Here is a 288,358-nt window from a genome sequence, read left to right as displayed (position 1 = left end):
AGACAGTAAATATTTTAGGCTTTGAGGGCAATACAATCCCTGTCCTAAGTACTCAACTCTGCCATTGAAGTGTGAAAACAGTCATAAACAGTATGTAAACAAGCAGATGTGGCTGCATTCCAAATAAAACTTTATTTACAGAAAGAGGGAGCAGGCCAGATGTGGCTTATGGGTCACAGTTTATCAGCCGCTGGTGTAAGAGAATGTGGGGAGAACTGGCAATAAGAAAACCTTTGGATGACTAATTTTTAGGCATTCTTTACTTCTTAACTAGGGAATGAATGCATGAAGGGGACTATTTACTCAAATGAGGATGGTGATTCTGCCTCAGCGTTGTGGCCCTATCAAGAACACACTCCAGTGCATGTTGTTAGAGGAGGAATACCTTTTCCCACTCCTATTTTCTACAGTGAAAAATTTCCCCATAATACGAGGGAGGTGGAACCATTAATTTGATTGATAAATTTAAGAAGATAACTGAGCATGCTCAACTCAACTCTGCTCTACTTCGTCTTGGGAGGAAGTTGCTTGTAGAACCAAACATTCTCTGCTGTGCCCTCATGCCTACACAGTACTCTGGTATAAGGAGACTTGATCCCATCCAGCATTATCTGGTTCTAGGTAAGAAAGTTTGCCTAATTTGAGATTTAATACAGACAAGCTAACTTGTTCAGCAAGCTTAAAGCCTTGTTCTCCAGCAGGGCTTCTATCACTAATAAGTATAATATTTTGGCCTCCATAATTTCTCTTCAAACTATATAATTTGGTATGGAGGAAAGGACATTCACTGAGTGCCAACTCCAAGTCCCCAACACACAAAACAAAAATTTAATTTAATGCTTTCATTTGAGAGAGACCAATGAAATCCTATAAGTCAGGCTGAAGATTACCCGAGATACAGAGATGAATCAGAGGTGAATTGAATCTTCTTAAAACTGCAGCCTAGGGCCAGCCGTGGTGGCTCACGCCTGCAATCCCAGCACTTTGGGAGGCCGAGGCTCTACTAAAAATACAAAAAATTAGCCGGGCGTGGTGGCAGGCACCTGTAGTCCCAGCTACTCAGGAGGCTTAGGCAGGTGAATGGCATGAACCTGGGAGGTGGAGCTTGCAGTGAGTCAAGACTGTGCCACTGCACTCCAGCCTGGGCAACAGAGTGAGATTCTGTCTCAAAAAACACAAACAAACAAACAAACAAACCAAAACTGCAGCCTAGCCCTGATCCACTTTAATTTCTAACTAGATTGAAGTGATTAGTGCTTCACCCTATGTACTTCGCATAGGAGAAAATGAAGCCCTCTCTGTTGGAAAATAATATCATCTGAAGGCTCTACACTTCTTTTATGTACAATGCCTAATATATAATTAAAAAACAACTTTTCAATGAGACAAGACCATATAGCCAATAATAAATAAAAATATAAACAGACAATAGAAGCAGACCAACAGACAATCCAGATATTGAAATAAGCAGACTAAGACTTTAAAATAACTAAATACTATGTAAAAGTAAGTGGAGGAAAAGGTGGACAAAATGGATGAAAAAATGGAGAATTTAAATAAAAACTTCAACTTATAGATCTAAATCTATAAAAGAAACATAGACTGAAAAATACAATGATGAAAATTAGGAATTTATGGGAAGAATTTAACAGAAGACTAGACATAGCTAAAGACAGAAATGGCAAATGTGAGGAAAGGTCAATAGAAAATTATTCAAACTGACACTCAGAAAAAAGTAAGAAAACTTGCTATAAGAGACTTATGAGTCATAGCAAAAGGTCTCGCAAATGTAAAATTGGAGTCCTGTATGGAAAGGAGAAAGAAAATGGGGCAGAAGCAATGTTTGAAGAGATGATGTCTGAGAAGGAAGGATGTTAAACTACAGATTCAAGAGGCTTTGCAAAATCTAGGCAAAATAAAAAAAAAAAATCACCAATGTTATATCCAGACTACTGAAAACTGAAGACAAACAGAAAATCTGAAAAGCTGTTAGAGTAAAAAAACACATCTGTAAGAAGCTACAATTAGACTGACACCTGATTTTTCAACAAAACTATGGAAGCCATACAATCATGGAAGAGCATCTTTAGAGTGCTAAAAGAAAACGAAACTGACAACGTAGAATTCCATACCTAGTGAAAATATCCTTCAAAAATGAAGTCAAAATTAAATCATTTTCAGACAAACAAAAACTTGGAGAATTTGTTGCCATCCGACGTGTACTCAGTGAAACACCATAGGAACTTCTGGAAATCGAAGTAAAATGATCACTGAAAGAAGTATGTCACTAAAAGAAGCACCAGACAGCACCAAAAAGAGTAATGTGGGAAAATACAAAGGACTATTTCCATATAAATTAGCAATAATAACACTGTCCTATGTGTGCTATAACACATGCAGGAGTATAATACGTGATAACAGTATCACAAAGCTAAGGAAGGAGTGAAAGAGTTAAGCCGTTGTTAGGTTCTTGCATTGTTTGTAAGTGGTAAAAGGACCAATTCAAAGTAGACTGTGTAAGTTATTAGTTGACACTGTGATCTCTCTTACTGAAAAAATATGTAAGTATATCTAATATAAAAGCTAATAGGAAAAATTGAATAATACAATAGAAGTGGCAATGGTGGTTATTTTGTGAAGGGAATTGATCAGGAAGGCAGCACAAGGCAGTCTAATGATATGCTGGAAACGTTTTCTATTTTGATCTGACTGGTGGTTCTGCAGGTGTATTTAAATTATGTATGTTATATCGTAAATACATATAACTCATAAATAATATAAACATAAATCATACATAAGAATATAAATCATATATACAAATATGTCACATCATATATGATTTCGTTTCTTATAATATATAACTTATTATATACAATAAAATAATGTTTAGTGATATAAAATTTAAAATTCCTTACAAATATGTAAACTATATAAATATATGATATACAATAATATTTAACAAATATATATAAATATAATAATATGTAATAGATCTAATATATGTTTATATATAAATTCATTATGTTTTACCCCTAAAGTTTGTGTATTTTATTATATAGAGATTAAACTTCAATAAAAAACAAAAAAATGAGAAAAACCAGAGAAATATTATATTCATAAAATGAAAATAGAATGCTTAAAATGGAATGGATTAGAAAAAAAGAAGGAACTCTTGAAAACTGAAAATATGGTGACTATAAATACAAATAAATACACATGATAGCAGAAATTTAAAAATAGTAAAAGGACTGAGAGATTACGTTTAATATATCTATCTGAATGTAGAGCAAAAGGAAGATGATCATATTGAGAAAAAAAGTAACACACTCAGAAGTTCAATATAGAAACTCAATATCTGGCTGACAAGAGTCCCGGAAAGATAGACCAGAGAAGATGGAAAGAAGAAAATTATTGAATAATTTCATAAATTTTTCCAGAGTTGAAGAACATGTCCCTCTAAATGAAAAATTCCAAGCAACATCCAGCTCACTGAATGGAAAAGACCAACATCAAAGAACATTATGGTATAATTTCAGGACATCAGATAGAAGAAAATATCCCAAGAATTTTTAGAGAGAAAAAGTAGGTGACATGCAAAGAGTCAGGAATTGAAATGGAATTCAACTTCTCAACTCAACGCTGATAACCATAAGATAGGGAAACAAGGAAGCATGGAACCCAAGAGCCAGAGGGGATCCAACATAGGAGCAATGCAATGGGAATTCCCAGGGCAGGGGTGGAGGAAAGTCCCAGTTAGGAATTATGGAGCAAACCTGGTGAGCATGCACTCCAGACCACAGCAGGTGGTTAGAGAGCGCCACACCAGATGTTCTCAGGGAAAAAAAAAAGGAACTAGAAGAGATTTTAGGGGAAAAAATGGCCTTGGGTGAAGTTTAACCAAGCTGTTTTCTTCAGGTGAGGAAATACTTAACAATGGATTATAAAAGCAAAGCAACTGAAGAAACAAAGCAATGATTAAATTCAGTAAAAAAAAAAAAAGCAGGTGTCACAATAAAGGAACTATGATCATTATATGCTTTTTTGTTAATCAGTATATGTTCCTGTATCATTTAGTAATAATAATGAAAATATTGAATATGGATCTCAACACAAAATTTGATAGAATAATTTGGGAACCATGTGGTGAAAAGACATGGGGTGTAAAAAGAGCTAAAAACATCACCTACTATCAGAGAAAATTATTAGAACTATCTAAAGTTATAGACTCAAGAAATAGCAGTATCTGTATTTATTTTTTAATTTGGAGTTAAATACTAGAACAAGCAACTAGATACATTAAAAGTAGGCGAGGCACAGTGGCTCATACCTGTAATCCCAGCACTTTGGGAGGCGAGGCAGGCGGATCACCTGAGGTCAGGAGTTCAAGACCAGCCTGGCCAACATGGAGAAACCCCATCTCTGTTAAAAAATACAAAAATTAGCCAAGCGTGGTGGTGTGTGCTTGTAATCCCAGTTACTGAGGAGGCTGAGACAGAAGAATTATGTGAACCCGGGAGGCAGAGATTGCAGTGAGCTGAGATTGCACCACTGCACTCCAGCCTGGGCAAAAGAATGAGACTCTGTCTCAAAAATAAAATAAAAATAAAATATAAAAGCAGATATCCCAGGGAACAGAAAAGGATAGGGTGGAGACCATATTTTTTGTAAAGAGTCTTTTTGCATTAGACTTTTTTTTCCTATTAGCTTGAAAATTTTCACATCTATGTAACAGTTAAATAGTACAAGAAATACCAATATACCTTTAACCTGGATTCCACATAAGCTTTATCTCTCCTCCTTTTTTTCTGGACCATTTGAAGTGAGTTGAAAAACATCACAACGCTTCATTCGGAAATATTCCAGATGCTGTCTCTTGAGAACAAGGACATTTTCCTCCATGCCCAGAATATCATCTTCACATCTAAGGAAATTCACAATAATCTCCCATGATCATTTGATGTCCAATCCACAACTGAATTTCCTCAATAGTCCCCAAAATATCTTTTATATGTCTTTTTTCATCCAGGATCTAATTAAGTTTCACACTTTGCATTTTGTTGTTTTGTCTTTTTGGACTTTTAAAATATAGAATAGTCCCTGTCCCATCAGGTCTTTTTGCTTCTCATGACACTGACTTTTTTGAGGACAGCAGTCTAGTTGTCTCAGAATGGCTCACATGCTAAGATGTTTCTTAATGATTAGATTCTGGTTCCTATTGGAACTGTTCCTATGTCCATATGTTACTTTCTTTTTGTTTTGTTTTGTTTTGTTTTGTTTTTTTGAGGTCTCACTCTGTCACCCAGACTAGAGTGCAGTGGCGCAATCTCTACTCACTGCGTTCTCTGCCTTCTGGGCTCAAGCAATCCTCCTGCCTCAGCCTCCCAAGTAGCTGGGACCACAGGTGCATGTCACCATACTTGGCCAATTTTTTAATTTTTATTTTTTATGGAGATGGGTTATCGCTATGTTGCCAGGACTGAGCTTGAGCTCCTGGGCTCAAGCGATCCTCCTGTCTTGGCTTCCCAAAGTGTGGGGATTATAGACATGAGCCACTACACCCAGCCATATATTACTTTAATAAATAAAATTAGGCCAGGTGTGATGGCTCCTGCCTGTTATCTGGCACTTTGGGAGGCCAAGGTGAGCAGATTGCTGGAGCCCAGGAGTTCAAGACCAACTTGGGCAATATAGTGAGACTCTGTCTCTACAAAACAATACAAAAATTAGCTGGGCATGGTGTTGTGCACCTTTAGTCTCAGCTACTCAAAAGCTGAGGTGAGAGGACTGCTTGAGCCCAACAGGTCGAGGCTGCAGTGAGCCACAATCGTGCTACTGCACTCCAGCCTGGGCAAGAGAGCGAGACCCTGTCTCAAAAAAAAAATTAAATGGAAAAATGAAGATAGCATTTGTTTACATTTATTAAAAAGAGGACTCCTTCTCTCTCAGGTCACTTGTGCCTGGAGTTTGATACTTCCTACATTAACTGGGTCACCACGCACTTACAAACTCATTCTCTAACCCAAGTCACTCCAGGAAGCAACTTAAACACCTTTTCTCAGACAGGCATACATTTTCACAGCTTTTCATTTTAAATTTGTTCCCAGTGGGGATTTTTTCCCACTTCTACCCAAGAAATCCTGTTACTGAAAATTCTCGCATCAGTTATCTCAACCACAAATGGAAGTTGTTTCTGCACAAATCCCTAGGCAGCTGAGTAGATTTGATTCTCTTGTGTATAAGATCCAACGATAGAGCACTGCAGAGACCTGGGCTCTGTGCCTGGATCTACCACTGATACCTCGAGTTACCTTGAGCAAGCCCTTCGCCTTTCTGGGTTCCCACAGTCTTTCCTGTGAAAAGAGGCAGCTAGAGCTAGCTGCTAATGAAAGCGACCTTTCAAACTATAATTTTGAAGCAAGCAGAAACAAAAGTTTAAGTTTAAAGGCAGACGGCCACATGCACCACTGGTGGACGTCCCTCTTGACCTTCCTACCAGCAGGCACGGCCACCTTCTGTACAAAACAAGTCAATCCTTGGCTGTGAATGGGAGACGAAGAGATGGGTTGGAGGATGGCGAGGAGAAAAGCAAATAATGGACAATAAATGGTGCCAACATGAGTGGTAAGTTTGATGAAAGGAATCTCTACCTCCTATAGCAATATATGTGACAGTAAACTGTGTGGCATTAAAATAACCTGAGTGGCCAGGCACGGTGGGTCACGCCAGCACTTTGGGAGGCCGAGGCAGGTGGATCACTTGAGGTCAGGAATTCAAGACAAGCTTGGCCAACACAGTGAAACCCCGTGTCTACTAAAAATACAAAAATTAGCTGGGTGTGGTGGTGGGCGCCTGTAATCCCAGTTACTCGGGAGGCTGAGGCAGGAGAATCACTTGAATCTGGGAGGCAGAGGTTGCAATGAGCGGAGATCGCATCACTGCACTCCAGCCTGGGCGACAGAGCGAGACTCCGTCTCAAATAAACAAACAAATAAAAAACCTGAGAAAAAGTGTAATGTTAAAAGCAAAAGAAACTTCAAAGTATTCTTATAACCTGGTGGTAGGTACCCAACATGTTTAATAAATTTAATTGAAACTCCAGATTCAAGACTATTGCTGATAGCAAGTTACCTTTATTGCTAGCATTATTTCCATAAAATTATGGCCAACACTTTGTAAATTCTCTCAAAGCCTGATAGAAAAAAAGAGGGAAGAGAGAGAAAGAGCTTTGGATTCGGTATCAGGAGACCTATGGCTTACAACCCACAACACAGTTAAAAGGCTCTTCAACTTTGGGCATACCTCATAGCCCCTCTAGGTCTCCATTTTCTCATCTGTGAAAAAGATGAGGAGGCTGGGCACAGTGGCCCACGCCTGTAATCCCAGCACTTTGGGAGGCTGAGGAGAGTGGATCACCTGAGGCCAGGAGTTCGAGACCAGCCCAGCCATAATGGGGAAACCCTGTCTCTACTAAAAATACAAAAATTAGCTGGGTGTGGTGGTGTGCGCCTGTAATCCTAGCTACTCTGGAGGCTGCAGCAGAAGAATCACTTGAACCTGGGAGGCGGAGGTTGCAGTGAGCTGAGATTGTGCCACTGTACTCTAGCCTAGGCAACAGAGACAATGTCTCAAAAAAAAAAAGAAAAGAAAAAGAAATAAAGAAATAAAGAAAAAGATGGGGATGCGGGAATGGTAGATTGAGTTGTCTCTAAAATTCTTTTTTTTAATTTTTTTTTTTTTTTTTTTAGAAGGAGTCTCGCACTGTTGCCCAGGCTGGAGGGCAGTGGCACGATCTCAGCTCACTGCAAGCTCCGCCTCCTGGGTTGCTTCCGGAGTAGCTAAGACTACAGGCACCCGCCACCACACCTGGCTAATTATTTTGTATTTTGAGTAGAGACGGGGTTTCACTGTGTTAGCCAGGATGGTCTCGATCTCCTGACCTCATGATCCGCCCGCCTCGGCCTCCCAAAGTGCTGGGATTACAGGAGTGAGCCACCGTGCCTGGCCTGAATTTTTTATTTTATTTATTTATTTATTTATTTATTTGAGACAGGGTCTCACTCTGATGCCTAGGCTGGAGTATGGTGGTGCGATCATGACCCAACACAACCTTGACCTCCCCAGCTGAAATGGATCCCCCCACCTCAGCCTCCCGAGTAGCTGGGTGATATGGTTTGGCTGTGTCCCCACCTACATCTTATCTTGAGTTGTAGTTCCCATAATCTCCACATGTCACAGGAGGGACCTGGTGAGAGGTAATTGAATCATGGGGGCGGTTATCCCCATGCTGCAGTTCTCATGGTAGTGAGTGAGTTCTCGCCAGATCTGATGGTTTCATAAGGGGCTTTTCCCCCTTTTGCTCTGCACTTCTCCTTCCTGTCATCATGTGGAGAAGCACATGTTTGCTTCCCCTTCCACCATGATTGTAAGTTTCCTGAGGTCTCCCCAGCCATATGGAACCATAAGTCAATTAAACCTCTTTCCTTTATACATTACCCAGTCTTGGACAGCCCTTTATAGCAGTGTGAGAACAGACTAATACACTAGGACTACAGGCATGCACCACCACGCCCAGCTAATTTCAAAATGTTTGGCAGAGATGGGGTCTCACTATGTTGCCTAGGCTGATCTCCTGGGCTCAAGTGATCCTCCCATCTCAGCCTCCCTACGTGTTGGGATTACAAGCGTGAGCCACTGCGCCCGGCCCTAAAATTCTTTACTGCTCAAAAAACTGTGAGCCAGTTTCTGTAACTTTGAGGGAAGAAAGAGAATATTTTTGCATCATTTGTACCACTGTCATATCAAATAACTTGTTGGATACCTACTTAATGCTATTTCCCCGTCTTCCTTTACTTACAGGATCTGCTCCCTAATTGCTTTTCCTCTTTTAAATGGGTATTTTTAAAAATACGGCTTTTTTTTTCTTGGCTTACAGCCACGGCTTCTTGTCCCATAGTGTTCAGAGCCCGGGAACAATTATCTGGCTTAATTTATGGTTGCCCTGAAGGTAATAACATAAATTGCTCATGATTCAGTTTTACTTGTACTTCTGCTTGCTAAGATCTCCCCCTGTAAAACATTCTTGAATGATAACATAACCATCAGCAGTCCTTTACATTTACATGACATTTTCCACTAGAGTATCTTTCGCATCTATTATATCAGTGATCGATACAGGTTTTAGTAAAGAGTAAGAAAAAGTAAATGACCTCAGTAGTGTGGAGGGGCTCTTTAAAACAGTTTTCTCATTCATTCCTAGATTCTAAAACCTTTGCCAAATCCTCAGAGCCATTACAGCTTGGGGAGAACAGAAACGGAAGGAACTCAATGAAGTACAGCATCTTTTCAGGCAGAGAGTGCAATGCGCGTCAATCAGATGATCACTGCTGCCTGGTCAGACCTGCTGGGTTTGAGGGTGGAGGGGGTGGGAGAGAAAGAGTGGGAGGAGGAGGGAGAGAGAGAGAAGGAGATTGTGCCAGTACCTCCAGGCTTGAAAAATCTTAAGAGACACCTCAATCAATCACAATGAATGGGAACTTTTTTGGATCCTGATTCAAACAACTTGTTTAAAAAATTATAGGACAATCAGAGCACTGACTGGATTTTGGTGATATTCAAGAATTATTGTTATAGTAAGTTCCTTTCTTTCTTTTTTTTTTTTGACAGAGTCTTCCTTTGTCACTCAGGCTGGAGAGCAGTGTTGCAATTATGGCTCACTGCAGCCTCAATCTCCTGGGCTCAAGCCATCCTCCAGCCTCAGTCTCTCCAGTAGCTGGGACTACAGGCGCAGCCACAACGCCAGGCTAATTTTTGTATTTTTTGTAGAGACTGGGTCTCTCTGTGTTGTCCAGGCTGGTCTCAAACTCCTGGGCTCAGACGATCCTTCCTCCAGGGCCTCCCAAAGGGCTGAGATTATGGATGTGAGCCACCACGTCCAGCCTGTGTTCTTTTTTTTTTTTTTTTTTTGAGACCGAGTTTCGCTCTTGTTGCCCAGGCTGGAGTACAATGGGGCAATCTCGGCTCACTGCAACCTCCACCTCCCAGGTTCAAGCGATTCTCCTGCCTCAGCCTCCCCAGTAGCTGGGATTATAGGTGCCTACCACCACACCCAGCTAATTTTTGTATTTTTACTAGAGACGAGGTTTCACCATGTTGGACCAGACTGGTCTCCAACTCCTGTCCTCAGGTGATCCGCCTGCCTCTGTCCCGTGTTCTTTTTTGAATAGTTTTTATCTTTTAGGAATTCTAACAGAAATGACAGGATGTCTGGCATTTACTTCAAAATAATCTGAGTTGGAAAGTAGGTGGGATTATAGATGGAATAAGACTGGCCAAAAAGCTAATAACACATGTAGACTCTGAGGGATGAGGACATGAAGTTCATGATCAAATTCTCTCTAACTTGATGTCTGTTTGAAATTTTCCATAACAATTTTTAAACAACAACCAGGAAAAACAAATATTGTGACAAACAAACAATAAGACAGGAAGAAAAAGCCAGATTTTGTGTGTGTTCCATTTCCTGCTAGGCAATTCCTCAGGTATATTGAGCAGAAATAAACTTGTATTTTAAGGTAAATAAAAGGAATGGGAAACAGGAAAAGGGAGAAGCCCAGTGCTTTTATTTTCCCAAATAACGCTAATATTACTGCACATTTGCATAACGTTTTATGGTTTCAAAGTACTTTTATCTCATTTGCTCTTGGAAGAAGCCTGGTAAGCATATTTGCTGTCATGTATGACATGTGATAATATGTCTTGATTATGTTGTTTTTGCATTAAAAAAACTATTTGCTTTAAACCCCTGAAAATATTATTTCCTTATTAGTCTCTTAGTTTATGCTTAAGTATTTATTTCCTGTCCTAGCTTTTGGATGGAAAACTCAGCCTGAATGTCTATTTACAATATTAGAATGCTTAAATGTTCCCCTCTCATGGTTTGGTGCAATTTTATTTTCCTTTTTAGCTCCTATTTGAGGGAATGTACAGGGGTGGGGGAAACCCCTTTTTTATTTCCTTTGAGTCTACCCAGCTGTTTTATTTTGCGTTTGCTTATTCCCCATCCTTCCAGAGTGTGAAGCCGTCAGAAGTGTTCTGTTCTTTTTAATACTTTATCAGCATGTCATTTATTAGCCACATTATTCTTCATCTCTTTCCTGTGAAAGCTTTTAAAGTAGAAATTGATGAAGCCATGTCTTTTGTTACTTACATATTATGCCATCAACATTTACAAGTACATTATAAGATTTAAACATAATATCTTAACTTAATGATCCAATTTTTCTTTTCCTTTTTTTCTTTTCTTTTCTTTTTTTTTTTTTTTTTGGCGACTCAGGTTCCAGGATTCTGCCCTGAGCACAGGAAACAACTAGAGTCCATCCCCCACCGCGCCTCCGCACTACTCCCTGGGTATTAAAAATTCTGAGCCAGTCACAGACCTTTAACAAGGTCAAGAGCACTAAATGCCTTATCTTTATGAGGGCAACACACTCCTAAATTGACATGAAAGACCTGGCTGTGTCTGGCCGGCACTGGTGTTTATGGAGACACGACTGCAATTCAAGCGTGGGAGGAATGATACGTCATACCAAGACCGTCCTACAAGGGTCCCTAAGCAGTGCATGGATGGTGGAGAAGGGAGTTGCCCCAGGGTGAAGGCTTCCCTGGGCTCTGACAGGGGTTACTGGATGACTCTGCAAATATTAAATATAGCTGCATGAATCACACTACAAAATTCCAGGCCTGAAATCTGGTGTCAGGCATAACAATTTGTTCTCTCTCCCTTGCTCATGAATAACAAAGAATCAATTGAAGAAATTTTGGTCTGTTTAGAGAGCACTTGTGTTTTGTTCCTCCCTCTGGAACACACGTTCTGCATTTGACATGACATATGCTTCTCAAGTGTTATTTTGTGTTTATTAATCTTTGAACTGAATTGCCAGTCCTTGCAACCAGAAAGACATTTTTCCAGAACCCTCCTGACTCATGCTAAGGGTACACAACAGCTGATAAACTCCAGTGACCTCAGAGGAGACAGATGGGCCATGTGGCTTCTAACACCCACGTAGCTTTCTGGACCACGGATGACAGCATAGCCCAGGTTAAGCTGGTTGGCAAAAATGCTCAGGACTTTTCCACATTTACCAAGCTGAAAATAGTGGTTATGTCACCTGCTCTTCCATTCTGTCAGATCACTTTCCGTTTTATCACCTTCTTTACCACTATCCCTCCTTCCTTGCGTGCGTCTGTGCATAGTTTTCTTTATAATTACAAAATAATATGTGCTCACTGTAATAGTAACAAAAGCTAACATTTATTGATTGCTTATATAGTGAACTCTGCTAAAAGCTTAAAAGTATGAACTCGTTAATCTTCAACAATTCTGTGGGATGGGTATTTTGATCTCCATGTTGCAGATAAGAAAAGTGTGACCATGAAGGGCTCAGAAAGTTTATCACCCATCCATCCTTTCTGAAAATATTTTCTTCAGGGGGGGAAGAAAGTAATTCAAGAAAGATAATTAAATTCAAAACTTGAAAAAGTGGTAAGAAATATAAATAAACTGATAAAATTTATACTGAGATCTTAAGATTAAGACATTTAAGAAACTATTTTAAAGAGAAAGGGAAATGCAGAAAGAATTTGATTGCTCAATTGGAACTGAAATTTTAGATTATTCCTACAAAGCATGAGATGTTTAAGATCTTATCTTATTCCAGAGGGAAAAATTATGGATACCAATTCATTCTAAATGCTTATGGAGAAAGATGTTTAAAAGTTCTTATTAAATTAAAGGCCATCTCCTCTAAACTGCCAAGGTCATCAAAACAAAGAAACTGTCATAGCCAACAAGAACCTAAGGAGACAGGAGGCTGATGTCATGTGGTATGTTGATACAGATTGTAAAATTTTGACAAAAACCTGGCAAATGTGCATAAACTACAGATTTTAGCTAATAAAATGTGTCATTATTGGTTCATTAATTTTGGCAAATGTACCATATCCATGGAAGCTATGGAAGGAAACTATCCAAGGAACTGGGTGTACTGGGTGTAGAGTAAACACCCAGTAGAGTAAACTAGAGTAAACAGGTGTAGAGTAAACTGGGTGTACTGGGTGTAGAGTAAATGTACCATATCCTTGGAAGCTATGGAAGGAAACTATCCAAAGAAACTGGGTGTACTGGGTGTAGAGTAAACAGAAACTCTCTGTACTGCCTACAGCACTTTCCTTTTTCTTTTTAGAATCTAAGTCCTAAAAACATTACTCTAAAGTAAAAATATTTATTCTAAATAATTCTAAGTTAATTCTAATTTAAAATTAATTTATTCTAAAATATAAAGTTTATTTTTAAAAATAGGAGCAACCTCATAGGGTTGTTGTAAGGATTAAATGAGATCATCAATATAAAAAGATCTGCGTAGGGGCTGGAACATAGCAGGTGTTCAAGGAACATGAGCCTTTACCTGACAATAGACAAATAGGAAGAAAGTCCAGCTCTGTGGTGTGCACCTGTACTCTCAGCTACTCTGGAGGCTGACGGAGTAGGATCCCTTGAGGCCAGGAGTTCAAAGGCCAACCTGGGCAACATAGCAAGATCCCATCTCTAAAAAAAAAAAAAAAGAAAAAAAAAGAAATAGTATGTATCACTTTTCAAACAACCAGAAGAGAGTTTTAAAAAAAGAAAATTCAGTCTATCAAAAAAAAAAAAACTAGGAAATAAGAAAGTAAAAGAAATAATAAAGAGAACAGTGTAATACAAAACATAAAATATCAGAAATCAGTAACTATATTAAATGTGAATGGGTTCAACTCACTATTTATTTATTTATTTATGACAGGGTCTCACTCTGTCACCCAGACTGTAGTGCAGAGGCACAATCATGGCTCACTGCAGCCTCAACCTCCCAAGCTCAGGTGACCCTCCCGCCTGTCACCTGAGTAGCTGGGACTACAGGCATGTGCCACCACACCCGGTTAATCTTTGTATTTTTGGTAGAGACGGGGTTTCGCCATGTTGTCCAGTCTGCTCTCAAACACCTGGGCTTAAGCCATCCACACACCTCAGCCTCCCAAAGTGCTGGGGTTACAGGTGTGAGCCACCACACTCAGCCTCAACTCTGTTAAAGGGAAAAATTTCACACCCCTTAAGACGTCTACTATAAAAAATAAAAATAAAACCAAAAACTCCACAAAAATAACAAATGTTGGCAGAATGTGAAGTAATTAGAACGCTTGTGCACAGTTGATGGGAAAGTAAAATGGTGAAGCCACTATTGAAAACGGTATGGCAGTCCCTGGAAAAATTAAACAGAATTACTATGAGATCCAGTAACTCAACTTCTGGGTATATACCCCAAAGATTTGCAAGCAAGGTCTTGAAGGGATATTTACATATCTATGTTCATTGTAGCATTGTTCACAAGAGCCAAAAGGTAGAAGCAAATAAATGGATAAACAAAATATAAGGCAGGTGAGTTGACTCATGCCTGTAATCTCAGCACTTTGGGAGGCCGAGGTGGGAGGATCACTTGAGCCCAGACATTGGAGACTAGCCTGGGCAACATAGCAAGACCTGGAATTTACAAAAATATTTAAAAATTAGCCAGGCCTGATGGTGCACCTCTGTAGTCCTCGGGAGACTGAGGTGAGAGGATCACTTAAGCTGGGAGATCAAGGCTGCAATGAGCTGAGATAGTGCCACTGTACTCCAGCCTGAGCGACAGAGTAAGACCCTGTCTCAAAAAAAAAAAAAAAAAAAAAAAAATGGCTGGGAGCAGTGGCAGCTCCACTCCTGTAATCCCAGCACTTTGGGAGACTGAGGCAGGTGGATAACTTGAGGTCAGGAGTTCAAGACCAGCCTGGCCAACATGGTGAAACCTTTCTCTACTTAAAAATCCAAAAAATTAGTGATGGGCGCCTGTAATCCCAGCTACTCGGGAGGCTGAGGCAGGAGAATCACTTGAACCCGGGAGGCGGAGCTTGCAGTGAGCCAAGATTGAGCCACTGCACTCCAGCCTTGGCAACAGAGCAAGACTCTGTCTCAAAAGAAAAAAAAAATGTAGTTTACACAAGCAATGGAGTATTATTCAAACTTAAAAAGAAAGGAAATTCTGACAAATGGTATGGCATGGATGAACATTGAGGACATTATCCTAAGTGAAATAAACCAGTCACAAAAAGACAGATCATACTGTATGATTATACGTACATGCGATGTCTAGAATAGGCAATATCATAGAAACAGAAAGTAGAATGGTGGCTCTCAGCAGCTAAGGGTAGGGGGCAATGGGGAGTTGTTTAATGGGTACAGAGTTTCAGTTTTGCAGAATGAAAAACTTCTAAAGATGGATTGCAACAGTTGCACAACAATGTGAGTGTAGTTAATGCTACTAAACAGTATGTTTAAACATGATAAAGATGGTAAATTTCATGTCATTTACCATAGTTAAAAAAACTTTTAAATACTCTTAGGCTGAATAAAAACATAAACATCCAGCAATAACATAATTGTCATAAGGGAAATGCAAATTAAAACAACAATGAGATACCACTACATACCTATCAGAATATCAGACACTGAAAACACTGATATGGTTTGGACTTGTGTCCCCACCCAAATCGCATGTCGAATTGTGATCCTCAGTGTTGGAGGAGGGACCTGGTGGAAGGTGATTGGATCATGACCCCCTCACTGTTCTCGTGACAATGAGTTCATTCTCATGAAATCTGGGGGAGGTTTTTGTGTGTTTTTGTTTTGTTTTGTTTTGTTTCTGAGATGGAGTCTCGCTCTGTCGCCAAGGCTGGAGTGCAGTGGCACAATCTCAGCTCACTGCAACCTCCACCTCCCAGGTTCAAGCGATTCTCCTGCTTCAGCCTCCCAAGTAGCTGAAATTACAGGTGCCCGATACCACCCCAGCTAATTTTTCTGTATTTTTAGTAGAGACGGGGTTTCACCATATTGGCCAGGCTGATCTAGAACTCCTGACCTCAAGTGGTCTGCCTGCCTCGGCCTCCCAAAGTGCTGGGATTACAGGTGTGAGCAACCACGCTGGCCAAAATTTGGTTGTTTAAAAGTGTGTGGCACCTCCCGCTTTGCTCTCTTCCTCCTGCTCCAGCCATGTAGGACGTGCCTGCTTCCTCTTTGCCTTCTGCCATCATTGAAAGTTTCCTGAGGCCTCCCCAGCCATGCTTTCTGTATAGCCTAAGGAACTGTGACCCCATTAAACCCCTTTTCTTTATAAATTACTCAGTTTTGGAAAGTTATTTAGAACAGTATGAGAACAGACTAATACACACCAACAGTAAATGCTGGCAAGGACATGGAGCAACAGGGACTCTCATTCATTGCTGGTAGGAAAGCAGAATCAAGAGCCCCTTTGGAAGGCATTTTGACAGTTCCTTTTTTTTAAATACCTGCAAATTTTAATATCAAGGCAACTTCTTAAAATGCTATTCTTCTTTAAGTAGAAGAATTTCAGTTTCTCTTCTCAAATATTTTATTTTTTTTTTATTTCCATAGGTTATTGGGGAACAGGTGGTATTGGGTTACACAAGTAAGTTCTTTAGTGGTGATTTGTGAGATCTGGGTGCACCCACCATGCGAGCAGTATACACTGCACCATATTTGTAGTCTTTTATCTCTGATCCTCTTCGCACCCTTTCCACCCTGAGTCCCCAAAGTCCATTGTGTCATTCTTATGCCTTTGCATCCTCATAGCTTAACTCTCACTTATGAGTGAGAATATACAATGTTTGGTTTTCCATTCCTGAGTTACCTCACTTGAATAATAGTTTCCAGTCTCATCCAGGTTGCTGCGAATGCTATTAATTCATTCCTTTTTATGGCTGAGTAGTATTCTGTTTTATATATATATATATCTCAATTACAGTTTCTTTATCCACTCATTGATTGATGAGCATGTGGGTTGGTTCCACATTTTTTGCCATTTTGAATTGTGCTGCTATAAACATGCGTGGGCAAGTATCTTTTTCATATAATGACTTCTTTTCCTCTGGGTAAACATCCAGTAGTGGGATTGCTGGATTGAATGGTAGTTCCACTTTTAGTTCTTTAAGGAATCTCCACACTGTTTTCCATAGCAGTTGTACCACTTTACATTCCCACCAGCAGTGTAGAACATTTTGACAGTTTCTTACAAAACTAAACATGCTCTTACCAAATGACCCAGCAATCACACTCCTTGATTTTTCCCAAATTAGCTGAAAACTCATGTCTACATAAAAACCTGTACATGGATGTCTATAGTAACTTTATTCATAATTGCCAAAACTTGGAAGCAAACAAACTGTCTTTGGGTAAGTAAATGAATAAATACACTATGGTACATCCAGGCAAAGGAATATTATTCAAAGCTAAAAAGAAACGAATTATCAAGGTATGAGAAGACATGGAGGGTGGGGAGGTGGGCAAGTTTAATGGGTACAAAAGAATAGAAAGAATGAATGTGATCTACTATTCGATAGCACAATATGGTGACTATAGTCAATAATAACTTAATTGTACATTTGAAAATAGAGTGTAATTGGATCGTTTGTAACTCACTCAAAGGATAAATGTTGGAGGGGATGGATACCCCATTCCCTGTGATGTGCTTATTTCACATTGCATGCCTGTATCAAAATGTTTCGTGTATCCCATAAATATATACACCTACTATGTACCCACAAACATTAATTAAATTAAAAATAAAAATAAATAAGGCATGGAAGAAACATAAAGGCAAGTTACTAAGTGAAAGAAGCCAATCTGGAAACGCCGTATACTCTGTGATTCCAACTCTATTACATTCTGGAAAAGGCAAAATTATGGAGACGGTAAAAAGATTAGGGGTTGTCAGGCACTTGGGGAGAGAGAGGAATAAATAGATGAACACGGGGGATTTTTAGGGCCGTGAAACTCTCCTGTTCAATACTGTAATGATGGTGCATTTCATTCGACATTTGCCCATGGAATGTACAACGCCAAGAGGAAGCCTTAATGTAAACTGTGAACTTGGGGTGATATTCATGCGTCAGTGTTAGTTCATCGATTGTAACAGCTATACCACGATTGTACGGAATGCTGAGAGTGGAGAGCCTATGCATGTGGGGGTGAGGAGTGTGTATGGGAACTCTCTGTACTTTCCATTAAACTTTGCTGTGAACCTAAAACTGCTCTTAAAAATAGTCTATTAAAATTATTTTTAAAGCCAACAATATGATGTTCATCAGATACATAGTAACCAAAACAGTTTTTGAAAATAAGAAATAGCTAGGGGCAGGCCAGGCGCAGTGGCTCTCGCCTGTAATCCCAGCGCTTTGGGAGGCCAAGGCGGGCAGATCACCTGAGGTCAGGAGTTTGAAACCAGCCTTGACCAACGTGGTGAAACACCATCTCTACTACAAATACAAAAATTAGCTGGGCATTGTGGCATCCGCCTGTAATCCCAGCTACTAGGGAGACTGAGGCAGGAGAATTGCTTGAACCCGGGAGGCAGAGGTTGTAGTGAGCTGAGATCTCGCCATTGCACTCCAGCCTGGGCAACAACAGGGAAACTCCGTCTTGAAAAAAAAAAAAGAAGAAGAAGAATAAATAGCTGGGGGCAGTGGCTCACACCTATAACCCCACCACTTTGGGAAGCTCAGACGGGTAGATGGCTTGAGTCCAGGAGCTGGAGACCAGCCTGGCCAAAATGTTGAAACCCTGTCTCTACAAAAAAATGCAAAAAAAAAAAAAAAAAAAAAAAATTAGCCAGGTATGGTGGCACGTGCCTGTAGTACCAGCTACTTGAGGGGCTGAGATAGGAAGATCACTGGAGCCGAGGGGTTGAGGCTGCAGTGAGCCATGATCACGCCACTGCACTCCAGCTTGGGCAACAGAGTAAGACTGTCTCAATTTAAACAAAGAAAAGAAAGAAAGAAAATAAGAAAATAATGGATGAACAAAAGCAAATGCAAACTAAAAGAAATATAGGTGGCAATATGAATATCAGACAAAATATAATTTTATGATAAAGCACATTAAGAGAGAGAGCTAAAGAGAATATATACATTGATAAAAGATTCAATGCACCAAAAAGATGATAGCTCTGAATCTTTATAAAACAATATATTATCGAAATACAAAATTTAAAAATTCTTCTGAGATAAAGTAAGAGAGAGAGCTTTTTCTTTTTAACCTCTGTATCAGTATTGGATCCATATTTTATGGTCAATCTACCACTCTAAATGAGCACTCATTTGTCAAAAAGGATCTAGTCTTAACGTTTGATAGATATGTTAATTTGTCCTCCAAAAATGCTGTATCAGTTAATATTTCCACCAATGATAAGGATTTTTCTCCAAGTCTTCACTGACACTAGATAGTGTCCCTTTTTTTTTTTCTTGAGACAGGGTCTCACTTTGCCACCCATGCTGGGGTACAATGGTGTAATCACGTCTCACTGCAGCCTCAACCTCCTGGGCTCCCGTGATCCTCCTGCCTCAACCTCTCAAGTAGCTGGGACCCCAAGTGTAAGCCAGTACACTGGCTAATTTTTGTATTTTTTGTAGAGACTGAGTCTCGCTGTGTTGCCCAGGCTGGTCTTGAACTCCTGGGCTCCAGAGATCTGCCTACCTAGGCTTCCCAAAGTGCAGGGACTATAAACGTAAGCCAACCCACCTAGCTTGGATAGTATTATTTTTAAAAAAGCAATTGTTAAATTGGTAGGAGGAAAATGGTTTCTTGATTTTCTTTGCATTTTCCTGTTCACCAGTGATGTTAAGCTTTTTCTGCTAATCACATTTGCCAGAAATGTTAATATTTTGTGTCTGTATTGTTATTGAGTTTAGTGTGTTACTTAGACTATCCCTGGGCACAGTCTCTTTGATTTTCTCTTGGTGCTCTTGTTGTTTTGTTTAGAACTATAATTCATCTTACTTTTATTTTTTGTTTGAAGTGGCTATCTATTCCGCAGTTTACAACTGAATAGCCATTTATCTCCAAACCATTTACTGAATTTACTTTACCCCAAAGTTGAAATACCCATACCACCATAACTCTTCCTTTTCTTTTCGTTTCTTTTCTTTCTTTTTTTTTTTTCAGCAGGGTCTTGCTCTATTGCCCAGGCTAGAGTACAGTGGCATAATCATAGCTCACTGCAATCTCTGCCTCCCAGGCTCAGGCGAACCTCCCACCTCAGACTCCCGAGTAGCTGGGACTACAGGCCCATGCCACCATGCCCTGCTAATTTTTTTCTATTAACACTTTTAATTCCATTACTTTGATAGTCTATTTTTATACCTAATAGGGCAATTTCCACCTTGTCGTTCTTTTCAAAAACATCTTGGCAATATTTAGTATTTACTCTCCCAGATGGACTTTTAAGTTAAAAAAATTCCTGTTAAGGTTTTGATAGGAATTGCATTGAATCTGTAACTTTTGTTTTGTTTTGTCTTGTTTTTGAGACGGAGGCTTGCTCTGTCTCCCAGGCTGGAGGGAAATGGTGCAATCTTGGCTCCTACTGCAACCTCCACCTCCCATCTTCAAGCGATTCTCCCTCCTCAGCCTCCCAAGTAGCTGGGATTACAGGCACCTGCCACCGCGCCCAGCTAATTTTTGTATTTTTTAGTAGAGATGGGGTTTCACCGTGTTGGTTAGGCTAGTCTCAAACTCCTGACCTCAGGTGATCCACCTGCCTTGGCCTCCCAAAGTGCTGGGATTACAGGCATCAGCCACCGCGGTTGGCCAAATCTGTAACCGTTTAGGGAGAAATGATGCAGTATGATGCAGCCATGGTTAAAAAGACAGGAGACAGGCACCAGAAACTCAGTCTTTCTGCTCTGACAAGTTAGCTCAACTCAGGAATCTTCAATTTACTTATCTCTAAAGTAGAAGTAATAACAATACTCATGTCATGGGGTTATGATGAGAATTCAGTGGAATAATGCATTTAAAATGCCTGCCACATAATAATGCACATTAATGTAACCCTCCTATCCAAGAACAGACAGCCCTTGGCCATATGTTCAGAATGTCTTTCAATAATGTCAGCAGTTTTCTTCACATAGGTCTCAAACATTTATTACACTTGTACTATTTTTTAGCTTTTGGTTGCTATTGGGAATGGAATTTTTTCCTTTTAGGAACTATTTTCTGATTAGTTTCTGCTCGTATATAGAAATATTATTTTTAATAAAATTGAAATTTTTTTCCTGTTAGTTGGTATGGGGATGTGTTTATCTGGTAGCTGGTTACCTTAATGACCTTTACTGCTGGTTCCAATAGGTTTTCAGTTTATTCTTTTAGATTTTCTGGGTAGACAACACTGTCATGCACAAATAATTTATTTCACATATATATGTGAAATATATATAATAAATATTTATATATAATAGATATTAATATACAATATATATTAATCAATCCATGCTATATATGTTATATAGCATTGATTGATTAATATATTATTAATTATATATTATATATTATATTTATATATAATATAAAACATATATTAATAATTAATATATAAATATAATATATAATATATATTATTATTATATCTAATTATATATAATTAATATATATAGCATTGATTGGAACCTCCAAAATAATTTCAAATAATCCCAGTAGTAGGGAACATGCATATCTTCTCATAACATTTTTGGGAAACTTTTACATAAACTTAAAAAAAAACACATTGTATGTTTAGAAAAAGGCAAGTGGGAAAGTAATAAACATTATAAAGGGTTTGATTCCAAAAAACTCTGAATAGATTAGAATAGTTTCAGTCCAATCACATATCTATGTATTTATTGTGCAAATAGTGAAACCCTGAAGAGCAGATGATGGCAATGCATCAAATAAAGATTAATTTATACAGGTTGAGCCTTCATTATCTGAAAAATCCAAAATCCCAAATGCTCTAAAATCCAGAACTCTTTGAGCCACTGACATGACACCACAAGTGGGAAATTCCACACCTCACCATCCTGATGAGTTACAGTCACAACACAGTCAGAAGTTTGTTTCAGGCCAGGCGCGGTGGCCCACGCCTGTAATCCCAGCACTTTGGGGGGCCCAGGCGGGTGGATCACCTGAGGCCAGGAGTTTGAGACCAGCCTGACCAACATGGTGAAACCTTGTCTCTACTAAAAACACAAAAATTAACCAGGCATGGTGGCATGTGCCTGTAATTTCAGCTACTCAGGAAGCTGAGGCAGGAGAATCGCTTGAATCTAGGAGGTGGAGGCTGCAGTAATCCGAGATGACAGAGCAAGACCCCGTCTCTAAAAAAAAAAAAAAAATTTGTTTCATACGCATCATTATTTAAAATATTGTATAAAATTACTTTCAGGCTGTGTGGAGAAGGTGTATATGAAACATAAATGAATTCTTTTTTGTTTAGACTTGGGTCTCATTCCTAAGATATCTCATTGTGTGTATGCAAACGTTCTAAAATCTGAAGAAATTCCCAAATCTGAAACACTTGCTGGTCTCAAGCATTTTGGATTAGGGATACTCAATCTATACTTAGTAGATTCAGCTGAGGCAAGAATATATGACCACACATGTTCATGAAAGATTTTAAAATAACTTTTACAAAAATTATTGCATATTCATTGAAAAAATATCACGTACAAAAATATATAAAGAAAAGCTTTCCCTTTCTGTGTTCTCCATTCCACTTCCCTGAGGTTGAAGGTATCAAGCTGATAACTTCAAGTAAATTAACTGCCTAATGAAACAGTCTTTAAAAGATGACAACTCGACCAGGCGTGGTGGCCCACACCTGTAATCTCAGCACTTTGGGAGGCCAAGGTAGGACGATCACTTGAGCCCAGGCACTTGAGACCAGCCTGGGCAACATAGTGAGACCTCATTTCTACAAAAAATTTTAAAAATTAGCCAGATTTGGTGGTGTGTGCCTGTGATCCCAGCTACTTGGGAGGTTGAGACAGGAGGATCACTTGAGCCTGGGAGATTGAGGCTGCAGTGAGCTGTGATCACACCATTGCACTCCACCTTGTCTCAAAAAAAAAAAAGATGAGAACTCAATCCAGACACCTGTATTGTAACACACACAATGTCCACCACTCAACTGCAAATTCTAGATATAGAAAAAATCAGAAATATGCAGGAATATGTGACCTATACCCAGGAGAAAATTGGTCAATGGAAAGAGACCCTGGAATGACAGCTATGAAGAAATTAGTAGACAAAGACCTTAAAACAGATAATACAACTATGTTTAGAAAAGTTAGTGAAAACATGTACATAATGAAGTGGGCAATTTTACAAAGTAAAAAAAGAACCAAATGAAACTTCTAGAGATGAAAATACAATATACGAAATAAAAATTTTACTGGCTAGAACTAAACAAAATTAGACCTTGCAGAATAAAATATCAGGCAGCTCAAAGACATAGACATAGAATTCACCCCATAAATACGTACGATTATTATGTATCAATGTAAAATTAAGAAATAAATTTCCCATCAGAAAAAAACGAGATACATCTACAATAAAACATATAGAGAAAAAAACTGGAAAAAAAAACGAACAGATTTTGTGACTTTTAGAAAGTATAAGCTAGTTTAACGGACATTTAATTGGAGACTTAAAAAGAGAGGAAGGAGTGAAGAATAGAAAATGCATTTGAAAAAATAATGGCTAAAATTTTTTTCTAAATTTGAAAACAATAAATACATAGCCCAACACCCAACATACACACAACATCCCCCAATCTAAATGCATTATAATCCAGTTACTGAAAACTAATATTAGAAGAAAGATTTTAAATGCAGCTCTAGGGGAAAAAAGACACGTTATATACAAAGCACAAAAAATATTACAGTAAACTTTTTTCTTTTTTCTTTTTCTTTTTTTTTTTTTTTGGAAATGGGGTCTCGCTCTGTTACCCAGGATGAAATTCAGTGGCACAATCACAGCTCACTGTAGCCTCGACCTCCCAGGTTCAGGCGGCCCTCCCACCTCAGCCTCCCGAGTAGCTGGGACTACAGGCATGCAGCACGGCGCCCAGCTAATTTTTTAAATTATCTGTAGAGGCAGTTCTCACTATATTGCCCAGGCTGGTATTTAACTCAGGGGCTCAAGCCATCCTCCCGCTTTGGCCACCCAACATGCTGGGGTTACATGTATGAGCCACTATGCCAACCCCTTTTTTTCCTTTTCCAACTTTTATTTTAGAATCAGGGACACATGTGCATGTTTGTTATGAAGGTATATTGCCTGATGCTGAAGTTCGGGGTATGACTAAACCTATCACCTGGTAGTGAGCACCCAATAGGTAGCTCTTCAGCCCTTGCCCCCCTCCTTCTCTCCCTTATCTAGTAGCCTCCATTGTCTATTTTTGTCATCTTTATGTCCATGTGTACTCAAATTTAGCTCCCACTTGTAAGTGAAAACATGCAGTATTTGGTTTTCTGTTTCTGTGTGAGTTTTTTTTAGGATAATGGCCTCCAGCTGCAAACACATTGCTGCAAAGGACATGATTTCCTTCTTTTTAATGGCTACATAGTATTCCACGGTGTATTTGTACCGTGTTTTCTTTATCCAATGCACTATTTTTTTTTTCTTCAAGACAGAGTTTCGCTGTTTTGCCCAAGCTGGAGTAAAGTGGCGCAATCTCGGCTCACTGCAACCTCCGCCTCCTGGGTTCAAGTGATTCTTCTGCCTCAGTTTCCCCAGTAGCTGGGAATACAGACACGCACCACCAAGCCCAGCTAATTTTTGTGTTTTTAGTAGAGACGGAGTTTCACCATATTGGCCAGGTTGGTCGCAAACTCCTGACCTCGTGATCCGCCCGCCTCAGCCTCCCAAAGTGCTGGGATTACAGGCGTGAGCCACCGCACCTGGCCTACCATTTTTGCTTGTTATTCCTTTGGCTTATGTATTTCTTTTAGATTCTCCTTAATATTGATAATAAAATTTCTCAGCTTTTATTTGAAAATTATTTGAAGTCCGAAATTATTTATTTTGCCCTCAATATAGAAAGATAAATTTTCTTGGTGTAGAATTACTGGTTAGCAGTTATTTTTTAAATTTTTCAGCACAATGTAGTTTTCAAGCCACTCTCTTCTAGTTACCGTTATTGCTGTTAAAAAGTTAGCTGTTGGCCAGGCGTGATGTCTCACGCCTGTGATCCCGGTACTTTGGGAGGCCGAGGCAGGCAGATCACGAGGTCAGGAGATCGAGACCATCCTGGCTTAACACGGTGAAACCCCGTCTCTACTAAAAATACAAAAAAATTAGCGGGGCATGGTGGCACACACCTATGGTCCCAGCTACTAGGGAGGCTGAAGCAGGGGAATAGCTTGAACTCAGGAGGCAGAGCTTGCAGTGAGCCGAGATTGCGCCACTGCACTCCAGTCTGGGCGACAGAGCGTGACTCTGTCTCAAAAAAAAAAAGTCAGTTACAACAAGGATGCCCATTTTCACCACTTTTATACAACACAGTACTGGAAGTCATAGCTAGAGCAATCAGACAAGGAAAGAAATGAAGGGCATCCAAAATGGATAGGAAGAAGTCAAATTATCCTTGTTTACTGATGATTCGATCTTATATTTGGAAAAACCTAAAGACTCCACCAAAAAACTATTAGAACTGATAAACAAGTTCAGTAAAGTTGCAGGATTCAAAATCAACATACAAAAAATATGCTAACAGTGAACAATCTGAAAAAAAATCAAGAAAGTAATTATGTTTACAATAGCTATGAATAAAATAAAACACCTGGGAATTAATTAAAGAAGTAAAAGATCTCTACAATGAAAACTATAAAACATTGATGTAAGAAATTGAAGAGGATACACATACCAAAAGGAAAGATATTCCATGTTCATTGATTGGAAGAATCAATATTGTTTAAGATGTTCATCTACCCAAAGCAATCTACAGATTCAATGCAATCTCTATCAAAATACCAATGACATTCTTCACAGAAATAGAAAAAAACAATCCTATAATTTATATGGGATCACAAAACACCCAGAAAAGCCAAAACTATCTTAACCAAAAAGAACAAAACTGGAGGAATGACATTACCTGACTTCAAATTATACTGCAGAGCTATAGAAACCAGAAAGGCATGGTACTGGTATAAAAACAGACACACAGACCAGTGGAACAGAATAGATAACCCAGAAATAAATCCATACATATACAGCAAATTCATTTTTGACAAAAGTGCCAAGGACCTACACCAGGGAAAGAACAGTCTCTTCAATAAATGGTGCTGGGAAAACTGGACATCCATATGCAGAAGAATGAAACTATATCCCTATCTCTTGCCATATACAAAAATCAAATCAAAATGAATTAAAGACTTAAACCTAAGACTTCAAACTATGACACTACCAAAAGAAAACATTGGAGAAACTTTTCAGGACATTGAACTGGGCAAAGATTTCCCGAGTAATACCTTACAAGCACAGGCAACCTAGGCAAAAATTGACAAATGGGATGACATTAAGTTAAAAAGCTTCAGCAAAACAAAGGAAACAATCAACAAAGTGAACAGACAACCCACAGAATGGGAGAAAATATTTGCAAACTACCCATCTGACAAGGGATTAATAACCAGAATATATAAGGAGCTCAAACACCTCTATGGGAAAAAAATCTAATCTGATTAAAAGGTGGGCAAAGATCTAAATAGACGTTTCTCAAAAGAAGACATACAAATGGCAAACAAGTATAGAAAAGGTGCTCAACATCGTTAATCATCAGATAAATGCAAATCAAAACTACAGTAAGATATCATCTTTTTTTTTTTTTTTGAGGCGAAGTCTCGCTCTGTCACCCAGGCTGGAGTGCAATGGTGTGATCTCGGCTCACTGCAACCTCTGCCTCCCAGGTTCAAGTGATTCTCCTGCCACAGCCTCCCGAGTAACTGGGACTACAGGCACGCGCCACCATGCCTGGCTAATCTTTTTGTATTTTTAGTAGAGACGAGGTTTCACCGTGTTAGCCAGGATGGTCTCGATCTCCTGACCTCGTGATCCGCCCGCCTTGGCCTCCCAAAGTGCTGGGATTACAGGCTGAGCCACCGCGCCTGGCCTGATATCATCTTACTCCAGCTAAAATGGCTTGTATGCAAAAGACAGGCAGTAACAAACCCTGGTGAGAATGTGGAGAAAAGGGAACTCTTGTATACTATTGGTGCGAATGTAACTTAGTACAACCACTATGGAGAACAGTTTGGAGGCTCCTCAAAAAACTAAAAATAGATCTACCATATGATCTAGCAACCCCACTGCTGGGTATACACCCAAAAGAAAGGAAATCTGTATATCAAAGAGGTATCTACACTCCCGCATTTATTGCAGCACTATTCACAATAATCTAGATTTGGAAGCCACCTAAGTGTCTACCAACAGCTGAATGGATAAAGAAAATGTGGTATATAATAGACACATGGAGTGCTATTCAGCCACAAAAAAGAATGAGATCTCATCATTTGCAACAATGCGGATAGAACTGGAGATCATTATGTTAAGTGAAATAAGCCAGGCACAGAAAGACATATATGGCATGTTCTCACTTATTTGTGGGAGCTAAAAATTAAAACAATTGAACTCATGGAAATTGAGGTAAAAAGATGGTTACCAGAGGCTAGGAAGTGTAATGGAAGGCAGGGGAAGTGGGGATGGTTAATGGGTACCAAAAATATTAAAAAGAATGAGTGAGACCTAGTATTTCTTAGCACGACAGGGTGAGTATAGTAAAAAATAATTTAATTGTCTTTTTTTTTTTAGACGGAGTTTCACTCTTGTTGCCCAGGCTGAAGTGCAATGGCACAATCTGAGCTCACCGCAACCTCTGCCTCCTGGGTTCAAGCAATTCTCCTGCCTCAGCCTCCCGAGTAGCTGGGATTACAGGCATGCGCCACCACGCCCAGCTAATTTTTGTATTTTTAGTAGAGACAGAGTCTCGCCATGTTGGCCAGGCTGGTCTTGAACTCCTGACCTCAGGTGATCCACCTGCCTCGGCCTCCCAAAGTGCTGGGATTACAGGCATGAGTCACCATGCTCAGCCATTTAATTGTCATTTTTAAATGACTGAAAGTTGAAAATAACTAAAAGAGTATAATTGGATTGTTTGTAATACAAAGGAAAAATGCTTGGCCGGGTGCGGTAGCTCATGCCTGTAATCCCAGCACTTTGGGAGGCTGAGGCGGGCGGATCACCTGAGGTCAGGAGTTTGAGACCAGCCTGATCAACATGGTGAAACCTTGTCTCTACTAAAAATACAAAAAATTAGCCAGACGTAGTGGCGCACAACTGTAGTCCCAGCTACTCAGGAGGCCGAGGCAAGAGAATCGCTTGAACCAGGGAGGCAGAGATTGCAGTGAGCCAAGATCACACCATTGCACTCCAGCCTGGGTGACAGGACGAGACTCCCTCTCAAAAAAACAAAAACAAAAAGCAAAGGATAAATACTTGAGGCGATGGATATCCCACTTACCCTGATGTGATTATTACATATTGCATGCCTTTATCAAAATAGCTCATGTAACCCATAAATATAGACATCTACTATGTACCCACAAAAATTAAAAAGTCAGCTGTTAATCTAAATACTTTTATTTTTAAAAAGGCTCCCTCTTATCCCCCTTGGCTTTTAAGATTTTATTTACCAAAGTATTCTGAAGTTTCATTAGGATATATCCAGATGTGGATCTCCTTTTATTTATTCTACCTGGAAACTGTTGGTTATTTTGAATTAATGGATTGGTGTCTTTCATCTTATCAGAAAATCTTATTCTATTCCTTTAAATATTAATTATTCCCCAGTCTCTCATTTTTTTGTTATGTAATTTCCATCTAACATGTGTTAGATTTATGACATTATCCTACGTATATGTCCCAACCTCTCTTCTTTATTTTTCATTTTTTAAAAAAGTCTGCCAGGCATGGTGGCTCATGCCTGTAATCCCAGCATTTTGGGAGGCCGAGGCGGGTGGATCTCCTGAAGTCAGGAGTTTGAGACCAGCCCGGCCAACATAGTGAAACCTTGTCTCTACTAAAAATACAAAAAATTAGTTGGGCATGGTGGCAGGTGCCTGTAATCCCAGCTACTTGGGAGGCTGAGGCAGGAGAATCACTTGAACCCAGGAGGTGGAGATTGCAGTGAGCTGAGATCACACCACTGCACTCCAGCCTGGGCAACAAGAGTGAAACTCCATCTCAAAAAAATAATAAATAAATAAATAAATAAATAAATAAAAATTTAAAAAGTCTGTATTACACATTGCAAATTTCTTTTCATCTAGCTTTCAATTAATCAATTCTTACTTCCCTCACTGTCCAATACTTTGCCAAGCACCTCTTTTTAATTTTAATTGTATTTATATTATTTTTAGTTTAGATGTTGTAATTAGTTTTACTGTGTTGTTTTTAATAGGTTCTATTCTCTGAACATTTGTTTAGGTTTATCCTTTATTTCTTTCAACATGGTAATCATGGTTGAATAATCTGTTGGATAATTCCAATATTTGCAGGTTTTTTAGATCTGTTTTTACTGTCTTTTTTTCTGTTATATTTAGCTAATGTTTTCTTGTATTCCTGCTTGTTGATTATTGCTGTTCAAAAATCACTTGAGCAGTTTCTATAATACCTAGCATGAGAATGCTTTCACTTAGAGAAGATTTGAGCTTGCTTCTTCTAAAATTCATGTAATATCTCACATGCTTTGCCAGGGGAAGTGGTGATGGTATTGTGCTCTAATGTTGAAAGTGGAGTACTTCGGGGTTTCAGCCAAATGTGGGTATTCTAGGGAGTCCTGATCCTTGACTTCTGTCTCCCACTTGAAGCCAGAGAATCAAAACTTAAATTTGTAGCATCATAAATATCCAGAGTTAAAAAATATCTTAGGTGTACTAATATTCCTCTTACCTCTCTGGTTCAAGTTTTTCTCAGGAATTTGGCCAGAAAATTCCCCACTAACTTTTTAGTTCTTCAGCGATTTTCTTATGAAATGATTTATTTTATAAATATATATATATATATATTTTTTTTTTTAGAGATACGATCTCACTATGTTGCCTAGGCTGGTCTTGAACTCCTAGGCTCAAGTGATCCTCCAGCCTTGGCCTCCAAAAATGTTGGGATTGTAGGTATGAGCCACCACATGTAGCCTCCTTTATAAATGTTAATATGAAAATCTTCAGAAACAATACTAAAAAACCAAATCTACCAATGTACAAAAAGATTACAGAGCATTACCAAGTGAGATTCATCCCAGGAATGCAAGGTTAAATTAATACTTGAAAACTAATTAATGTAATATGCCATATTAATGTAAAAAGAGGAAAAAACACAAGATTATCTCAATGATGCAGAAAAAGCATTTGACAAAATCCAACACACTTTGATGATAAAAAAAAAAATCAGCAAACTAAGAATAGCGGGGAAATTCCTCAACCTGACAAGGGTATCAATGAAAAACTCACAGCCAATGTCATACCTAACAGTGAAAAATGGAATACTTTCCCCCTAGATAAGGAACAACACAAGAATCGTTCCTCTTGCCATTCTATTCAACATTGTATTGGAGGTTGTAGTCAGACCAACTAGGCAACAAACAGAAATAAAAGGCATCAGAAAGGAAGAAGTATAAATATTTTTATTTGCAAAAAATCAAATATTTCTTATATATCAAAAATTCCAAGAAATTCACCAAAACTAATAAATGAATTCAGCAAAATTACGGGATAGAAGATCAATATACAAAAAAGCAATTGAGTTTCTATATACTAGTAAAGAACAATCTAAATTAAAAATTAAATTTCTGAATTAAAATTAAGAAAAAAATTTATTTACCATAGCATCAAAAGAAATAAAACACTAGAAAAAAAATTTAACCAAAGAAGGATTATACTTGTACACTGAAAACTAGAAAAATATCATTGGAAGAAATTAGAGAAGTCATCTACAAATGGAAATATTTCCCAGTTTCATTGATCGGGAGATTTAATATTATTAAGATAGCAATACTTCCCAAGCTGATATAAGATTGAATGTGACCTCTATCTAAATCCTAGCTTCCTCTCTCTTTTTTGTTGAAATTGATCAGCTGATCCTAAAATGCATATGGAAATGCAAGAGACTCAGAATGACTAAAAAAATCTCACAAAAGAACAAAGAATAGTCTTTTCAACAAACAGTGCTGGGACTGTGGATATCCATATGCAGAAGAATGAAGTTATAGTCCTACCTCACACTATATATAAAAATTAACTAAAAATGATTGAAAAACTAAATTTAAGAGCTAAATTATAAAACTTTTAGAAAAAATATAGAAGTAAAACTTTATGACTTTGGATTTGGTAATGATTATCAGATATGCTACCAAAAGCAAAAGCAACAAAAGAAAAAATAGAAATAAATTGAACTTCATCAAAATTAAGATCTTTTGTGCTTCCAAACACATTGTCAAGAAAGTCAAAAGATAATACACAGAATGAGGGGAAAACATGCATATTACATATCTCATAGAAGGGCTGTATATACAATGTGTAAATAACTCTTACAACTCAATAATAAAAGATAAATAACCCAATTTTTAATGGGCAAAGGACTTTGATGAACATTTCTCCAAAGAAAATACACAAAAGGTCAGAGAGCATATGAAAACATATACAACATCATTAGTTATTAGGGAAATGCAAATTAGAACACAATTAGATACCACTTGACATCATTGGATAGTCATCATTAAAAAGTAAGGTAATTACAAAACAGTTGGCTGGCATGGCAGTGTGTGCCTATAGTCCCAGCTACTTGGGAGGCTGAGAGGGGAAGATCGCTTGAACCCGGGAGGTGAAGGTTGCAGTGAGCCAAGATGGCACCACTGCACTCCAGCCTGGGAAATAGAGTGAGACCCTGTCCTTCTGCCCCACCACCAAAAAAAAAAAAAAAGGTAATAAATGTTGGCTAGGACATGGAGAAATTGGAACATGGGAATATAAAGTAGTGTAGCTGCTTTGAAAAACAGTCTGAGTCTGACAGTTCCTCTAAAAGTTAAACATATATTTTACGAAATGAGTTAGTAATTCTACTCCTAGGTTGATATCCAAGAGAGTGGAAAACATGTCCATACAAAAACTTGTATACAAATGTTTATAGCAGTATTACTTATCACAGCCAAAAGATAGAAACCACTCAAATGTCCATCAACCGATAAGTGGATAAACAAAATATGGCTATATCCACGCAATGGAATATTGTTTGTCCACAAAAAGGAATGAAGTACTGATACATGCCACAACATGGGTGAAACTTGAAAACATTATGCTAAGTGAAAGAAGCCTGTCAGTCAAAAAGGCCACATATGTATGATTCCATTTATATAAAATGCTCAGAACTGGCAAATCCAAGCAGACAGAAAGCTGCTCTGTGGTTGCCAGAAGCTGGGGAGAAAAGGGATTGGGGACTGACTGCTAAGGAATACAAAGTTTCTCTCTGGGGATGATAAAAAGGTTCTGGAATTAAATAGCAGCAAGACTTGCATAACTTTGTGACTATACACTGAATTTATGCTTTAAACGGGTAAATTTTATGGTATATGAGTTATAATGCAAACACAACTTTTTTTCTTTGAAACAGGCTGGAATGCAGTGGTGCTGTCATGGCTCACTGCAGCCTCAACCTCCCAGGCTCAAGCGATCCTCCGGCCTGAGCCTCCTGAGTAGCTGGGACTATAGGTGAGTGCCATCACACTCGGATTATTTTTAAATTATTTTGTAGAGACGGGGTCTTACTGTGTTGCCCAGGCTGGTCTCAAACGCCTGGACTCAAGTGATCCTCCTGTCTCAGCCTCCCAAAGTGCTGGGATTACAGGCATGAACCACCGACCCTGGCCCCAACAAAAATTTTTTTAAAGAAAAATATACCTTCTGGTAATTCTGTGTTCTTATGTTGATCCTTATTTATAGAAGTCAGGGGTATGGAGAAGCAGGTGGTTTCTCTGAACTATTTACCTAAGTCAGTTTCCACTGAGATAAGCACATTCCAAGTGTCCCTTAAAAAGTTTTTGGGGGGGGAGGGATTACAAAAGGACAAAGGGACATTTTTAGGAGTGATGGATATGTTCATTGTCTTGATTGTGTTATCTTCAACTCATTTTGTAAACGTTAAGTATTTGCAGCTTATTGTATATCAATTATGTCTCAATAAAGCTATGGGGGGCTGGGTCGGTGGGGGAGAAGGAGAAAGTATCCCCTATAGAAGGGACACTCAACAGCCAAGTTCACATGAGCTAGCCTTTCTCACTGGCTGCTAGAGAACTGGCATGACAGGTGTCTTACAGTTCAGCTGCAACAAATTCATATGGACTGGGTGGCTTAAACAACAGTAATTTACTTCTCACAGTTATGGAAGCTGGGAAGGCCAAGGTCAAGGTGTTGGCCAATTTGCTTCTCTTCCTGGTTTACAGAATGCAGTTGTTTTATTGTTTCCTCGCATGGTGAAGAGAGAGAGAGAATGGAAGCTCTCTCCTGTCTCTTACAAAGGCACCAATCACATTCATGAGGGCTCCCCCACCATGAGCCAATCACTGGCTCCTAATACCATCACATTGGAGATTAGGCTTTCACACATGAATCTAAGGACACAAGCTTCAGTCCATAGCAAGGAGAACTGAATAGGATTGCCCCTTGGCATATATGGAGGCTACAGGAGGAGCAACAGCATGGACTCCCACTTACCAAGGCCAGTCTAGCTACTGCCACTTCTAAATGTCCAACTGCCAGCAACAGAGACCAATGTCGAGCTCCGGATAAGACAGTGTTCCTCAACGAGACCAACCAATCCCTTGGTAGCACCTGTCTACACTGAGCCCCTTCCATGCCAAATGATCCTTCCACACACGCACCAAGTCTAGTCTGGATTTATCTTTCCTGCACACACCACTCTCTGGGGGTTCACAGAATGCCTAATCCACAGACAAGGAATCCTATATGACATAGAAGTGACCAGGTACCTATTTCAGAGCCGAGAAGGTACAGAGTGGGCCTGTGACCCTGGGGTCCAATGATAGAACCACATACCACCCCATGTAGATGCAGTCGGCTTGACAGAAAAATCGAAGACACGGCTGATACAATGACTGGAAGGACAGCCTCTGTGTCACTGTTCAAGGTGTAGACAAGCAGCAAATTTCATACACGGTCAGTAGGAGCAGAAGTCCTTTTACAGAACAGTTTGTGTCAATAGGTGGTAAAGCTCATAATCTAGCCCTCTCAGCTCCTGTACATATTCTACAGAAATGTTAGCTTAAGTACAGAATGAGAGGTGCCCAAGAATGTTTTTGCAACATTGTTGGCAATAATAGAATATGATAAACAACTTAAAGACCCCTTTAACAGGAGAACGGATCATAAGAGCACAGAACATTTATACAGTGGAATACCCTGCAGTTGCCTGTAATCCCAGCACTTTGGGAGGCCGAGGCGGGTGAATTACCTGAGGTCAGGAGTTCAAGACCAGCCTGGCCAACATGGTGGAACTCCATCTCTACTAAAAATACAAAAAGTAGTCAGGTGTGGTGGCACACACCTGTAGTCCCAGCTACTCGGGTGGCTGAGGGAGGAGAATTGCTTGAACCTGGGAAGCAGAGGTTGCAGTGAGCTGAGTTTGTGCCACTGCACTCCAGCTTGGGCAACAGAGTGAGACTCTGTCTCAAAAAAAAAAAAAAAAAAAAAGCATGAATGAGAACAATACATCAGCCGGATGTGGTGGCTCGCACCTGTAATTCCAGCACTTTGTGAAGCCAAGGCAGGAGGACTGCTTGTGCCCAGGAGGTTAAGAACAGCCTGGGCAACATAGTGAGACTCTGTCCCTACCAAAAAAAAAAAAAAAAAAAGGAAAAGAAAAAAGAAAAAATTAGCCAGACATAGTGGTTCATGCCTATAGTCCCAGCTATTCAGGAGGCCAAGGTGGGAGGACGGATTGAGCCCAGGAGTTCGAGGCTGCAGTGAGCTATAATTGCACCACTTCATTACAGCATAAGCTACAGAGCAAGATCCCGTCTCAAAAAAAAAAAAAAAAAAAAAAAAAAGTGTCAATATGGATATATCTTCTTTTTTTGAAATGGAGCCTCAATCTGTCGCCAGGTTGAAGTGCAGTGGCATGATCTTGGCTCACTGCAACCTCCGCCTCCCGGGTTCAAGTGATTCTCCTGCCTCAGCCTCCCAAGTAGCTGGGACTACAAGTGCACACCACCATGCCCAGCTAATCTTTTTTGTACTTTTAGTAGAGACAGGGTTTCACCATGTTGGCCAGGATGGTCTTGATCTCTTGACCTCGTGATCCACTCGCCTCCCAAAGCGCTGGGATTACAGGCGTGAGCCACCATGCCCAGCCCGATATGAATATATCTTAAAAACATCATAATACACAGAAAAAAAATAAGCTTCAGAGTAATATAGCATTTGTTTTAAATTTGTGAACGTTAAAACCAATGTTATATATCCCCTATGGGTTCATACACTTAGAGCAATTATATAAAAACACACATGGGGAGTGTAATCATCAAATTCAGAATAGTTCTTGCCTCTGGGAGATAGAAAGATGCATTTGACGTGAGAGGGGTACACAGGTGCCTTCCACTATGATCTCGAAAAAATGATCTAAAGCAAGTATGGACTGGGCATGGTGGCTCCTGTAATCCCAGCACTCTGGGAGGACAAGGCGGATGGATCACTTGAGGCCAGGAGTTTGAGACCAGCCTGGCCAACATGGTAAAACCCTGTCTCTACTAAAAATGAAAAAAATTAGCTGGGCGTGGTGGCGTGCACCTGCAATCCCAGCTACTTGGAAGGCTGAGGCATGAGAATCGCTTGAGCCCGGGAGGCGGAGGTTGCACTGAGCTAAGATCACGCCACTGCACTCCAGCCTGGGCAACAGAACGAGACTCTGTCTCAAAAAAAAAAAAAAAATAGTGTTTCGATTACAGGCGTGAGCCACAGTACCTGGCCTAACAGTTGATATTATAGTAGTTTGTTTCATAGTCAGGCACATCTACAGAGATATAATCCACAGAAGAAATTGTGGTTTGAAAGGCCTTTGCATTTTTCTTTAAAATATTTTAAATGATGCATTATTTCAAAATCTGAAATGTGCAATTTAACTAAAATTTAGCTTGGGTTTGGAATGTAGCGATGAGAGGCCTGCTCTAGGTTTTACTTCTTGTTAATATTATTCTCTCGGAAAAAATAATGTCAACTATTAATTGGTCCATGACTTAGCTATAATATTCTTTGCTTTATTTTTTGTTTAGTGTAAATATTTTATTTTAACAAAAACTTGTTTTCTTGAGGCAGGATCTTACTCTATCACTCAGGCTGGAATGCAGTGGCACCACAATGGCTCACTGCAGCCTCCATCTCCCCAGCTCAAGGGATCCTCCCACATCAGCCTCCCAGGTACCTGAGTGCCACCACACCCAGCTACTTTTTTGTATTTTTTGTAGAGACAGGGTTTCACCATATTGCCCAGGCTGGTCTTGAACTCTTGAGGTCAAGCAATCCTCCTACCTCAGCCTCCCAAAGTGTTGGGATTACAGGCATGAGCCACTGTACCTGGCCAACAGAAACATTTTAAAAGACCACCCTTGTAATTTTAAACCTTTAGTCTCATTCAGCTCATGAATACGTGGAGATGTGATGACGAGGGGCACCTGGCTCCTGAGTGGAGAAATACGGTTTTATTTTTGGTCTCAATGTGTCTTGATGAAAAGTGTTCTTACAATGAACTCTTGTTTCCATGAAGTAGAGAGTGAGTCTTTTATTGTTGGACCCAAAGGGCCCATAACTTAGAGAGTAGGATGCGTTGCTCTGAATACACATATATTATAAAAGCAGAAGGCTACAGTAGAAAGATCAGTTAAAAGATGACCAGGCAAGGTGGCTCATGCCTGTAATCCCAGCTCTTTGGGAGACCAAGGCAAGTGGATCATTTGAAGTCAGGAGTTCGAGACCAACATGACCAACATGGTGAAACCCCGTCTCTATACTAAAATACAAAAATTAGCCACATGCGGTGATGGGTGCCTGTAATCTCAGCTACTCAGGAGGCTGAGGCAGGAGAATCGCTTAAACCCAGGAGGAGAAGGTTGCAGTGAGCCAAGATGGCGCCACTGCACTCCAGCCTGTGCAACAGAGCGAAGATTGCCTCTCAAAAAATACAATGACAATAAAAAAGAAAGAGAAGTATTGCAAAGTACGAGTGAAGTATGCAAGCACCTCCACTGCAGACATTATGGAGTAAATGGAAAGAAGGGGGAAATGAAAAGGGACAGACATTGAGATATGAACAGAGTGGTCGGGGACTCCTGGTCTCAGAGCTGGGTCCCCAAGTGTGTCCACACTATGAGATTAACCACAGAATTCGATAGCGATGGGGCATTCGAGTAGCAGTGGCTCCCTTGGGTCCTCATACAGAAAACAGAACTTGGCCCCCTTGAAAACGGGGCGAGTGTAAGGGTACAATGGACAATCACAACTTTAAAGGAAAACTTGTATTATGAATTATTTCTTCCGAAATCCAAACCCCTACAAAAGACCACTCTTAACCATAATGAATTCATAAAAAAGTGAATACAGATGCTCTTGAATATCCAACAAGCATCGGCCACCTCCTACCTCCCACTCGCTCCTCTAAATTAGAAGGTATGCATAGATACATTGAGTTTTTTATAGCTGCTGGAGAACTCCCAAAATGCTTTACTTTCGACACATATGCTTTCAACCTATTAGGAAAATGTTCTAGTTGGAGGCAATGCTTTTTACCCTTAAATCTACCAAATAACTTTTAATACAATCTACAAAGTATATAGTTAAATGTGCCTTTTATTAATTTAAAAGAAAGCCATAGAGCTTAGCATATTTCTTTTTGGATTGCATCATTAGAGATGTATTGAACATGAAGCCCAAGTTGCTATTTTCATCCAAGGGAAAGAGGGACATTTCCCCATATGTTTTTGTTCACACACCAGTACATACAGTACCACACCCAGTCCCATTAGGGGTAGCTGCCTTTGGAGCCACACTTAGATCTCCCATTTAAAAAGCTTCTTCTCACTTTGGAAGGCTGGTGGTTTTGTGATATTTCATAGGTATACCCCTAAATCAGCATTTTTTAAAACTTCTCGCTATGGGCAATTTGAAACATACACAGAAGAAGACAGACTTGTACAATGAACCCTCGTCACCCAGATTCAATAATTATCAGCTCAAGGTCGACCTTGTTTCATTTACATCCTCACCCACTTCCTGTCCTCTGGCATTGTTTTTTTGTTTGTTAGTTTGTTTTTGTTTGTTTTTGAGATGGAGTCTCGCTGTGTTGCTCAGGCTGGAGTACAATGGCGCGATCTCAGCTCACTGCAAACTCCACCTCCCGGGTTCAAACAATTCTGCTGCCTCAGCCTCCCAAGTAGCTGGGATTACAGGCATGCACCACCACACATGGCTAATTTTCTCTTTTTAGTAGAGACAGGGTTTCACCATGTTGGTCAGGCTGGTCTTGAATTCCTGAAGTCAAGTGATCTGCCCACCTTGGCCTCCCAAAGTGCTGGGATTACAGACGTGAGCCATCACGCCCGGCCTCTCTGGCATTGTTTTTGTTTTTGTTTTTGTTTTTGTTTCTGTTTTTTGAGATGGAGTCTTGCTCTGTCGCTAGGCTGGAGTACAGTGGCGCAATCTTGGCTCACTGCAACCTCCACCTCCTGGGTTCAAGCGATTCTCCTGCCTCAGCCTCCCGAGTAGCTGGGACTACAGGTGAGCACCACCATGCCCAGCTAATTTTTGTATTTTTAGTAGAGATGGGGTTTCACCATGTTGGCCAGGATAGTCTTGAACTCCTGACTTCGTGATCTGCCCGCCTCAGCCTCCCAAAGTGCTGGGATTACAGGTGTGAGCCACCACGCCTGGCCCTGGCATTGTTTTGAAGCTATTCGTGACATCATTTCAGGTGTAAATATTTCAAAGTTACTCTAATAGACAAGAACTCTTTTTAAGATAAAACATGTTCACAGTTTTATTTTTGCACCTGTAAGTAATAATTTCATACTATCGCCAAAGACAGTTCATTCAAACCAAATCAGTTTTTTGGGAAAATTCTCGTTTTGCACTATAAGGAGGACAACGTGGTTTGTCATCCTGTCTACGGAAAGAGAGTACGGGTTAAAACAAGGACAGAGACGGCAAGGGAAATATGACCCTTCCTGCGTTAGGGAGGCGCTGCCACAGTAAAGCCTCTTTATTCCAATAACACTGGGGTGTCTCACAGAACTGAGCTCAGGACCTCAGCTGGGCCTCGGGAGGGGACTGACTCCCGAGGGGTGCTGAATGCAGTCACCCAGGATGCCCTTTCCATCTCACGACCTGCTTCCCTTTCATCTAAGCTTTCTATGCCACTCGCTCAGCAAAGCTCCAGCCCCAGCATTTTGCCTACTCTGTATGAGAAACCAGCACACACCAAGATGGGAATATCTTAGAAGTGTAGGTTTCCAGGAAAAGGGGCTCTGATTGGCCAGTTTTGATTAAGTCTACTCCTGGTCCCAGCATTAGGGGTTGGGGTCACGTGTTATGGATCTGGCTGCCTAAGGCTTCCCCTAAGGGTCTGGGTGGGCGGGGAGAATCTTGCAGAGAAAGCCAAGGGTCACCACTCAAAGGCTGGGCTGCTGCAGAAGAGGGTGGGAAGTCGAGGCCTCCCTGAAGCCCAGGAATCAAAAGCATAGTGGACCACCATGTGCAGGTGCTCTCATGCAGGGGCCATCCCTCCCTTCCCATGGGACGGCAGAACAGGTGGCCTCACTAGGGCTCTGTCCTGGGCTGGGTTGTCCAATTCAACCAAGTCTATGCTTCCCTCCCCCTCAACACGGTTTGATTGATGGATTGATTTTAGAGACAGGGTCTCACTCTATTGCCCAGGCTGAAGTGCTGTGGTGGGATCACGGCTCACTGCAGCCTCTAACTCCTGGGCTCGGCCTCCCACCTCAGCCTCCTGAGTAGCTGGGACTACAGGCATGTGCCACCACTTCTGGCTAATTTTTTTTTTAAGTTTTTTGTAGAGACATTATCTCCAATTCCTGGACTCAAGCCATCCTCCCACCTCGGCCTCCCAAAGCTTCAGGATTATAGGCATGAGCCACCAATCTAAAACCCCAGGAGGGTGTTAGAACCAAGAATCTGCTGCAGCTTCCTCTCCAGTGATTAAGTGAGAACCAGTGTAGAAGCCAATGGGCACAGGCTTAATTAGCCTCTGGTTATAGTCTTGTCTCATGGAGGGGAAGGGGAGCAGGCAAGAGAAAACCTTTTAACAATTATTTGTCTCCAGTTCACCATGGGTGAGACTTCTGTCCCTGAGAGCAAGGCTATGGGGCAGGTAAGGACCAAGGCACAACGTGAGATGTGCAGATGAGACAGAGAGGTGTGGAAAGAAGCAGAACTAAAATCAGCGGAGGTGCCCAAACAGCACAGACTGACTGAATGTCTTCACCTTCTTCATTGCTGGAGGCCAGTGTTCCTTACACCGTGTTTTGAGGACCCTCATCACTTCGAGGGCTAGTTAAAGATTCAGACTCCGGCACTTGGTCCCAGGCATTCAATTCTACAGCCTTGAGGCCCTGCCTGAGAATCTGCCTTCTCAACAGGTCAGGAGATTTTGACGCACACGCAAGTTTGAAAACCCCTCGCTGTGGATAGAAACACTGGTGAGGTGGACTACAGAATGTTCGATTTATTCTTTTGCCTCTGAGCAAGATGGATTTTCCTAAAATAATTTCCCCACATTTCTGCAGCGATGGTGATGTGTATAGCCAGCATTCCACAGTTGTTAGTGAACGCATTTCAGTCTATACCCAAAATACCTTTCCTCGTTCCAGGAGCTGCCCCAAACAGCTGCGTAGTTCAGCAAAAGCCCACAAAGCTCTCTTTGGCTCCCAGTCATACCACCATCCCCCGAAATTAGGGAAATGCTGTTTGTTTTGCTCGATTCCATGTATTCATGTTCTTGGACTCAGCATTGGTACTATGAGTTGACTAATGTCATAATCATTATGTTTAGAAATTGTAAATTCTGGAGTTTGAAACATCACCAAGCCGGGTTTGGTGTGACAGTATCTGGATGTGCACCTCAGAGAACCCCTGCTCAAGACAAAGTGTCCCACACTTGGGAAGTGTGATGGCTACAATGAATATTACAAGGGAGGTCACCTGTTTCTGCAAAGCAGTTTTGCACTGGCCTTGAAAGAATCCTTTCTTTTAATTGCCTTTTGGTTTTTTGTTTGTTTTATTTTTTGAGATGGAGTTTCGCTCTTGTCACCCAGGCTGGAGTGCAATGGCGCGATCTCCGCTCACTGCAACCTCCGCCTCCTGGGTTCAAGCGATTCTCCAGCCTCAGCCTCCTGAGCAGTTGGGATTACAGGTGCCTGCCACCATGCCTGGCTAATTTTTGTATTTTTCGTACAGACGGGATTTCACCATGTTGGCCAGGCTGGTCTTGAACTCCTGACCTCAGGTGATCTGCCTGCCTTGGCCTCCCAAAGTGCTGGGATTACAGGCACGAGCCACTGCGCCTGGCCTCTTTTAATTGCTTTTTTTAAAAAACAGCTTTATTGGCTGGGCGCAGTGGCTCACACCTGTAATCCCAGCATTTTGGGAGGCCAAGGTGGGCAGATCACCTGAGGTCAGGAGTTCGAGACCAGCCTGACCAACATGGTAAAACCCCGTCTCTACGAAAAATACAAAAAAATTAGCTGAGTGTGGTGGCACACGCCTGTAATCTCAGCTACTCGGGAGGCTGAGGCATGAGAATCGCTTGAACCTTGGAGGCGGAGGTTACAGTGAGCCGAGATCACACCATTGCACTCCAGCCTGGGTGATGGAGTGAGACTTTGTCTCAAAAAAAGAAAAAAAAGAATAAATGAAATGATTACAAACAGCTTTATTGAGGTCTAACTTACATACGATAAACATGACTCATTGTGAGGGTACAGTGTGATAGGTTTTCATGAACTGATGCACTTAGGAACCATCACAGTCCAGTTTCCCAATATTCCCATCCACCCCTAAAAGTTCCCCTTGCTCCTTTGAGGTCACTCTTGTTCCCACCCGCAGCTCCAGGCAACCATTGATCATTGTGTGCCTCGATTTGATCAGCCACAACATTGATCAACCATTCTGTCTCTATAGTTTTGCCTTTTCTAGAAATTTCATACACATGGAATCATTGACTATGTCTTCTGTGTCTGACTTCTCTCAGTTAACAAAATGTCTCTGAGATTCATCCATGCTGTTGCGTAGATCAGTAGTTTATTCTCTCAATAGCAGGGGCATATTCCACGGGGGGATCATTTTCACGTCTTGATTTGCTCTCTTAACTCTCTGAAATGAAACAAAATGTTTTTACATTGGCATCGCTGGAAGTTTCCTATGACTAGAAATTCTAACCTTAGACAATTTCTTGCTGTTTCAGTGTTACGAGCTGAGGGGAAAACTGCACAGCATCTCAATTGTGTAGGCTGCTGGCAAAGAGGAGAGGACAGTTTTCTTACTGTGGCTGGTTTGTATTCTTAGATTTTAATGAATAATACCTATTTTTCAGTGAAAAATTATTGACTATCATTTTTAAAAGATATAGTTTTTTCTGTTTTTTGTTTTGTTGGGGTTTTTTTTGTTTGTTTGCTTGTTTGTTTTTGAGATGGAGTTTTTCTCTTGTTGCCCAGCCTGGAGTGCAATGGCATGATCTTGGCTCACTACAACCTCTGCCTCCTGGGTTCAAGCGATTCTCCTGCCTCAGCCTCCCGAGTAGCTGAGATTACAGGCATGTGCCACCACACCCAGCTAATTTTTCTATTTTTAGTTGAGACGAGATTTCACCACATTGGCCAGGCTGGTCTCGAACTCCTGATGTCAGGTGATCCACCAGCCTTGGCCTCCCAAAGTGCTGGGATTACAGGTATGAGCCACCACGCCCAGCCTAAAAGATATAGTTGTTTATGCAACATGCTAGTGTCATTTACCAGGGAACCATTACAATATGCCTATGAGCTTCACCACAACTTTATATGTATTTTACCATGAGATTGATGTAAAACCAAGTGACCTGTTGCAAACATAACAACTATCTGAGGCACTCACTTTTTACAGTTACCTTAACTCTTGGGTTCAGAGTACTGGGCTGTAGCTTTTAAACCTGAGAAAAACGTGATATTCTGTGAATGCACTCCATGCATCTATTTCAGAGTGGACATTCTCTGGTTCAAATATCTTCGTGCGCATGCTGCTTTGGAAACACTTTCTCAGCTTCCGAGGCATTCTCCAAACACTTCCTGACATAGCCAAGATTCCAGGATATTTGCAGAAGAGTGGCAGCTCCTCTCCCCACGATCCATTTCCAGCCGCACAGCTGAGAGGCCCAAAGTGGAAAGAGCAGCTAATGGCCTGGAGAATGTAGTTCATGGGCCCTGGAGTTCTTTATTTTTAACAGTGTGATTAAATAATATTTGTGACAGCACAGGAAATTAGACACATGTCTATTAAGTGCTTCTTTTCAAAAGGGCACAATTCCAGGGTTTAAAGCAATGATTTGTGTGTTTCATTCATTAAAAAGAAATTCCAGCATCAACTGTGTGCTGGGTGTCATAGGAGATGGGAAGTTGAGCAGTTCTCATTTTCAAGGAATTTACAACCTATAAAAGAAGATATGCCTCTGGTATTATTCCTTAGGTGACTTTTGTATTGCCGATGGACTCTGGAAATCTAAATGTTCTTTCACTGGTTTGTTGTGGCTTGGTAGGTAAAAATGCTTTCCACATTATTCTGGAGACAGAAATCTTTTGCTTCACCAGAATATGTTTCTTTCCAATCACAAAAGAGTGAGTTAGCTGGATCTGGTGGTTTTCTGTGGGTGCATCTAAGCACTTCTGCAGCTTCTGAGATCTTTCATCTTAACCTTGATGATATGAAACATCTGTAACCATCATAAAGAGGACATGGGATGTTCACAAATAACCCTGATCCAGGAGTGAGAACAACCTGGGTGCTGAGTCTGGCTTTGCTGCTAATTAGTGGGGACCTTCTGTATACTTTGACTTCCCTAAGCCTTGACTGTTTCATCTGGAAAAGGAGGACATGTGTGTCAATAAGTCTCAGGTTCCTTTTAGCAAGAAAATTCCATGAGGCCTTTTTCACTGAGGACACAAATCTCTGGCAAGAATCCCTTGCTTCATAATGACGGTTAGGTGACCCTGTTGAGGATTGATGATGTTTCTATTCTTCAGGCATTGTACATCTTTTCTTTCCTTGTGTTTGTAATGGAACAAAGTAAGAAACAAGTCATTGATATTTATTAAAGTTTTAAACATTGTTTTTGACTGTGCAGTTATGAGAAAATTAATGTTCATATTTCTTCAACATACATATTCCTATTTACTATGAAAATAAGAAAATCAAGTCATTAAGGTAGGCAAATTAGAAATGGAACTTTTGGGCCGGGCGCGGTGGCTCACGTGTGTAATCCCAGCACTTTGGGAGGCCGAGGCAGGTGGATCACGAGGTCAGGAGATCAAGACTATCCTGGCTAACACGGTGAAACCCCTTCTCTACTAAAATACAAAAAATTAGCTGGGCGTAGTGGCGGGTGCCTGTAGTCCCAGCTACTCAGGAGGCTGAGGCAGGAGAATGGCGTGAACCCGGGAGGCGGAGGTTGCAGTGAGCCTAGATCGCACCACTGCACTCCAGCCTGGGTGACAGAGCAAGATTCTGTCTCAAAAAAAAAATAAAAAAGAAAGAAATGGAACTTTTGGGTTCTAGTGCCATTTCTTCCATCCTCTTTCAACCTCCAACCCCAAGAGTACAAGCAGGAAAGGTGATGACAGAGGTTGCACCATATCCATGTCCCAATATCTTGCTGCTCTTCAATGAACGAAGGATAAAATCCCTGTCTTCACAATGTGCAACGGGTTTTTTGTCCACCTTTTATATTTTAAAGATTAATTTCTTAGAGATATTTGTAAAAGCTACCACAAGGTCTTTATGAAGAACAAAGGATGGCAAGACACCAAAAACAAAAAATAAAAGGCAGAGATTCAGTGTTTATCCTGCTTTCTCTAGGCAGGATGCCAAGCCATTGCACATAGGAAACTCTGGCCCACTTTGATAAAATGTGAACAAAGTTCAAATATCAGGTCTTGGAAAGATCTGTAAATGTTCGTTTTGATTTAAAAAGTATCTTTTAGTCAGTTTTTTAAAGGTGTAGCAAAAATTCACTCGAAAGTTTAGATATAACATTAGTAAAGTTTAGGTGTTCCGTCAAATCTCCAACTGGTTAGCCACAGAAAGTGTGATGATTATTTACTTAGAAAAGGTAGACTGTGAGTTTCTTAAGAAAAGGACAAAGAAAATAGTCCCTTCTGAATGTGATGAAGGCCTGGGAATAAAGGCCAGTGTTCCAGAGAAGCAACTGTCCAGTACCCTGTCTCGTGTTCCAGTGACAGGCTACAATTTGGCAGCATGAGTGTGAGCTGGATTAAAGATGAGATCGTCAATTTGATGAGCAGAGTTTTGCAAATCTGGATGTAACCAATATAAATGTAAGTTTCAAGCAAGGTGTTGAGACTATATCTGGCTGCAAATGGCAGAAAATCCGAAATGACAGCAGCTTAAACATGATAGAAGTGGTTTCTCCAAGCAGCCTGGTGCAGGTATAAAGGGTGCCTCAATCAACAGGAACCCAGGCTCTTTCCACCTTGCTGCATCCCTAAGCATTACCTATGGCCCAAGATGGCTCCTCAAGTCCCGCATAGGAAGCAAAAAGATAGAAGGCAGAGGAAAACAAGGCCCCTCTATTTAAGGACACGTCCCAGAAGTGGCGAATACAACCCCCACTTACATCCCATTGACTAGAATTTAGTCACATGGTCACAATGGGATGTAAGTAGACGCACAAAAGGCTGGAATTCTGGCAGAGGTTGGGATTCTTGATTCTGGCTGCTTTGTGCTCAGTTAGAAATGGAGGTTCCATTACTGTAGAACAGTGCGTCTGTGTAATAAAGAATTTGACCTTGCCCAAGAAGAGGTCCATCCTTTGCCTTCAGCTTCTGGTAGGTAATCTCTCAGCCCCTGGAAAATCATGCTCGATAGGAGTATCTTTGTTTAGATTGGGTGCTGGCCACACCAGGAAGTCTAACAGTGTGATTTAGGGAGGGGGTTGGGGTCACGTCGTATTAGCTCAACATCCAGAGGGGCTGGAGGCTGCGATCAACCACATGGGAAATCAATCATTACTACACAATGGAACCCCAATAAAAACTCTAAGCTTGGGTGGGCTTCCCTGGTGGGCAAACTCCATGTGTGTTGTCCACGTTAATGCCAGGAAAGTGGCACTATCCATGGCTTCCCAGGGAGAAAACAATGGAAGCTCTGTGGTGGGTTCTTTCCTGGACTCTGCCCTGTATTCTTCTTCTCTCTCTTTTTTTTTTTTTTTTGAGATGGAGTCTCGCTCTGTCACCCAGGCTGAAATGCAGTGGCGCGATCTTGGCTCACTGCAACCTCCGCCTCCTGGGTTCAAGCGATTCTGTTGCCTCAGACACCTCAGTAGCTGGGATTACAGGTGCGCAACACCATGCCTGACTAATTTTTGTATTTTTAGTAGAGACGGGGTTTCACCATGTTGGTCAGGCTGGTCTCGAACTCCTGACCTCGTGATCCACCAGCCTCGGCCTCCCAAAGTGCTGGGATTACAGGCGTGAGCCACCGCGCCCGGCCCCCTCGGCTGATTTTAATCTGTATCCTTTTGCTGTAATAAACTGTAACCATGAGTAATAAACTGTAACCATGAGTACACCAGCTTTCAGAGAGTTCGGAGTTCGGTGAGTCTTTCTAGTGAATTATCAAAACTGAGAGTGGTTTTGGTAATCCCCCATACTTTTTTATTTTTGAGACAGTCTCGCTGCGTCGCCCAGGCTGGAGTGCAGTGGTGTGGATTTTGGCTCACTGCAAGCTCCACCTCTCAGGTTCACGCCATTCTCCTGCCTCATCCTCCCGAGTAGCTGGGACTACAGACGCCTGCTACCATACCTGGCTAATTTTTTTGTATTTTTAGTAGAGATGGGGTTTCACCGTGTTAGCCAGGGTGGTCTCGATCTCCTGACCTCGTGATCCACCCGCCTCGGCCTCCCAAAGTGCTGGGATTACAGGCGTGAGCCACCACGCCCGGCCGGAATCCCCCATACTTTTAATTGTTCTCAGGAGTGAGGGTGATCGTGTGTAGACTATGCTCACCTTAACTTCATAATGCCCCAACCATTTTCTTATAACAGTACACTGGGGCGAAAGGACAAAGCTGATTGTGGCCAGAGGTTTGACACTGTTCCAGGGCTTACTTGTCTGCCCTGGAAATTGAGGACCCCAGTATCTGAATACACACGTAACTCATTCATGACATGCCAGGATTCTGCTATAGAAGAGAAGGAGAAAAGCAAACTGCCACAGCTTGCCCTCTTAGCCGCCTGATATCCATACACATCTCTCCTCCCACACATGGTACATATTCATACCCTTACCCAGGGCAACAACTTCAGAGTCCCACCAATGCACTTCCTCCAGCTCGAAGTCCTGCACCCTGGAGTGTGTTCAGAGCTCTCCATAAGTCTAGAAGGGCTCTTTCTAGGCTGGAAACCCACGAACTGAAAGAAAAGTTACCTTCCCTAACATGTTTGCCTCTGGACTGGCTCTCAATGTCCAGCAGAGAAGTGGACATGTAAAGCCCTTTGTAAAACATTGAGACCTCAGTAAAACCTTTACTTGGGATACAGAAGCCATTGGGTTTTTCAGTCCAGCAAAGCCCAAAATTACCAGCTTATCACTCAAATCTGCTTGCAAGTGGCAGGCAGAGAGGGCTCCTTGGCCAAAATGATATTTTTCATTCGGTTGACAGATTGGCTGGCTTTACCCAAGCTCACCTTTCTTTTAGATTTTGCAGGAAGTGGCAGGAAGAAGCTGACTGTGCCCAAAATTCTGATCTTCCAACCATTTCCTCCTGACTCTCAGCCTTGGTCAGCATGTAGTATGCCTTCTAAAGTAACCCTGGAAACATGCCACCAAATGTCCCATTGCCATGTCCTAATGATCATCATTTATCCTACCTGCAATATATGAGTCCCAGCCATGTCATTGCTAAGTCAGTGCCACAACCTAGGTTCTGTAACATACATTTTCCCACTTCCGGATACCAGATTTTGTCCTGGTTAGGACTGGAGGTAGCTGCAAGTGTCTGAAATTACAAAATAACAGTCGCTCAAACAAGATGAAGTATATAAGTTGCCAATTGCTGCTGTAGCCAATGACCACAAACCTAGTAGCTTAAAACAACACACATGTATTATCTTTCAGCTCTAGAGGTCGGAATTCTAAAATGAGAGTTGAGGAGCTAAAATCAAGGTGTGGGCCAAGCTGAGTTCTTTCTGGAGGCTACAGGGGAGGGGGTGTTTCCTTGCCTTTTCCAGGGGGTCGCAGCGCCTGCATTCTTTCTTGACCTCTGGGCCTTCCTCCATATTCAAGGTGCCTCACTTCAACCTTGCCACTCCTGTCATCACAGGTTGTTTTTCTGTCTCTGATCTTCCTGCTTATCTCATATAAGGACGCTTATGACGACTTTGAGCCTACCCAGAATAACTAGGATCATCCAGGCTAACCCCCACCCCCCATCTCAAGGTCCTCAAGCACATCTGCAAAGTCCCTTTCCCCAGGTCAAGCAATATATTCAACTATTTCTAGGGGCAAGGAGGTGGGCATCCTTTTCGGGGAAGGAGGGAAGTATTATTCTGTCTACCCCAGCAAGATAGCTATTTGTTTCTCTCTTAAATAAATATAGGCAGCCGGGGCCAGGACGGAGGGTACCTGGAAGGGCTTGGCCTCCTTCTGCCTTGTCCCTCATCCCTCTACAATCCTAGTAAGTAGCTTCTGCCTCAAGGCCCCAGAAGACTACGCAGACTCAGGCCAGTGCACCCAAATACTAACCAGCAAGTGGGAAGAATGGGAGGAAAGAAGGACTTGCACACCCTCTTTTTTTTTTTTTTTTTTGAGATGGAGTCTAGCTCTGTCACCCAGGCTGGAGTGCAGCGGCGAAATCTCAGCTCATGTAACCTCCGCCTCCCAGATTCAAGAGATTCTCCTGTCTTAGCCTCCCAAGTAACTGGGATTACAGGTGCCCACCACCACGCCCAGCTAATTTTTGTATTTTTAGTAGAGACGGGGTTTCACCATGTTGGTCAGGCTGGTCTCGAACTCCTGACCTCAGGTGATCCGCCTGCTTCGGCCTCTCAAAGTGCTGGGATTGCAAGTGTGAGCCATTGCCCGGCTTGCACCCTCTCTTGAAGGGCACCTCCCAAGAGTTGCACACTAGGTTTCCATTAACAGCCCACATGGCCACCTCTAGCTGCACAGGTGGTGAAGAAATGCAAGGTTTCTTCACGACAGTCATGTGTCCGTCCAGCTAAAAAGTTGAGGTTTAGGTTGGGAGTGGTGGCTCACGCATGTAATCCCAGCACTTTGGGAGGCTAAGGTGGATGGATCACCTGAGGTCAGGAGTTCGAAGCCAGCCTGGCCAACATGGTAAAACCCCGTCTCTACTAAAAGTATTAGAAATACAAAAATTAGCCGGGCGTAGTGGCAGGCACCTGTAACCCAGCTGCTTGGGAGGCTGAGACAGGAGAATTGCTTGAACCCGGGAGGCGGAGGTTGCAGTGAGCCAAGATGGCGCCACTGCACTCCAGCCTGGGCAACAAAAAACAAAACTCTGTCTCAAAAAGAAAGTTGAGGTTTCTGCTATCACAGAGGAAGGGGAGGACATATAGGGGGAGACATCTAACAGAATGTCTAGAGTCCCTGACCTGATCTCTAAAATTATATGTACATTTTCAGGTGGGGATTCAATGCAAACATGTGAAATTCCAGAAAGCAGACAGGTCTACCTAACTGTTACTCATCTTGTGCAGATCTTTGACATAATTCAACAAGCATCCTTTGTGTAGCACCCAGACTAATGCTGTTCCCTTAAAAAATTAGGGTGAGAGAGAAAAATGACCTCACATTAAACACCCTTCAGGGAAAACATGAAATGGAAGTTTACTAATTCCAAAAGTAAATAGAGGGGTTTTTCCTCCTGAAGCTCAGAATATACTAAATTATCCACTGCCGATCAGCGAATGGATAATTTGGGTATGATGGCTGGGGTGTATCCCGGAGTGGAGTGAGGCTCCAGGGCGCGGGGAACCAGGAAGCGGGGACTCTTTCCTACACTGACCATTAAGTTTCATGAAGGCCCTGTGAGTGTATCTGACGGGAATGGGGATTTGGGTGGGACATGGAACCCTGACCCCTCATCTACAGGTGGAGCCTCTCTCACTGTCCCAGCACAGGTCCATTCGGTGACTGAGTCACACTGGGGCTAGCTGCTACGTTGTTTTCTATTGTCCCACTTCTTTTTATCCTACTTTGCCATCATGGGCATTGCCCACTCAGCATGGTCTGTTGTTGAGATTACTACAAACATTTGCCAACTGGAATGTGTGGTGAGGTGCTACCCTCTAACACACGCTGCACACCTGCAGGCAATGTGCAGGGTCTGTCTAAATGCAAAGGTGATCATTTAATGTTATGGGTTGCATTGTGTTTTGTGTTCCCTTAAAAAACACATGTTGGGGCCAGGCATGGTGGCTCGTGCCTGTAATCCTAGCACTTTGGGAGGCCATGGCAGAAGGATCGATTAAGCTCAGGAATTTGAGACCAGCCCGGGCAACACGGCAAAAGCCCACCTACAAAAATACAAAAATTAGCTGGGCGTGGTGGCTCATGCCTGTGGTCGCAGCTTTTTGGGAGGCTGAGGCAGGAGGATTGCTTGAGCCCAGGAGTCTGAGGCTGCAGTGAGCTGTGATCGTGCCGCTGCACTCCAGCCTAGGTGACAGAGTGAGACTCTGTCTCAAAAATAAATAAATAAATAAATAATAGAAATTAATTTCTCACAGTTTTAGAGGCTGGGAAGTCCCAGATCCTGGCACTGGCATATTGGGGCCTGGTCTCTGTGCTTCTGAGATGGTCTCGAATGCTGCACCCTCTGGAGTGGAGAAGCATCATGTCCTCACAAGGCAGAAGAGCAGAGGCAAGCAGACCCATGCCCCAAAGCCCTTGTTATAGCAGCATCGGGCCCATCAAGCCCCACCTCCCAACACTGTTGCACTGGGGATTAAGTTTCCAACATTCGAATGTTGGAGAGGCCACATTCAAACCATAGCACCCTCCACGTACCTCCATAGCTCTCTGTATGTAGAGGAATGAACTGCTATCAAGAGGAGAAATCTGGGCATAGGAGGAAAACTTTGGAGAATGGCAATAACCCACTCAGAATTCATTCACCATGGTTCAGACAGAGAGAAATTTTTTAAATAATGAGTGAAGAAATCAGACCCAAGGCAGAGGAAAATATCCTATGACAAAATAAGCCCACAACATGTTAAAAAGAGGAGAGAGACCATGTGTGCTATGAGTCTCTTAGTTATGAGATATGTGTACTCATAGCGGGCTGAGTGTTGGCCTCCCCAAAAGATACATCCTCTTAGAACCTGTGCATGTGACCTCATTTGAAAAAAGTTCTCTGCAGGTGTAATTAAGGATTTTGAGATGAGATCATCCTCGATTATCTGGGTGGATCCAAAATCCAATGGCAAGGGTTCTCATAAGAGGAAAAAAAGGAGCCAGGCACAGTGGCTCACGCTTGTAAACCCAGCACTTTGGGAGGCCGAGGCGGGCAGATCATGAGGTCAGGAGTTTGAGACCAGCCTGGCCAACACAGTGAAACTCTGTCTCTACCAAAAATACAAAAAATTATCCAGGCGTGTTGGTGGGCGCCTGTAATCCCAGCTACTCGGGAGGCTGAGGCAGGAGAATCACTTGAACCCAGGAGGCAGAGGTTGCAGTGAGCCGAGATGGTGCCATTGTACTCCAGCTTGGGTGACAGTGCGAGACTCCGTCTCAAAAAAAAAAAAGAAAAGGAGGAAAAGGGAGAAGGACACACAGAGGAGAAGCAGATGTAAAAACCGAAGTGGAGATTGTAGTGATGTGTCAACGAGCTAAAGGACCCCAAGGGCTGCCGGCAGCCAGCAGCAGCCGGCGCAGGCATGGGACGGATTCTCCTGCAGACACTCCAGGGGGAAGCAGCCCTGCCAACACCTTAAAATTGGACTCTTCTGGTTCCCAGGATTGTAACAGTGTACATTTCTATTACTGTAAGCCACCAATTTTGTGATAATCTGTTACAGCAGTTCTAGGAAGCTAGTACAGCACCCTAAAGTAACTAAGGAGAAAACTAGACTTGGCCATTGTTGGAATGAAAGTATCTCCACAATCACCCACCCCTGCCGCCAGCGAAGGCCTGGCTGGTGGGGGGTGTCCTGCAAGCAGCAGTGATGTCAACACCCGAGGAAGGCCAGGGCTGGGACTCTGTGCACAAGTAGGAGGGGTGCAGGGTCTTGGGAGGGGCTAGTAAGAGACTAACTCCCCCCAACACTTTGATGCTTAGAGTAACTCTTCACACTCTACTGGAATTACATGTTCAGTCATCTCTCTTCCCTTCTGGGCTGTAAACTACATGAGGAGAAGATTGTGCCTGTTTTGTTCCCTGGTGAGTCTTCAGGATTCAGTACCATATATAATTGACACCCAGCAAATAGATGTGCAACAACTGACCAAAGAAATGTATCATATCTTTTGTTGTTGTTGTTAGACCAAGTCTTGCTCTGCTGACCAGGCTGGAGTGCAGTGGCATGGTCTCGGCTCACTGCAACCTCCGCCTCCCGGGTTCAAGCAATTTTCCTGCCTCAGCCTCCCAAGCAGCTGGAACTACAGGTATGTGCCACCACGTCCGGCTAATTTATTGTATTTTTAGTAGAGAAAGGGTTTCACCATGTTGGCCAGGCTGGTCTCAAACTCCTGACCTCAAATGATCCACCCCCCTCAGCCTTTCTAAGTGCTAAGATTATAGGCGTGAGCCACCATGCCCGGCTTGAAAAATACCTTTTTTAAATCCCTGTAAATTGTATAATAAGCATCTCTATCACAATTTCCAGCCCCAACTTTTATTTTAAGTTTCAAACGTAGATAGGAGCTAGAAAAAATGTACAATGAACAGGCACCACCCAGATTCTAGAATAAATGTTTTGCTATGTTTGCTGTATCACATATCTACGTATCCACCAATCTATCTAATAAAACATTTTGCCCTCAGGGTTAATATCGAAATACCTCAGGTAAACCAAGAAGAGCTCCATGATAATGTAGAAAATAAACCAATGGGGCCGGGCGTGGTGGCTCACGCCTGTAATCCCAACAGTTTGGGAGGCAGAGGAGGGCAGATCATCTGAGGTCAGGAGTTCGAGACTAGCCTGGCCAAGAAACTCCGTCTCTACTAAAAATACAAAAATTAGCCAGGCATGGTGGCGTGCGCCTGTAATCCCAGCCACTTGGGAGGCTGAGGCGGGTGGCGGAGGGGTGTCGCTTGGACCCAGGAGGCGGAGGTTTTGGTGAGCCGAGATTGCGCCACTACACTCCAGCCTGGGTGACAAAGTGAGACTCCATCTCAAAAAAAAAAAGAAAAAAGAAAGAAAATAAATCAATGGGACCATAACTGACATGAACTAAGGATACCTCACCTGGAGGACCCGTCCCTAGGGCCCACGCCTTGGCCCACTCAGTCAGGATCAGGGAGTAAGCCTGGCTGGATCTGGAGCCAAGATGAGGACCTTCCCTAAGGGCCTGTGGCATCACTTGACATCTTCTTGCCACATGGGACTCCTGGAATTCCAGTAAATCCCAATAAACAGAAGCCCAGGATAACAGGCAGTTGGGAGTGGTGGAAGAAAGAGATTTGGTGCAGCCACAACTGATGAATCCCCGGCAGCCACCAAGAGCTGGTTGCTGAGGAGTCCATCATGCTCCAGCATGGTGTCTGCTGCCTGAATGGGCCTGCCTCTTCTTCCTGCAGGGCCAGCGCACACGCTATGCACTGCAGCTCCTGCAGCTGATACGGGAGCCAGAGTGGGGACCTGGCCACTGTCATGGTTCAACCACGGTTAGCTCCACTCCCTGAAACGATCTTAGGTGTTCCTGCAGTGGCAGGAAATCAAGTGAATGTTGATGTATTTTACAAAGGCTTGCCCTATTCTTTGCAGACTTATTAGCTTTACCCCATTACAGTGGTCCCCAACCTTTTTGGCACGAGGGACTGGTTTCATGGAAGACATTTTTTTCCATGGACAGGGCACGGGAATGGGTTTGGAATGATTCAAGTGCATTACATTTATTGGGCACTTTACTTCTATTATTATTACATTGTAATAATATATAATGAAATAATTATACAACTCACTATAATGTAGAATCAGTGGGAACCCTGAGCTTGTTTTCCTGAAACTAGATGGTCCCATTGAGAGGTGACAGCGTGCTGGAAGTCCGCACCGCTCTCGCTCGCTCTGGGCGCCTCCTCTGCCTGGGCTCCCACTTTGGCAGCACTTGAGGAGCCCTTCAGCCCACTGCTGGACTGTGGGAGCCCCTTTCTGGGCTGGCCAAGGCCAGAGCCCACTCCCTCAGCTTGCAGGAAGGTGTGGAAGGAGAGGCGCGAGCGGGAACCGGGGCTGCCTGCGGCGCTTGAGGGCCAGCCGGAGTTCCGGGTGGGCGTGGGCTTGGCGGCCCCGCACTCGGAAGCAGCTGGCCGGCCCTGCTGGCCCCGGGTAATGAGGGACTTAGCACCCGGGCCAGCGGCTGCGGAGGGTGTACGGGTCCCCCAGCAGTGCCAGCCCACCGGCGCTGCGCTCGATTTCTCACCGGGCCTTAGCTGCCTTCCCGCGGGGCAGACCTCGGGACTGCAGCCCGCCAAGCCTGAGCCTTCCCCCGCCTCCGTGGGTTCCTGTGCAGCCCGAGCCTCCCCGACGAGCGCCGCCCCCTGCTCCACGGTGGCCAGTCCCATTGACCACCCAAGGCCCGAGGAGTGCGAGCGCATGGCGCGGGACTGGCAGGCAGCTCCACCTGCAGCCCCGGTGCGGGATCCACTGGGTGAAGCTAGCTGGGCTCCTGAGTCTGGTGGGGACGTGGAGAATCTTTATGTCTAGCTCAGGGATTGTAAATACACCAATCGGCACCCTGTGTCTAGCTCAGGGTTTGTGAGGGCACCAATCGACACTCTGTATCTAGCTGCTCTGGTGGGGCCTTGAAGAACCTTTGTGTCCATACTCTGTATCTGACTAATCTAACGGGGAGGTGGAGAACCTTTGTATCTAGCTCAGGGATTGTAAACGCACCAATCAGCGCCCTGTCAAAACAGGCCACTCGGTTCTACCAATCAGCAGGATGTGGGTGGGGCCAGATAAAACTAAAACCAGGCTGCCCGAGCCAGCAGTGGCAACCCGCTGGGGTCCCTTTCCACACTGTGGAAGCTTTGTTTTTTCGCTCTTTGCAATAAATCTTGCTACTGCTCACTTTTTGGGTCCACACTGCTTTTATAAGCTGTAACACTCAGCACGACGATCTACAGTTTCACTCCTAAAGCCAGCGAGACCACGAGCCCACCAGGAGGAAAGAACAACTCCAGACACGCTGCCTTAAGAGCTGTAACACTCACCGTGAAGGTCTGCAGCTTCACTCCTGAGCCAGCGAGACCACAAACCCACCAGAAGGAAGAAACTCCGAACACATCCGAACATCAGAAGGAACAAACTCCAGACGCGCCACCTTAAAAGCTGTAACACTCACCGCGAGGGTCCGCGGCTTCATTCTTGAAGTCAGTGAGACCAAGAACCCACCAATTCCGGACACAACATCTGGGAGTGACAGAGACAGATCATCAGGCATTAGATTCTTATAAGGAGCGTGCATCCTAGATCCCTCACACGTGCAGTTCACAATAGGGTTCATGCTCCTATGAGACTCTACAGCCGGCCGCCGCTGATCTGACAGGAGGCAGAGCTCAGGCGGTAACGCCAGCGATGGGGAGTGGCTGTAAGTATAGATGAAGCTTTGCTGGCCCACCTGCTGCTCAGCTGCTCACCTCCTGCTGTGCCGCCGGTTCCTAACCAGTCGGTGTCTGTAGGGGGGATGAAAGGGGGGCGGGAGGGGTGGGGGACCCCTGCCATTACACACATTTGGGGGACTTGTTTTTGGCAAGTTCAGGCTACAGTTCTTATACTTTCTTTTAGTGGATTTATATTTTAGAATTTGGAATAACTTCAGTCCACAAACTCTCAGGACGTGCTGGCGCATTGTTGATGTGCTCCAAGAGGTTTACAGTCAGCACAGGGCAGGACCCTCATCGCAAACGACGCCCCGCACTGGGACAGGCAAGGAGGAAGCAAACGCACAAACCAGAAAAGTGGACATGTGTTGCCACACTTTAGCTTTGAATTATTGCTAGGCTGTGAGAATGAAATGAAGGTAATAAATAAAATGTGTGGTTTCCACAAGCTTTCCTTCTCTTATTGCCTCTTAAATATTGAAACTGTTTGTGATGTAGTATTCATTGATTTGCCTATTGACATAACTTAGATGTCTCCCCTATAAATGGTAAGAAGACTATTCAGAAACTGGTAAATTGACCTTGTATATGTAACTCAACTGAAAACAACTCCATCCTGGGTTGAGTTAGGAAAGCCAATTCATCTGTGTTTGGTTTAAGGTTATTTACTTTGGTTTCTGGGCTGGGCATGGTGGCTCATGCTTGTAATCCCAGCACTTTGGGAGGCTAAGGTGGGAAAATTGTTGAGCCCAGAAGTTAAAGACTAGCCTGGGCAGGCTGGGCGCTGTGGCTCACGCCGGTAATCCCAGCACTTTGGGAGGCTGAGGCAGGCGGATCATGAGGTCAGGAGATCAACACCATCCTGGCTAACACGGTGAAACCCCATCTCTACTAAAAATACAAAAAATCAGCCGGGCGTGGTAGCAGGCGCCTGTAGTCCCAGCTACTCGGGAGGCTGAGGCAGGAGAATGGCGTGAACCCGGGAGGTGGAGCGTGCAGTGAGCCGAGATCGTGCCACTGCACTACAGCCTGGGCGACACAGCAAGACTCCGTCTCAGAAAAAAAAAAAAAAAGACTAGCCTAGTTTAATAGGAAATATTTTTAACTTGAATAGTAAATACTTTCATTTACTGGCAAATATTTTTGAAATAATGCATATCTGTGAGAAGAGCAAAAACCGAACAAAAGGGCCAGGCGTGGTGGCTCATGCCTGTAATCCCAGCACTTTGGGAGTTCAAAGCCAGCCTGGCCAAGATGGTGAAATCCCATCTCTACTAAAAATACAAAAATTAGCTGGGTGTGGTGGCAGGCACCTGTAGTTCCAGCTACTTGGGAGGCTGAGGCAGGAGAATTGCTTGAACCTGGGAGGCGGAGGTTGCAGTGAGCTGAGATGGCTCCACTGCACTCCAGCATGGATGACAGAGTGAGACTTCATCTCAAAAAAAAAAAAAAAAAGAAAAGAAAAAGAAAAAAAGAAACTTTATAGTATTAGCTTTTAGGTCTATGATCCATTTCAAGTTAATGTTTGTATATGTTGTCAAGTAACAGGCAAGGTTCATTTTTTCCCGTATGGATATCCAGTTGTTCCAGCACCAGTTGTTGAAAAGGCTTTCCTGTCCCTGTGGAACTGCCTTGGCACCTTTGTTGAAAGTCATATATGATTTTTGTTGACCATATGTGTAAGGTTTTATTTCTGGACTCCCTAATCTGTTCCATTGATCTGCTTATCTGTCTTTAAGCATTGATCCTTGTTGTTTTATGCTAGGTCTTAAAGTCAGGCAGTGTAAATCCTCCCACTGTGCTCTACTTTTTCAAAATGTGTTGGCTGTTATAGGATCTTTGCATTATCATACAAGTGTTTAAATTTTTAAACCAAAAACTGGGATTATAGAATGCAATTGCATTGAGGGAGAGATGGCATCTTGAGTCTTGTACTCCATAAACATGGAATGTTTCTCCATTTATCAGACCTTCTTGTATTTTCTTTCAGCATAATCATGTTTTCAGTGACTGCCTAATATCTCTTTGATTTGAAGGTGTAATGTATCCGACCATGTCCATTTTGCCAATTAGATTGTTTCCACTTTTTCATTATTAATAATTTGCCGTGAATACCATGGTGTTTTTATTAGTCTGTCCTCATGCTGATAATAAAGACATACCTGAGACTGGGTAATTTATAAAGGAAAGAGGTTTAGTGGACTCCTGGTTCCACATGGCTTGGGAGGCCTCACAATCATGGCAGAAGACAAATGAAGAACAAAGTCATGTCTTACATGGCGGCAGGCAAGAGATCTTGTGTAGAGGAACTCCCCTTTATAAAGCCATCAGATCTTGTGAGACTTATTCACTATCATGAGAACAGCATGGGAAAAACCTGCCCTCATGATTCAGTTACCTCCCACTGGGTCCCTCCCATGACACGTGGGGATTATTACAAGTCAAGGTGAGATTTGGGTGGGGACACAGAGCCAAACCATATCAGTATTTAAAAAATGTTTTTTTCTCATATTTAGGATTACTTGATTGCTGGGAGATTTTTTTTCCAAATTTAGGATTAATCTTTACATAGATTCCCAGCAGTCAAATTACTGGGCCAAAGAATATAAACATTTTAAAGGCGTTGGTATATATTTCCAAATTTATTTCTACATGTGTTGTACCATTCACATTGCTATCATCAATGAATGAAATGCCTGTTTCACCACATAGCTGCCAATATTTAGTATTTTTTGCTAATTTAATCTGTGAAGTAGAAGATTTCTACTAGAATTTCTTTTATTTCAATTGAAGTGAAACATTTTCCCATATGTCTGCTAACTACTTGATTTCCTCTTTTGCAAACTGTTATTCATGTCCTGTGTCTTAAAGTTCTTATTATAGATGTGAATGTTATCCTCTCTGGTAGTCAAAATTCTAAGAATGACCCCCAATGACCTTCTTCTTTCTATAATCCCCTCCCTTTGAGTGAGGGTGGAAGCTGTGGATATGATGAAATATCAGTCCCAAGATTATGTTACCTGGCATGGTTAATCTTAAAATAGGGAGATTTTCTAGGTGGGCCTAACTAATATCATTAGCCTTTTAAAAGCAGAAAATGTTCTCTGTCTGGCAGCAGAAAGGCAGGCAGAAAGGGAAGTCAAAGAGATTCAAAGCTCAAGAAGGATTTGACACACCATGGCTGGCTTTGATGATGGAGGGGCTCTGCCCACTGATCAGAGAGAGGTCTTTAAAAGCTGAGAGTGGTCCCTGCTGACAGTCAGTGAGGGCACGTGACTGGAGTCCTACAACCACAAGGAACTGAATTCTGCCAGTCACCTCAATGAGCTTTCAAGTAGGTGCTTCCCAGAGCCTCCAGGTAATAGCCCAGCCTGGCAGACACCTTGATTTCAACCCTGTTTGACCCTAAGCAGAGAATCCAGTTGAACCCACAGAGGTGTGAGCTAATCAGTGGGTGTTGTTTCACTTCTCTACATTTATAGTTATTTATTACACGGCTATAGAAAACTAACACGTCCTCTATGGTCAAAATGTGAACTTTTCTTGTCATATTTGTTGTATATATTTCCCAAAATGTTCTTTCCTTTTTTTGGGGAGGGGTGGGGGAAGTGGGACAGCGTTTCGCTCTTGTTGCCCAGGCTGGAATGCAATGGCATGATCTCGACTCACCGCAACCTCCACCTCCTGGGTTCAAGTGATTCTCCCCTCTCAGCCTCCCGAGTAGCTGGGATTACAGGCATGTGCCACCATACCTGGTTAATTTTGTATTTTTAGTTGAGACAGGGTTTCTCTATGTTGGTCAGGCTGGTCTCAAACTCCCAACCTCAGGTGATCCACCTGCCTTGGCCTCCCAAAGTGCTGGGATTATAGGCGTGAGCCACCATGCCCAGCAGTTCTTTCCTTCTTATTATGGGTTTCCCCACTGATGTATAGGAACATTTTGCATATAATAAATTGACTTTTTTTCTTTTCTTTTCCTTTTTTTTTAGACATGATCTTGCTTTGTGGCCCAGGCTGGAATGCAGTGATGCGATCACGACTTACTGCAACCTCAACCTCCCTGAGCTCAAGTGATCCTCTGGCCTCAGCCTTCCGCATAACTGGGACTACAGGCACACACCACCATGCCTGGCTAATTTTTGTATTTTTTACATAGGGGTCTCATTATGTTGCCCAACTCCTGGGCTCAAGGGATCCTCCCACCTCAGCATCCCAAAGTGCTGGGATTACAGGCATGAGCCACTCTATCCAGCTGTGGCTATGTTTTTCCTTTGTGATGTTTCTTTTTTGTTTGTTTTGTTTGTTTTTTGTTTTTGTTTTTGTTTTGAGACGGAGTCTCGCACTGTCACCCGGGGTGGAGTTCACTGGTGCGATCTCGGCTCACTGCAACCTCTGCCTCCCGGGTTCAAGCAATTCTCCTGCCTCAGCCTCCCAAGTAGCTGGGATTACAGGCACGTGCCACCGCACCCAGCTAATTTTTGTATTTTCAGTAGAGATGGGGTTTCACCACCTTGGCCAGGCTGGTCTCAAACTCCTGACCTTGTGATCCGCCCGCCTCAGCCTCCCAAAGTGCTGGAATTACAGGCGTGAGCCACTGCACCTGGCCTCCTTTGTAATGTTTCTATCAGTCATGCAGAAAGTCTACCTACCTCTACCCCACTGAAGTTTTAACAATTCCATTGTTTTTCTCTTTTCTGTGTGGTTTAATTTTTAAAATTAAAATTTTTTAAAATTAGCTAAAACATTTACATGGATACAGAGTCAAAATTCTATGACATAACATGCAGAGATGTCTTGCTTCTCTTGGTGTCTCCCTGCCCTATTCTGGCTTTTCTCCTTTGGTAATCATTTGATCTGGCCACCTACTGCCGCATCACAAACCACCTCAAAACTCAGTGGCTTACAACAATGGCCACTGGATTATTTTTCACAATTGTACTGGTGGACTGTGGCTCAGCTGAGTGGTCCTTTTGCCGGTCTCACTTTGTGTTGTTCACGTGACTGCAGTTTTATGGCAGTGGAGTGGAAATCCCGAGATGGCTTCATGTGTATGTTGGGTCCTTGTGGACGTGGCAGGAGGGCCATTCTTGGTGGCTACGCTGGGGGAGCTGGGGTTTTCTCTCTCTCTCTCCCACCCCTTCTTTCTCCATATTGTTCAGGGCCTCTCTTCTTTGTGGTCCTTCAACAGTCTCCCCATCAGGGGCACTGGGCTCCTTACATCATACTCAGCCCTCTCAGCATGTAAAAGCAGAAGTTGCCAGGCCAGGCCTTTTTTTTTTTCCGAAATAGGGTCTTGCTCTGTCATCCAGGCTGGAATGTAGTGGTGTAATCATAGGTCACTGCAGCCTCAAACTCCTGGGCTCAAGCAATCCTCCCACCTCAGCCTCCTGAGTAGTTGGGACTACAGGCACATGCCACTGTGACCAGCTAATTAAATAAATTTTTTTTTTTGTAGCGATAGGTCTCACTGGGTTGCCCATGCTGGTCTCAAAATCCTGACCTCAAGCAATCCTCCTATCTTAGCTCATAGTTTTGGGACTACAGGCACGAGCCACTGTGCCAGGCCTGTTGCCAGGCCTTTTTAAGATTTAGGTGCAGAGGCTGGGCGCGGTGGCTCATGCCTGTAATCCCAGAACTTTGGGAGGCTGAGGCAGGGGGATAACCTGAGGTTGGGAGTTCGAGACCAGCCCGACCAACATGGAGAAACCCCATCTCTACTAAAAATACAAACTTAGCAGAGCATGATGGCGCATGCCTGTAATCCTAGCCACTCGGGAGGCTGAGGCAGGAGAATCGCTTGAACCCAGGAGGTGGAGGTTGCGGTGAGCTGAGATCACGCCATTGCACTCCAGCCTGGGCGACAAGATCAAAACTCTGTTTAAAAAAAAAAGATTTAGGTGCAGAACTCTCACTGCCTTCCACTGGCTAAAATGAATCCCAGGTGCCGCTCTCTGTATGACATGTCCTAGGCTCCTCCTCCTCCCCATGCACCCCACCTGTTCATCTCTTTTGAGATTTGTTCTGGCTATTCTTCCTTATTTATTATTCCAAACAAATTTTATAATCAATCTGCCTGGCTCCATAAATAAATTAATATTTTTGTTAGTGTTAATTTAAATATATAAATTAAGCAGAAGAGACTTAACATTTTTATGATGTTACACTCTCCTATCCAAAAGTATGCTATGTTTGCCTTCTGTTCAAATCTACTGTGATGTCTCATGCAAGACTTTAGTGGTTTTTCTTATATAAGTTTTCCACACTTTTCATTAAGTCTGTGCCTTAACTTGTTTTATTATTTCCTGAACTCTTTAATCCAACTAGGTCTTTTCTTCTCTCTCTTCCTTTTTTTTTTTTTTTTTTTTTTGGCTATATGCTGTTATGGTAAAATCTAAATGAATTTTTCTTCTAAATAGCATTTAGTGTAATATCATTTACTGAGTAATCCCCTGTTCTTTATAGATTTGCAATGCCTCTTTTATCATATATTGAAATTTCATATACAACTTGAATATATACAATAAAAAATAAATAGGCCGGGCGTGGTGGCTCACGCCTGTAATCCCAGCTACTCGGGAGGCTGAGGCAGGAGAATCCCTTGAACCCGGGAGGCCGAGGTTGCAGTGAGCCGAGATCATGCACTGCACTCCAGCCTGGGCGACAGAGTGAGACTCCGTCTCAAAAATAAATAAATAAATAATCCTATACATAATATGTTGGGATCTGTTCTGAATGATCTGTCCTATCCAATTGCTCTTATGTCAGGATGATGCTCTTTTAATTCTTACAGTTATATTTTATGCCTGGTAAAAACCTTTCTCCTACAATTAGCTCTTTAAAGAGATGTCATTTCAAAATACTTCTTTATTTTTTCAGAAGAATTTTAACAGATTTCATTAAATTTCCTCATGAAAAATTTTATTAGGATATTGAGAGTAATTAGATCTAAAAATTAATTGTATACAACTGGACATTTTAAAATAGATTTTCTATTCAGAAATACTGTAAATCTCTATTTTGCCATATTTCACATTTCTTAATTCAGCCTTATAGCTTTTCTCATGTAACTAAAACATAGACCACATTCAAATTACTCCAAATATTTTATATTTTGATTGCTATTGAGAATACAGTCTGTACCTTCATTTTATTTTCTAACTGGTTGTTGCTGTTTAATCGTAATGCCTATTGATTTTTGTATACGTAGCTGCTTCAAAATTTACAGGCATACGTATAGATGACCAAAAAAGTACCAGTCTTCATTTCTCTATAAATTAACCCAGTTTAGCTCCCCAGTAACCATTTCTGCTGAGGACAGGGGAGAAGAAAATCAGTCTCATTATTCAGTTGGAACCCAGCTGATAGCCAGTGTTTTAGAATTCTCTTTTCGCATTCTCAGTCTCCTTCTTATGTTTCCCCAAAAGCATTCTACTTGGGATGGAGAGAGGCATATGGTTCAAAAATGCCGTGTCCCTTGCGTATCTGCCAATGTCCCAGCTGGAGTGTCTTGAAATCCCATCTCTGCACAGGCAATAGCACACTAGAGGGACCGCTAGAAAGAGCCGGGACTCCCCCCTGGCTGACTCAGCCCATACCTCTAACTTTTGGGTTATTTTAATCATTTGATTTTTCTCTCTCTTGAGCTCCGAGTTTCCTATCATGTTTTCTATTGCCCTGTGCATTTCTAACCCCAACTGGGACGTTGACTCCAAGTATGAAATATAGCTGGATCCCACCCCAGGAGCTACTTCTGCTCTTCTCATTCTATTCCCCTTCCTCTAGACCAAATCATGTTTCAGATCTTTGGCAAAGTGCTCTTCAACACACATTTTTTGCTTCAGGGTATAAACTTGATGGAGAGAGGGTTGAGGGGCACCTGCTGGGAATGACAAGGAATTTTAAAAATACTTCAGCTTAATATTTCAAAACTATTATCCTACTGTGTAAATTTATCTTCTCTTCTTTTGTTATGGAACTCAAGTGTATACAAAGGCAGAGTGAATGAGTGAATAAAACCTTTCCTCCTCCTCCCGTACCCCTTCCCTCTTCCTCCATTTCCTCCCCTCCTTCTCCGCCCCTCCCCATCCTACTTTCTCCCCTCCCCGCCTCCTCCTCCACCCCTCCTCATCGTCCTCTTTCTCCCCTCCCCCTCCTCCTCCTCCTCCCTCTTCCTCCTCCTAGAGTTATTTAGAAGCAAATTCCAGATAGCATATCATTTCACTCTGGCCAAATTTCCAAACTTTTTCCAATAATTTTTCAGAGGATTCTTTTTTTACCTGTATCCCATAGGTTTTGGTGTGAAGCATTCATACTTTGTTATTTTTAGTCTGGTATCATATTTTTATTTGTTTCTTGACAAATAAGAAACAAATATTGTATTTTAATCATATTTTAATAAAAAATTTATATAAAATATAAAATTTACATATAAATTTTATTTTTATAAAACAAAATTCATTAAAAATTTTTATGTAAATTTTAATGTATGTTTATATTTTAAAATTCTATTTTATTTTATAATTTTATTTATTTTATTTTATTTTAATTAATTAATATTTTTTGAGATGGAATCTCAGTCTGTCACCCAGGCTGGAGTGCAGTGACGTGATCTCAGCTCACTACAATCTCTGTCTCCCAGGGACCTGGGATTACAGGCCTGCGTCACCACGCCTGGCTAATTTTTGTATTTTTAGTAGCAATGAGGTTTCACCATTTTGGCTAGGCTAATGTTAAACTTCTGACCTCAGATGATCCACACTCCTTGGCCTCCCAAAGTGCTAGGATTACAGGTGTGAGCCACCACACCTGGCTAATTTATCTTTAATTTAAATTTTTATTTTAAAATTTTATTTTTATGTTTATTTATATATAAATTTCATATATATTGTTTATAAAAAACAAATATTGTATTTTTATTTGTTTGTTTACAAAGAATGCTTCACATTTTGTTATTTGAGAAAGTGTGTCTTAACTGCCAAGTGGTGTAAGTTGTGGTAGTTAAGGTATCCAGGACATCCTTAATCAAACTTGTACATAATCAACATTGAGATGTTCTTAGTGGCCATACATGCAATTGTCTCAGTCCATTCATGCTGTTATAACAAAATACCACAGAGTGGGTAATTTCTAAACAATAGAAGTTCATTTTTCATAGTTCCGAAGGCTGGGAAGTTTAAGAACAAGGTACCAGCATGTTCTGTGTCTGGTTCCACTCTGCTTCCATGATGGCGCCTTGAATGCTGAGTCCTCCAGAAGGGACAAATGCCATGTCCTCTCCTGGCAGAAGGGACAGAAGGGCGAAAGGACTAGCTAGCTCCCTTCCATTCCTTTTATAGGGCACTAATCCCACCTAGGAGGATGGGGTATAATTTATAAACGATAGTGCTTACAAATACACCACAAGCACTTGAAACGTGAATTCTGCATGATTCTGTCTTACTTAAAAATTGTACTACTTATTTTGTTAAAAATCCTTGTCCTAGGTCAAGAATTCAAGACCAGCCTGGCCAATATGGTGAAACCCGGTCTCTGCTAAAAATACAAAAATTAGCCTGGTGTGGTGGCGCGCGCCTGTAGTCTCAGCTACTTGGTAGGCTGAGGCTGGAGAATCACTTGAACCTGGGAGGCGGAGGTTAAAGTGAGCCAAGATTGCGCTGCTGCACTCCAGCCTGGGTGACAGAGCAAGACTCTGTCTCAAAAAAAAAAAAAAAAAAAAAAAATCTCGTCCTTATCTTGTCTCCATTCAGTCTCTGATAGACCATGTTGTGTTCAAATCTCCTACTCGCTGTCTCTGTCCATTTATCACTGTATGTCTCATGTTTTTGTTGTACACATTTTGTTGTGATGTGTTCTGGGTTGAATTGTTTCCCTGCCAAATTAAGGTCCTAGCCCTTGGTACTTCAGAATGTGACGGTATTTGGAAGTAGGGTCTTTACAGAGGTAATCAAGTTAAAAGGGGGTCATTAGTGGACCTTAATACAAGATGACTGGTATATTTAGAAAAAGGGCAAGTTTGGAGTCAGACATTCATACAGAAAGGACATCACGTGAACATGAAAACACATTTTATTTCATTTTTTGAGACACGGTCTCACTCTGTCGCCCAGGCCAGAGTGCAGTGACATGATCTTGGCTCACTGCAACCTCTGCCTCCCAGGCTCAAGCAATCCTCCCACCTCAGCTTCCCAAGTAGCTGGGACTACAGGCATGCGTCATCACATCCAGCTAACTTTTATATTTTTGTAGAGATGGGGGGTTTCGCCATGTTGCCCAGGCTAGTCTCGAACTCCGGGGCTCAAGGGATCCTCCTGCCTCGACCTCCCAAAGTGCAGGGATTACAGGTGTGAGCCACTGTGCCCAGCCATGAAGACACATTTTTTTAAAGATAGAGTGAGGAGACATAAGAGGGCCACCTAAAAGCCAAGGAGAGAGAACTGGAACAGATTATTTCCTCACCGTCCTCAGAAGAACAACCCTGCTGACATTGTGATTTTGAACTTGCAGCCTCCAGAAGTGTGAAAGAATAAATTTCTGTTGTTTGAAGCCACCCAGTTTGTGGTACTTCGTTGTGGCTGCCCTAGCAAACTAAAGCATTATACTATTCTGCAATAGTTTTAATATTCTATTTTCACCATCAGTTGATACAATGACCCCCCATTCCTTTCTTTAAGATTGCCTTTGACTATGACATTGCACCTCTGCTGGATTTTCCCATTTGATTGGCAGTCTTTTGTCCAGTCTTTTGATTAAGATCATGAGCCCCCCCCATTGTTATGCACCCAGGCGTTTGTTGTGTGCATGTATGTAGCGCATTGATCAGCAATTGCCTATATGAACTCTGTAGTCAGAATTGGTGGCTGCCACTTAGTTGCTATATGACCTCGGGCAAGTACATTCATCTTTCTGTGCCTGTCTTCCCTTTTGTAAGGTGAGGAAATAGTAATTTTTCCTGTATCATAAGATTGTCTTGAGGGTTATTATGAAACTAGCGTAACTGGATTGTTGAGGTTAGGTTGCCAGAAAGCAGAATACGAGATGGAGATTTAACGTGCAGGAAGTTTATTGGGGAGGTGCTCTCAGGATCAACAGGCGCACACGGTTTGGGCGTAGGAAGCAGGATTCAATGCGGAGTGTAGTGGTTTAAAATAGGTCCTCAAATTCTTTGACCCTCCCTTCCAAAGGCAGAGCTAAATTCCCCTTCCCAAGTGGAATTAGTGGGATTTAGTGACTGTCTTCTAATGAAGAGAAGAAAAGTAGATGTGCTTCAGATACTTGGCCACACAGGGCATTGCAGCTCCCTAATTGCACTCTCTCTTGATTGACTGGTCTGGGAGAAGCTAGCTGCCACACTGTGAGGTTTCTCAAGCAGCCTGTGGAGTGGAAGTGAGTGCTCCCAACCTCAGCCATGTGAGGGAGCCATCTTGGCAGTGGATCCTCCAGCCCACAACAGGCCTTCAGACAACTGCAAGAATCTGACACCTTGAGCCAGGAACACCCAGGGAAGCCGCTCCTGAGTTCCCAACTGGCAGACATAATGAGATGTTTGTTATTTAAAACTACTACAGATTGGGGTAATTTGCTACACATCAGTATTTAACTAATACTGGGAGTTTTGAATATGGAATAGTCCTTCAGAGTTGTCCTAAACTGGAACAAGGGAGAGGCCTGTATATCCTAAATGGATTAATCGTCAAGTGTGGGCTGCCCCCTAGAAGGGGGAATGGCCTTGGGCAAGGCAGTTTTCTTCATTAAAGGCAAGCTTTGAAGAGTGACTTAGCTGAAAACTGTTGAGACCAATACTCCTAGCAGCTCAGGGAACATGTCCTCCAGTCCTGCAGGAAGAGTCTAGGCAGAGAATCATAGCACCTACTTAAGGATGTTTAGTGGGACCTCTACTATCGTCCTAGAATTGGCAGTAGGCTCACAATGGAAAACTACAGGCATAGTACTCCATCTCCTAATGAAAGATGCCTATAATTGGGGCCACTTCCCCCAGGGCTTAATAAAAAGCTGCAGATCTGGCCCCGCCTCCACCAAATACTTCCTCAGTCCTCTCCTCAATCTATACAGGAAGGCAGGGCAAGGAATGAAAAGAGGCAGTCGGTATTGCGGAGGACGGTGTTTCTGGTGGGAAGTGATGTAGCTGGGAAGGACATAGGACAATCTCTCCTAGGTATCAGAGGGCCTGCTGGAAGGGGAGTCTGGTATTCTATTTGTTGCCTGCAGATCTGTTCCTCCAGCACTCTTGCTGATTTATCCCTGTCTGTATTGCAAGGGGGAACAACAAAATTGAAGAGGGATATAGCAGGGGAGAGAGGAGTAGCCACTGGGTGGTCTTCAGTCCAGCCCTTTTGTGTGGCAAAGATGTGTATTTCTCCTGGGTCAAATTCTTCCTGTGCGGAAGATAAATGGTCCTGAGTGATCTTGTCTGAGAGACTGAGTGTACTGCCGGGTGCTGACGGCGGGGGGTGGGTAATGGAAAAGATCGAGCTGGAGATAGGTCTTCCATGGAACTGTGCGGCAGGGAGAAGGCTCCACCCGACCTCCCCATCTGCACCCCACGAAAGTAATTTTAAACGAGACAGTTACCAGAGAAGCAGGAATCAACCAAGACAATTCAGCAGTGGCCAGTTAAGAGATATTTGTCTCATTTTCTCTCCTCTTCCTTATCTCAATACAGAAACCAGGCCTTGCAGAGGGACGTTGAGAAGTGTCTGCAGGCCAGAACTACGCTTTGCACCTTCCCACTCACGCTAAGGGATTTAGGGTCCCACTTGAGACATGAGATCGACATTTTAACACTGTCTGATTTTTGGTAACTCAAATGGACCAGAAAGTTAAGGTATCATCTAAGGTGTGAGTGAGGGATGGAAAAGATTTAAAAGGATAGCGATTGGAGGCTGGGCGCGGTGGCTCACCCCTGGAGGCCGAGACGGGCGGATCATAAGGTCAAGAGTTCGAGACCAGCATGGCCAACATGGTGAAACCCCATCTCTACTAATACAAAAATTAGCTCAGAATAGTGGCGCGTGCCTGTAGTCCCAACTGCTCTGGAGGCTGAGGCAGGAGAATCGCTTGAACCTGGGAGGCGGAGGTTGCAGTGAGCCGAGATAGCGCCACTGCACTCCAGCCTGGGCGACAGAGCAAGACTCCGTCTCAACAATAAAACAAAACAAAAAAAACAAGTATACAATGTGGATACATGTGTTTCTTTTCCTGTTTCTCTGCAGTGTCTACCGAGATTGACTTTTTACCACTTGAAAATGATGGGTGAGTCTAGCGGAAAGGGATCCACTTCTTGAATTCGAATAGACTAGACTGATTTTCAAGTCCCTAATGAATTGTTCTAAAATCGCTGAGTTTTGAGTTGCCAGGAAAACATTGAAGAAAGAGACCAAAGCCCTGAGGGCAGAGAGGAGCTGCAAACCAAGACCTGAATATTTGAAAATTCTGCAGCACCATCACTGCTGGCCTGTAAAACATTTTGTATTCTTAAGAGGGAGGCATTCGTGATACTAATTCTTTTCACAGATAGTTTCTGATGTTATCCCAAAAGCAATGCACTTTAAAAAATAATGATCAGAATCAAAGAATTTAAACAAAAAGCAAAGAATTTAAACAAAAAGCACTTTTCACCGCATTATTTAATTAAATCATTTGCCAGAATGAAATTTGACCTTCTGCTTATTGGCAAAATCCTCATTTATAACATTTACAAGAGATTTTAACTCAAACGAAGTATGTTAACAGTGCACTGCCTTGCCCTGCAGTAACGCCCCCCACCCCCACAAACTGTATCTGGGGTCAGCTGTTGCTGGCAATAAAAATAATAGGCAGATTCACTTCAGCTTTCAGTCTTTCATTTGCAACCAATCTCCAAGCCCCAGAGCCTGGGGGCCGTGTCTTTCCACTCTTCAGCGCGAGGCGCACGAATCTGAATATTTAACACCCGGTTCCAAGACACGCGCCTGGGGAACACCCACAATCCCTCGCGGCCCGCGGAGCCCGGCTGGCGGGTGACCCAGCGCCGCGGCTCCGAGAGGAGCGAGGTCACCCGGCGCTTCCCGAGACCTTGGCCCTAGGCCCAGCTGGCGCTGGGACGCGAGGCAACCAGGCCGCCGGCCAATCAGCGCTTTGCAGGACTAGCACGCAGGGGCCGCACCCGAGGGTGACCGGAACCGTTCCCGCGGGAAGGGCAGGGAGCGGCGCCTGGCCGCAGACAGACAAGGGGGCGCCAGCTCTTCAGAACCCTAGGGAGAAAGCGGTGGAGGGCTAGAGTTGAGGAGATTAAGGACATTTGAGGAGGACAGGCATTCCCAAGTTAAAACCTCCTGAAAGACAACTCCATTGGGCGACCCGTCTGCGCCGCACAGCCTGACGGGAGCGTCATCCTTCCTGCGCAGGCTGCAACCGAGAGACGGGCTCGGCTCCGCCTTCAGCCGCGGGGCACGCCGGCAGAGCCGAGCGTTCCTCCCTTCCTCCGCTAACCCGGACAGCAAAGGAGCATTTCCGGCCTAAGACTGTCCCTACGGAAGGGGTAGGGCTAGTTTGGTCCCGTCTTTCACGCCCAGAGGGGGCGGGGTGAACCGTGACAGCGCTTCCGCCCGCACTAAGGCCGGCTCCTGTGCCGGAAGGAGGAAGGCGTGGGGCGTTCGCCTTTCGGAGCTAGGGAGCGTGTGCGACGTAGCTGCGAGGTCACGTGAGCCACCGTCGGCAGAGAGGGAAAGGGGCAGGGCCCCTTGTTGCCCTGGGGTCACGCGCAGCCGGAAGTGGCGGCTGCTGCGGAGAATTGGAGATGGGGACCGCCCTGGACATCAAGATTAAAAGAGCGAATAAAGTTTATCACGCCGGGGTAAGTGGGGGTTGGGGCTGGGGATGGAGGTGGGGTTGGGCGGGTCTGCAGGTTCCGCTGTCTCCATCGCTCTGCGCGCGTCCCGCGTCCCTAGGCGGGGCAGGGCTGTCCCGCCAGGTGCGTCTCCGCCAGGTGGGTGCTTTCCCGCCAGGTGCGTCCCCGCCAGGTGCTTCCCGCGCGAGGCTGGCTGCCCTGCGAGGAGGCCCCAGGGCAGGCGCCCAACTCCGGGGCTGCGCCTCTTCCCATCTGGCCCCTTGAACACCCGGCGGTGTTGGGTTCTCAGGCTTGAGCTTCCTCAGTGAGCGCTGAGGGCGGAGGAGTTGACGACCAAACTCCCCTTTCCCTCTCTCCTAAGGTGACCGCAAAGGTCTAATGAACGAAAGCTAAAACAAACCTTGGAAGCAGAAATGGGTATGTCTGGCGGCAGCATATATTAGATGGCAGTCACTTTTAACAACATACTAACATACTACGAAAGTTACTGCGTTTTCTGGTTTTATTCTTCGACTAACATAAAGGACTGGCTATTAAAATGCAAGTGTAAAAAAGTAAAATCTTGACTATGCCATTAACAGGTTTTGCGACATTGGCCAGTCATTTAACCTCCTTGAGCCTCAGTGTCTTTATTTGCAAATGAGGGTGTTGTAAGGTTCCTCTAACTCGGGGAATCTCAACCCTTACTCTACATCAGAATCAGTCACCCTGGAGAATTTTAAAATATGATTGCTTGGGTTCCACTCCCAGCGATACCGGTGATATATGTGCAGCTAGGGTTGAAATCACAGCCCCAACACTCTTTGGAATAAAATTGATCGCAGTGGTTGGTCATATTAATGCAAAGTAATCTCAAAAGGGACAGAATTTCAGACAGAGGTCTTGGATGGATGCTAAAACTTTTGGGCAGAAGACAACTAGGGAAGCCTGCTCTTATTTACACAAGCTCAAATGGTCATCCCCTTGATGGTTAATTACAAAGGGAAAAAGCTGGCCCGCGCGGTGGCTCACGCTTGTATTCCCAGCACTTTGGGAGGCCGAGGCGGGCGGATCACCTGAGGTCAGGAGTTCGAGACCAGCCTAGCCAACATGGTGAAACCCGGTCTCTACTAAAAATACAAAAATTAACCGGGCGTGGTGGCGGACGCCTGTAATCCCAGCTACCCGGGAGGCTGAGGCAGAAAAATCTCTGGAACCCGGGAGGCGGAGGCTGCAGTGAGACGAGATTGTGCCACTACACTCCAGCCTGGGCAACAGAGTGAGACCCCGTCTCAAAAAAAAAAAAAAAAAGAAAAAGGGAAAAAGCTACCTTTATAATGGAGAAATCTGGTAGTCACACTCCTCTAGCCAAGCACAGCAGTGAACACCACTTTACCATCACAACTAATGAGAGGACAGACATTCGGTACCCCTTGGCATGATGCACAGAGAAGGCCACAACTCACCTATGTAGTATTCCTGCCAAAAATGCTTAATCCGTATCAGTTCATAAGGAAACAATCAGGACTATCCAAATTGAGGGGCATTCCGTGAAACAAGTAGCGTGGATTCTTCGGAAATATCAATGTCAAAAAATAAAGGCAAGATAATTTTTCTAGACTAAAAGACTAAAGGGACATGAGAACTAAATAGAATGCTTAATTTCTGATAAAATATAAATTCGACTGTGGACTATAATTGTTGTGTATTGGTGTTGAATTTCTCCAGTGTAATATTTATATTCTGGTTATGTAGAATACTCCACATGCTGAAGTATTTAGGATCAAAGTGTCAAGCCGTAGACTGTGCACATATGTTTATGCACATATGTGTGTAGGAGAAAGAAAGTGAATGTGGTAAAATACTAACAATTGCTGAATGAAGTTAAAAGCTACATGGGTCTACTTTGTATTCTTTTTAAAAACAGCTTTATAGAAATAATTTAAAATACGAAATTTACCCTTTGAAAGTATACAATTCAGTAGTTTTTTAGTGTATTTGCAGAGTTGCGCATCCATCACCACGATCTAATTCTAGAACATTTTCACCCCAAAAAGAAACCCTGAACCCATTAGCTGTCACTCCTCATTCCCCCTCCCTCCTGACCCCTGGCAGTCACAAATTGACTTTGTCTCTGGAGTTGCCTATTCTTGACATTTCATATAAATGGAATCGTACACCATGTGGCCCTTTTGACTGACAGGCTTCTTTTACTTCGAGTAATGTTCAGTGTTCATGCTTGTCACAGCATGAGTCAGTTCCTCATTCCTTTTTATAGCTGAATAATATTCCATTGTATGGATAGATCATATTTTGTTTAACCACTGGTCTCTTGATGGACATTGGAGTTATTTCTACCTTTTTGCTATTAATAATGTTATGAATATTCTAGTACAAGTTTTTGTGTGAGAGGATGTTTTCATTTCTCTTGGATATATACCTAGGAGTGGATTTTGCTGAGCTATTTTAACTTTTTGAAGAGTTGCCAGATTATTTTCCAAAGTGTCTGCACCACTTCACAGTCTACCAGCACTGTATGACTGTTCCAGTTTTTCCACTACTTTGTATTCTCATAACTTTTCTGGAGCTTGGAAATGTTTCAAAAATAACAATGGGAGGGCAGTGACAGGAGACTATATATGCATTTAACTTCAGTATTCATTATTTCATTAACAAGTTAGCACATTCTCTTCAGAAATGTTACTCCAGCTGGGATGCTGAGATATTTTCTGTGATTTTATACAAGTAATGAAAAGTACATTAGAAAAGACACAAGCAATGGAATGGTTAAGTTGCCCCAGCAGAAGTCATACACAGCCAGGACCACTTCCTGCGGGTCACAGAGTTGAAGACAGAGTCAGCTCTGTCCCTCTAGACTACATCTCCTGGTGCTAGTATCAGGAACAGAATCTGCAATTGATGGCTGAAGGCAGCTTCTCTCAACCTTCAGTCACTTTTTACACTTACATGCATTTTAAAGGAAACCTTATACGGTGAATATAAAAGAAAAACAAGCATAACTTCCAAATAGATGGTTGCTGTGTTTTTTTAAAAGGCGACAGAAAAGAGAAAGTTATTGAACTAATTAATCAATTGACAAAAATCTCTGACATGTGTGCCCATGACTCATGTGCTAGACTCCATGATCTGTGACTCAGGGTAGGTGGAGTAGGCAGCCAGCACTGTCATGGCTGCTTTCCAAGCCCCACGTAGCAGGATCCTTGCTGTCTGATCCTTGAGGAGGCCTCATTGACCACAGACAGTGCATATGTCACATCTAGTTCGCACTGTGGTTGTGGGAGAAGCGGCCCTTCTCTCCTATCCTCCTCACCCTTAGCTGGCTGCAATGGAGCTCATAGCGTACACATTTTCTCTTTAGTCTGTACATCTCAACAGTGACAGTAAAGATTCAGTTACCAAAGATTTGACTTACCTATGGGACTGCCAGAGCACCATGCCTACAATTCTTATGGGTTGCTTGAGGTGACTGCCACCTACTTCAGCCTGATCCTAAGCAGTCCCAGGCTTGAGGTCATAAGTGATTGTCAAGTGAAACGTGTTTGTCAGTGTAAGCACATAAGGCAAGCTTATGTTCCAGCAGAGGTTCTGGGGTAGGGTTTGACAGCCAGGCAGTATCACTCTCATTTTTCTAATGAGGAAATGGAGGCTTAGACAAGTTGAAGAATTTCATAACCCAACTAGACAAGTTGAAGAACTTCACCCGAATAATTGGACAGAGTCTGGATTCCAACTCAGATCAGTTCCCGTTCAAAGCATGTCCATTGAACACTCTATTATTCTGCCTCCCTAGGAGTGGCCATTTTTATGCAAAATGGAGGAATTTGTAATATAGAAATGTTGTTATTCATTTCCTAGGAGTGCTATGAATAACATTGTGATATTTCAATAAAAAGAGACTGATACGACTTCTACTTTGAATATATGCTGATTCTGTTATTGTGCTTTTCAGTATCTTAGTTGTGGAAGCATTTGAAAATGGCTTGATTCTGTAGACACCAGAGAAACCTAAGTTATACTTAGATTTAAAATTGACCTTTTTTTTAAGAAAAAATACTCATCGACAAAATGATTTTTTAAAAATTACAGTTGAAGCATTTAAAAAATATAAACATTAAAATGTAATATCCCAGCTGGGTGTGGTGGCTCACGCCTGTAATCGCAGCACTTTGGGAGGTCGAGGTAGGCAGATCACTTGAGCCCAGGAGTTTGAGACCAGCCTGGCCAACGTGGCGAAACCTCATCTCTACTAAAAATACAAAAATTAGCTGGGTGTGGTGCACACCTGTAATCCCAGCTACTTGGGAGGCTGAGGTATGAGAATCACTTGAACCCGGGGGGCGGAGGTTGCAGTAAGCCAAGATCACACCACTGCACTCCAGCCTGGGCAACAGAGCAAGACTCTGTCTCAAAAAAAAAAAAAAAAAAAAAAAAAATTAACGTGCTACAGAAGAAGGTAAAATGAAAAGTCAAGTCTCCTTACTCTTCCTGACTCCCTATTCTGCCCTTGGACGTATCCACTGATGATTTGTGTAGTGTTCCAGACACACGTGTGCACACACATACAACTTGTTCTTTTGCTTAATAATGTACCTTTGTTTTGGATACCTTTTCATATTAACATTTTCATCAGTCCCATTCTTTTTTATATTATTTAATCAATCAACTTCATTCAGCCAATGTATGTTAATCTCATGAGGGTTACAGGTTAGTAGAGATAAGCAAATATATAAAATAAAAGATGATTAAAAAGATGATCAAGTGCTCAAATAAGAGCATCTGTGATGTATGAAGGAGCATAAAGTAGGGTATAGTCATCTGGGGGAAAAGGGAGAAGCTGGGGGCCCTTCTGGAGCTTCATCAAACCTAGTTTTGAAAACTAAGTGTTAGGAGCTAGTTTGAAAATCAAGTGTTAAACTAAGTGCCCACCATGCACTGCTGGTTTCAGTCATGAGGAATAGACAGTGTAAAACTAGTGAAGAAGAGCTTGCAGACATTTGGGACACAACCTGAGTCCTGTAGACTGTTTCTTTTACTTGACTGACCAGGTGTTTATAGTTGCTCATCCTCATCTAATCTGGCAGCAACAGCAGTTTTTTAATGTGACTTAGGTTGACTGTCTTTCCAAAATATTTCTGTTTTCTTAGGGTTTATTATGTTCTTTTTTTTTTTAAACTTTGTAAGTTGGCCGTTCAGCATATTGAATTGTAGCCTCCTTTTTAAAAATGCAAACATTTCCCACTAAGTACTACTCTAAAGTAGTGCTTCGTACCTTAAGTTTTATTTTTGTTTTTAATAGGTGAGTGAATTATTGTAACGCAAACCCTTGTAACCCTACCCACATCCTGCTGGAGAGGAGACTGGAAGTAGGATCACTCCACCTAGATTCTGGGAGAAGACACTGCTCCAAAGGACCTTGATGAGGTTACATGGTTTGGTAACCTCATGCACTGTGGGAATGTCAGAGGACCCCGAGATAATGCTCCACTGCCATGTCTGAAAATTGTGTCCCACAAGATTTGATTGGTAGTATTTTCTATTATTGTACAACTTAAAATATCTTCTGATTTCCATTATTTTTTTGACATGAGTTGTATAGAAATGTGTGCTTCAGTTTCTGTTATAGCAACAACTCTTGTCACCCGTAGCCTTATAAAAATTCCTAATTTTAATATTTAAATTTTAGAAACTTTCTTACAAGCAGAATTACAAAAAGAGTAACTAACAAGAAAGTGAGGTTATGATGGGATAATGGAATGTCAAGTCTAATTGTCAGGAAAAGACACAATAACGTGGGAATGACAATCAAAATGAACTAAGGACTTAAATCTAAGATCTGAAACTATGAAGCTACTAAAAGAAACATTGGGGAAATGCTCCAGGACATTGGTCTGGGCAAAGATTTCTTGAGCAATACCTTAAAAGGACAGGCAACCCTAGTAAAAATGGACAGATGGAATCACATCAAGCTAAAAAACTTCTATACAGCAAAGGAAACAAAGTGAACAGAATAAGATGGGAATGTTTTCTGTAATTTAGTAGTAACTGGCAATAGTTTACAAACACATTTTGTGTATACTGCTGTCATTGCACTGATTACCTTCTGTTGTAGTGACTTTGTTCTATTAGTCCGCTCAATTAAAATATTTGGTTTTGTTTATCTTTGTGTTCCTGGGCCTGGCAGTACTCACCACTTAATAGGTGCTCAAAAACTTTATTAAATGATGAGTTGAAGCCTTAAAACATTTAAACAAAATGCATAAGACTGATAGTTTTATAAATGCATTGATCAGAAAGGGGAAACTATGATATTGTAGGCACATTATGGGTTTTGCTTTGTAATTATAAATAGTATTCTAGGTATCAATTCCAGACAGATGTTGATAAGATTTATTCTTATTTTGACATAGCCCCAGAGCTACACATTGCACCCACCATTACTTGTATTTGCTTTAGAATAGTCATTCTTAAGATCATGATTCAAATAAATTGGGAGTAGAGATTCCTGAATTCCTATAAATATGGTTTTCTCGCTGATTCAGGAATGGAATATAATAGAAAATTGTCCAAGGTTTGATTTTCCAGGGTCTTCATCCCAGTTCCTGTGGCTCAGCGCAAATATAGAACCTTTTTCCAAGCTTGCAGCATTGCTGTTGGGGCACCTTCTCCCTAAGCATCCTTCCACTTGGGTAGAAAACTTCTTTTTTTAAGTATTTTATTAAGATAGAGATGAAATCACGCTATGTTGCCCAGGTCGGTCTCAAACTCCTGGCCTCAAGCAATCCTCCTGCCTTGGCCTGACAAAGTGTTGGGGTTACAGGCGTGAGCCACTATGCCTGGCCTAAAAACTTGACTTCTGTTTCCAAAGACCCATGGGTGATATGAGATAATCAGGAATTGTGTTAAACATTCCCTAATTCTTTACTTCCAGTGAAAGATTAAATTTCCCATGGAAACACCTAACTAATACTGTTTTATAACTAGGTAGACTAGGATAACGTTTTCCAGCTCACAGAGTGCTTTAATCCTTCCATATACTGTTAAGAGTAGCGTTTTCCCCGTTTTGTGGTTCAGAAGACTGAGGCCTAGAGAATTCAGGGACATGCTAGGGGGACTGATGAGAGCAAATATTTGAAGTTGCATCTTTTTATTCCTAAATCCAGGATTCTGTGTGCCTTCTCCGGGTCTTAATTCTCCTCTGTAGGATGGAGATGATACCTACTCAAAGGCTGTATTTTAAAAATTAAATGAGATAGTATTTTAAGACACTTACCCTAGCTTCCAACACCTCGTGGGGGCCGCAGTAATAGGTAGTGGCATTGTCATGTTCTTTTCCACGCTCCGAGGTCTATTCACCCTTAAAATTGCCCTTTGTGTGCCACAATGCTAGCTACGTTAGTACACCCTCCAAATGGCATAATGAGTGCTTGTCAGATGCTTCACAGATTGTCAAATATGTGCCCACTGTCTATGTGTACTTGGAGGAAGGAGAGTCAGTGACCAAGGAGAACATATGGAGGTGACAGCGTTTTTGGCCATGAGAGCCAAGTGTGATTTTGGTATTGCTGCAACTCCTTTGTTTAGTGCAGTAGATGTGTTCTTGATCAAAAAGTTGGACTCAAATGCATTGTAAATTACTTTGTGTCTTGGAACGCTGTAGGGGAGCTTATTGGTTAGAAAAATCCTGCAGTAAATCTTTCTGTAGTGTAAATATAATTCATTTGTTATTATAAATTCAGAATGTTTTACATTCTTAAATTCTGGCACATGTACTCATGAAAATGACATTGTTAAATATTATGGTTGTGAAAAACATAAATAAGAGATTTACTCCCCAGCATAGCCAGGTTACAATGAGAAGAAATTTATACATTGTGGACTGAGTACTGTTACCTTAAGAACCTCAATACTACCTTAATTTGGCATGCTCGTAATTTCTTATGAAAAAAAAAGGAGAAACCCTATGCATAACAGTTCATTATTATGAAGAAAAATTGCAAAGCTAAAATGCTAGTTTTTTTGTTTTTTTTTTAAAGCTTAAATATTCTACTTTAACCTGCTGGATTCTTAGTAAATGAATGATCAGTTGTAACAGTGAATGCCTGTTGTAAGGACTCAGGGTATAAAAATTTAAATCTTTGAGCTAGGAGAGATCTTAAGGTAATTTTGAGAGGTGTGAACCTTTTAGGAATACAGTCATCCAAACTTTAAGTAGGTCTCTTTTTCTGCTAATAACCTAATACTCCTGAAAAAGCTTGTCTGTTAAATCATACCCTAACCTCTTATATAATGCATAAGAAGCATTTTCAGAATTATCCGAGATTGTCTGAAAACTGGGATGCGATAAAAAGTGTTCATGTAGTTCTCCACTTGGTGTTTGTTGCTGCAAATCTTGTACCAGCCTGGGCCTGAGCATTGGTAAAGCCTGCTTGACCACCGCGGCGTGTTTCGATACTGGACAGGTCTCAGCCTGTTTTGCACACTCTTCACCCCCTGCAAGCTGCTTGCTAGATCTCCCTCAGCCACGGTGGTGGGCTTTTCCTCTGCCTCCTCCTAATGCCGAGTCCCCGGTGCAGACTCGCCTCCGTTATGTCATCTAGGAGTCTACTCTGTGTCGCCAGCCATGTCCTCTCTTAGGCCCGAAACCTGCAGCCTACACCTTCTGCCTGTTAACAAAGGAAGGAAAAAGGAGAAAACTTTATTTTCCAGGTAACAATATGTAAACTGAGGACACGTAGCTCCCAGGAAAACGAAAGCACGGAAGCCTGGGGTCCCCACCGCGCATTCATCAGGCTCGGGGTGCTGGGAATGCCCGGCGCATGCGCAGAGGTAACACACGTCACATCGCATGTTCATTTTGGCGCCGGGTTTTAACACTAAAAAGTGGGGATGCGGCTCTGTATGTTGAAAGGTGAATGGCAGGGCACGGAGACGCTTTGTGTGCGCAGTCTCTGTGAGCCGGCTGCAACCGGCATAGGAACTGCAGCGCGGATCAGGAAAGGATGTTTGCAAGGTGCCTCCTGCGCAATCAGTGCTGCTGCCGGACCCCGGGGCGGAGGCGCCCGGGTCAGTGGCACTCACTGAAGTCGCTGGGCAACGTTTTCCTAGGACGGGTTTCTGCTGGCTGCAGGCAGATCTCACGGCAGTTAATCTCGTAGTGTGAACAGTATGGGGGTATGTGAGCAACCCTTCCCCCTGCTGTGGCCGCTTAGTCTCTTCGCGAGGGTCTCATCTCCGTCACACACTGGCCAGCTGGGGCCGCGGGTACCATGTGCAGCGCAGCGCAGGCTGGTGGGCGCTGCCGGCTGGTGGGCGCTGCAGGCTGGTGGGCGCTGCATGGTGCTTCACTGTCCCCTGCCTCGTGGCCCCGCTCCCCGCTTGGTGCCCCACCCGGAGGCAGCAGAGCCCATCTGTTCTGTCTGGACTCAGTTTCCAATCCAGCTAACGCCGACTTTCCTTTTCGCTGGTCCCAGCTGCCCCCTGTCCTGCGAAGTCGTGGCTGCCATTGCCCTTGCTGCCCATTTGTCCCCGTCCTCCCACGCCTCTGGTACACTCGCTCCCCACTCCTTTCCCTCCCCTCCAGTCCTTTCTTCCGCCCTTGCTTGGGGCTGACCATGAGCAAGGCAGGGTTGTGAAAAGCTGGAAGGGGAAGCCAGTTTGCCATTTGCTTTCCGCTTTCATTTCAACCACACTGGAGTTTGTGACGCCCTAACCCTCCCCATTTCACGCGTTCCTTTTTTAATTAGGTCGTTGTTACACAGACAGGCAGTGCTTTTACTGCATGTGGCTACACCCCCACCCCAACCCAGTTACTTTTCTAACCGGTTTAAGCTTCCGTTCAGAAAACAGACTGACTTGTTAGCCATCGGCTAGGTGGGCTGACCTGCGTCCCCTCCCCGAGAGCACACGGGCTAGACGCTTCGGAAGAGCGTGGTCCACACGTCACCTGCGTCACCTGCGGACAGGGACTCGCCCACGAGAAGCTGCTACGGCCGAAGCTCAGAGGGAACCTTGCCTGTTTGCTTGTCCAGAGCTCAGGGAGAGGTCAGTTGACCTCAGATCCTGATCCTTTTTTATTTTTTCCAGAACATTTTCTAGATCAGTGGTTTACAGACTCATTTTGGGAAACCGCACTTCCTGTTTTTACATATATTTGCTTTTTTTTTTTTTTTTGAGACAGAGCCTCACTCTGTCACCCAGGCTGGAGTGCAGTGGTACAGTCTCAGCTCACTGCAGCCTCCACCTCCCAGGCTCAAGTGATTCTCCTGCCTCAGCCTCCCAAGTAGCTGGGATTACAGGTGCGTGCTACCACGCTTGGCTAATTTTTTATTTGTAGAGACAGGGTTTCTGCATGTTGCCCAGGCTGGTCTCAAACCCCTGGGCTCAATTGATCTTCTGGTCTCAACCTCCCAACCACCATGCCCAACTCCATATTTACATTTTTAAATTATAAAATGGTAAAACTTTATTATCACGAATAAAAGAAAAAAGTATATCATATAAACGCAAATATGTAAAGATGAAATTTTTGTAAAATACTTCTTATTGTCCTCTAACTTAGCTACACAGAACACTTTATGGACATGTTTACATGGTGAGCAGCCATGAAAAAGACTGCCTGGGCTTTTTATTGTCTGTAATAGAGAGCTTGCACCCTCACTTGTTGGCAGAAAACAAATCCAGGCTCAGAGAAATAGTGCCTTTCCAAGGTGATAGAAAATAGATTTTACCTTTCTTCTGGTAAGTTACAAATGGTTGTTTCCTTATAAATAAGTCAATAAAATGAACATCGTTTAGGATAAAGATTTTCCAAAAAAGCAATGAAACCCTTTTATTAAATGAAGTCTTATATAAAATTCTAATATGTCAATTTTAATAATACATATTAAAATATTTTATAAACAGATAAAAGCAGAGCTGTTCTACTTTAAGTGAGAATGTCTATTTCCTCCCTGCCTTCCCTGACTCTTCCTCACATCCCAAAGTGGCTGCTGAGGTGTCTTCACAGGCCTACAGCCAGTGGTTCTCTTGTAAAGTATTATAGGATGTTGTGACCAGCAAGAGGCAACGAAATTGAAGTTCTTTCATGCCAACCCATTTAATTTGGTCCTATGTCAAAACTTACAAGTTCTGTTAGCTTTCAGATATAATACAGTGCCTAGGGCCGGGCATGGTGGCTCATGCCTGTAATCCCAGCACTTTGGGAGGCCAAGGCAGGCAGATCACCTGAGGTCAGGAGTTCAAGACCATCCTGACCAACATGAAGAAACCCCATCTCTACTAAAAATACAAAAATTAGCCTAGTGTGGTGGCGGGCACCTGTAATTCCAGCTACTCAGGAGGCTGAGACAGAAGAATCACTTGAACCTGGGAGGCGGAGGTTACAGTGACCTGAGATTGCACCACTGCACTCCAGCCTCTATCTCCAAAAAAAAAAAAAAAAAAAAAAAATGCAGTGCATAGAATGAGGCTTTAAATATTTTGCCTTTATTTACTGGAGCATTTAAGCCAAAAAGGTACAGACCCACCAGTTTACTGACTATCCTTGGATAGTTTCTGCCATTTTCCTCCTTGAGAATTTACTCAGCCGGGGCTCTTGGACTAGCAGTCTCAGCAAAAGCTGGTGGGCTCTGGAGACCTTCACTGTTGTCCTGCTTACTCGTCCTGGGAGCTTGAGCTGGGAAGGACAACATGAGATTGTGGTCCTCTTGCTTCTGATAGGAGCAGGCTGTCCTGACCCTGGATTACTGATGCTCAGACAGAATTGACCTCTGGGTAGCTGTGAGGGTTACACCTGCTGTGTGTGCTCTGATCTGTTGGGCAGGTCTCTGGTGGCCAGTAGCATTGGCTCACATGCTTTCCAGTGATGGCCAAGGTCCCTTCATCCTCACTACCGTTCCCCCATGACAGTGTCTTATTTACATTTATGGTTTTACTGTCATATGCCAGGCATGATTTCAGCCCAAAATTAGCTCTTCCTTTGTTTTATCAGAAAGAATTATTTAAGACAATTTCTCTAAAACCCAAATCTTCACCTTTGGGAAAGGAGCAGCAGTCCTGTCAATGGAAAATTAGGAGTCAATGGGCAGAAATCCCATTCTTCAGTAATCATCAGGAAAAAAACTAAGCTTTTTCTAATCTTAAAAAAATACAGTCATGATAGTTTGACCGTGTGTTTCAGATTTTAAAAAACCATTTTGTAAATTGAAAATATATATTTGCTGAGAAAATGCAACTAATACAAAAGAATGTCTTCTGCCCCTTCTCCTCTACTGCCCCATGAACAATGCCCAGAATTAACCACATGACATTCTCCGCATCTCACAGTAGTTTCATAGAGCAGCCTTAGGTGATCTGTCCCCAGAGCCTACCCTGGATTAACCTGAAGCAGAGACCCTGTTCCGTACTGCTTAATTAACACATGATCTGCCCTACAGTGCTCTTTTTGCTGAGCTCTTTTTTTTCTTTTCTTTTCTTTATTTATTTTTTCTAGACAGAGTTTCGCTCTTGTCACCCAGGCAGAATGCAATGTCTCGGCTCAGTGCAGCCTCCGCCTCCCGGGTTCAAGCAATTCTCCTGCCTCAGCCTCCCAAGTAGCTGGGATTACAGGTGCCCGCCACCATGCCTGGCTATTTTTTGTATTTTTAGTAGAGATGGGGTTTCATCATGCTGGCCAGGCTGGTCTTGAACTCGTGACCTCAGGTGATTCACCTGCCCCGGCCTCCCAAAGTGCTGGGATTACAGGCGTGAGCCACTGCACCCAGCCTGAGCTCTGTCTTTATTTACTTAGTTATTTTAGAGATGGGGTCTTGCACTGTTACGCAGGCTGGAGCACAGTGGCACAATCATAGCTCACTGCAGCCTTAAACTCTTGGTTTCAGATGATCCTCCCATCCTAGCCTCCCAAAGTGGGTTGGGATTACAGTGCGAGCCACCCCACCTAGCCGTGCTCTTGCTTTCTAACAAGGGCCCTTTAGGCTGTCAGCCTCATTTGCTGCTAGACTCATCTCTTGTTCTCTACTCTGAAGTTTGCCTGCATCCTGGCTTGGATTTGAACGCTGCGCTATTGTCATTCATACATGATTTCACTCTGACTGGGATTTCAATCTGATGGCTCTTTGGGTTGTTCATATGTAAGTGTGGGCTGGCTCTACAGAGCATTTTCTTTGGCGGACTCCCTGTGTTCCACGGTCATTACTTTGGCCTGTAATTATGCCAACTCCAGGCTCCTTTGTAATTGGAGCCCTCCTAAATGTTTGGTTTATAGTCTGGAGTCTCTACATGCACTTATGCCAATAGTTCCAAATGAATGTCAACTTTGTAAACCTACAAGTTGGAATGTTATTTCTTGAATAGTCCTTATCCGAAATGCTTGGGACTAGAGGTGTTTTGGATTTTGGAATTTTTTCAGATTTGGAGTATTTGTAGATACTTAATGGTTGAGCATCCCTAATCCAAAAATCCAGAATCCGAAATGCTCCAGTGAGGGTCTTCTTTGAATGTCATGTCAGTGCCCAGAAAGCTTTGGACTTTGGGACGTTTCAGATTTCAGATTTTCAGACTAGGGATGCTCCATCCATATTGAAATCTGAAGTCAGGTAGTCTCTATTAACATAATTTTGTTAATTGTGCTATCTAACTCCTGAAGCCACGCAACACACCATGATTAGAATTTAATACTCTGCTGCTAAAGACCCTGCATATACTTACTTTTATTAATGTGTACTTTTTATGAATAGTATTTTTCCCTTTCTTCTAAACTTTTATTCAGTGGCTTCAGTTTCTTTTCCAGGCTCTCAAGAATGTTTCAGATCTTGAAGTTTCACATCACACTATTGTACAGTATGCTTTTTGTCAGCCCATTTTACTTGGTATTGACGCCTGTGTGAATACTATGCCATACTTAGAAGGAACCAGCTATGTTTTACCATGTTGGTTCTGCCCCAGAATGCGATACTAAAACATAAGCCCCCAGAGCATGGGCTTCACCTGTTGTGTTCCCTGCCATGTCCAAGTGCCTAAAACAGTGTCTGACACAGCAAGCATGCGAAAAAAGCTGTCAAATGATGGTATTATTTCTCTATATTGGCAGCACATGTACGTAAGCCGTGTAAATTGATATCTTGTTATTTTGTTACAGTTTCATTGCTAGTGAACTAACTTTTGTAGATTTTACTTAAACATTAATCAATTTTAGAATATGACTCAATTGTCCAGAAAGTAACATAACTATTTCCTCCTATACATGATAATTTCTGTTTTTTTAAAAAACAGATATAATTACAAACAGTAGATGACTCTTTTCAGTATAAAGTTCCTTGAGACTGTAGCCACCCACAATTCAAGATATGGAACAGATCTGACACCCCCCAAATTCCCTTGTGTTCCTTTGTAGTCCCTGTTTTCAGTCCCTATAGTCTGCTTTTTCCAGAATGTCACATAACTGGCATAAATACGATTATGTGCTTTATAGCCTTTGAATCTGGCTTTATCATTAGCATAATGCATTTCGTTCGGATTCATCCAGGTTGTGTGTTAATAGTTCATTCGTTTTGATGGCCGAGTTGTCCACCCTTGCATAGATGTATCACAGTTCGTTCACCTATTCACCTGTAGAAGACGTTTGGGTGATTATGAATAAAGCTGCTAGAAGCAGTTGGGCATGATTTTTGTGTGAACATAGCTTTCATTTCACTTGGGTTTTAAAATCTAGGAATGGGGTGGCTGAGTGGCATTGTCTTAGTTTTTTTGTTTGTTTGTTTGTTTCTGTACCAGGAAATGAACTGCATTGGAGTGTCTCAGTTTAAATGATAGTTTGGAGATGGTGTATTCCATGCAAAATTCTCTTTCCTGGAACTTAAGTAAATATCACATAATACTGGCCATTACTTACCATGTGGAGAACTATCTGGGGATTGTTTATCCTGTTTTTCAGACGAGACAGAAACAGTTATATAAAATAGTGGAGATGGGGATACCTAACACATTGAAATCTCTTTAATGTTTCTGATTTCCGCTTTCTAATCAAAATGGGTCTCTCAGTGCTACTAAGAAAGGGTAGAGTGTTTCAACAAGCAATTAATTGTCTCACTCATGTTTTCCCACCCAGCTCAGTAACTTACCTTGGTGTTTTGTTTTCATGTTAGTTCACTACTTAGTGCATTTGGTCCTCACTGGTAAATAAAAAGGCATCTCACTATAGGTGTACCGGATCTTTAGACCAAATGGGATGTCAGAATCTCAGGTGGTTTAGGAGGGAAGGCCTTGTTAAGATATATGCACACGACTGTGGGGAGTGAAGATGGGCTGCCATGGTGCATCACACTGCCAGGACCATTGGAAAGGAAAAGCATTGCAGAGAGAACGGCTGAGGCATTGAGAGGCTTTTACTTTTCTAGCAGTTGTGTTCAAGTCCAAAATAAGAACTAACCCAAAGAAATGTGACTTTTTAACACACAATCTTCAGATCTTTTCCTGAGGAGAGACTATTAGGTCCATGGGTTATCAAAATTTAAGAGGCTTAGAACTTTGTACATTGAGGTCTAAAGGCTACCCACTCTGGGATTTTGTTTTATTTAAAAATGGATTCGTTATAATAGATAATCAGTTCACAGGGTTCAGCATTCATGAATTTCAAGATCGATACCCCCTGCCTCGCCCACCCTATTCATCAAGGGCTTCTCCTGTGGGGCAACCACAGCTATCAATTTCTTGTGATTCCTTCCAAAGATACTGTATGCATCTACAAGTAAATATGTACAAATGTGCTTTTTCTTCCCCTTTTTCACAAATGGTGCAATATACAGCTTAAATTTAAAAAAAAAAATAGAATGTATGGGAGTGAGGGGCATAGACTGGACATGCTGATTCATATGCAATAAGGAGTCAGTTCTTAAGATAAATGAAGGAAACTAGCCCTGCACCCCCATATGTACTAGTGTAAATGATCTCCACATTGTTGAAAGAAAACTCACAATTTTCCTATTGTTGGAATTTAGTTTGTCGACCATCTTTTGTTATTTACAAACAGTGTTGCAGTGAATAACTATGTTCATAAGTCATCTCACATCTGCAAATGTATCTGCTGGGCCCATGTGTTTGTAAAATGTTTTTGGTCTTGCCAAATAGCCGGCACGAGGTTGCAACATTTTAGGTTATCCCCAGCAATGCAGAGAAGGCTTATTGCCTCCCCTCTGGCAACACAATGTAATGACATTTTTTACCTTTGTTTTAATTGCTGTTTATCATATTTTTGTTGAAATCGAGCATATTTTTCTGTGTTTAGGAACAATCTGCATTCCCTTTTCTGTGAGCTCTTTGTTCAGATCATTTGCCCTTTTTTTTCCTCATTTTTCTTCTGAGTGATTTATCTTTTTCATCGATTTCTTTTTTTTTTTTTGAGACGGAGTCTCGCTCTGTTGCCCAGGCTGGAGTGCAGTGGCATGATCTCGGCTACTGCAGCCTCCGCCTCCCGGGTTCAAGTGATTCTTCTGCCTCAGCCTCCCGAGTAGCTGGGATTACAGGTGTGCACCACCATACCCGGCTAATTTTTATATTTTTGGTAGAGACGGGGTTTCACCATCTTGGCCAGGCTGGTCTTGAACTCCTCACCTCCTGATCCAGCCACCTTGGCCACCCAAAGTGCTGGGATTACAGGCGTGAGCCACTGCGCCCGGCGTTTCATTGATTTCTTTTAGGCGTTCTTAAAATGTTAGGGAAATCAGCCCTTTGCTAATTTGTTATATTAAGTTGTAGGTATTTTACCTAGTTTGTCGTTTATATAGTGGTATTGTTCATAGTCATAGTTGTGGTCATATTTATTCAGAGTTTTGAGTCATTCATAGGCCTTTCCCACTTTGATATGATAAAAATTATTCTGTATGGTTTTGTCCAAAACTTTTATTATTTCAGTTTTTACATTTAAGTATTTGCTACATTTGTCATACACAAAAAGTTTCAGTATGGTCCAACTTAATTTTTTTTTTTTTTAAGACAGAGTCTTACTCTATCACCCAGGCTGGAGTGCAGTGGTGTGATCTCAGCTCACTGCAACCTCCACCTCTTGAGTTCAAGTGATTCTCCTGCCTCAGCCTCCCAAGTAGCTGGGACTATAGGCATGTATCACCATGCCTGGGTAATTTTTGTATTTTTAGTAGAAATGGTGTTTCACCATGTTGGCCAGGTTGGTCTCGAACTCCTGATCTCAGGTGATCTGCCTGCCTCAGCCTCCCAAAGTGCTGGGATTACAGGCATGAGCCACCCCGCCCGGCCCAACTTAACTCTTTTTGGTTGAGTTCTCTGGCCAGTTTTCCAATATCACTTATTGAATATTCCCTCTCTTCCCTATGGATTTTAAATGCTACCTTTATCAAACATTAGCTTCCCATACTCTCTGGGTCTATTTCTAGACTTTTGTTCTATTGATCTTTCAGCCTGAACGTGTGTCCTGTACGACACTTTGTAAATTATAGTAGCATTGTAATATCTCACAGGGCTAGTTTCTCCAGTTTTCTTCTTTTCAGATTTATCATTGCGTATAAACTTCAGAATCAGCTTGTCTAGTGTATCCCTCCCACTCCCGCCATCTCCCCTTCAAAAAGAAAAACAATTGTGGTGTTATTTTCTTTTAAGATTAGGTTGCGTTTATAAACCAACTTCCGGGAAAGTAGACTTGTTAAGGGCGTTAAATCTTTCCCATTCAAAATCCGGCATGGTTGGCCATTTCTTCAAATTTTCTTTTGTGGCTTTCAGGCATGTTTTAAGTTTTGTCATCTGGGAGTTTTAGACGTTTCCTGTTAAATTGACTTATAATATTTTAACTTTTTGTTCCTTTTGAAAATAAGGCCATTTCTTCCATTGTATCTTCTCACTAGTTGTTGGTTTATATGTGATACCTATTGGTTTCTCTGTGTTAATTTTGTACCCAGCTGTCATCTTTTCTGAAACTCTCTTCATGTTGATAGTAGTTTTTCAGTGGATTCCCTTGGGTTTCTTCAGGTATACACTCATATCATGTGCAAGTAGTGATCATTTTACCTCCTGCCTTTGAATTACCTCTTTCTCTCTCTAGTTTTATTGTATTAACTAGTACTTGCAGAATGTTAATTGTGGTGATAGTGGACATCCTTCTTTTATTCCTGACTTAAATGGATGATATCTTGTTTTCTCATTAAGTTTGATGCTGGCTTTGGGGTAAGGTAGATATATTTGGTCATCCTTCTATTATTTTACTAAGAATTTTATCAAGAATGCATAAATTTTATCAAATGCCTTTTCAGCATCTATGGAGATGACTATATATAATTTTTCTCTTAATAACTATTAATATGAGTTGTATTACGAGTTTTCTCATTATTAAACTATGCTTATATTCCTTGACTAAATTCTACTTGGTTATGTATAGTGTTGTTTTAAGTTGCTACTGGATTGCATTTGCTAATATTTTATTTAGGATCTTTGCACTGGTATTTACAAATGAGAATAGTCTAGTTTTCTCTCCTCTCTCCTGTGTCTCTCTCTGATTGTGTAGACTTTTGTCTTATTTTGCTGTCATTGTTATGTTTGCTTTATTTTTTTTTTTAAGTTCCTTGCTTTCTAACAGTTTTATAGTGGAATTTTCTGTTCTTTACACAGAAAAATTCAGGGAATGATCTCCTGTGAAGCTGTTGGGTTTGGGGGCCTTATTTAGAACTTTATTTTTTCTATGATGATTGATTTGCTTGGATTTCATGTCTCCCTTGGAGTGATTTTGGATAAATTATATTTTCCCAGAAAAATAATTCACTTAGCTTTTCAAATTTACTTACATACAGTTGAATAGTGTTGAATATTATCTTTTAATTACCTCCATTTTTCTAGTATTTCCGCTCTTATTTCTTATTTTGGATATTTGTGTTTTTCTTTTTTGATTAGATTATTTAATAATTTGCTTTGTTCCCCCACTACCCACCCCCAGAAGAAAGACCTATTGGACTTATTAAGGGATCAGTTTGGCCAATTTTTAAAAGTATATCATGGACACTGAAAAGAGCATATTCTCTGTTTTCAGGGTATAGAGATCTATGTATGCCAGTTTGTTATACCCTGTTGATATGTAACGTCGGTCTTCTGTATCCTTGCTTCTGTCTACTCTATTGGTCATGATCTGTAAATTAACATCTCCCGCAACGAATTTGTTTCACTCAGTTTCTCCTTAAATCTATTCCCTGTAGTTTTTGCTTTACAAGTGTTGACACTGTTTGATCCACAGATAATAATACCGCATGTCTTTTTCTTTTTTTAGAGACAGGGTCTCGCTGTGCTGCTCAGGCTGGTCTTGAACTCCTGGGCTCAAACAATCCTCCTGCCTCGGCCTCCCAAAGTGCTAGACTTGCAAGCATGAGCCACCGCACCTGGCCTCACAAGTCTTTATTGTGAGCTGCCCCTTTAGAATTGTAAAGTACCCTTTGTCTTGTTTAATCCTTCGTTCTCTGAATTCAGCATTGTCTGATATTAAGATGACAGTCCATGCCTTCTTTCTTTGCCTTTGCTTATCGTTTCTTTTTTATCCTTTCCAAATCCACCCTCCACCCCTGCCATTTTAGGTGCTTCTCTGTCATACAACATAAAATTGGGTTTTGCCTTCTAATGTCATATTAATGTCTGTTTTTGAATAGGCATTAATTTGGCTCATTTGTTAATATGACATATATTTGGCATTAATTCTGTCATTCCTGCTTGGTTGGGGGGAATGTGTTTTTAAGTAGCTTTTGAAACATCTTTTTACAGTCTGTCTTGTTTGCTTTATGTTGTTTGTATGATTTTCTAGTCATCTGGAGTTTTATTTTTGTTTTAACTGTTACTCTTGCAACTTTTTATTGTACCTGAATCTTCACATTTTAGACATTATTTATTAATTTCCTACTGTGAACAATGGTAAATTAGCATATTTCCTCTTTCTTTTCCCTTTCTTCCCGCTACTACCTGATCTTAGTTACTTATAGTATTCGTTGTTGTTTATTTGCATGACATTATTTGATTTATTAATTTTAAATCAGCACTGTACAGTAGAGCTCTCTGTGATGATGTGAATGTACTTCTTATCTGCTCTGTCTCTTATGATAGCCACTGGCCATAGTGTGGCAATTAAACACTTGAAATGGAAGGACCTGAATTTTAACTATTAATGTAAGTTTAAGTTTCAATAGTCACATATGGCTTACAGCTACCATACTGAAAAGTGTAGACCAGGTGTGGTGGCTCACACCTGTAATCCCAGCACTTTGGGAGGCCAAGGCAGGATTGCTTGAGCCCAGTAGTTCAAGACTAGCCTGGGCAACATGGCAAAACCCCATCTCTACAAAAAATACAAAAATTAGCTGGGTGTGGTGGTGTGTGCCTGTAGTCCCAGTCACTCAGGAGGCTGAGGCAGGAGGATCACTGGAACCTGAGAGGTGGAGGTTGCAGTGAGCTATGATCACACTACTGTACTCCAGCCTGGGTGACAATAAGACGCTGTCTTAAAAGTATGGAAGTATGGTTTGAATAATACATTTTTAAATCCCAGCTGTCAAAGATGGGGAAGCCATGTACATTATACTGCTTCCTAGATTCTAGTTCTCTTGGTCTCCCAACTAGTGTCGATTACATTCTGCATTGTCAGGACTTACATTTTGCATTCTCTTCTTTCATTATAATCATCACTTATCTCAGTCTTCTTCTTACAATTAAAATGGAGTTAATCCTCACAATTGGTTCTTTTGACATAGTTTTTCTAGCCATCTCTTGGATAGCTATAGTTTACTATTTAGTACATTCCTCAAGAAGGACTTTTATATAGTATTGCTTGGGATATTTTTTTTAGTTTGGTTGGGTTTTTTTATTTTTGCACATTTAAAACTTTCAGTTACACTGGAATGACAGATTAGGTGAGTATAAATTCTAGGGTCACACTTCGCTTCCGTGAGCTTTGTTGTATCATTCTACTTGCATTTTGAATTCCATTTTGCTATGGAGAAATACGGTTTCTTTTCCTCTTATGAGTGACTCGATCTTTTTTCCTGACTCCAAAAGGATATTTTCTTTTTTGAATAAGAACACTTTTGCTACAGAGTATTTTCATTGAGTGCTCCTAATTCCTTTGCCCTTGAGTGTTTTTGAATTATCACAGTAAATATTTGTTCTGCTTCATTATTTCAGTTTTCTTATTTGGAACTTAATTAGGCATAGCTGTGTGTTCGTCACCTGTCTCCAATTTTATCTCTGTCTTTGTGGTTCTTTTTGAATTCTTTCTTAAATTTTCATTTAATTTATTTGGATTTTGTCATTTCTGCCCTGCATATATCCTTAGACCCTTTTAAATTTATTTTCTGTGGTTGTTTGATTTTTTCCTTTTACTTCTTTTCTGAACTTTCCTATATTTTTATCTCTTCCTTTTGCCTCACCATTTCCTCTCTGAGCTCTTTTAGCTCTGTTTTGTGTTCATCCTTTATAGAAGCAGCTGTCTCACTGGACTTTAAAAATTCATGATGAAATGCACATTCACCATTTTCATCTGCTTGATGGTATGGATTTTTCTTCTGGTGAATTATCGTTTATTCATTTAGTAAATGTTCATTGAATGCCTACTGTTGCCAGTCACTCTGCCCTGGTGGAGTTTATGTTCAGGGGCAGGAGACAGACAATAAATAAAATAGGGAGGCACTTTTGTCTTATTTTGGAAGGTGTAAGTGTCACAGAGCGCATTCAGTCAGGGAGGGGGGGATAACGAGTGCTAGGGAAGGAGTAGTACAGTTTCAAATGTGGGCTCACGGAACCGAGTCCTGCAGATATCTGAGAAGAACAAGCAGGTGGAGCAAGGAGCATGGGCAGGTGCCTAAGGCTGGAATGTGCAGGCCTCTGAAAGGAATGGCAAGGGGGCCAGGGCAGGAGCGAGGGAGCAGAGGGCCCCACATGAGGGCTGTCGGGTAAGGAGAGGGCGGGTCCCCCTTTGTAGGTCGCTGTGGCTCTTACTGTGTGCGTGAGATGGCGAGCTGCTTAAAAATCTAAGTAGAATAGTGACCCGATCTGGCTTTCGCATTCATCTGCCACTCGTATTTCTCTCCTTCCTCATTTCCCCTCCTTCCTTTCCCTTCCCACTCTCATTTTTTAATCCATTAGATGTCATGTGCTCCTCTGCTGGTTCCTTTTAACCTCTCCTTGCAGGAGATGAATTTATTCCTAGACCAGGCTGGCTGGAGTGTTCTAATAGCCGGAGGATTTACGTGTGAGTTTCTTTCATCTTGACTTTGCCTGAGCCCCTGCAGTAACCAGCTGCAGGGCGTTTGCACCTTGCAGAGGGGCTCATTGTCTCCACCGCTGCAGAGACCCGACTGCTTCCAGCATGGGGCGGGTTGACAGGATGCCTCTCTGGGTGTGGTCTCAGCTGTTCCCAGGTGTACCCTCACTTTCCAGAAGAAGCACGTTTGCAGAGCCGGGGGCCTTGTTTCTGGTTTTCATCACATGTCCCCCTGCTCAGTCTTTACTTCTTTTAACAGCTCTTCCACCTATTTCATGGTATTTAGCTATCTCCTTGCTTCGCTGAAAATGCAGTTTGTGGTTTTGGTTCTCATTCGTTGGGTGATTTCCAGGAAGCCAAGAGGGGATCGCTAACTTAATGCCACCATTTTCAAATCCAGAGTTCCAATTATGGTTTTGGCATTTTATTCCAGAGAACAAATAAGAAAAAGAGTTGTATAGTTTGGTAGTGGCCTTTTACATTTAGAGAATACAGAGTTAGGCTGTGTGCTCACACCTGTAATCCCAGCACTTTGGGAGGCTGAGACGGGTGGATCACTTGAGGTCAGGAGTTCGAGACCAGCCTGACCAACATTGGTGAAACCCTACTAACAATACAAAAAATTAGCTGGGTGTGGTGGTGCATGCCTGTAGTCCCAGCTACTTGGGATGCTGAGGCAGAGAATTGCTTGAACCCAGGAGGCGGAGGTTGCAGTGAGCCCAGATCGTGCCACTGCACTCCAGCCTGGGTGACAGAGTGAATGAGGAAAAAAAAGAGAATACAAAGTTAGAAAATGTGGTTGCTTTTGCCCCCCTTTGAACAAACTTGCCAGTGGTTTCTGCTGTGAGAACCAGCAAAGCTGAGAAGAGCAAGGGTGGCCAGTAGCCTTTGGAATGCTTGTTTCCAGGCGGCTCTTTGGGCCGAGGTTGAAGATGGGCAGCTTCAGGCCTCTCTGCAGACTTAGCTCCTCCAGGGCAGGGACTTGGAGGAGCCCCTCGAAGCAGGCTCTGAGTGGTGTGGTTCTTGGATGCATCGCCTCTGTCCACCTAAAACAAGGAGGCTGAGGCACAAAGTATAATAAAGAGCTGACTTGAGCCAAAGAGAGGACAGCTGCCCAGAAGATACAGCCCCAGTGACCTTAGATATGAACTCCGTTCACCTGTGTTACAAGTAGGTTGTTAAGGCAAAGAAAGGGGGACAGGGAGTGGGGTGATACAAAGTTGTTTGTCAGGAATTCTCATTGGCTTACAGAAATGACATTGATGGGTGATTGGCTCTCCATTGTTAAGCTCTAGGGTGCGGGCTGTAGTCTCGGATGTGGTGTGATTGAGGGAATTTATAGCTTAGCTGCTGGTGGCAAAAGCAGGTAGTTTCGAGAGATGAGCACAACCCAGAGAAGGGGAGGACGGGACTGCCGTCCCATTTCAGTGTCTCTGGGCTGAAGTATTCACATTCCTCAAATGAAAGCTCTTTCCTTTACTCACCCTGAAGAGGGGTCGGCTCTTAGTGACACGAGTGGGTCCCAGCGTCTGTGCTGGCTTCTCTGATGAGCACGCACACCATACGGGGCTGCGCCTCTTCCTCCTCCACTTGACAATATGACCTTTCCCAGGCCAGGCACCTCCTCCATGATGAGACAAAAGCTACGGCTCTTCTCCCAAAACAGTAGCACCCTGCACACGATTTCGGTGTATACTTTCTGGGTTCGTTGCCAGTCTGTGAACGGCCCGGCCCCTCTTTGTAGTCATGGCCCCCAGTTGAAGGCCTCTGCTTGTGATGTTGGATTAGGTATTAGTACTATCTGGAGCCATAAATCTTATGTCTTCCTGATGAAAGTCTAGACAAAAATCTGAGGGAGAAGTTCTTGGTGAGATCTTGGGTTTTCCTTAATGTCTGTTATTCCAGTTTATCACTATCTTCGTCTGCCAGGATCAATCAAGCATTGTGTAGACAGATCTTGCCTCTCTGTTAAACCGTCTCCTGTTTCTAAATCCCTTGGCCCCTCGGCCTCAGGTGGGCTAATTCCCTATTCTTCTTTCATTGGTAGGAGTTAAATAAACCTGTATATTATAAGAATATCTAATTTATCCACAAACGTTAATTTTGTATTTTCTGTACATATTGTGTCTCACTGAAAGAATGATTAAAGAATCCCTTGAGTCATAAAATATTTACTCTGCTTATTTCCGAGGTATGTCACTACTTTTTTCCTCCTATGCTGCAGGGATTAAGGAAGGAAAAGGCTTTACTGATGTCATAGTTAGAATATGCCAATCAGTGAGACCCAGAGATCTGTTCCCGTGAGACTGACGGAAAGGGTTATGATTGCATAGGAACGGAACCATCCTCAAGTGCTACTGTATTGTTCAATTGATAAAGCTCACAAATTATTTTGTCTCATTTATTTGTGGGACATATTCGTCAAGTAAACTTTAAAAACTATACTAGTGGATTTAAATTTTTTTTTCTTTTTTTGAGACAGGGTCTCACTCTATTACTCAGGCTGGAGTGCAGTGGCTCATTCATGGCTCACTGTAGCCTTCACTTCCCAGGCTCAAGTGATCCTCCTGCCCTCAGCTTCCTGAGCGCACCACCACGCCTGGCTAATTTTTAAAATTGTTTTATTTGTAGAGAAGGAGTCCCACTATGCAGCACAGGCTGGTCTCGAACTCCTGGGCTCAAGTGATCCTCCTGCCTTAGCCTCCCAAAGTGCTGGATTACAGGCATGAGCCATCTTACCTGGCCTAAATTTTTAATATTAAATTTCCATTTGAATTTGGGCTATACAAAAAATTAATAGAATTAACGTTAATTAAACTTAGAATTTAAGTTACTTCACAAGAATTTTTATTTAAGTCTGCTTAGGAATTTTTTAGGACATTAAACATTAAATGTTAACATTGAAGCAAACACAGTCATCTCCATTTTAAGCAGAATTCAGGGAGAACTCATTTTATTCTTAAGATTGCTTAAAATGGAGATGATCGTGTTTGTTTTAATTAGACTTCAAGGCTTTGGGATGGGGAGTGGAAACAAAAACAAAATACTTAGCACATTTAAGGGACATAGAATATTTCTTGCTTCCAAAATTCAAGTTAAAGTAAGAACTTGGTAAAAATTTTTCACTGGATAACTAGAAGAAATAAAAGATAAGCAGATTTAAACACCAGTAGGACAGATGTTTTTTAATGGTTTGATCTGCAGGCCAATTTTTATTTTTACCATTTATTTTTGAGATAGGGTCTTGCTCTGTCACCCAGGCTGGAATGCAGTAACGTAGTCACAGCTCACTGCAGCCCCAACCACCCAGGCTCAAGCAATTCTCCCACCTCAGCCTCCCCAGTAGCTGGGACCACAGGCAGGTGCCACCACACTCAGCTAATTTTTTTTCTTATTATTTGTAGAGATGGAGTCTCGCTATGTTACCCAGGTCTCAAACTCCTAGGCTCAAGCAGCCTGTCCACCTTGGCCTCTGAAAGTTCCTGGACTGCAGGCATGAGCCGCCACGCCCAGCCTGAGACATGTTGTTCTGTGTGGATTGTGGATTCAGTCTTTCTGTTCTGCTTGATGCTATTCATCCCCTCAACTTCCGCTTCCACTCAAGCCCCTGTAACAGATTGAGACTATCCAGTTCTATGGTGACAGGAAGAAACTGCTCTCCAACAGCAAATGTAGTTACTATCCGTAATCTATTACTCAGTAATTATCTTCAGATAAATGCATAGATGATCTGTTGTGAAGTCTCTCAATGATGTGTGAACCAAGGGAATCGAGGCACCGATGCCTCCTGGTGTGAGCAGGAGCCACAGGGACAGGGCAGTCCTTCTGGAAAGTGGCATGCTGCTGCCTCATGGATGGCACCGATAACCTCCAGTCTTGCTCACAGTAGGCATTTCTGGGCAGAAAGGACACCAGGCTAACCATTGTGTTAAATTACTCATGTATTTGCAGATGTGCTGTCATTTTAGTCAGCGCTATTGAGAAAGAGCCTAACGAACAGGGTTTTATTTTCTTGTGTTCTTTTTGAAGGGACCTCATCCATGCCCATGTGTGATATCACTGGGAACTTACCATTTGCCCTGGCCCTTCTCTTTGCACTCTTGAACTCAGACATCTGTTGAGATTCCCCAACCAGGAATGAAGACATGTCTGAGAGGCAGTGACGGGACGAGGTTTCTCATCCCCACACCCTGGTGCTCCCTGTCAGGTGTGTCCAGGCTGCCACGTCATTATCAGTGGGCATCTGTCCCCTACCAGGACCTGGGCCTTCTCCACCCTGGTATCCAGGTGTCTCAGTGAATGTCTGGATCTTTAAACAAATTGATGATGAAGGAGACCTACTTCTGCTAATAAACAAGGTAGAATGGAGGAAGCATGCTAATTTGATTGGTGGCTGTCTTTTCTCTCCCAGGAAGTGCTCTCTGGCGTGGTGGTCATATCGAGTAAGGATTCAGTCCAGCACCAAGGAGTGTCTTTGACCATGGAAGGAACTGTAAACCTCCAGCTCAGTGCCAAAAGTGTGGGTGTGTTCGAAGCTTTTTATAATTCTGTTAAGGTAAGAAAGAATGCTTAGATTACAAGTTTTTAGTTCAATATTGAAATGTTGGGCTGGGCGCAGTGGCTCAGGCCTGTAATCCCAGTAATTTGGGAGGCCAAGGCGAGAGGATCGCTTGAGCCCAGGAGTTTGAGAGTAGTAGCCTGGGCAACATAGCAAGACCCCATCTCTATAAATAAACTTCAAAAATTAGCCGGGTGTGGTGGTGCGTGCCTGTAGTCCCAGCTACTCAGGAGGCTGAGGCAGGAGGATCCCTTGAGCCCAGGAGTTCAAGGCTGCAGTGAGCTATGATCACAGCACTCTACTCCAGCCTCAGCAACAGAGCAAGACACCATGTCTCTTAAAAAAGACATGTTTATGGTGGGTTTCACTTGCTGTGTGCCTTTATTGTTATCTGTTGTTATTTTGCAAGGGATGGTGGTAGTTATACTTCTGATATTTACTAATCAACCTGCGAAAATGGAGATACTTTGTTTCTAAGTATATCCCATTATTGAAAGTCTGCTTATATTTATTCCCATTTGATAAATAGGATTAGGAGAACTATAAATGTATTAATTTCAGCCATTAAAAAGATCACAGCCGGGTGCAGTGGCTCATGCCTGTAATCCCAGCACTTTGGGAGGCCAAGGCAGACAGATCACCTGGAGGTCAGGAGTTCGAGACCAGCCTGGCTAACATGGTAAAACCCTGTTTCTACTAAAAATAACAAAAAATTAGCCGGGTGTGATGGCGTGTGCCCAAGCTACTTGGGAGGCTGAGGCAGGAGAATCGCTTGAACCCAGGAGGCGGAGGTTGCAGTGAGCTGAGATGGCGCCATTGCACTCTAGCTGGGGCAATAAGAGCAAAACTCCATCTCCAAAAAAAAAGATCACAGCTCTTCTGAGAAGTTGTGCCTGTGGCTTATGTTACACGCCTTGCAAAATCAAAACTGTTCTTTTATTAGCTGTGTCTGTGCTACTGTTGATTTGACACTAAGGTAAGATGAAAATAGAGCAAGTAACTGTTCTTTTTGTCATTTAGGGTAGAGTTTTGTGTTCCAGAATGTAAACTCTTTCTCTATTCTTACAGTTTCCTTTTCCTGAAGGACATATTAACGCTTTAAGTTTTGCGGGGAAAAGAGTGAAGACAGAGAAAGGTGCATTCACAGTATTCAGATTTAGGGGCTTCCTATGTTTTCTACAATTTTATTTTAATCCATTAGTACTTAAGAGATTCACTTCCTAAGTCATGGGTCTTCTCAGAGCCACTGATGTTAAACTATAAATGCTTAAAAAGCATGAATACGTGCCTTGAAGGCAGGTTCCAAATGTTAGTACCCTCCTGCTCCTCCTTGGAGGCCCAGCGGAGGAGGTCTGTGCAGGCCACAGGGCTGGAGGAAAGGCCTGTTCTCCCCAAGTGGCTGCAGCAGGAAGGCTCCGAGGAAGCTGGTGGGCTGTCAGGAGCAAAGGCAGCGCTGCCCGGAAGAGCACGGGGCTCGGTGAGGGGGAGCTGTGGGTTCACACGTCAGCCCTGTTAGCCAGGCAGCCTCACTGTGCTGGGTCTGCTTCTTGATCCTGAAGATTGGGGTTGTTAAAACAGTTAAATGAGATACCTGGGGAAGAGAGAGGGATATATCAGTTCAGTTCCCATGTGTCTCAAGCACCTATGTGTCTCATGTTGTAAATGAATCATTATTGTGCCAGAGTCTTAAAAAACAGAGCCAAGTCACTGTTCATCTCCAGACCCAGCGCAGAGCTGCCCAAGACAGCAGGATGGTGGCTTCCAGGGGGTCAGTGTGCTGTGTCCTTCAGAAGGTTTTTAGTAATTGGAAGGGACATCTCCAAGTGCATGCTGATGGACTGAACTGATTTTTGTTTACAGCCTATCCAGATTATCAACAGCAACATAGAAATGGTGAAGCCAGGGAAGTTTCCCAGCGGCAAAACAGAAATCCCTTTTGAATTTCCTCTGCACGTGAAGGGTAACAAAGTTCTGTATGAGACGTATCATGGCGTGTTTGTCAACATTCAGGTAAGAGCTTCCTAGTGCCACGCGACTGACTTCACAAGTTTTCTTCTGAAAAACGGTGTGGTCTTTCTCTCAACATTAGTAGACGGGCCCAAGAATTTAATACTGTGTTTATTGCTGAGACCTCGCATGTGTATTCCATGTTAATTTCTCATTTTTCCCTGATAAATGCGTTTGATGTATGGCCGTTACTTCTGATGGGAGCCTCAAGGCACTTGTGCTGTAACTTCCCTCTGTTTCTTCTGGGCTCTTTGCAGGCCACCTCACATTGTAAGGGATGCTTTTATTGTCTCGTAACAGACATGCCCTAACTTCTTTCTGGCACTAGCATTAACTTGTCTATTTTATACTTACAAGTATCTCTTTGTTTAACACCCAAAGGCTACTACTTTGACATAGGCTGGTATTCTTTATTGAACAAACCTTGTCAATGAGGGGAAGTGGATTATGACTTCCTGTCTACCTCTGCTGGTTAAGGACGTCTTTGACAGTCTGCTATTGTTGTCTCAGGAGCAGTGTGGAGTCCACGCGGGGTGAGAGAGCCTTTCCTTTATTCAGCAGAAAGAAAGATACTTTTGTGATAGCAGCCTCGCAGCGCTTCCCTTGCTGGATGAGACAAAACTCTTCAGTCTTATATGCAAGAGGGATGAAAGTCAGGAATTTTTTTGATTTATTAAGTTTTGGTCAATAATTTGGCCTTAGTAGATACATTATCCTGCTGAAAATAATAGAACCTTTAAAATAAAAGCCCCCCAAACCCCTGTGAGTGTTTAAAGATTCATCTGTATGGGAGTTTTATGAATCGCCTAAGACATCTGTCCAGAAGAAACACATGTAGTATGATGTACATCTTTCTGTGAAGAATAAAAGTGTTTCTAGTCCTTTATTGTTAGCACCAAAGGCTTTGGACAGCCCCAAGGAAGCAACAGTGATGACTGAGTAGTACCTGGATTCAGAGGAAGCTGCGTACGTGGCCATGCAGATACCAATTGCTGGTTATGTGGGCGGGAGTCTTCTGATCAGCTTTCTAGGTTAGGACTATTTCCACCCTGAAAGAAACTGAATGAAAAATGCCTTTTTGGCAATACTGAAGATATCTTGAACATTTCATTTTGAAAATTATTTTTATTATCTACCCAGAATCAGTATCAACTTGCTTTATCCACACGGTAGTTCTTTAATATGGTTTATTTAAAAATACAAGAGTATGTTCACTAGAAACTGGAATAAGATCACCTTTTCAGTGATCATGTTTGTTAACTCCTGCGTTTATCAAGACTTACCAAAAGAAGATGACTTTGTTTAAAGTCAAATTGGAAACCCCATCCTTTTTCACATGTTGCCAAGACAGATGTTCAGATATACACAGAAAACGTGTGTGCTGGCCAGGCACAGTGGCTCACGCTTATAAAAAATCCCAGCACTTTGGGAGGCCACGGCAGGAGGATTGCTTGAACCCAGGAGTTCAAGGCCAGCCTGGGCAACAAAGCAAGATCTCGTCTCTACAAAAGAAAACAAAACAAAAAGCTTGCGTGCTTGTGTTCCTACAGAGCTGTGTGTAAATTGGAGGCTACTTAAAATATAGTAGGAGAGTTAACAGGTGGTCAGTTCCTTAGTAAAGGGAATAATTGCCCCTACCCTCGTCTTTTCATCATCAGATTTTACCATTTGAGGGTTAACCTCAGAGTACTACAATTTGGAATTCAGCACCTCCCCAATCACCGATTTCTAACAATGAAGAGATTTCTTAGCTTAACCTCTGATTTCCATGAGCTTATCACACTTATTGTCATTCAGCACTTAATAGTATTTTGCCATCTTTGTTCACCTAAAAATTTAGATTTTTTTCTAAATCATTTTAAAGTTAGTTTCAGAGTCTTGATACTTCATCTCAAAATACCTCATTGCGCATCTCCAAAAACTAAGGACGTTCGTCTCTATAATTACAGTTAACATTTGCACACCTATCAGAATTTGTAAAAATTCTCAAGTATCCATTAATTCTTGATTCATATCGAAATTTGTCTTTGCTTCTTTTGAGAAAATAAACTTAAGAGAAACTAAGATTATGTTTTTTTAAATCTGTCATCATCCATTCATTCATTCATGCCATTATTTGGCAGGTCTTTTTCTTACAGTTTTATAGTAGAGCAAGTGCCGCCCAGAGACGGCAGTGACTTCTTGTGGTCACACAGGCCAGCCTCAGCCTGCAGGTCCAGACCAGCACTCCTCGGCCCCCACTGCTTACTGCACTTACTCTAAAGGTTAACATAGGCACATTTCTTTGGATAGAAACTTTTGTTGCTAAACCCTAATATCATCTTTCTTAAATTATGTGCCAAGAAATTTTTCATTTATAAATTGAATTGTGTTGTAATAATGTAAAATGGTAAAAATCATAAAGCAGAATAAAGGATTTAAAAGATATAGACATGCTGGGTGCAGCAGCATGCACCTGTAATCCCAGCCACTTGGGAGGCTGAGGTAGGAGAATCACTTGAGCCCAGAAGTTCAAGTCCAGCCTGGGCAACATAGCAATACCTCATCTCTTAAGAAAAAAATTTTTTAATTAAAAAAATATATATATATATACACATATGCACATATATATGTATACATATAAAATGCCAGTATTATATTCCTGACTTCCAGAGGCTTGGTTTGCTTGTCATTTTTTAGATGAAGAGCTTGACATTCTCAGTCATGTTGCATTCATGTTTGTCTTTGTTATTAGATACTTCATACGATCATCAGAGTCTTCCGTAGTTGCCCTTTGTGCATCTACTTCTTTTTACAATAATTTAGATTGTAGGCAAGTTTTATTAGGTTTGTTCTACTCTTGCTTTACTCTTGTAGCTGTGCTAGCAAGAGTTTATACTATAACATAAAATATGTCTGCTGAAATTGTATATTCAGCACTAATTTATAGAGATCCTAGTCATCCCTTTTCAAAGTTAAAAATTCCTTTTATTGGAGTCTACTTTCAAAGTATGGACAGGGCTGGGCACCGTGGCTCACGCCTGTAATCCCAGCATTTGGGAGGCCGAGGTGGGCAGATCACCTAAGGTCAGGAGTTCAAGACCAGCCTGGCCAACATGGTGAAACCCCGTCTCTACTAAAAATACAAAAATTAGGCCAGGCACGTGGCTCACACCTGTAATCCCAGCGCTTTGGAAGGCCAAGGCATGTGGATCACCTGAGGTCAAGACCAGCCTAACATGGTGAAATCCCATCTCTACTAAAATACAAAAATTAGCCGGGCATGGTGGTGGGCGCCTATAATCTCAGCTACTCAGGAGGCTGAGGCAGGAGAATTGCTTGAACCCAGGAGGCAGAGTTTGCAGTGAGCCGAGATCATGCCATTGCACTCCAGCCTGAGCAACAGGAGTGAAACTCCGTCTCAAAAAAAAAAAAAAAAAATTAGCCAGCCATGGCGGCGCGCCCCTGTAATCCCAGCTACTCGGGAGGCTGAGGCAAGAGAATCACTTGAAACCAGGAGGTGGAGGTTGCGGTGAACTGAGATCATGCCACCACACTTCAGCCTGGGCGACAGAGTGAGACTCCGTATTAAAAAACAAAAAAAGAATATATATATTGTATATGTGTTCTACATCAAGATCCTTGCAGATAAGGTATGATTCTTTTAAACAATGTTTTACTCTCCCAGTAGTACCTTAAATATACAGTAACTTCTTATTTCATGTGGACAGGTTGTTCATACGAATATAGCTTCTTGGAAGATTCAGTTATGCATAGAGTCCCAGTTATGAAAATTATTTTTGACATAATTCTGAAGTTTTTCCTGGATGATTAAAACAACAACTAACTTTATTAAACGTGGATTATGTGATTTTTTTCTTTTTTTAAAGACTGGCATTACAACAGTGGTCCTGCTATAGAATTACATTTTTAAATAGTCTCTCAGCTCACGGACAGGGATTTGAAGCAACAGTCCCCGTTCAAAGCCTGCTTTAAGCTCAATACCAGCTCTGCAGTGGGGCTCCCCTTGGGGGAATAGAGCTTACCTTGCAGTAGGCACCATGGTAGCAACCAGCTCAGAAAACTAACCTAAGGACAGCAGAGAAATGGAACGCGGCTCTGCGACATTAAAAAAGCAAGTGTGCAAGTGCGATGCTGCATTATTTTCCAACCCACTTTTTCTTTGAAGTGCAGCCTACATCTGTGTGTTGGCAGATGGAGAGAGACCTCAGATGTCTCAATAAATAAGATTAGCCATGAGTTGACCCTTGTGGAAGTTGGTTGATGGATGTGTGGGTTACTGCATATTCAGTCAACTAGAAGTTCCCTGAGGACCAGGTGTGACCTTGAGCTTGGCTCTGGTGCCCAGGGCAGTACTGTGCACTCAGAGCGGGTGCCCGGCAAGGAAGGGTTGTGACATGCTGGGTGCTGTCCCAGGGTTGCAGTCCTCACTGTATGGATTTTCTAATCCTGCTTACAAAGTAGCTGCTGTTTTCCAGCATTGCTGTGTGCCAGCCCTGTGCTGAGTGCTTGTCACACATGATCTCATTGGAGTCTTGCTGCAGGTGGGTCTTAAGAGCCCCATTCTACAGAAGGGAAGCAGAAGCTCAGACAAGTTATGTTATCTGTCTGGGCTCGCACAGTAAGGCAGACAACAACGGGATCTGGCCTGGCCTCTGCTCCTGAGTGCACTGCCCTTTCTGTCTCGCCAGCCTGCTCCCTGCTACAGGTGGGACCGTGCACCTGTTTGCCAGTGGGTCCAACTGCAGGACAGCTGTGCAAACAGATTGAAGAATAACCTTAAAGTGGTTCATTTTTAAAACAGAAATGCCTTTATTTTGAACATTAACTATCCTATTATATATTATGTATGTTAATTTCCTATAATGCACTGATTGTACAACGTTTCCATAAAATATGTTGACTGACTTGTCTCTTTGAATATAATTCCAAGATGCAAGCAAATCCCACTAAAATGAACTTTTTTCCTCTAACTCTCCCCTTTAGTATACACTGCGCTGTGACATGAAGCGGTCTCTGTTGGCCAAGGACTTGACAAAGACCTGTGAATTCATCGTTCACTCTGCTGTAAGCTTCACTCGGGGACTCTGGTGCTTAATGACAGGAATCTCCCATGGGGTCTGAGATTTTACCCTATTTACAAGCTAATCATTTAGCCTCTTACTGTTTCATGGGTGCTGGCAGAAGACACAAGACTCCTGGGTCAGAGACAGTCAGTGGCATGCACATCACGCGTGCATCATTGTCCTTGGCCCAGAGTCCCCCAGCTGAGGCCGCGGGCCAGAGGGACTCCATGTCGGCACATCGGGTGGGACCTTTCCTCCCCCTGGCTCTCTGGGTGGTAGACTGGCCCTTTGCATCCCAGCCCCTGGATAAAAGATGCCAGGCAGGCTCTCATGAAGCTCGGCTGTATCTATAGATTCTGAAATTATGTAACGTGGAGGTGATCACTGTTACTGCTGTTTTGGTAACATTTATAGTATGATTCTTCAGGTAGACAGCTCTATAGCTCAGAGGCTAATAGCAGCCTGACGTCCTGGGTTTGATGCTCAGCCTCCCAGCTCTACCACTGAGCTGAGCAGGTCACTGAGCTCTCTGCCCCACTTTCCTCGTCTGTGAAGTGGGACCATCTGGGAGGTGTGAAGAGCCCTTTGGAGGGTCACTGTGCTGAGAGGTTTCAAATAAGTACCTGCCAATAACACTGTTCTGTTTCTTAGATCTGATTTTAAAATTCTGAAAGGCACGTTAGAGATGAAGACATCTCTCCCCTCATTTTACACATGAGGGAACTGAGTTTCAGCGAGATGGGGGAATTGGGCATGCTCCTCTTAGTCCCCTGTCCTTCCTGCGTCGCCAGGCTGCCGTTGGTTTATTTTTGAAAGGGAAAAGCTATTTGACCTGCAGAACTCTTGGCCTTCACCTGCTGATTTCGGTTTCACCTCTCGTTTTAGCCTCAGAAGGGGAAGTTTAGTCCCAGTCCCGTGCACTTCACGATTACACCTGAAACCTTACAGAATGCCAGAGAGGTAAGACATCCCGCACAGGCGAATGCCGTGGGTATCTTCCCAGCAGCCAGACCCCACGGACTAGCTACTGCCCGGGTGGTCTTTATTTGGAAATCACATCATCAGCCAGCAGGCATTCCTGATTGTTTGTACCCAAATTACTCAGTATTTTCAATTTGATTTCCTTTTTAAGCTCAGTAAAGCAGCTTAGAAGAGGACTGCTTTTGAAAAGTTCCTCAGGGAGGGTCCATGTCTATTAATCTCACCATTTTCCCTCAGTTTCACTGCATCATGGGCCCCCAAGACCTCCCTCTGCCCATGACACGGCCACGTCCCTTCATTTCTCATGGTTAGCCAGGGCCTGCGCCCGGCGCCCTGGCCCGTTGTCATCCCCCATGGATGTTTAGTTTGCAGTTTCTTCCCCAGCATTCCCACCTGACAGAGGCCGGGCAGCAACGTGCTTTTTAAAGATTCTGCAGTGTCCTCCGTGGTGGACGCCTCACGGCCAGGGCAGGTACAGTGAGGACACAGACACCTGGGCAGTGCCAGCCCAGCTCTCCCACCTCCTGCGTCAGGACAGGGCTGTCTGGCTGGCTGGCTGTCAGTGGCAGCCCCTGGTGGAGGCTCAGCTGGTCCCTCCAGCTGCACGGTGAACTTGGGCCCGTCCAAAACTCTGCCTCACCGCGGCCTCCCTGATCTTGCCCTCTCATCCACTGCCATGCATTTCTCCTAAAGTGGAGTCCTGTAGTTCTTCCTGGATGTAACTTTTCGTCCTTCCTCTAATTCTTTATTCTGCTGTCTGGACCACACTGACTAGGATCAAGTTAAGGACAAGCTGGGAGGCCTGGGCCCTGGGAGTTCATTGGCCTCATCCCTCAGAGGCTGGACATGTGTCGTGGGGAGCCTCTCAGACAGGTGAGGGAGGAAAGGCCACTCCTCTGTCTGTTCTGCACGTCTCCCCTCTCCGGGCTCTGAGGGCATGCGACCCCAGTGGGCCACTCAGACTCCCGTCTCCCACCTCTGTAGCCTGTCTGCGGAAGCGCTGACCTCAGCAGTAATGTGATTCATTTCTAGACACCGTTTCTTCTGCAGGATAGCTGCTGCTTCCATTACGGATGCAGTGGCCTTTCATCTCCGTTTCCTGTATTGATTCTGTTTCTCAGGGGTTGGTTCTGTTTGTCGAGTGTGTGTGTCTTTTTCTTGCTTTTTCTTGCTTTTGTTTTCCTTAAATGTGTATTGATCCTTGGTTGTCAGTTTACATTTATAAATGAGGATCTACTGTGTGTGGTGGTGTTGTAGAGGCTGTATCCTTAGCCCAAGTGAGAACCTGTTCTCCTGGTCCTCAGCACACGCTCATCAGAGGCGCTCTGCCCTGGGTGTGGCACGTGGCCGGGGTGTTTGTAGGCAGCTTGTCTCCTGAGTCCAGAGGCTCGCTGTCTGCATTGTGGCCGTGAATGACATGGGACGCTTGTCCTACCTTGCCCCGAGTCTGCTTTTTCAAGTGGGAGATCCCTTTTGCAGGAAGCTGTGGTGCCAGCCTGTGGCAGCTTCCCCCGTCTGGTGAGCTCACCTGTGATACCCGCCTACTGCCCTTCGCAGGCCCCCGCCCGATGGCAGGCTGACCACACGCCCTGCGAGCACACCCGCTCTCAGCGCTCCCCCTGCCACCTGGAGGACGGGTGCCCCGAACTCCTGGGAGCCAGATTGTCCACTTTCTATCGGACAGAAACACTTCACTGGGGTGGTCCCCACAGGGCGTTCCTTGTGGCTTTTCTAGGTACAGGTTTATCTGTAAACATGAAGAACTTTTCTTTCGACAGAACCATTCAAGTTTTTTGTTGGAAAATAAGAAAATAACACATAAAGCAAATAAAATAAAATTGCTTATTCACAAAATTCCACTGGTGGTTTTTTGTTTTGCTTTTTAAGTAGAAAAGAGATTTATTGTAGAAAATCTTGTAGATTTTTAAGTAGAAAAGAGATTTATTGGAAGGATATAAGATAGCTTTATAGGAACTACTAGGCTGGAGCTCAGACTCAAAATAGTATAGGTTTATTTTATTTGTATATGTTAATATCATGTCAGTGGGAGGAGAGGGAAAATGATTGTTTAGTCAGTATCTTGAGCTGAATGTTGAAAGCTTTCCTTTTTCATCAGTCGCCTAAAAGAATTTTAATGTGTACTGCTACTGCTTTTTGTTTTTCTACACAAATAGCTTCTCTTAGTTATTTTTAAAACTCTGTCTTGGCCAGGCACAGTAGCTCATGCCTGTAATCCCACCACTTTGGGAGACCAAGGCAGGAGGATCACTTAAGGTCAGGAGTTCAAGACCAGTGTGGGCAACATAGTGAGAACCTGTCTCTACAAAAGAAAAATGTAAAAATTAGCTGGGTGTGGTGGCATGCAATCGTAGTCCCAGCTACTAGGGAGGCTTAGGCAAGAGGATTGCCTGAGCCCAGGAGGTGAGGCTGCAGTGAGCCATGTCCTCCAGCCTGGGCAACAGAGCAAGACCCTGTCTCTAAAAATGTTTATAATAAAAACAAATAAATAAAAGCTCAATCTTGAATGCAGACTTTTTCAGAGGTCTGTACCTTTGGGGACTGCCAGGTCCACAGCCCCGGGCTTTTCAGGTCCAGAGCTTCACTGCCTGGTCAGGTGGCCACCAGCTACACATCACCATTGACCCTGGAGACATGGCTGGACCAAGTAGCTGAGTTGGATGTGTAAATACTGACCAGATTTCAAAGACTCGGGATGAAAAGGAGAATGTAAAACATCATTCATATTTTTGATATTGATTATATGTGGAAGGGATAACACTTTTGATATATTGGTTAATTTTACCTTCTTTTTTAATGTGACTATAGAAAATTCTAAATTATATATGTGGCTTCCACTCGCAGCTTGCATTATGTTTCTGTTGGACAGTAGTATGCCAATCTCTAATCCTTTCAGTAACGGGATCCAGCCAGAGGTAAAGATTCCTAGAAAAATTGTCTATGTCTAGACCAAGCCCATTCAACCCACAGCCTACAGGCCAAGGATGGCTTTGAATGTGACCCAACACAAATTCATAAACCTTCTTAAAACATGAGATTTTGTTTCTGTGATTTTTTTTTAACTCATCAGCTATCATTAGTGTTAATGTATTTTATGTGTGACCCAAGACAATTCTTCCAACGTGGCCCAGGGAAGCGACAAGAGTGGACACCCCTGCTCTAGACCATCACCAGTCCTTCCTAGCCAGTGTCCTGTCTGCAGAGTAAAGGTTTGTAGGCTTCTCATCAAGCGTCAAAGAAACTAGTTTTCTTTAAATTTCCATGAAATAAAATAAATGTCTTGGGTTTTAAAAATTGTACAATTGGGAACATCTTTGAATGTTTTTTTTTTAAGAGACAGCATCTCATTCTTGTCACCCAGACTGGAGTGCACTGGTGTAATCATTGCCCACTGGAGCCTCAAGCTCCTGGGCTCAAACAATCCTCCTGCCTCTGCCTCCCACGTAACTGAGACTACAGGTGTGCACCAGCCTGCCCAGCTGATTTTTAAAACATTTTTTAGAGATGGGGTCTTGCTGTGTTACACAGGCTGTTCTTGAACTCCTGGCCTCAAGTGATCCTGCTGCCTTTGCCTCCCAAAGCACTGGGATTACAGGCTTGAGCTACTGTGCCTGGCCGGGATTTTTTTTTTTTTTTTTTTTTTTTTTTAACTGTGTGTGTGTCAGGTTGTCTTGAACACCATGGCGACTCCCTCAGACTTTTTCGTCTTATTTCTTGGTAAAAAGGAGCTTTCTAGCTCTGAGACTAGGCAATTAGGGTGGTTCTCTGAGTCATTCTCTGTACACAGAGTGTCAGTCAGGTGCCATATGTAGAGAGTTGTTGAATAATTCAGCCGGGTAGTGTCCAAGACGTCAGTACTTTGCTCCTTTCTTCCCGTTTTGTGAGACGGTCCCGGTGGACTATATAACCACTATCCAACTTCGCTTCCAGGTTTTATTTGCACCAAAGTATGGAGCACTTTCCCCCCTTGCCTGCATTCTGGTGAATTTGTTTTCATTTTGTTTTAGAGAGCTTTGCTTCCCAAATTTCTCCTTCGAGGACATCTCAACTCAACAAACTGTGTCATCACACAGCCGCTAACGGGAGAGCTGGTGGTGGAGAGCTCGGAAGCCGCCATCAGAAGCGTGGAGCTGCAGCTGGTGCGCGTGGAGACGTGCGGTGAGGGCCGTGCCACCAGGCCTTGCGCCTGCCTGTCCCCCTCCACTGCCACCCTCGAGTTCCATGGTTAAGAGGATGCTGGGGGGCTGGGCACAGTGGTGCACCCCTGTAATCCCAGCTACTCAGGAGGCTGAGGTGGGAGGATGGTTTGAGGCTGCAGTGAGCTGAGCTCGCACCATTGCACTCCAGCCTGAGCAACAGAGCAGATCGTGACCCTGACTCTAAAAAAGAGAGGATGTCGGGGAAGCAAAAGTAGGAGCGTGGCTATGCCTTAGCAGTAACCGCATGTCTGAGGAAAGTGAGGGGAGGGTACCCTGGAGGATTCTTGGAGCAGACCTGGGGGGTGGTGCCCGTGTGGATGTGGACCCACAGCCTCTGCTGGCCCTGACTGCGTGATGCGGCCTCCCTCCCCCAGGGTGTGCAGAAGGCTATGCCCGCGACGCCACGGAGATTCAGAACATTCAGATCGCCGACGGGGATGTGTGCAGGGGCCTCTCTGTCCCCATCTACATGGTCTTCCCTAGGCTGTTCACTTGCCCTACACTGGAGACCACCAACTTCAAAGTGGGTAAGTGGCACTCGCCTTCAGCCCTCATGGGCCCATGGGAAGGGCCGCTCAGTGCCAGGGCCTGCTGTGGGTCACATAGCTCAGAACCTGCCACCCTTCGGTCCCTCAGTGCCAGGGCCTGCCACACGCCATACAGCTCAGAGCCTGCTGCTCTTCGGCTGCTCAACAAAGCCTTGTTAAGGAGCTGCTGCGCCGCACAGGGGACACACCCACAGACAGTCCTGGTGCTTGTGGGACTTCCACTGTCACATGGGGAGACACACAGACCCACATCAGTGTAGACATGGGCAGGTGACACTGAGCTCTGTGTAGACATAGGCAGGTGACGCTGAGCTCCGTGAAGAAAACTCACGTGAGTGAGCACCACCTGAGCAGGGGTGGTGTGGATACTGAGAAAGTGGCTCTGTGTGAAGGTCCAGGACCCATGAAAACCCCAGAGTGAGTGCTCAGCAGCAGGAAGGCCTTGAGCCCCGCGGCCTAGATGCCTCTAGTGAGTTTCCATGAACCTGTGTGTTCATATTTTAACCATGGGATCTGAATCAGGTCACAGACACCCTTTTATATTCTGCCGTCTTCCCTTAACATTGTATCATGAACATTTCCATGTTTTTAACTCTTCCTATAAATATTGTAATGGTACCTCCATCTTAATAAGAATCATGTTAATTGGGAGATCACTCCACACTACGAAGAAGTAGAACAGAGAGACCCAGTAGGAAGGGACCGAACCTTCTCAGTAGCAGGGGACAGTGATTCAGAGAAGCTCGGGACCTCTAGGTTGGAAGTCAGGAGTGAGCACTGCATCCGCATCAAGAGCAGCACCTCTGTGTTCCCCTCCAACTGTGTGCAAGGGATCTCAAATGCACGGTCAGGCCCGAGACTGGAACTCACTCGGACTGTAAGCAGTGCCTGGGTATCATGGCAGCTCCAATGCAGCTGTTTTCCTGCTGTAAAGGAAAGCCCCCGCCAGCTCCCTATCATGCCTGCTGGGCATCCCTCTCTGTCCACTCCAGCCACACCCTCCACCCTTCTGGGGGGCACAACAAGAGGGGTGGAGAACCCATTGAAGGATGTGGTGGCAGGAAGTGCCCAGAGCGCTCTAATGTAGTGACAATAAAGTGAGGAAGGACAGGCTGGGCACTGCTGGTGGCCGACTCTTCTCGTGGCTGATGTTTGGGCAGAGGTGGACACTCCCACACGGGGATGTTGTCCTGCAGACCCCAGCCACAGGTGGGCACTGACTCCAAGGCCCCTTCCACAGGTGAGCTGCTGCAGTGTGGGGCTCGGCACAGTGTGCCCTCTGCCCATACGGTGCCCTTCCCACCCCTCGTCACACTGGGGAAGGACATGGTGCTTATTCGTCGTCAGGTACTTCTCCTCTTCACACACACCCCTTTTGTTATGATCAATAAGGCCCACCCATAGCAGCTGAAGAGTAGGTGGAGAAGGAATCCTGTTTGCTGAAAGGTGATGGATGAATAATATCCAATGGAGCAACAATGAAATTGTTGCTTCTGAAGACTGTTTCTCACCTGGGGATTGGGGACATGGGCCCAGACAGCTATGGGCTGGTTCACGGTCTGCTAGTTCATTAAGAACCGTAGGAAATGTAAAAAGAAGGCAAAGGAATACAAATGAATTGAAAGGGTTCTAGAATATCCTTTGTAGGAAAGCAAAGGGACAGGGAAAGTGTAGTTGGTGAAGCCTGATCACTCATGTTCCAAGATGAGAGGACAAAAATTCACTTAGAGAAAGTTGACAGAGGTAGTCAGACATCAGCATAGTCATCTCCACCGGTTTGGCTGAAAGGTCGGGGTGGCGCTGAGGGGACAGCAATGAAACCCACCCGCATCGGGTGCTCCTTCGCCATTAGAGCTTACAGCGCTGCAGTGGTGGTGGCGTGTGGTTTCGCTGCTCGGTAACAGTGAGCATAAATCCACCCTCTCTTCTCTTCTCAGAATTTGAGGTGAACATCGTGGTGCTTCTTCACCCCGACCACCTCATCACGGAGAACTTCCCGCTGAAGCTCTGCAGGATATAGCCCAGAGGAGGGAAGCACAGAAAACGGGAGTGGCCATCTGGAAATCCAGCTGGTTATCCAAATCCTAAGGGGAGCTACAGCCAGCGGCATATGCTTGTTTTTGTGATTATTCTGTATCAGAAATGAAACAGACCCTCAAATTAAATTCCCTTCCTCATTTCTTGAGGCTTCTGCTTCCAACAGGCACCTCTAATGAGAACTTTTCTTTGAAATTCAACAAGATTTCTTAATGCTATTTGCCAAGACCATTTCACAGAAAACATTGACTGTAGCTCTTGCCTTATCTGTTCCTTTTTAGGTACAGTAAAACAATTGTGACAGCAGTTTGAGCTTGCTGGAGAGTGGCATCATGGGGACAAAAGGAAACCTCTCTGACTTGCTAATGGATGTAGCTGGGGACTCCCCATAGCAAAGGGTCTGTGGCCAGTTGACATCCAGGATGGCTGCAAGCACACTCGATGGTCAGGATGTTTGCAGATACTCGCCAAGGCAGAGCGCAAAGTGCTAGCCACTGGAAATGCCTGACTTCCCTCCACCCCTACTCTGTTCTGTAGTTTTTTGGTTTTGTTTTTGCGACGGAGTCTCACTCTGTCGCCCAGGCTGGAGTGCAGTGGCGTGATCTCAGCTCACTGCAACCTCCACCTCCCAGGTTCAAGCGACTCTCCTGCCTCAGCCTCCCGAGTAGTTGGGATTACAGGTGACCGCCACCGCGCCTGGCTAATTTTTGTATTTTTAGTAGAGACGGGGTTTCACCATCTTGGCCAGGCTGGTCTTGAACTCCTGACCTTGTGATCCCCCTGCCTTGGCCTCCCAAAGTGCTGGGATTACAGGTGTGAGCCACCACACCCAGCCTCTGTAGTTCTTTTTACAACATTTTTCATTATAACTTTAAAATTTGTAAGCAACTGGAAAAGTGTTCCTTGCTCTCATGGGGGGATTTGGCTGGTGCTGAAGTGTTTCTGAAGTCTCAAGAATAAAGCCATAAAATCTCACGCTGCCATTTCCCTGAACATATACATACATAGAGAGAAAGAGAGACAGAGTTTTCCCAACTCTGTCGCGTAGGCTGAGCACACTGGCAGGATCACAGCTCACGGCAGCCTCAACCTCCCTGGCTCAAGCGATCCCTCCCCTCAGCATCCTGAGTAGCTGAGACTACAGGTGAGTGCCACCACACTCAGCTAATTTTTAAATGTTTTGTAGACAGGGTCTCCCTATGTTGCCCAGGCTGGTCTTGAACGCCTAGACTCAAGTGATCCTCCTGTCTTGGCCTCCCAAAGTGCTGAGATTACAGGTGGAAGCCACTGTGCCCAGCAGTTTCCCAGAATATATTTAAATGCAAAGTTACCTGAGGGGAAAACATGTATGTTTGCTCCTGTTGTTACTGGGTACGTTCTGAACGGCAGAGACTCGTGCAGGGCGGGCTGGTGAAGGCCCCTCTCCGCAAGGTGGTAGCAGGAAAAGGTCCTTGACTTGATGAACTTGGTCTGCCTCTGAGCCACTGGAGGAAGCTGTTTTGAGCCAGGGTTTTTTTGGCCTAAAGCCAGCATTTCCTCAGTCTCCCTTTGTGGTTCGAAGGATATGGACTATTGCAATACATTTCTTCCTTCAAATCCTGCCAGTTTTGTTGGCCCACAACTGATAGGACCTCAAAATAAGCCATGCTACTTTGCACACACACTAGCCTTCTCTTGTACTTTTCATTCTGGATGGGCTTGGCCAAAACAGGCTCAGGCCAAAGGCCTCCCAGGCTGTATGTACTTCCACTATCCTGAAAGTGTTTGGTGACACAATGCCAAGGGTAAACAAGCCTGATTTAGGCACTGCTTTATCCAGGGGCTTCACCCGTGAAATTAATAAAACTTATCTGAGTCACTGGAAACTTGGTTCCCAGAAAATACATTTCTGGTTTATAATCTTTTATGCTCACCTGACATTATTAATTATCCTTGATGATGTGTTTAAACTGAGTAGCAGAAAACAGAGGCCACACTTTCTGGGAAATTTTAAAGGAAGAAACCATTTTTAATGAGATGAAAATATTTAATGAATTTAAAAAGCTAATGACAATTTTGAGAAAAGGTTTGGGATGTATATTGCTATGTAATTTAATAAACTGATTTTATGGATATAAATATGACTGCTTTCCTTAGAGAATAATTATTACCTGAAGCGCTTCCAGACAACGTGGCTACCTTTATCATTTCATTCAACCCTGAGTGGCCCAAACAAAGGCCTCAGGCCGGCCACTTCCTTCCACTTCTTGGTCTGACCTCTCCATGATCTGTTACTAGGCAAAATTCAGATTTTGGCTTCCTTGGGCTGCAACCGTCCCACTCTTGCCCAGGCTTGCTGGAGTTGGGGTTATCCACGGTCAGAGGTTCAGAGTTGTCAAATTCTCCAATTAGAGCAAGAGATGAGGAAAGGAAGGGGAGACGAAAGAAAGGCTGTGAACAATGAATCTAAAACAATACTTTCTTTCGGGAAATGCCCGTTTTGGCAGGAATACATTTTGGCTCAGCTGTGCTGTGAATTCTAAGGAAAAGTAGGGAGGTCCGGAAAGCCCAGGGCTTCATGCAGAGTAGATATCAGGAACCCACCTGCTCTGGAGTCTTGGTGGGCAAGGGGAACGAAACTTCTAGTCCATTTCTACCCTCACCATAATTCCTGTGTCTGAATCTGAATTACCTTCTTCAAAAACTGGGGGCTGAGGTTACCTCCACATGCTAACGCTGATTCAGGGCGGCAGCAGATGCCGGTGTTCTCAGTTCCTTCCTGCTTCCGCTTCCTGTTCAGGAACAGGGCGGCATTTTTCCATCCTCTTCGGCTGTAGGCGTGGTCACGTGACCGGGAGGGCAGGGCGCGCCTGCGTAGCATACGCTAGAGGACGGCGCCCTCACCCTGGCGGTAGGAGGCGGATCCCCAGCGCGGTGCAGTTACGCCGCAGACAGGGGCTAGTCTATACGCTGCTGGACGGCCGGGGTCTGGGCTCCACAGCCGGGGGACACCACCCTAGAGCTGGTGATAGGGGAGGGAATCCCCCCTCGGGCGCCCGGGCCTCGCGCGGAGCCTGCGTGCGCGAGAGTTCACGGGGCAAATCCTGCCCATCCTCCGCGCCCGGGCGTGGCTTCAAAAGCCTCGGATCCGGTGGTGCAGCCCCAGCATAACCTGGCGCCCCGGTGGCTGCTGGAGTGGTTGGCTCAGAATGGAAGGAAACGATGGGGTCTGCGTTACTCTGTGGTGATAGAAAAGAGAAGCGGCAGCTTAGCGCCAAGAATAAATGATGACCGCCGGAATCCCTGCCGTTAGGCGCAGGTCTTGGCATGAGAGCTGCAACAGGGCGGCCAGCTGGGTGCCAGGGGGCCTGGGCCGCTCTCCGGTGCCGGTCCCCGAATATCCTGGGCTCTTCCGGGAAGTGCCGCTCGGGTGAGGCCAGAGCCTCCCGCTACGGGGGATGTGATGTGCTGTGCTGTGCGTTGCTTTACTCAACGGAGCGCCATTCCCGTGGTTTCGTCTTGCTGAAGTTTCAGTAGATACCGGCCATTGATTTTGGTCTGAGAGTCGCAGCCATGTGAACATTAGTGTTATTCTGGGTCAGGCCGTCTTCTAAGTGCTGTTTATGTTACCTCGTTATAGCGACCCTGTGAGGAGGGAACTGTTGGTTGCATTAGCGGTCTAGGAAACCAAATCCATTTTGCCAGGCGCTTGTCCATCCGTCTGCGCACCTCCCCACCGTTCCATCCCAGGCGAGCAGTCTGTAACGTGGTGCAGTTTTGCCTGCGCTGCAGCCCATTCTTTCACCTGGCTTCATTTGGGTTTTACTTTGCCGTGTCATTGACAAGTTTTTCTATGCATTTGCTCCCATGTGTGCATCACAGGTTATTAGCTGTGTCACCACATGTTGAGACGTGCCAAGGGCTCTGTTACCTTTTCATGGTTTGAACTGTTACGTCACCCTGGCGTTCTTGAACAAAGAATTGGACAAAACACACAAAGCAAGGAAAGAAGGAAGCAACAAAAGCAGAGATTTATTGAAAATGAAAGTACACCCCACAAGGTGGAAGCAGCCCCTGAGGCTGAACAGCCGGGTTACACAAGTTTCTGGGATTTAAATACCCTGTAGAGGTTTCCCATTGGTTACTTGGTGTACACCTTATGTAAATGAAGTAGTGGACCATAATCAGTCTGATTGGTTGCAGGAGAGGACCAACCAGAGGCTGAAGCGAAGTTATAAAGCTATACCCTATGCAAACATCTGATTCGTTGCAGAAAGGAACCAATCAGAGGCTGAAGTTACCAAGTTATACTCCTATGCAAATGAAGTCTTGACCTGTGAACAGCCTCATTGGCTGTGGGAGGGGACCAGTCAGAGGTACTTGGAGTTTATCTGCCACGTGGAAAAAGGGGGGTTGCAAAGGGAGTAGCCTCTGGTCCTTTTGTTACTTGGATGTGGAAAGTTGGGGTTTTCCTTTTGATTTAGTTCTAGGAAGTCAGCGTGAATGGCCTTAGGTTTACTGCCTCCAGACCCTATTCTCCTGCCTTAGAATGGTGTCAGTTTTGATCAGCTGAGTCAAACGAAAATGCAGTCCTGAGACTAACGCAATCATTTGCAGCTGGATCCAGTTTAGGAAGGAGGCGAGTGATTAAAGGACCAGAAACTCCTATCTAATTATATTCTAGGACTGATTTCTTCTATGTAGAGTAAAAATACCAGGGTATGTTCCAGACCCATTCAAAGCACTGAAATGTCCTTTAGTGAATGACCTCACAATACCTTCTGAGGGGTGTTTATTATTCCCGTCTCACAGGTGAGCAGGCTGAGGCACAGAGAAACTGACCTGCCTAAGCCACGTAGCTCTGTTGATTCTTGGCCTGATATTCCGCCAACTTACTACAACCAATACAGAATTACAGTAGATCGCCATTGCCCTGCCACGGGTAAGACCTCATTGATGGGGACATGATCAGTTCTTCGTGAACCACTACTATTGAAGCCACCATTCATCATTTCCAGCTGGTTTTCAAAAAGGTAGAATAAAGTTTTATGCGAAGAAATCGGTTTTCATTGTGAGATCTACCCAAGCTAACTCATTTTGGGACTCCGAGTAAGAGTAGATATTAAAAACTTACAAAGCAGAACAATTGCCCGGGAAAATGCTCTATGAAGGTAAGGTCTTCTTTCGAATATAAACAATTCTGCAACCTAAAGGCTGTCAAAACTAGCCACTTTGGTAGGGAGGGAAAAAAATCATACATGTGAGTCTAAGAGGTGGAGGTGAGAATAAGCCTCCTGGGTCAGCATCTTCTCCACTATGGCCATTGAAAATTATTCATATTTGAGACTATCTTAAGTGGCTACAGTGGTCAGAGAATATGACATTACTAAGAAACAGAAGGGCACCTAATTTGTAGAATCAAAGCGGATCCAGCTATACTCAAACAAAATGCAGTCAAATTATTAGAGTATATCACTCAAAAGATGCGGAAAGGCAGACTGAGGAATTCAAACTCAGCAAGGATCCCCTGTGCTTTACTGTGCTTTTCTGTGAATGTCACTGGTAAGATGGAATTCCTTGGATAGACCCCCATCCAGGTTGGCAGGATTCTGACTTTGTAGGGCTTTTCATGTCCAACCCCAGCCAGTCTCTTTACAGTCTTGTGTATAACATACAAAAGACATATGCTGTGGAGGTTTTAAGTACTTAGAAAAGTACGAAGACAGAATCTGTGCCTATGTCTGTATCTTGTCGGATTCTGGGGAGTGCCAGCTTGATCAGGACCAAGGGTCAGGATAATACCAAAAGATTATGGTTTACTGTCATCTGCATCAACTGTCATTTTCCCAGAAGATGTTTCTGGTTCCCTTTACAAACGTCCAGCTGTGGTAGGAGGCTGAGCATGAAGACTTAAGGAGAAAGCAACTCAAAAGAAAAGCATTATGAGAGGTAGGGTTTGGTCAGCAAAGGCCCCATAAAGCAGGGTGTGGTCACTTCCTTTCTCAGGGGTCACTGTCTCCCACCTGGGTCAAGGACTAGACCTTCAAGAACTAGACCACAACCTCTGGATCTTAAGTGAAAGGAAGGAGACCAGCTTTTCTGTCTACAGATGTATAGCCTCTGATGGGGCCACCTGGGGAGGCTGGGCCAGGAGCCCAGATGTACTGCCGCGTGATACACCAAAAAAGGATGCACCCAGGCTTAGCTGCAGAAAGGTGAGAGAAAGGAGCAAAAAACTAAAATCTTAAATATTCATGTTTGTTTTAAAACAATTTTCGACACCAATATGTATTAAGAAAACACAAGTTCAAAGTTAAATTCAAAATCCCCTACATGGCTGGGCGCAGTGGCTCATGCCTGTAATCTCAGCACTTTGGGAGGCCGAGGCAGGCGGATCAATTGAGTCCAAGAGTTTGAGACCAGCCTGGCCAACATGGCGAAACCCTGTCTCTACTTAAAAAAAAAAACAAAAATTAGCCGGGCATGGTAGCACACACTTGTAATTCCAGGTACTTGGGAAGCTGAGGCATGAGAATTGCTTGAACCCAGGAGGCAGAGGTTGCAGTGAGCCAAGATCGCGCCACAGCACTCCAGCTTGGGTGACAGAGTGAGACTCTGTCTCAAAACAAACAAAAAAACAATCCCATACATAAAAAAGATAAGAAGTGAGTGTACTTTTACCACCATTTTCCTTTATATCTGGTAGCAAATACATCTTTTTTAATCCATGGAAACTGCAAAAATCAATTACATGCATAGCAACAAAGAAAATCACAATGGGCTGGGTGCAGTGGCTCACGCCTGTAATCACAGCACTTTGGGAGGCCGAGGCGGGCAGATCATGAGGTCAGGAGATCAAGACCATCCTGGCTAACACGGTGAAACCCCGACTCTACTAAAAATACAAAAAATTAGCCGGGCATGGTGGTGGGTGCCTGTAGTCCCAGCTACTCAGGAGGCTAAGGCAGGAGAATGACGTGAACCCGGGAGGCGGAGCTTGCAGTGAGCCGAGATCGCGCCACTGCACTCCAGCCTGGGCAACAGAGCGACTCTGTCTCTAAATAAATAAATAAATAAATAAATAAAAGAATATAAAGAAATGTATTCTACCAGCCTGGGCAACAAGGCGAAACCCCGTCTGTACCAAAAATACAAAAAATTAGCTGGGCGTGCTGGCGTGTGCCTGTGGTCCCAGCTACTCGGGAGGCTGAGGTGGGAGGATCACTTGAGCCTAGGAAGTGGAGGTTGAAGTGAGCCTAGATCACGCCAGTGCACTCCAGCCAGGGCGACAGAGTGACACCCCATCTCAAAAAACAAAGAAATGTATTATAAAATAATACTGATTTCAGTACATAGATGCTCAGGCACAGCTAAATTGGAAGATATCAAGCCATGATACTGACATATTCAGTGCATGGCCTCGGGTAGAATCACCATGAATGTGAGAGCTACAAAGGCAGCGGCTTCAGTGCGTGTTGTGCAGGGGACTCACACTGCAGACGCGGAGAGGGCGGGGGCTATTGGATAATACTACCTTCCAAAATTATGAACAACCCTTAGTAACGTTCAGAAAAAAACAACAAAAGGGCAATCAAACCTCAAACCTCAATGTGCACAGTTACAGCATTCCTGAGAAATTCATGTACAGTAAAGCTCACAAGATACTTGGTGTTTATACATAAAATGAAGTGAGGTCTGGACCCATCGTGTCCAGCACAGTTGCCATGGGCCATGTGTGCTGGCCACATGTGGCTACTGAGCACTTGCAATGTGGCTGCTCTGGATGTTGTAGACCTGGGATGAGAAAAAAAAAAAAAAAAAAGATGTAATATACCTCATTAATAATTTTACATTAGGCCAGGCGTGATGGCTCACGCCTGTAATCCCAGCACTTTGGGAGGCCAAGGCAGATGGATCACCTGAGGTCAGGAGTTCAAGACCAGCCTGGCTAACATGGTGAAATCCCGTCTCTACTAAAAATAGAAAAAAAAAAAATTAGCCAGGCATGGTAGCGGGCACCTGTAATCCCAGCTACTCTGGAGGCGGAGGCAGGATGATTGCTTGAACCTGGGAGGCAGAGTTTGCAATGAGCTGAGATCACACCACTGCACTGCAGCCTGGGCAACAAGAGCAAAACTCCAATTCAAATAATAATAATAATAATAATAATGATAATAATTTTATGTTGATTTTCAAACATTTTAGATATGCTAAACAAAATATAATTCTATATTCTATTTCTAAAATTCTATTTCCTCATTTTTACTTTTTATTTTTACTTATTTTTTATCTTTTGAGAAAGGGAGTCTCGCTATGTTGCCCAGGCTGAAATGCAGCGCCTATTCACAGGTGCAGTCCCACTACTGATTAGCATGGGAGTTTTGACCTGCTCCCTTTCTGATCTGGGCCAGTTCACACCTCCTTAGGCAACCTGGTGGTCCCCCACTCCCAGGAGGTCACCATATTGATGCTGAACTTACTGTGGATGCTCAATCAGCACAGCACACTACAGCCCAGAACTCCCAGGCTAACGGGATCCTCCTGCCTCGGCCTCCCAAGTAGGTGAGACTACAGGTGGCTGCCATTGCACTTGGCTCACTTTTACTTTTCAAATTCAGCTCTTAGAAATCTTAAAATTATGGGCCGGGCACAGTGGCTCATGCCTGTAATCCCAGCACTTTGGGAGGCCAAGGCAGGTGAATCACTTGAGGCCAGGAGGGCAACATGGCGAAACCCCGTCTCTACTAAAAATATAAAAAATTAGCCAGGCGTGGTGGTGGGCTCCTGTTATCCCAGCTACTCGGGAGGCTGAGGCAGGAGAATCGCTTGAACCTGGGAGGTGGAGGTTGCCATGAGCCGAGATCGTGCCACTGCACTCCAGCCTTGGTGACAGAACAAGACTCCATCTCAAAAAAAAAATATATATATATATAGATGTAGTTCACATCACTGGGCAGCAGCATGGATGTAGGTGGAGGTCAGTGGGACTTTGAAAAGTCTTACCGAGCACAGAACCAGACTTCACTCTCTGGGACTGTCCGGCACATTGCACAACATCTGGTCTCGAACTCCCAACCTCAAGCAATCTGCCCTGCTTGGCTTCCCAAAATACTCGGATTACAGGCATGAGCCACCACGCTCGGCTCACAATTCTTACTTTAAGTACACATGGAACATTTGCCAAGATAGATTATACTGTGGACTATAAAACAACTCAAAGTCTTAATAATTGTAAAAGGATTTGAATTATACAAAGTATATGCTCTGACTCTTGGAATTAAATTAGAAATTAGTAACAGAAAAATATCTGAAAACTCTCCAAATACCTGGAAACTAAATAGCATACTTTTAAATAACTCATGGGTTAAAGAGAAGATCAAAATTAGGAAATATTTTGAACTTAACCAAAATGAAAACCCAACATTACAGGCGCAGATAGGTTTAGTGATGACTTTTAACCAATATTTATGGAAGAAATACCAATTCCACACAAACTCTTTCAGAAAATCACAGAGAAAAGAATACCAAACGAGGTGTGGTGGCTCACGCCTGCAATCCCAGCAGTTTGGGAGTCTAAGGCAGGAGGATCACTTGAGCCCAGGAGTTTGAGACCAGCCTAGGCAACATAGAGAGAAACTTTGTCTACAAAAAAAAAAAAAAAAAAAAAAATTAGCCCCAGCTACTCAGGAGGCTGAAGTGGGAGGATCACTTGAGCCTGAGAAGTTGAGGCTTCAGTGAGCTGGGATTGCACCACTGCACTCCATCCTGGGCGACAGACTGAGACCCTGTCTTTTTTTTTTGAGACAGAGTCTCACTCTGTCACCCAGGCTGGAGTGCAGTGGTGTGATCTTGGCTCACTGCAACCTCCGCCCCCCAAGTTCAAGAGATTCTCCTGCCTCAGCCTCCTGAGTAGTTGGGATTACAGATGCCTGCCACCACGCCTGGCTAATTTTTTTGTATTTTTAGTAGAGATGGGGTTTCACCATCTTGGCCAGGCTGGTCTTGAACTCCTGACCTCATGATCCACTCACCTCGGCCTCCCAAAGTGCTGAGATTAGAGGTGTGAGCCACTGCACCCGGCCTGAGACCCTGTTGGAAAGGGAAGGGAAAGGAGGGGAGGGGAGAGGAAGGGAGGGGAGGGAAGGGAAGAGAAGGAAAATGGAGAGAGGGAGGGGAAGGGGAGGGAGGGAGGGAGGAAGGAAGGAAGGACGGACGGACGTCTGGGTTCATTATATGAAGCCAAATCACCTTGTTATCAAAGTCAAAGAAAGACAATATAAGAAAATATAGATTAATATTCTTCATGCACATGGATGCAAAACACTTTTAAAAATTAGAAATTGGAAACAACTAATTTCTAATTAGCTGGGACCACAGGCATGCACCACCACAGCCGGCTAATTTTCTATTTTTAGTAGAGACGGGGTTTCACATGTTAGTCAGGCTGATCTCAAACTCCCAACCTCAGGTGATCCACCCACCTAGGCCTCCCAAAGTGCTGGGATTACAGGCGTGAGCCACCGCGCCCAGCCCGCATGCCCAGCTAATTTTCGTACTTTTAGTAGAGACTGGGTTTCACCATGTTAAGCCAGGCTAGTCTCGAACTCCTGGCCTCAAGTGATTCACTCACCTCGGCCCCCCAAAGTACTGGGATTACAGGCGTGAGCCACCACGCCCAACCAGGAAAATGCAAATTAAAACCACAAAGATATCACCTTATACCTGTTATAATGGCTATTATCTTTCTGATAGTGAAAGAGGCCAGGCATACTCTCATGTTCACTGAATCATTATTCACAATAGCTGAGATATGAAATCAACCTGGGTGACCATCAACAGATGGATGGATAAAGAAAATATGGTGCATCTATAGACACCATGGAATACTATTCAGCTTTTAAAAAGAAGGAAATTCTGGCTGGGCACAGTGGCTCATGCCTCAATCCCAGCACTTTGGGAGGTTGCCGGGAAGCGGAGTTTGCAGTGAGCTGAGATCACGCCACTTCCTTCCCTTCCTTCCCTCCTTCCCTTCCTTCCCTTCCTTCCCTCCTTCCCTTCCTTCCCTCCTTCCCTTCCTTCCCTCCTTCCCTTCCTTCCCTCCTTCCCTTCCTTCCCTTCCTTCCCTTCCTTCCCTCCTTCCCTTCCTTCCCTCCTTCCCTTCCTTCCCTTCCTTCCCTTCCTTCCCTCCTTCCCTTCCTTCCCTCCTTCCTTCCTTTCCTTCTTTCCTTCTTTCTTTCTCTTTCTCTTTCTTTCTTTCTTTTTTATTTAAGGCTGTCTCTTATGGGAAAAAAATAAGGAAATTCTGTCATTTATGACAACATGGATGAACCTAGAGGGCATTACGTTAAGCCAGTCGGGCCGGGCATGGTGGCTCACACCTGTAATCCCAGCACTCTGAGAGACCAAGGTGGGTGGATCACTTGAGGTCAGGAGTTTTGAGAGCAACCCCATCTCTACTAAAAATACAAAAATTAGCCGAGTGTGGTGGCACATGCCTGTAGTCCCAGCTATTTGGGAGGCAGAGGTTGCAGTGGCTGAGATCATGCCACTACACTCCAGCCTGGGAGACAGAGCAAGACTCTGTCTCATTTAAAAAAAAAAAAAAAAAAAAAAAAAAGTAAGCCTGTCACAGAAAGACAAATACCACATGATTTTACTTGCATATGGAATCTAAAAAAGTCAAACTCATAGAAGTAGAGAATAGGATGGTGTCTACCAGAGGCTGGGGAGTAGGGACAGGCGAGAGAATGGAAATATGTTGTCAAAGGGTACAAAGTTTCAGTTACGCAGAAGGAATAAGTGTTCAAGATCTATTTGCACAGTAGGGTGACTGCAGTTAATAATGCATTATATATTTCAAAATAGCTAAGAGAGTAAATTTCAGATGTATCACCACAAAAAATAAGTGAGTTGGTGGATATATTTGTTAGCTTGATTTAACTATTCCACATTGTATACACACATCAAAACATCACATTGTATCCCATAAATATATACACTTATGATTTGTCAATTTAAAATAATATTCACTTCAAAAATTAGAACATTGGATTTAACAATAATATAAAAAGGATGGCCAAGTGGGGTTTATATCCCAGGAAAGTAAAGTTGGCTTAACATTTAAAAATAATTTATCATATTAACAGATTAAACAAAGAAAACTTAAAATTTGATACATATGATCATCCAAATTGCAGAAAAAATTTGACAAATCTGATATTGACTTCTGATTTAAAAAAAAGCTTTCAGCAAATTAGAACTATAAAAGAACTTCCTCAACCTGCTAAAGGGCATCTACAAAAAATCTACAATCAACATTATACTTAGTAGTAAAATATTGAATGCTTTCAGTCTAAGATGAAGAATGAAGTAAAACTGCCTGCTGTCATCTCTTCTGTTCAACATTTGGACTTAATTTCATTGTATGTAGTTCAGTAAGATAAGAAATAAAAGGCATCCAGATTGGGAAGAAAGAATTTAAACTATCTTTATTCTCAGATGACATGATTATTTATGTAGAAAATTCTACAGAATCCATAAAAAGAAGCTACTAGAACCAGTAAGTGTCTTTAGCAAGGTTGCAGGATATACAATAAATATACAAAAACCAACTGCTTTTCTATATCCTAGCAATGAACAATCAGAAATTAAAATTAAAATAAACATTGTTAACAGCATCAAAAATAGAAAATACTTAGGAATGAATTTCACAAAAGATGTGCAAGATTGAAAGATGTGTACACTGGAAACTACAAAATATTCCTGAAAGAAATTAAAGAATACCTGAATAAATGGAGAGAGAGTCCATATTCACAGAGTGGAAGATTCAATCATGTAAAGGTGTCAAGTCTCCCTATATTCATCTATAGGTGCTTAGATCAAAATCCAAGCAGACTTTTTGGTAAAAATTGATGTTAATTGTAAAATTAATATGGAAGTAAATAGAATAGTCAACAGCAAAATTGGAAAAGAACAAGAGGACTTACATTACATGATTTCAAGGCTCCAAGTTGAAATAACCAGTTAACTATATGCAAAAAGAAAGTGAACCTCAATCCTCATGATATATAGCACATACAAAAATCAACTAGAAAATGATCATAGACCTAAATGTAAGAACTAAAACTAAAAAACTTTGAGAAGAATAATCTTATTGACTTTGGGTGGTTTGGCAGATTTCTTTCCTTCTTCTTCTTTCCTTCTCTCCTCCTCCTCCTCCCCCTCCCCACCCTTTCCCTTCCTCCCCCTCCCCCTCCCTCTCCCTCTCCCTCTTCTTCTCCTTCTCCTTCTTCTTCTGAAAAAAGAGATGGGGGGGGTCTTACTGTGTTGCCTAGGCTGGTCTCAAACTCCTATACTCAAGTAATCCACCCACTTTGGCCTCCCAAAGTACTGGATTACAGGCACGAGCCACCATGCCCAGCCTTGCTGACTTTTTTAAATAAAAAAAACTAAGTATAAAAATAATAAGAAAAAATAATAAATTGGACTTCATCAAAATTGAAGACTTTTCCTCAAAATTACAAAAGACTGTTAAAAAATACTGTTAAGAAAATGAAAATGCAAGCCACAGACTTGAAGAAAAATTACAAAACACATCCGACAAATGACTTGTATCTAGAATATATAAACTACTAAAAAGAAGCAACTGTCCATAAGACACATTCACTCGTGTGCCACGTCAGTTTACCATTGCCTTGGCAACACCCAGACATTACTTCCCCTTCCCACGGCAAGGACTCAATGACCCAGAAGTTACCACCCTTTTCCTAGAAATTCCTGCATAATCTGCCCTTTAATTTGCATATAATTAAAAGTGGCTATAAATAGGACTGCAGCACTGCCTCTGAGCTGTTACTCTGGACGCACTGCCTGTGGGGTAGCCCTGCTGTGCAGGGAGCAGCACCTCTGCTGCCGCTGTGCACGGCCGCTTCAATAAAAGTTGCTGTCTTAACACCACCAGCTTGCCCTTGAATTCTTTCCAGGGTGAAGCCAAGAACCCTCCTGGGCTAAGCCCCGATTTTCGGTCTCACCTGCCCTGCATCAGCCTCATGAGCAAACGTGAAGGGGAAACCCACTGCAGCTGTGGTGTGAGGGCGAGCAGTAGTAAACGGGGGTTCCAAGGCTTTTGCCGCCTGCGTGCCTGAGAAGGTTTTGTTTTGGCATGGGAACCTGAGCTGAACCTTGGGGGACAAGTGGGTTTTGTATTAACGGGAAGAAGCAGAATGGCTAGAGGAGAGAGTTGGCTTAGCAAGTGCAAATCCTGACATTTTCCAGTTACATGACCTTGGGGAAATCACGTAACCTTTTAGGTTTATTTCCTTGTCTGTAAAATGCAGGCAAGAGTAATGTCTTCTTCATAGGGTACTTGGGGAAATTAAATGCTGCAATGTTGGTGGACAGGTAACACAGTACCTGAAATGGCCATTAGTAAATATCATGTTGGGAGATGGTGAAGAGCAGGGCTGGAGTGAGGGGCTTAAGGAAGGTCACATGGAGGTGGGAATTCAGATTCAGAGGCCACCACAGCCAGCTTGTGGGGTGTGGCTCTTACTCTGGAGCCTGGGTTGAGTTTTTTTGTGTTTACTGAGCAGCTAGTATGTGCAAGGCACATTCATTTAATCCCAGCGCTCCAAGAGAATAACTTCTGAGGCCCCTGCTGCAGGGAGCAGGGCTGTGGCAGGGGTAGATGGGAGCTTGGGAAGGGGTTGAGGGGGCTGGCTCAGGCTTCAGTGAAACCAGGTGTGAGGAGGTAAAGTGAGAATGAGGCTGACGGCCTGGGGTGGGTAGCAGTGAGGGCAGGTACTTGGGCCAGGACTGGGGATCCATGGGTGCTCCCATGGCCCTGCAGGGTAGACCCACTGGCAGGCCTGACTGGGTCAATTTTAAGCCACAGGAAAAAGCGGGTGGGGGTGTTGGAGGAAGCAGGGGCTCTGTAAGGCCCTGATGGATAGAGTAACACAGGTGACATCGCATCAGAAATGCCCCCTACCTGGCCCCAGACCAAGTCCCCAGAGTCTAAGGCCACATGTGAAACTAGTATTTCATGGGGCTGACCAACAAGCTGCACTGCCTGCCGCATGAATCCCTGCGCTGCCAGGCTCAGGCCACTGCCCCCCACCCCCCACCCCCATCCACCCCCTGAGAATCCCCACTTCTGTACAATCCTCCAGTCAAAGAGTGGCTCTGGCCTCCTTGGGCTCCGGAAACACCCTGGCAGGCATTGCTCCTCTGGCTTCTCTACCTGACTGCCCGCCCCTGCCCTTACCTCCTCCCCCATCCCTCAGGCTGCACTCAGATGACGCCGTTCCTGGCTTCTGTCTAAACCTGGGTCAAGTTTAGACAAACAGACTCCCTTATCCCCTTCCCAGCTCTGTTTTCCTCGGGATCACCTGTGACCTCCCACGTATTGTGTGATTGTAGATGACATCCGTCTCCCCTCCTGCAGTGCTGAGGCCTTCCATCGTTTCTTCTGTCCCCTTTGTATGGAAGCACCTAGAACAGGGCAGCACATGAGACCAGATGAATGAATGGATGAGCCAGTCAACAGATCAATGTGTGGAGTTCAGTGGCCCGTCCAGATGACCAGGGCCGCATGGCTCACCCCAGAGATAAAGCCAGATGCACTGAAGCCCCCGGGTAGAAGTGAAGGTGGAGAGGAGCCAGCTGAGGACACCAGACCCCTCCCCTAGGAGAGGTCCCCGGTGGGGGAGGGAGGAGGGGGAGGAGGGGGAGCTGGACAGTCTTCTGAAGGAAGGGGTGAGGCACTGTGCCTCAGCTTTCAAAGGTCTGGCAGTTGCAAGGTGGTAGCAGTTTGGAAACTGGAAGCAAAAGCGATGTGGCCTCCAGTGAGGCCCCAGTCAAAGCCGGAGTCCTGCTGGCGCTGGGGCGGTGGCCAGCGGCGGGAGGCACAGTGTGATCTGTTTAATGGCTTCCTCTTTTCAGAGGCCGCTGGCTCACCCCGCGGGAATGAGGTGGCACTTCAGGACATGAAGCTTGGAGCTGGTGGCAGATTTCTTGGAACTGGCGGCGGGGAGATCTAAATTAAGAGCTTTCTATCACACCAAATAAATAGAAACTGAAATAGAGGACTGAAGGAATTAGGCAGAATGCCTTTATACACAACTTCTGAAAAACACCCAGAATGGTATTTATGCACTGAAGTCCCAAGGTATTTGCTGAAAACAATGACAGGTCTGTTTGACACAAAGGCACATGTTACAGAGAGCAAGCTTGTCTCTTTGAAGTGCCTGCCACAGGAGCCCTGTAACGCATACCAGCTGCTTGTTGCGGAGGCTCTCCTGGCAAGGCCAAGGGACCGGCCCTGGTCCTTCCTCTGGGAGGTAAGATGAGTCACCTCTGGCATGGAGGTGTCCTCCCGGTGGCTTCTTTTTGGGCACTCCTGAAACAGACCTGCTTTGCATTCACATGCACCCTCTCAGGCAGGGCCTGGCCAGAGGCAGGAAGGGGCCTTCCTTGGTGTTTCATAGCACAGGACCTGTTGTGGCAGGGACAGACGTTCTGCTGGGAGTGGCTCCCAAGGAACCGCTAAGAGGCTAATGCAATGACAGACTCAGCCTGTCTCTGGGCCAGAGACGCTGCAGAGAGCAGTGTCTCCTTTCCAGGATGGCAGAGAACCAGGCAAGGCCAGGCGGTGGCAGGGGAAGTGAGGAACCTAGCCAAAGAGCAGTGGGAAGGAGCTCTCTCAGCAGAAATCATCCCAGCAGGGTTTGCTGAGTGCCTGAATCACCATTTCAAATGTGAAATGAGAAAGGTATCAAGGACACCTCCAGCACCATCAGACCAGCAGAACTCCAGGCTTTACCAACTTTTCCAGGGAAGCAAAGCAGCATTTGCCAATGACTGTGGTGTAAGTACTCCAACGATGGTTGATTTCAAGCTACCAGTGTGACCCCACTAAACGCAGAGTTGGGAAGAGTTGCATTGTACGGTATTTCCACCATACAGATACTATAGACCTCAATAATCCCAACATAATAAGCTGAGGTAATCAGGAGTACATTGGTTTTTGATATAAGTGTATACATAATTCAAATTTTTTTTGTTTTTTGAGACAGGGTCTCACTCTGTCCCCCAGGCTGGAGTGTAGAGGTGTGATTACAGCTCACTGCAGCCTCTCACACCCCAGACCTTCACCCATGCCCCGGAGAACAGCAAAACAGGTCCTTGCTAAGTACATGGCCCTACCTGCTAGAACCAGGAAACTTCAAGACAACTTAAAATACCCTGTGTATTGGTCCATTCTCAGGCTGCTATCAAGAACTACCTGAGACCGGGTAATTTATGAAGAAAAGAGGTTTAATTGACTCACAGATCCACAGGCTTAACAGGAAGCATGGCTGGGAGACTCAGGAAATGTACAATTATGGAGGAAGGTGAAGGGGAAGCGAGCATGACTTACATGGGGGCAGGAGAGAGAGCGAGCCAAGGGGGAATGCCACACACTTCCAAACTATCAGATCTCACGAGGACTCACTATCATGAGATCAGCAAGGGGGAAATCCGTCCCCATGATCCAATCACCTCCCACCAGGCCCTTCCTCCTATTTGACATGAGATTTGGGCAGGGACACAAATCCAAACCCTATCACCCTGCCAGCAATGTTCTAATTTATATTTCCTTGGTGATTGATTTTGAACAAATGTGGCTATCAAAATGCCAACAAACCATCTGGATACTTGCGAAGTGCCTATTCAAATCTCTTGCCTATTTCTAATATATTGTTATCTTTTTCTTACTGATTTGTAGTTATTTGTACATTCTGGAGGAGTCTTGTTGGAAGTGTGGATTACCAGCTTCTTCCACTTCATGGTTTGCCTTTTCACTCTCTCAACAGAAACTTAAGAGTTCTTAGTGCAACAAAATCCAGTTTATCAACATTTTATTCTTGGAGCTAGTGCTTCCTTAAAATCTTTGCCTATTCCAGGGGCAGGAAGATTGTCTGTTTTCTTGTAGAAGCTGCATTATTTTGCTTTCCACATTGAGGACTGTGATCCATTGGGAATTGACATTTGTATATGTTGTGAGAGGTCAAGCTTCATTTATTTTCATATGAAGATCTTGTTTTTGTTTTTGTTTTGAGACAGGGTAACTCTGTCACCCAGGCTGGAGTGCAGTGGTACAGTCTCGGCTCACTGCAACTTCTGCCTCTCAGGCTCAAGTGATTCTCCCACTTCAGCCTCCCAAGTAGCTGGGACCACAGGCATGTGCCACCATGCCTAGCTAATTTTTGTATTTTTTGCAGACAGGGTTTCACTAGGTTGTCCAGGCTTGTCTCAAACTCCTGAGCTCAAGCAATCTGCCCACCTCAGCATCCCAAAATGCTGGGATTTCAGATGTGAGCCACCAGGCCCTGGCCCCCAAATTATTCTTCTTAACATAGTTAAAAGTCTTTTTTTGCCTTGATGGTTTATCAATCCGACTTGATTAACAGATAACTCATTAGGATTTTCTAGTTTACTATTGTTTAGTTTCTGTGTTCTTGCTAAGTAATATTTATCTTTTTTCACCTTTAAAGGGAGAATAGGAAGAGACAGTATAAAGTGGAGGCGATGGGCTGGGTGCAGTGCCTCATGCCTATAAATCCCTGCACTTTGGGAGGCCAAGGCAGGTGGATCACCTGAGGTCAGGAGTTCCAGACCAGCCTGGTCAACATGATAAAACCCTGTCTCTACTAAAAATATAAAAATTAGCCAGGTGTACTGGCGTGCATTTGTAATCCCAGCTACTCAGGAGGCTGAGGCAGAAGAATCGCTTGAACCTAGGAGGTGGAGGTTTCAGTGAGTGGAGATTGTGCCACTGCACTCCAGCCTGGGCGACAGAGCTAGACTCCATCTCAAAAAAAAAAAAAAAAAAAAAAAGTGGAGGCGATGATGGAACAAATGGGAACAGTTCTCACCCTAAGCCAGGGAGTCTGGACTACACACCTCCACTACAATGCACCTTGCCTGGCCGCACCGATGCTCCAGGGCAACCCCCTAGTGAGCCCACCACAGGGCTCTGATCCTGAACCCAAACTGGATAGGAAAGGTTGACTCAAAGCTGCTCAGTCCGGTAATTTGGGAAAGCCAAAAGGTGAAATGATCCATTGCTGTAGAATCAATCACAATATTCCTGAAGTCAATTCAGGGAGATCTCAGGAACAAAGCTGTTATTTTCCAAAACGACTTTGAGGTGATTTGATTTCTTCTTGCTCTTTTCACCACTGGATCGTGTTCCAATCCAGGCCACACTGAGGAAGTGGACTTCCTAACCTAACAGAGGCTTTCCTACTGTACCATCCTACTCTTTCTTGTGCAATTTCCAGGCCCTTAATCTTAGTGACAGTTAGTTATTAGCTCTGGTTATCACGAGTTTGTGTGCAGGCACTGTGCTGAGCACTTCACCAGGAATTTACTCATCGTATACCCTCCCAGCTTCTCCTTCTGAGCCCTTCTTTCTTTCTGAGGTCATACTGCAGATGCTTTTTGGTCCTCATTCTGACCAACCATCCTTTCACTTTACAGCCTCTGCTTTTTCAGCCTCCTGAGTAAGTACTTCAGGCTGACAGAAGGAACTTCCATCTTTGCTATTGTGTCTTCTACTGTTTCCTTTAATTCCCTTCTCCAGTCATCTGACTAAAAAACTACTCTAAAATAGTTTTACTGCTTCAGTTTGCGGTGTGTTGAGCACTTTGACCACCTGCTGCCACTGCGCACACGTGCGTGCACACACACACACACACACATCCTTTATCCGTGGGAGATATGTTCCAAGACCTCCAGTGGATGCCTGAAACCACAGAAAATTCCAAACCCCACATAAGCAATGTTTTCTCCTATACATATGTACCTATGATGAAGTTTAATTTATAAATTAGGCACAGTAAGAAATGAACAACTAGAACTAGTAATAAAATAGAACAATTACAGTGTAGTAAAGATTATGTGAGTGTGGTCTCTCTCCCTTAAAATATCTTATTGTACTGCACTGTACTCACCTATTTTCAGACCACGGCTGACCGTGGGTAACAAACTGTGAAAATCAAAATCACGAATTAAGTGGGGGCACTTCTGTAGTCTTTGAGATTACCTTAAAACCATAGTAACATTTTGCATTGCTGGGGCACCACTTCAATTTTATACCGGTCTATCCATTATTCATAACATAGATTAAGCAGTTCAGCAGGGAAAACTAATCTAAAATCTTTTTTTCTTTTTTTGAGATGGAGTCTCACTCTGTCACCCAGGCTGGAGTGCAGTGGTGCGATCTCGGCTCACTGCAAGCTCCGCCTCCTGGATTCACGCCATTCTCCTGCCTCAGCCTCCCAAGTAGCTGGGACTACAGGCACCCGTCATGATGTCCGGCTAATTTTTTGTATTTTTAGTAGAGACGGGGTTTCACTGTGTTAGCCAGGATGATCTCAATCTCCTGACCTCGTGATACGCCCACCTCGGCCTCCCAAAGTGCTGGGGATTACAGGCATGAGCCACCACGCCCGGCCTAAATTCTTAAGGAATAGTCATTGCTTTAAATTAAATTAAATGCCATCAGACTAAAAATATGTACTGATAATACTTTGAATACACTTGAATAAACAGAAGACAGATTTTGAAAATGAGTTTTCTTCAAATGACCTTTCACTCTGTGAGTGCTCTGCATACCCAGAAGCCCCTCTATAGAGGAAACCCCATCGACAGCCTCAGAGGCCCATAAATCCACAAATGCCTCAAAAAAAAATACCAAGGAATACAATTTATCTTCAACATCCTTATACGTATTCACATGAAAAATCTCTTAATTTAGCCTTAAAAAGTAAACTCTATCTCTGTGTGAACTCCTATAGTTGATCTTATGCAGGCACAAAGGAAAGTTCTGACCCAGGCCCTAAAACGCCCTGAGACCCCTGGTCAGACTCCTCAGACACAGCATGGCGTGGCTGTTCTTTCCTGATGAAAGCACCCTTAAAATGTTAGCATTACATACATGTCCTAAGTTTTCCAGGGTAATGCATTTTTAAAATTATCTAAGAAAGAATGGACAAGAGTGACAGTGAACTTCTCGTTTTAGAATGTTCTTTACTCTGACAGTTGTTGGACAAATATAAGGCATGTTCACAAGTATCTGAAGTTATGTACAAAACACACTCATTCGATGGATGTTCCTCTTCTCCTTTTGTACTTGCTGCTGCAAACTGATCCTTATGCATGTTAACACCCATAGCACTCAATTCTTAAGGATATGCAGACAATGTTTTGGGGACCACCGTGGAGAATCTGTTTCAAACTAAGGCATGAGCTTCTAAGAACTAAGTCACTAAGACATCAGAACTCACGGTGAACAAAGGCAGAGGAAGGTGACCAAATCAGCTCATAAACTCATGACTCTAAGTTTCCAGTGGAACAAAGAACACATTGAAAAACATTTTTTGATCCTTCATGTTGGAGAGAAATGGAATGTGACCAGAATTCATGGTTCTATATTTACCACTGTCTAAAAGTCACAAAACAATATCTAATTTTGTCATGGTTTCTAATGCAGTTACAGTTTTGTTCTTAGGCCACAGTACAAGACTGCATGCATACTTTACACAAATATCAAACACAGAACGACTGTAACACAGATACCTCAGGGTTGTCTAAAGACACAGCTTCTCTTTTTGTGGTGGGGTAGGGAAGGAGAATGGTGGTGGCCATTTCCACACACAGCCTGTTGTGTGCTCAGCACAGCTGGATGCGGATCCCAAGCACTTGCTGACTGACTCACAGAAGAGGACAGAAGCTGCTGAGGAGGGCAGCGGAGTTCAAAGAGCAGGCTCCAACCGGGGGCTGGGATGATGGACACACAGCCTCGATTCCAAGGGGGAAAAAGTCTCAGTCAATACTAATTAAAAAGTGTTAATGATTTTTGAAAATCAGATTACATCTATAAAAGATGAAAAGCAAACACTTAAAACAATCTATTGGGGGAACATAAAGTAATAAAAAATCAAATGCAGATGGGATTTCACAAAGAGGAGATTTGAATCTTTTGGTCTAAATCAGTCAATATTTTTACATTAACTATAAATTATTAAAATATAGTTTGCTTATGCCCATCCTTAAAATGCAGAATCTTTGAGGAAAAATATAGGCATATCAGGAATACAGACTCTTGTAAAAAATTTAAAAAGTCAGTATCATCTCTCTTGAGGAGCTACCACAACAGGTTTTTCAAACACAAAAGGGGAACAAACGTGGGGCGCTTGGCTATGTTAAGAATTCTTATCGCTAGAATACTGCTTCGAGACGCTCATAGTACTTTCTAAAAGAAGCCACCCACCTCAAAGAGCCCTGCGCAGACCCAGCGACCCATGAGTGTGGTAGCCGACATTTTATTAGCCACTGTTGGCCATCATCAAAGTATTCACTCAGAGTGGGGAAATTACTTAATATCAACGATATTAACGATTTCCATGTATTAGCTTTGTGACACACAATGCACAAGGGTCTTCAAATGTGTGTTTTTTACACCAGTGGCAGAAAATTGTCATTCTTCGGATTCAACACACCGGTGGATGACACTTCAGTGAAGCGTGACTACCTAGAGGAGCAGGAAGGCGGCTCCCGATTCTCACTGGGCCAGCCTCTTCCAGAAGGTGACTCTTCTGACAGGAGATCACGACCCTGGCAGGCCGGGCAAGCGCTCTGCCCTTTAAGCCACTGCTTAAAGCACTGAAAAGGAGAAAACAAAATCAGAAGATGCCTTCAGGACCATGAGGAAGCTTAGCTCCCCTGTGTTGCTGGGCTCCTTGGCAGGCGTGGCTCACTTGCCCTTGGTCTCTTGGGTCTGGAGCTGCCCAGTACTCAGGGACACCAACGCCCGCTCAGGCCAGAGTGTGGACAAAGCCCCAGCCGCAAACGATCCCACCTCAGGGTCAGATCCTGAGCGCTCTGGGCCTCCAACTGGGCCTCAGGGGGTGGCCTTGCCCTGATCCCTGGTTCCAGGCTCGGCTCTTCCACTTCAGCTGCGCCAAATTCCAGAGTCTGGCATTCTCGGCCCTATGACCCAATCACTCATTCTTAGCCCATCCCTTGGCCTGGCCTTGGCCCTTGGCTCTGGAACAGCCCTCCAGCCTGCACGCCACACTCCTGCTGCTGCTGCCCACACTGCAGAGGCTGTGGACAGTCAGCCAGCCCAGACATAAGACCCTGTACCCAAGGAGGCACACCACACCAGAGACTCGGCAAGTGGTCTCAATTCCTTTCAGTGAGCATGCTATATTTATCCCGTTCCAAGGGATTAGCGAATCCCCATGGCAGAGACCTGATCTGTTCTAACCCAGCAGCAGGGGTGCACACAAATGCTCACGGTACCTAGAACACCAGGAGAGTTCACACACAGATCCCAGAATGGTACGAGCAGGACTGTCCCCGGGTCAGGCAGAAGGGACTCAGCTAGGTTTAGTTTTTCTCCTCTAAAATGTTAAACTGACTTCATATACTACACTAAGTAAAAAAAATGGTTTCACTGTTTCTCCATTTAGTCAAGTGTGTAAGAAATCACCTTTCAAGGAACTAATGCTGCTTTGAATCTCAGCACTAACAAGTGGCTGGAGCTGCCGTTCCCCTCTCCCCACAAGGGATGGAAAGGACGGTCTTCAGAGCTGCCCCTCCTGCAGAGCTGGTGTGAGGACAGGGAGGCATTGAACACTGACGTGGGAGGTTTGCAAAGAAAACGGTTTGAAAGCACAATAAATACTGATGACTAGAAAACAATTCCTTTCTTATTTTGAAAACATTTGAAGGTCCCAATGCATGCTGTAAGGATGGCCAAAAAGAGCTCTTACCCCTTTGTGATACTTGTGCCCACATCTGAGCACACGCACGTTTTTTGATTTGAACACCTCGTGGCATATTTCACAGGAACTTGCACCCAGTGCCTGTGGAAACAAACACACCTGAATAGTAAAGAATAACTACAGTTGTTTTTATGACACGAGTTCTTCCTTTAGGCGGCCTTCAAACATCTTCTGCCACAAAGGGTGGCAAATTATTCACAATTACAGCTAAACAGTCTGAGGAAACAACTTATTTTTTAGTAGCATTTCTTAAGAAAAAATATAAAAATACAAAAAGAAAAGTATACTTTTAAAGTTCTAATTTCCTCAGAGAAAAAACTGTTTTATGTGACCAGAAGATCCCCAGGTGAAGATTACCATGCCTAAAGTACAGTATGGGATAATCACATGGCATGGTGTGAATTAATCATTCATCTAATCATCTAACAGTTGAGGGTAGTAAATTCCAACACATCCACACAATGGGCTATTGTGTAGCCAAAAGGAAAATCAAGACGGAAGCCCATAATCCCTGACACAGAAAGCTGGCCCCAACAGCCTGCTGAATGAAAGCAGCTAACAAGACAGCATGTATCATATATAACTCACTTTTTAATAAAGGGGCTGCATGTATACATACATGCCTAGAAAAACAGTTAACAGTGGTTGCCTCAGGGTAAGGGAGATTTAATCTTTTTCTTTACTATTTTCTAGTTTCTATGAGCATGGATTACTTGTGCAAATCAAAACAAAACAAACGGATGGCTCATCCGGCAAACATCCATGGGCAGGGTCAGCGTGGGGTGCTGGACGCAGAGATGAATGGAGGGCTCTGGCCTCAGCGGCTCACAGTCTGGTGAGCACAGACAGTGCTTTCGATGTGAGAGCAGACCCGAGTGTCGCCTGGGACTCCAGGCACAGTTCTCCCTGCAGCTCACAGCACTTACCCTAACCTGCATCATTAACTTCTACTCTAGCTCACTGCCTCTTAACTCTGAGCACCTTGAAGGCACAAAATGAGTCCCATCTGGGTATTTAGCAGCTGGCGGAAAACCTAGCTCAAACTCATGCTCTAAACACCCCTGCTGAGGGAGTGGGTGAATGCAGGCAGCCCTGGCAGTGGGATCAAGTTCAGGGAGTGGCACTGGAGGCATCATCACCCGAGCGCTGAGAAGACCTTGAACTGCTGTTCAGGGTTTTGCTGTCTCTCCCAAGGCATGACTCGGCCCAGGAGGAGATGGGGCAGATGCTGCAGAAGGAGGGTTCATGCCCCTCCACTGCTGCCCATGACTCGAGGGTCGGGGAAGAAGAGGAAGTGCCAGACCGGGGAAGAGCCAGTGAAGGCCTCTCCAATGCCCAGTGCAAAGCTCGGAGCCAGGTTTAGTTTGAAAAAAATATACACTTAACTTGACTGTTCTCTGTTTCCTAGAAAAGATGGGCACAGTATATTTCTAAGTAAAAGAAAAAGAGGACAACCACAATAAAAAAAAAAAAATGGAAAACAACCAAAAAATTCAGCCCCTCAGAGAACATACAAAGTGTGACTAGCGTATTCAGTTTTGACTAATTCACATATACATGCATTCAAGAGTTTAGAAAAATATATACCAAAGTGGTAATACTGATTACAGGGTGGGTTTTTAAATGCCCTTTTTATTTGTATTTTCTATTGTATGTAATACTTTGTAATTTGAAAATTAATATTTTTAATTTTAACAAACTATGGTAATCAAATTAGGTCCCAGTTTGAATACATATTTTTCTTTCTCATACAATCTGGTGAAGTTTCAGTAAGTCAGCTTTTATATCTTCGTTACTACAAACATCCATCATGAAGCAAAAAGAGAACTCTCTTCTCCAGGCGATCACGGTCTATCTTGGGGTGGGTGTGGCCACACAACACACTGATGCATCTGTGCAATTCCAAAGCCATGGTTACACAGAAGAAAATTGTTCAAAAATGATTTCCCCAACTGTTCAAAATACCACATTGGATGTACAAAGTTCATGTACTTGACCATCTGCAGAAAAACAAGGGCAAGAGAGAGAAGGCTCAGATCCCCCACGATGGTCAGAGCCCTTGTCACTCATGTGCAGGGGCTTCTCTCCATGCTGGGCCCAAACATATCACAGCAGACACCATGACCTTGGCCATTCACCGATTGCTCTAACTGGACACATTCAAGTACACTGAAATTCAGTTTCTAATGCTGGGATAAAATAAATTAGGTCTAGAAATGAATGGGGCTAAATCATGGATTAAAAATTTTGTTTGCTTGTTTTTCATTAAAAAACAAAACTATACAGTTATACATACAGCCCTCACAGGGACATCTGCTTTCTGCCCCTTGGTTTTGGGTGATGGTGCAACAACCGCCGAGGGTGGGCCCTGGGAGGACCTGGTCACGGGGGCGGCAGAACTGGGCTCATAAGTCCTCTTGTCCTTTCCTGGGTTTGGCTGCAAAGATAACAGGGGTGGCGGGGAGGGGACAAGAGGGAAGCAACCAGTTATCCAACAACTTGACCATCTTCTGTCTTTAGTACATTGCTCTCTAGGTTTTGGTTTGAAGCTTTTTTTTTTTTTTTTTTTTTAACAATTCTCATATTTTATAAATAAATAAGGATGAAGTGGAACATCTAGATAAAATACCTTTTTCTTTTTCTGTTCATCTAGAATGTGTTCTGTCACTCTTTGGACAATTTCATCAATACTCAATCCTGAGAGTGAGTTCTTGTTTTTGCTTCGCACTTTTTTAATAAAACCAGCAAGCTCGGTGCTGAAAGGGAGAGTGAGTGATAAATGACAACAGAAAGTTCTCTACTGCTAATAAATATTACATGCCAATATTAATCCAACAGCCCAACCCAAAGAAACAAAGACAAATGCACATAAAATTAATTTGAAGACCACTGGTAACAAAATAACTATCCAAAAAGCATAACTTTTTTTTTTTTTTTTGAGACAGTGTCTCACTCTGTCGCCCAGGCTGGAGGGCAGTGGTGCGATCCCTGCTCACTGCAACCTCTGCCTCTCGGGTTCAAGCGAGTTTGTAATTTTTTTTAAGAAGAGATGGGGTTTCACTATGTTGGTCAGGCTGGTCCCGAACTCCCGACCTCAGGTGATCCACCTGCCTCGTCCTGGCGTGAGCCACCATGCCTGCTGGCTAATCATATTTTAACTGCCCCATTGTTTACAAATTTCAATTTTGAAGCCTGTAATTAACACTGTCTCAGAAACTGAAATAACAGGGCAGATGCCAAAGGTCATTCCTGAGCACAGAGTCCTTTGTTCCTAGCTGCACTTCAGAGACACCGCCTCTACCTCATCATCTTTCACAGCTGAGACAAGAGGCAACTCTGCCCCCCTCACACCAACCTGAACAGCAGAAACCAGAGGTGGAGGCAGAAACGCTACTGAAGAGCCTGCCATCATCCCAACTCTATTTACAGCTCTTGCTCACTCAGGTAAGGGCAGCTTTTTTCCACATTCACAAGGACCGCTTGTTAACATGTCCACATGCCCCATTCACTATGGAATTCCATCCAGTCCTCGACCTCACACTCTAACAAATCAGAGGTCTTATATAACAAGGTATAAGTTGCTGCTGCCTTCTTTGCTATATGTAATTTTGTCCCCCCAAATGATGCAAAATTATTGTTTTGCAGTTCATTTATTGATTCTATAACACTAGTTTTAGACAGTGCTATTGGTCTCATCAAAATCTTAGTAAATTGTCATGGGTTCTGATGAATGTTAATTACCCAGTAGTCAATGTTTTCAATTTACATATGCACATTAAAAAATTTATTTGAGGCTGGGTGTGGTGTCTCATGCCTGTAACCCTAGCACTTTGGGAGGCCAAGGCGGGTGAATCACTTGAGATAAGAAGTTCAAGACCAGCCTGGCCAACATGGTGAAAGCCCACCTGTACTAAAAATACAAAAATTAGCCAGGTTTAGTGGTGCATGCCTATAATCCCAGCTTCTCAGGAGGCTGAGGCAGGAGAATCGCTTGAACCCGGGAGGCAGAGGTTGCAGGGAGCCGAGACTGCACCATAGCACTCCAGCCTAGGCGACAGAGTGAGACTCTGTCTCGAAAAAAAAGAAAAGAAAAAAACCCATCAATTTATTTGAAAATACTTATCTCTGTATTTACAAAAAGAAAGAAATGTAGCAATTGCCTTTCTGAGCAAAACAATTATGCAACCCTTTTCATATTAACACCTAACTGGCCATGATTTTATCTAATCAGGAAACCTCAGTTCAATAAAGTATCGAACACAGTCACAGACATTTTCTGTTCATACCTGTTGTAACATGGGAATACCACTGACAGGTGCTCAATAATACTATTGAACGGCTTTTTTGGAGACTGGCTTGAACGCGCAGCACGTCCTGGAGGAACAGGCTGCTTCCGATCAGCCACAGGGCTTTGTTCTGACAGAGTTGCCTGGCCAGCCCGTTTTGGCCCTGGCAGCTGAGTGGCTTCAGGCTGACCAGGGGGTGGCCCTGGCAACAGTGCAGAAGGAGTCTCCCCTGGGGAATCACCAGCAGAGAACACACTGGGATCCCTGTGAAGTGCTGCGTGGTTTCCAGTCACGTCACTTGCAGAAGTCACAAGCCCTTGGTCATCGTGGCCTGAAGACTCAGGGAGTAACTCGGGATGAACCTGTGAGGAACACACCACACCATGGATCACTTAGGGCTTCCCTTGAAGTCAGAGGATGAAACGCCCAAGGGCAAAGGCCGATGAATAAATACAATAACGCAGCCCAGAGGCTCCGTGCACAGGAAACCTGAATACCATGAATTAAATATTTTCGTTTTAAAAGAATTCTTGATAATAACTTGTTAGTTATTAGAACAAGAGTAGGAGGGCTCAGACTTCTAAATAATTATCTCTATAAGTCACTATTTTCTCTGTAAGATGAGACCATTTTGCCTGCCTACTGGCCCTCCTTCAGCCTCTACCTGGTTACACTTCTCCCCTTCCGAGCTAAACCACGTAGCTGACAGATGGAACATCACGGCCACCACACTCCCCAGAGCTGTCTCCATCCCAGCGGACCGCCTCCTCTTCCCTGCCAGCTCTCCTGGCAGCTTTCAGGCCTCCGTCCACGCCTGTAGTGCTGACACTCCTCCCCATGCAGCTGCCTGAGGCCGAATCTTTTTAAAAGTTTGCAGTCTAGAATATTTTCCTGAGATCCAAATCTGCAAATCCACTTGGGTGATTCCAAGGCAACTCAAAGTCATTGTTTTGGAAACCAGCCTCAGGCAGCCTCCCCAGTCCTGCTCTTCCCCTAGTACTCCTGGACTGAAGCCCAAGACTCACCCTCAACTCCCACGTGGACACATGGGGCCTGGTCTCCTGAGCAGCATGGCGCCTGTAAATGTACCCCCAATCACCTCTCACATCTGTTCTCTTCCCCCCACCCCCACTGCCATGCCCCATCCAGGACAGGCTGATGGCAATAAACTGATAATCGAACAAATGGAAATCACTCAAGCCCCTCCCCAACATTCCCCCACATTAGTGGCAAGTTCATCTTCAAAAAGCATAGTAGCTTCCCGTAATCCTCAGATATACATTCTGAGACCCCCCCAGTGAATGCCTGAGGTCACAAAGAGTACCGAATCCTACGTATACTGTACATGAATTTCTTTTTCCTTCTTCACAATATCACGGGTAGATTTGTTCTGACCATAGATCTTAGCAACCTCAGGATACGATCTTTTCTCTTTCCTTATTGGGTTGAGAACTTTCAGCTTTTCACTTAAAGGAAGCACTATATTGCTTCTCTACAGCATATCTGAATGACCAGCATCATTACTCCCATGCTTTGGGGCCATTATGAAGTAAAATAGGGGTGACTTGAACACATGCACTGGGGTAACGCAAGAAGTTCATCTGGTCACCAAATCAGCTTCTAAGTGGCTCATGGGCAGGGAGCAGTAACAGCATGAAAACACTGGACAAAGGGAGGAGGCACGTCCCAGGTGTGACCATGTGAGAATCCAGATTTTATCACGCTACTCAAAACAGTGCGCAATTTAAAACTTATGAATTACGTATTTCTGGAATTTTCCATTGAGTATTTTCTAACTGCGGTTGACTGCGGATAACTGAAACCATGGAAAGCGAAGCCGTGAAGAAGGAGGGACTCCTGTTCTGCTGCTGTTCCCTTATTTGAGACCTATCCTGTCTGGTCTAATGAAGCTAGACGTGTCCAAACGGCTATAACACAGCTTACAGAAGAAGGTTCCCTTGGCTCTGCCCCTGCGTCATACTGGGCTTCTATTACAGCATGAAAGGAGTGTGTTCTCTGTCTCTCTAGGCTCCAGGAGCACTGTGTGTTCCATCTGGAACTCTGACCGTCCAAACACACCCCTCTCACTCCTTTGTCCGGTAAGTTCCTATTGCAGATCTCTGTCTCTGGGAGACTTCCAACTGGGAATCTCCCACTGAGGCCACACCTCTAGATTAGGTTAGTGGCCCCTGATTCATGCTGCACCAGCATTCTGCCATGAGAAACCTCATTCTGCTGCAGGTAACGATGGGTTTAAAGTCTGCCTTTCCCCAAGTCCATGTGTACTTTGAGGGCACAGCCCACATCAAGCTTTATCACCACTAATTACCGAATGAATGAATGAGGGAGAAATGAGATACAAATAGTTTTTAGGCACACTTATTACTCAAGCTCCTGGCACACTAAGAGTTCCCAGAATTTAGGATATGAAAATTCTTTTGAGTATTGATAAAATAACATAAGCTAGGATTACAAACTAATAGTAAAATATCCTATTGAGAGCCAACGTTTTCTCTATGCATATCTGTTACAAGAACTTGGAAAAACGATAAATGATAAGTGCCCTTCAGTGTAATTCTAACTAAAACTGCACATTCAATGGAGAGAAAAAACTGGATCTCAACAGAATATTTTACTCAGTTTAGGGTGGTCACACTTTTTCCACACTTAATTTTTTTTTTTTTTTTTTCAGATGAATTCACAGTAAGTTTGAATGTTTACTGTGCAAGGTACTGGCGAGAAAGAGACATTCAAGGCCAGGCTGAGATCTAATGCACGTGAGAGAAGGGACACAGTGGGAGGCCAAAAGAGGGCAGCCCCTGACGGGGTTTCAGGGGAAGGCAGGATGCAGAGTGGGGACAGTGCTCCAGGCTAGGAACAGCCCAGGCAAAGGTCTGGCAGTAGTGGAAGGGTGCAAGTCAGGTGCTGGGAGAGAGTCTCCTCCATCTTTAGGAACCAGATTTCACGGTCCTGCCACAACATTCTGAAACTTATAACTTTCAACTCTCACACACAGTCCTCCTTTAATTTTGTTTGTTTTTTTTTTTTTTTACCTAAGTTTTCTCTCAAGATCTAACTTTAAATTGCTATGGTCTGATCTCCTCTGGGCCTAATTCATTTCAATTTAGTATTTACTAAGCATCTATCTGTGTCCAAATCTAAGAAATATGGGTTTAGCCATGTTGCAAAGTCCACAAAATGCAATTAATGCTTTTCTTTACTGTGCTGTGTATATTAAAATAAAAAGACAAGATTATTCACTGTTATTCACAAGATTTGGCAAATCAAGTACAAGTAGTAAAATATGATGTGCCAGACCAACAAAGCCCTGTATGTCTCAGGCATAGCAGCTCTTATTCTGTATATGAGGAGGAAACCTCTTAATTTTTAGATTTTGGTCTTATGTCCCAAATATCTAGGAATAAGAGTATAATCTGAGGTGGTGATAGGGTCCTGCTTGAATCACAGGCACCTGCTACTCCTGGATTATTCATTCAAAGTCAGGAATACATATACAACACACACACATACACACACACACACACACACACACACACACACACACAGAAAAGACAGAAGACAGGCCAAGGTACAAGAGAGTGATAGAAATGTAGCAATGGTGTATTCACCTCAGTCCAACCCTCATACAGATGTAGAAAGACTGATCTATTTTATGTAAGAATGTTATGAAGCTTAAAAGGTTAATCAGTGGCACCAATAATGAAACATTAAGGCAATTATTAACCAATCTCATCCTCACTCCCAGGAAACAACAACAAATAACTACTTTGGCCAGTTAACAAATGAATTATAGTTTTAAAAAAAAAAAAAAAAGATGTGCTAGACTTACCGTGTTACAGGCAGGAAATGAAAGCTCAGAAATCTGCACTTTAGAAAGTTCACTGAGCCGAGAACCATTTTTAATTGCCTTAATTTGTTCTTCAAACTGAGACTGTGAGTAGAAAGTAAAGTGTGGGAAAACCACAATTGTCAATTAATACTTTGTTTCTTCCTACGCATTATAAATGAAACATAACTGTCTTGTAAGGAAATTCAAAATAAGACCTCACTAAACCGAATGCTCCAAAGCCTTTTCAAACATAACTCCTCTAATCTTACCAATCAAGGGAGAGGTCAAGCTGGTTAATTAAGAAAATACCACTACTTCCGGCTGGGCACGGTGGCTCATGCCTGTAATCCCAGCACTTTGGGAGGCCGAGGCGGCCAGATCACCTGAGGTCAGGAGATCGAGACCAGCCTGACCAACATGGAGAGACCCCCATCTCTACTAAAAAACAAAAACAAAAACAAAATTAGCCGGGCATGGTGGCACATGCCTGTAATCCCAGCTACTTGGGGGGCTGAGGCAGGAGAATCGCTTGAACCTGGGAAGCGGAGGTTGCAGTGAGCCAAGATTGCACCATTGCACTCCAGCCTGGGCAACAAGAGTGAAACTTCGTCTCAAAAAAAAAACCAAAAAAAAACACAACAAAACGATTAGATCCATGAAAAGCTCATAATACTTTCAACAAAAAAAATTATTGATAATAATAGATAAAAAAGAAATAGATTCAATATGACACCAGCCTCCCGAGAATTATAACTATCATAAAGATTTTGATGGGATTAAAAGATGTTTTTTACAACTTACCCTTGCTTTCTCAATTTCTTTTGTAACATTAGAAAGAAACAATTCCCATGAACATATATCAGACTCCATGTCAGGATATGCTGCAGGATCACTGAAAAAGTATAATATAAAACTGCTTTAGAAATTTTAAAAATTAAAAGCACTTACAGTCAAATAAACATCTAAACATGAGCGAGACATTTAACATGATCATATACACACAAAACCCCAACTATTTTTAAGGAATTGCTTATCTTGTAAACTTGCCACTAGAAACACTTTAGAAAATTTTAATTATTAATATAACAAAAACTCTAAAACCAAAGGGCAGAGAGAAAATAAGTCTCCTGAACTTTAAGTTCTTTTCCCAAATTTGAAAGTTTGACCATTCTTCATTTGACATCTTTATGTTTAATATTAAAGCCAGCGTCTGCATTTAAAGATTTTTTTAAAAGGTAGTCTGAAACATTCAAAAGATTGCAATCAAACCCTAATCATTACCTGAATATAAAAATAAAGGATGAGTCTAAGATAAATTTACAATCTCAGCACCTCATGAATCTGGTCTATTGAAAGTGACAGATAAACTGACTACTCCTAATTGAGAAGATCAAAAACACTACCAATCTGTGGGTACAGTAAGACCTCATTATACATATTGAAGAAAAAACAGAGCATTCTTTTTACCCCTTTTCTATGTTCTATACTTTGGTGGAGGAGGCAGAGTTAGCATGGCATCCTGAAGAAAGAATCTTTGTATACTCTACCGTTTATTGGAAGAGTTGATACTATTAGATGAAATGAGTCTGAGATTATCTTTGTTTCCCAGATGAGCCGCAATGCAGCCTATGGTGGGTGCTTAGTACAGGCGGTTGACTACCACTTGGTCTCAACCTCAGCTGTACTAGTCCTGTACTCTAAATCAGCATATTATTTTACTTTTAATCAGAAAAGTTTTCTCATTAAAAAAATTAAATCTTGAAAATGAAGAAGGGGCCGGGCATGGTGGCTCACACCTGTAATCCCAGCACTTTGGGAGGCCTAGGCAGGTGGATCACCAGGTCAGGAGTTAGAGACCAGCCTGGCCAACATGGTGAAACGCTGTCTCTACTAAAAATACAAAAATCAGCCTGGCATGGTGGTGGGCGCCTATAATCCCAGCTACTCGGGAGGCAGGAGAATCACTTGAACCCAGGAGGCAGAGGTTGCAGTGAGCCGAGATCACACCACTGCACTCCAGCCTGTGCAACAGAGCAAGACTTCATCTCAAAAAAAGAAAGAAAGAAAGAAAGAAAGAAAAAGAACTATACACTGAAACTGTCCATGATTCACACAATCTCTGGTTCAATGCTGAGGGTTTGAAATTTGAATCAAAAGGCAAGCACCAGGAAGGATCAAACCCTGGGATTAAAAACACAAAATCTGTGTATAGAACATGATAAAAGGACTCAATGAAAAGTAATCCCACATAGAGAAGTGCTAAGTACTAGGGTGAAGAAGATCCTCTAGGAATCCCAGGCAAGCCTTATCTTAAAAACAAACAAGGCCGGCCAGCGCGGTGGCTCACTCCTGTGATCCCAGCACTTTGGGAGGCCAAGGTGGGTGGATCATGAGATCAGGAGATTGAGACCATCCTGGCTAATATGGTGAAACCCATCTCTACTAAAAATACAAAAAATTAGCCAGGAGTAGTGGCGGGCACCTGCAGTCTCAGCTACTCGGGAGGCTGAGGCAGGAGAATGGCGTGAACTCAGGAGGCGGAGCTTGCAGTGAGCCGAGATCACGCCACTACACTCCAGCATGGGCGACAGAGCGAGACTCCGTCTCAAAAACAAACAAACAAGAACAAGGCCAGGCGCGGTGGCTCATGCCTGTAATCCCAGCACTTTGGGAGGCCAAGGCAGGTGGATCACGAGGTCAGGAGATAGAGACCATCCTGGCTAACATGGTGAAACCCCATATCTACTACAAATACAAAAAATTAGCTGGGCCTGATGGCACACAGCTGTAATCCCAGCTATTCGGGAGGCTGAGGCAAGAGAATCGCTTGAACCCAGGAGGCAGAGGTTGCAGTGAGCCAAGATCGGGCCATTGCACTCCAGCCTGGGTGACAGAGCGAGACTCCGTCTCAAAAAAACAAACAAAAACAGGCAGAGATTATGTGGAGAGTTGAAAAAAAATTAACATGTGTGAATATACTTTGTAAACATTCTCGCATGCTGTCATGCAGACTGTTAAATAATAGCTATTATGGAAAGCAACTTGGTAAAAAATTTTAAAAGCCTTGAAAATGTCATCTTCATTCCAAAATTTTACTGCATGGAAATGACTAATAATGTGCACAAAAATTTAACTATAAGGATGCTCACTGCACGGTGGCTTATATTAACACAAATTCACAAACAGCTCCACTGTCTCAGCACAGCAGTGTTTGGTAAATCATGACATGTTTCTATGCTCGATTACTATCCAACTTTTCAAAATTAGGTTGGAGAAATGTAATTACCAATATGAAAATAAATTTCCTATATACTATTTAGTAAAAATAATTCACAAATTTTCATTTTTTCAAACACTTCATGAATTTATTCCAAAATACAAATGTTATATCTCCATTTAGAATTAGGAATGATTTTTATCATTTTTGTTTGTATGTCTTAACTTTTCTACAATTGAACACGTATCAATTATATAACTATTAAAAATAAAATGGTCCTAATACAAAATAATGTTTTTCTCAGATGGTCCTAGCTTTATCTTCTAAATGACGTGCTGAGAACACCCATGAAACTGCATTACCGGCTAATCAGCTCCAGCTTCTTCAGATAGGCTTCTGCTTGTGACTCCATGATCTGTAGCTTATACACTTCACTCTCCTTCCAGTTTTCAAGTACAGATACCTGCCAGTAGATTAGAGGACATATGAGTATTTTACAAATGACAGCCTGAAACTGTTTTAAAGGTTAAAACTTAAACATTTAAACCACTTTCCCATTTCTCCTTAAATGAAGCATGATGACAGAATCACCAGAACTTGATCACAGTTGAACATGAATTAGACTTTGAGATTTGAACACAGAACAAAATGACATTACAAATGCATACCTTCCATGATCCTTTTTGCAGATATGAATAACTGTACATGGCTTTCTGCTTAAGCTATATATAAACACAGAGCCAGGTTAACTGCATGTGTACACCAGTGTGCATTACCTATGGTCCTGCAGCAGAATAACCCTAAATAAAGGCTGCATCCTCTGCAATTTTAGAAAAGCCTCAGAGAAGCTGTTCTCAGCAAGGACATCAAAAGCCTTTGGGGTATGCTTTTAAGATTTTAGACTCTCTGTGGCTTCCCCACAAGCCAACTGGCCATTTTTGTGAGAATCACTGCAGGAAATGTAGAATGGCCTTGTGGTCCAAATGATTCATTAAATAGCCTTTTAATCCAGGTGTCTGTAAACTTGACAGGGCCCACCAGGCAAACCTGCTTACCAAACGGTGGTGTGAATTAAACAAGCTCAAGAATACCGATGCTGGTGTAGGACCCACAAAGTATTCATACTTTCGCTCTTTTTCCTTTCCTGTCCTTAGAAAAAGGTGCATAGTCAATTCCTAATTGAAAAGCCTAATGTTTGCAGACTGTATAAACTAAGCCTTTTCTTACTTTACCAGAATAATCACAGACACATATGCCAATAAATATCATTTGTTTCTCAGCTAGAGAAACATAGAGAATGATGTTTCGGGAACTAAATAAAATACAGCCAGATGTCATAATTTTGATTCTTGTCTCAGTAGTTTCTCAAACAGTGTACTGACATTGCTATATATTCTTCTAGGGGCGGGAGGAGCGTATTCTTAATACGTGGATTATTTTCAAGTTCCTTTCCAAGTATTGGCAAATATGGTTGGCTACTTCATGGTACATCACTGGATTAAATATGATGAAAGCATTCAAAGTGTATAATATAGGAAATGACTGAATTACAATGGTAAATAAGGAAAGCAGGTTACCAAATTTGGTGTATACTATGAGTGCGTTTAAGTAACAACACAAGCATACCGGTAAAACATTACAAGGCTATAGGCAAGGAAAAAGAGTGGTCGTTTTAGGGAGGATGTATTATGGGTGACAGGATATCCTTTATGCACCACACTTTTCAGTAATGTCTGTTATGCCTCATATGTCATTAAAGAAACACAAAAACAAATGACAAATGCCATAGCGGTCAGTAAGTGTCATGGACTCACCTCTGCAGCCACAGCTCTCTGATGACTCTCTTCATAATCCTCTTTCCCTTTCTTTATACACTCTTCTATTTTCATTTTCTCATTTGTAAGTGTGCTGCTACAAATACTGAAGGAAAAAAAAATCTTCTCGAACAAAATTTCACAGTGAGATAACAAAGGTTTCAGGCTGGATGAGCTTTGAAACCGCACCACCATAGCCTCAGCTACATCTTCCAGAGCAGTTTCTCATCTCATATTTTACTACACAATACACAGACTCAAGTGTGCTCTTTGTGCTTTACAAGTGATCAAAGGCAGATGTGAAATGGAAGTGCACATTAGGTGGGCATGCTGAGAATCAAAGTGAGGGCACTGTTCCAGTTCACCATTTTTATGAGGGCAGGTGGAGTACAATCTGGTGACATTAATAAACTGTATAGGCCGGGCACAGTGGCTTAGGCCTGTAATCCCAATACTTTGGGAGGCCGAGGCAGGCGGATCTCTTGGGCCCAGAAGTTCAAGACCAGCCTAGACAGCATGGCAAAACCCTATATCTACAAAAAATACAATGGTGGTGCATGCCTGTAGTCCCAGCTACTCGAGAGGCTCAGGCGAGAGAATTGCTTGAGCTGGGAGATGGAGTCTGCAGTGAGCCATGACTGCACTACTGCATTCCAGCCTGGGTGACAGAGCAAGACCCTATCTCAAAAAATAAATAAATAAAAATTTTAAAAAGTAAGCTTTATAAAACATTCCCTATCCTTTGAGCCAGAAATTCTGTTTTGACGCATATTACGAGGACAGAACCCGAAGGGAAAAAGAAATCTGTACAAAATTATTCAAAAAACAGGATGGGAATGTGCATATGAAACAATACTCAGTGAGAAAAGCAGAATGCAACTGCTTATCACTGAATGTACTGGTTACCAGTATGTGAAAACATATTATTTCCATTAGCAAGCAAGGGTTAAAAGGAAATTTTGCATAGATTCATAGTAAAAATTTAATGAACCTATAATTATAAAGCAATAACAGCAACAAACTACCAGCCTACAGTGGAGATGAATATTCTAAGTAACACAAAAGAAAAGTTTTTAAAACATGTTTTTAGTTTCAAGTCAATCCAAAAAAAGTTGACAACAATAAATTCAGTATTTTTATATTGACAATGGGAAATAAATGCAGAAATCTTGTAAAATAAAAATATTTAAATATTCAAACAATATATTTATAAATTAATTTTTTAAATGCAACAGAAATAAAGAAAACAGAAACATAATTATTTAAAAGAAATAGACAAGCAACAATATATTTCAAAGTCTACTGTGCTTGTACTCCTGGCATTAAAAGTATTAAAAGATATTAAAAATAAATTTAAGCTTAATTTGCCTGATTTCAAGGGACTGATCCAGATGTAATTCATGTTCTTTTTCCTTTCCATCATTTTTCTGGGTATATCTATAAAAGCATAATCACCAAATATTAATTAATTTTGAAAATTCTTTTAACAGGACCCCCACACAGTAAATTGTACCCATATCCTTAAAAACATTTCTTGATTTTTTAATATATATATTTTTACATCTTGTTTCATTTTTAGTATCTTCTAAATAGGAAAATAATTTGAGGTCATTTCCCTTTTGGGAAATTTTCCTTCCAGATCACCTTTTTCTTCACTCTTAAGTCATATGCTTACAGGTAAATCACCCTATCTCAGTCTAAGATGTGCAGCTCAAGATGGTTTCAACAGGAGACAGGGAACACAGGTACTGTGGCATCATCATCAGTGTAACCAGTGATTCTTATTCAAATGAGAAGATGTGGATTCTCATTCAAAATGAAAACAGCCTTCTACTCTTTAAAACAGAACTTAAAGTCAAAACAAGCATTCATGCACACACACGGGTGCGCACGCACACACACACACACTCTCTGATAATCCTTCAAAACAAGTGTGTGAATCTCCGATTCTTGAGCCATGCCCTGCACAAGGCGGGTTCTGCCTCTTGTTTCATGCTACCCTGAGATACCTTTGCAGTCATCTCTGTTTACTAAAGCCGCTTGTTTCTAATACAAGCCAGTTTAACTATTATTTTACTTCTTTTGTAAAACACTTCCTCCCTCCTCTAAATAGACAAATACTGGGTGACACTCTGACACTCTCATGGAAGCCCTGCCTTCTTTCATAGCCGTCTGTGGTTTGTGTCACTGTACCAATCATGAGCTCTATGTTCTAGTCATTTCTTAATGAATACTAAGTGTGATTGAGAGCACAGAAACATCCAAGAAATCATTTTTCATGTCCTTTGTGCATCTCTGAGAAAGAGATCCAAAAAGTTTAAAGATTTTACTTAAAAATCTAAATAGAAAAATTGAGCTTTAAAGCATTTATTCGGAAAATGTAAAAAGCAGGCCAGGTGCGGTGGCTCATGCCTGTAATCCCAGCACTTTGGGAGGCCAAGATGGGTGGATCATCTGAGGTCAGGAGTTCGAGACCAGCCTGGCCAACATGGTGAAACCCCATCTCTACTAAAAAAAAAAAAAGAAAAAAGAAAAATTAGTCAGTCGTGGTGGTAGGCACCTGTAATCCCAGTTACTCGGGAGGCTGAGACAGGAGAATTGCTTGAACATCAGAGGCAGAGGTTGCAGTGAGATGAGATTGCACCATTGCACTCCAGGCTGGGTGACAAAAGCAAAACTCGGTCTCAAAAAAAAAAAAAAAAAACAACAAAAAACTTAGAAGCGTATGGCTTATCTTTAAATTGTGACAGGAAAGGTAAAGAAATCTATTAATAAAATGGAAAAAAGTCAACAATAAAAAGTTTATTCTCCAGCAGAAATTAACTTTTATGCTAGTACAGAAAAAAAATTTCTTATCATTAACAGCCTCTAGTTACCTTGTCTAGTTTGACAGTATATCTGAACTGAACAAAAAAAGTATGTTAAATATAAGTATTTCCACATTTTTTAGTAACAAAATGACCAAGACTGGTCATGCTCAAATATTAGAGGTAAAAAGCTTTATAGACATTATCATTTCCATAAGTGTGTTCTACTAGTGAAGCTACTTTGATCATCAAAATGACATGACACAGGGAGTGAAAATTCTGAGGCAGTGTTTTACTTTTCCTCATTGTTTGAGGACTGCCTAAATGTAATGCTAGCAAGACTCATAATGAAATTCATCTGATCATATGGCATGCGGCATGGAAAAACACAAAAGCCCTTGAAAGGTGAGTGTGTAGCGTGGCCCCCCAGTGAATCCAGCCTTCCATTATTCATGCCCTTGAATCTGGACCAAGCCTATGACTTGTTTTAAGGAATAAAAGGTAGCAGAGATGATACTGTGACAGTTCTGGGCCTGAACCTTCAGGAGGCCTAGTGGCTTCCACTTCTGCACCATCTGAAGTCCCTAGCCACCACGTAAGAAGTCTGGCTATCATAATAGAGATCACACGGAAAGACCACATAAATAAAAATCACAGAGAGGCTACACAGACAGAAAGTGAGGCCAAGCCACCCCAGCATCCCAGCTGAGGCCAGCCCCAGTCATCACCCAGCTAAATTCAGCCACACGAGGACTCCTGGCAAGACCAGCAGAAGAATGGCCCAGCTGAACTCAGCCCAGATTGCAGGACCATGAGCAAATACAATGGCTGCTAACCAAGACACTGACTTTTGGGTGTTTTCTTACACAGTGGTAGAAAACAAGCTGAAGAATTTGACCTATCACTGTTTAGAGCAGAGGGAGGTTAGGGATGGATCACAGAGAATCTTAAAACACACTCTTGGCCCACCTGACAATCATTCCTAGGATCTGTGTATGTTATCAAATCGTTCACACTACAAGACAAATTTTAATAATTTATAGATTCAGGATAAAAGTAATTATAAATAAAATAATCATCACAGAATCTTACTTTTGAAAAGAACCTTAGATTTTAGACCAGCCCCCATGTTTTGCTGATAAGAAAAAAGAGGGCCAGAGAAAGGGATGGTGTTCAAACTGGAAGGAAGTCAGTTCCTTGAGGATTCTCAGTTCCATGCTACTCTCACTTTTATATAATTTATCTGAAAAAATGTTAAGTTTAGAAAAAAATTCAGGTGAGATAATTACTCAATGAATACTTTTTTAAATGAGACAAAACAATGAAAACAGTATCTATTCATTTTTACTTTACTTGATATAGTTTGAAATTAAATATCAAAAATGCAAAAATAACCAAAAGCCACAATATTTTTTTTAAATAAAAATTACTGCCTTTCAATCATTACTTACGTTTCAATGGCATTTGAAACCTTTTTAATTTTCTTCTTCAGTGATTTTAGTCTTTCTTGGATTTCTTTTTTTTCCTGTTGCCATTTTTTAATTTCTCTTTCCAAATCTTGAAGGAACCAATCTAATTCCGTCTTTGAGATCTAAAAACATTTAGAAAGTACTTAAATAAGTGGCAAAATATACTTTCTAACAAAAGAGACTGAAAGGCTAGAATTGTGATGGCGTCATAGCTTAAACAATGACTCAAGTTCAGTGGAACACACTCCCAAGCTGGCGCCCTGTGGCAGACTATGCCCCCCAGCCAAGCCTGGGACACCAAGTCACACCAGACAGCCACATCCTACCCGCTACGTGCATCTGATTACAGTACGACACCCCGAAGAACCACTTCGACGTGCCCAGAGGTATTCACACTTCACTCTCCAGCCTAAATGATTCTCTAATCTACATACACACATTTCAGTTGGCAAGGCCAATAGTTTTTGTTTGCTTTTATAAATGTAAATGTAATGCTCTTGCTGGTCATTAAAGGCATTTAGGTTGAGATACCTGCCAGAATTTCAGGCAGTGTGACAAAGAGAAATGAAAACCTCTTTGGAGACAATGCTAGTTACCGTTCCCCTGGAGGGTTTGGTACAGCACCACTTGACACCCAACCCTCTTTGTCAACTTCCTATGTAGTTGCTGGTTTGAAACTTCTGAATCTACACATTCTCTAAAGGTTTGATGTCTTTTTTGAAGTATCATCTATTCAATGGTAGCAAGGGGTTTGGGTGGGGCACATGCTTATAAATACCAGTCATTTATAAGTAAAACATTCCCCATGTTAATATTTCTAATAATTAATTTAAACGTGAATCAAAGCAATATTTAAAGGAAACAAATATTTTCTAGTTTAAAATCTCACCATTATCAATGACAGCTTAATGAAATCCTAACTTCACATTTGCTTTAGGGAAACTTTTAATTTTTCACTTCCTATCAGGTTCCCTACAGCCTGAACTTCCTGCTTAGGCTTAGAGCACACATAGGTCACTGAGGAATACAGTTCAGCTATAGAAACTCGAGGTCCTTTCTGTAAGAAAGGACACTAAAGTCAACCTACATGGATTCCATAGGAAATCATGGCCATCGGGTCAAAAGCTCTATCAATTTAAGAGACCACTACTCCCTTTTCAGCCTTAGACACCAAGGTTTTCATGTTTTTTAAAGGCAGATTTGCTAACCAGTCAAGGTCCTTTAAGATTTCTGAATCCTACAACAGGGATAAGGTCGATTTTGGCACAGGACAACTGTTCTTAGGTGGCAGAAATGGAACAGCTCAGTAACGTTCCCTTTAACACGGGAACCAGTTCTTCCTACATCTTCTTAGCTGCAACCTTGTTGATCCTGAATTTCTTGAGTCACTACTGCGACTGAGGTGACCACCATGCCTATTCTACTTAAGAATCCTGTGTTCCACCTGGTTCGGTTCTACTAGGACCAATGTGAATTGGCATGCCTTGCCAATCTTGTTTCTCACATATCCTGTGCTCCTATTCTGAGCCAATGATCTCACCTGGGAGATTATATGCAACCACAAGGTTATGCTTAGGCATAAGAACCTAGTTGGCAACAAGTACCTAAGGGAGTTCAAGTATCAAGAAGCACAAAGTATTATAAACACATGTGCACATACATATACATATAGCTCAGGCAGTGAAAATACTACATGAGTTCATCCTCTGTTTGTACTGACCATAGCTGCCTCACAATGCTAAACAGGTCAGCTATCACGAGCTTGTTTCTGACTGCATGGAAGACAGAATGATCTCCTGAACTTTTTTCTTTCAAGCTTAGCATAAAACAAATAGGCTATACACAACTGTATCTGCTATATTACAGTTTATTGGCATAACTATAAACAATTTCTTTTTCTCAATTAGAAAAAAACTTGTTTTCTTATCTTTTTTATTAAACCTCAGTGTTGTTCTAAAATAAATATCTGAGGTACCTTTGATAATATATACATAAGTTTTTAAAAGACAAAATAAAAAGAATGCTAAGCAGGTAAAGAAAACAGAATAAAGAGAGAGGAATGACAATACAAAACCATGAGTGAGAGTAATGTAAAAATGAATGGCATGCGGTCCTAACCATTCTTTAGAAATAACATTAAAACTTTCTGGCAGACAAGGTCAAAGAGAAAATATAATGAGCTGTACAATTCAATATAAAACATAAAAACAAACCAGTTGCACAAGAGAGGCCCTGGAAGTGATGGCAGACAGAAGGGCCTCACGAAGAGGATGCTGCAGAAATGCCCCACAAGACCAGCACAGAGCCTGACACTTAAGAGAACATTCAAGAAATATCTGTCACATGAAAGAATGGATAATATCCCCAACTCCATACTAGCAGTAAACAAAGCAGCAAACTTCACAGAATGTGAGCCTGATGTCCTCTGATGTAAGCTGACAGAGAATATGAAAACACAATTCATTAAATGCAGCTTTTCAGGGGCCAAGCACACATTGTTTGATAAACATTTGCAAAGCTCCTAGTTTGTACACTCAGCTAGCTGCTGTCAACCAAAGATAACTTTAAAAACGACCCTTCTGGGCGTGGTAGCATGGGTTTGTAGTCTCGACTACTCAGGAGTCTGAGGCAGGAGGATCCCTTGAGCCCAGGAGTTCAACCTTGGCAATACAATGAGACTCCTATTCAAAAAACAAACAAAACAAAAAACAGTCCTTACTTTCAAGATCACAGTTTGGTAGAGAAAATATGCGTAAAAGATAATTACTATACCGTACTATCCGAAAAATTAACGTGAAATGGATCACAGACCTAAATGGGTAAGCAGTGCCCTTGAAGTAGACAGGGGTTTCTTAGCTATGACACCAAAGGCACAAGTAACAAAAGAATAAGAGAAATTGGACTTAGTGTACTCAAAGTAAAAACTTTTGTGCTGCAAATGATACCATTAGGAAAGTGAAAAGGCAACCCACAAAATGGAGATGGGAGATACATTTACAAATATGGAAGATGGAAGTAAATATCTGCAAATCACGTATTTGATAAGCAACTTGTATCCAGAATATAGAAAAACTCTTTGTTTTTGTTTTTTTGAGACAGGGTCTTGCTCTGTTGCCTAAACTGTAGTGCAGTGGAAAGATCATAGCTCACTGCAGCCTCAACTTCCTGGTCTCAAGTGATCCTCCCACCTCAGCCTCCTGAGTAGCTGGAACTACAGGCATGTATCACCATACCTACCTAATTATTTATTTAATTTTTTAATTTTTTGTAGCGAATGAGGGTCTCATCACATCACCCTGGCTGGTCTTGAACTCCTGGGCTCAAACAATCCTCCTGCCTCAGCCTCCCAAAGTGCTGGGATTATAGGTGTGAGCCACCATGCCCAGACCTGTTTTGTTTCTTTTTTTTCCTTTTGAGACAGGGTCTCACTCTGTTGTTGCCCAGGCTGGGGTGCAATGGCATGATCCTGGCTCACTGTAGCCTCAAAACCCCTGGGCTCAAGTGACCCTCTCAGCTCAGCCTCCCAAGTAGCTGGGACCACAGGTGCGCACCACCATGCCTGGTTAATTTTTAACTTTTTGTAGAGATGGGATCTTGCCATGTTGCCCAGGCTGGTTTCAAACTCCTGGGCTCAAGCGATCTTCCTGCCTTGGTCTCTCAAAGTGCTGGTTTTATAGTTGTAAGCCACCACACCTGGCCCAAAAACTCTTATAAGTCAATAATAGAAAGACAAACTCAATTAAAAAATGAATAAAGGATCTGAGTAGACATTCCTCCAAAGAAGATACACAAATGGCTAATAAGCATATGAAAAGATGCTCAATATTATTAGCCTTTAGGGAAATAAAACCACAATGAGATACAACTCCATACCCATTAGAAGGCATAAATAAAAAGACAAATGATGATAAGTGTAAGTGAGAATGGAGAAACTGGAATCCTCATATACTGCTGGTAGGATGGTTTTGGAACAGGCTCGCAGTTCCTCATACGCTTAAATATGGAATTGCCATATGATCAGCAATTTCACTCTTATGCATATATCCAAAAGAAATGAAAACATATGTCCACAGAAAACCTGTCCATGAATGTTCACAGCATCATCATACAGAATAGTGAAAAGGTAGAAAGAATGCAAATGTCAATCAACTAGTGAATGAATAAAATATGATATAGTCACACAATAGAACATTATTCCACAGTAAAAAGAAATGACACACTGATACATATTAACATAGATGGATGTACAAGGATGAACCTTGAAAACACTATAAGTGAAAGAAGACACTTATAAAAGACTACATGTAACATGATCCATTTATACAAAATGCTCAGAAAAGACAAATCTAGAGAGTCAATCAGTGGTTGCCAAGGGCTAGGATACAGGAGAGAATGGGGAGTGACAGCTAGTGGGTATAAGATTTCTTTTTAGGTTGATGAAAATGGTTGAAACTTAGATTGTGCTACACACAGACCTGGGCATATACCAAAACCATTAAATTGTCTATTTTTAATAGGTAAATGTTATGCTATGGTTAATTATATCTCAATAAAGATGTTACAAAATGATGATTACCATCTCACATAGTCATCATTACCACCACTGCATTAACAAAGGCCTGCAAGCAAGCCTGAGGTTGCATCAACAACTGTTTCCTCAAGAAAGTGATGCCCAAAGGAGAAGCAGGAGGGAGTCAGGCTCAGGGAGAAGGAAAACCACTCCAGGCAGAAGGGATGGTACTGGGAAAAGGTTTGGAAGGGAGAAATCGAATGACAAACATTATCCATTAAATTAGAGAACAATGTAGAGAACTGGCAAGGGAGAAGGTGGAAGATGAAGCAGGCATCAATCACAGAAGGCTCTTGGTAATTACTGAGTGTTAGTAAATTACTGGCGCTGACCTACTGTAGTGGAGGGATGGCATTCATAGCTCTATCCTTCACACTCTGTAGCCACTCCATTTGTCATGTGACCTTGCAGTTCCCTTCACTAATGAGGCAAAGTCTATTTTCCCCAGCCCTGACTCTGGCTGGCTATGTGACTGCTTTTGCCAGTGGGGTCTGAGCAGACCTGAAGTCAGTAGAGGCTTGAAAGGTGTCGTGTGGCCATCCTTGCTTGCCGTTGCACCTTCCTACTGCCTTCAGAATAGGATTTTCAGGGTGGAAGATGCAAGACATGTGGAGCAGAGCTAGTTGTCCCAGTCATCCCAGCTGAGGCCATTCTAGATCAATCTACAGCCAGCTGACTCTAGATATGTAGGTAAGAACAGCAAAGATGCTGCAGAGCTCTTGCTAGCCCAAAGGTGAAATGACCCAGCCAAGCCCAAGCAGGACCAGCTGATCCAGACTCCTACGCTTAACGATTACAGTCACATGTCACTGGGGTTTTGTGGCTGGGAGTTACTCAGCATTATTATGACAGTGATTAACTGATATGCCTACACTGCTGTAAAGTGGTGAGAAAAGTTCCTAACAGTTAGTTGAACTGGGCCGTGGAGCTGACCTTCTCTTAAGGGAGAACAAATGCACAGGCTCTGAAGCCTGACATGGCCTGTTCTGCCACTTCGTACTGGTGTGGCTTGGGGCAAGCTGCATCAGCTGCTCCCACCTCCATTTCCTCACCAGTAACATGGAGATTTATGTACTAGAGTATAACACTATTGTATAAGGACTGTTTTGAGATTAAATACACGTAAAAACAATTGAGTATAGCACATAGTAGGAGCTTCATGAATGTTAGATTTAAAAAAGGCTGAACTTGACAAGGACCCATGACTGAAGAGGAGAATCCCACCTCCGCACCAGTGTGGGCTTAGGAAGTTTTGGCAGGCAGGGCCAAGATTCTGTTCTAATACAGACAAAGGTCCAAAATTCTACCCCGTAAATTATTCTGGGCCAAGTAATTTGACAGTGTTTTAAGAGCTAATGTTGACTCATTGCCCATTTTAGCATCTCATTAAAGCACCTTAAGACCATATGTCCTGGGCAGATATGGAGTGACTGATTAATAAATATGGGGTTTCTTTTTGGGGGTGATAAAAGTTTTCTGGAATTAGACAGTGGTAATGGTTACACAATAATGTGAATATTTAAAAAACCACTATATTGTACACTTTGTAATGGTTAAAACAGCAAAAAAGTTATGCGAATTTTATTCTCAAACAAAAATGAACCTATGTCCTTCAGCAATACTGCAACCAGTTATAACCTGCCAGTCATAGGTTAGGGTACAATAAAAACAACAAGAGATTCTGGCTTTAAAAAAGCTACTTTTGGCCAGGCACAGTGTCTGACGCCTGTAATCCCAGCACTTTGGGAGGCCGAGGTGGGAGGATCACAGGAGGTCAGAAGTTCAAGACTAGCCTGGCCAACATGGCAAAACCCCATCTCTACTAAAAATACAAAAATTAGCCAGGCTTGGTGGTGTGTGCTTGTAATCCCAGCTACCCGGGAGGCTGAGGCAGGAGAATCGCTGGAACCCAGGAAGCAGAGGCTGCAGTGAGCTGAGATCACGCCACTGCACTCCAGCCTGGGCGATAGAGCAAGACTCCATCTAAAAAATAAAAAAAATATTTAAAAAGCCACTTTTCCACCGGCAGAGAATAGATAACTGGCTTAATTACCTATAGAGGCCATTCCTAGCTCATGAATAATAATAGAACCCCATCAGCTATATATAATACCTCGCTCAGATTTCTACTGATGCTTAGTATATGCTAAGCATTCTTTTTTTTTTTTTTGAGATGGAGTCTAGCTCTTATCACCCAGACTGGAGTGCAGTGTTGCGATCTTGGCTCACTGCAACCTCTGCCTCCTGGGTTCGAGTGATTCTCCCATCTCAGCCTCCCTAGTAGCTGGGATTACAGGCGCCCACCACCACATCCGGCTAATTTTTGTAATTTTGGTAGAGATGGGGTTTCACCATGTTGGCCAGGCTGGTCTCAAACTCCTGACATCAGGTGATATGCCCGCCTTGGCCTCCCAAAGTGCTGGGATTACAGGTGTAAGCCACCGTGCCTGGCCTGTATATGCTAAGCATTCTTTCTTTTTGAGACAGAGTCTCTCTCTGTCGCCCAGGCGGGAGTGCAGTGGCGTGATCTCAGCTCACTGCAAGCTCCACCTCCCGGGTTCACGCCATTCTCCTGCCTCAGCCTTCTGAATAGCTGGGACTACAGGCACCCGCCACCATACCTGGCTAATTTTTTTTTTGTATTTTTAGTAGAGACGGGGTTTCACCATGTTAGCCAGGATGGTCTCGACCTCTTGACCTCGTGATCCATCCGCCTCGGCCTCCCAAAGTGCTGGGATTACAGGCTTGAGCCACCGCGCCTGGCCATATGCTAAGTATTCTTAAAGTGGTTTGTAAAAAAACAATTTTCTTAGCAGAGGCACAAGTAGAATTTTGGGTGGGACAGTTCCTCCTTGAGTACTGTACTTACTATCTCTGGCTAGCCCCTGTTCTTTTTCAACCACCCCAGGTGAGGCCTCACAAAGCTGTGAAGTAGACAATACATTATTAATGAGAAGACTGAGGGTCAAAAAGGTTGAAGAAATTGTCTAACAACACAAAGCTATTATGTGGAGGTGCTGGGGTGTGATGTGGGCAGTAGGACACTAATGCACTCAGATTTCTATAGCTTCCCTGTTTTTCTGTTCTCTATAAGGAGCTGGGTATGCATTTGCTACATCTAAAAGTGGCATCAAGTAACTGGAGTAAAAGGAAAAGTTGGTTAGCTCATAACCTCAGCAATCTGCAGTCAAAGGCCAACGGGAAATATCAGGAAAAGCCACTCATTTCCTTCTATGTTTATAAGAAATTTCTCCATGAGCTCTGAGCATAACCACCATTAATAAAGGAATGACTGTGGCTAAATCTCATCTACTCTTGTGTGGACACCAACCCAAGGAACTCAGATTAGCAACTTATCCTGGTAGGGAATCGGTATACATTTTATGTGGTAAGTCTAATAACTTATCAGGCCTATAATTTGGGGGGCTTAGTAATTGCCCTTTTAAGGCACTCTTGAGTAGGGCCACACAACAGCAGACTCAAAGCCTTAACAAGTTAAAAAAAGCCGGAGAGCTGGAGCCCTCCCTGGGTGCTTTATTTCCCAGACTCTTCTGGACTGGCTGTACAAAGAAAGAGCCTTGATGAACTGTGCACACAGAACACACAGTCAGACCAGCAATTTATAAAGCCGGGAAAGCCTCTGCCAGAAAGAAAGATAACCTCACCGGCTGAATGCTACCTTTAAGACTATGTCTCCAATCTGCCTCATCACTCAAACAGGCAGCTACAGGCATTTCCACATGGATTTATAAAACTGAAGTTTCCTGAGGCAATATAAAGTTTATAAAACTATTTTGTTTTGTTAAACCCCCAAGTAGCTTATAGAAACTTGTGTTCCATGTGTCACTATGCTATGTAGGATTTTGCTTTTGTTCTTTTTTACTTCTCTCAGCCAAGAAACTGAGTAAAGTCTCAGGATCTATCTAATTCTTCTTGTCCTTAGAATCTCCCCAGTCTCATCTTGAGTATAAACAGCTCCTGGGGAATGTTATGACAGTTACCTTTACAAACTGACCCTAAGATTTCTACTAAAATCTTAGTAAACAGGTTTCCTGATTAAGGTCCCACTAAGCTAGTTTTCTTCTATTTAATATGTTACCCCAGCTATCGATCCAGACTTCTGGAACAAATTCCTCCTTTCTTAAATGAATTAATATTCTTTTGTTACCTTTCTAAACAGATGATGGTAGCTTTTAAAAACAAATGCACCATGATTTCCTCACATCTGTGATTCCATTTTCTCACTAATTCAATCTGGCTTTGCCACTAATTGCTATCCCTCCACTAGCCATGTATCTGATGATCAGTCTTGACTAACAGAATTCAAGGTCAGCAGATCTCAACAAAATACTCTGGGTGACTTTACAGTTCTAGTATGTCTAAGGCTCCTTGTGTTATTCTTATACTTCCTTAGGAGTAAGATGAAGATGATGATAACAACAGTAGCAGCCAATACTTACTGAGTCCTTACTAACGAGGCAGTTTTAAGTACTTTATAAGTATTAATCTAACCATACAAAATGTGAGTTATTATTACTCACATTTTCCAGGTAAGGAACTAAAGCACAGAGAAGTTAGGTAAATTGCCCAAGATTAGAACTAGTATAGAACCATGCCTACATCTGAACCCAGCCAGTCTGTCTCCAGGGCTCTCATTCTGAACCTCTATTGCTATGCTGCCTCTCAATATAAACAAGAATTTACCTCAGAGCTCAGTCACCATAAAATAGAGTTTTAGTTAACCAAGGAAACTGAACTATAGCTAAATGAAAACCCAGACTTACAGCTCCTTTCTCATAAGGCAGTTTGTAGAAGTTCTAAAGCATGGCAACAGCCACTTTAATATGTCATGAAAAAATCTGAAGCAGGCAATTCTGAGAAAGAATCTTTTGTTTAGCCAACAATGCAGAAGTTCAGCTGAGGCTGCACAAGCACAGTTACACTCACATTCTCCTAACTATGCTATATGCAATTAAAGACAGGTTTCAGATAGGATTACCTTGTTTTCTTCTAAGTGCCTTCTCAACTTCTCTTCCAGGTCCCTGGTCTCTTCTAAGCCTTTAAGTTTTATCTGCTCATAATTTTCATACGCTTCTTGAAGTTGGTCTTGTAATACTTGGTGCTCCTTTTCAATCCGTGAAATTTCCCCCTAAAAGTGAATTACAAAACAATCTATTAAAAATCATTTAAAATGCCTACTTATGCTCTTGTTCTTTACTGTTTCTTAAAATAAACAAAGGAGAGTAAAAGGCAGATGAAAATTTACAAGGGAAATGTCACAATCATTCAGGAATTAAAAACCCCTAAACACTGTTTAGCAAAACCAGCTCTTTTATAAATACAATCATTCATATTATTGGAATTCATAAATTCTTCAATCTATACTATAATTAGTTCTGAATGTTTGCTTTAGAAGGGTTCAATATCAGATCAACAGTTTGATTTAAATGTCACTCTCCACAATTAACACCAACGATTATTTATTAGGTTTAAAAAGCTGCACATATTATACATATTTTAGATATAAACAGAACATTTTAACTTTGGCTTTACTTTTAGGTGTTTCAAATAAATAGTTGCTGGTTATTTCAAAATGACAAATTAAAATATTATCTATGAATTACTGTCAGTTATATTTCTTGCACCAGCTTAACAACAAAAAAAACCCGAAACCCAGAAACCATTCTGTTGGCAAACAATAAATGTCATTTATGTAATTATTTTTTAAAACTTTTCAAACTGCATATAACTCTGAAAGAGCATCTGTTTGACGCTGGCAGCTTCTCCAGCTGCAGGTAACTGTCCTCCCTATGGCAGCTAGGCTTTAGAAATCTATCCCAGGCACAAACCTGGTCCAGTTCTGACATTTCCTGTACCTTCCCCCAATACCTTAGTATCTTTCAAGTGTAAAAAAGCAGGGAATTAAGTATTTGAAACTCTGTGAATGGTCAGTTAGAGAACTGTGAATTATGGTCAGATTGACCATCCATGCCCTTTTGCCTTGGAGCATGCCACTATGTCTGCCCAGACTGAAAATTTAGTACTATAAATAGAGTCCATGCTTAACTAAATTAATTAAACAGTCAACCTTACTATCACCCAGGAGCAAAATTTTATGGTTTAAGACTTTACCTCCATTTTAATTTTTAATTCAGCAAAAGGATCACGGTGAATAGTAACTTGCTATCATGAATGAATTTACATGCCCCAAATTACCAACAGAGACAGGCAGGAAGCTAAATGCCACCTCTATGTTATTACATTTAAACTTCACGATACTTCTGTGAGAAATACATTATGTTTGCCTTTAATAGATCAGAAAACCAAGTGAGGCAACTTCTCAAAGTCCCAGAAGAAAGTAGCAATGCTGGGATTCAAATGCAATTCTCACTGGTTGAGAAGCCAGCAATCAACTATACTAGCATCAAGGTCCTAAAACTAAGAGCTAATTTAAGAAAGCATTTGTGAACATTCCCATCACTGATAAAAACATTCATTTGATGGTCAAAAGCACTGACTCATTAAACAACAGAGCCTACCTGGTTTAAAGCTAAGCAAAGCATAAGACTTCAACAACAGTAAACAGGCCAAAATGTTCACTATAAGACTGCTTGTAAGCATAAAAAGCTGATACAATCTAAATATTCAACAACGAGAAATTGGTCAAATAAATGATCACACATTAATAAAATGGAAAACCAAGTATCCATTTAAAATGATGCTATAAATCGTATTTACTGATATGGAAACAAGTCTACAATATATTAATTGAAGCTGGCAAATTTCAAATACAATATATATGCTGTGATCCCATCTTTTAAAAACTATTGTTTAATTATATGTAAATGTTCAAACATCCTGGAAGGCTACACATCAAAATATTAACATGAGTGATGGGAAGGTAGATGATTTTCAATTTTTCTTTCATAATTTTTGGTATTATTCATTTAAAAAATTTAAGAACTCTATATATTATTTTTATCATTAGCAAAAACTAAACACTATTTGTATAAATAGCAGCAGGAAACACAAGTTCTGACCTTCTTCCTACTTAACTAGACATTGATCTTGTCAAACATTCCATATCTAACTATAGAACTGCTTTTTAAATGACAGCATGATATTTCATTTTATAGGCATATCATAATTTAACTAGTCCATTATTGTTGGAGGTTTAGATTGTATTCAATTTTCTGCTGATTCAAATACAGACAAAACAAACATACAAATCCCCTTGACTCACTGGTCTCTCTATACATATATCAGTGGAGATCGATTCCTAACTGCCTTCCCAGAAATTTCAGTTTCACTATCTTTCAAAATGTGAATGATTGCTTTTCCTATTTCAAGTGGGGTGGGCATCTGTTTATATGTTTAAAAATCATCTGTATTTCTTTCATTGTGAATTGTCTATTCACATCCATTCTCATCTTTGTGACAGGTTGTTAATCTTTTCCTTACTGATTGATAGAAACTTTGTATGTTAAGAAAATTAGTTCTCTGTTTCACACTGCACATAATTTTCCTTGTTTGTCTTCTGTGTTTTGACATGTGTATGTGTATATATGTGTATATATTTGTTGTTATACATATGCTATGCATATAGGATATACACATTACATGCATGTGTATATGTATATAAACATACTTTTTTCCCATGCTATTTACTGATCTTATAAAAAATTTTTCCCGTTTTTTTCCTGGATACTTTTATAGGTCCATTTTTTATGCTAAAATCTTTAATCTGCCTGGAACTTATTTTGGTATAAGGAATGAGGTAGGGACGAAGATTGATTTTTTCTAGATGGCAATCCATTTCTCCTAACTATGTATTTAATAATCCAATTTTTGCTCACTGATACTTTGCCATCTTTGTTTTTGTTTTTTTTTTCGAGACAGAGTCTTGCACTGTCGCCCGGGCTACAGTGCAGTGGCGCAGTCTTGGCTCACTGCAACCTGTGCCTCCTGGGTTCAAGCGATTCTCCTGCCTCAGCCTCCCAAGTAGCTGGGGTTACAGGTGTCCACCACCACGCCCAGCTAATTTTTTTTTTATTTTTAGTAGAGATGGGGTTTTACTATGTTGGCCAGGCTGGTCTCAAACTCCTAACCTCGTGATCCACCCACCTCAGCCTCCCAAAGTGCTGGGATTACAGGCATGAGCCACCATGCCCAGCCAATTTACCATCTTGATTGACTGATGGATTGAGATGGAGTCTCACTCTGTCGCCCAGGCTGGAGTGCAGTGGCGTGATCTTGGCTCACTGCAACCTCCGCCTCCCAGGTTCAAGCAGTTCTCCTACCTCAGCCTCCCAAGTAGCTGGGATTACAGGTGAGCTATCACACCTGGCCAATTTTTGTATTTTTAGTAGAGACGGGGTTTCAACATGTTGGCCAGGCACTCTCATATTAATGGTCTATGTATGTGGTAATATAGATAGATTTATATTGTGTTTTGATATTTAGTTGCACAACTCCTTTTCTTACAGTTTCTCTTCCATACCCATTCTTGATGTTCATTTTTACATATGAAGTTTAAAATCAATTTGTCTAGTTTTAAATTAATCCTGTGCAGTAACCAAGCCTCTTGGTAGTCACAGCCTTGTATAGACCTCTCCTACCATGTATCAGGGTTGGTGGATTGATCTATGTGACCAAGAGAATGCACCAGAAGTGATAATTTGTGACTTCCTAAAGCATTGCAGCTTCTGCCTGGGATCACACACTCTGGGAAAAGCCAGCCCCATGAGGTCATCAGGGCTAGGTGGAGGTCCACAAGGCAAGGAACTGAAGCTTCCTGACAACTGCCAACACCCACTTGCTAGCCATGTGAGTGAGCTATCTTGGAAGTAGAGCCTCTGGCCGCAGTTACTCCCGCAGATGACCAAGCCCTGGTCAACATCTTGGCTAGCTACATGAGAATCTCCAGAAGCATCCAGCTAAACTGCTCCTGAATTCCTGACTTAGCGAAATTGTGAGATTTCACAATTGTGAAATATTTACTGTTTTAAGCCACTAGCTTTGAAGTTGTTTGCTGTATATACAGCAATATACATAACTAATTTGCCCTGTTCATGTATATACTGGGATTGTGTTAAATTTTAAAAAGCTTTAGGGAGAACCAATCTCATTATCATAATAGGTATTCTTATCAAAGTACATGAAATATCTTTTCATTTAAGGCTTCTATGTGTCTCTCCATAGCATTTTAAAAATTTTCTTTGTATACATTTAAGTATTTTATCTCTTTTTTGGTATGAAAATATTTTCTTTCAACATACTTTCTAACAGGTAACTGTTTGTATATATTTTTATATACAAGTATAGGTTTATACAGGTTAGTATATGTTTTCAGTTGATCATTTTGGATTTTCCTGGTACACAGCCTTAGCCTCTGTAAATAATGATACAAACATCTCCTCTTTTCTATCTTCTTTCTTTCTCATATCTGCTTTCTCAGTTAATATACCCAGGATAATAATAAATATTAATGGTGATGTTTTACCACTAAGCAAGATGATGGCTTTTGGCTTAAAATATTAGCACGTTAAGAAATATTCATCAATTCCCATTTTCTTACTAGTTTTGGTCAAGACAGTGACCTGAATTTTATCCAATACCTTCTCAGCAACTTTGAGTTGATAAGACAACTTTTCTCTTATGATGCATATTAACGAAGTAAATTATATTAGTAGGTTTTCTAATTGAATCATTATTATAGTAGAGAAGGTCTTTATAATATCTTTCTGTATTACTCACATGAATAAGCTTACTTATAAATTATTACATGCTCATTATACCAGTTAAAACAATAAAGCTGGCCAGCCTGGGTGACAGTGAGACCCTGTCTCAAAAAAAATAAAAATAAAAATAAATAAAATAAAATTTAAAAAATAATAAAATAAAACAATAACACTTTTAATTTGAAATAAATATGCTGGAAAAAAATTACCTTTTCCTTTCCTTCTGAAATTTCAACAATAAAAACAAAATCATTTTTTTGTTATGTTCTCAAGCTTATTCCATGATAACTTTGTGTGGAATAAGCTGACTCCAAAATAGTTCTAGTTCATCATTCCATCTAGATAAATTAATGAAAACTAAACCTTTAAACAGTTTAACGTAATTTTGACTCACTTGTTGTTCCTCAAAAGGATTATATGGCTCAGTATTGACTTCTTGGTGTATTATGTTCCAAGATACCTGTGGGCAAAACAAAAAATTAAAATTCACTCTATCTCAATTGCTCTAGTAAAATAAGCCCATCAAGTAATAACACTTTAAAACACACCCACAATTTTTTCAAGTTTTTTTCCCATTTAGATTATGTTCCATGCTTTCTATAAACATGTATATTAGGAAAGTTATTTGGAATTAGTATAACTGAAAATGATTATGATCCATTGCTCTTAACCTATTTTTTTCAAAGCTTCCTAGAAAACATAATGAGGAGTGGGGCAATTCAATAAGGATTTAATGAATTCATACCCTATAAAGGCAACCATAGGAGAATCTTGATTTCATCTCATGCTTGTTAGGAAGGAACTCATACACATCCCTCTTGTTTCTACCTGGCTGTCTCTTTTTAACATTCTCATTCCTCCCCTGGTTTGACAGGAGAAGCTGGGCCTGTGTAGGTCAGGGTCTTCCTTTTTCCTTCTCTTTCTGAGGAGCTGCCAGCACATTTTCCCTTCCTCCTCCATGCAGTAAGTCCTATGGGGCAGGCACCCCATGCTGGAAGGCCTCCAGGTGGGCCCTCCTGTAACTGGCAGGTAAGGCACTGTGATGCAGGCTACACTGCCAGCCAGCACTTGAACTTTCCTACAAACAGCTACCTTCTCCTCCAGCACCTTTATTAATTCTTAGGATGACATTTTGGCTCCACCTGCTGTCTTATTTCTCAATGTGTGTAGAATTTCGGTAGCAAAGATGGGTATTATTTACTGGACCCAAGCTTCTTTCTGAGAAGATTACCTGTCATGCCTCACAAAATAGTTCATATTTTAAAAATATTTTCAGGCAAAAGCTTCATTAATCATTATAAAGTCAATCAACTTTAAGGATTCTTGTAAATATAACGGCAATGAAAAATAAAAAGGAAAATTTAACTTCAGTATTAAGAAGACTTTTCTATTTAACTCTTACCTGAATGGCAACCATCTGCACATGTGGAATGTTTGTTACTGCACTGGTGTTTTCTGGAATTACTTCACATTTGTTGTTAGAATTTCCACAGTGCTCATCATTTCTGTTAGACTCACTCAGGACTGTATGAGCATCACCTGTGCTGCAGTGTGACTTTACAGATATTCCCAAAGAGTCCTCAAGGATCTGTGTTTCGGAGGCAATCTGGTGACCAGCAGCATTCTCAGCATTCAAATGATGACCCTCAAAATAGGCAGCAGCATTTTTATCTGCTCTGTCATTGGTTACAAAAGATGGCACCACTGGTATTGATCTTGGTAGCTGATATTCAGGAGAAAGGCTGGCCAAGGGTGTATATATGCTGGTGTACTGGGGCAAACTTGGTAACATGTTTATGTATGCTGGTGGTGTCTGGGTGATATCAAATCTCTGGAAAGGAAGATACGTACAGTATCCTGTGACCAAATGGGATTGAGCCCAATAAGTTGGTTTCACATCCTCAGGAACCGGTTTGGGGGAATTACAGGAGACTCGCTTGTAATTTGCATCCTCAGAGCCTGGTTTGGGAGAATTAGAAGAGACCCCTTTGGGTTGCCCATCCTCAGAAACTTGTCTACAAGAATTGTCGGATACTGATTTGGCCTTCACATCTTCACAAGCTGGCTTGGGAGAATTTGCAGATACAGGTGTGGGTTTCACATCTTCAGAAGCTGGTGCTGAAGATGAATCTGACACTGGTTTAGACTTTACATCTGGTTTAAATTCCCTAGCAGCTGGATTCAGTGGTAATTTAACTCGTACATACTCTCCTGCTTTTGAAATTTCTTCTACTTTTGTTTTAATGTTTTTCTTCTTCCTTTTTTTCTTGAGCCGTGATGCAACTTTCTTCAATGCAATACAGTTGTCAATAACAACAAAACGAGGGCATCCCAAGAGAAAAGGTTTTAAACCTCCTGCTTTTTCTAGTATCTGTCGAGTTTCTTCTGGGAAAAACTCATATTCTGCAGAGAACATCTTGTTACTCATGTCCAAGGGACCATGTTCCTCCAAAAACTGAGAGAAGTAACTTGGAAAAAATTTACATTTACGTGAGTTACTATAAGGAAGTACTTGAATAGTCTATTTGAAAAATACTTTTACTCTCCCAAAGGAAAACACTGTTTCACTTTTCACTGATCTCAACCTTTCCCCAGCAACAAATATAACAAACATAAGGTTAACTGCAATCAATGATACTATAAAGAAAATTTTGTCTACCTCCTAGAAAATGATCATTTAAAACTTTTCTGGGAGCAGGGGAAAGCAAAAGGAAATCAAAGTTATTTTATAACTTTCAACTATGTGATTATATAATTTATTCTAAAAACAACAACACAAAATTTATTCAGGAAAGATAACAATAATGCCAATAAGAATTTTAAATAAAAAGAGAAAATCAAATCTCAAAAACAAATCCTATTTGAATTTGTGTACAGTAAATACTGAAAACTACATACTTTAGCTTTACTTTTGGATGCCTGAAGCAAATTCTAGCATATTTTAAGAAATAACAGTATAATTTTACAGTTGTTTCCACACTGTCATCCAGGAGTTCTCTGGAAATATGATTTGCTCAGCATTTCAACTCTAAAGAAAAACCATGAAGAAGGATCTAAGAGCACAGAACTAAATAGGAATGATGCAATACAGGGGAACAGAAGAAAGGGCCATATGGTGGATATGCTACTGACAGGACTTCCAGGAGAAGAGTTGGCTTTTAAATTAATACTCTATTACAGACCTCAGCCCTTGATTTATTTTCTTAAAAGGAAGGCCTCATGCACTATTTAATAACACAAAGCTCAAAATGGTAAGCTATTTCTGAGATTTTCCTGAATTTTTTACTTGTTTTATCCACCCCACTCAATATTGACTTAGTAGCTCAAACTGACAAAATCAATAATCATTAGGACTCTGAATTTAATAATTAAAAATCCTCAGGGTGGGGCGAGGTGGCTCATGCCTGTAATCTCACCACTTTGGAAGGCTGAGGCGGGCAGATCACTTGAGGCCAGGAGTTGGAGACCTGCCTGGCCAACATGGTGAAACCCCTTCTCTACTAAAAATACAAAAATTAGCCAGGCATGGTGGTGCAAGCCTGTAATCCCAGCTACTCAGGAGGCTGAGGCATGAGAATCACCTGAACCTGGGAGGCAGAGGTTGTAGTGAGCAGAGATTGCACCACTGCACTCCAGCCTGTGTGACATGGCAAGACTCTGTCTCAAAAAAAAAAAAAAAAATCCTAAATTAACTTTGTGTAAAATGTGGCAAAATCTCTAAAAACAGGCACAAATTAAACAACTTCTGATCTTTAATTGGCAGCCTCAGTATAAAATAATGGTTGTAAAAATTTCAACCCACTTACTCATATAGAGTTGAACATTTTTGTTTTGGGTTCATGTCCCATAGCTTCTTATTGCGGACAACATATTCATTACTGTGTTGGTCATAGAGAGCTTCGAATTCTTCTACGTCTTGCCGAAGATGGTCAGGCACTGCAAATGGGCCTGCAGAATCTGAATTTCGATTGCTGGTAAATAACAACAAAAAACACCCAATTTTGTGGATGACAGACCTTTGGTTTATTATTTAACCAGAAGAATGTCTAATTGAAATAAACACAATAATGGCAATATATTGCTCAGCACTATGTTGCAAAAAAATAGCACCAGGGAACCTAGTGTAGAAAAGTTACCCTTCCACAGTTATAGGCAAGAAATATCATATCTGACAATCTAAGTAAGCACTTTCAATTATTTAGTCTTGCTCCAAAGAGCAAAATTCTTAAAACTCCATATTTTAAAAGAAAGTTGCATTAATTATAACTTGTTAAATGACTGAAAGACAAATGAAGATTGTATTATAACTGCTATAAATTAAGTGAAAGTGAGACTGAGACTGGTAAATGGTATTAATCGAAGGTTTTTTTAAGCCAGGTGTGGTGGCTCACGCCTGTAATCTCAGCACTTTGGGAGGCTGAGGCGGGCGGATCACTTGAGGTCAGGAGTTCGAGATCAGCCTGACCAACATGGAGAAACCCCATCCCTAATAAAAATACAAAATTAGCCAGGTGTTATGGCGCATGGCTGTAATCCTAGCTACTCAGGAGGCTAAGGCAGGAGAATTGCTTGAACCCAGGAAGCGGAGGTTGCGGTGAGCTGAGATCACGCCATTGTGCTCCAGCCTGGGCAACAAGAGCGTAACTCCATCTAAACAAAAGTTTCTTTTAAATGTAAGATGTTAGCACTCTAAAAAGATGTAGTAGTTTGAGTGTGGACTCTAAAACCAGGCTGCATGACTTAAATCCCAGCTCTGCTACTTATAAGCTTTGTGTTCTTGGGCAAGTCGCTCTGCACTGTGCCTCAGAGTTTCCTTATCTGTACATTGGACAGAATATAATAGCACTTACCTCCTAGGCGGGATAAGTGGATTGAAAGAGTTTATGTATGTAAACCCCCAAAACAATGTCTGATACATAAGAATCAATCTCAGTAAAGGCTATGCTATGGTCTGAATGTTTGTGTTCCTGCAAAACTCATATGTTGAAACCTAATCACCAATGTGATGGTGTTAGGATGTGGATTCTTTGGGAGGTAATTAGGCTCTGCCCCATGAATGGACTTAGTGCCCTTATAAAAGAGGCCCCAGAGAGTTGCCTTGTCCCTTCCACCATGAGGAGGCACCATCTATGAATCAGAAAGCAGGCCCTCACCACACACTGAATCTGCCAGTACCTTGATCTTGGACTTCCCAGCCTCCAGAACTGTGAGAAATAAATTTCTGTCTGTAAGCGTCCCAGTTTATGGAATATTGTTATAGCAGCCCAAACTAAGACAGGCTATTATTTTAACTTAAAACAATTACCCTACTGAAGGAATCCATGAAAATGACCACGTAAATTTTTAACTGTTCTGATAGCTCCTTTAAGAAATGTGGAAAAAAAAACCATGTTGTACATTTTTGGTTCATAAAGGAATATGATATAAAAAGGTTACTGCTACTCACTAGTTTTATTTCTTAAATATTTGTTTATTGAAAACTCACTTTCGACAACCAGATGGCATTGAAAATCACTAATATATAAGGTGAAAACATAACATCATATACAGCTCCCAAAACAGCTTCCTCTCTTACATCAAAAATGCTAGTAAGTATTAACAGGACATTCTCTTTATTGACTATTTTAAAGAATAATTTCTAGACATTTTTCTATGATTTTCCCACAGAGCCTTGCACATGGTATGTTCTCAATATGTACTTAGTGAATGAATGTCACCAGTGTTGTGACTTTAACACAGTTTGAATGAATTCTTAATGCCTTCTAGCCATGCCATATAAATGTAATCAAGATGGAATTACATCAGGTTGTCATATGCACAGCTTTAGAAAGGAAAGTTAGGGAAATAACACACAAGTTTATATATATTAAATTAACACAACTTATTAAGTAAAGACATTTGAGTTAAAATGAAGCAAAAATTTAAAAATTATACTTACCTATGGTCTTCACTTGAAGTGATGATCTCATTATTAGGAGTTACTGAAGTTGTTCCAGACCCAACTAACATAGGCTGGTTTAACAGACAGAAAAATGACAATGATTTTCTACCTTAAAATTCCATTAAAGAAAAAAAATCATTAAAATTGATGAATGCTTATATAAACACACATACAAATTGCTAATATACAAGATCTATCCAAATTTTCTTATAAACAGGAACACATAGTAATAAAAGTTTCAACAGCCAAAAATAAGCTCAAATTAACATTTAGGATAGTTTCCAATGCTCCAAAAAAATTTAAATGTTACTCAGTTTAAACTTCCATTTTATCTAAACTAAATACATATAGTCAAAGATAAAAATAAAAGTTGTATTGGAACTCCTTAGCTGTTCTCATCCTTTGAAGATCTGCTACTCTCTCACTCCATCCCCCTTTCTGCTCCCCACATACACACAAGAGCCATGAAGAACCCACAAAAGATTAAAAATTGTGCCCTACTCTGGCACAGTGGCTCACGCCTGTAAGGCCAAGGTGGGCAGATCGCTTGAACCCAGGAGTTCTAGAACAGCCTAGGCAATATAGCAAAACCCCATGTCTCCAAAAAATACAAAAAATTAGCTGGGCATGGTGGCATAAGCCTGTCATTCCGGCTACTCAGGAGACTGAGGTGGGAGGATCACTTGAGCCTGGGAGGTGGAGGCTGCAGTGAGCCGTCATTGTACCACTGCTCTCCAGCCTGGGCAAAAGAAGGAAACTCTGTCTCAAAAATAAAAATAAAAATGCCCTACTTATCTCATGGGCTTGGAGGAGAGCCTTTGGTGAGAGGAAGGAAGGGATTCTATCAATCCTGGGACTGTCATAATGATTAGTATTCATCATTTTTAGTTTAAATATGTTATCTATTTTTTGAGACTTATTTATTTTTTGGGACATTACGACAATTTTTTTTTTACTCAGAAATATCTAAAAAAATAAAAAGGACAATAAAGAATACGAGTGTCAAGACTTGCTATTATATAATATGAACCTGGAATTTCTTCAAAATGTAGAAGACTGCCAAAACATCTTTAAGTCCTAGAAAGTCTTTCTCTACAAATGTTTCAAAATATCCCAAGAATTGCTCAATTCTAATGTATATGTCTAACTAAGTATTTTGGAGAGTTTAGACAAGAATTAATACAGAAAATACTCCATACCTTTGAATCCTTTGGCTTCCTTTTCTTGCCTTTGTTTTTCACCTTGGTTGAACTAAACTAAAAAATGGAGTGAAAAAAATCAGTGAACACTCAAATAACAGCATTATCAAGCTCAACATAAAGAAACCATATTGGTTTTCACAGACTAGCCATAAGTTAAATGTACATAAAATGTTTAACAAAAATAACACTGCACTGTATCAGCCCAAGTGCTATGATTTATAATAGAAAACAAACAAAATTTAATAATACCTAATGTTATAACTAAAATTAAATTGTTCCAACATTTGTATCTTATTTTCCACAGGGTTGGAATGTTATTTCAAGTAATTAATCAGACTTTTAAGTAATTCCAGTTATATGCCATAATAGTATTTTTATTATTAATATATTTCTTTTACTAAGCCAAACTAGACATTCTGCACCTGACCAGACACTGGGGCACAAATAGTGAATAAAGAAGCCTTCAGCTCCTTATGGAGTATTTCAGCTGTGTTTCCCTGCTTAGCCGGGCAAAATTTGATGGAGCAGATTAAGACAAAATTTCATATAGATAGATGATTTGCTCCTGAAAATCAGTAAACGGGCAACTTTCTCTGAAAACTGCCACAATGCTGTGCTTTTCTCTGTGTACTCACTTTCCTAAACTGAAGAATTTCTGAAGAATGAATAAAAGGCAACTGCAAACTACTTAGGAAGACAACTCTGGAACTGTTTTAACTTAAACTCAATTTAGAGCCACTCAAAACAAAGTCCCTTTGTTTTCCTTCTAGGACAAAACATTAAAAGTTCAGTTATTAAAGACAACTTTTCATTTTTATGCCAGGAGATGAAGAACTCTTCCTTTCTTAATTAGAATATTAATATTTATCAGCTCTGAAACTTTATAGAAATTGTCTAATTTAAGCCTCATAGTTTGCTGATTATTGCTCCAATTCCGAGAGGAAAACTGGCAGTGACTTTCTAATGAAATAGTACGTACTACCCAGACATCCTTTTAATGTGGTTCTTGAATGCTGGCTGTGATGTCAATAAACACTGGCCTGGGGCCCCCTCTAGTCCTTGGTTTAACATAGATTAGAACGTAAGATTTCAAGTGATCAAGTAACTTACCGGTGCTTCACCACTATCTTGTTTCCTTAACACAGTACAGCGGCTGTCTGTAGGAATATACAGATGGTTTTGTGAGGAAACTAAATATTTACATTTCCATATAATACACTAAAGCCTTAAAACAACTCCTCATACTACTGGCAGAGGCCATGTTCTATTCCTTATTTGGCTTTGACACAACTGTGGTTTAGAAACCAAGGGCAAAATGGCTGACTAAACAGGAAACCAACTACAAAGAACCATAAAACTTCAATCTGATTCAGCATAATGTTGAGTGCCTTCTAGGTACCATCTATGCTAGTGCTGGGAATAGAGATGCACAAGACAGTCCCTACCATTGATGAACTCCTGTTCTACCGCCAGAAAGACAAACACACAAACTCCTGTAACCCAGCGTGCTAAGTACCACGTGAAACACAAGGCAACAAAGCTCATGACGGATTCAAGTCTGAAGTCTGCATGGGAGAGGCCCACAGGAGGGGCAAGGAGGACTCTGAGGAAGAGGGGACATTTAAGTTACTCTCAAAATGAACAAGCAAAGGGGTGGGGCATGGCTGGGGGAACTACGTGAGCAAAGACAGGAGGCAGGAAAGCACAAGGCAGGTTTGGGCACAGTCAGAAGTGGGGTGTGTGCTCAGAGACAGAGGATGATGATGAACCCAGACCCCAGATGATGTGAACTTAATTTGTAAGTAAAACTAAACAAATGTTTCCCAAATTGAATAGTTAACAGAATCAGACAGATGTTCTAGAAGAGTCACTAGCTGCAATATAAGAGGAAGATGGAAGAGTGGGAGATTCTAGAGGCATGGAGTCCAGTTTGGAGGCTACTATAGTAGTCTAACTATGGAAAGACAACTAAGGTCCTGGCCTCGGGAAGTGGGGTGGACAGCAAAGGACAGATCAAGGACAAAGCTCATTTGGATTGATGACAAACAAGTTATACTCTTAATACCAAAAAGAAAGAATTGAGACTAATTACAGAATTTCCTGTTTAAATACTAGATATACAATGTTACTGACTGAGATAAATTGAGGAAAAACAGATCTCTGAAGATGTGATAGGTGGGTTCAGTCATACTGCTTTAAGGGGGTCTTTGGCTGTCTCATAGAAATACCCTAGGGGATCATGCATGAAGAGGTCAGGGAAAAAGTCGGGGCTCTCAATTACCACAGCACTCGTGACATTGTCAAACACTCTGATCTACAAGATCAGTGGATTTTGAAAAGTTTTAAGAAATATAACCACTCTTTTAAATGAAGAGATAAAACTGAAAATGTTTGGGGTGAAGGTGGAAGGCAGAGCTACTGGACTTGAGAATCCATTGAGATTGCCAATAATTTGGTTAGTGGCTTCTGACCTCATGACTAGAAACAGAGAAACAGTGGCAGCTGGAAGTGCTGTGTATTATATGTAGAGAACACAAGTTAAAGGACAAGTGTCCGCTGAGAGGGAATTGTGTCCTTTTTAGTTGTCTTGTTTTGTGATCCAAACATGCATCAGGTTTTGTAAGCTCAGTCCCGGGACAGCATTTTATTACCAGCAGCAGCAAACTGATGGCAATAAATTCAGGCTATCAAGTAGCATGTCACCTTCAGTCATGAAGCAGTATCCTGAAAAGATAAAGCCATCTGTATTTGAGTGTGCTCTTTTCTAAGAACTTTTGTTGTCAAAAGTAAGCTTTCCGCTTCCTTATATGCATTGGAACTTTATCATCTGTGACACCATTGTACAAGGCCAGACCTTTTAATGCACCCTTTAAAACAAACAGCATGACATTTAAAAGTCTAACTCCTAACAACACATAAAGGAGGCTTCTGATTCTGAGGGACTTGGGGATTATCATAATATGTTCATATAGTATGAAAGGTAAGAAATTATTATTTAGAATCTAGGAATATTATAATTTTTAAGTAAAACAGGACCACACAAGTCACTGCCTCCAAATCATCTCATTTTAATGTGAGGAAATGAAGATCTAAGAGAAAAGAAGGAATAGCTGCTAGCTAGCTAGTTAGTTCAAGCTGGACTCCATGCCATTACCCAAATAGGGCCCCCAATTCCAAATAAGCCCTGACACCCAGCTTTCTAATTCCATTTTCACGTTCATAGCCCATCTGAGACTCTACCCCTGCACCACAGCTTTCCTCTCTCCCAGGGAGAAAGAAAGTGTTGGGTCCTTCCTTTGATGCCCTTGGCACTTTCTCTGGCCCTCCCGTATTGAGCTTACTACCATGTTACTGTTATTAGTGCATGCTTCTTATTCTCTTTTCTAGAACACAAGGTCCTCAAGGGTAGAGACAAGTGTAAGCATTTTTGAATTCCTTCTCAACACCCATCACTGGACCCACAAGGTTTTTAATGAACTAAACTAAGGAAGAAGCTGTGCCACAACCTACTTTTCCTGACCCCCAGTTCTAGGCTCTTCCCATTAAAACATCCTAGAATGCTATCCATTCCAGGTTCTGCAAACATCACCTACTTCTGCAGGCCAATGTTTTCTAAAATGCTATAAATCAAACCACTTGCTAATAGATTCTGTCAATGTAACATGCAATCTTTCCCATGGTGCTGTGAAAATATCTAAGACAGGAAGAACATTGTGTATTGTTAGCATAACATACCCACATTTCAGTACCTCTTTGACTGATAAAGTAAAAAAGCTTCATGATATAAAAAAATTGCTACTGTTAATCACTAACTTCCCCACATAAACTGGTTGTACCATAATAATTTTCACTATTTTCTTTGTTATATATTTAAACAAGCTAGGTCCTTCACAGATTTTTTTCCCCTTAAGATTAAATGTAATATAAATCTAAACTCAGTCCACATACCCATTATATCAAAGAATTCGTCTAAAGCACTATGCAATGCTGGGAACTTGTCTCTGTGTTCTTCTAGCAGCCATATTAAACAACGGGCTTCCTTCAGTGATGCTAGCTCAGAGAAATAATCAAGTTGCTTTCCTTCTATAGAGTCTAGTTTGTGACCATATTTCTCATTCCAGAGGAAAGTCATGATACTAAAATCAAGCTGTTTAAGAGATGCTCCATAACGAGAAAAGAAAGTTCCTGTGGCATCTAAGCCTGTAATAAAAACAAAACCCAAATCAGAAAAGGAGGGAAATTATTTACTGTAAAATCACATTCAGTTTCACATCTCTGAAAGCAGCTGACTATAGTTTGCTTATATTCTCAGCAAAACCATTTAAATAGTTGAGAACAGATTCGTTCAAGCTATTAGGCATTTTAGAAAGACCATTTAACATTGTTAGGCTAATTGTAATAATTCTTGTCTATTAGATTTGAATAATGTGGGCCAAAGCCTTCTACTATCATAGTTACCTTTATTAGACCTAGGAGATGAAAGCATGGCATTAAATTCCTTTAAAAATATAACAATGAGGCCAGGTATGGTGGCTTAGGCCTGTAACTCCAGCACTTTGGGAGGACAAGGCTGGAAGATCACTTGAGGCCAGGAGTTCAATACCAGCCCTGGCAACATAGCAAGACCCGTCTTTACCAAAAAAAAAAAAAAAAAAAAAAAAAAAAAAATTAGCCAGGCATGGTGGCAAATGCCTGTAGTCCAGCTACTTGGGAGGCTGAGGTGGGGGGATTGCTTCAAGGCTACAATGAGCTATGATGGCGCCACTGCACTCCAGCCTGGGTGATGGGGCAAGACCCTATCTCTTAAAAAAAAAAAAAACCCAAACAATGTTTTCACTAATTCATAATGACTTTCATTCCAATTAGTATAAACTAGCAAGATTTTATGTTTCTTTATATGGATTCCATAGTAATTAAACATCAACAACATGCGAAATCTTCCCAAATGTGTCTAAAAGAGGAAACAGGTAAACCCATTCCCCAACACCTAAAATAACATTCCTTAGTCCCCAAAATGTGGGTCCTCACCCCCCTCTACAAAAATCAAGGTGGTCAGTATGCCTACTTTTATTCTCCACTCTCCAAATTAGAAAACAGGGTGACTGCAATCTCATACACACTCCTACTGAAACGACGGTGAAGCCCCACTCCTGATGAACAGCCAGCAAAAAGGAGCTCTGTCCAATTTCTCCATCATGCCTCTAATACAAAACGGTCACTTCTTCCGAGGGCCTTAGTCAACAAACGAGGTCAACAAATGAAGCAGAGATTGCTCAGAGTCAAAATTACCCTAGACTGCTTGCTTCTAGATTAAAGAGTTAGCTTTCAGAGATCATGTTGCAGGAAAATTAGGATCTTTAAACACCAGAATAAGGGACCATGTAGAATACTCACACAATAAAAGATTTATGAGAGCCCAATGAAGAAATAGCACATTCCCGTTCCCTATCCACGTCAGAGCTTGTGCTCAGTGAGGGGAATGCAGGCAGGCAGTGTTCACTATTGAAATGTTAAATTTATCTCACTAGTGCTCTATTATTTCTCTCTCTCCCTCCTTCCTTTCCTCTCTCTTTTCCTCCATCTTTTGCTGAACATAAAAATTGACCTCTCTTTATGTTAAATATGTGCATGATGTAAGTCCACCCAATAGCCGTTTCATGAGAAGTAAAATTCCAGGAAATGAAAACTGCTTTACTTGTTAAGTAAGTGTACATTTTACTTCAGGACTGTAGTAACAGCCTTATTAATTAACATGCTTGAACTCATTTCACAACTTTAAATAAAAATTGCTACTTTAAATAGTATACATATATCCTTATTAAAACAATACCTTTAATCTTCAGAATAAACATGGTTTATATTGGCCGGGCGCGGTGGCTCATGCCTGTAATCCCAGCACTTTGGGAGGCCGAGGCGGGCGGATCATGAGGTCAGGAGATCGAGACCATCCTGGCTAACATGGTGAAACCCCGTCTCTACTAAAAATACAAAAAATTAGCCGGGCGTGGTGGTGGGCACCTGTAGTCCTAGCTGCTCGGGAGGCTGAGGCAGGAGAATGGCGTGAACCCAGGAGGCGGATCTTGCAGTGAGCCGAGATCGCACCACTGCACTCCAGCCTGGGCAACAGAACGAGACTCCGTCTCAAAAACAAAACAAAACAAAACAAAAAAAAACCATGGTTTATATCAAAAGACATGTTCACCCTTTCCTGCCAGTGAGCTGGAGGGCTCAAGTGCTGCATTTACCTAAATGAACAGTGGCTGGCAATCTTGACCGTGTAGCATAACCCAGGCAAACCTACTTCTCCAGTCCTGAGTATCTCCTAAAGCATGTTAAAGCAAGCAATAACTTTATAATTTGCTTACTGGATACTCACTAGTGACAATCTTGTCACTTAAAAATAACTTTCCGGGATCACAAATCCATGAGGATCTATGCTTAAAGCAGGCATGCTCAGCTGTCTAACTATGCCAGGCTTACTGCCATCTTACATTGTCTCTTCTGGCAGAAACTGACCAATATCTTCTCTGAAACCCTAGAATTCTAATAGCCCCATGTTTCTAAACATTCAAACAGGTGGGGACGGCTGGCAGAGACTTGGCAGGCCCTACTCTGTGGTCTGCTGCTAAAGGCCCTGCCTTTTTCCTGTGGCTTTCTTTAGCCTCTTATCTAATAGCTGCTGACTGAATAAACTATTGTGCTAGGCCAGTTGCTATCCAGTCACTAAGATAAATAGTGCCCTGGTAGGTGCCCAAAGCATCCCTACCTCGTGTTACACAACAACTGTATCTGCAGCTGCCTTCTGCAGTCCTGCATGGCTTTAGGCAAAGCGCCTGCTTTGGGGGAGGGCAGGGGGCTTGCTCACTCTTCCCTTCTCCCAGCCAAGATACTAAAGTCAGAACACAGTACAGAGTTACATAATCCTGTGATTTACCACAGCTCAGTCCAACCCTAGGATATGTTTCTCTTAATCTCTAGATACAGATTTGCCTTAGGTGACCCTGAGCAATTAGTCTCATCAACTCTTCCCTCTAAATTTTTCTTCAAATAATCTGAATTATAGATTTGTCTTCTCAACACAGCTCCTGAGCAGGGGGCAGACTCCAGGATGTGGTACTTACCATGGTTGTGCCTAGTATTCACACATCTACACATTTACAAATAGTTTAGTCTAATATAGGTCTGGATTTCTTTACTGACTGGTCTTTCCTTAGATTGCACCTTTTGAAGAAGTATATTGTAACCTACCTTTAAAATAACCTAAAAATTGTGGGGTGTGTGTGTGTGTGTGTGTGTGTAATAGTTTTTCTGTTTTTTAAAGGCCTTCATATATTTAGTTCTTTTTTTAAAAAATTCTTTTAGAGACAGGTCTTGCAACATTGCCAGGTTGGTCTCAAATTCCTGAGATTAAGCAATCATCCTGCCTCAGCCTCCCAAGTAGCTGGGCCTGGAAAAGTATTCTTAACCATACAAATTTATAGTCCTGAATTTAAAGTTATAAATTATATGACAGGAAAATGAAAATGACTCAGAGACCTACACTTTTCTTTCCTATTAAAGTATATTGCTCTGGAATATAAAGGGACACACCAAAGCTATTAAGTTTTTGGATCCAGGCAGCTAATTTGGGCTCCACTTCTTTAAGCTCACTCAAAACATGCAGAAATATTCTTGTCTTTACTCTGTTCTTTTCTTGAATCAAGTGATGAATAACATAGTCCACTGCTTCATTTAGAAAATTTCTGCTAGAAAAACAGGTTGTATAGTCTTCTGTGCTCAAAACTTTCCAAGAAAGCAATTCTTTGAGAAGCGTGGCTGTATTCTGTATGCCGGATTTAATCTTGTCAGCATACTGCTTTATACACTGTAGAATTCTGTCATCAAGGAACTGACAATGCTGAACATTGTCTACAGTTTCTAAGGATAAATAACAATGGTTAAAGTGATAAATAGGACTAATTCACAATTATATAAACTTAGAAATAATGTAAAATTACATAATATAAAATATGATTCAGATTGATTATACTGTTTTACTAAACAACTCAAGAAACTTTAATTAGAAACATAAACATTTAACAATACTTTTGAAAAGACATGAAAGTGCACACTAAAATAAACATATCAAAAGTAAGCATTTTATACCCTTCATTCTGAACCATTCATGTAGCAGCATTTAAAACAGTTCCTCTAGGCTGGGCGTGGTGGCTCACGCCTGTAATCCCAGCACTTTGGGAGGCTGAGGCGGGTGGATCACGAGGTCAGGAGACCGAGATCATCCTGGCTAACACGGCGAAACCCCGTCTCTACTAAAAATACAAAAAATTAGCCAGGCGTGGTGGCGGGTGCCTGTAGTCCCAGCTACTTGGGAGACTGAGGCAGGAGAATGGCGTGAACCCGGGAGGCAGAGCTTGCAGTGAGCCGAGATTGCGTCACTGCACTCCAGCCTGGGCAACAGAGCAAGACTCCATCTCAAAAAAAAAAAACTTAGTTCCTCTAAAATACGGCCACTTCCTTCAACAATCTTAACCCAGCTTCATCAACTACCTTAAATTTATATACAATAAATATATTTAGTCATCAAGCATAGAAAGTTAAAATACAATCTCTGAAAGGTTTTTCAGTGGGAATACAATCTCTGAAAGGTTTTTCAGTGCTCTTTACACCAACCCAATTCTGTCTTCGAGTAACAGAAGACAGTGATAGTATTAAATTATTAACTGAAATCTTTATTTCAATTCAATAATGATGAATATAAGGACCAAAAGATGCTTATATTTATACTTTTAAATGAGAGTGTATTATTCCTATCATGCCTTTGGCTTCTGCATACCTTTCTGCTCTTCTTTTTTGGGTGGATTACTTTCTCTTAAGTCCTCCTCCATTCTTTCTTGTGCTAATTTTTTTGCTTCTTTTTTTTGGATCTTTCTCTTCAATTTTTTATCTTCTTTCAGTCTTAGTTTCTCTAGGCTGATAAACATTTACAATCAGTAATAACTCAGTGAACTGTTTTCCTTTGACTATCGTAGAAACCATCTTCCAAGCAATACATTAGAAGTTTTCCTTTTTAATCAGAGCCCGGCCTACATCTTCCATTCAATATAAGAAACTGTCAGTATTGTCAAAATAAGGGTACTTGTTTCATGAAAACAAAAACCTCAATGATTAGGTGATGTCTAAGGATGCAGTCTACAGATTGTATAGATGTCACTTCCATGTATGTAAGTTACTTCATAGGGTAAACAGAAATAGTACAAATTACTCTGCAAAATAATTCATGTAAACTCTCATTTCTAAGAAAGGTCCCATAGTAAAATATAGTTTTCACATCTCAATAATAACCCACAACACTATAATTTGGTTGATCTGGTTACAATGAATTCTCTCCAACAAATAATTCTGTTCATCTTTTCTTTTGCTTTTTCTTGGTCACAAATGATAAAAAAAAAAAAATCACTTCTTAGAAAGAAAAACAAGAAGCAGGACCAAAAAGAAAAGAAAAAAGAATCTGAATTATTTGATCTAAACAAAAAGCTATAGAGAAGTAATAATTTAGACAGTACATTGAGTATTTCAGGGTAAAAAATAGTCATAGGTTCAAAATGTTTATTGAAGAGAGATAAAAAGAAAAATATGCTTTTGGAATTAAAGTTTCAACAACTGAGAGCAAACTGTATAGTTTTTATATAAATGCCAAATCTATTAATCAAACATGTAATTTCACAGCATCAAATGTTATAATTTTACTTGTAAATTCAACCACTAGATAAATAATTCTGAATCAAGTTTTTAGTATTTAATCATTCTAGGCTAGTTCTCTTTAAGTTTTAATTTTCCGCAAAAATCATTTTAAAAAACACTTATTTGGATATATGTATACACAGCCAATTTTTTAAAAGGCATAATTTAGAAATCTGCATTTAATAGAATTACATGCTAAGAGACATCATCAAACCACTGATTGATTGTTAAAAATCTTACCTAGAACATTTCTGTTTCAGAATAGGTCTTGGAGGAACCTTTTCTTTTATGACCTTGTGTTCAAACTTTAAATAAAACAAAGACATCCAAAATTTGTCTCATACTCCCATGACATAAAACACAAAACCACAAGTAACAAGTATTTCAGAAGCACACGTAATGTTCAGTTTGATAGAGAACAGTGATGATGTTCTGACCCAGACAAAAGCCCAGAAAGCTTTAGCAAAATAATTTACTGAAGAGGAACAAGAGGGTAGACACACTTGAGGAAAAAGTTTTTAAAAAATTAAGAGTAAGCAGACGATCTAATAAAGTGTAAATATTATTACAACTACCCACTCCTGCCACTCCCATGTCATGAAGTTAAAGGTAATCCCTCAAGACGCTCTTCCCCCTCCCTAAAAACCTGCACACCCACTACTGCCCAAAAGTTTACTGAGAGTAAGAAAATGAAGTTATCAAAAACAGTAAAAACAGTAAAACTAAGATATAAAAAGCCTCCTTTTCCTATTAAGAAATAAAAGAATATAAGAATGCTTTCATTACAATGAAGCATTCTCACATCCAAGTATTTCCTATATTTTCTTAAATGAAGTAATTGTTTCTTTCCTGGAAAAGATCCAAATTACATGATATCTACAAATTCAAATCATGTTTCAAAAGGTGTAAACATTTTGGTTATCTATCTAACACAGCTTCCCCTTTATTACTTACTTCACATTTAACTTCACCACCACTGCTGAAGATGATAATCTTAGAAATGACACCTTCACAGTCAGGGGTAAGACATATTCCTTGTAGAAAATCCTATTTGATTAAAAAAAATAAAAAATAAAAAAATTAACAAGAAAAATGTTATGTCTAGGGGGGATAAATCTATACATGTATACTATTTTTACCACTAGGAACAGTCAAAATACGGACTAAAACCATCTTCAGGGAAGTGGTGAAAATCCTTACTCATTGCCATGTGAATTTTAAGGCTTCCGTGTAGGAAAAATATACTTTCAGGTGTGGGTCTGACCATGTGACTTGTTTTCATCAATGCAAAGTGACCAGACATGACATACACATGTCTAAAGGTTTAACAAACACTTCATAGACTGGACATTGTTCTTTTTCCTCTGACACAGGAAGATGTTCCAGAAAAGGGTCACTCTTCAACTTAGATTGAGAAACGAGGAATAGAGCCACACAAAATAAAGCTGCTACAGCCCAGTCCCAGCCAACAACTGCAGAACTGCAGGACAAGTCATGTAAGCAAAAAACAAACTTCTCTGATGTATGCCACAAGATATTTGGGTTGTATTACTTCAGCATATCCTAGTGAAAGCTGACTAATTTACAGAGCGTATTTAAAATGATGGGAATTGTTAAGACCACTAAAAGAGGGTATATCACTAGAGAAACTCAATTTAGGTAAGACAAAGACATAGCAGAAGTGACTCAAAGGTGACAGTTATTTACTCATATCATTATACTGTTAATTAATTATGTGAAAATGTACAAAATGTGAGAATTTATTTCTACCAAACTTTAATAATTGCTATTGTTAACGGATGCCTAGTACAACTGCCTCATTCTTTCCCCAATAAGAACAGTGATCTGCATAAGCCTAAGAAGTGTAGGAAAAGGTCCATAGTTTCTATAGATCAGAAACAAATTCTATGAATACAAATAAGATTGTAATACTGTGACTTCCCTCAAAATATGTCTACTTAATGGTAATTAACATCATTATCCTGGTAATAAGAAAATCCCTGGTGAGAAATGGCAGCTTAAAATTGAATTTGATCCTTCTTCCCAACATAAAAAAAAATTGTTTTGAGTTGACTTCTTAGTACAAATTACCTCATCAAATTTTGGTTTTGAAATCTCTAATTCTACATCAAAACTTTCAAGTGGGGCCTGGCGCAGTGGCTCATGCCTATAATCCCAGCACTTTGGGAGGCTGAAGTAGGATCACTTGGGTCAAGGAGTCTGAGGCTGCAGTGAGCTACGACTGCACCACTGCACTCTAGCCTGGGCAACACAGTGAGATCCGTCTCTTTAAAAAAACAAAGCCTCTATGGTTAATGCCTTTATGATTGTCCAAATAAAAAAACAACTTGATTTTCCACTTTATTATTAAAGTTATAATTTAAAACTTTCTAATTATGTGCAGAATGTTCAGGAAGGAATTCTTGGGGGAAAAAATTGACATACAATAAGTATACTGAAAAATTCAGACAATCCTGTTATGCTTTACCTTGTCAATTTTATCATTAAAGGTTGTAGTTTTTAACTTCTTCCAGCAATTCATGTGAAATTCTATTTTACAGTACTGGCAACAGCTGATGCGTATAAAACCCTAGGGTTACAAAAAAATTTTTCAATTAACATTTTAAAGATGTCTCTGCACATTCACTCACTACAACATACATAAAGACAAACAGAGAGAGCTTGACTAACATATTTATTTCCACAGCATAAAGTTGCATTATTCTTTATAATATATCAAATATTTTATAAACATTATTTCATCTGATTTACTAACCAGGGACATTGGAACAGTAGGACAAGGGCAGCTACTAGCTTCTTGAATAAACCAGTATAACTCAATTAAGTGCCAGACTTATCTCGAATTTAGGTCTCTAACAGCTAATTCAATGATCACAATGACCTTTAGATTTGGGACCCAAATTTTATGAGAGGTCAGAATTGCAACAAATCAGAGGTAACAATCTCACTTTGTTTCCTATCCTCCTACGGTAGATGGAAGAGGAAAAGGAACGAGCCAGCCTGCCTTCTCAGGTCACTATCCCAGCCCACAGTGTTTATACGTCAGTGGCTCTGGTTCCCATGTGAGATGATGTAGACCTAAAAAAGTCCAGGAAGGCTGGGCACGGTGGTTCATACCTGTAATCCCAGCACTTTGGGAGGCTGAGGGGGGGGATCACGAAGTCAAGAGATCGAGACCATCCTGGCCAATATGGTGAAACTCTGTCTCTACTAAAAATGCAAAAATTAGCTGGGCGTGCTGGGACATGCCTGTAATCCCAGCTACTTGGGAGGCTGAGGCAGGAGAATTGCTTGAACCCAGGAGGCGGAGGTTGCAGTGAGGCAAGATCGTGCCACTGCACTCCAGCCTGGGTGAAAGAGTGAGACTCATCTCAAAAAAAAAAAAAAAAAAAAAGAAGTCCAGGGAAAGGGGTGGACAACTGCTAACTAGCCAGAAAACTTGGGTGCCTCCAATTACAGATTGTTTTGAGCCCATTTTAAGGAATGATTTTGCAAGTTAATGTCCCACTGGACACTCATTATTTACCTTAAAGTCTGGATCAGTTATGTATATCTGGATCTTAGAATATCCATGGCACTTCTGATAGCAACAAATGGCGTCTGGCACTGGAGGGAACTTGCATTCTTCAACAAATTTCTCTAACAGCATCTAAAAGAAATAAACAAAAATGATACCATTACAATACAATACTAATCTGTCAACAAAAATGCTTGTGATTTCAATAACCTCTTGCCATCAAAATATTTTCAGCATAAGAATGACTAAATTTTTTCACCAACAACAAACTACATACAACTTTTAAAGTTTTTCCTATTAAAAGGAAGGCTGATAAGAGACATGAGAGATTTAAAAAGAGGACTGAACAAAATTTTTTTTCAGAATTTCGAAAGAATCAAAATTTTGTCCTGTTACAATGTACATCAAATCGCATTTTATAATTTATAGCTCTCAGAAATCTCCCATAAGCATTAAGAGGAAGTCAAACAAGGCAGAATAACCCTTTGGGTAATCCTGAGGACTTTACCAGGCTCCTCTTGCCCAACATCACCTCATCCAGGATCCTAACACTCCCATTATCTTCCTCCTTGCAGCTCTGCCACTGTTGTTTGTGGACTGCCTGGAGAATTATTCCACTGCTAATGAAGCCCCCAAGAGACTCATGCCATGCTTCCAGTGCTGGCTTTTTGTTATCAATAGCTCCTATGCCTCTATCCCAATCTTGTATGAAGAGAGGAAAATCCAAGAATCCCTACGTTTTATTTTTTATAATAGCTTTATTGAGACATAATTAACACACTATATAACTCAAATAAAGTGCACAGTTCAGTGTTTTTAGCATATTCACAGGATGTACCAACATCACCACAATCTAAATTTAGAACATTTTCAAAAAGAAACTCCATACGCATTAGCAGTCCCTCCTCATTTTCCCCTAACCCCCCAGGCCCAGCAATCACTAGTCTACTTTCTGTCACTATATACTGATTTGCCTATTCTGGAGATTTCATACGAATGGACTCACACAAGCCCTTTGTGTTTGGCTTCTTTTACTTAGCATAATGTTTCCAAGGTTCATCCATGCTGCAGCATGTTATCAATACTCCTTTTTTTTTTTTTGAGACAGCCTCTCACTCTGTTACTCAGGCTGGAGTGCAGTGGCACGATCTCAGCTCACTGCAACCTCTGCCTCCTGGGCTCAACTGATCCTTCCGCCTCAGCCTCCTGAGTAGCTGGGACTACAGGCGTGTGCCACTATGTTTGGCTAATTTTTGTATTGATGGGTTTCGCCATGTTGCCCAGGCTGGTCTTGAACTCCTGAGCTCAAGCAATCCTCCTGCCTTGGCCTCCCAAAGTGGTAGGATTACAGGCGTAAGCCACCATGACTGGCCATTTGTTTTTGAGGCAGACTCTCACTGTTGCCCAGGCAGCACTGCAGTGGCACAATCAAGGCTCACTGCAGCCTCAACCTCCCAGGTTCCAATACTTATGTACCCATTTATCAGTTGACAAATACTTGGGCTATTTCCCATTTTGGGCTATTATGACTAATGCTGCTATGAACATTCATGTACAGGTTTTTGTGAGAACATGTTTTCCTTTCTCTGTACACACCTAGGAGTGAAACTGCTGGATCATATAGTATGCTATAATTTGAATGTTTGACCCTCCAAACCACATGTTGAAATCTGATCCCCGGTGTTGGAGGTGAGGCACAGTGGGAGGTGTTTGAGTCATGGTGACTTAAACATAGATTAATTCCCTCCCTGGGGAACTCATGAACAGATTAATTCCCTCCCTGGGGTGAGTGAGTTCTCACTCCATTAGTTCCCTAAAGAGTTGGTTGTTAAAAAGAGCCTGGCACTTCCCTGTCTCCCACCATATGATCTCTACAGACAGGCTCTCCTATGCCTTCTGACACGAGTAGGAGCTATTGAAGGCCCTCACCAGCAGATGGTGACACCATGCTTTTTATACAGCCTGCAAAACCATAAGCCAACTTTTCTTCATAAATCACCAGTCTCAGGTACTCCTTTATAGCAACACAAATGGACTGAGACATGGTAACTCTGTGTTTAACTGTCTGAGGAACTGCCAGACTATTTTCCAAAGCAGCTGCGTCATTATACATTACCACCAGCAGTGTCTGAATCTTCCCATTTTTCTACACCCTTGCCAATATTTATTGTCTACCCACATCCTAGTGAGTGTGAAGTGGTATCTCACTGTGGTTTTGATTTGTGTTTCTCTGATAGCTAATGATGCTGAATGTCTTTTCATGTGCTAATTTTGGCCATTTGTATATCTTCTTTGCAGAAATGTCTATTCAGATCCTTTGACTACTTCTTAAATTAGATTATTTGTCTTTTTATTATTGAGTTGTAAAAGTCGACTTGTGTGATTTTAAAAGCTTCAGCCAAAATCAAGTTCTGAGTACATGTGAGAGTTCACTACAAGTAAAAGCCTATCTCAGTCATTTCACACATAAGTCTTTCTAGAACAAGCAAAGCATCTTTATGCTTCTGGATATGAGACTAAATTCATATTTTTCTGAATCTTCAAGTACCATCTCAGTAACTGTGGTAACTTTATGATGAAACAACAATACTATACCTTCCTCTAAGTGCAACCAAGTCCAGCATAGTGCATGATCACGCATACCCAGAAGTCAGAATGTCTGGACTCAACTTCCAGGACCACGATTTGCTTGCTGTTTCACCTTGAGTGCATCATTTCCCCTCTCTAAACTTAACCTTCCTCATCTGTGAAATGGGAATGATCACAGTGCCCCCTCTGCACAGGGCTGCCATAAGGATTAAGCATAATGATAAATGAAAGTACACGACTGGCACACAGAAAACATTCAATAAATGTCAGAGATTCTCATTAGACAGTAGAGGGGAAATGCATGTAAGGGAGGTGGGGATGGAATGCTCCTACCTCACCGCCTCCTGATACCTGAGTCAGTCAATGCAGATAAGCACTCACAGTAAGAAACACTGCAAAAATCAATGGTTACCTTTATTTTTTGTGGCTGAGACTCTTCAATAATCACATTACTTGTGGGCCAAGTTAACACTCCAGGAAGACGATAAATCAAGGTTCTTGCTTTCTCAAAGTGATTAAGAGCTTCTAGAAATCTAAAGTCATAATTATGAAAAAGGCATTAAAGATATAAAATGGTATTTTCATTCCCCTCAAAAGTCACCAGAGATCTCAAGCTTACTGGGACGAATGCATTTGATGAATCACTGAACAGCAATATTCAATGTAACCTAAATTTTCTTTAAAATAACAAAGTCACTATTGCTGTTTGCTATAAAAGTAATATACATTAAACACAACTCGTCTTGGACACTGGCTTTATTGTGGCAGGTGTACACTAGTTTTTTTTTTGTTTTTTTTGTTTATATATTTTTTTTTATTATACTTTAAGTTCTAGGGTACATGTGCACAATGTGCAGGTTTGTTACACAGGTATACATGTGCCATGTTGGTGTGCTGCACCCATTAACTCGTCATTTACATTAGGTATATCTCCTAATGCTATCCCTCTCCCCTCCCCCCACCCCACAACAGTCCCCGCGGTGTGATGTTCCCCTTCTTGTGTCCAAGTGTTCTCACTGTTCAATTCCCACCTATGAGTGAGAACATGCGGTGTTTGGTTTTTTGTCCTTGTGATAGTTTGCTGAGAATGATGGTTTCCAGCTTCATCCATGTCCCTACAAAGGACATGAACTCATCATTTTTTATGCCTGCATAGTATTCCACGGTGTATATGTGCCACATTTTCTTAATCCAGTCTATCATTGTTGGACATTTGGCTTGGTTCCAAGTCTTTGCTATTGTGAATAGTACCGCAATAAACATATGTGTGCATGTGTCTTTATAGCAGCATGATTTATAATCCTTTGGGTATATACCCAGTAATGGGATGGCTGGGTCAAATGGTATTTCTAGTTCTAGATCCCTGAGGAATCACCACACTTTCTTCCACAATGGTTGAACTAGTTTACAGTCCCACCAACAGTGTAAAAGTGTTCCTATTTCTCCACATCCTCTCCAGCACCTGTTGTTTCCTGACTTTTTAATGATCGCCATTCTAACTGGTGTGAGATGGTATCTCATTGTGGTTTTGATTTGCATTTCTCTGATGGCCAGTGATGACGAGCATTTTTTCATGTGTCTGTTGGCTGCATAAATGTCTTCTTTTGAGAAGTGTCTGTTCATATCCTTCACCCACTTGTTGATGGGGTTGTTTATTTCTTGTAAATTTGTTTGAGTTCTTTGTAGATTCTGGATATTAGCTCTTTGTCAGATGAGTAGATTGCAAAAATTTTCTCCCATTCTGTAGGTTGCCTGTTCACTCTGATGGTAGTTTCTTTTGCTGTGCAGAAGCTCTTTAGTTTAATTAGATCCCATTTGTCAATTTTGGCTTTTGTTACCATTGCTTTTGGTGTTTTAGACATGAAGTCCTTGCCCATGCCTATGTCCTGAATGGTATTGCTTAGATTTTCTTCTAGGGTTTTTATGGTTTTAGGTCTAACATTTAAGTCTTTAATCTATCTTGAATTAATTTTTGTATAAGGTGTAAGGAAGGGATCCAGTTTCAGCTTTCTACATATGGCTAGCCAGTTTTCCCAGCACCATTTGTTGAATAGGGAATCCTTTGCACATTTCTTGTTTTTGTCAGGTTTGTCAAAGATCAGATAGTTGTAGATGTGTGGTACTATTTCTGAGGGCTCTGTTGTGTTCCATTGGTCTATATCTCTGCTTTGGTACCAGTACCATGCTGTTTTGGTTACTGTAGCCTTGTAGTATAGTTTGAAATCAGGTAGTGTGATGCCTCCGGCTTTATTCTTTTGGCTTAGGATTGACTTAGCAATGGGGGCTCTTTTTTAGTTCCATATGAACTTTACAGTAGTTTTTTCCAATTCTGTGAAGAAAGTCATTGGTAGCTTGATGGGGATGGCACTAAATCTATAAATTATCTTGGGCAATATGGCCATTTTCACGATATTGATTCTTCCTACCCATGAGCATGGAATGTTCTTCCATTTGTTTGTGTCCTCTTTTATTTCATTGAGCAGTGGTTTGTAGTTCTTGAAGAGGTCCTTCACATCCCTTGTTAAGTTGGAGTCTTAGGTATTTTATTCTCTTTGAAGCAATTGTGAATGGGAGTTCACTCATGATTTGGCTCTCTGTCTAATGTTGGTGTATAAGAATGCTTGTGATTTTTGCACATTGATTTTGTATCCTGAGACTTTGCTGAAGTTGCTTATCAGCTTAAGGGGATTTTGGGCTGAGACGATGGGGTTTTCTAGATATAAAATCATGTCATCTGCAAACAGGGACAATTTGACTTCCTCTTTTCCTAATTGAATACCCTTTCTTTCTTTCTCCTGTCTGATTGCCCTGGCCAGAACTTCCAACACTAGTTGAATAGGAGTGGTGAGAGAGGGCATCCCTGTCTTGTGCCAGTTTTCAAAGGGAATGCTTCCAGTTTTTGCCCATTCAGTATGATATTGGCTGTGGGTTTGTCATAAATAGCTTTTATTATTTTGAGATACGTCCCATCAATACCTAATTTATTGAGAGTTTTTAGCATGAAGGGCTGTTGAATTTTGTCAAAGGCCTTCTCTGCATCTATTGAGATAATCATGTGGTTTTTGTCTTTGGTTCTGTTTATATGCTGGATTACGTTTATTGATTTGTGTATGTTGAACCAGCCTTGCATCCCAGGGATGAAGCCCACTTGATCCTGGTGGATAAGCTTTTTGATGTGCTGCTGGATTCAGTTTGCCAGTATTTTATTAAGGATTTTTGCATCGATGTTCATCAGGGATATTGGTCTAAAATTCTCTTTTTTTGTTGTGTCTCTGTGTTATTGTTGTTTTTGAGATGGAGTCTCACTCTGTCGCCCAGGCTGGAGTTCAGTGGTGCAATCTCGGCTCACTGCAACCTCCGCCTCCTGGGTTCAAGTGATTCTTTCTGCCTCAGCCACCTGAGTAGCTGGAACTACAGGCGCACACCACCACACCCAGCTAATTTTTGTATTTTTTTAGTAGAGACGGGGTTTCACCATACTGGCCAGGCTGATGTCAAACTCCTAACCTCGTGATCTGCCTGCCTAGGCCTCCCAAAGTGCTGGGATTACAGGCGTGAGCCACCATGCCCGGACCAATGTACACTAGTTCTTTTAAAGTCGGTACTTACTTTTTAAAGTTTCCAACAATTGAAACAGAAAACTGAATAATCTGTTCAATCTTTGTTTCATTAACTAAACTAATTAAAGTAGATTCTTACAGAGAAATAGCAAACCTCCACTTCAACTAATAATTCATAAATAGGGGAATTTTTTTTATTGGACTCTATTACGACAACGGTAGTAAAAATTTCTCTGCTAAAAAAATTTTTAAGGCATCATGTATTCTGGATGTTTTCTCTCAACCACAGAACAGTGAATTATTTTAACAAAACAAATATTTAAATGGGTATTTAAATTGCTTTAACTATAAATATGAAATGTTTTAGTTCCGATTTGATTCATGATTTGAAGAAATAATGTCAATAGATTCCCACAGTCCATTCAATGGAAGAATATAAAGTACTTAATTATAAAGTTAACCAAGGCTGGCACAGTGGCTCATGCCTGTAATCTCAACATTTTGGGAGGCCAAGGCAGGTGGATCACCTGAGGTCAGAAGTTCGAAACCAGCCTGACCAACATAGTGAAACCTCATCTCTACTAAAAATACAAGATTAGCTGGGTGTGGTGGCACATGCCTGTAATCCCAGCTACTTGGGAGGCTGAGGCAGGAGAATTGCCTCCAGGAGGCGGAGGTTGCAGTGAGCCAAGATTGTGCCACTGCACCCCAGCCTGGGCAACAAGAGCAAAACTCTGTCTCCAAAAAAAAAAAAAAAAAAGAGTTAAACAAGTCTTTATTATTCTCTTCACACTAGAGAAGTTTCCTGCCTTCTCTAATCCTGAAATTACTTCCCAATTTAAAAACTTATTTTTGCCTATAGCTATAGTAAGATTCATGTGCAGAAAAGCTAGACCACCATACACTAAAAGACAGTCATAAATCATAGGATTTCAAAGCAGAAACTGCACATTACAACACCAAAAAACAGCATATTTGCTATTTAGTCCCACACAATAATATTCAGAAATTAAAATGTAAATGCTTTTCAACATGGCAAAGACTTTCTAGTTTTGCATAATCTCCATGATTCTAAACATTTAAGTAATTTTTCTAGACCTTGTGAATTTGCATGTGACTAATGCATCAAATGGGTATATCCTAAACAATTTATACTAAACTTTTAAACTAGTTTCATTTGCTAATCCTGTAAAGGTGATTGCTAAGTCCTCACTTTCCCTGCATCTACTTGATCCTTAATATAGCTCAGCTAAGACAGACAGTAATTTCATGAAGTAAAAAAAAACTTTCTTTTTTTTTTTTTTGAGACGGAGTGTCACTCTGTCACCCAGGCTAGAGTGCAGTGGCGCAGTCTTGACTCACTGCAACCTCCGCCTCCTGGGTTCAAGCAATTCTCTTGCCTCAGCATCCCAAGTAGCTGGGAGTACAGGCACACACCACCACACCTGGCTAATTTTTGTATTTTTAGTAGAGACAGGGTTTCAACATATTGGTCAGGCTGATCTCAAACTCCTGACCTCAGGTGATTCACCCACTGGCCTCCCAAAGTGCTGGGATTCCAGGTGTGGGCCACTGTGCCTGGCTGAAAAAAAAAACTTTCTTTAATTTAAAAAAATCTATAAAGGAGGTTCTAGGCACATTCTAAGACTGGGGTGGGGGGGGATTCCCCAAAATCTCATAAAATTTCCCCTAACAAGTTAAATGAAAATTGAAAGACAGAACTTATAAATAATATTCAATCAGTCAACAATTATTTCTTTACAAAGTAATCTAACATACCTACCTCCATATTAGGTACAAGTGGCAGAAACAGATTTTCTTTTTTTAAAGCTCAAGACATAAACCTGTCCCCTCAGGGACATACTGACATTCAGGGAGACAAGACTAAGAGACATGAGGCATTTAGAGAACAGCTTCAATATTAAACTGCGAGTAAGGATTACAACGACAATAGAGTTCAGAGGAGAGATTTTTATTCCTAACTTATGATGTCTTTGAACACAAATATACCTCTTATTTAAAACCATCTTCATACAGATTTTTAAAAAATAATTAAACCAAAAAAATTAAACAATCAGATTTTAAAAACATTAGTTTATATCAATTCACTCACTATCTATAGATGATGATTATACACTAGACTATTAAATCTTTAATGTCAAATTACTCTATTGTTGACTTATTAAATTTAAAATCAGGAAGTACCAAGAACTGCAATGACTGGCCTTGCTTTAACAATTAATATTGATAGTGAAATTTCAGGTCCTCAAAGTAAATCACAATTATGATAGTGTGCTACAGAGGAGATATCAAAATAATTCCAGAAAATGGATCATTATCACATTGGATTTTAAATGAGTTACCAGCCTAGAGCTTAAAGTAGTGTCATTTCTACTAACCTGTTTTTTTTCAAATATACTTTTCCAATTCCACAGTAGGCCAAGCAATCAAGTCCCTCATTGGGGTAGTGTTCAATAATCCTCTTAAACTGGTTTTCGGCTTCAGATAATTCCTTCAATATCAGTGAAAACAATGATCACTTACATACAAAGAGAAATACTGAAATAAATTTTATCTAAAGGTTGATTTTTTAATAATATTAAAATAACAACTGCATATCCCCAAATTCCTGTGGCAAAATTATACCTCTGTGTTTCACTTTCTTAGGAATTATATAAATTTCTGATCATATAGATAGTCAGAGACACAACCAAACCAATCCTGCTGAACACATCAGACAATCAACCTATAAGCATTTACTAGTACGCACTAAGGGCCTGGCGTGTGCTGGCTAATACTAAAAAGAGTCAAATCGCGTTTTTGTTTTTGTTTTTTAAAAAAGGCTAATTATGGTGTAAACACACCATAACACAGATCCGATTAAGTGCTAATCTCTTGGAAGGAATGCCATTCCAACGACGTTGTCACAGTCTTTTGTGGCACAAGACGGATGAAAGCTCTGTCTTAAAAACAGCCCTTTAGTAAAAACTTAACAGAGCTTAGAGTACATTCTTTTTTGAATATTCTCAACAGTGAAAAACCACTAAGTTGAATGAATTTTGTTTTTGGAAAATATCCAAAAGATACTTAGTTCTAAGAAATACTGGTAACCCTACTGTGAGTGAAAAAAAGAAATGTCACTACAAAATGGAGCTTTGAGGCCAGTTCCAAAGGAGGCATTCTAAAAAGGTTTGAAGCAAGGGCTGTCCTCTGATGAAATTCTTCTAAACATGTAAGTTCTACTATAACACTTGTTTTTTTTTTTTCCAAATCAGTCTCACTATTTTACATTAAATCACAAATGTAATAAATGATTTATTCAATTCTAATAAGGTAAAATATGATATTTATTATTATTCTGTCAGGAATAAAATGAAAATCATGAAGTTCTGTCTCCAACTGTCCTTGGAAAATAGAATTAGAGAGCATTCATGGGAAATATTATTAATCTGTGACACTGAGATCAAGGAAAATGAATCTTGGGCACTGTCAACTTCTGGGAGAGAACAGAACGTAAAAGACTACTTAGATCCTCACTAGGTGGCAAGTTAAGAGTTAAACCTTCATCTAGACAGGGAAAAATAGAGCCCAAATTATATATTATACTTGAGGTAATTCTAGAGCATTTCAACATTTATAGCAAACTCAAAACCTCAGAAAGCAAAGTTATAATGCCAAACAGTATAGGTAGGTAAACATTCCAGGAGAGCCAGGCAGGAGCATGACTAACGGAAATCCTGGGAGCTCATGTCTATACACTGACTACATGCAGTTATAGGAAGCCTGCAATCCAGAAATAATACAATACCCAAGTACTTTCTACCTAGAAATAAGAGATACTAACACTATCATTGTTACCTTTGTTTTTCTAGGAAAATAGCATAACACGATACCTCCCCAGGTCCATTCCCTCCTGCCATCACTAAAGGCAGCCATTATCTTAAATTTTATATAAACATAATCCATATTTTTTTCACTTTTTTACAAGATGCACAGAATTCATAAACAGTATATAGTACTGTTATGTATGTTTTCCAAATAGTATATAAGTTGGATCACAATGTTTATGTCCTCCAACTTGCCTTTCCCTCAAGATTATGTTTCTGAAATCTATCTATCATGATACATTACATCCTAATTTTTACACAAATGAAAAGTAGATGCCCACTGATTGCCTGGCAAAGCCTTTTTCTAATAGGAAACCAACTAAATATTCTTTAAAAACACAAACTAAATTAAACTGAGATATTTCAGACAAAATTATCAGAAGGTACAGAGAAGAAAATGGGTAAAAATGAGAAAATAATTTTTATAAGATATGTCAATATCATTTTAATTGTTTATTACCACTGTTATAAATCTTACCTCAGGCTGTCCTATTCCAAGGAGAGAAATGGCAAGTCCATAGACAACCAAAACATAGTTAATCATGGCCAGGTTCAATTGCTGTCAATAAAAATGCCTCAGTTAAAAATCTGAACATAATTCTGCCCAATTTGCATCTAGTCACAACAGAAAAAGAAGTGTAATAGAATCTCACTAATCAATCTTACTAATCAATGATTGTCATAAAATCTCACTCATCAATATGATTGGCCAAATCAAAGTAGAAAAGAGATTTTTGTTCCAATAAAGCAGTTATTCTGCTATTTAAAACACAGAATCTCTGTCTGAGTTCCTTGAGGCATGGTTCATAATAGATTAATTTATAATTGAAGTCATATTATTTTGCATATAAGGGGTACTAGTGACAGATTAAGACATTTACTTAGCTATTATAAGCATACCTCAGAGATACTGTGGGTTCGGCTCTGGAGCATCACAACAAAGCAAATATCACAATCAAGTGAGTCTCACAAACTTGTGGGTTTCCCAGTGCATATAAAAGTTATGTTTAAGTGATACTGTAGTTTATTAAGTGTGTAGTAGCATTATGTCTATTAAACAATGTACACACCTTAATTTAAGACTTTATTGCTACAAATGCTAATGATCATCTGAGGGTTTACTGAGTCATAATCTTTTTTTAAACTTTTTTAAAAATTATACTTTAAGTTCTGGGATACATGTGCAGAAGAACGTGCAGGTTTGTTACACAGGTGTAACACGTGCCACGGTGGTTTGCTGCACCCATCAACCGTCATCTACATTGGGTATTTCTAGTGAGTCACAATCTTTTTGTTGGTGGATGGTCTTGCCTTGATATTGACGACTGCTAACTGTTCAGGGTGGTAGTTCCTGAAAATTAAGGCGCTGTGGCAATTTCTTAAAATAAGACAATGAAGTCTGTCGTACTGATTGACTCTTACTTTCAGAAAAGGTTTCTCTGTAATGTGTGATGCTGTTTGACAGTATTTTACCCACACTAGAACTTCTTTCAAAATTGGAGTGAATCCTCTCAAATCCTGCCACTGCTTGATCAACTAAGATTCTCATTTCAACAATATTCACAGCATCTTCACAAGGAATAGATTCTATTTCAAGAAATGACTTTTTTTGTTCATGTGTAAAAAGCAACTCCTTATCCCTTCAAGTTTTACCCTGAGGTTGCAGCAATTCAGTCACATCTTCAGGCTCCACTTCTAATACTCTTGCTTGTTCCACCACATCTGCAGTGACTTCCTCCACTAACGTCCTGAACCCCTCAAAGTCATCCATGAGGGCTGGAATTTACTTCTTCCAAACTCCTGTAAATGTTGATATTTTGATCTCTCACATGCATCATGAATGTTCTTTATGGGATCTAGAGTGGTGATCCTTTCCAGAAGGTTTTCAATTTACTTTGTCCAGATCCAACAAAGGAATCACTATGGCAGCTATAGCCTTATAAAATATGTTTCTTAAATATTAAGACTTGAAAGTCAAAATGACTCCTTGATCCATAGGCTACAGAATGGATATTGTGTTACCAGGCATGAAAACAACATTCATCTCCTTGTACATGTACACCAGATCTCCTGGGCAATCAGGTGCATTGTCAATGAGCAGTAGTATTTTGCAAAGAATCTTTTATTCTAGCAGTAGGTCTCAACAGTGGGCTTAAAGTACTTAGTAAACCATGCTGTAAACAGACGTGCTGCCATTCACGCTTTGTTGTTCCATTTCTGGGGCTCCAGGCAGAGTGAATTAGCATAATTCTTAAGGGCCTGAGGATTTTTGGAACATAAATGAGCACTGGCTTCAACTGAAGTCACCAGCTGCATCAGTCCCTAATGAGTAATGAGCCCGTCCTTTCTGAAGCTTTGAAACCAGACATTGACTTCTCTCTAGTTATGAAAGTCCTAGATGGCATCTTCTTCCAACAGAAGGTTGTTTAGTCTCCATTGACAATCTGTTGTTTAGCGTAGCCACCTTCATCAATGATCTTCACTAGATCTCGATAACTTGCTGCAGCTTCTCCATCAGCACTTGCTGCTTCACCTTGCACTTTTATGTTATGGAAGTAACTTCTTTCCTTCAATCTCATGAACCAACTTCTGCTAGTTTCAAACTATTCTTTGGCAGCTTCCTCACCTCTCTCAGCCTTCACAGAATAGAAGAGTTAGAGTCTTGCTCTGGATTAGGCTCTGGCTTAAGAGAATGTTGTGGCTGGTTTGATCTTCTACCCAGATCACTAAGACTCTCCACGTCGGCAAGAAAGCTGTTTCACCTTCTTGTCATTCATGTGTTCACTGAAGTAGCACTTTTAATTTCCTTCAAAAACTTTTTCTTTGCATTCACAATTTGGCTATTTGGCACAAGAGGACTAGCTTTCTGCCTATCTTGGCTTTCGACATACCTTCCTCACGAAACTTAATCATTCTAGTTTTTTATTTAAAGTGAGAGACGTGCAACTCTTCCTTTCACTTGAATACTTAGAGGCCACTGTAGGGTCATTAATTGGCCTAATTTCAATATCGTGTCTCAGGGAACAGGGAGACTTAAAGAAGGGGGTGGCAGAGCACTCAGAACACACACACACAATTTATTAAGTTCCCTTTCTTACACAGGCACAGGTTGTAGTGCCCCAAAATAATTACAATAGTAACATCAAAGATCACTGATCACAGATACAGTGATAATGATAATGAAAAAGTCTGACATATTGTGAGAATTACCAAAATGTGACACATGCTTTCAGAAAAATGGCACCAACAGACTTGCTTGACAAGGGTTGCCACAAATCTTCAATTTGTAAAAAATGCATTGTCTGCAAAGTACAATAAAGCAAAGCATAATGAAACGAGGTGTGCCTGTACTTTCTTCCTGGGTGAAAAGGTGTGACTAAAGTTAGCTGAAATCCTTGATTTAGAGAAAAAGCCAGTTCTAATGACCCTAAACTATAGTCAAGGACAGAATATAAACATGGATCACATATTGAACATACTCATGAAGTCTGAATTGGAGCAGTACCTGCTTCCCATAACCTGAAGTAGATTCAGCCAATCTCAGCAAGGTCTTAGGTATATTTACAATGAGTTAAGGCCTTGGTTCTCTTCTGCATTCATCTGAGGTGTATTAGCATTGATAAACAAGTTATGATATGGCAAATTTACCTTTATTTTTTGAGGATCTAAACCGTTCAGCAACTCTGTAAAGGCCTGTGCAGCGCTGCGGCAACGCTGCTCCAATAAGGCCATATAGCCATCTTGAATTAAGCTTCTCAGCATTTTCATTATATTAGCAAAATCCTGGAAAAAAGGAATTCTATTTCAGTAACCTGAATCTACACATTTTTAATTTAAAACTTAAGATGCCAAGTTCAGAGTAATATTTTATAACTAATGATAAAATGTTTAAATCAATACCCAAACTACCCTTATTCATCATATTCCTTTCTCAGCACCACACTTTTCAAGTGAAAATGAAAAGGTACTGCTTTACCGTCCTAACTGCAACACCTCTTCTGTTGCCTGTGACAAAGGTGACTCATTTTACGCTACATGGTACTAAGCCTCACTTGCTCTCCAGACTAAGCAGACAGTATCCTCGAGTTTTAACAATATATATGAAAAACACCAGGCATCACTTAAATAAGTAAATTGTTTGGGAGTAGAACAATTAGACACTTAAGAACATACAATCAATATTCTGATCACTACCAGATTTTAACAACTGCCATCCTGCTCTGAAACAAACCTTAATTCTAAGCAAGAAATAAATATTGTAATTGTTAACTGTACTCCTGCCTAACATATATTTGAATATAACTAGATAAAATTACTGGGAGAGATAACAATAGGTTAAATGCAAAAGGAATAACATAAGGAATAAAAAATAAAAACAAAATTGCTATCATGTGCCCTTAAAGTGAGAAAAACTTTATAATTTGAATACACATTATAATTTGAATTCATATTTTAGTGACATGGGAATAGCTGTAAGTCACCAAAGTTCCACAAAGATTGGAGAGGCAAGGCTAGACATTAAGCCTAAAATCTCCTCACTCCTTGCTATACACATGTGTGCCATTCAAAGGGGCAGCAAATGCAAATATGTATGTTGTATTCCTCACCGTTCCTAACAATGAAGATCCAAAAGGAGGCCCCACTGCACAAATCACAGAGGAAAAAGCAGTTTGGTTACCCATTAACAAAAGCCTTCTGCTGGCCTTTTTTTTTTTTTTTGAGATGGAGTCTTGCTCTGTTGCCAGGCTGGAGTGCAGTGGCAGATCTCAGCTCACTGCAACCTCCGCCTCGGGGTTCAAGTGATCTCCTGCCTCAGCCTCCTGGGTAGCTAGGACTACAGGTGCGTGCCACCACACCCATCTAATTTTTTGTATTTTTAGTAGAGATGGGGTTTCGCCATGTTGGCCAGGATGGTTTTAATCTCTTGACCTCATGATCCGCCCACCTTGGCCTCCCAAAGTGCTGGGATTACAGGCGTGAGCCCCTGCACCCGGCCTCTGCTGGCTTTTGAACCAATGAATCAAAGTTTGGCAGAATGCTCACCAGAATATGCATGGAAAAGAGCAGCTCTCACAAAAACTTAAAAGCTCGATGACAGCCATACTTGTTTTAAGATATGAACTTGAAGTTATAAATGATGACGTACTAGCCCTACAAATCCTAGTTATTAGCCTTGCATAAACTCATTCAATTTTAATCTTGTTCTCATTCTTTTTCTTTCTTCTTTAAAAGAGACAGGGCTCCCAAACTAGTGAGAGGCTTAAAAAAGAAAACAAAAGAAAATAATAAATAAATAAGACAGGGCCTTCCTATGTTGCCCAGGCTGGAGTGCAGTGGTGGTTAATCCTCTCACCTCAGCCTCCTGAGGAGCTGGGATTACAGACACATGCCACCATGCCCAGCTTTCTTTATCAGTCTAGAAATCAGATCCATACAGCCTCATGCTTTCATTGGAAGTGACTTCCCTCAATACGACATAAATGATCTGTCTGAAAGCTCCAGCAGAGCAGGCCAAATCACATCACTGCACACCCAATCTCTCTCACTCCTCAGCATATGGAGAGAGCCTCAATCAAACTGTGTTGAATGAACAAACAGAGGCTCAAAAACAGCCATCATATTTATTTAAATAGTCTTTTCATCTTCACAGGCTGTCATCTATTTTAGTATTTCATGGTTTTTAGAGTCAGTAAAAATCAATGTAAAAAGATATAATTTAAAATCTCCAACTTTAAGAAATTCTCAAAAATGTTTTTAAGCAAATGATTAGGAATCTATTTTAGTTCTTTGGAAAATATCTGTTATGTATACCTAAAAAAAGATCCACATGTTTTGAAATGAGTATTCTATTCCATGTTAATGCATATTTTCCATCATGAAGTAACATAAAAAGAATTTTATATACAACATTATCTGATTAAGTTAAATCATTTAAAGAATAAAAGTTTGCCCTCTAATGATTTTAGAGTAAGTATAATGAAACTGTGTTTAAATCTTTTAAAAATATTTAAAGTTAATATTACTGTTAACTCTTTGAGAAGCAAATAATTCCACAGTGCTAATCATTAGCTAACATAATTATCAAGTTAATATTTAAATTAGTGATAGATTGGATTCTTAGCAGTCATATATATTAAATGATTTGTCTATTACAGCTGGGTGCAACAGCTCACACCTGTAATCCCAACACTTTAAGAGGATTGCTTGAGGCCAGGAGTTTGAAACCAACCTGGACAACACAGTGAGACCCCATCTCTACAAAACTACAACATAATACAATAATTATATTTAAAAAATCTTAGAGATGTACATGATTAGAACTTGATTCATGTGAACAATGTTTTGTTTTTTCCATTGGAAAAGCTTCTCCATTACCTGGTGTGCAGCTCTGGAAGATTTAGAAAACTGTTTCTCCAAGATGTTCTTCAAATCTGCTGGTAAAGTCAATGGTGAACTAGAACTAAAAGAAAAAAAGCATTTTTTAAAATCATTTTAAAATAAAAGTTCTACTCATATAAAGAAAAAATAGGGCCAGGCACAGTGGCTCATACCTGTAAACCCAGCACTTTGGGAGGCCAAGGTGGGTGGATCACCTGAGGTTAGGTGTTAGAGACCAGCCTGACCAACATGGTGAAACTCTGTCTCTACTAAAAATACAAAAATTAGCCTGGCGTAGTGGTGCACGCCCATAATCCCAGCTACTTGGGAGGCTGAGGCAGGAGAATTGCTTGAGCCCAGGACCGAGATCTTACCACTGCACTCTAGCCTGGGCGACAGAGCAAGACTCCATCTAAAAAAAAAAAGAAAAAGAAAAAGATATAGAATCTGAATATTAGTTCACTCTCATCCCTCCAATGTGACAGATAGAAGAAAAAAATATATTTACTGAAGGCCATGTAAAATACTGAGTAAATGGTGAGCCATACAAGTTGGCCGTTCTTTGCGGGGAATTGGCATTTTGGCAATATTTCTAATAGAAATCTCTAAATCCAATGCAATCTCAATAAATATTCCTATAAAATCAGAGGTGGAGGGAAACCAGATGAATTGATTATAAAGATGATATGGAAAAACAGCTTCTGAAAAAAGAGAAAAATTAAGGGGTATTGCCTTGATCTGCAGTCACTAGTAACAACATGGTCCTAAAACAATAAATGTGCCCAATAAACAGTGCAAAGATGTTCAATGTGATGGGAAAATCTAATAATAAGATAGAAGCATTTCAGAAAGTTGGTGAGAGTAAGAAAATCTGAGGCACTCGATGTGGAGTTTTCTGAAAGCACTTCTGACATCCAATGTGTAGATTTTTTCCAATACCAAATATTGTCATTTTTCCATATCAATTCAACTGTCCAACACAAAATGAGTGTGCAATAATGCAATTCAGTTCTGATACTGACTCCCAGAGTTAGCACAGACCTCACAGGGTAAAGAATCAGTCCCACCAGACTGCCCTCACTTCAGCTGCAAGTGGGATGCACAGGTTACCCACACTCCTGCCCTGCTGACTACAAGAGGGTTCCCATGAGTCCCTCTTCAGGCTCACTAGAAAAACAACGGAACTCAAGGAAGTGATTACTGTTACCAATTTATTATAAAGGATACAACTCACAAATAGCCAAGAGGAAGAGATGCATAGGAAGGTTGGGGGGTGCGAGGAGCTTCATGCTCCCCTTGGGCATGCCACTTTCCCAGCACATCAATGTGTTCGCCAACCCAGAAGCTCCCCATGCTCTCTTTTAAGGACTTTACTAAGGTTTCATTATGTAGGTATGTAGGTACAATTAAATCAACCACTGGCCATTGGTGCCTAACCTCAATTTCCAGCCCCCCTCCTCTCCTTGGAGGTCAGGTATGAGGCTGAAAGTCTTAACCCTCTAATCAGGTGCTTGGTCTTTCCAGTGACGAGACCTCCTCCTGAACTATCTGAGGCACTCCCTTGAGTCACCTCATTAGCATAAACTCAAGTACATGGAAAGGGGCTCACGATGAGTAACAAAATACACTCCTATCATTCAGGAAATGCCATAGGTTTTGGGAGCTCTGTACCAGGAACTGGGACAAATACCAAATATATATATATTTTTATTATACCACACCCTCCTGTAGATTAGTCGGAGTGTGAACAGTGCCCATTTTCTGAGAGAACAATTTGGCAATATCTATCAAAGTTAAAATTACATATCCCCTTTGATACAGCAATCCCACTACAGAAACAACTTCTATACATTATTTACAAAGTATTTATTGTAAATATACATGAACAGGTGCACAAAGGTGTATGTGCAAGGATGTCTGAAGTACCGTCTGATTTATCCCTCTCAAAGGAAAGAAAGAAGAAAAAGAGACAGATGGATAGAGGGATAGAAAGTGAGGGAGGAAAAGAGAAACGAAGAGCCTAAATGCACAAAAATGGGGGATACAGCCATATTACAAAATACTGTGCAGCAAATGAAGAACGGAAGAGCTCTGTGTTCTGAACATGGGAAGAAACACAAGATATTTTGTAAAAGACAAAAAGCAAGCCGTAGGCCAGAGTCATTCTAATAATAAGGAAAATGATGGTGATAACAGTAATGACAACTGAAGTACACTGAAGATTTACTATGTTCCAGGGCTCTAAGTGTTTTATGTGGTTATCCCATTTAATGAAGAAACAGTCCCATATGGTAGATATTACCTAATAAGGAGTGTTCAGTTTGAAAAGTGAAACAAAATATCAGAAAAATAAATTTTTAAAAATAAAACAGGTTAAAATTACAACTCTGCATTTAAAAAATTACCATATATTAAGATCTGGTTTCTTTAGGGGTACAGGGGAGGGCAGGGAAGAAGACTCATGATTTTTCCATCAACTAATAGAAAAACATAATAATATGCTATATCCTTGCTTTGTATTTAATTTTTGTAGCAGCATCCAAAAATGGTCATTTTTGAAAAGAAATGAGACTTCACTGATTTTTTTAGTGTTTTGATATTCAAATCATTCCCCCTGAAGCATCTATCATGGATTCAGATTAAGAAATGGAGAAGAAATTGAAAACCAGTGTATTGTGGCAGACATGGCTTTGCTGTTTCTCCAACATCACTTTAATTCACTTCATAAACTTCTGTATTAAAAGATTTACAATTTCACATTGTAATCAATTTATATCTTGTTGTCAATGGGGTGTTAACAATAAAGATAGGAGGCAAGGCCAGGCACACGCCTGCAATCCCAGCACTCTGGGAGGCCAAGGCAGAAGGATCACTTGAGGCCAAGAGTTCAAGACCAGCCTGGGCAACAGAGTAAGACCCTGTCTCTAAAAAAAATTTAGTTTTAGTTATTGAGTCATGGTGACATGCACCATAGTAGCAGTAGTAGTCCTGGCTACTTGGGAGCTGAGGCAGAAAGAATCACTTGAGTCCAGGAGTTCAAGGCTGCAGTGAGCTGGGGTCACACCACTGCACCGCAGCCTAAGTGATAGAGCAAGATCCTATCTCAAAAAAACAAAAAAAAAGATAGGAGGCAATTAATTACTGTTAATTTTCATGGAGATGTTTGATAGAATTCATTTTAGAAGTAGTCAGAATTCATTAGGAAAGATTTTCCTCTAACAATAATTACTCAGAAGGGCATCTGAAATATGCATACCCATGTCTGTGTATGCAGAGTAAGTTTCCCAATAGTCATGAAACTGTTAACAGTGTATTCCTGGAGGAGGCCTTAGAGAAGGGACTGCAGGAGGGGTCAAATGAGGTGAGCAGGGAAGGAGGCTTCATGTGCACCTTGTATCTCTCTCAATGCTTTTTCCTTTTAGAGTACATATTCTGGAATTTAAGAAATTAATATGGAAATATTTCATATTATATGACTTTCAGAAGTCAATATATTAATATCCAGGATTAATAATCCTTTAGCCAAAAATTATCCTTTGCTAAAGATATGCTTTTGATATTTGAAAGGGATTTTGGTACTCATCATAATACATACATTAAAGTAGCTAATACACGAAAAACAATTTTTTTTTTCCTTTTTCTTGGGTAGAGTATGCTAGGGGGAAAAAAACATACCTTAGAGAAAAAACATACCTGAACTTCTCTGATTCATTGTTTCGAGATTTTTGTTTTCCTTTATGTTTTGGAGGCTGACCTGTGAACACAAAAGTATTTGTTCCTAAAATCTGTACATAAAAATCTACAAGCCTGAGAGTAAAACTATTTTTAAAATATAAATTGGAGTAAGAAAACAGAAGCAGCAATGTGGTATGTGAGTGTAACTACAAAAGGGGAAGCCAAAAAAGAAGCTACTGATGATATTTTTCTATATATAATAAATTATTAAATATAATCAATTATTAAAGATCAATTATTAGTGATTATTATGATTTAGGTCTACCATAGATACAGAGAGATACAGGAGATAACTCCTGTTCTCAGATAGTTTATAATCAGGTGGGGTGAAAAGACACATCACCTCAGTAGTTAAACAACAATCATCCTTATGAAGAAAAGAAAATACTGTGTTGTTATTGACATATTAATTCCATAGTCAGTAATATCTCTCACAACTCACAAAACGGAAAAATCACTTAAGCTGGAGTGGTTGAGAAAAATGTTAGTGAGGATATGGCATTTGTGTTCGGTTTTGAGGAAGAAGCACGATTTGGATAGAATGGCCTGAACCCAAGAGTAGAGAGTTCATTTCAGAAGCACTAAGTAAATCTGTGTGATTTCAAGACCTCAAAAAGGGTGGAAGGCTGGAAAAGGACTGCTAAGGCAGGCTGAGGTGAGTGTTTACAGACCCTTAGCTTCAGATCCAGTTCTGTGAGCCCAGGTTTATTCTGCTGGCAGGAGTAGGAAACCATTACATATTTTTGGGGAGGGAGAGCCATGCTCAGAGCTGTGTAGAAGAACTGGTATGGCAGGAGAAGCAGGGTGCATCTGATGAAGGTTTAAGGGGAGGGCACAGAGACAAGTCAGAGCCAATGTAATAAGGAGGGAATGAGAGCCTGGGCTTTGGTGGCCTCAGAAAACAAAAGCAGCTTTTGGAAAGGTAGAAGAATTCTAGTTTGATTTCCATTCTGTGACGTTGGACAAAACTACTTAACCTTAATCCTGGAACCTCAATTTCTTCCCCTGTATGTAAATGCTGAAGGGTGGACAGAGTTTATTTAATTAAATGATAATAATGGCCTGAGAAATATCAAGAAATTAAAAGCTATCTTCCAAAAAAAAGTTTTATCCTCAGAGATGTTTTATATGCTGTTGGAACTGCATCAGGTAGGACAACTGCCTGAGTTTCTCCTCCTTATCATTACGCTAATGTGCTAACCAAATGGAAATGCTCAATACTAAGTAGCTGTATCTATGGAAGTAACTAAGCCTGAGTGAACATGGAGCTGCAGGTCACAAAAAATAGAAATGGCTGCTAGAAGCAAAACCGTGGAAAGAAAAACCAACCACCCAACAAACAAGAGAAGGAAAAAGAGAGGATCACTAACTAAAAAACCAACAATCTCACCTGAAGAATCCTGGGAGGAACACTACCCGGCTTGAGGTCAGTAACTGTTATGTGTGACCACAACCTTAAGCCATCAAGAAAACCTGTATTTTCCTAAATTCCATGTTAAAAGGCAGGGAAGCATGTAATATACTTTAGAAAGATTTTCATCAAACTCTGGTGGTATTAAGATTCAGAAATAAATGAAGCACAAAAATATTCACTTCTCCAGAAACTTCATCTCCAAATGATGCCAAGTAATGAGGCTCTGCGGTGTCTGTGTTTACTAGATATGTAAATAAATACACGCACTGAGCACACACAACTTAAAACAAATGAGACTTAGCCTACAGCACTGTTATGGTCTGGACATGTGTGTCCCCGACAAGATTCACATGTTGAAAACCAAATCCTCAAGGCGATGGTAATAGGAAGTGGAACCTTTGGGAGGAATTAGGTCATGAGGCTGTCCCCTCATGAATGGGATTAGTGCCCTTTTAAGAAGAGACCCCAGGCTAGGCGTGGTGGCACACGCCTGCAATCCCAGCACTTTGGGAGGCCAAGGCGAGAGGATTGCTCGAAGCCAAGATTTCGAGACCAGCCTGGCCAGCATGGCAAAACCTTGTCTCTACTAAAAATACAAAAATTAGCCTGGTGTGGTAGTGCATGACTGTAATCCCATCTACTCGGGAGGCTGAGGCAGGAGAATTGCTTGAACCCAGGAGGCAGAGGCTGCAGTGAGCCCAGATCATGCCACTGCACTCCAGCTTGGGCAACAGAGCAAGACTCTGTCTCAAAAAAAAAAAAAGAGAAAAGAGACCCCAGATGGCTGTCTTGCTCCTTCTACTACATGAGAACACGGCAAAAAGATGGCCACCTATGAACCGGGAAGAGGACCCTCAGCAGACATCGAATCTGTTGACATCATGATGATGAATTTCCCAGCTTCTGGAAATGTGAGAAATAAATGCTTGTTGCTTATAAGCTATCCAGTTTATGGTATTTTTGTTATAGCAGCATCTGTTCTCAATATGGGTGATATCACCCCTAATAGGGTGAAAATTAGTTATTGGGAGACAAAATAAATTCCTTTTATACATAAAGCGCAGATGCACATATGGTACATAAACAGCTATTAAAATTTTATGGGGGAGAACAATTAGATTTAAAAAGGTCTAAACAGGCTCCTAGCAGGTGGGAGGAAGGGAGGCAATAATGAACTTTCAATAATGAGAAACAACAGCCTAAAAAAAATTAAGAAGCAGACCAAAAAGAGCTATGTACTTCATCTTTTCCTTTCCTTTTATTTGAATTTCCAAAATTACATTCACTAAATAATACGAAAAGACTGAGCATTGATTTCAAATAAATATTCAATATTTTCTTAACACAGAAGCATTATAAAGTAAAGGAGAACAAGAGTGGATATAAGCAAGGCTTGTGCAAATTGTAGGGGATCCAAATTTAGGAGACATTATATTAACTTGGCGACAATTGATATAAAAACAATACTCACTTGATGGTGGTGAAAATTCAGGATGACAGTCACAATCATCTACCTTCAACGCCTCATCCGCCACCTGCCAATGAAATTAGTGAGACTTTAAAAAAAAAAACAAAAACCCAGCCATGAAGAATTCAATAGCTATATAAAAGAATTTAGAATAGAATAGGATAGAATTCAACCAAGCAGCTAAAATATGTAGCTGGTTATTAAGCCTAAATGTATAAACAAGCAAACAAAATGTTAACTAATGATAAGGATCATGATATGCAATGACAAAATCTTGAATGACAATTCTATTTCTGTTGCCTAGCATAATGCCTGACATGACAATTGTTCAATAACGTCTGAATTAACACTATCACATCTGCACATAAAAATCTACAAGCCTGAGAGTAAAACTATTTTTAAAATATAAATTGGAGTAAGAAAACAGAAGCAGCAATGTGGTGAGTGTAACTACAAAAGGGGAAGCCAAAAAAGAAGCTACTGATGATATTTTTCTATATATAATAAATTATTAAATATAATCAATTATTAAAGATCAATTATAATAGTGATCATTATTATGATTTAGGTCTACCATAGATACAGAGAGATACAGGAGATAACTCCTGTTCTCAGATAGTTTACAATCAGATGGGGTGAAAAGACACATCACTTCAGTAGTTAAACAACAATCATCCTTATGAAGAAAAGAAAATACTGTGTTGTTATTGACATATAAATTGCATAGTCAGTAATACCTCTCACAACTCACAAAACAGAAAAATCACTTAAGCTGGAATGGTTAAGAAACATGTTAGTGAGGATATAGCATTTGTGTTTGGTTTTGAGGAAGAAGTACGATTTGGATAGAATAGCCTGAACCCAAGAGTAGCGTTCATTTCGGAAGCACTAAGTAAACCTCTGTGATTTCAAGACCTCAAAAAGGGTGGAAGGCTGGAAAAGGGCTGCTAAGGCAGGTTAGGGTGAGTGTTTACAGACCCTTCGCTTCAGATCCAGCTGGAAATGCTCAATACAATTCCAGATCCAGCTGGAAATGCTCGGTGTAAACTCCTCTCCCTAACTGAACACAGTCTTTTAGAAATTTTCAATATTATCAACAGGAGGACTTTTCCAACAACCGAAGGGAGAAGATACAAAGAGAAGTGGCAAATGGTTATTTTTAAAAATATGTTGAAAACACATAAATGTGAATTCAAAAGAAATTCTGTGACTTTGAAATATTATTTATGTAGTTGTATGAGATACTCAGATTATTTGTTAAAAAGAGAATCATTCTTTCAGTAACAATAGGCAAAAAGGGTTCAAATCACCAAAAATTTGGTTTCTATTACCACCAAAATATTATTGTAAAAATATGAGACTATCTATACTTGAAAAAAACTGTAGTTTTCAATGGAGCTTACCTTTAGATTCTGATTACCACCGTTGGCCATTTCGTGATTAATTTTTCTGAAATCTCTTTCCTTCTCCACAAAGTTAAGTGAAGTAGTAAATATAGGTGCTGATAAACTCCTAGGTGTATAGGCCCTAAGTGGGAGGAAAAAAGGACTTATTATACATTTTTTAAAAGTTATCCTTTGAATGAACAGGTTGCAGCAATCACAGCCTTTTTTCCTTGACAGCAAGGTATTATTGTTTTAAAAAGATTTCCTACCTGTGAGATGGGGCTTTATAGATAAACATTATTTTATATTTGGTATTAAACTCAAAATAAATAAAGAACAGTTCAAGGGCTGGGTGCAGTGGCTCATGCCTGTAATTCCAGCACTTTGGGAGCCCAGGGCAGGTGGATCGGCCAAGGTCAGGAGTTCAAGACCAGCCTGGCCAACATGGTGAGACCCTGTCTCTACTAAAAATACAAAAATTAGCCAGGTGTGGTGGCATGTGCCTGTAATCCTAGCGACTGGGGAGGCTGAGGCAGGAGACCTGCTTGAACCCAGTAGGCAGAAGCTGCAGTGACCCAAGATCGTGCCACTGCACTCCAGCCTAGGTGACAGAGGGAGACTCTGTCTCAAAAAAAAGAACAGTTCAAAAAAAAGCATTCTGGGTTCTAACATTTAAATATCAGCCGGGCACGGTGGCTCAGGCTGGGCACAGTGGCTCACTCCTGTAATCTCAGCACTTTGGGAGGCCAAGGCGGGCGGATCACTTGAGGTCAGGAGTTCGAGACCAGTCTGGCCAACATGTTGAAACTTCATCTCTACCAAAAATACAAAAATTAGCAGGGCGTGGTGGCAGCCACCTGTGGTCTCAGCTACTCAAGAGGCTGAGGCAGGAGAATCGCTTGAACCCGGGAGGCAGAGGTTGCAGTGAGCCGAGATCACAACACTGCACTCCAGCCTGGGTGACAGAGTGAGACTCCATTTCAAAAAAATTAAAAAAAAAAAAAAAATGCCTATGTCCTTGTGTTAAATTTAAATATCCTAATTTAAGTTAAATTAGGATACTAAAATTAAATTTAAAGCCTCCACAGCCAATTTCTTTATGTCTACATGTTCAGCATGCTACAGAATTAGCAGCTTCAGTATTCCAGACATCTGAACAAGCATGCAGAAAAACATTTAATCTGTTTTAATTGCCAAATAAGCAAAGGTAGAACCCTGGCTGCTATTGTTTTCTTGTAAGCATACTCAAGTCTATCTGTTGCCTATTTCTAATAGGAAGTATCTTAGCCTTTGAAAGACATCAGGAAGCTGGAAGTATTAGGTTGGTGCAAAAGTAATTGTGGTTTTTGCCATAGATGTTTCCAAGACAGAGGTGCAGGGCACAGGGCACAGGCTATGTCCTAGCTCTGTGCTGCCAGGAGTTTCATGGCCAAACTGGTCCCATTCAAGCACAGTAATGTCCAATTAACATTTCACCTCTTTCCCCACAGGATTAGGCTACTGAGCTTATATCTATATGGTTCACTAAAACAGCGAAATAAATCTGACAACTTACAGGTCACCTGATAACACAGACACTTAAAAAACTACCTCTCTTCCTTCCATCTCCAACTTTACTGTGGTTGCTATTAGCTCCTAAAGCGTCAAACTAAGTGATTCTTAAATTCATGCAGCAAAGCCATTCCTAGTAGCAGCTACTGACCTATTAACTTACCTGTTTTCATAAAAGGCTTTAATTGGATCCTTATTTGCTGTTCGACCTATAAAAGTCAATCACACACACATACACATAGTAATCAATGGATTGGCAACACAGACTTTAAAAGATTTTCAAATTTACTTTAAGCTGATAGTAAGGAACCTCAAATTTAGAAAACTGAAAAGTAAATCTAAGCAATTTTACATTTCTAGATGTCTTTAGTTTTAGGATGGTGTCAACAGAATGTTACACAAACTTTGACATTCCATCACATGTGATCATTGACAAGATGACAGCAATATGTAAATCTGAATCAGAGGTGGTACCTGTCTTCAAGGAGCTCACAATCTTACTACATAATCATGTTATGATGGATAACAACATCTGCCGGTCAAACAGAGCTGTTCAGCTCAGCTTTGTACAACCCGAAGAAGAAAAAGCAGGAAAGACTCATACACTAAAAATGTAGACTAAGGGACTTTCAGGCATTGGAGAAAGCAAAAAGACTTAGGGGAGAAAACAAGGACAGAATGAAAATCTACAACTCCTAGCCTGCACAGCCAATTTCTGCTATATATAAAAAACATTATATATATATATATGTTCAGCACACTATAGAATTAGCACAAATGGTGCAGAAACATCAAGCAGCTCTACTGAAGGGTCTTTTCTTTAGGAAATAACTTTAGTAATGAAGGAAATATTTTTAAATAATTTTGTTTCAAAAAGCTTTTATTTTATTCAAAATTTCTGAAAGGGATTTTTTTTTCTACAGAGGAATAAATAATAACAATTTCGTTGCTGTTTGTTTCAAATAAAAAGTACAAATCATTTATAATTACTTAATGGATAACATGTAACTCTACACAGATAGAAATGAAAAACTCAAGTGCCATGACCAAGACAACATGATAAAATAAGGATAAGTAATCTGAGGATTGATTTGTGGTCCTCTGTTAATCCAAGAAACCCACCCTCCAAAGTTTGAAAGGGAATTAAGACTGTAACCAAAAGAATCTTAGGTGAAATACCTTGTAGGTCTTCTATTTGTTTTTGTAACTTTACATGCTGCTGAATTAGATCCTTGATTCCCTCAGGGTCATTTTTACAGAGTTTTTGAGCTTTTATGTTTGCTTGCAGGGCCCAGTCATATTCCCCCAGCATAGAAAGAGCATCACAGTAACGATAATGACCCTGTTCCAAAAAAATAAATTTAATTTTTTCTCAAAAATATGCTTAAGTTAAAGAAAACAGGTAAGGAAAAATATTTTGCTTGAAAACTGATTCATTACTTAAAATATTAGATTAGGTCCCTACCAATGAAAAATAAATGTAAAATGTTAATACCTCAGGAAATAAAATTACCTAATGAGCTAAGTGAAAAGTTATAAATACACAAATAATCACAATAACTAAGGATCAATATTTTTGCTTAAGAAATTTCTGTACCCCCAGCAAAGAGTTCAACTTTTGTTATATTTTGCTAACAGAGAATATAATAATTTTGTGCCAGATAAAGTAAAAAATGTCATTCATTATAAATAACTTCATGTTTTAAAAATATTTGAAGGCAGTAACAATCTCTAACTCATCGTCTTTCCTACACCTGGAAATGGAGAAGTTTTTAGAGCTGGATGGAACCATTGGCCTGTGCCGTGGTTTTCCTATACCTCCGAAGAGTGCAGACAGATGGGGGATGTGCTCAGGCTAGATCGTCCATCCAGCCGTCTCCCCTTCACTCAGCTTTTCATTGTTATCTCTAAGTGCAGCTCCTGGCTTTAAGAAACCAAAAACCAGGGATTTACATTTAATTCCAATGATAAGGGTTTTTTGCTACAGAACCAAAATCTTTGCTGGCCCATTTACATATTCTGGAAATCTTCTATATTAAGTATAAACTTTTTAATCTACAAAGCTAACAGTACCAAAACCTGAAGCTAACTGAACCAACCCTGCTTCTAGCTCCTCCCAAACCAAATTCCCATTTTAGGCACACTACTACTGGCAAGGTGATTTACTAGTGAAAGAGGCTAGAGGCTAGAAACTGGCCTAATATCACACTTACGTAAGAGGCAAACCAAAGAACCCTGATTTTTATGACACCTGGTCCAAAGCTCTTTCCTCTTCACTACACATTTTGCAAAGAACACTGTGATTCAGTGAAAATCTCAGGGAAATTATAAAAATTAAACAACCCTTTTAAGAAGGATCAGCTTTTCACTACAAGAAGCCAGAAACAATTACGTGGGTATATGTTTATGCAGGTTTACCATAAGTAATCCTGCTCTGGGGTACCGTGTGGCTCTAAAGGTTCTGGAGTTTTTTTAGACAGACTATTTGGGCTTAGCTCAGACTCCAATTCATATGGCATTTCATTAACCTCTGTCTTGCTGAAAGGGTATAGGCCATGCTTCCTGACACCTAAGGTGTAAGAAGACAAAGGGATCTCTCAGATAGGCTACAAGGTCAAATCCTATCCCCTAAGCATTTACGGACTTCAAAGTTTAAATAACTGCATTAAAAAACCCACAGCTGGCATAAGAAATAATGCTAGATCATAAGCCAAACCTACTAAATTTGCAGAGAACTTTTATTTCTTTCTCTTTTCTCCATACTTTTCTCACCTTTTATTGGATCCTTTTCCCTGAACCCTATAAAACATAATGTAACTCCTGTTAGTTGAGAAAAGAGTTAATTCAGACCTCCCTGCTGAAGTTGTTTCAATGAAGCTTAAATTAAAGGTATCTCAGAGTTTCTGAAACCCAATTACAATAAAAAGGTCTTTTCACCATCTCATTCTCTATCACATATGTGGAAATTCCCTATTGCTCATCTCTCTAGTCTCCCCTCACTTAGGAGGCCACCATGTTCCCACTTCTCACAGTAACAGCAGGATTGTCAGTTCTAGTGCTCCACCCCAACAATGGAGGGCAGGGTGGAAGTGTGGCTGTGACACAGGAGACTGGCCAATTGAAATGCACTACTTTCTAGGTCAAAGCAATAAATCCACAGGTGGGCACATGACCCAATCGGAATCAGTCTGAGGCATCCCTAAGGTCTACTGTACACACACTGAGAGAGGTTCTCCTTTCCCTAGAATTAACAGCTACTCATGACATCAGTTTGCAGATCCACTACATGGTAAAAGTCTTTTTAAAAATAAAGCCAAGAGAGCCTACACTCTAACTTCCACTTCTGACCAAAATGGAGTAATAAGGACTTGATTTTTCCCTCCTACCTAAAACAAAGACAAAAGAGATGAAACCACAGCTTGCAAGACACTGAAAACAAGGCAACAAAAGAGAGTATGAAAAACATATACAGTAAGCCCTGTGATTGCTCCTGCTTACTGATAAGAATGTCTCTAAGCCAGAGCATGGGAAGAGAAAACCTAGGCAGAGACTGGCAGCCTCTCTCAGTTAAGCAGACAGAGGCGGGAGTACAGGGGACCAAGGCAGCTGAGTTCACAGAGCAGAGGACCAGAGAAGAGAAAGCTGCACACAGGGAGAACTCCAGAGGGACCGCTTGAGTCTTCAGCTAAGTACTGATCAGCACATCCCTGGGGGAAAACGGTCCACAGCCAGGGAAAAAACAACCTGAAAGGCTGACAGGGAACAAGAGCCGTAACTGAAACAAATCAGTAATAATTCCTGTTCCTATCAACAAGAGTGAAAAACACCATAATTCATGGGGTGAATTCTCTACTTCAAGTAGAGTACTCAGAAAAGTTTTGCTTCAGTAGCAGCGGAAAAATTAGCCCTAGATTAAATGCCACTATAGTTCCACCTAAAAAAATCTTAAAACCTTGAAGAATTAAAATTGTTTCTAAGTAACTTTACCACATCCCAAAACAAAGATCAAGAATATTTAAAGAAAAAGAAGAATATCCAGCACCAAACACGGTAAAATTCACAATATCTGGCATCCATCTACAATTACCAGGTATGCAAAGAAGGAAAATATTACCTATAATGAACAGCAAAATAAACCAACTGAAAACAACCCACAAATGACACAGATTAGTAAACAAGGACATTGAAATACTTATTATAACTATCCCCTATGTGTTCAAGAGGTTAAAGGAAAGATGGAATATGTTAAAGACATGAAATATGCAAGAAAGACCCAAATTTAACCTCTAGAGATGAAAACTATAGCATTTAAGATGAAAAGTACATTGGATGGAAATAAAGGCAGATAAAACACTGCAGAAGAAAAGATGGGTGAGCTTGAAGACATAACAAGAGAATCCATGTAAAAATCAAACAGAGAGAGAGGGAAGCTAGAAAAAAGACTAAACATGAAGCTGACAAACAGGGAGGCAAAGTTGAGAAAATGAAAGAAAAATGTGTACAAATCTGGATCCAACGATTCCTGAAGCTAACCCCTAGACTTTTCAGTTACATGAGCCAATTAATTCCCTTTTCTACTTAAGTCAAATCTGAGTTCAGTTTCTGTCATTCACAACAAAAGTCCTAATGTGCCCCTCAAAATTTAAATGTTCTTGAGGACATTTCTGAGGTTATTAGTTTGTATCTTATATGATATAGATCAAAACACAATGCTCACAGACATGCACAAACATATCTGTTGAGGCTAATAAAAATTCTCACTCTTCAGGACAAATGACTCATTCTTTGTAAACCCTGAAAGTAAGTCTAGAGACAGGTGGCACTGTACTAATCTTCCCCATTAAGAAGAAGGGAAAAAATGTCCCACCCTCACATAGAAATCTACAGAATACATTCCTCTAACACACTTACATCTTAGAGGCATGACTCCATAGACTCAGGCTCATAATTAATTCTAAAGTAAGGCAATCTTATACAAGTAAATATACCCTGTATGATCTACTTTTGCTTCTGAAGTTTATCCTTCAATAAGCATTCTTTTCTGGTATTAAAAAAAAAAGAAAAATAACCTAGTCATGTAGTTATCAAATTTTTAAAATACTTACTAGTGGTTATATGTTTTTATCTATACAAATATTTCTGCAATCATATGACACATCACCAATACAAGGCAACAAAAGAGAGTATCCCCTGAGAGGGGATGTTTGGACATCACCAAACTTTCCAATTAAAAAAAAAAAAAAGTGAATATTTTGTTTATGAAACTAAGCCAGGAACGAGTATTCTCCACAAAGTTCTCAAAATAATTGCTAAAGTTTTTTTCTTTTTTCTTTTTTTTTTTTTGAAGTGGCTCAATCATAGCTCACTGCAGCCTCAACTTCCTGGACTCAGGTGATTATCCCACCTTAGCCTCCCAAGTAGCTGAGACTATAGGCATATGCCACTATGCCCAACTAATTTTTTGTATTTTTTGTAAAGATGTGGTTTTGCCATGTTTCCCAGGCTGGTCTTGAACTCAAGGGATCTGCCCGTCCTGCCCTCCCAAAGTGCTGGGATTACAGGAGTGAGCGCCAGGTCTTCAAAAAGTTTTAATAACTGTTTTTCTTAATTGATAATATATCAAAATAGCAGGAAGTATTTCTGGAAAACCAGTATCACGGTTTGGGTTTCAGTATTTGGAATTGTACCATTCATTCATTCTACAAATATTGATATAGCACGTGTCAAATGCCAGGTTCAAGGATCAGCAAAGATTTTGTTTCAAGCAAAAGAATGACTCATAATGAAAATACCAACAAACTGGTCACCCTTAAACAGAACCACTATCCAGTGCTGGATTCGAAATCCAGTTTTGTCTTTTATTTGCAACAACACCTTGCAAAAATCACTCTACCTCTCTGGGACTCAATTTCTTCATGTGTAAGATAAGGCATTTAAAAATGATTCTAAAATCTGGATGCAGAAGTCCACCTGGGGAATTTTACAATCTCAACACTCCTAAATACATTCCTAGGCCACCTGAATCACAATTTGGGGGAAAAGCGAAGAAATCTGTCTTTTAAACAAGGTCTCCAGGCTGACTTTTCCCTTTTACTTTATACCTTGCTATATTCTATTTTTCTTTTTAATCATGTGATATTTATAATATAAAGGAAAGTTCATTTTAAAAAATTAAACAAAATAAACTCCTACAATTAATCTAATGAAGGCTATCCGCAGAGCAGTAATGGAAGTATCAAATTAGATTAAATTCTCTAAGGCCTTAAAATTCTGATTCTACTTGCACTAGCTTTTTTTAAATTATGTAAAACCAGGAATGAAGTATGAAATACATGTGCTTTTCTATATCTTATTTAAAGTTCCACTTAAAAAAACAATTTATTTACTTTTATTTTTTATTTTTTTTTAGATGGAGTTTTGCTCTGTCACCCAGGCTGGAATGCAGTGATGTGATCTCAGCTCACTGTAACCTCCACCTCCTGGGTTCAAGTGATTCTCCTGCCTCAGCCTCCTGAGTAGCTAGAAATACAGGAATTCACCACAACATCCAGTTAATTTTTTTGTATTTTTTTGTAGAGACGGGGTTTCACATGTTGGCCAGGCTGGTCTCAGAACTCCTGACCTCAAGTGATCCACCCACCTCGGCCTCCTGAAGTGCTAGGATTACAGGTGTGAGCCATCATGCCTGGCATCTAAAGCTTCACTTAAAAAAAAAATGGAGATTTTTATAATTTAGGAAAATACAGAGACTAATACACAGATACTCAGAATTAACTGTTAACATTTTGTTATATTTGCTTCCGATTTTTAAATGAAATAAATAAAACTATTTCTGATGATACAGATACGGCTGAAATCTCCTTTGTACCCTCTCCAATCTCCTTTCCCTCTCTTACTGCCCAGAAGCAAACACTATCAGGAACTCGATAGATATTTTTCCAGCCTACGTTTTACTGACTTTTTCATTTAACACTTTTTAAAATCCATAAATGTTGATAAGCCAGCTAATTCAACTGCAATCTACTATTTGATTCATTCAATCACTGAGTCAACAATTATTTACTAATGAGTGCCTGCTAAGTGTCAGGCAGCTTGTCAGACAGTCTGGATTCAAGAGTGAAGTGAACCAAACACCAGTAAAATCTTTCCTTGTGGAGCTCATATTATACTGGAAGACACACAATAGCCACTATAACTCAAACAGTAGATATAATATATTCAATAATGGTAAGTCCTAAGAAGAAAAAAGTAAAGCAGGGAAAGAAGATAAGAAATGCGTAGGAAGTGAGGTGTTTGGCATTTTAGTAACGTGGCCAAGGAATTTTCACTGACAAGAGTCCTTTCAATATCGACTGAAAGGAAACAAGGGGGCTGGACAACGCTCCGGGGAAAAGCATTCTAGGCAGAGGGAAGGGCAAGTACAAAGTGGAAGTGGGCCTGGCATGTGTGAGGAACAGTGAGGATGCCAAGAGGCCAACATAAAGTGAACCAGAGACAGAGCAGGAGGAGTGAGGTTGGAGAAACAACAAGTGTTCAAGATGGGGACAGATCACACAGGTCAGAGTAACAACTTTGATCAAGTGAAAATACCACATTTATCTGCTGCTTTATCAATAGACATGTAGGTATTTGCAGTTGTATGCCATTAAAACAATGCTGCAATGACCAACCTTGTATATCAAACCATGTGCACATTTGCAAGAAATTTTCTAGAGTACACACACTCAGAATCAAGTAACTGTGGAGTCTGTCTATCATAGTGCTCCCTGAGTTGGTTGTAAGCAATCACACTCCTACTAGTTTACTGGGGCTTCCTGTTACTACACATACCCACCAACGCAGGACTATCAGCCTCTTTAATTTCTGCCAATCTGAAGGACTCAAACAATATGACACTGTAATATTTACTCACATAGTGGATTCTGTGTGGAGGCCCTCTAGTCTGCACTATTGGTTTCATTTTTTTATCTGTGTACCAAATCCCTACAATTTTAATTACTAGGAAATGGAAATACTTTCTTATTTCTATTGGCCATTCAGGATTACTCTTCTGTGAAATGCTTACTTGTTCTACTGGCCCATTTTCTACGGGGTTTCTTATTTACTTTAGGAATTATGTGCATATTCCAGCTATAAATCCTACCAGTTATGTATGTGGCAAATTATCTCCTCTCAAACTACTATTTCATCTATGATGTCTTTTGACATACACAAGTTTTTAAGTTTGATATAGCCAAATATATCAAGATGGTTGTCTTCACTGCTGAATTGTGCACTGTGTGTTAGGAAATCTTTTCCTGCCTCCTATAAAGACAGCCTTCTATAGTTCCTCCTCAGTTTTAAGTCATTCTTCACATTCAGGCACACCCACCCAGAATACGCAGAGATGACCTCTCAATCACTAAGGCATCCTGAAGACTCAAGATGCCCATAGGCCGCCTGTCCTCACACACAGCCTGTCAGTGCTGTGGCTGGGTCCCCACGCTGATCATGGATCTGATGACTCTCCTTTCACATTCTGGAGCTCTACGTAATTTCATATAGCATTTTTATGAACAAACACACCCTATAAACAGATTTTTCACAATGTTGTATGGCATTATTTGCTCAATGTAAAATATACAAGAAACCTACCTTTGGCCAAGTGTTCTTCAGAATAGTGGCTCTCTTTCCATCACCGAGTGCATTTCTAAAAAGAAAAACAAGTATTTAAAAATTTTCACTCTTTTATAGTAAAAGTATTATATCTTGAACATGTGTACTTTGTGAATTTTCCATGTATATTATCTAGTCAAAAGATAATTTTAATTAAAAAAAAATCCATATAATATATGTCCATTATAGGAAATTTGGAAAATACAGAAAAATAAAACAAAGGGAAAAAGTCACCCAGAGTTACAATCACAACTACCCAGGAATAACTACTTTTAATATTTCTGAAGTATTTCTTGCGCATATCGACATCGTACCTATGCACAGCATTCTTGCATTCTTTTTTTTTTTTTTTTTTTTTGAGACGGTGTCTCTGTCACCCAGGCTGGAGTGCAGTGGCGTGATCTTGGCTCATTGCAACCTCTGCCTCCCGGGTTCAAGTGATTTTCCTGCCTCAGCATCCTGAGTAGCTGGGATTACAGGCGCATGCCAGCACACCCGGCTAATTTTTTGAATTTTTAGTAGGGATGGGGTTTCACTGTGTTAGCCACGATGGTCTCGATCTCCTGACCTTGTGATCCACCCGCCTTGGCCTCCCAAAGTGCTGGGATTACAGGTGTGAGCCACCACGCCCAGCCTATAACATTCTCATTTGTATGTTTTTCTGTACTATTTCTGCATGTCAGTAAGACTTTCCAAATGTATCACTACCAGGTCTTTCACACAACATCAGTTAAGCTACACTGAACACAGCATGGAAGCTAGACCATAAGACCCGGGTTAGGTCTAATTTAATCACTAATTTTCTTGGGGCTATTAGGGAGTTACTAACATCTCTGGGCCCATTTTTCTCATCTGTAAAATGTGAATAATTCTGTTCTATCTGTTCTGAGGTAAATATTAAATTAGATACTACATTATTAAATGTACTTTCATAACCTATCAAGTACTAACAGATCCATACCACAGTCTATCAGCTTCCTGGCTTCCTTATCTTCAATGACTTCCACTTCTAGCCCAACTCAGCCACCCATCACTGCACCCCTGGAACTCAGGGTGTTCAAACTCAAAACTGTTCAAACTTCAAACTGTTCAATCACTAATTCAGGTATCCAACTCTCACTATAACCTTGCTTATCCCATTTAATTTGTTCAACTGTTCCTATCTCCTCAGGGTACCCAACTCACTGACTTATCCACCTTCTTTTTTCAACATAAATTAATATTTGCTGGTTCATCATTTCACGTTCATATTTATGCTAATTCATCACTCTTAAAGAGATTACAAGGAAGAACAAAACTAAATAACTTATACTACCAAATATCTATACCCACTAAAAGGTTACGTACCAAAAAAAAACACAAAAAAACCAACTAGATAAGGATAGACAACCTGACCAACAAAATAAAGAAACTAGAAATGGATTCTTACACATAATCACCTGATTCATGACAAAGGTGATACTGCAGTACATGGAGAAAATATGCTCTTTTAATAAATGGTGCTGGGCCATTGGACATCCATATGAATCTTTTCTCTTTTCTTTTTTTTGAAACAAGCTCTCACTCTGTCACCCAGACTGGAGTGCAGTGCCAGTCCCTCTCACTACAGCCTTGACATCACAGGCTCAAGCACTCCTCCCACCTCAGCCTCCTGAGTAGCTGTGAATATAGGCATGTGCCATCATGCCTAGCTAATTTCTGGCTAATTTTTGAATTTTTTGTAGAGACACGGTCCCACTATGTTGCCCAGGATGGTCTCAAACTCCTGGGCTTAAGCAATTCTCCTGCCTTGTCCTCCCAAAGTGCTGGGAATACAGGCGTGAGCCACCGCACCTGGCCCATATGAATCTTGAACACTACCTCACACTAAATACAAACATCAGGTCCAGATGGACTACAGATCTGTATATCAAAGTTGAACAATCAAACCTTTAGACGAAACATAGAAAATCTGGTGACCTTTGAATGGGTAAAGACGATAAACGGAACACAAAAAGAGCTTATCATAGAGGAAAAAACTGATAAACTGTACTACATTAAAATTAGTAACTTGTTTGTGAAAAGAAAACATCAACAGTGAAAAGGCAAGCCACTGAGTGTGAGAAGATATTTGCAATACATATATCTGACCAATGACTCATATTCAGAATACAAAAGGAAAAACTCCTAAAAATGAATAAGGCATTCTACTCAAGAGAAAAAAATAGCAAAAGACTTAAACAGGCACTTCACAAAAGAGAATATCCAAATGGTCAATAACCTTATGAAAATCTGAAACATCCTTAATCAATTTATGAAAATGCAAATTATAATCACAGTGGTATACCACTATTCACCCACCAGAATGTCTAAAATAAAAGATGAAAAATAGTAAGTGTTGGTGAGGGCACAGAACTGAAACTCTCATATGCTGCTGTAAGAGTACAAAATGATACACTCACACAGGAAAGCTAAATGCATATAAGCATACCCTCTGGACCAACAATTCCACTCCTTGATTATACACTCAACAGAAATGAATACATATGTTCACAACAATACTACCTGTAAAAGTCAAATACGAGAAGCTACCCAAATGCCCATCAACAATAGAATGGATAAAATGTGGTATATTCACGCGATAGATGAACACTTTACAACTACATGCAACAATATGGATCTCAAAAATGATGCCGAAAACCAAACATAAAAGAACACATGGTATATTATTTCATTACATTGCAGTAAAACAGGCAAAATTAACCACTGGAAGCCAGAATGGTAGTTATCCTGGGAGAGGAGATGGGTCATGACTAGGGGGAAGGTCATGACTAAGAGGAACTTCCGGGGTACTGGGGTTGTGATCTGCGTGCTGGTTACAGTTGTTTGACTTCTGAAAATTCCATCTACACTTAACACTTGTGTACTTTTCAGCATGTGTATTAAGATTTTTTTAAAGGACATAAGACAAAGTTGTCCTTCTTCTGCTGAAGATGTCTGAATTACAGCAGCCATCCTACATTCTGAGGGGACAGCCTGAGGACAAAGTCACACACACTGAGGCTGGAAAAATCTAAGTCTCTGATGACATTGTTGAGCCACTGAATATACAACCCTAGCGCCACCTTCTTCTGGAACTCTTGAATAAGGTAAGTTTTCTTTACCATTTAAAGAGACTCACACTGGGTCTCTCTCCCCAAATACCTTTAAAAGCTGCCTATGCTAGCTGTCTCCATTACCTTGAATTTCTCAACCCCATCTAATTGGCATCTGTTCCAAGCTTCCCAACTGACAGCTTTCCCTATGGTTACTGAATGATGTCCATGTTGCCAAATCTAAGTTCCACTGTAACTGGCTTCTCAGTAGCCAACAGACACTGCTGACCATTCTTTTACTTACTTCTATGACACCACACTTAGTCTTCATTGAACCTCTCTGGTCACCTTTTAATACTCTCCTGGGCAGGCTCATCCTTCTCCAATTGGCCATATGTGTTCAAGGCTCAATCCTGATTCCTCTCCTAGTCGCCGCCGAGGTTCTCTCTAGGCCAGTGGGTCTCAACCTTGACTGCACATTAGTACCATCTGGGGAGCTCCTAGAAGCCCAATGCCCAGGCTTTACTCTAGATTAATTGAATCAGAATCTCTGGGGTGGGTGGTATTTGTCAAAGTTCAGTGATTCCAAAGTGCAGTCCAGGTTGAGAAAAACTTCTGTAAGCAATCTCACCCACATCTACAACTTCAAATCATGGAGGCTAACTATTCCAAACGTGTTTCCCGTCCAAACCCTCCCTTGAGTTCCAGACCCATATAACTCACTACCTATACAACATTGCAATTTGGATGCTTCAAAGGCACTTCTTGTTTTTTTCTTTTTTTCTTTTTTTTTTTGAGACGGAGTTTTGCTCTTGTCGCCCAGGGTGGAGTGCAATGGCGCAATTTTGGCTCACTGCAACCTCCGCCTCTCAGGTTCAAGCTATTCTCCTGCCTCAGCCTCTCGAGTAACTGAGATTAGAGGCACCCCCCACCACACCCAGCTAATTTTTGTAGTTGTAGTAGAGACAGGGTTTCACCATGTTAGCCAGGCTGGTCTCGAACTCCTGACCTCTGGTGATCCTCCCACCTCGGCCTCCCAAAGTGCTGGGATTACAGGCGCGAGTCACCATGCCTGGCCTTCAAAGGCACTTCGATTCAGTGTCCGAGAGTGAAGTCCAGTTCTACCTCCTAGAAATTTATTCCTCTTCCAGCAATCCCAATGTGAGTGAGTAGGCCCATAATCCATGATGCTGCGTAAGGCAGAAACGTCAGAACAGTTCCAACCACCTTCACTCTCACGTTCCAACACCAACCACGAGCAACTTCTGTCAACTTCACCTCTAAACTCTTGAATCCTTCCACTTTTCCATTTCCACTGTCAATATTCTGCTGGAAGCCATCATCTCTGGCCTGGGCTACTGCAACAGCCTCCTAACCTACATCCACACTACATCCCCTTCAGATCCATTTTCACTATGCTCAAATTTTTTTTTAAGTACTAATCATGCTCTCTCTCCTCAGTTTAAAATCCTTTACTTTCTTATTGCTCTTAAAGGCCAAAAGCCTTAACGCAGCCTACAAGGCCCTCCTTGGCTTAGCCTATGACCATACCACCCTCTCCTCTGTATTCAGGCCATCTAGCAACTATCAGTTCCACAAGTGCAACAAATTCCTTGCCACTACAGGCCCTCACAATGCCAGCCCACTGTCTGAAACACAGAGGCTATCTTTGCTCATTTCTGACATTATCCATCAACAGAACCCCAATATTTGTTGAATCAATGCTGAACGTTACTTATTATAATATATAGCACTACAAACAGCATTGTTATAACAGCATATATTATAAATATCACAATATTAGTATATGAATGCAATTAATACTAATAAAATTTCACATTTACTGGCACATGACCACATCCTACAACTAAGGCAAAGTGGGCATAGTCAATTACATGATGCTATTGCTTATCCAGACCACTGCAGCCCAGGGTCTAAATAATCAGGTTTGACTTTTGGTAGCAGCAATTCCCTGCGCAAGAGACGTATGAAAATGGGACAAGACTCGAGATGCAAATGGTTATTTACTCTTGAAGATTGTGTGACACGGTGAGAGTATTAAACAGAGTAAGAAACAGAGTTCTAGTCCAGGTGCTCCAACTTATTGCTCTTACATGGGGAAGTGATTTATTTCTCCAGCCCCTCCCCATTACTGCATATAAAATATGCTACATTCTGCCCTAAAAGATGATGTTTGTAAAGAACACTTATTCCCTCTCCCCTAGTTTCCATGCGGATTTGCTAATTATTCCTGAACTCTTTCCTCTCCCCACCCTTGGCTAACATCCCCAGATGATGAATAATAATTTATCTAATGGTGAGGGAGGGACACTAATCATATGTGGCTTCACCTCTTCTTTTTCTCACTCTTTGGAATCCTTTTATTTTTTTAGACACAGTCTCGCTCTATCGCCCAGGCTGGAGTGCAGTGGCGCAGTCTCAGCTCACTGAAACCTCTGCCTCCTGGGTTCAAGCGATTCTCTTGCCTCAGCCTCCTGAGTAGCTGGGATTACAGGCATGCACCACCATGCCCACCTAATTTTTGTATTTTTAGTACAGACAGGGTTTCACCATGTTGGCCAGGATGGTCTCAAACTCCTGACCTCAAGTGATCCATCCGCCTCAGCCTCTCAAAGTGCTGGGATTACAGGCGTGAGCCACTGCACTCAGTCTTACTCTTTGGAATCTAAAACACCAGATTCTCTTTTCTCCCAGGCTTAAAGTTCCCAAGAGCCCAGTTCTGTCTGACTCTAGGTGAATTATTAGGTTGGTGCAAAAGTAACTAGGGATTTTGCCATTACTTCTAAAAACCACATTTACTTTTGCACCAACCTAATAGTAACCAGCCCCTTGACTAACAGACTTAAGGCCTGTTCTCCAATTGCATCAGTAATAAAGGCAATATTTGATCACCATTTGCCTGTCTTTTCCATCCATCTTTTAACTGATTCTGGACTTGGAAGGGAAAGGAGATGCTATTTATTGACTCTCTCAAACCATACCATAAAAAGTATGCAAGAATTTTGCAAGCCATATAAGGGATATTGCTTTTTTCCTCAATTATAATTATTTTCAGGATGTGACCAGATCAATAAAGAAATAACAAGTATTCCCCAAATTTCTAGATCTTCCAACTAAGGAACTAAAGCAAGATTCAGGTATAATGGTCAGTCACTGACAAATATGCAGTGAGTAATAACCATGGACTGAATAAATATACATTTTAAATAAAAAGTTAGTGTAATTAAAATGATATATGTTCTTTCATTCAACTGAGTAAAATAAATTTATCAGAAATGTGTCCTACAGATATATTTGAACTTGAGTGTAAAACATAAGTAAAAAGATAATCATTGCATAGGTATATATAATCTTTAAAATGGAAATAATCTACATACTAATAAATCTATAATTTAACATTGTAAATAAAATTATATACTAATATAAAGTGTATATATATATATACCATATACTAATATAATAGAAACTAATGGATTACATGGGCAATTCATTCAGTAAAACACTGCGCAGCCATGAAGAACAAAGGTAGGTCTCCAAAACAAGCTCCAAGACTTAAATACAAAAAAAGCAAGATGTACAACAGTGTATGTAGTATGTTCCTACCCATTTAAAGAAAAAGACATATACATTACATTAAACCAAATAAAACTGCCTACATTCTGACTTACAAAAATGGCAATTTCATTTGGTTCAACATAAGTGCTTGTATAGGCATAAAATATTATGGGAATACACAAGGATCTGAAAAGATGAATCAGAGGATGGGTCAGAGCTGGGCAAGTGTACCTTTTCCTACTCTGTTGCTTACCATGTGCATTTGTTACTGTTTCTTTAAAAAGGGGGTATACCCCAAAGAAAACTGAAAAAAGTAAATGTTTTCTTCAAAAGCAAATTCAGTGACTTCTAAGTAAAAATAAAGAGACCACACCAGAAGGCAGAGTGAGGAATAACTCACCAAACCAACACACACACACAGGAATTTGTGAAATTCTCACAGAAACATACGGTGCTTTATATCTCTAGTCTTCGAGAAATTTAGGGGGCAATAAAAGCAACAAGAGAGGAGTTAGTTAAAGTCTATCTGTCTGCTACCAATCACAGCTGGGATCTGATGGAACGCAGTTATCATGTGATGGGTAAATACTTAAATGAATACCAACAGTTCAAGTAAACACCAAGTTTAAAAATACATGAGTTTCCAAAGCAATTCAAAAACGATTCAAGCTAAGCATTCCCTTTCTCCAATTAACATTTGCCCTTACACAGTTCATCACATCCCACCGAAGAATCTGAATTTTCCATGAGTCCCACAAGAATGAATTGAACAGTAAGTGAGCAAAGCCTAATCATGTACATTACATAAGCTGTTGGAACTGCAGAAGGTACAGATATGACTGATTCCTTTTTCTAGATTCTTGACTAAATTGAAAAGTTCTGATTACTATAATTACAACGATCACTCTCAAATGCCCTATAGTTACCAACTCATATTTGAAAAGTACACTTTGAGAAGGAGCAGAATAAAATGGACATCTCATCTTCTAAGCCAGGTGTCCTGGGATAAACACAATCCTCAATATGAAGATTTGAAGGGGAGAGGCTGCGGCAGGAGTGGGGGCGCAGGAGGCAGTGCAGTTCCCCAACCCCTGCCTCACTCCAACCCCATCTCCTGCGTTTTCCAAGCGCAACATTCGCAGGCCTGGGGGGGTTTTGAAAGGCTCTTGGCCTAACTTATATTCACCCAAAAGTGGTTGGATTTACAAACTGCATGACTATTTTGGCATTAAAATCATCACTGCCACTGCCACCATGTTTGAATGAAGCATCTGTTTCCCCATATATACCTCACCTCAGGCTTCCCCACTTACACTTCAAGCTTCTGCAACTGGCCTTACAGTACTTATATTTCTCTTTTCAAGATCATTGTTCACTATTTTATCCTTGATGTTTAGTGGTCACTGTTTCTGTTCTTTTTCTGTTCCTTTTATCATGTGCATTTTAATTACATTCTGTTTTACTTTTTATCAAATATTTCAAGTATACATAAAAGTACAGAGAACAACATTAACAAAATGAACATCCATGTACCAATGGCATACCACCTTAGCAAGAAATTAACATTTTGCCATATACTTCAGCTCTTTTTGTAGTAGTTTGTTACAGTTGACATCCACTGTGTACCATCCCTCCCAACTCCAATCCCTTTTCCCTCCTTCTCTCCCCAGCCACTCTCCGGGTGTTTAACATGCCCATGCATTTTTAAACATTGTTAATACACAGTCTGTATATATGCATATTGTTTTGCATGTTTTTAAACATTAATAAATGGCATCACAGTGTACAAATCATTCTGCAACTTGCTTTTTCACTCAACATTGCGTTCATTTTAACTGCCATATAGAATTCCATTGTATGAATATACCATATTTATCCATTCCCCTATTGATGGCCATTTAGGTCGTTTCCATTTCTTTACTCTTACAAACAATGCTATCATGAAGGCGTGTACATATCTTCTTGGGTACACATTCGAGAATTCAGAGGATATGAGCCTAGAAGCGGGTTGCAGAGTATGCACATCTTCACCTCGTCAAATTGCTCTCCAAAGTGATTGTACCAATTTACACTTTCTCCAGCTGAATATGAGAGTCTCCTTTGTTCCACATCCTCTCAAACACTTGGTATTATGAGATTTTTAAGCTTTTGTCCATCTGATGGGTATAAATGAGAAACTCGTAGTTTTTAATCTACATGTCCTGGAAGGATAATCATTTCCTCATAAACGTTTATTGACTATTTAGACCATTTATTTTTTAATTTTTTTGACTTTCACATTCTCTTTTATTCTATCACCACCTTCCCATAGTGATTAATAGCAGAGACTCTACATCCAGGCTGCCTGGGTTCAAATTCTGGCTCCATCACATCCACCTAGTGTCCTCAGACACTTTGCTTGGCCTCCCTATACCTCAGTTTCATCATCTGTAAAGAGGCAGTAGCACCTACCTCACACAGTTGTGAGGGTTTTACGAGTTAATACACATTAAGTGCTCAAAACAGTGATAACCGTGTTGTAAGATACAGTATTATTATTTTTACCCTTTTAGATATCAGTCTTGCCAAAGTTCTTTTTTAAATTGAATCTCTTTTTCATTTAAAGTTTCAACTTATATTTTCTAATCTTTTAGGATAAATTATTTCAGAAGTTTTAGCATTCAAGACTTTAACCCTTTTATTCCTTTCTAGTATTAAATTGTCCCATTTCTGTTCTCTTTGGACATCTCAATTCTTGCTTCAATGACAGCAGATAAGAAGTCTGGCCTTCCAGAACAGCTGAGGAGTGCATCCTCGCCAAACTGGGGGAGGGTGGATGTTTTACCCCCAGCTGTCCCTGCAGCTGCTCAGCCAGATTTCCACAGCAGATCCAGCATCCCTCTGCTTGGGAGCTTCAAAACATCTCAATCTCAGTAACTCAGATAAAAGTCTTTCTCAGGCATGGGTCCTCCTGTGTCAATGGCACATCTGAATTACTGGCAACGTGTTCTTTCCTTAAGTCACACCATCTAGTCACCTGATCAGGAGTTATATATACTATGGACTCTGAAAACATTATCCCTACATTATTGAGCAAATCATACAGACAATGTGTGAGGAGGCAGGAAACACCAGAAAAACCAGTGTGGTAAAACACTTCATGCATAAAATAGGCATCCAATATATATTGGTGATTGCCTAGTAAGAAACAAAGGAACAATGCTGCTGACCTGGCTTTAGTGAAATGTAGATAGTATTAAACCACAAGCTAGACCATCAGCAAGGAGGTACAAGGATAGATCCACAAGCTGCTCTTGGCCTTTACCTCACCAAGCTACCTAGCTTCTGTACTTCTACTCTGATTCACCTCCTGTTGCAGCAAGGTATTAGAAGGATCTTCCTTGTGTGTCTAGCATTCAACACTCATGAAAGAGAGCAGAAACACCCTGGTTTGCCTCTCAGCTCTCAGAGGTGGAAAGTGGATAACCTTCTGCCAGGCAATATTTCAGACAGGCACTCAATTTTCACAAGAGGCTAGACAAGTTGCCAACCTATTCATCTGATCTTGAAAGCATATAAATTCACCTTCAAACAGCACAAAATAAATGCAATTCTGAACCTAGCCAGAAGCAATAACCTAAAGACATTTGCAGCTCATTTCTTGTCAGAACCCGTTGAGGACAGTGGTATTGATGGAAGACTGTCAAGCCCATCCATTCCTCTAGTCTAGATAGCCTCGGTTTATCCACGGCTTAAGCCATCTAAAAGCTGCATAACGTTAATACAGCGGTATTCTCCAAGGTGGTTGGATTACTGGTGATTTTTATTTTCTTCTTTTTAAACTCTTGTATTTTCCAAATTTTCTACCATGAGAATGTGTTCTGTTTACAATAAAAGAAAAACACAATAAATGTTATTTTTAAAGCTACATGCTTAGAGTATACTACCTTCCCCACTCCCACCCTCCCATACAAGTGCTTTCACTGAAAAACAACTGATAGCAGACTCTCAGCTTTCATGAGGAAACTTCACAAAAAAATGTATTTGTGAAACCCAAAACTGTGCTTTCAGGGAGTTTTTGCTATGCATAAGATACTGCTGAGATTATTCTCTCCTCCATCACTCAATTAATATTACAGCCCAACTTCTTTCAAAACTAAATACTAGGAAAACTGTTTCACCTGACCAATTGGTGTCCTGTTTCTTTATGGACAATGAGAATTAAGTAACTTGTCAAGTTTTCCCATTTCATTTTGGGCAGCTGAAGGTCAGAGGCAAATATGAATGATAACTAATACCTATGCAGGACCTTATGCCTGTGTAGCTTGGTTCTGAGAATCCCAGATTCCAACTTCGTTTTCTGGTTTGTTTTCTTTTGAATATTCTTCTACTGTGTGGATGTGTTCTTGAATCCACCCTACACCCTTCTTACAGTAAGTCAGGACAAAATTAAATATAATAGTCTACCTGCTCAATATTAATGCTTAATATATATAATTTATGTTCTAAAAATTTTATACTGGGGAACAATAAAATCATGGTGCAGTATCTTTCTCAATCTTTCTTAGCTAATAAAAACTCAGCTCAAATTCAATATAAGGAACTGGAATTAATTATGACTCCACTCTCATAATATTAAATTTATTTGCCATCTTTCACTTATGAAGGATATTTACTTAATTTTTTTTATACCAGGATAAACAGAGAAAAGATGAAAACGCTTCTTTTATACTATATGGATTAATTAACAGAGCATAAAGAGGTAATATAGGTGTCATAAACACAGACTCTGACATCATCAGATAAAATCTGTGTTCAAATCTTGGTATCACTATTTACTAGCGGTACACTTTGGTCATGTAAAATGTGGACTATAACATTACCTACCTATTACGAGTGCTGTGAGAACTAAATAACGTATGCAAAGCACTTAAAATAATGCTTAACATATGTCTGCACTCAATCAGAATAGCTGCTGCTGTCACTGTTGTTATTATATATAAAGCCTAAGCATACTCTTTTAACCACTTAAGTATTTCTGCCAAAGAACTAGTCAAGGATTTTCTTGTATACCTGCAAAACAGAAAAGTTTCCCAAAAATGGGTATTTAGCATAATTATTCAGTGGTTGAGATACTTTAACCAACTTACCTAAACTGTCCAGTACGAAGAAAACAAAGAGCTCGGTTACCATAAAGAAGGTAGTTTTCAGGTCTTAAAAAGACACAATGTTTAGTCAGTAAAGCACATTACACATGAAACAAATAAAAATCACGCAGAAAACATAAGGCATGAGAAAACCTTCTTTAAACTTTACAGATGTGTGGCAGAGCAAAAAGAATATAGGACCTGGAGTCTTAACTGGCGAAGTCCCCATTCCTTCACTTCTTACATAAGTAACTTTGTTTGAACCAACCTAAACTTCCCTATATTCAAAATGAAGATAACTCTAGTTGCTCTAACTCAAAGGGCTGTTGGGGGATCAAACGAGACATATTAAAGAGCTAGCAAACTACAGAGTAACTCTAGAGGACAGGATTACTTATATAATAAGTCAAGACTATGTCGTTTTGACAAAGAACTGAGAAAGGAAGCCTACAGTAATTGCAAATTAAAATAGCTTCATTTGAACTTTTGTTTTTTAGTTTTATCTGACTGTGTGGTGAAACGTATCTCCCTTTCCTCCACTTCTTCCTCAAAAGAATAGGGCAGTAGCCTTTCAGAGGTGGTACACTAACTGGATTCCCTCATTCCCTGTGGAGATGCACAAGGGAGGAAAAAGAGCAGTGGCTACAGAGCACCCTTCAAAGGCTGCTACAATATTAGGTGGCCCGACTGAGACAACAGGGGCACAGTTATGAGGCACATCTGGAGGAAAGCTACAAAATTCTAGCAGCTGAGCAAAGAGAAGACAAGGTAGAGAGCGTGTATGCATTCTCTCAATTACCCAGTAAAAGTTCCCTCTTAGCAAAAAACCCTGAATGGGTGGCATCTTAACTATTAAGGACTAATCCTTTAATCCTTTTTGACCAGTTAATAACTTGGGAGGACTTGGTTGATAGCAAAATGAGAAGAAGACAAAAGAGGTAACTCTGTACTGGAAAGTTTTAAAGAAAATGGAAGAGAAAATTCACAATTTTGCCCGACTTGCTTGAGTTATGCTACTACGTTAGCTGCATATACCCAGGCCATCTCCAATGCTTCTAATGCCCAAGGATGAGAAAATCTATTCTGCATAACAAGTTGGAAGATACTCTCCAATTCTCTGTCTTGTTTTTATTTCTTCTGACTACCATTCTAACTTGATCTGCCAGGGAAAATGGATCTCTTTTGTTCTATTTGCTCTTACCTATATTCGATGGCTCTGGTGTAATAGATAATAGCTATATCAAATCTTTCTTTGGAAAACTCTTCATTTCCTTTCATTTTCATTAGTTCTCCTTGCTGAGAAACCAAGGTGAAAGAAGACCCATCAATTAGCTCCAAAAATAATCAAGAACCCAATACCTAGTAAAAATGGATCTGGATTTCTATCTTCGATATCAGAAATAACGTAGGGGATTATTTATGTAGAAAATGAGATTACAATACCCAATATTTTGTTACATATATATATACACACACACACTATATATATATACACACACACACACACACATATATATTTTTAGAGACAGGGTCTCACTCTGTCACCCAGGTTGGAGGGCAGTGGCGCAATCACAGCTCACTGCAGCCTCCATCTCCCAGGCCCAAGGGATCTTCCCATCTCAGTCTCCCAAGTAGCTAGGACTACAAGTGCACCCCACCATGCCAAGCTAATTTTTTAAAATTTTTTGTAGAGACCAGGTCTTGCTATGTTGCCCCAGCTGGTCTTGAACTTCTGACCTCAAGCAATCCTCCCACCTCGACCTCCCAAAGTGCTGGGACTACAGGCATAAGCCATCGTGCACAGCCTCGGTATATATATTTAAACAAGCCTGTCTTGAATGACTCAACACTAACTTTGTTAGAGAGTATTAAAAAGTAAACAAAACCATCACATTATGAATAATTACTAAAATTTTTGTGCAGTATTTGGCAGACCCACTTTTAAATATACCTTATCAATAAGGCAAATAAGGTAATAAGACTAAAAAATAGATGCAAAGTAGAATTTTAACTTTAAGTTAGCAAATGTGATATTATTCAAGAAGCCTTAGTGCCAAAAAACATACATAAATCAATAACATAGAGGCAATGCTGATTAGATTAATTGCAAAGCATGAGTTGGTAGGTTAACAAGAATATATATGAAAGGTGCTAGAGAAAAAACTAAAACTTTTCATTTTGAACACTCAATTTTTTAAAAATAAACTAAATCACATCATATCAACAGCATTAGGGAATTCAATACAACATTAAATATTTTACCAAATTCCTTTTTTAAAATTGAGTTAAAGTCCTATTTCCTATGTGTGAACAGTGTAGCACGTGAATTACATCTCAGCTGTTACCAAAGAAAATCATATTTCTTCAACTCATTAAAGACTAAAGTTTTTAAAAACCAAATTTTCACTTTCAATTAATGGTTTTTAAATCATTAGAAAACTCTGATCAAGATATTAGTTCTTTCTCTCAAATATGTCATCCAATTTTATGAATTGTATATTGTCAGCAGTTTTATTAACTTCCTCTGAATGTTAAAAGTTCTAATGGGCAAATCTTAAAATATATTTATAATATTCATTCTCACCTCTATACAATCCATACAACTTTGAGTTTTAAGTTCTTCAAGCAAATTGCAGTCTTCCATTACAATTTTAGTTATGTGGTACTTGTCTAAATTTTATTTTTAGGAGAGAGCAAGAGAGAACATTTGTTAAAAAAAAAAAAATTGGTATTGATAATATTCTAATTCTTAAGTTAGGTGAATCCACAAAGGTCCTATATTATTATTCTTTCTAAATAGCACGTTTCTTGTAACCTTTTATGTCTATTAAATAACTTAGTAAAAAAATAAACTGATAAAATGTTGCAGAAAACATCAGTTATTGCTTGCTGTGAATCTAATCTCACTTTTTATTTCTAGCAATAAAAAACCTTTATTTATAATTATATTAGTTGTAATTGTATTTACAATAAATGCTCTGTCATAACATATTCCAAATAGGCCACATAATTACTTAAGTCAATTCAATAAACACTGTCAAGCATGTATGGTGTACCATGCACAATATTCAATAAAAACGCATGAAAACAAAAACCTGGAAAACTACTTTCTACAATCTATTTAATATAAAGATTGAGTATCTCTTATTCAAAATGCTTGGGATCAGAAGTGTTTTGGATTTTGGATAATTTTGGATTTTGGAATATTTGCATTATACTGGGTGAGTATCCCAAATCCAAAAATTCAAAATGCTCCAATGAGCATTTCCTTTTTTTTTTTTTTTGAGATGCAGTTTCACTCTTGTTGCCCAGGCTGGAGTGCAATGGCATGATCTTGGCTCACCGCAACCTCCGCCTCCCGGGCTCAAGCGATTCTCCTGCCTCAGCCTCCCGAGTAGCTGGGATTACAGGCATGTGCCACCAAACCTGGCTAATTTTTTTGTATTTTTAGTAGAGACGGGGTTTCACCATGTTAGCCAGGATGGTCTTGATCTCCTGACCTCACGATCCACCCACCAGTCTTGATCTCCTGACCTCGTGATCCACCCGCCTCGGCCTCCCAAAGTGCTAGGATTGCAGGTGTGAGCCACCGCGCCCAGTGAGCATTTCCTTTGAGTGTCATAGCGAAGCTCAAAAAGTTTCAAATTTTGGAGCATTTCAGATTTTGGATCTTTGATGCTCAATGTATTTTAAATAAATACTTTCAAATGTTTTTATTCAGTATTTTTGACTCTCATGAGTAAAATGTTACAATGAGAAGTTACTTGAAACACTTATTATAAAAATTTAATAAACTAATTAAGATGCAGTAAGTAGTTTATCAGGCCTCATTTTTTACATTGTAAGCTATTGTATAAAAAGGATATTTTAAAGTGGCAAAAAAAAATTTATTGCAACAAAACTATAGTTAAGCCTCTAGCCAAACATATTCATTTCTAAAGTGAAAAGAGCACCTAAAATTTAAGATTCAATAAAGGACCTAGGAAAGTCACCAAATAAAGAAATTCTAAGGGATAGAGTAAGATTACATGGAATAAAACCTGGGCTTTGAGATCAGAGAGATCTGACTTATCTAGTCTTACCTACTACTTACTAGACTGCAGAAACAACACTTAACCTCTCAAAGTCAGTGTGCTCACTGCTAAAATAAAGATAGTAACAGCCACCTTGCAGAGCTATTATAAAGAAAAGAGAATATAAAAAATCAGCTATAAGCCTAAAGAGGTGTACCCAATACAAGATACTGCTTCTCTACTTCCACCATAAAATCTACCTTATAATTAAGGGCCTCCAAAACAATGAAGAGAACAACCTCTATCAGTGTAATACACCCCAGTGTCTAATAAACCTATGAGAAAGATGTGTCTTCATTTAATTCCTTTCTAGCACTTAAGTCAATAGTGCAAAATTTGCCTTTATCTCAGCAGAGATGGTAAATTATTGGTCATCATCTACTGAAAAGCCAAACCTTTCCTGTTTCAAGATTCCTATAACTATACTATAAAAACACTGCTAATATTCAAATGCTTTAAAGAAAAATATTTCACAAAGTAAAAGAAATATATAAGGCAGTTACCTCATACATAAAAGAATAACAGGTTCATGAAGAAAATAAAAATCATAAGCTTAGCTTCAGTGACTTTTTCTCACAAAGGAGACTACCCAGTTGTGGTTTCTCTGAGTATTACATATAACTTACAATATCCACTCAGTGAAAATTTTTAAAGTACAATAAACTAAAAATAATTAAGACAGAAAATATAGAATAAAATAATATAGAATTTTATTATTATATTATTTTATTATTATTATTATAAAAAATAAAATATAGAATAATTAAGACAGAAAATATAGAATAAAACTACCAGTTTGAAATTCTCTTTTTCGGCCAGGCGCGGTGGCCCACGCCTGTAATCCCAGCACTTTGGGAGGCCGAGGCGGGCAGATCACGAGGTCAAGAGATTGAGACCATCCTGGTGAACACGGTGAAACCCCGTCTCTACTAAAAATACAATAAATTAGCCAGGCGTGGTGGCAGGCACCTGTAGTCCCAACTACTTGGGAGGCTGAGGCAGGAGAATGGCGTGAACCTGAGAGGCAGAGCTTGCAGTGAGCAGAGACTGCACCACTGCACTCCAGCATGGGCAACAAAGCAAGACTCTGCCTCAAAATAAATAAATAAATAAATAAATAAATAAATATAAAAAATAAAAAATAATAAAAAAGAAATTATCTTTTTCAGGCATATAAAACAAAATAAAAACATTTTTTTAAATTCTAAGATAAATCAGAAATCACGTAACTACACATCTCATTTTTCCAAATACCTTTAAAAACTGAGTCAAGTAACAATTTAAAGCATTTATACTTACATTCAGTAAAGAAAATACTTAACATAGGCCAACAATTTTCAATTGATCCTAATTTAGTTAGAATTGTTACATCGCCTGCATATTTTATCCAATTCAGAGCTTCTTCCATTGCCAAGATTTTCTGTTTCAAAAGAGAAATGAAGAATGGGGCTTTGGTTATTAATTCTAAATTTGCATGTGGCATTATAAATTCATCTTAAGCAAGTATTTCAGATCCTTAATACAAAACTGGTACAACCACTTATTTTTTGCTACTCTGGCATGTAACCTAGAGTAGACAAACTCTGACATATAAATTAACAGATACCATGGACTCATATATGTTACCTCTTCAGGTGACCTCAGGCCACCCTCAGAGCTCAAGATGCTTCTGCAATTACTACAGACCTGGAATTTGAGGTCTACAACCTGGCCAGACTGCCTAGGGTAGAAGGCAAGTGCAATATAACAAAGTGGATGCGGGGTCTCAGATCTCATCTACACAAAGACTTCCATCCTTACCCCAAGGTTAAATTTATAAATTAAAGTTCTCCAAAGGAACTACATATTTTACGTGGTCTGTGGCAAACAGAAGAATAAGGAGATAAAGAACAAGAGGAAGATGTGGCTGGGCAAATGGGCACTCAGTGCAGTGATCTCCATGAAGGATGAAGAATTCACAGAAATGTTATTTGTACTTCTAATGTCTAAAGTAACTTCAAAAATTAAAGTTAACAATGGGTTTAAGGTAAACATAGAAGTTTATGGCATCAGTATCATTAAAAATTGGTTTAACATTAAATCTGGAGATTACCTAGCAATTACATATCAAAAAATATTCATACCAGAGGCCTAATAATTTCATTTGGGGAAACATAAGCCAGGTAAATAATCTAAAAGAGAAAAAGAATCAACTTGTAAAATAGGCTCAAAATTACACTATGTACATGGGTTAAAAAAAAAAAAAGAAAATGATCCAAACCCCCAAAATGAGGAGTCTCCTTAAGGAAAATATGGAAGTCAATACTACCAAATACCACATATAGAACATTGAGTGTATGGACTCAATACAAGGGGAAATGAGCAGTGAGATGCCTCCCATTCATCCACAGTGGCTGTGCCAGGTTCAGTGTTTAACACTTACATTTTCTATTTTACAACCAATTCTCAATAAGCCTCCAATAAGGAATGAATCATTCTGAAAAATAAAAAAGGACATATTTTTTCCTTATTCAGTCAATTCTACTTGAATTTTCTAACAGAAAAATGGCCTACATTTTAGGAACACTACTATATGTACACAGTAGTACACTTCCGACAAGCATTTACATGACCAAGTTACCCCTTAAGACCCTAAGACAAGATTTCCAAAATAGTCTCCCATAGGGTTCTAGTAGTAAAATAACTTAGTGTAATCTTTAGACATGTGAATTTTTTTTTTTTTTTTTTAAACAGGGTCTCACTCTGTCACCCAGGCTGGAGTGCAGTGGCGCAAACTCAGCTCACCACAACCTCCATGTCCCAGGCTCAAGCGATTCTCCTGCCTCAGCCTCCCAACTAGCTGGGATTACAGGCACGTGCCACTACCACCCAGCTAATTTTTGTATTTTTAGTAGAGGCGAGGTTTCTACAGGCTCACACCAGTAATCCCAGCACTTTGAGAGACCAAGGCAGGTGGATCATCTGAGGTCAGGAGTTCGAGACCAACCTGACCAACATGGTGAAACCCCATCTCTACTAAAAATACAAAAGTTAACTGGGCATGGTGGCAGGCACCTACAGTCCCAGCTACTCGGGAGGCTGAGGCAGGAGAATCGCTTGAATCCGGGAGGCGAAGATGGCAGTGAGCCAAGATCTCGTCACTGCACTCCGGCATGGGTGACAGAGGGTGACTCCATCTCAAAAATAATAATAATAATAATAAAGTTCATTGCACTTAAATTTTTTTATAAAGGTACACTGGCTTGTATGTTACTGCAAATAACTACTGCAGAAAATAAACATCAGAATGCCCTTTCTAAATTTAATAGTACCAAGAACAACACTTGACTCCATAACCAACTGAAATTTAAAAAGCTATCCAACAGCTTTCAAAAAAAAATTAAAAACCACAAAAACTCTCAACTTATCTCAATAATATAAGGAAGGACACCTCCTCAAATCTGCCCTGATAAAGTCTACCTACCCAAAGACAAAATATTTGTTGATGGTCATGTGATTTTATATCAACAGATAGAGCACATCACTTTGAGAACTTGTGGCAAATGTTTCCATGAACCCATATCCCACTTCCCACGACAAGTTCCAATTTCTATCCTTTAATGACAAGATGCAGTCCTGGTCCCCAGCGTAGAACCATGACAGCAGCCATCTCCCTGACCTCTCAAATACTGAGCACGCACTGATGGACAGCAGATTCATCTCAGGTTAACCAAAACTAAAACCATTACCTGTTAACTGCTATAAATTAGTCATTTGAGCCTAACACCATATAAATGCTTATATTATTTAAACCAAGGGCTCGGGGGAACCTACATTCTACCACTTACAGCAACTTTCTTTGCCAAATCCACAATATCTTCCATCAACTCAAGATGTTGTAATTTCTTCAAATTTATCTCAGAAGCACGTGAATTGCTTAAAGACAAATTTATTTTTTAAAATATTAGATTCTCATATATACAAATTCATTGAACTTTATGCTTAGCTATATATCTCAAACCATTAAAAAATAAGTTCTCTTTTTCTTCACTCTAGGTAACAATAACTAAGCTATTTATTAAATGAACAAAATACTTTATCTTTTTCCTCTCTTCTGCACTATAACACTGATACTTATAAACAAACATGTTAATTCTTCCTGACTCAGCTTCCAGTCTACCATCTAGTACTATTCATAATTTCACTGATTATGTTACAATTATTCATTCATATCCAAATCTCAAGTATTTGTTTTTTCCACCCTATTAGACAAAAGTTGAGCAGCATACAAGAATAAGACATAAGCCTTCCATTGAACTTGCATTTCTTGGTATTGGGTAACATGTTTATCACTGTCCATACAAAATGAGTAACATATAGTAACTTACTTGGCGTCCACACAGGGATGCAATCGTGATATTACAGAACTGTTTTGATGTTGAAACAGAAGTGGCCAGAAGATGTTTATTTTAATGGCATCACAATAATCTTGCAGGACAGAAACTGGTTTACTACACCATATACTGCAGATGTCAAATTCTTAATTAAAAAAAAAAAAGTTTAAAATTAATGTTCATGCCTCATTTTTTAATGAATCAACACTTAACAGTAAAAAGGCAAAACTGGATATGGAGATGGAAGAAATGAATGAATGAAGTATTTTAGCCTGTTAAATGTTAAGAATATTTAAATGCTGACTAAAACTCTATTTTAACAAAGAAAAGTTCTGATTTCTAGTGAAAAACTAGTAAGAATACATTTTTAAAAGGCATATAAATCTGTTGTATTGCTATAACAGGATGGATGGACCTCCCTTTACAGTCTTTCCATAAATTAACATTAAAAATACCAATGTACTCACCTAAATTCCTCTCACTTTGGATATAATCTTTATATTGCATACCCTAAAAAGAAGAAAATAATTTTGATTTGTGTCTAGTAAAATGTTCTTGATTTTTAATCTAAGGATTATCAGAACGAACCAAAGAAATTTCAGTGGGCATTTATTTATATGCTTCAAACACATCTTCAGCCAATGAGTCTTAATTTGAGACCCTTTTTACAGTATTACCTGAGTTTGCGTCTATGGCTCTCCTCAAGAGCTTTTCTTATCCCCTGTCAGAAAACCACCTTTTGCCACCACTCATTCTCTGGCATTCCAATCTTATTTTTAAGCCAGTGCTTACTTTCCCTTCTCAAATCAACTTTTCAACAGCATGTGTACCTCCCTGTCAAAACGCACATACCACAAAAACATCTTTACTCAGATCGCCCTAAACCAGAAAACCTTCAATATACAATATCAAAAACGAAAAATTAGCAAACCTACTTACCACCCCATCACAGTAAAGCTGAGTCACACGAACATAATCATTGGTCATAAATTCAGCAGCAAAGACACAATCATCCACGTAAGGGCAATCTTCTAACAAGGCATAATCCGCCACAGTGAAATCTCCCTCAGCAAAATTGTCCATGATGCACAAGTCTAAGGAGACAACACAAATTCAAGTCAGTAATTAAATCATTTGAAATAACAGAAGAAAGTTTTCCTGGCTTCTATGGTATATTAGAAAAATACTTGGAACCTATGCCCCAAGGAAATAACTCCTATCAGAACACTGAGCTCCGAAAGATTCTCGTCCCCATTCTGCTGACTTTTCCCCTCTCTCCAGATAATTTAATCTATTTCTTCTTTTCCTTAGGTTCACATATTCACCATCTCTACTCTTAAGTTAACCTGTTTACATGTCTCCTTTAAATGGAGGATCATTAAGGGCATTATTTATCTTCGTATGTGCCTAGCACATGGTAAGCTCTCAAATAAGTGTTTGCTGAATGAAGAAAAGACATCTTCCCATTGCTGCATTTGTACCCTACCTGCTTTTACTGCATTCTGTGAAATATGCCATTTCATCATACACAAACTGTTATATTCTCAATCTCCTGGCCTGACCTAAATTCTGACTCCACTGAGAACTTTCCTATCAACTGCTCATATTCTCCTATCCATCTCTCAGTGTGTTTCTGTCTTGGGCAAAGGAGTAGGGCTAGAGTGGTACAGGGTAAGTCTGCCAATCTCCTAACTCCCCAAGGCGGCATCCAGACCTTCCATCCTCCTATCGACTGCTGCTTCTAATGCTCTCACAACTACTGCAATACACAATCAGCACTACTAAATCGCAAAAAGGAAAAAACCCTCACATTATCAAAATCCATGTTTTAAAAATACGTATTTCAATGGGGGGCAAGGGGGATTAGTGCTAAAGTTTCAGACTAAGGGTTTTTCTTCCTGAAGAAACTTCAATAATAAGGATTTTTATAGTGATCAGAGAATAGCTACATAGGCCAAACATCACTGAAAAATGCACCATTTTATTACTTCTAGCTCTTGCCCATATAATGGCTTTCTTTTCCTATCATCACCAGCACATCATTAACACTATTCCTTGTACCTATCACTTCACCATTATTATCCTACTATTATCAGGATAAACCAAGTTTCTTCTTTCCAAAGCAAGACCACTACCAGTCCTTGAAATTCAAATCTATTTATTTAATCAATCCATCTCATGATGTCCAATTTGCTGTACGAAAACTTCACAATATCACAAGTGAAGAATAATAACAATCTTCCTAGCAAACTATTTGTACTATGTGTCACATACCGTACCAAATGTTTTACATGCATTATTTCACTAATCCTCACAGCAATTCTTCTTAGCAGGCACAATTATCGTCATCTCCACTGTACAAATGGGAAAATGCTCACTTAAATAAAGTAATTTGCTCATGTCACCAAGCTAGGAAGGATTCAAATCCAGTCTTTAGTTGCCATAGCTTCTGCTCTCAAACACTCTCTTTTACTACATCTAATTTTCCTGTCATTGTCACCTATTTATCTCTTAGTTACTGTCACATTTCAAGATCACTGGCAACTAGTTCACAGTGTTTTTCTCTTTCTTCCAAATTCTATCATCATCCCAGACACATCGAGGTCCATGCACACAATACCCTAGCCTTGTAGTTTAACAACCTCCTCAACTAACATGAACTTCACTGCCTACCTCAGTAGGCTCTCCCACCCCAGGGTGACACCTCAGATTACTGCCTAGGTCGAAACCAGTTGTTAAATCTTTTATTAGCTCCTCTCTGACCATAGCCAAGAGTCATTACGGCTCATGTCTTCCTGATTTCCTACCACAGCCATTCTTCAACTTCATCAAGAACTCTTCGTTTTTCACCCATCTGAATCCTCCATTCTCATTCACTTTCAGTTTCCTACGATTTGGTTTCCACTTCGACCATTCAAGAGAAACTGCTTTCATTAGGATCATTAATGACCTTCCACAAAAGACTGGTTATCTATAATGTCTAGAACCTGACCTATTCTGCATGAATATTTCTAGAGTTTAAAAAATTTAACTCTAAAAGTGAACAATGACCAGAAAACATAAGATACTGGAGCACCCAAACTATAGCACATAATATGAGGTATATGCTAAACTCACTTGTCTTACAAATTTTTTTGGCATAAAATACAGAAAGAGCCAAGAACTGTCACAGCCCGCACATCATGGCGTCAATTACAATACAATTAATGCGCTCATACCTGGCAGACTGATACTGGTCACTCAAGCCTAGCAAATCTCACTGATAACACACACAGCACCAATTGTACTGTAATTACGACACTGGGGGTAAATTTTATTTTCTATTTTGTTTTGGTTTTTTTTTTTTTTTTTTGAGACAGTCTCACTCTGTCGCCCAGGCTGGAGTGCATTGGCACAATCTCAGCTCACTGTAACCTCCACTTCCCGGGTTCGAGCGATTCTCCTGCCTCGGCCTCCCAAGTAGCCAGGACTACAGGCGCCTACCACCACGCCCAGCTAATTTTTGTATTTTTAGTAGAGACGGGATTTCACCATATTGGCCAGGCTGGTCTTGAACTCCTGACCTTGTGATCTGCCCGCCTCGGCCTCCCAAAGTGCTGGGATTACAGGCGTGAGCCACCGCACCCGGCCTTGTATTTTGTTTTTAACTAGAGAGGCAATGTGACAAAGTGGTTAAGAACATGGACTCTGCAGCCAAGACTCTGGGCTTGAATCCTGGCCCTCTTGTTTCCTTGGGTGTGTGATCTTGGGCAAGTTACTTAACCTCTCTGTGCTTCCTCTGTGTTTCCTTGCATATCAAATGGGGTTAACGATACTACCTACCTGATCAATCAGTTAATACATGAAAAGAGCTTAGAAGAGTACCAGGTATATTGGAAATGCTATAAATACCAGTTATCATTAACATTAATGTTAGAGGAGTATTTTTAAAATCCACTGTTTGGATGCTTCCAGCTAAATAGTCTACCTTAATTGCTAAATCCAAAGAGCACTTTTCAGCTTACAACTTACTTGACGCTGTGGACCACTTCCTCCTCAGAACTCTTCATTTGGACTCCAAAGACCATCTTCTCCTGGTTTTCCTCCTATTCGTCTGGCTGCTCTTCCTCAGTTTCCTTCATGGGTTCTTCTTCTCCATTCCCTGCCACCCAATGTCAACTCTCTTTTCTTCTCACTCTTACTCTCTCCTTGGGTGAATTTATCCACCACACCCATGACTTAACACAGCACTTTCTGAACTTGCATCGTTTGCATAGATTCACCGTGATTTTTGCCATTTCCATGTATCACATATATTTTTAATTAATATTTCCCTTTTATTGAGCTCACTTGGCCTAAGTGATAATGTCCATAATTATCAAAGGTTAGATGTGCAAGTTATGTTTCTCATACACATTAAATTCCTATCTATTAAAATTTTTTCAAGTGTTTATCTATGTACCAGTTTAAATTATCTCATATGCACTGCAGTAAACAATGGCTTCCAAACTTCCAAATGCTGAAGACTCCCAAATCCTTCCAGGCGGGGTTGTATCTTTTGACTTCTAGACCCTACTAGAACTACTACAGGATCTTAACCAAGATGTCCCACAAGCCCCTCTGAATCAGGAAGTTCAAAAACAAACATCTTTTCCTCAAAAATAAACATTTGAAACCAAGTTCTTTCCTCTTTCTGTATGCTGTTTATCAGTTAATTGTTCTACATGCCATTTTACTGCCCATACCTAAACCCTGGGAGTCAACCTAGACTCCCCAGTCTCCTTCAATATTTCTGTCCAACGGACCACTAACTCTTGTCATTTCTGCTTCCCTAAGAAATCTAAAATTAGCACACATATACTTCTTTATGCCCAGTGCCACTGCCTTCACTGTTTTTCCTCTGAACTAATTTAACAAGAAGTCTCCTAACTAGTCAGGCTTGCCTTCAATCTTGGCATCCTCTAAAACTCTGATCATATCACTTTACTGCTTAAAACCATGCAACAGCTTCCCTTCAGCTTGAGAATAAAGTCCAACTTCCCTAATATAAGCATAGAAGACCTTTTGTGATCTTGCTCCTGCTTTTAACCCCAGTCACTCCACGACACACAACCTAGAAGCCAGTCATACCCAACTGCTTGTCCTTCCTAAGCAAAACTTATTCCGCAACCACCTAATGTCTATTAGTTCTTAATACCCAATTTCGGGAAGCATTTCCTGATCTTCCCACTACCATCAAGTTGATTTTTGCACCTCTTCTCTGTAAACAAGAGCACCCTGCCCATGTCTCTGACAGCAGTTTTCACACTGTTTGACCATCACAGGTTTATCTCTGTAGGGTCACTATGGATCCAGAGGATATATTGTGCAATCCACTTGTCATCTATACTGCTATTTACTTAATAGTTTTCTTTAGGATAACTCAAATCTTAACTTAGATGTAAACTAGTTTTAATAGAAATGTTGATATCACCAAGAAAGCTTGTTTGGTACCATAAAATTTTTTATAATACAAACAAACAAAAATATACTACTAAAATTAAATATTAAAATAAAGAGCTTCTGATCCCATCAGTTATGGTGAACTAGACACTCTGGGGGAATGTACTGTTGGGAGGAAAAAGGTAGATCCTAGATTAAAAAAAAAAAAAACACTTTTTGGATGTTTTTGCTGAGATCATAGAAATAGGGAAACATTTGAAGGCACCCTCTCCATGCAAAAGCAACAAACCTTGAGCTAGAAATTAAACTTGGCTACAGTTTAGTGCTACAAGCAGTGGTGCCAAGAGCAGTAATAGGATCACGACACTGAGCCCTGGGCCAGAAGCAAAATGTAGGAATTCAAAAGTGATGCCAGCTAAACTTCCTGGCTCCCAGACAAAGCTGATAGAAATGCTTTCAGAAAGAAAGCATCCTCAAATTAGACTCTCAAGATTCCCACAAAGATCAAACAGAAGTTCATAATCAATGATCACCAAACACATGAGGTGACAGCTACATTGAGGGAGAGACAACAGGAAAAAAAAAAAAAAAAAGCAATAAATTTAGACATCCCCCTCCTCAAGGATATCAGACATTGAGAATGTCTGATATAGTCTACAGAATAGCTATAGAGTCACAAAAATCAGCATATAACATGAGAACATGAAGAATGACTGGGCATATCAAAAAAGAACCAGGCAGAACTTTTAGAAATTAAAAATGCGGCCGGGTGCGGTGGCTCACGCCTGTAATCCCAGCACTCTGGAAGGCCGAGGCGAGCAGATGACGAGGTCAGGAGATCGAGACCATCCTGGCTAACACGGTGAAACCCCGTCTCTACTAAAAATACAAAAAAATTAGCCGGGCGTGGTAGCAGGCACCTGTAGTCCCAGCTACTCGGGAGGCTGAGGCAGGAGAATGGCGTGAACCCGGGAGGCGGAGCTTGCAGTGAGCTGAGATCACGCCACCGCACTCCAGCCTGGACGACACAGCGAAGACTCCATCTTAAAAAAAAAAAAAAAAAAGTAATTAAAAATGCAATTGTTAAAAGAAAAAAAAAGAGATGGGATGGGTTACAGAGGATATTAGGCACAGTTGAAGAGAAAATCGGTGAACTAAAATATATGCCTTATGAAATTACCCAGCACTTAAATTCTGGTAAAGAGAAACAGAGATAAAAAATATGAAAGATAAAGAATAAGTGATCTGGAAACAGTTTAGTGTATATATATATCCAGTTAAAGTTCCAGCAGGAGAGAAGAGACTAATGAGACATAATATTTAAAGAATACAGGGCTCAGAAACTTCTAGATCTCATGAAAGACAAAATGCAGAATCATGAAACACATGCATCCAAAATAGGATAAATATAATCTCGATCTAGACTTAGAAGTGAAATGATGTAACACCAAAGACAGAAAATCCAATGTAACTAAAAGAAAAAGGATATTTTCTTCAAAAATGCATAAATAGGCTGGGCACAGTGGCTCACGCCTGTAATCCCAGCACTTTGGGAGGCTGAGGTGGGCAGATCACGAGGTCAAGAGATCAAGACCATCCTGGCCAACATGGTGAAACCCCGTCTCTACTAAAAATACAAAAATTGGCCAGGCATGGTGGCAGGCGCCTGTAGTCCCAGCTACTCGGGAGTCTGAGGCAGGAGAATCACTTGAATCTGGGAGGCGGAGGTTGCAGTGAGCCAAGATCGCGCCATTGCACTCCAGCCTAGCAACAGAGCAAGACTCCACCTCAAAAAAAAAAAAAAAAAGCATAAATAAAACTAGCAGCACACTTTGTATAAGCAACAGCAGAATAGTATTCCTATCCTACTGACAGAAATGAAACACCAACCTACAATTGTACATCCATCAAAATGATCTGTCAAGAACAAAGGTAAAATAAAAATACTTTTAGATTTTTTTTAATATCTAAAACCGAGTCAACCACCAACCAAGACACTTGGAACATACCAATTAAAAGACAGAAGTTGTCTGGTGAGATTAAAAGAAAAATCCAGTAATATGTCCCTTATAAGAGACACTTAAAATGTGAGGACACTACAAAAATCAAAGTAAAATGAAGGAAAAGAATATTCCAGGTAAATTAGCACCAAAAGAAAGATGGGATCAGACAGAAAGCCTCTAAGACAAAGAAGCAAACTTAGAGAAGATCGCAATATAGTAAAGGTTCGAGCCACTAGGAAAATAATGTTAAGCTTGCATGTAGCTAATAAAAGTCTCAAAATACAGAAGAACAAAAATTGTTAGAACTACAGGAAATCTGTTAGAAACTAGTAATGGTGGAATATTGCCACACACTTCTCTCGGTTAATGATAGGATAAACAAAAATTAATAAGGATAAAGACTATCAGAACAACACAAATAACAAGTTTTACCTAAAAGACACTTAACAATTACACAATATATACTCTTCACAAGTATACACAAAACAGTTCTAATAATTCACTATGTACAAGGCCATAAAGCAAGGGCAAAAACAAAGATGTTAAAAAGATAAAATATTCTTTGGCAACACAATTAAGAAATCAATAATTAAAGGAAAATAACTTAATACAGACACATTTGAAAATTTAAAAATGTCTAAGTAACTCATAAGTCAAAGAAAAAATCAAAATAGAAATTTTAAAAATACTTAGATTTGAAAGTTACTGAAAACACTATAAATTAAACTATGTTAGATAAGCAAAAATGAACTTTGAGGAAGTTTACAGCCTTGCATGCTCATACTAGGAAATAAGAATGGTTGAAAATTAATGTTAAGTGTGTAATTTAAGTGAGAAAAATAGTAAATAATAAACTGAAAGTAAAATGAATAAAAGGGAAAAAAGATCAATGAAATAAAAAACAAATAATAGAACAAATTAGGCCAAAAGTTAATCCTTTGCCAAGATTTAAAAAATGGACAAACTTTTACTAAGACTGATCAAGAAAGAGAAGTCAGACATAAATAATATTCAACGTGAGAAAAGGGGAACACATACACAAATAAAACAGACTAAAAAGAGAATTAATGCCATACCATGAGCAGTGGCTCATGCCTGTAATCCTAGCACTTTGGGAGGCCGAGGTGGGCGGACCACTTGAGGTCAGGAGTTTGTGAGGAGCCTGGCCAACATGGTGAAACTCCGTCTCTATTAAAAATACAAAAAAGTTAGCCAAGCATGGTGGCGCACACCTGTAATCCCAGCTACTTGGGAGGCTGAGGCAGGAGAATCGCTTGAACCCGGGAGACGGAGGTTGCAATGAGATGGCACCACTGCACTACTCCAGCCTGGGCAACAGAGGAAGACTCCACCTCAAAAAAAAAAAAAAAAAAACAAAAACAAACAAACAAAAAACCATACCATAAACTTGATGTGAAGAACTTAAAAATTATGATGAAAGGACAAATTTCTAAAACTTACCAAAACTGACTAAAAGAAATAGAATACCTGAACAGTCCTATGACTATTCAACTGCTAATTACTACTAAACCTCCAAGAAGAAAACATTAGATCCAAATGACCTTATAGTTAAGTTCCACCAAGCTTTTAAGAAACAAATCACTCCAATCCAAATTCTCCCAGGGAACAGAAAAAGAGGAACTACTCTCTAACTCATGGTATAAAGTCAGTGTAACTTTAATACCCAAGTCAGATAAGACAGCCAATAAAAAATGAGAAGTGATTCTAGCCATAAACAGACACAAAACTCTAAATAAAATATGAGCAAACTCAATCTAGTAGTTCATAAAAATATGATCTATAAAGACCAATTTGGGTTTATCTCAAGAAAGAATATAAAAGAAAATGAACAGTTTTAAATCTATAAAACAGAATTCATTACATTTAACAGATTAAAGGAGAAAAGACACAAGATATTCTCAACAAATGCACAAAAGCATGTGACAACTGCAAAGACTTCCCTAACTTAATCAAAGGTATCTACAAAAATTCATAGCAAATGTTATTCTCAGCTGAGAAATATTCTCTTTAAAATTGAGAACAAGACCTCTATGCCCACTATAATCGCTTCTAATGAACAACCCTAATCACTTCCATTGAACATAAGTATAAAGTATGCCAGCACATTTAAGACCAAAAAAAGAATAAATTTAAAGCAAAAATAACTAGAATGAAAGAACCAAAACTGTCACTATTTGCAAATGATATAATTATCCACACAGAAAACACAAAGGAATTTCAGAAAAAATATTAGAAGTAGTAAGTTTATCAAGTGGATGACTAAAGGGTCAATATTTTTAAAAATTCATTAAATTTCTATTTAACAATAAATAAGTTAAAATATTTACTAACAATAAAGTTAAAATAGAATCTTTAAGAACACCACCATTTATAATAGCAACAAAAACAATAACATCGGAATTAACATATAAAAAGTGGAAGACCTCTATGGAGAATATTATAAAACTACACTAAAACCTTAAATAAATAGAGATACATACCATATTCTTAGATAAAAAGGATCAAAATCTTAAAGATTTCGATTCTCCCCCAAACTGATTCAATTAATTCTAATTAATACCCAAAGGGTTTTTCATGTCATGTAACAAGCTAATTCTTAAGAACAAATGACCAAAAATAGGTGAGATTCAAGTCCTCCCCAGATACCAAGATTTCAAGTAAAACTATAGTATTAATGATTAAGACAGTGTGGTATGAACACAGAGACAGACAAGGTGACAAGTGACACAGAAAGGCAAGCCAAAAACAGACCCATGCAGGTAGTAACTAAACATGTAAAAGAGATGGCATAGCAGACCACTGGTGAACAGAGGGCCAATTCAATACATGGTACAGGGATAATTAGAACCACACAGGAGAAAAACAAAAAGAATGTGGATCACTATCTCAGAACATACACAAAAATCAATTCCAGATAAATTATGAACTTAAATGTGGAAGACATCATTTTAAAACCTCTAAAAAGAAACAGAGGAATGTCTTTATAAGCCCAGGGCAAGAAAGGTTCCAATTAGATTATGTTAAAATTAAGAACTGCTGTTCACCAAAACACACCATAAAGAGTAGAAAGGCCACAAACCAGAAAAAGATATTTACAATGCACATAATCAATGTTACCAGTTTATCAGTTTTAAAAGACAACTCATCAGAACAAAGGGTAAAATATATGACTAGATATTTCATAAAAAGGAAACAAAGACAGTTCATAAACATACAAAAGATGCTCAATCTCATTAATAACAAAAAATGCAAATTAAAACCACAATGATGCATCATTTCATACCCATTCCATTGGCAAATATTAAGCCTGACAATAACAAGTGTTGGAGAGGTTGTAGATCAACTGTAACTCTTACACATTGTTGATCAAAGTATATAAACAGACAAAACTGCTGGCCAAAGTACAAACTGATACAACCCCTTCAGAAAGTAATCTGACATTATTTTGCAAAGCTGATCATTCATACCCCTTGATCTAGCAATCCCATTTCTAGCAAACAGCTTACTATAGTGATATGGCAGTATTTCTTTCTCTTTTCTTTTTCTTTTGCTGCTGAACAAATTAACATGGTGGTATTTTAACCTTTTTTTTTGCTCGCAAACCACCAAAAGTGCTTTTTAAAATTGGATACCCCTTACCCATTAAGATGAGATTTAAAAAATATCACCACGAGATTAAATAATTGCAAAGGGTGAATTTCTAGAATATCACAGTGACATTTTAAAGTAAAACTGATATCTCATTCTTTTAAATGTATAATTATTACCAGCATATGGTTGGCCAAAAAACATACCCTGATAACATTAAAAAAAAAAAAAAAAAAGAAACTGTATTGGAAATATATCTCTTAAGGAAATGGATGGGGAAGTGCCAGGATTAAAAGAGGCTTTCCCTAACACTATAGCGGTATTTTAAATTATCCCTTTGTAGGCCAGGCGTGATGGCTTAAGCCTGTAATCCCAGCAGTTTGGGAGGCCGAGCCGGGCAGATCACCTGAGGTCAGGAGTTCAAGACGTGACTAGCCAACATGGTGAAACCCCGTCTCTACTAAAAATACAAAATTAGCCGGGTGTGGTGGTGCGCACCTGTAATCCCAGCTACTCGGGAGGCTGAGGCAAGAGAATCACTTGAACTTGGGAGGCAGAGGTTGCAGTGAGCCGAGATCATGCCACTGCCCTCCAGCCTGGGCAAAAAGAGCAAAACTCCACTCAAAAAAAAAAAAAAAATCCCTTTTTTTTCCCCAAGTGAGTTTTCCCACTTAGGGCAATGCCATAGTAAGATTCCACAAGAACCTGTGGTTTGCCTTTCTTATGTAAAGTGCAATGTTAGAAACATAAAGTGAGAAAGTAGCACTAGCAGGAGGCCTCAGGCATTACCATTTTTAGGAAAGAGTACCTACGGAATGTAATGATCTAGAAACTGATTCATTAACATCATTTGTACCCACACACTCCTTAGCAAATCTTCATTATTCCTCTGGGGCTCATATACCCCAGTGTGAAAATTAGAAAAATTCTTACAACTGTGAACCAAAAAGTATATAACTTCATAACAGCAAAACCTAGAAACAACCAAAATGCCCATCAACAGAAGAATGCATACACTGTGTTATATTCACACATGGAATACTACACAGCAGTGAAAATTAATGACTTACATCTATACCGAATATTACTAACTCAGAAACATCAAGTGAAATAAGCAAGTCCCAGAAAACTATACCCAATATGATTTTTTTCTACTCAAAAACAACAGAAACCATACAATACATTTTTGAGGGATGTATACATATCTGATAAAATTATTTTTAAAAACAAGGCATAATATACACAATTCAGGATGGTAGTCACCTCTGGAAGTAAGCACATTCAATACTGGTCATTCTGATTATTGGATTGAGTGGTGAATTCATAGGTGTTCATTTTATTGTTCTGCTATACAGCTTGCATATGTTTTACATATATTTTGAATTTATTAAATACTACAATAAAATGGAGAGGAAAAGAAAAATTTTTTTAAACATTCATCATATGAAAAAAATACTTTTAATTAAATCACCTAACCTGCCACTAAAGAGGTACATATTTAACATATCATGGAAATTCTATCTATACATCAACCATAGGAACTGACATACATTAGGTATACAATAAATGCTCATTGGAATTAATCTTATGAGAACCAAAGGAGATAAAGACTAAGCCAATTAGCTGTAAGAGATAAATCCATAGGCTGACACAGAGCTATAAGAGAAGCCAAGGTGGCTACAAGCAAATTTAGCAGCAACCAAAAGTCATAAGGAAGCTGGTCAGTAAAGAGACGGCAAAAATGTAAAGTCTAATAACATAAAGTGTTAGCAGGGTTGTGAGGAAATGGTGTTCTCACTCAACACCAGTGACAGTGAAAATTGGTACAACCACTTCGAGAGCTTCTGTGATACTTGGTTAAGTTGAAGATGCACATAGCCTACAATCCAGCAAATCTACTACTTAGGTGTATTTCCTACAGAAACTTCCAAATGTGTGCACAAGCAGACAAGTACAAAGATATTTATTGCAGGACTGTTTTTAAGAGTCAAAAACTGAAACAAGTTCAAAGTCTATCAACAGGTGAATGTATAAATAAATATGGTATATTCATACAACGCAATTCTATACCAGCAATTAAAATGAATGAACCAAAGATAACACAATTATTCAATCTGTTCATATATAAACCTCAAAATACGATGCTGAGCAAAAAAAAAAAAACCAGCAAGTTGCAAAAAAGCATGTATATTTTAATACCATTAAAGTTTAAAAACAAACAATTATATTGTATATGGATTCACCATGATCAAAGTATAAAATATGCCAAGTAAAGATATACACAAACCTCAACGCAGTGGCTATCTCTAGAAAAGGAGGGGAAGGAACTGAGAGCAATTTTATTTCTTTAAAAAAAAAAAAGAACATCTGAAGTAAATTTGGCAAAAGATTAAATAACCACGTCTGTAAAATCTGAATCATGGGTTGGTTAGCTCCCCCTCTGTATTTGATATTTGAAATATTCCAGAAATTAAAAGAAAAAAAGGAAAATTAGACAATAAAAAATTGGGCAGAACAAAGACAACAAAACGCAGCCGTTTGCTCAAGCACGAAACCTTGAGCAAACGGAGCAGTAGCTGGGTCCCTAATGGGTTTGAAGTTTCTTACCCTAGGTGTCCTTATACTATATCCCATTTTCCTTAGGATAAATCGCAAATTTCTTGCAACAAAAAAATGTCCTAACTAGGGTCCTAGTTATAAGGAAAAGACTCCCTCCGGAGGAGTAAAATCTGTAAGATTTCTACCTTGTTTCCCTCGCCAGGATGTTGGGCAAAATAGAGATTTAGGTGAATGCCATAAAATACTCTATAAACCATTAAATATCATCAAGAACGCCTAAGGACAGCATCGCCCAGTAGGAGTGTGCATGTATTTTGAAAGGTCTCTGCAACTGAGGGGGTTTTGGCGTCCAGGGCACCTCTGGAAAAGGCACGGCGCACTGGTACCAGCCCAAATTCACCTACGTCTCGGCTTCATTTTTAATCTTTGCTCCCACTATTCTGTCCCCTGAACAGGCTGGCTGGAGGCCACACTGGCAGCGTCAACACTGCGGAACAGCTGGCCAGATCCGATCCTGTCCACCCCTCTTCCCATTAGCGTCTGTGGGAGAGAATGCTCAGAAAGAGGCGCGGGGGCGAGGGGAGCGGCGAGGTTACCCCCCTCCTGGGTCCGGTCCGTGGGGACAGGCCCTGGACTGGACTGCCAGTTCACACGAAAACAGGTGGCAACAGAGTCGTGAACACACGCACACACAGCAAGGGGTGTGCACGAACGTTCACGAACACTCACCAACGAAACCTGCACACAAGAGAGACCCACTCGACAGAACTAAACCGGCACACAAGAGATCACGCACTCAACAGGACCCATGCGCAGACACTCTGGGTCACTCGGAGACACGCAAGGGCGCACACTTGCGCGAGCAAGGCTCTAGGCGGGGGTCGCGATTGCAGAAGGCGCGGCCACGCGCGCTAGGGGACGCGCAGCCCACAGACAGGGCAGTAACACAAAGGGGGGCCACCTGCGAGGCCGAGAGCGCCCACGCAGCCGCCAGGGAGCGCGGACACCGACACAAAGGGGGCCACGAGGCGACACGCGAGCGCGGGCGCCTCCACCCAGCGGGGGTGTCAGCCACGCACCGGCCGAGGCACTGGCAGCGGGGGGATGCGCACAAAGAGACTACTGCCACTCTCGCACCGGCATCCCAGGGCCTCGCTCCCGAAGGGGCACCAGACCAAGGGGGCAAACCCACTGGGGCAGGCAATGGCGGCCACACCCCCTCATCGCGCGGGCCCCCAACCCATGCAGACACAGCAGGCACCGCAGCGAGGGACGCGAGGCGACGCGCACACACCCACACTCACCACACACCCACGGAGGGGGTGTGGAAGGCCCCGCTCCCCCGGCATCTCGGCTGCAGCGGGACTAGGTGACACATCCGGGAGCCCGGCAGCGCGCCGGGTGTGCACTCACCCGGGCCCGCCGCCCGCGAGCCTCGGACGCGGGCAGCAGCAGCAGCAGCAGCAGCCGCCGCCGCCGCCGCCGCCACCGCCACCTCCGGCCCTCCACGTCAGCCGACGGCGGGAGGGAGCGGGTGGCGGCGCTAAAGGGAGGTGCGTCACGTGGGCTGGCAGCGCGCGTGCGCAGTCGCACCCCACCGCCCCCTCCTTCGCCTTAGCAAGCCGCGGGATCACGCGGGATCACGCCCGCCCCCGCGCTCGCTGGCTCCCATCCGGGGAGGGTCGTCGTGCGCCTGCGCCACAGTGGGGGTTGCCGTCGCGCCTAGGCTTTTCCCTCAGGTTTTCCGCTTTTCTCCCCCACTGCGGCTCCCCCGTCGGCGCTTGCGCAGAGAACTCAGTGCTGAGGTGGCCGAGGTGTCAGGAGGGGCCTGGGTGGGCGTATGAAGGACCCGAGGTCGAGTGCCCCCAATACCCCGCCTCGAATGAGAAATAGAAGTCTCCACGAATGGGCGGGGCCCGGGGCCTGGGCGCCGCGACCTAGTAGGCCCGCATGCTGTTGGGCGCCGCGCGAGCCTTGTTCCCTGCCCTCCCCTCCCATAGGGAGGCCACGCTTGCAGAGCTGGAGCGCGCGTCTGTCCCCCCAAGAACCCCCCTCCCTGCCCTATCCTCCGCCACCCCTTCTGTTGCGGGTCGCGCGCCAGGCTGAGTGCCTGTGTGCGCGCGAGGCGGGGGCGCGGGTTGCGGACGGAGGCGCGGGAGGCGGTTCTGCGCGGCGGAGGCCGTATACGCCCGGCGGAGCGAGGAGGCGAGAATGGACCAATGGTGCCAGGGAGCACATCGCTGACGGCTGATTGTGTTCCTTTTCCACAGATTGTCTAAAGCCCCAGGAAAAATGGTGGAAAATTCACCGTCGCCATTGCCAGAAAGAGCGATTTATGGCTTTGTTCTTTTCTTAAGCTCCCAATTTGGCTTCAGTAAGTACTTTCCTGATGGATGGCCAGGGGCTTTTTCTGGCGTTCAGTGACAAGGGAAGAATACATTGGTTAGACTGCACACATGAACTGTTTATTCTTTCTCCCTATGTCTCTTTTTAAGAAAATCTGAAGGGATCTCGTGTTTGTTGAGTGTTCCGTGTGCCAGCAGTAGCCTAGGAGGTTTTAGTCTCTACAAATATTTATACAGCACCAGACGCGATGGCAAAGTAAATAAAGCCTGGTCCCTGCCCTTAAGGAGGTCGTGGTCTTGTGGAGGAGACAGATGGGTAAATCTACAGTTAATGCTCAGTGTGATGAGTGTCAGGGAGCATGGTGGAGAGACATTGAAACCAGACTGGAAAGTCAAGGCTTTCTACTGAGGCCTTTCCCCCTGGCACTGATGCTGATTAGAAAAGAGTGGAGGGAGGGAAGAAGTGGAAAGGCCTTGAATGAGGGCGTGAGAGGGTTTGGACCCGAGGAGCTTGTGATGGCACCAGTGTGCCCTGCGGGATCTGGGGAACAAAAGAAGTAGGCCAGAGAAGTCGGGTTGAAAGGTGTGTCCTTTGCGTCCTGGATCTCCGTTAATTTAACCCCATAACATTCCATTTTACAGATAAGGAGACTGACGCTCACTGAGACACTAATGTGCCCAGTCACACAGCGAGTCCCAAGTCTCTCCCCAAAATGATTTGGGAATTTTGAGGCACACAAGAGGGAGAAAATTGAATGTCCCTGATCCAACGTTCTGCAACTCTTTGGAAACCAGGAAAGTGGACGAGTGGTAGTACTTCTGAACCCTAACTAAAATATATCAGCCTGCACCATCAGTACAGCTTGCAGATGAATGTAATGGCCAGGCTATTACAACTGAAGTGAAGTGAAGAAGTTACAACTGAGTTCAAATTCTGACTCCTCCACAGATTAGCCATGTGAGCTGGGACCCTCAGCAAATTTTTTGAGCCTCCGGTTCCTTATCTGTAAAAGGGTAGTGATAATGATGGTTATTAAATGCTTATGATGCATGAAAGAGTTCTATGGGGTAGGTTCTGTTATTACTGTCCTTTAAAGATGAGCATCCTCTGGTTTCAGTAACTTGCTCAAGATTGCAAAGCTACTAAATAAAAGCCTTCTAAATTTGAACCCAAATACACTGGCTGACTTCACTCTGCTGCCTCTTCTGACTGTTGTGAGGATTAACTGTGGTAATTTATGTAAAGCACGTAAAATAACGCCTAGGAACAGTTAAGGACTTAATAAGTGTTAGCTATTGATGTTATTGTTAGCACTTTTGTAAATCCTTGTTCAAAGAGTGTGTCAAGGATTAGAAGCTATGTGAATAAATAAAAGCAATCACTTTAAGGCTTAAATTCTGGCCGGCGTGGTGGCTCACGCCTGTAATCCCGGCACTTTGGGTGGCCAAGGCAGGCAGATCACCAGAGGTCGGGAGTTTGAGACCAGCCAGACCAACATGGAAAAACCCCGCCTCTACTAAAAATACAAAATTAGCCAGGATGGTGATGCATGCCTGTAACCCCAGCTACTCGGGAGGCTGAGGCAGGAGAATCGCTTGAACCCGGGAGGTGGAGGTTGCCGTGAGCTGAGATTGCACTATTGCACTCCAGCCTGGGCAACAAGAGCGAAACTGTCTCAAAACAAAATTAAATTCCATGATACCCACAACCAAAAAGTAATTCAAGTATTTATTGGTGCTTACCATGTGCCAGGCACTGTTATAGGCCAGGAAGGACCAAAACAGCCAAAAATGCCCTGCTTTGAGTCTTTATTCTCATGCTAGGGGGAGATAGTCAATGGGCAAATTAAATAAGAAAAACGTGTATAGTATCAGGTGATAACGTACTATGGGGAGAAATTAAGCAAGGGGAAGGAGGATACGGAGTGGAAGGAGGGCCTTCTAATGTGCTTCTATGTCATCTTTTATTACTCATTCATGAGCACTTACCACAATGTAGTGAAAATACCAATTTAGTCTTCTCTGTTCACCACTAGATTTTTAGTTTAGGGAGGGCAGAAGCCATCTCTTTTGGATTCAATATTGTGTCTCACACTCCTGACATACAGAATTCTGTAATACATATTTGTTAAGAAAAGAATGCATCATCACTGATGTAGTAGGTAGTTAAAATTTGTCTCTGCCGCTTACCTTGGGTAGGTGATGTATCCTTTCTAAGCTTCCATTTCCTCATCATTTAAAATTGCGTACTTGCCTTGGAGGATTGTCTTGGAGGATTATCTTAATGCGTACAGAATGCTTGGAACTGTGCTTAACCCACAGTGAGTGCTCAGAACTTAGCCATTGTTGTTATGGTAGGATAACAGTAAAGAGTGCCGAGATTTGGGATTGAGGGAAATAACATTGTACTCTGGGAGATAGGGCAGAAGCTCAGTATGTGGTGGATGAGAACTAGGATAGGTAAATTTCCCTTTGAGCAATTAAATATCTATAATTACTTCAACCTTGTGGGGATGAAGTATTGAACACTTACTGTACATAAAGCAAATTGCTAGGTAATAAGGATTACAACAATTGCTAAGCCATGATTTGTATCCTTGAATTGCTTAAAATATAATGTGAGAGTTAAGATGTTAAAAAAAAAAGACTAATACAGTAATTATAAGTATTATAAGAATTGTGCAAACAAGGAGCTAGAAGAACTGAAAGGAGGCAAAAATCATTTCTGAGTGAATCAGGGACACTTCAAAAGAGCTTTTCTGTTGTATCTGAATCTTAATAGGTTGATAGATTAGATGTATGTCTTACTGACTTCTCTTCCTCTTTTTTTTCTTTTTCTTTTCTACAGTACTTTACCTCGTGTGGGCCTTTATTCCTGAATCTTGGCTAAACTCTTTAGGTTTAACCTATTGGCCTCAAAAGTAAGTTTAATATATTTCTTAAATGAGGATATAATTAATGCTGTTTTGAGGAGTCATATCATTTCTTAAACCTACCCAAATCTTAAATATTTGTTCCCTTAAAATTCATGAATAGCCATATAGAAATTGAAAGCTTTTTAAAGATCGCTATTGATACATCTCTAATTAAAGATGGTAGCATGAACACACGTTTATCTCCATCCATTTCCTCCAAAAATCTTGTTAAAATGACCCTACAGGAAAAAAAAAAAAACTGAAGATACAAACCACAGAAACAATACTATAGCAGAAAAGAGATATCAACCACATTTTGGAAAGTGGATTGCGATAGGTGAGAGGTAACTGCCTTTGTTTCTGTGATTTTCACGTTGCTGAAGTAGGGAAGCCAGCAAGAATATTTGTGCCCTAGAACTCCAGAATAGCTGAGACATTGGGGTACCAGGTAGCTCTTTAATTCTGGGTTGGACTGAAAACATGTTTAAAGAACATATGAAGGCTTCAGCCTTCAAATCTCCCTCAGCCCTCAAAGCTGGGAGGCCCGCCTTGCCCTCCCCTGCAGAAAACAGGAGTTTTACTCTCTGGCAAGGTTAAGTAAGAGTCTCTAGCATGGGGGCCACTAAGTCTGAGTGTGGGAATGAGGCATCTTACTGAAAACAGGGAAGTAAGTGAAAATCTACATGGCTTAATGAGAAGGTTTACCTGCTGCTCCATCTTCCATCTTCCCTCTTGGGGCTTCCAGGCTTATACCACCCTACTCCTCACAGAAAAAGATAGATAGTTCTTTCCTGAGGAAGCTGACCAGCCCGAGAGAAAGGATCTATAATTTCTGACATTTAGAGGACCCTAGTGAAGTGGCCAAGTCTCTTAGAGTAAGGCTGACCAATTGACCATCCCTGCCCACATACACATAGTGCTTCCAACTCACTTGTTAGCACTTCATTTTTAAATATGAATGGACTACTCTAAGTTACCAGACATTAAAAGAAAGCCTCTAGCATGAAATGAAAAAGCAGAAAAGTAAAGGGAATTTGAAGGAAATAGCGATAATGCAGGAAACAGAAAAAAATTTTAAATAACATAAAATTCTCAGCGGTAAGAAACAATTATAACTATGAAACAAGAACAGAATGCTATGCAAACAGGAAATTATTGTATTTGGAAATTGTAAACATGATAACAAAAATTAAAATTTTAATTGAAAGATTGGAAAATAAAACAAAGTTAATCTCTAGAAGTTAGAACAAAAAAAATGAAAATAGAAGAAAGTATAATGGTTAAAAATCAAACTATTAGAAGTTCCAGAAAGAGAAAATAATAGAGAACAAATCATTTAAAAAAAAAAAAAACCTCTGGCCAACATTTCAAGACCCCATTTCTACAAAAAAAATTAAAAATTAGCCAGGTGTAGTGGTGTGTGCCTATAGTCCCAGCTACTTGCAGGGCTGAAGTGAGCTTAGCAGGTTGAGGCTAGTGATCCATGATCATGCCATTGCACTCCAGCCTGGGTGACAGAGGGAAATGCTTTCTCAAAAAAAAGAAAAAAAAAAAAAAACCACTCAAAAATAGCACTCCATGTACATAATGATACTGAGAGGCATAATAGAGTCCTATCAGAGAATTTGAGGGCTCTGATATTGGTGGATACCCGGGAAACCAAGTGAACAGACAAAAAGATGTAATTATTCCAGAAAAAAAAAGTTGTACAAGAAAATATATAATAATAATGTACTAAGATCCTCAGTTGCAAAATTGTTTGTGTAGGTACAATTATTTCTAAAACCTGCTGCTATAATGAGAAATTGTGATGTAAGTATAGAAGAGGATAGGAGGAGGTTGATTCCTCATCTCCATATTAGGAAGCCTAGAGAAAATGTCTGTAATGGAAAAAAATGAGGAAATAGTAATATGAGCATGTTTTGTAGCAATGAGGAGGTAAGTACCAGAAGACAGCTCAAGTGCTCAAAGCATTTCTTTTTGGAGAGTGAGACCCCAGGGTTGGGATGGTGGGATAGAGGACTGCAGTTTTTCATTATAAGCCTCGTGGAACTTTGTCTCTTATGTACACATATTACTTTATAAAATTTAAATTTAAAAAAGTGTTGACTTTGTGACCGACTCTTGAGAATTACAACTTTTTTAAAGTGTCTATTATGTACTTTAATATTCTCTTTGGCAGATATTGGGCAGTTGCGTTACCTGTCTACCTCCTTATTGCTATAGTAATTGGCTACGTGCTCTTGTTTGGGATTAACATGATGAGTACCTCTCCACTCGACTCCATTCATACAATCACAGGTAACTTTATATAAAAGGAAAGTTCTGGGGCAATGAAAGAGTGGAGTTTTTTACCCAGAAAAGCAACAAAGAACGGGCTGCAAAACCCACGTTGGTGGTGCGCGTCTGTAATCCCAGCTACTTGGGAGGCTGAGGCGGGAGAATCACTTGAACCCAGGAGGCAGAGGTTGCAGTGAGCCAAGATCCCGCCACTGCACTCCAGCTTGGGTGACAAGAGTGAAACTCCATCCTAAAAGAAAACACACACAAACACACACACACACACACACACACACACACACACTGGGACAGTAAAAAGAAGCTACTAAGAGAAATGAATACAAACTTATACAAAAGGAAATATTTGCATGAAGGAATTAAGTTCTGATGAATATGCACTAGCTATATTCATGGAGGAAATAAATTATAATGAATTATAGCACTGGTTAGCAGGTGTATGTTCCCATAAAAACCACAAGTATATGCTATATGTGTTTATAATATGTTCCCATTAACTTTGCCTGAGGGAAACAGACACCGTTGATCAAGGGATAGCAAATAGTACACGCAGACCTTGTTCAGAAAAAGGACTTTGGGGGTGTGTATCCTCCTCAGGATCACTGTGTACTCTTTATTCCGATTAAGTGGATAAAAGAGCCACAACACATTCATCTGGTTTTATTTTTTTAAAGTTCTTTCAAGTCTAAAGATGAAAATAAATCAGACTCCTGAGCTTGCTTAAATTCTAGAAAGTAAAGTATTTTTTAAGTTCCCTGGTATGATTTTTCAACTTTTCAAAACCTTTATTAGCCTCTACAATGTATTTTGAAAATCAATTCTGTTATTTTTAAATGTCTTTCTAATACACTGCATTCCATGCATTCTTGATTGGAATTGGCAGCAAATAGGTAATTTGTGCAAAGAGGGGAAATTGTTAAGTTTGCATGAATATTTATACCAAATGATTTAATAGTTTTGCAGTGTTGATTTAAATACATTTTCAAGGCCTGGATATAATTCTGTTCCCATGAGAAATGTGCAAATGAGACTTCAATCATCATTGTACGGTTGATTAAAATATTAATTTCTTTCCAAGTTAGAGATGAAAAAAGTACTTTACTGATTGTGTTTTTATTTTTTTATTTTTATTTATTTATTTATTTTATTTATTTTTTTTTTTTGAGATGGAGTCTCGCTCTGTCACCCAGGCTGGAATGCAGTGGCGCGATCTCGACTCACTGCAGGCTCCGCCCCCCCCGGGTTCACGCCATTCTCCTGCCTCAGCCTCTTGAGTAGGTGGGACTACAGGCGCCCACCACCTCGCCCGGCTAATTTTTTGTGTGTGTGTTTTTAGTAGAGGTGGGGATGTTTTTATTTTAATTGGGACATTTATTCTGAAGAGAGGATTTAAGTAATCATTTAATTATGTTAAACATGATGTTTGTCACTATCCAAATGTCAGCCTAGTAAACTATGTGGTGGGTCTCCATCAGACACAGAGACTGTAGAAGAAATTGCTTGGGTAAACAGAGCTTTTTGGTCTTTTCTTACAGATAACTATGCTAGAAATCAACAGCAGAAGAAATACCAAGAGGAGGCCATTCCAGCATTAAGAGATATTTCTATTAGTGAAGTAAACCAAATGTTCTTTCTTGCAGCCAAAGAACTTTACACCGAAAACTGAATTGTATGTAACCATACTAACACCAAGCACGTATTTATTTATGTTTTTGCCGTTATAATTTTGATCATAAATTAATTTGACCATCTGTCTTATTAATAGAGGAGAAGTAAAAAATGTAAGTTGACCTTCTCTTAGATTATGTTCAATGAATATTGTAAATGTTCTCAAGTATTAGTTGTTAATGAACAGAATAAATACAATATTGCATTACCATATAGCAGACTTAAAAAAAAAATCAGTGTCAGTATAATCAAGAAGTTCCTCCAGAGAGGCATTTATATTGTAATTTGCAAAGGGCAATGATGTCCTTCCTCCTGTTTGTCCTGAGGGGCCCAGAATTCAAACCCTTAGTTTTAGGGAAGGGTATAGTTAGTACTTGTGCCATCAGATTCATGTCTAAGATGCAAATATTTGTTGAGTACTCACTGTGTTACCAGGTATTTTTCTAGGCACTGAGGATGAAGTAATGGTAAGATTCTCTCAAAGAGCTTATATTTTTAGAAGCAGGGTGAAGCAACTAAGCAAATAAACAAGGAAACGTAATTTGATGAGTGCTATGCAAAGAATTAAGATAATGTATTCTAGAATGCAAACGGATGACTGGTTCACACTGGGTGGTCAAGGAAGGCCTCTCAGAGAGAGGCTGTTGGGATCTAAGCATAAAGCAGGTGAGGCAAAAACCATAAGGTGGGAAGGAACTTGGTGTGTCGTAAGAACAGAGAGAAGACTGGCATTGGGCATAGAGCATTCCAAACGAGAGAGAATGTGGTCCCAGGTGAGCCTGGAGAGACCGGGCCCAGATTGTGAAGGGCTTTGTAGGCTGGTGTAGGAAGTGTGGATTTAAGTGTAAGTGTGATGAGTTTGAGGCACTTTAGGATCAAGCTGTTGGGAGTCTTGAAGGAAAGGAGTGACATGGCCTGATTTCTGTTTTTTAAAAGTGATTCTGATTGGTGAATGGAGAATAGATTCAGAGGAGGAGCTGGGAAGGGGACAATAACCATATCCTTACCCAGTAAGCATGAGATGGATAACATGAATCTGCTTTTCCTGTTCCCTAGTTTGTCCCAGTTCCTGTTATTTTATGGTGATAGCATGTCACCACACTTAAGAGCAGTATAAGGGGACTGGACGTGGTGGTTCACGCCTGTAATCCCAGCATTTTGCGAGGTTGAGGCGGCTGGATCACCTGAGGTCAGGAGTTGGAGACCAGCCTGGCCAACGTGGCAAAACCCCGTATCTACTAAAAATACAAAAATTAGTCAGGCGTGGTGACAGGCGTCTGTAATCCCAGCTACTCGGAAGGCTGAGGCAGGAGAATTGCTTGAGCCTGGGAGGCAGAGATTGCAGTGAGCCGAGATCGTGCCACTGCACTCCAGCCTTGGCAACAGAGCGAGACGGTTACCTTGGCAACCGTCTCAAAAAAAAAGAAAAAAAAAAAAAGCAGTGTTAAGGGAACCAGCGAACTCCACCAAGTATAGAATGATAAATAAATCATGGACTGTTTCTACAATTGAACACTACACAGCCATGCAAACAAGAATGCATTACTTCTCTACCTAATAATATGAATTAATATGGCCATAACATTGGGCAAAAAAAGCCAGACACAAAAGAGTAAACTACTGCGTGGTTCCCTTTATTTGAAGTTCAAAATCAGGAAAAACTAATCTATGGTGGCAAATATTAGAATAATGGTTACCTTTGGAGAAGAGTATTAACTAGGAGGAGGCATGAAGGAGCCTGCTGGTGAATTGAAAATGCCCTACATCTTGATCTGGGTGGTGGTTATGGTTACATGGAGGTAATACATGTTTTTAAAAAATCATTAAGTTATTAAGATTTCTGCTTCTGATGCAAGTTACACCTCAATAAAAAGGGAAAAAAAAAACAGTACCTATGCCTACGTCCAGAAAATGTTGACTCATTGGTCTGGAGTAGAGCACAGGCAGGGGTAATTTTTTAACATCTTCCAGATGCTTCCAATATGCAGCCATGGTCGAGAATGACTCCGTTACATGATTGGACTCCCTTACATGATTAGACTTAACTGAGTTTTGGTCAAGCAGGGCAGTAGCTGTAAGCTTTGGAAGAGAAAGCCAGCAGTTATCCGAGCAGTTCCCTCCCATCTTTGTGAGACTCCTGCTCATGTCAGCGGTATTCCCTTGTCTTCCCCTCAGACCGGTGATGGGCCTGAAATGGGGTTGAAATGGGTCAGAATAGAACCTTCGTGGACTCTAGTGTTCTATTGCACATTAAGCCTCAGATTAACTTTTCGTTCTGGTTTCCAACCACTCTGTCCTTACAGGTCATGAAAGGAACACCAATGTTTTGCAAACTATGGGCAGCAGTGTTTTTGAGGGTCATGATCAGTTTAGTGCAGCAATTCTCTGCCTTTTCTTAAAATCTTAGGACCCCTTTATTCTTGTAAAGAATGAGAGCCCCGAAGACCTTTTGTGTATGTAGATATATTTAAAAATTAAAATAGACAATTTTTAAATATTTGTTTATAGATAATAAATGCATTACCTTTTAGTTATAAAATTAACTCTTATCACATAATGAGAAACAAAATTTCTGTTACAGAAACATTTCACCCAAATCATTGTTGTAATACTAAGCTGATTCTAAAAGAACAAATTTAACATATTTTGTGAGAAATAACTGTATTTTCTAAAATAAAAAAATTCAGTGAGACAAGTAGAATTGTTTTACATTTCTGCAAGTCTCTTTAATGTCTGGCTTCATGGAACACAGCCGGTTTTCATATCTGCTTGTGCATTCAGTCTGTGACATTAGCGCCTTTCACGAAGCCTCTGGAAAGCTCCGCTGCATAGTCATGAGAGAACGAGGATGAAAAAAACGAAACATCTCAGCAGTATTAGGAAAATAGTTTTGACCTCATAGGACCCCTGAAATATGGTCTTGGGACCCCCGGACTTTGAGAACCACTGGTTAGTGGGCCTCCACTAGTGTGTGTGTGATGAGCTAGAGTAGAATATGTCAGTGCATTGCACTCGGTAAGGGTAAATATTTTGACTGAACATCTCTTTGAACCACTTCAGAGCCTCTCTGTTCACCTCTTACTCCAGCCACTGATGCCCCAAACAGTTCATGCGAATTCAACCAAATCCACATAGGTGCCCCTTATAGTACACTCTGGAAGGAGAGGGGTTAACACCCATAGGACCAGCCTGGAGCCCAACCTGGGACAGGTATCAGTGGATATACACATCCTTTCAGCCCGGAGGAGACAGTTCTGCACTGCATTCCATGAGCTCCTCAGAAGGTCTCATGGGATTGAGCTGCGGTTGCCACGATGGTGGTGGACTCAGCCCATGTGCTTGTCTGTCTGATGTGTTTTGCACCCTGTGCCACTTGGCCCTGCTCTCTGTGGTCACTTTCCCAGTAAACTGCCTGCACACAAGCCTTTGTCCCCGTCTCTGCTTTCAGAACTCCAGCTGAGATGTTTTTTGTTTTTGTTTTTTTTGAGACAGGGTCTCACCCTGTTGCCCAAGCTGGAATGCAGTGGTGCCATCATGGCTCACTGCAGCCTTGAACTCCCAGGCTCAAGCGATCCTCCCACCTCAGCCTCCCAAGTAGCTATGACCACAGGCATGCATCACTATGCCTAGCTAATCTTTTTATTTTTTTTTTGTAGTGACAGGGTCTCCCTGTGTTTCCCAGGCTGTGAGATGTTTTTGTTTTGTAAAAATTGTGCTTCTGCCATGATGTATAATGCATGTCCTAATTTAAGAAAAAAGTTTGAAAGACACTGTTTTGCAATGAGCCCAAATAATAGCCTAAAATACTCCAAATAGAAAGTTTCAATAATACAAAAATTTCCATGTATTAACAAAACCTTCTCCAGTGATTCAACTCCCAGGGAGAGATAAAAGCCCAAGCATGAAATCACCTAATGAAAAGCCAACATAATTTAAATCCAAAATTCTGCTCTCCCTAATGTCTTGAACTGCCCTGTTTTAGTTAAAAGGATCTCAATCAGATGCTTGGGTTTCCTCAAGAAGCTGCTGCCTAGGCTGTCATAAGAATGGGAGTCATTCCTTAAGCACATTGACCCAACCCAAAATTTATTGCATCTCCCGCTTTTTTAAAGATTCAGTAGGCTATACAAAAATGTCATATTAACAGTCCCATGCCCATAGAACTTTGAAAACCCAAATAAATCAACTCCTACAGCAATAGTGCTGGAACCCAGTACATTGTATAGTACAGACCCACCAGCCAGTAACTAGAACAGACTTGATGGGACATGGGGAAAGGAAGACAGAAAACGGAAGAGGAAAGAGAGATTCTTCTTGATTCATCTTGCTGGGGTGTAGGTCAGGCTGTGAAAAAGGAAGAGAAAAGAGATTCTTCTTGATTCATCTTGCTGGGGTACAGGTCAGGCTGTGAAAAAGGAAGAGAAAAGAGATTCTTCTTGATTCATCTTGCTGGGGTGCGGGTCGGGCTGTGGCAGTTTTCATGGGTCTCAGTCACTCAGTTTAACACAATTAGGTTCATGGTGGCACTATTCACTATTTTGGGTTGGGAGGAAATGTACTTATCCCACCTTTTCTAGTCAGAAGAGTTTGTCATTCCATGGTAAAATAAATAAATAAATAATTATCCTAAATTGTCAATGGCTTAACATAACAGAGTTTAGTTTTCAAAGAACTGCACTTTGAGGTAGCCACCAAATCTGAACAGGGCCACATGGACAAGCACAGTGGATGTTTCAGTGATTACCTATCTGGACCTATGACTGAGGAACAGATGTTCTTTTCCTCTCTGTGCCTCATCACCACTTAAGTCTCAGAGGTCAGAAATGCAATGGAAATCTCAATTAGGGACCAAAGAACTCACAGAGTGAGAAATGATGGCATTGTGGAAAATACAATCTTGAACAAGGGCATTTGTGGACCAAGATTTATATTTTCACACAATGCAGGGGAAATTAATGTCCAATAATTATTCAATACCTGCCTAAGGTTATTTCTGCAAATCCAGCATGCCCAAGCTCTGCTTGTATAGGTTACAGTCACAGGGGACCCTATGGCCAGGGCCGGAAGAAGCCAGCTAGAGCCTCACAGTGACTCAGATGTCACACTCCAATCGCACTGTAGTCAGCCCACTTGTGTCATAAAGCCTGTTTACACAAAGCCTGGCATATTAGAAGCAGCTGTGAGTCAGCCTGCGTCAGCTGCTGCTGCTGCCCCAAGAGGCCCATCCCTCCCTGTGATACTTTGGTTTCTAAGGCAACCTCTTTTGAATGTTCTCAGTGAATGCACCATGGGTGGGCACATCCTGGGGAAAGTTCAGTCACTCACTCCTCACCACCATTCTGTGAAGGACTTACGCACCTGGCCAGAATTAAAATACAGTGTCTACCTTATTACTGATGGAGCCAGATTTTCAAGTGCTGCATAAGCCTGAAGCCAAAATCATGCTTTCTTCCCTAAATCTAGACTTGGGGACTGATGTGAGGAGGACTGGGCCTGCAGACCTAGAGACATGGCCTGACCAGCTGCATGCTCAGGAGGTGGCAGGGCCAGGTGGATAGCAGACAACTCCATGCAGTCACTCGTGGCTCATTTTCACCCATCAGCTAAGTCACAGCTCTTCCCGGGGGTATAAAGAATATGGGGGGCTGGGCGCGGTGGCTCACACCTGTAATCTCAGCAATTTGGGAGGCCAAGGCATGTGGATCACCTGAGGTCGGAAGTTTGAGACCAGCCTGACCAACATGGATAAACCCTGTCTCTACTAAAAACACAAAATTAGCCGGGCATGGAGGTGGGCGCCTGTAATCCCAGCTACTCAGGAGGCTGAGGCAGGAGAATCGCTTGAACCCGGGAGGTGGAGGTTGCAGTGAGCCGAGATTGCTCCATTGCACTCCAGCCTGGGCAACAAGAGTGAAACTCCATCTCAAAAAATAAAAAAGAATATAGGGAAGACAGAGTGGCAGAAGTGGCTTCCTCACTACTACCCCAAAAAGGCAGAAGTGTTGCAATTGTTGAGGCAAAAACATGATGGCTGCCAGACACTAGCCACTTGGGTTATCTCCTGTTTTCCCCTATTTTAAACAATGAGTACAACAAACATCTTTTGTGGATAAACTTTATGAGATTGTGTCCTTGGGCTAGGCTTCTTATATTGGAATTACTACAGGGTCAAAGAGCTTGAATGTTGATATGGTTCAGCTCTGTGTCCCCACCCAAATCTCATCTCAAATTTTAATCCCCACATGTTGAGGGAGGGACCTGCTGGGAGGTGACTGGATCATGGGAGTGGTTTCCCGGAAGCTGTTCTTGTGATAGTGAGGGGGGCCTCACGAGATCTGATGGTTTAAAAGTGGCAGTTTCCCCTGCACTTGATCTCTCTCTCCTTCCACTATGTAAGACATGCCTTGCTTCCCCTTCACCTTCTGCCATGAATGTAAGTTTCCTGAGGCCTCCCCAGCCATGTGGAACTGTGAGTCAATTAAACCTCCTGTTTGTAAATTACCCAGTCTCAGGTAGTATCTTTGTAGCAGTGTAAGAATGGACTAATACAAATAATACTAGTACAAAACAGACCAAGACACTTAATATAAAACACCAGAGTGATCCCCAAAAGGATTCTATCAGTTTACTCCATATAACTCACCAACACTGGGGATTACCCATCTACCCTTATATATTGTTCTTCAAATTTGGAGTATACAAAATGTCATGGTGTTCCCATTTTTCCTAATCTAACTGAATATGCTTTGATTTTCCACGGTTCATTGTTAACAGACATTTCAGAGTCATTTATTGTGGGATTTCCTGACCCTCCTTTGGGTTACTTATGCTTATTCTATCAAAGAAAATGGAAGAGGATACTGGTTTTTAATCTATGGTATTTGCTGTCACTGCCATTGTGCCTTATCGAGGCTCACGGTTCCACCTCCTCCCTCCCTTCCCTCACAAACTGCCAAAGGCTCACAGGGCTTGGAGCTCTGTGTCCAGAGGACCGTGTCTCAACCAACCCACTATTCAAGGCCCTCCTCCATGGGTGCTGCACACCAACTGTATTGGTCTCTGTCCGCCTGTCTCAGTCTCAGGACCCGCAGCCATCACTGCTGGGTTTGGGCACACGCCCTGTGGCAGAGGCTTCTGACATCTCTGTGTTTGTTCTCCCCATCTTCCTTTGAAATAGTTCCCCATTTTTAACCAGGCATGTGGTGGCCCAGAATAGAGCAACAAAAAGTGGGCCAGATGCCAGAAAGTGGCTCAGTAATTACCACTTGTCCCACTTTTGCTAAGAAATTAAGGAATGGTATGTAGTTTTAATTTGCAAATTGGAATACTAACAAAACTCAGTATTTTTATTCAAATAGTGAATAAAAACTCAGTATTTTTATTCAAATAAACAAATAGTGAATAAATAAATAAATGGCACTTAAGTGGCCAACCTCCAAGGAGCAAAGTAAAAAGAGCATGGGCTTTGGAAATCCATTAGAACTGAGTTGAAGTCCCAGCTACACTACTTCCTGCCAGTGTACCTTGGGCAGGTTACATTACCTCTCTGAGCCTCGGTTTCTTCATCTGTAAAACATCACTTATTGTATAGGCTACTGGGAAACAGGAAGTGTATAAAATGCTTAAAACTGTGCTTGGGCCACAGTCAGGCCTTGAGTAATGGTAATCGCTACTGTACCCCACACTTTTCCTCACTGTGTTCACCACTCTGGAAACTGCTTCATCTCCACCGATTCCTGCCCATCATTGTATTTGTTTCCTGGGGCCGCAGTAACAAATCACCTCAAACTAAGTGGCTTAAAACAATAGAAATGGATTATCTCGCAGTCCTGGAGGTCACAAGACTGAGATGAGCTTCAGGGCCATCAAGGCCTCAGCAGGGCCATCAAGGCCTCAGCAGGGCCAAGCTCCCTCCAGAAGTGGGAGGGGGACGCTGCCTGGCCTTGTCCAGCCTCACACTGCATCACACAGCCTTGGTTTGTGGCTGCATCTCGCCACTGCCTGCCTCAGTGGTCCTGTGGGTGCTCCCCTTCAGTCTACATCAAACCCCCCACCGCCTCTGTCCTCTAAGGACACGTTCTCGCATTGCTATAAAGAACTACCTAAGGCCAGGCACGGTGGCTCATGCCTGTAGTCCCAGCACTTTGGGAGGCCAAGGTGACCAGATCACAAGGTCAGGAGTTCGAGACCAGCCTGACCAACATGGTGAAACCCCATGTCTACTGAAAATACAAAAATTAGCCGGGCAGGGTGGTGCACGCCTGTAATCCCAGCTACTCAGGAGGCTGAGGCAGGAGAACTGCTTGAACCCGGGAGGTGGAGGTTGCAGTCAGCCAAGATTGAGCCACGGCACTCCAGCCTGGGTGACAGAGCAAAATTCCGCCTCAAAGAAACAAAAACAAAAAAACAAAAAAAACTACCTAAGACTGGGTAATTTGAGACAGGGTATCACTCTGTCACCTAGGCATGAGTGCAGTGGTAGATCACTGCTCACTGCAGCCTCAACCTCCTGGGCTCAAGCAATCCTCCTGCCTCAGCCTCTTGAGTAGCTGGGACTTTAAGTGTGTGCCACCACGCCCAGCTAGTTTTTTGTTTTTTAATTTTTAGTAGAGATGGGGTTTTGCTGTGTTACCCAGGCTATTATAAAACTCCAGAGCTCAAGGATTCGCCTGCCTCAGCCTCTGCAAGTGCTGGGATTACAGGCGTGAGCCACACCCCTACTGTACCATTTCTATCTTTAGATTTGTTTAGATACACAAACACCATTGTGTCACCACTACCTACAGCATTCATGCGGTAACATGCTGCACAGGTTTGTAGCCTCGGAGCCCGAGGCTGTACCATGCAGCCTAGGTGCGGGGAGACTATGCCATCTAGGTTTGTGTAGGTCACTCTGTGATGCTCACACAGTGACGAAATTACCTGATGACACATTTCTCAGACTGTATCCCCGTCATTCAGTGATGCATGACTGTGCCTCATCTTTTCTCTCTCTGTCATCTGTGATACTCACAAACGCACCTGGGTTCTGTATCTACGCATGTCAGTCTCTGTAATTGTCCTCAGCAGTATGACTGTAACAGGCCTCTTGTCTAAGCACCTCAAAGAGAGGAGGTGTGTCTGGGCATCTTATACAGGGCTGTGTGCCAGTACCTGCCACACCCGGCTCCTTTCGGGTCATCAGAAGGGCCTGCCCCTCCCACTCAGGGCCCACATCTGCTGTTTCTTCTGCCTCGAATGCCTGTCCTGCTCCTCCACCCCTTCCCCTCTCCCTTCACACCGAGCTTCTTTCCTTAGGCCCACCTTCCATGACAGCGCTCACAACTGTCATTTCCCATGTACTCTTTTGTGCAAGCCACACCATGCCAGGGACCCTGCCTGTTTGGTCACCTCATCCCCAAGGCCTAGCTCAGTGCCTGGTATGCAAAAGGGCCCTCGATAAATACCTGCCCAATGAATGAGTAACCCAGGCAGAGAAAGTGGTGGTGGAGGTAAAGCACATCTTGGGGGCCATCCACCCAGAGCCCTGTGCTGCTTGCCCTGGCTCTAATGGATGGACGGATGGATGGACAGATGGAGGGACAGAGGCCTTGGCATAATTTGGCTGCCTTGTCTCTGAAGGTTGTAATGTAAATTTCTCTTCCACCCCTCTTTACAACAGCCGTGTGAAGAATCTGAGAGAAAAGAGACCATGTGGCCTGTGCAAAGTTAATGCGGGAAATGGAATGGGTTTTATACGATGCCTGCAACGTTCACCCAAAAAATGGGGCCGCTGAGCTGCTGGCATGGGCAGGAAAGTGAACAGATGTGCAGAGAAGTCCTTTCCATTAAAAAAAAAAAAAAGACAAGTCCCCAAATAGTTTCACAGTTCAGCATTTTCTGTGCTGGTCGGCTGGGCAACTGGGACCTTTGTGCAGCTCCCTGACCCCAACTGCTTCCCATCACCCCAGCTTAGCTGGACCAACTCAACTCACAAATCTGGACACTGGGTCTCAAGTGCTCCCATCACTTCCTTCTTGCTATGTGAGGCCATGGGAGTGTTCACCCCCTGTAATAGTTTTCATGCTGCTGATAAAGACATACCTGAGACTTTATTTATATAGGAAAAGGGGTTTAGTGGGCTTACAGTTCCATGTGACTGGGGAAGCTTCACAATCATGGTGGAAAGCAAGGAGGAGCAAGTCAGGTCTTACATGGATGGCAGCAGGCAAAGAGAGAGAGCTTGTGCAGTGAAACTCCCGTTTTTAAAACCATCAGATCTCATGAGATTCATTCACTCTCACGAGAACAGCATGGAAAAGACTTGCCTCCATGATTCAATTATTTCCCACTGATCTTTTCCACATGTGGGAATTATGGGAGCTACAAGATGAGATTTGGGTGGGGACACAGAGCCAAACTATATCACCCCCTAATGCTCTGTTTCGTCACCTGTTAGATGGAGACCCCTCTCTCCACTATCCCCAGGGCTGAATCATGTGGAGTGGGTGAAACTCCTGGTATTCACAGAGCCTATCCCATGGTGTCGCTGCTGCTCCCTCCATGTTCCCTGGCCCTACCCGCACCCCCAGACGGGCTTCCATTTCTCTCTGAATGTACCCTATGGTACACACTCTGGTCCAAAGGCAGACTTGGCTGTTTCATTTGTCTTCACATGGACTTGATTGATTCATCTTGGGTCTCAGTGCCTACCTCAGGGCAGCTACCATATATATATATATATATATATATATATATATATGGTTGTTGAGTGAAGAAGAAAAAAAAATCAGACATTCCTATCAAGAAATCATCAGATGTGTTATAATTAAATTGTAGGTGCAATAAGAGAAGTGTAAACTTTTTTTCATACGTTAAGGAGTCAAATCATTGACCCAGATATTTTGAATTATCAGTATGGAGATCCTGTAACAACCTTAAATTACTAGAAAGCCATCATTGTTTACTATTTTCAAATTTTGGCAAGTCTTTTAAGATTTTTTTTCCCTGAGGGTACTAAAGTTTATGAAACTCATTTGATAACAACTTCAGCCCAAATCCCCCATCATTGTCTAACATGAAGATTAAATTTGGTGTGTGTGAAAGATAGATGAACTGCTACGGGACAAAAAGGCAATTAGAAATAATGGCCTCTGGCCACAAAGGCACACAAATTAAAAGACTGTCAACCCAGGACAGAGATTCTATCAGTGATGAATCTGGCATTTCACTTGACTGCTGATCTAGTACAATTATGGGAAAACTAACCGAGATGACCTGAGTGCACAGACAGACTGGGCCATCCGTCTCCCAAGTGAAATTTCCCGGTACCCAACTTCAGGCTTTGCTTTTCCATCACTGCTGAGTGGCAGTATGGCAGAGAGAGATGAACTTTACTTAACCTTGAGAATAACTCCACCTCTTCCTGGCCAAAATAGACAATGTATGTCAATGCCTGCTGACAATCCATTTACAGGAGTTATGGCATGTTTGGTCTAAGTTGATGATCTCTTTGCCTTTTCGAACTTTATTTTACAAAATAAATATCTTCCATAGGCCATCTTGGACGCTATAAAGGACCACACACCAGCGACAGATGCATGACAAATTTAAAAGGTAACTTTTGTCTGTTTTGTTTTGTTTTAGGGTTTTTTTTTTTTACTCTAACATTCAGCCGAACTAATGTAAAGAAATAACCAAGTTTCACCTGCCACCTTCTCACTGGGTGACACTCTACTTTCATTCCTTTAGGTATTTAGAAAATGTTTATTGCTGTCAGCAACCCAATAGATAAGTGATTCCAAAACAAATCCTGAATCAAGCACTCTTTTTAGACTTAACTCCTTCCTTCCCAAACATACCTGTGTAATGATTTGTTCAAAGATCTGAAGTAAACGACATCAGATCAGATATCCAATCCTTCAAAGAAAATGGTTTCAGTGAAGTTAAATCCCAAAACTTGCCCTCATTTTCACCTCTTCAGCCCATCCTTATCAGGAGCTTCTTGTCACCAGTAAGATTAGTGGTAGGTCGTGTGTTGGACTAAATCAGATTTTTTTCTGTTGTGTTAATCAAGACGATGTCATGAACCAAATAACTTTGTGATTGAAAGGCACTAATGGCTCATGACCAGCCTGGCCAACATGGCAAAACCCCGTCTCTACTAAAAATACAAAAATTAGCCGGGCGTGATGGCGGGCGCCTGTAGTCCCAGCTACTGGGGAGGCTGAGGCAGGAGAATCACTTGAACCTGGGAGGCGGAGGTTGCAGTGAGCCAAGATCACGCCATTGCACTCCAGCCTCAGTGACAAGAGTGAAACTCTGTCTCAAAAAAAAAAAAAAAATAGGCACTAATGAAGCCCATCGGCCACAATCTCTACGAATCGATAGACTATTTCAGAAATACTCTTGATTAAAAGTCTCTAAAATTTTAGCTAAGGTCATTTCATAATTATAGTCTTTTAAGTCTACATAAGTAATGAAAATGGAATGTTACCAGATGGTTGATTTTTAAATATTTTTATTGTTCCTTTTTAATAAGTATCACTTATTTTAGAAGTAATGTCTATTCATTGTAGAGAATTTTAAAACTATAAAGAATAACAAAAAATTCAAATCACCCGTAATCCATCACCCAAAGATAATTACTCTTAGTAGTCTTGTATAAGTCCTTATAAGCGTATGTGTGTGTTATAGATGTATATTTAACAAAAAAAGTGGGATCACACTGTAAATATAATTTTGTGTTCCTCATTTTAAAAATAATATGATATTGTGAACATTTAGCAGCTATATTATAATTGCATGAAGTGGATGCTCTAACATTTATTTCACAAAGTCTCTATTCTTGGACTTTTGAGATGGTTCTAAAATTTCATTTTTATAAATGTCATAACAGCAAATATTCTTGAACAAAAATCTTTGTCCTTATCTCTGATTTGTCCTTAGGAAAGAGTTTTAGAAGGATAATGGGATATAAAATTTCTGAAACTCTTATGGATTGCCAAATTGCCAGGAAGGTCGCCTCAATTTTACATTCCCGCCAACAAAGCATGACTGTTCACTTGTCCACATCATGTATTGATAGTTTATTTAATAAGTATTTTATGCTTTAATTTTTCAAGAAAATGACAGTAGGTCTTCCATGATCATTTTGAGAATTAATGAAATGAGTTCAGAGAAATTACAAGGTATGGTTTGGATAGCTGACAGGCCATGGTTTCACAGGAATTTACTTAGCAAACTTATATTAAGAGCTTCCTGGCAGCCCAGGAGGCTGAAATCACTTATTTGTATGACATGACTTAAACTTTCAAACTCATTTAGGAAATTCCCTTCACAGGCCAGGTATGGTGGATGGCTCAGGTCTATAATCCCAGTGATTTGGGAAGCCGAGGTGGGAGGATTGCTTGAGCCCAGGAGTTAAAGGCTGCAGTGAGCTATGAGGGCACCAGCCTGGGTGACGCCATGAGACCCTATCTTAACAAAACAAGAAAACAAGGAAATAAAAGAAAATTCCCTTTACACACAAAGTAATTCTTTTTCAAGAATAAAAATGGCTATGGAGTTGCCTAATTTATTATTTTTTGTCTGTGTTTCTTCTTTTTTTTATGTTAACTTTATTTATTTATTTATTTATTGACAGAGTCTCGCACTGTTGCCCAGGCTGGAGTGCAGTGGCACAATTTCGGCTCACTGCAACCTCCGCCTCCCAGGTTCAAGTGATTCTCCTGCCTCAGCCTCCTGAGTAGCTGGGATTACAGGCACCTGCCACTGCACCCAGCTAATTTTTGTATTTTTAGTAGAGACGGGGTTTCAGCATGTTGTTCAGGCTGGTCTCAAACTCCTGACCTCATGACCCACCCGCCTTGGCCTCCCAAAGTGCGGGGATTACAGGTGTGAGCCACTGCGTCGGGCCTGAAAATGCTGTTAATGCATTCCTTTTTATGGCTGAGTAGTAGTCCAGTGTGTGTGTGTGTGTATACACACACATATATATACACACACACACACATATATATATATAAAATAGTTTCTTTATCTACTCTTTGGTTGATGGGCATTTGGATTGGTTCTATGACTTTGCAATTGTGAATTGTGCTACTATAAACATGCATGTGCAAGTATCTTTTTCGTGTAATGACTTCTTTTCCTCTGGGTAGACACCCGGCAGTGGGATTGCTGGATCAAATGGTAGTTCCACTTTCAGTTCCTTGAGGAATCTCCACACTGTTTTCCATAGTGGTTGTGCTAGTTTACATTCCCAGCAGCAGTGTAGAAGTGTTCCCTGATCACCGCATCCACACCATCTACCGTTTTTCAGTTTTTTGATTATGGCCATTCTTGCAGGAGTGAAGTGGTATCGCATTGTGGTTTTAATTTGCATTTCCCTGATCATTAGTGATGTTGAACACTTTTTCATATGTTTGTTGGCCATTTGTATATCTTCTTTTGAGAATTGTCTATTCATGTCATTAGCCTACTTTTTGATGGGATTGTTTTTTTCTTACTGATTTGTTTAAATTTGTTGTAGATTCTGGATATTTTATTTTTATTTTATTTTTATTATTATTATTATTTTTTTAGATGGAGTCTAGCTTTGTCGCCCAGGCTGGAGTGCAGTGGCACAATCTCAGCTCACTGCAACATCCGCCTCCCGGGTTCAAGTGATTCTCCTGCCTCAGCCTCCTGAGGAGCTGGGATTATAAGCGCACACCATCACACCCAGCTAATTTTTTGTATTTTTAGTAGAAATGGGATTTCACCGTGTTAGCCAAGCTAGTCTCAAACTCCTGAGCTCAGGTGATCCGCCCGCCTCAGCCTCCCAAAGTGCTGGGATTACAGGCATGAGCCACCGCACCCAGCCTGTGATTTCTTTCAGCAGTGTTTTGTAGTTCTCCTTGTAGAGGTCTTTAGATTCATTGATTAGGTATATTCCTACGTTTTTTGTTTTTGTTTTTTCACAGCTATTGTAAAAGGGGTTGAGTTCTTGATTTGATTCTTTGCTTGGTTGCTGTTGCTATGTAGAAGAGCTACTAATTTGTGTACATTAATCTTGTATCCAGAAATTTTGCTGAATTCTTTTATCAGTTCTGGGAGCTTTCTGGAGGAGTCATTAGGGTTTTCAAGGTAAACGACCATATCATCAGCAAACAGGGACAGTTTGACTTCCTCTTTACCAATCTGGATGCCCGTTATTTCTTTTTCTTTTTTTTTTTTTTTTTTTGAGACAGAGTCTCACTCTGTCACCCAGACTGGAGTGCAGTGGCACAATCTTGGCTCTCTGCAACTTCCACCTCCCGGGTTTAAGCAATTCTCCTGCCTCAGCCTCCCATGTAGCTGGGATTAGCACACCACCACACCCGGCTAATTTTTGTATTTTTAGTAGATACAGGGTTTTACCATGTTGGTCAGGCTGGTCTCAAATTCCTGACCTTGTGATCCTCCTGCCTTGGCCTCCCAAAGTACTGGGATCACTGTCATGAGCCACTGCACCTGGCCTGCTCTTTATTTCTTTCTCTTGTCTGATTGCTCTGGCTAGGACTTCCATTACAATGTTGAAGAGGAGTGGTGAGAGTGGGCATTCTTGTCTTGTTCCAGTTCTCGGGGGGAGGGAATGCTTTCAACTTTTCCCCATTCAGTACTATGTGGACTGTGGGTTTGTCATAGATGGCCTTTATTACATTGAGGTATGTCCTTTGTATGCTGATTTTGCTGAGAGTTTTAATCATTAAGGGGTGCTGGATTTTGTCTAATGCTTTTTCTGCAACTATCACGATGATCATGTGATTTTTTTTTTTTTTTCTTTTTGAGAAGAAGTTTCACTCTTGCCGCCCAGGCCAGAGTGCAATGGCATGATCTCGGCTCACTGCAACCTCCACCTCCTGGGTTCAAGCGATTCTCCTGCCTCAGCCTCCCATGTAGCTGGGACTACAGGTGCCCAGCACAACACCTGGCTAATTTTTTAATATTTTTTAGTAGAGACAGAGTTTACCATGTTGATCAGGCTGGTCTTGAACTCCTGACCTCAGGTGATCCACCCACCTCAGCTACCCAAGGTGCTGGGATTACAGGCATGAGCCACTGCACCTGGCTGTGATTTTTGTTTTTAATTCTGTTTATGTAGTGCATCACATGTATTGACTTGCGGATGTTAGACCATCCCTGCATCCCTGGTATGAAACCCACTTGATCGTGGTGGATTATCTTTTTGATATGCTGTTGGATTCGGTTAGCTAATATTTTATTAAGGATTTTAGCATCTATGTTCATGAGGGATATTGGTCTGTAGTTTTCTTTTTTGGTTATGTCCTTTCCTGGCTTTGGTATTAGGGTGATGCTGGCTTCATAGAATGAATTAGGGAGGGTTCCTTCTTTCTCTATCTTGTGGAATAGTGTCAAAAAGATTGGTACCAATTCTTTGAATGTCTGGTAAAATTATCCTGTGAATCCATCTGATCCTGGACCTTTTTTTGTTGGTAGATTTTTGTATTACCATTTCAATCTTGCTGCTTGTTATTGGTCTGTTCAGGGTATCTAATTCTTCCTGATTGAAGCTTGGAGGGTTGTGTTTTTCCAGGAATTTATCCATCTCTTCTAGGTTTTCTAGTTTATGCACATAAAGGTGTTCATAGTAGCCTTGAATGATCTTTTGTATTTCCATGGTGTCAGTTGTAATATCTCCTGTTTCATTTCTTAATGAGGTTATTTGGATTTTTTCTCTTTCCTTGGTTAATCTTGCTAATGGTCATCAATTTTATTTATCTTTTCAAAGAACCAGCTTTTTGTTTCATTTATCTTTTGTATGTGTTTGTTTGTTTGTTTGTTTCAATTTCATTTAGTTCTGCTCTGATCTTGGTTATTTCCTTTCTTTTGCTAGGTTTGAGTTTGGTTGTTCTTATCTCTCTAGTCCTTGAGGCATGACCTTGGATTGTCAGTTTGTGCTCTTTCAGTCTTTTTGATGTAGGTGTTTAGGGCTATGAACTTTCCTCTTAACACTGCCTTTGCTGTATCCCAGAGGTTTTGATATGTTGTGTCATTATTGTTGTTCGGTTCGAAGAATTTTTTAATTTCCATATTGATTTTGTTTTTGACCCAATGCTCATTCAGGAGCAGGTTATTTAATTTCCATGTAGTTGCATGGTTTTGAAAGTTCCTTTTGGAGTTTATTTCCAGTTTTATTCCACTGTGGTCTGAGAAAGTGCTTGATATAATTTCAAATTTTCTTAAATTATATGAGGCTCATTTTATGGCCTATCATATGGTCTATCTTGGAGAAAGTTCCATGCGCTGTTGAATAGAATGTATATTCTGTGGTTGTTGGATGAAATGTTCTGTATATATCTGTTAAGCCCATTTGTTCCAAGGTATAGTTTAAATTCATCTGTTTCTTTGTTGACTTTCTGTCTTGATGACCTGTCTGGTGCTGTCAGTGGAGTACTGAAGTCCCCCACTCTTATTGTGTTGATGTCTATCTCATTTCTTAGGTCTATTCTTAATTGTTTATAAATTTGGGGGCTCCAGTGTTAGGTGCGTATATGTTTAAGATTATGATATTTTCCTGTTGGACAAGGCCTTTTACCATTATATAATGTCCCTCTTTGTCTCTTTTAACTGCTGTTGCTTTAAAGTTTGTTTTGTCTGAAATAAGAATAGCTACCCCTTCTCACTTTCGGTGTCCATTTACATGCAATGCCTTTTTCCACCCCTTTAAGTTTATGTGAGTCCTCATGCGTTAGGTGAGTCTCCTGAAGGCAGCAGATGGTTGGTGAGTTTTTATCCATTCTCCAGTCCTGTATCTTTAAAGTGGAGCATTTAGGCTATTTACATTCAATGTTAGTGTTGAGGTATGAGGTACCATTGCATTCATCGTGCTATTTGTAGCCTGTGTACTTTGGGTTTTTTTGTTGTTTTTTGTTTCTGCTTTTTAATTTGTATTTTTGTTTTATAGGTCCTGTGTGATTTATGCTTTAAAGAGGTTCTGTTTTGATGTGTTTCCAGGATTTGTTTCAAGATTTAGAACTCCTTTTAGCAGTTCTTGTAGTGGTGGCTTGGTAGTGGCAAATTCTCCCAGTATTTGTTTGTCTGAAAAAGACTGTATCTTTCATTCACATGTGATGCTTAGTTTCTCTAGATACAAAATTCTTGGCTGATAATTGCTTTGTTTGAGGAGGCTGAAGATAGGGCCCCAATCCCTTCTATCTTGTAGGGTTTCTGCTGAGAAATCTGCTGTTAATCTGATAGGTTTTCCTTTATAGGTTACCTGGTACTTGTGTCTCACAGCTCTTAAGATTCTTCCATTCTTCTTAACTTTGGATAACCTGATGACTGTGTGCTTAGGGAATGATCTTTTTACAATGAACTTTGCAGGTGTTCTTTGTGCTTCTTGTATTTGGATGTCTAGGTCTCTAGCAAGGCTGGGGAAGTTTTCCTTGATTATTCCCCCAAATATGTTTTCCAAACTTTTAGATTTCTCTTCTTCCTCAAGAACACCAATTATTCTTAGGTTTGGTTGTTTAACACAGTCCCAGACTTCACGGAGACTTTGTTCAGATTTTCATATTCTTTTTTCTTTGTCTTCGTTGGATTGGGTTAATTCGAAGACCTTGTCTTCAAGCTCTGAATTTCTTTTTCTACTTGTTCAGTTCTATTGCTGAGACTTCCCAGAGGTTTTTGCATTTCTATAAGTGTGTCCAATATTTCCTGAAGTTTTTATTGTTTTTTCTTTAAGCTATCTATTTCCTTGAATATTTCTCCCTTCACTTCTTGTATTGATTTTTGGATTTCCTTGCACTGGGCTTCACCTTTCTCTGGTGCCTCCCTGATTAGCTTAATAACTAACCTCCTGAATTCTTTTTCAGGTAAATCAGAGATTTCTTCTTGGTTTGGATCCATTGCTGGTAACTAGTGTGATTTTTGTGGGGGGTTTAAAGAGACTTGTTCTGTCATATTACCAGAGTTGGTTTTCTGGTTCCTTCTCATTTGGGTAGGCTCTGTCAGAGGGAAGGTCTAGGGCTGAAGGCTGTTGTTCAGATTCTTCTGTTTCACGGGGTGTTCTTTGTTGTAGTACCCTCCCCCTTTTCCTATGGATGTGGCTTCCTGTGAGCCGAACTGCAGTGATTGTTGTCTGTCTTCTGGGTCTAGCCACCCAGCAAGTCTACCCGGCTCCAGGCTGGCACTGGGGTTGTCTGCACAGAGTCCTGGATGTGAACCATCTATGGGTCTCTCAGTCGTGGATACCAGCACCTGTTCCAGTGGAGGTGGCAGGGGGTGTGCAATGGACTCCGTGAGGGTTCTTAGCTTTGGTGGTTTAATGCTCTATTTTTGTGCTGGTTGGCCTCCTGCCAGGGAGGTGGTGCTTTCCAGAGAGCATCAGCTGTGGTACTGTGGAGAGGAACCAGCAGTGGGTGGGGCCCTAGAATTCCCAAGAGCATATGCCCTTTGTCTTCACTACCAGGGTGGGTAGGGAAGGGCCATCAGGTGGGGGCAGGGCTAGGCGTGTCTGAGCTCAGACTCTCCTTGGGCTGGTCTTGCTGCGGCTGCTTTGGGGGATGGAGGTGAGTTTCCCAGGTCAGTGCAGTTGTGTACCTAGGAGGATTATGGCTGCTGCTGAGTCATGCAGGTTGTCAGGGAAGTGGGGGAAAGCAGGCAGTTACAGGCCTCACCCAGCTCCCATGCAATAAAAAAGGGCCAGTCTCATTCCCACCATGCACCGCTAACAGAGTCTGTTTCCAAGCAGTGGGCGACACAGGCTTGAGAACTTGCCCCAGGCTACCTGCCTCCCAGCTGTGAAAGAAAAGGGCATGGTTCTTCCCCTGCCTGTGGAGTCTGCACCCTGGATTCATGCCCTCCCCTGAGTTCTGATGGGGAGGCTTCTCGCCCTAGTTCAGCTGGAGATTTCCTTCTCCCTGTAGCATATCCCCCCACTCCTCTAGCTGCCCTCCCAATGGGTCCCTGTGGTGCCAGGCAGCAATGGCCTGCTTGGGGACCCAGCGAGCTCCCAAGGCCTCTCCCAGTGCTTCCTCTACCCCTGTATTTTGCTTGGCTCTCTAACTTGACTCAGCTCCAGGTAAGGTCAGAAACTTCTGCAAACAGACCTTCAGTTTCTCCACTGGGGGTGTGTGTTCAGGAGAAAAGGATCTCCCTTTCCCACTTCTGCAGTTGGGGCGCTCACAGTATTTGGGTTGTCTCCCGGGTCCTGCAGGAGACAGAGTCTGTGGGTTCTCTCGAGATTGCCGGTTTGTTCTTGAAGTCAGTTTGGAGCTAAAATTCACTAGGCGAGCCTCCGCATGCTGCTCTGTCCATTCGAGTTGGAGCTACAATCTAGTCCTGCCTCCCATCCACCATAATGATCCCTGCTCGAGTTGCCTAATTTAAACCTGCCTAAATCATCTTTTGTAAATGATTTGCAGCAACTTTCTGTAATATGTAAAGACCTTCAGCAGCAATGAAAGTGGCCTGGCAAACTCTTCTACGTCAAGGTAGCAGAATGCAAAGAGAAGAAATATATTACTCTGATTGTAGACATACACCAAGTTGTAAATAGGTCTCAATTGCAGCTTACCACATTTTTTGTCTATTTTGAGTCAGGGTCTCACTCTGTCACCCAGACTAGAGAGTTCAGTGGCATGATCATAACTCATTGCAGCCTTGAACCCCTGGGCTCAACTGATCCTCCTGCATCAGCCTTCTGGGTAGCTGGGACTTACAGGCATGTGGCACCACACCCAGCTGATTTGTGTGTGTGTGTGTGTAGAGATGCGTCTTGCTATGTTTCCCAGACTGCATATTTTTTTAAAAAAAGAATACAGGAACCACAATTCTTAAATTATGTAAAATAATGTGTTTTTCCTTTTGGAGATTTACAGGATACTTTAGAAACTTCTGGAGCATCCGTATCATTGGCAAGGGCACCCATTGCCACTTTTTTGCAGCCCGCAAACATCAACTGATAGAAGGCCAGATAAACCAACGTATCTATGAATCAGACCGTACTCTTATTTCTCAGAAAAATTATGAGTTCAAATTCCCTTTTCCATTCTTTAGCTTTTCTTTTCTGGTTGCACAACATAGTATCTTTGAGGAAATCCTTCCATAAAGAGAATTCCATCTTGGCAGCATCTTATCTCAGTCAGTAAGTGTCCAAGGTACAAAAAGTTTCTTTAAAAGTCATTTGCATGCTAAACCTTTGCAAGAAAGCTGCTCTGAAAAACCTGTCTTGGGATTGGACTTTTTTTTTTTTTAATGTGGAGCGCTTCATGAATTTGTGTGTCATCCTTTCACAGGAGCCATGCTAATCCTCCCTGTATCGTTCCAATTGTAGTATACATGCAGCTGAAATGAGCAGGGGCTTGGACTGTTGGTGAGATGTTGCTTTATCATGATGTCCTTCTAGATGGGACAATTGAGTACCCCAATGGAGTCAGGACGCATCTGCCTTTTGCTTTGCAACCAGAAAAAGGAAGGATGTGCGAACCACACATGTCGCTCTGGGCTCACCCCAAATCTGGGCATCTTTTACTGCACGTGAACACTTCCTCCGAGAATCCCTCAGACACTTACCCCCAGCTGCTGCTGCTGATCGGACCCTGCCCCTGCTTGTTGGCCTGTCTTGGCTTCGCCTTGTAGCAGCAGAGGAAGCCGAGATCATGCCACTGCACTCCAGTCTGGGCGACAGCGTGAGACTCCATCTCAAAAACAAAAAAAAAGAATTGCTAGAAAAATAAAATAAATGACGAGTTAATGGGTGCAGCACACCAGCATGGCACAGGTATACATATGTAACTAACCTGCACATTGTGCACATGTACCCTAAAACTTAAAGTATAATAATAATAAAATAAAATAATAATAATAAAAAAAGAAAAAGAAAATTAAAAAAAAGACAAACAATAGAAACCTGATTTTTTTTTTTTTTAAATAGACTCAATAAACAAAAACTTTCCCTGTCAAATTCCTATAGAAGTTTCTCAACATTTCTTTCAGCTCCTGGCCACCTCATCCCAGGCTGGTAATACAGGCTGTGGCTAGGCCCCAGTATGCAGATCCCACTTAGAGAATCATTGGTTTCATTACTTGTGTTCCCACTAGACTTTGAGCTGTTGGGGGTGGGGGGAGGGTCACCTGCCCTATTCACCACTATGTCCCTAAG

General features: G+C 41.2%; 3 protein-coding genes, 1 long non-coding RNA gene, 1 other non-coding gene and 1 pseudogene across 25 annotated transcripts; 3 read left to right on the top strand and 3 right to left on the bottom strand.

Annotated features, from left to right (window-relative positions):
* Positions 1–45,979: 45,979 nt before the first annotated feature.
* Positions 45,980–114,694, top strand: VPS26C (VPS26 endosomal protein sorting factor C). Its single transcript, XM_063659745.1, has 11 exons — positions 45,980–46,109; positions 52,787–52,908; positions 69,295–70,916; positions 79,617–79,736; positions 97,574–97,717; positions 99,581–99,730; positions 104,714–104,794; positions 105,679–105,753; positions 109,800–109,950; positions 110,366–110,518; positions 112,477–114,694. The coding sequence occupies exons 3-11, from the start codon at positions 70,860–70,862 to the stop codon at positions 112,557–112,559; spliced, it is 1,014 nt and encodes a 337-aa protein (XP_063515815.1). The 5' UTR covers positions 45,980–46,109; positions 52,787–52,908; positions 69,295–70,859; the 3' UTR covers positions 112,560–114,694.
* Positions 114,695–115,020: 326 nt separating this feature from the next.
* Positions 115,021–116,359, bottom strand: LOC129022595 (Down syndrome critical region protein 9-like; annotated as a pseudogene).
* Positions 116,360–127,842: 11,483 nt separating this feature from the next.
* On the bottom strand, positions 127,843–258,631 carry TTC3 (tetratricopeptide repeat domain 3). 17 transcript variants are annotated; one of them, XM_063659735.1, is made up of 47 exons: positions 258,417–258,575; positions 244,351–244,505; positions 243,879–243,921; positions 243,406–243,556; positions 242,866–242,953; positions 241,461–241,514; positions 240,338–240,458; positions 237,550–237,635; positions 236,167–236,261; positions 234,969–235,031; positions 223,169–223,223; positions 215,714–215,876; positions 214,698–214,743; positions 213,002–213,125; positions 211,602–211,665; positions 208,675–208,735; positions 204,979–205,063; positions 202,252–202,386; positions 199,082–199,162; positions 197,116–197,228; positions 191,569–191,689; positions 188,577–188,699; positions 187,518–187,619; positions 185,984–186,076; positions 185,270–185,334; positions 184,122–184,258; positions 182,879–183,205; positions 179,237–179,488; positions 176,399–176,445; positions 175,286–175,342; positions 174,084–174,157; positions 171,952–172,116; positions 169,548–170,613; positions 168,540–168,605; positions 163,405–163,554; positions 153,818–153,957; positions 150,928–150,996; positions 149,560–149,656; positions 148,108–148,208; positions 145,330–145,420; positions 144,529–144,630; positions 140,679–141,040; positions 139,022–139,148; positions 138,689–138,829; positions 136,381–136,473; positions 135,135–135,265; positions 127,847–128,047 (listed from the first exon to the last, which is right to left on the bottom strand). In XM_063659735.1, exons 2-47 carry the CDS (start codon positions 244,492–244,494, stop codon positions 127,909–127,911), a joined length of 6,210 nt encoding a protein of 2,069 aa, XP_063515805.1. In that variant the 5' UTR covers positions 244,495–244,505; positions 258,417–258,575; the 3' UTR covers positions 127,847–127,908. The 17 variants fall into 17 exon arrangements, with proteins under 17 accessions (XP_063515809.1, XP_063515805.1, XP_063515803.1 ...); XM_063659733.1 differs by having other exon boundaries at positions 127,848–128,047; positions 149,560–149,665; positions 258,417–258,592; XM_063659732.1 differs by having other exon boundaries at positions 127,848–128,047; positions 149,560–149,665; positions 258,308–258,567.
* Positions 177,022–204,984, top strand: LOC129022593 (uncharacterized). Its single transcript, XR_008496481.2, has 3 exons — positions 177,022–177,086; positions 186,403–186,525; positions 204,759–204,984. It is a non-coding gene; the product is annotated as an uncharacterized LOC129022593 (long non-coding RNA).
* On the top strand, positions 258,621–268,927 carry PIGP (phosphatidylinositol glycan anchor biosynthesis class P). Of its 5 annotated transcripts, none has more exons than XM_054468870.2 (5): positions 258,621–258,742; positions 259,274–259,377; positions 262,197–262,269; positions 264,446–264,564; positions 266,097–268,927. In XM_054468870.2, exons 2-5 carry the CDS (start codon positions 259,296–259,298, stop codon positions 266,225–266,227), a joined length of 405 nt encoding a protein of 134 aa, XP_054324845.1. In that variant the 5' UTR covers positions 258,621–258,742; positions 259,274–259,295; the 3' UTR covers positions 266,228–268,927. The 5 variants fall into 5 exon arrangements, with proteins under 5 accessions (XP_054324845.1, XP_054324842.1, XP_054324843.1 ...); XM_054468867.2 differs by having other exon boundaries at positions 258,657–258,808; XM_054468868.2 differs by having other exon boundaries at positions 258,685–258,817.
* Positions 268,928–287,447: 18,520 nt separating this feature from the next.
* LOC129022730 (U6 spliceosomal RNA) lies at positions 287,448–287,554 on the bottom strand. Its single transcript, XR_008496529.1, has one exon. It is a non-coding gene; the product is annotated as a U6 spliceosomal RNA (small nuclear RNA).
* Between the last annotated feature and the right edge of the window lie 804 nt (positions 287,555–288,358).

Source organism: Pongo pygmaeus, chromosome 22, assembly GCF_028885625.2.
Source record: "Pongo pygmaeus isolate AG05252 chromosome 22, NHGRI_mPonPyg2-v2.0_pri, whole genome shotgun sequence".
NCBI lineage: Eukaryota > Metazoa > Chordata > Mammalia > Primates > Hominidae > Pongo > Pongo pygmaeus.
This window is presented reverse-complemented; position numbering and strand designations above follow the sequence as displayed.

Excerpts from the sequence above, each read along its gene's own strand:
- VPS26C (XM_063659745.1), top strand. The coding sequence starts at position 70,860 with ATGGGGACCGCCCTGGACATCAAGATTAAAAGAGCGAATAAAGTTTAT. Across the intron at positions 79,737-97,573 it reads TGCCCGGCGCATGCGCAGAG|GAAGTGCTCTCTGGCGTGGT; the intron begins GTAACACACGTC and ends TTTCTCTCCCAG. Across the intron at positions 105,754-109,799 it reads CCTTACAGAATGCCAGAGAG|AGAGCTTTGCTTCCCAAATT; the intron begins GTAAGACATCCC and ends ATTTTGTTTTAG.
- TTC3 (XM_063659733.1), bottom strand. The coding sequence starts at position 244,494 with ATGGACAATTTTGCTGAGGGAGATTTCACTGTGGCGGATTATGCCTTG. Across the intron at positions 186,077-187,517 it reads TTAATGATAAAATTGACAAG|GATTTTCTACAAGGAATATG; the intron begins GTAAAGCATAAC and ends TTAATCAAATAG. Across the intron at positions 168,606-169,547 it reads TGCAGATGGTTGCCATTCAG|GTATCTTGGAACATAATACA; the intron begins GTAAGAGTTAAA and ends TTTTGCCCACAG.
- PIGP (XM_054468866.2), top strand. Across the intron at positions 259,378-262,196 it reads AAGCTCCCAATTTGGCTTCA|TACTTTACCTCGTGTGGGCC; the intron begins GTAAGTACTTTC and ends TCTTTTCTACAG. Across the intron at positions 264,565-266,096 it reads CTCCATTCATACAATCACAG|ATAACTATGCTAGAAATCAA; the intron begins GTAACTTTATAT and ends CTTTTCTTACAG.